General features: G+C 32.3%; 5 protein-coding genes and 3 long non-coding RNA genes across 10 annotated transcripts; 6 read left to right on the forward strand and 2 right to left on the reverse strand.

The window, feature by feature from the left end:
• The first annotated feature begins 9621 nt into the window (after positions 1 to 9621).
• Positions 9622 to 18248, forward strand: LOC139511067 (uncharacterized). The gene is made up of 9 exons (XM_071297637.1): positions 9622 to 9627; positions 10416 to 10533; positions 11311 to 11343; positions 12352 to 12408; positions 13221 to 13268; positions 15084 to 15212; positions 16677 to 16931; positions 17210 to 17278; positions 17651 to 18248. The coding sequence occupies exons 1-8, from the start codon at positions 9622 to 9624 to the stop codon at positions 17266 to 17268; spliced, it is 705 nt and encodes a 234-aa protein (XP_071153738.1). The 3' UTR covers positions 17269 to 17278; positions 17651 to 18248.
• Positions 18249 to 24351: 6103 nt separating this feature from the next.
• LOC139513291 (delta-like protein C) lies at positions 24352 to 88805 on the forward strand. Of its 2 annotated transcripts, XM_071301656.1 has the most exons (12): positions 50549 to 50616; positions 52806 to 52875; positions 58730 to 58867; positions 60683 to 60838; positions 65774 to 65885; positions 70201 to 70227; positions 73738 to 73785; positions 74120 to 74140; positions 75270 to 75389; positions 81797 to 81907; positions 82679 to 82834; positions 85343 to 88805. In XM_071301656.1, the coding sequence occupies exons 4-12, from the start codon at positions 60701 to 60703 to the stop codon at positions 85384 to 85386; spliced, it is 777 nt and encodes a 258-aa protein (XP_071157757.1). In that variant the 5' UTR covers positions 50549 to 50616; positions 52806 to 52875; positions 58730 to 58867; positions 60683 to 60700; the 3' UTR covers positions 85387 to 88805. The 2 variants fall into 2 exon arrangements, with proteins under 2 accessions (XP_071157756.1, XP_071157757.1); XM_071301655.1 differs by lacking the exons at positions 50549 to 50616; positions 52806 to 52875 and adding an exon at positions 24352 to 24459.
• Positions 37764 to 38767, reverse strand: LOC139510699 (uncharacterized). The gene is made up of 3 exons (XR_011661961.1): positions 38607 to 38767; positions 38218 to 38296; positions 37764 to 37865 (listed from the first exon to the last, which is right to left on the reverse strand). It is a non-coding gene; the product is annotated as an uncharacterized lncRNA (long non-coding RNA).
• A 380-nt stretch (positions 88806 to 89185) lies between the features above and the next one.
• On the forward strand, positions 89186 to 159588 carry LOC139513292 (stimulated by retinoic acid gene 6 protein-like). Its single transcript, XM_071301657.1, has 16 exons — positions 89186 to 89247; positions 122976 to 123048; positions 124810 to 124877; positions 126842 to 126984; positions 133587 to 133707; positions 134736 to 134784; positions 137728 to 137889; positions 140893 to 140999; positions 144796 to 144910; positions 147244 to 147373; positions 148622 to 148779; positions 149680 to 149728; positions 152456 to 152573; positions 153492 to 153623; positions 156396 to 156559; positions 158935 to 159588. Coding segments are annotated over exons 1-16 (1923 nt in total). The 5' UTR covers positions 89186 to 89245; the 3' UTR covers positions 159267 to 159588.
• Positions 99392 to 105610, reverse strand: LOC139513293 (uncharacterized). Its single transcript, XR_011662421.1, has 2 exons — positions 105373 to 105610; positions 99392 to 100650 (listed from the first exon to the last, which is right to left on the reverse strand). It is a non-coding gene; the product is annotated as an uncharacterized lncRNA (long non-coding RNA).
• On the forward strand, positions 113186 to 118517 carry LOC139510700 (uncharacterized). Its single transcript, XR_011661962.1, has 3 exons — positions 113186 to 113452; positions 115416 to 115519; positions 117765 to 118517. It is a non-coding gene; the product is annotated as an uncharacterized lncRNA (long non-coding RNA).
• A 4828-nt stretch (positions 159589 to 164416) lies between the features above and the next one.
• Positions 164417 to 184325, forward strand: LOC139513294 (stimulated by retinoic acid gene 6 protein-like). Its single transcript, XM_071301658.1, has 15 exons — positions 164417 to 164486; positions 165170 to 165237; positions 165554 to 165699; positions 167556 to 167676; positions 168314 to 168356; positions 169481 to 169606; positions 170639 to 170766; positions 172897 to 173011; positions 173129 to 173246; positions 175931 to 176088; positions 176720 to 176768; positions 179206 to 179323; positions 181258 to 181389; positions 182513 to 182676; positions 183921 to 184325. The coding sequence occupies exons 8-15, from the start codon at positions 172922 to 172924 to the stop codon at positions 184238 to 184240; spliced, it is 1149 nt and encodes a 382-aa protein (XP_071157759.1). The 5' UTR covers positions 164417 to 164486; positions 165170 to 165237; positions 165554 to 165699; positions 167556 to 167676; positions 168314 to 168356; positions 169481 to 169606; positions 170639 to 170766; positions 172897 to 172921; the 3' UTR covers positions 184241 to 184325.
• Positions 184326 to 186979: 2654 nt separating this feature from the next.
• Positions 186980 to 211768, forward strand: LOC139513295 (nuclear receptor coactivator 6-like). 2 transcript variants are annotated; one of them, XR_011662422.1, is made up of 6 exons: positions 187161 to 187508; positions 204912 to 204988; positions 206631 to 206728; positions 208831 to 208956; positions 209733 to 210910; positions 211157 to 211768. XR_011662422.1 is itself a non-coding variant. In XM_071301660.1 (5 exons), the coding sequence occupies exons 1-5, from the start codon at positions 187461 to 187463 to the stop codon at positions 210008 to 210010; spliced, it is 627 nt and encodes a 208-aa protein (XP_071157761.1). In that variant the 5' UTR covers positions 186980 to 187460; the 3' UTR covers positions 210011 to 211768. The 2 variants fall into 2 exon arrangements, 1 of the variants encoding a protein (XP_071157761.1); XM_071301660.1 differs by having other exon boundaries at positions 186980 to 187508; positions 209733 to 211768.
• Positions 211769 to 221188: the final 9420 nt, after the last annotated feature.

Here is a 221188-nt window from a genome sequence, read left to right on the forward strand (position 1 = left end):
CTTTAAAAACCCATAGTAGTGTCGATTATATTTCTGAAAGATTGAAAGAACGATTGCTTTTTTTTTGTCTAAACTATTTACAAAGTATAATGTACACTACAACGTTACAGTCAGAGAGGACATGCGATTCAATGTCTGTTTTAAATTAAACGATTAAACTCGCGATGATTTGAATAAAACAAACATTTTCTTTTCAATGAAATATAGCAGATCTTGCCAGTGTAAAGTAAACCTGATGGGCTTAACGTAAATATTTGAGGTACCGACGCTGTTCAGACGTTGTTCAGATTACGTCTGGTAAACGAGTTACTGGCACTTCCTGTTGAGCTTTTCTGGTACATTTTTAGTATAATAAATATAGGGCGACTGTCCACCAATTTGTTTGTCTATCTAAATATTTTGTAAAATAGGAGATGTCATGCCATAGATAACTGAATGAGAGTTTGTCTCGTAATTACTCTGACCAAAATGATTTAAAATTACATCTGAATGACTTTTTTTCCCGTATGTAAGTGCGGCAAGCTCAGTTAGTGGAGAAACACAGTCTAGCGCTGAAGATGTAAGTGTCTAGCATCCGTCCGTCTGGCTGTGCTGAATGCACAAGTACACAGGCACGTACGATCAGTAAATGGGCTTAGAGAGAGTGCCACGCTCCAGCAAGTTAAGAATCCTTTAAGCAACTCATTCAGGGGTCCGTTCACGTAAGGGGCCTCTTAAAAGTCACACTGTCTGTCACTCTCCATTATACACTCATTTACCAATGAAAGTCTTAATTCTCAACATTCATCTGGAATTTTCATCTATTACAGGATCTATAATGTAACTATTGTATTCAAGGACATGTACATATCTTTAAAAAAATTAAGGTGAACAATAGATATATTTGGTTATTTTAGGTCCCTTTTGGTAATATCGCACATAGAATGCTTCAGTAACTAATACATCCCTGCAATTCACATTTTCATCTTTTAGAGTTTCGGATGAAGGTAAATCCAGAACAACGAGTAGAATCAAGTTCGAATTTGTTCCGGTCGGATAATTTTGTGCATAGTTATGGTCCTTGGACTTGGAAATTCACGCAAATATTTAGTTTTTCAGACCTTTTTTCCATCATGCATGAAGATATTGATTTAATATTTAGTACATTCTTTTATTATGACAAGTTACAGATCAAGTTCAATTTATTTCTGGGTCTGATGATTTTGTGCAGAGTAAGGGTTCGAAGACTAGAAAATTTAGTCAAGTAATCAGTTGTCCACACTTTTTTCGTTATTCTTGAAGATATTGATAGGATAATTGGTATATAGTTCTATCATGGCAAGTTTGAATTTGGTTTTGATCTCATGATTTTGTGCAGAGTTATGGTCCTTAGACTAAGAAAACTCGCTAAAATAATAAGTTTTCACACTTTTTTTCGTCATGCTTAAAGATATTGACATGATATTATAACGCCATGGCGAAAAAAAAAGAAACACAGACAAACAACAGTACACACAACAAAACATAGAAAACCAAAGACTAAGCAACACGAACTCCGTCAAAAACTTTTGGTGATCTTAATGTGAATTCGGAAAATTATGTGAAAATATAAAAAAGTGGCAATTGTTACCTTTCACACCTTAAGTTTCATTGATAAAACGTAATATGGACTGGTCAGTGTCCAGTATGCGGGTCATTTATTTACTTTACACATTCACGCACGGTCTGATTTAATCAATATACATGTACTCGTACGAAAGCATGAACAGTTTGAAGTAATCAAAAAACTTAATCCAATCAAATTGCATAAGATTCAATAACAATGTCCAGTCCAAATTATTATAAGTAATAGGGGTAAACTGGGTAGGGAGAAAATGACAGATATTTCAAGTTGATATTTATGCAATAACGAATTAAAATTTGTCGACCAAAAGTTTTGCTACAATTTCAAAAATATATCGATCTGTATTGGTATTTTTGGACATTTCATTGGCGTATTCAAAGCTATAAAAGTTTGAGCTTCAAAAGTTCACACATTTATTGACTTTATACAGAAAATTCGTCCTTGTAAAACATTTAATAGTTCACAATTGGTACGTGATTTTAAAGTAAAATTATTTCTTAAAACACTGCAAAAATTTCATTCATATTGATAAAGTGGTATCGTCATAAAGTGCGTTGAAATGAACAGTGGTATAGCAAACATCGAATTCCCTCACAAAATGTTATCACACACTATAGTGGTAATTATTTATAGATGGGAACTAGTATAACTAGTTCTGCAACAGTATGAACTATTGTGGTTTGAATCGAAGAAATAACTTGTTAACTATTTTTGCCAAATCAAGGTGTTCTTGCCTCCTATAATAAGTTATGAGTTTCTTTTTTAGACTAAAATTTTCCCATTACATCATTGTCATTCAGACTCTCTCTTGACTTTACATATGAAATGAAATAAGATCAGATAACTCCGAGAAACATTAAATTGACCTTCCCATAAAATTTGACCAATCGGAAACCGACACGTACAAAGAGAGTGATATTAACGTATTTTGATTTTTTTTCTGAGACAAGTGCAAGTGCATAGAAATAATACGAAAAATTACTCAGAACTGAGAACAGGGCAGCGCTAGCAAATGTATATGCAGTACAATTTGGTCTTCTCCATTTCTCAATACCTACGCTAGTATTTCGTGTTTATAGTACAAATATGCACACATGCATGACTCTCATTTGATTTTGCCATGTGATAAGGGACTTTCCGATTGAATTTTCCTCGGAGTTAAAGGAAAATTGAACAAGGAAAGTCCCTAATCAAATTGCCAAATCAAAAGCTCAAACACATCAAACGAATTGATAACACTGTCATATTCTTGAATTGGTACAGACATTTGCTTAAGATAAAAATGGTGGATCGCGCCTGGTTTTAAGCTAGCCAAACCTCTCACTTGTATGACAGTAGCATCAAATTCTATTATATTGACAACGATGGTGTGAACAAATAAACCCAGTCATACTAAGTAAAAATGTCAAATATACAGCAGTCAACATTGTGTTATAATGTAAAATTAACTTCAGGTCAACATTCAAAAGATGTATTTGAGGTAAGTTGTAGTGGGACCTCAACAAGTGTTGCGAATAGAGCAATAAGATAAAAAAAAATCAATATTTTATAGGGGGATGTTGGGTGTGCCCCTGTCTTATTCATCTTTATATTTCATACTACATATAAGGTTATAAATTCACACAAAGAGGGATGATTAAAATGACACTTAAAAAAATCGAGATATTTTGGCATAAAAAGAAAAATACGAGTGTTAATGTTTTTGGATGATAAATAAATATCTGGCGACAACACATACTTTATTTTCCTTTGACGCAACAGTGTACAAGGGTGTTCTTGGAAATATATAAAAAAAAAATAAAGTACATTACATGGTGGAGTAGATAACACTGTGCAAAATATATATAATCACCGTACAAATATTGAACAATTTCATACTGTGACCCCTCAATCCGCCTGTCCAAGGATCCGCCAATGCTGACTATTCAATGTTAGAATATGTAAAAGATGATATATTTCACATGGCAGATTCTTATTTGATATATATAATTTAACTCAGTGTAGATACCAGAGTTGAAATATTTATATTTGCGGTAGACGCGCGTTTTGTCTACAAACACTCATCAGTGACGCTCGAAAAAAAAATGTAAAAGATGTAAATTTTGTATCCTTGTTTTCATTGTTGCTAATGTGCTTAGAAATTTTTTTCTGAGACAAGTGCATGTGCATAGAAATAATACGAAAAATTACTCAGAACTCAGAACAGGGCTAGCACATGTAAATGCAGTTGAAATTTTGCCTTTTCCATTTGTCAATACCTATGCTAGTATTTCGTGTTTATAGTACAAAATATGCACGCATGCATATAATATACAAATCCTATGTATATTTGTCCAGAATTATGTCTATATCTATTATGCTTACGTTATTTCATGCAGAGATAAATAAATTTGACAAATTCTCTTGTTCATTTTTGATAGTTGTTTTAACTGCATATGTGAAAAACCGGCATCTGATTAGTTTCAGATCATCAACCTTGCATGATTATTGTTCGTGGAACAATTGAATGATCATTTCTTAAAGTTATACTTGTTATTAGGTGTATAGTGACGTATTTAAATATTGTAACATAAATTGGATTTTTCCTTGATGTTTTTATGAAATAATTTGCTTAAAAAGTGTGGTGAGGGAAAACCATGGTATATTATATGCAAATTTATGTTGTACCATACTTTGCTAATTAAATATGCAACTCACTAAAATCCAAAGGAAAAAAGGCGGAGCTTCAGCCATGGTATAACATATTCATTTTCATGTTATTCCATGGCTGAAGCTCCACCTTTTTTTTTAATGTATCCGCCTCTAAAATATTTAGGAAACCGTAAAACGTACTAAAAGGTCAAGATCTTCATTTGTTTTCATTTTATAAGAAAAAGCAATGAATTATGTGTACCACATTTTAAGAAACCTTTTTCAAACTATAAGATTGTTACGAATTCCCTTAATTTTGGAAACAATTACTTAATGTTTCTTCTTTCAGTTTTGAAAAAAAATAAAATGTAAAACTATTATTTCCTTTGCGAAAATTCAATTAAATTTCGATATAAAAAGGACTAAATATCAGCTACAAGTATCTGTGAAAAAAACATGATTATTTTTGCAATCAATTAGGGGGACGTACACTATCTACGCCCTCTGGATCCGCCACTGTTTAAATACATTGTTTTATTATTAAAATTGTGTTTTAATAAATAATCTAATAAAATAACGGAAGAAAAACATTTTTCAATCAGATGAAAATTCTGTAAAATATGATTAATTTGTATGATACATTGAAAACAAACAAAGAAAAACAATTCTTACCGTCATTAGAATAATCATTTAATCCTTGTCGCTGGAATCCGACATTTTTGTTTACCTCAGTCGTTATGAAATTACCTGCTCATACAATCATACACGGGGCGCAAAACTAAAATAAATCGGGAAAATCCGACATTTTCTTTACTTTCTGCAAATTCAGGGGCTCTATTACATAAAATACACAGACGATCATACACGAAGCGCAAAAGTGACGCGCGAGCTTCCATTTCATTGGATAAAACTGTAACGTGATCAATTTCTAATATTAGTTGAAGGTCTTGAAGCTGTCAATCATTTTATTTATATTACAAATTTTATATACCATGTGTCTTACTCATTAACATATTTAAACAAACTCATCCTTCGGATTCGTTTGTTTAAATATGTTAACTCGTAAAAACCATGGTATATATAGTACTTAAAACCCCGGTATCTATATTTAGATCACAATTCAAGTGTACTACCGATAGAGATAAGTGGGTTGGAAAATATGGAAATCCTTACTGTATACATAATATCTTTCAAACACTCGAGTAAAAACTCATTGTTTGTTTAAGTAATTTGTTCACAGCGGGAAAAAAACAGTCGGTAAGGCAATTATATAGACACGTTTATATTAAGAAAATTTAGTTACTTTCGGTTTCACTTGTTGAATATGCTGACTTTTAGACTCGCTTTAGAACTTACTGTATTGTATCAAGTACTGCTTGTATCAGCCATTTAGTGATATATCCTGAACATTCTTACAAAAACCTCGACAAAAACACTCTTGATTACTCAGTGGTAATATTCATTCATTAATTAAAACAGCAAGTACTAAAGATGTTTCAGTTATCATTCATTGTGCATATCAACATTGTCATCTTTCATCTTATGTATTTGTAGATTTTTTTCTTCAAATAATCGATCATAGGCCCCCCCCCCCCCCCCCCCCCATCATAGATATTTTTCATAAAACTTTTAACAATATCATGAAATTCATTACATGACGTCACAAAGTATATCGGTTTTTAGATATCCTAAAAATAACCGTGCAAAATGCTTTTTGCTATCCTCCGTTTTCTATCTACCTTCGAAAATATAGTTTTACATGTGACTATCCTTAAACAAATCAAATTAGTTAAAATATACGAATTTATAATATTAATAAATATATAGTTATATAGTAATATTTCCTGAAATAAACCCGGAGGTACATGCAACTTATCAGTATATTTATAAAGAGTCGAATAGCCCCTAAACTGCTCTAGGAACACTTGATTATCATCAAGGGTATGCTGTTATTGTTGGTATTGGTTTTGGTAGGCGATTTACTTATATAGAAATCGCACCTTAAACTCATACAATATAATTATTGTATATATATATATACCTAGATATACAACTCGTCTAAACATCAACCCAACAATGTTAGATTTGTAAATTTGCTTTCGCAAATTTTTGGTTCTTCCCTCGCCGGATTCGAACCCATGCTACTGTGATATCGTGACACCAAATCGCCTGCACTGAAGCCGTCCCGCTAGACCACACCACCACCTGGGCTCTCAAATAAAAGAGCTTTCGCTGGCCTTGTGTTACCTTTCCTCGTCAGTTTTAATCTAGCGGCGTACTACAGTACATGATATATAAGGCATGAAGATGTTATTGTTACAGATCAGCTAAATTATATAGTAATGCCCGCGTCACACTATCCCGATTTTTATATACGATTGACACCCGAATGCGAAAATTGTAAGTTCGTACGAAGTTGGTCCCGATCTCGTTAAAATACCAAAAAGTGATCGAAGCAAGTACGATGAATAACGAAGTTTATACGAATGTGCCGAAATTATATACGATAGCAAAAGATGGACATACGAAGGTTAACCGAAGACGGGTATTTAAGCTTCATATCTCAGCCGAAGCCTACACGATGGATTACGCAGGTTACACGATGGATTACGATGGTGGCGCGATGGCCATACGATGTCTAAAAGACGTCGTGTACAGCTTACGATGCATTTAAATTATATGCCGAAGGCATCACGCTTTTTAAATTGTTTGATCAATATTGAATATATATTATATTGTACATTTAATTTCTGGTTTAATCATAAGACGGAAGACCGTGGGCTTGAAGGGTAAAACTTGACTCTATGTCTCTGCATATAATGCCACCAAAATCAGGGAGAGGAAGAGGAAGAGGGAGGGTTATGAGTCTGTACAAGTCTGCCATGCATGGCGGGAAATCGATCCTTTTGTCTAATTCTTATAAAACTTAGTTTATTATCCCCTCGCTTACTACATGTAAGTTGCGTGTAGATAAAATTGTTATGGACACTCTAGAACCAAAATGCTCAAAACTTGGTATGGTGTTACTCGTTAAGAATATCTTAAGCGCTATTGACTTTAAAGTTCAAAGATCAAGGTCACAGTGGCAGTTGTAATACAAGGCAATATCACCCTTGTAGACACTCTAAAACCAATATGCTTCAAAAAAATTTAACCACATTTGGTATATTGTTCCTCCTTGTAATGATCTGACATTTTTTACGTTCAAGGCCAAAGGTCAAGGTCATGCAGATGGACTTGATTTTTCTCCTTGAAATAGCATAATACAAAGGAAATTTGTTGCTCATTTTTTTACCTGCTGGTTCTGAAGACAATATTAAAGGTATTTCCAGTTACTGAAAGTTTTGGTTGATTTCTAAAAAAATAGTTTATGTATCAAATATGCATACTAGTATTCAATTTACCATTTTCTGCATGTGTCATATACAAATATAGTGTCCATATTTGTCCCCAATATTTTACATACGAGGGGATGCCACACTCGGCATTGCCTTGTTTGAACTGTAAAATGTGTGCACTAGTCTGAATAATCACCCATAATTATGCCCATGTTTACTGATCTATCTTAAAGGTAAGGTAATGGGTTCGTTGATCCCTTTTATTCAAAAAGAGCTCTTTCCAGGAGAATATCATAATAATATAGACAAAAGGAAGGATATTGGGAAAGCAACAAATGCGGCAAAATATGACATATAGAAAACAAAATGGTTATGGAGTAAACATTCGTGTGACAACAACTCAGACGATACATAAAAAATCAGAATAATGAAGAAAAAGTTGGTTTCCCTATATACGTGTACCTACAGTGTTGGTGTACGAGGCGCGTTTATGATTTTCATTATGTTACTTGATATGAAAAATTGACAAACAATAATATTTTACTCGTAAAAGTAAATCCTGAGCCTGTAATAGCTGCTCTTTTTGTTCCATTTGAATTAATAGAAACAACGCTGTCGCCTTTCTTGTTCTCATAGAATCATATGATATGAGCTCCATGGTTTGTGAAGGTCTTTCTTAACTGTCGTATTAGACTGATCTAGACTGACCAGTGCATATCACGCATGGCACTTTAAATGTATTTTAGCGCGAAAATTAACTTACATTTAGCTTGATTTATTGCCGTCGTAGTTCCATCTTGTCGGCTTCGTACTTTTATTCGATGGCAACACGACGGGATTACGAGGTCTTCACGAAGTCGTGTTGCCATCGTAAGACCTTCGGGTAGCTTCGTGATTCATTCGTGTAGACATCGTAGTGTCAAAACTGCCCGATGGAAACGATGGAAACACGAATACAATACGATGTTCAAAGATGCATTCCCGGTGACATTACGATGGTGAGGATGGTGATACGAACTCAATACGAACCCTCAACATCGGACGCACCTTCGAGTATTTTTTAACATGTTAAAAAATTTAGAACCCTTCCCGAAGTTGTCCCCGAAGGCTAGAAAAAGTGGCCGATGATTCTACGATGGTTAAAGATGGCACTACGAATAGCCCGATCTGGATACGATCAGTCCGGATTTTGAAAATTTCCATAATCGTGTTGCCATCCGCGTAAAAATCGGGACAGTGTGACGCGGGCATAAAGGATCCTACAAATTAATGTAATATACAGTCACAGAAAATAATTATATTTATAAGTACGTCTGAGTCAGTGACAACTCTACAACAGAGATATATACACTCATTCCTTAATTTATAATTAAATTAAATTAAGGAATGAGGGTTTTTACATAATAATTATGCTCGCGGGTAATCATATGAAACTGTGACGAACAGAGTTGATTGCGTTACAATGAAGTACAAATATTTTTTTGTTTATAAATAATACCAAAAAAATTAATGGTATGCAGATATGGTCTCCTTATTGGCAACTGTAAAATGCAGCATATTATTTTCGTATAGTAAATTGCATATCGTATGTGTTATACATATTCATATTATCCAAAAAGTGAGTATTCGAATTTCTTATATAACTTTGATAACTAATTATATATTACAATAACCAAACAACACAAAAAGACTAATTTTAAAGGTATGGTGAAATTTCAGGTATACCATGAAGTCAGAACAAAATTATAGCGAAGTAGGAACAAATAATACCATAAGACCTAGTTGTCTTCAAAGGCATTTAAGGGTAAGTACATAAAAACATTTATAAATATAGAAATGTATAAATGTATAGAAATGTTAGAATGTAAATTACCGAAACAAACTTTGTTTTTGGAAGAATTGCATTGTCAGTCAATATTTTGCCTATGTTGTTGAAAGATTTAAACAAATAAAATATGCTTTCAAAATTAATTCTCTGGGGAAACACAAGGGTGTCCTGGTTAATGGACAATTATGTTAGTACAAATATAATGTAAAAGCAGTACTGTTATGGAGGTAATTCAAACACAACATTGTGAATAACCTCCCTTACACTGTTTTTAAATTATGTATACAGAAATGTTGTATTGTCTTAAGGTGATTAGCAGTCAATTTTTTTTAGAAGTAACTATTCTAAATATGCTGATGAAGGTTATTAAATTTAAGCCATGATAATGTATGTCATTTTCTATTTTGGGACTTTTATGATGTATTTTTATTGGGTTATTATCGTTGCAAACTCCATTGGAAATTTGAATTGAGATTTTGACCATATCTTGAGGGAAAGATGTTTTTGGGAAAAGGAAGAGAGGCTAAAAAAAATGGTGGGGGGAGGGGGGGACATCTTGTTCTGAAGATCTCAGAAAGAAAACAAACAAAAAAAATTCTTCAATTTGTTTTTTTTGGGGGGGGGGGGAGGGAGGGAATCAATGAGCAGCAGCATTGTGTATCGAAAAAATGAATATACATTAAATTAACATAACCAATTCAAGTTCTTTAACTACAGCTATTCTGTGTCAGAAACCTATTATGTGTCAAATATTTAATAACAATCCAAATTCAGACATGTATCAAGTGCGAATATTGTGTCCATTTTTGCCAAAACTGTTCACGGTTGGACCTCTGCAGTCGTATACAGCTGCGCTCAGCGAAGCAATTTTTCATACGTTTAGAAAAAGGGCAATATGTTCAAATACGAATATAATTCACCGGTATATGTTTTTTATGCAATCATTAATTACTGACAACAATTTACGAATATATACTGGTAACATTATTTGTTAATGATTTTTTCGCTATTTCAGGCCATTATAGTCTTGATAGTAGTGTTTATCCTGGCTGTGGTTGTGATAGTGGCAGTGACACAAACAACCAATAATTCAACACCATCACCAACACATTCTAATTTAAATGATGAAAACGGTAGGTTATATTATAATCATTTTCCAAAATAATCCCAATGTTATGCGACTGTCATACAAGTGGGAGGTTCAGCTAGCTATATTCAGGTATAATCCACCTATTTCTATATCAGTAAACGCCTGTGCCAATTCAGGAATCAGACAATTATTTTCCATTTGTTTGAGCATTTGATTTTGCCATTTGATAAGGGACTTTCCGTTTTAATTTTTTTTGTGGAGTTCGAAATATTTCAGAACGGAGTAGTTTCTGTGTAAAGAAATGACAAACTTGTCCTTAAATATACAGTGGCATCTACAACAAAAATAGCATGATAAGTTGCAGTCTGATTCACCATGGAATACATTAATGATGATGCACTGTTAACTTTAATATAACTAATGGATTATCACATGTAAGTTGTTATGTTTCATATACTATTAAATAAAATATGAGTTTATTACTTGGGTGTTGACATGAATATCAATAATATGTTCATTTTTATACGACCGCAAAACCTGAAAATGTTTTGGTCGTATATTGTTTTTTTTATAAAATTCCTGTTTACAAAATTTTGAATGTTTCGAAAAAAACTAAGGATTTTCTTATCCCAGGCATAGATTAACTTGGCCGTATTTGGCACATCTTTTTTTTAAAAACTTTGGGTCCTTAACGCTCTTCAACTTTGTATTTGTTTGGCTTCATAATTATTTTGACCTGAGCATGATGGTCTTATGTAGACGAAACACGCGTCTGGCGTATTAAACTATAATCATGGTAGTTTGTTTTTTTATTTTATAGCTTCAAATAAGTGCCTCTACTATACACCGGAAAGTGAGTATTTTTTCAAGTATATTATTGTAATATAGCGATACAACACCATTCTTAAGATATACATTTTTTCATTATTTAATTCTTGTAATAAAAATATATTTAAAGCAAAAATATTTTTCACGATCGAATAATATATTGAACACATTAACATTACCGAGGAGGATCTATTTTCATAATAAATACGACGAAGAGTATACAATAGGAACAATCAAACACCGATTTGACGAAAAACGGACAATATCATGAACAAAAAGGCAATCAAAAGTATAATATTTTGGATTTTCTTTTTTATGAGAGAAGAAATAAGTAATGTCATACACCGGCTTGTGTTTTTCATGCTTTGACATGTATATGTGATCTGATAGTGTAACACTCAAAACATAAATATCCTACAAACTTATGTTGTGGTTAAAATACAACAATATTAGGCAGGTAATAGATAATACATCAAATATCACATTAAAACAACTGGACAGATAAACACAGAACCAAGCAAAGAATAAATACTGAAATAACGCACACATACAGAAACTAAAAGCAAACACCAAACAACTGCCAGGTGAATACAGAACTATTTGACAAATGCTGAAAGAAACTGACGGGGAAACATCATAAAGGAAATACTGGACAGTTGAACACAGAAACAAATTGCATACTCTGAAACAACTGGACAGTCAAACACATAACACAACTGGGTAATTTAAAAGTAAAACAAGAAATAAAACAACTGGTCCATTAAATACAGAAACAAATGGGAAACACGGAAACAGTTGTCAAAGACTGGCAAAACTTGACAGTTAAACAAGAAAACAAACAGCAAACACTGAAACGACTGGTCTGTTGAACAAAGAACAAATGAAAAACACTGAAGCAATTTTTATACACTGAAATAACCGGTCAATTAATCACAAAAACAAATGGGAATTATACAAACAGATAACTAGCACTTAGCGTATGACTTAATGCAGGCTATTTTAAAATGTTTGTCAAAATTGTTGAAAATTTCAGATATTGTGACGAAAATGAAACTTAAAGATGATCCATTTGAGGGATTATGCGATATAGGCAAGTATTTTAATATAGATTGATTTGCCATAAAATATATTAAATGATGGTGCATTGATAATAAGTTTAGAGTAACTATAATATATTATTATATTTTATGGTACTATTTTTATATACTGCTAAATAAAATATGATTTGAAAAAAAAACAATTGTCTAATGATTTTGCTCATAATTATGAGGTCTTCACTTTCAGACTTAAAGATTAAAGTCATATGAAACGAGTGAGTGGTGAAAAATAATGTTTTTCCAATTCTTGAACCAATGCATGTATATATCACAAACTAAGTCCTCTGTGCACGATTTTATCATTATTTACGCAAATATATCGTATAATCGTCAATTTTTTTTCTCTCTGTCTGTTATGATTTAACAAATATGGCTGCTCATTAAATGCCGTGTTTTGAAGCCGAAGTTTACCGATTGTCACCTTATAGTAAATAAATAACAAAAAGCATGGGTATTGAGCACGTGTTTAACATGTACAATCAGATAATTGTTTATTTTAATGACAGATTCATGCGTATTGCGATCACCGGATCTTTACGAGGAGGGTTACGCTCAGGTCACGATGCATACGGAAAATATGTCGGCGAATTGCTTCCTGGAAGCAAGCAATTAAAAATAAGTAAACTTCTTCTAAATGTGGACAAATTAAAGAATTTTCCTCAGAAAAAAGTATATGTACAAAAGTTTTATAATGAAAACTATCCATTTAGTTATAAAAAACAGATGCATATTTTTTTTTTTTTAATTTGAGGTTTCATATGACTTTAATTTCAAACTATAAATAATTTACTCGATATTTTTTTAGGATCAGATTCTGTTAACAAGACATGTAACATTGATAAACATGAATCAAGTAAGTATTTCCATCAAACTTATTTTAAGTTTCAATAGTACCCCAAAGGCAATTCGTCTAAGTTGAGGTAGAGTCCAGCGTAGGAGCTACAATTCTATGAAAGGAATAAATATATAAGATGTGTGATGTTGCCTATCCTCTTCTCTCTCAATGTTGTTAGGCTTGTGAGGCACTTGTCTCAAAAATTTTCATATATATACCTGGTATATATAAAAAAAAACATATTTTCTGAAACAAGAGCACCACTTTTATGTAATCTCATTAAGGTCATCATATAATTAAAAATGATAATTAAAACCCGTAAAATATATTGTTTTAGTTATAATGTAACTGACAACAAGACAATAGCAATGGCCGATTTTGTCTCGCCACGACGAAGTTGAAATGTGAGAATCAGACTTGCTACTTCCGCATCTGTGTAGTCGGCGGTTTCAACAATGTAGATTGTGATGAAGTCAATATGTGGTGTGCAGTTGTAATTGCATTTTCGCGTCTCAGGTTTGCCCCACCCCAAGCCATGGTTGATTGACCATGAAACAGCTGCTTATCTTAACATTTTTTTGTGATTATGTGAGTTTAAAGGAAACCGTCAGTGATAAATCATTGATTAGTATGCAGTTGTATTAGTATTGTCTCATCTCATGTCCAGGGGGATTATTGAATTCTTCACCTGAAGTCATTGTCTCTTAACTTTTATTGTATAAAAAAGAAGTATGATACAATACAATACAATACAATACAATACAATATTTTATTAACGTCTCACCTTTTACAAAGCAATACATAACACATTGATTAAAACAAATTACACATATGTAAAAGCCATTCATATAGAATTATGAGAGACGATTATTTACACATTAGAAACAAATTTCACACCGCTTAAAACATTAAAAAAAAATTATATATATATATATATATGAAAAAACAAGCAAATACAAAACTATCTACATGAATATAAAAATCTACGTCTCCTATCTAAAATGTCTCTGCAGGTTTTGGCACACAAACGTATATTGTTTACACCACCTAGAATCACAGATATATAGCTTATCTTGACTAGAAAAATTATCAAAACCATCAATATTTAAAGTATTAAAACAACTGTCCCTAATATCATCATACAGTGGACAAAATAAAAGTACATGTTCTTCGTTTTCAACGGAGTGAGGACAGCAAAAGCAAGTTCGTTCTAGCAATCTTAGATTCTCGTATCTCCCGGTCTCGACGCGGATTGGCGCTACTCCACACCTAAACTTGGCGTAAGCACTTCTGTACGATGTTCAATGAGACAATTCTCCACAAGCGACCAATTGACACAAAAATAAACAACTACGGCCTTCAACAATGAGTAAAACGCCCATACCACAAAGTAAGCTGAATAGCAGGCTTGTGACTTGGGACATGCACATACATAATGTGATGGGGTTAAACTAGTTTGAAGGCGCAAACATCTGCTTCTAACCTAGGACAGTGGTTAAGAAGTGTATTACCATTTTAATTCCTAAATTTGCATTAAACTATAATAATAACAAAAGGCGAGCATATCTTTGTCTCGATCGTTTATTATCTTAGATCCTTATATTGACCTTGTAAAATCATGTATCTAATTAACTATTAAAGAGCCATCTAATACATTACAGCCTGCGAGAAATGGAGGTAGATGTGCATAAAACCTTCATTTTCGAATAAAACATCGATCTGTCTTATGCCATAAAAGGATAATTTTCAAATTTCTTATCATTGATTAAATTATTTAATATTTTATTATCGAATATGTGCACATTTTAATAATTACATTTTTTTCCCGTTTAGGCAGCCATTTGTGTGAGAAATGTACGGATGGAAGTTTGCTTCCATCATTTTGCTTCTGTGACAAGAAAGTTCACTGTGTCAACGATAAAAAATACGGAGGTAGAGCAGCCGATGACTCTAAAAAGACTTGTAAGTAATTATACTATTGAATTGTTTGTGAATTACAACACAGCAAGACATAGAAATGTTTTCAGTCACTTATACACAATCATTATGTCTCATCAATACTATCTTTTATTTAAACAAATATGTGTTAAAAGACAGCCATAGTGGTGAACATATTTTGGTGGGTTCAGCGCTCATAAATATGTTTAACCCCGCCACATTCTTTATGTGCCTGTCCCATGAGCCTGTCTATCAGTTGTTGAAGTTGGATCATGTCTATCCTATTTGGTTTTTGTAAACTGTTTAGTTATAAGTTAGGCTGTTAGTTTTCTAAATTTAATTGGTATATATTTTCCATGTCGGGGCCTTTTATAGCTGACTATACGTTTGGGGGTTTTCTCAGTGATGTTTGTCGTACGGTTGCCTATAATTGTTTACAACCGCTTCATATGAACTTTGGTTAAAAGTTGTCATTGCCAATCATACTTCATCTCCTTATTTTATCTACAACATTCTGCGACAGAATTACAATTAAACTGTTATCATTGTATCAAATATATACTAAACAATAAGACAATAATTATTGTATTTATTTTTATACTAAACAATTTAATTTTTACGGTTTTTTTCTTATGTTGCACTGTTACGCCATTATACAGTTTCCTTTGTAAACAAATTATATGTATTTATATTCAATGCAACAACAAGTTTTAGCTTTCTTAAAAGCTGTGGACTGCTTCGATTTATCCTAATTTAATGTAATATGAGTATATGTGTGCATGTGGTATTTTTAGATAGTTGATTGATATAAAATGGATTTACTTTAAGAGTGTGTGTTATGAGTGTGCCTCTCTGGAGGTGTGCCTAGATTAGGAGAAGTTATCAAATACAGATAATGCTTTTTTGAAAACGTTGTAGGGGAACTTTGTTCAGCAAACCAAATCGTGCATATTGCAGATTGACAAAGCAAACAAACGTGATAATTGATATTTCAATATTGAATTTCAGTGTGCAATATACGCATAAAACGAACATGAATTAATGACAGTTGATCGGAACTGATATACACATAGTTAATTTTCCGGCTTTTAATGACTTATCCTGAACGAGAAAAGTATGTAATTCTTTGTCTCATTAAACCAATGGCTGTTGCTGTAAATATTTCAAGATGGCGTGTATGTCTACTGAAACTAATAGCTCCGCACCGTGATGCGAAGCAATTATGAAACAGAAATCAGACTTTTATTATATAAAAACAAAAAAAAAGCTACTAGTTCATAAGTAGAAATAAACTTAAAATACACCAGCGAATTTGCATACCCTTTGTAGGTAATAAAAGCAATGAATAAACGTTTTAAATACTATGGCTATGCAAGTTGATATTTGTTCAAAATCAAACTCTAATGAAAAGAACCAGTAAGGATATCTTTTATCAATCGATAAATAACTCATCAAATGTTCATTTGCATTTATTTACTATTTTTTCAGGTAATTGGTGTGCAGATGTTTTCATCAATCAATTTAATCACCGAGGCAATGCGAGTTGCTCTAGAGCCTCTCAAGCTGTGGTGAACACTACCTGTGAAGGTTATGATGGGTTCATGTGCAGTGTCATAAAAACACGTGTATGCACTTTAACAGATAAACGGCAAAATCTAAAACCATGCAGCAGGTCAAATTTAAAAAAATGTTTCATGAAATCGAAACGATCTGGAAAATATTACCATTGCCAAAATTTCATGGGTAAGATAATTTTTAAAGGCGCATTTCGTTTTAGATTTAAAGTTTATTATAGACAAGAACATTACATTGCCTTAACTAATCATTATTACAATCAACGGAAAACTTTCAAACTTTTTAAAATTACTAGTATGTTATTTTAATAAACAATTATAAATGATGAAGTGATGTTGAGATAAAGAAAAATACGTTAAATATAAATATTTAATTAATATATTGATAAGTGTCACAAGGGATACATAACTTTATATTTTCATTTTATTTTTATTTCCAAATGACAGATTCCAATGTCGAAGAAAGAAAAGACCTGAAAACGTGCAACCTGGATGCTACCCCTTGATAGAAGAAAGGTAAACACATGACCAAATATTCAAAACAGATTTATATTTCTGTGGTCACACCATTAATCTCTTTATATAATACAGACATCTATTCCCTTTAAATTTTCTGATGAAGATTAAAGACATTGATATTTCAAATAATTAACCAGGTCTAGATCAATAAATGTCTTTGGAGTTTTGTACCTTACAAAATTCCTGAAGACTGAAACAAACCACCAGTAGGATGGAAAAATGGACATCTCCCATATAGGTTTTATTGCTTACCACCTGGTAATTTTTATAGGTCAAGTCAGGTCTTTAAGGTATCTACGTTGAGAAAAAACAATGCTTTGCCTTTTCAGGAAAATGTTTTATAGCTCTCTTTCGTATTTATTTTTGCAGGTAGAACATTAAACTAAGTTAGGCTTCATCCAAGAAGTTAAATTGATCAGTTGGAAGGAAAAACAACTTTGTGCTCTTGATTGACTATCGTATAGTTGATGGATGATATCGTCCCTGAATGTGTATACCAAAGACAGACAGACAGAGATACAATGAGTTCTTGAAGAGTGAGAACCAGAAGAATAGCCAGTCACCTGTAGTAGTGCATTAATCTCTTTAATGTGTGGAATCTTTATTCAACTTATACAATTTGCTTACTTGAGTTTAAAAGTATAATACGTAATGATATACATTCCATCTAGGTCTGTGTGATACGTTTGTGTTTGATATCAAGAGAGTGTATAACTATCATTGGTCGACAGCTTCAGATTATCTAAACCAATAGTACTAATGTATCTGTACAGTTCCGAAATGACACGTGTTACACATATTTGCCTTTAAAATCAGTATGTCCTCATTAAATCTATGCATTTATCATAACATTGTTATATAAAGTCTGAGACTGTCAACAGAAATATTAGTTATTAACTTTTTGTTTGACAATAGATTTGAATAGATACCATTTTTTAGAACTCCTCCATTAAATATAATTGCTTAATAGAATAATGCTAAGACATATATGTGGTATGATTTCCAAATACCAAATGGCGTAGAAAGTATCAGCCACATGTCACTCTACGACATTCATCAATGAGCAAATCCCTTACCACAAAGCAAGAAATAAAATACCCCAACATGAACGTAAAAGTATTCAAATGAGAAAATAAACGGCCTTCTTTGTTCATAAATTATTTACCGAATAAATGAATAACAAATATGATAAACCGCAACAAACGCCCTATAATTTACTTTATCTTACCTCCTATACATTTCCAGGAATATGATTGGTTAAAAGCGTCCGCGTGCAAACCGTGTATATTTGATATTAGGTTAGTAGGGAGGCGGGGCTTATCTCATACACGGTTAGTAGTGGAGTTACGTCCCTTTATATACCTTATTAGGTAAGAAGAGGGCGGAGCTTATATCATACACGGTTAGTAATGGTGTTATGTCCCTTTATAAAAAAACAAAACGGTACTGAGAAAAAAATCTTAAAAGATCCAACAGACGACGAAATTGATGATTAAGATTGAAACAAATTCATAAAACACATTTAAACCTTACAAGTCGTTATTGTTGGCATCTGTTTTTGTAGGATCAATGGAAGTATTTTCTTAGTGCTAACAGTATTGAAGACTTGCTCATTTTGAGAATCACTAGTCTTAATTTCACACGTTAAGATAGTCGGTAAGATAAATTCGTTACATAGTGTGCTAGTGACGTAATACGTTATATATGGGGTCAGTAAATTCCATATGGGGATTCGAGCTTCGCTCTCACCCCATATGGAATTTACTGACCCCATATATACCGTATTAGGTCACTAGCACACTATGTAACTAATAATATATTGACCTCGGACAGAGACACACACGAAATGTGGCGGAGTTAAACATGTTTGCAGTCGTTCATCTCTCCCCCACCCGGAATTATGGTGTAACAGCACAATATAAGAACAAACCATGCAAATGAGTTAAAAAGGGCGTCCATGACTTACACAACTATTTTTTGGTATCTATGAAATAATTCAGTAAAGGTTGATAGTAACTTGTGCTGACGAAATCATTGACTTCACAATTTACTAGTATTACATTGATTACGTTTTTTTGAAATACAAACCGCCACTACATACACTGCCTTATGTTTGTAAAATAATTTATTGAATTCTTTGTTGCATTGACAGGTAAATTCTTATTGAATTTTTTTGTTATATTTCCTCTGTGCTATCAAGTTATCAGTTACAAACTGATAAAGATGAGATCTTAACCATGACAATCAATTTATGTTTCCGTCCATAATAATTAAACTTTTTAATTTCATCTCAGGGAACTAGAATAATTAATTTGTAGTTCACTTTTAAACAAATGTATTGTTGTTATTTATGCAATCTTTGTTCTCTATTGCCATTGTTTTATATATCTGTTATTTGTTTGAAGTAATGTTGGTCTCTATGTATAACGTGATAAATCTATATCTATTTTATCTAATATTATGCAATGGCATTTGAGTGTGTATATTAAAATTTAAAATGGAAATGTGGAATGTTAATTTTTATATATTTTTAATATAAAATTGTCGTCAGGCACCAAAATAAATATTGAGAATAAAATGATGACGTGTTTGGTTTATATGACATGATATGGTTATGATCACTCCAAAAGTTAGTTTCAGTCTTATGGTAAGGGTCATATTAAAGCTACGATTTAGACAAAAGTTACATTACGATTATTTTTGTTTCAAGTATTGATAAAAGCGGTCTTTTGCAATAAGGTTGTATAAGACAAATGAGGTAACATATTGGAGGAGAGAGAGTAAACAAGCATTTCCTTAAGAGTCCGTGAAAACTCTTTGCCAGTATATTTCTTGATGACCATATTTGAGATAAAAAATTGAAATAAAAAGTAACTTTTCATAATCGAAACTTTTAGAAAATATTATCCTATATAAAGTATTTGATTCGGAATACAATTCTCTGCACAAATGTAACGTTAACACTTACTTTTCAGTTGTAAATTGAAAGATTATTAGGGTTCATTCCTGTCATTATTTGTGAACTTATATCCAGGTTAGGCTGTAATCCGATATAAAGTCTTTGATTGAGCTTTACGAAACGAAATGATGAAAAAATGTCTGACGGACGAATCTAAAACCATATACCTCAATCCCGCTGTTTCTTTCACGGTGTTTAAAATGATACAAACAAGGGATTATATATTTTTTTTATATTTGTGATAAGTCAAGTGCGTACTCTTTACAAGAACAATCTACAACATGGTAACGAGGAACAAACGACTGACATCGACACTCCATAAGTGTGATATAGAAATACGAAGATGTGGTATGAGTGCCGATGAGACAATTCTCCATCCAACTAAATATGTATAAAAATGATAAATTAAAGTACGGTCTTCAATTGTCTAACCCCAAACAACAAGCTATAAAAGGCCTAAAACGACTAGTGTAAGACAATTTAAACAGGAAAACCAACGGTCTAATCTATATTAAAAAACGAGAAACACTTATGAACCACATCAACAAATGACAACCACTGAACAACAGGTTCCTGACGTAGGACACGTGCAAACAAATGCAGTGAATTTGAACGTTTCAACAGGCGCCAACCTTCATTTTAACCTAAACCAGTGGTGTACCATTACAACATTAAAAACACACTATAAAAGGTAATGTTTGATTAATGACATAATATGAATACAACTTTAATTACAAAGAGGGATATAAAACAATGTCAACAAGATATTAATAGGTGCTCCGGAAGGGTAAGCATATCCTGCTTCACATTTGGAACTCGTCGTGTTGCTCATAATAGTACAAACCCGGTGATAAGTATAAATCTGTCCGTCACTTTCGTAAAAAGAGAATGGGATTGTAGTTACGACATAAGGAAAATATCCGTTATCATCTGTGAAACTGATATTCCATAAAATTCAACCAACTGTGATGGGTTCCATAACATTTACGAAGGGGCAATTTCAACTTCATCATTTGGAACCCTTCGGATTAATTGCCTCCTTGTGAACACCAATTCTATAACAAGGAAATCGTGATAGAAAATACAAGCCCGGAGATATCGTATCGACTGGGAGGTATATACTGCGTATGCAGGAGCTGCTGGGTTGTCTGGCGTAAATACAAAATTTAATCCTAATATCTATGATGAATTGATTTGCTACATAGAAATGGAAAGTTCAAAATTGGGAAGCATTTATTTTGTCGTAAAGTTTTGTTTTCAACCGCCCTTTGTTATCAATTTCTAAATGTAAGTCAAGATAAGAGACATACTTAACTGTATCTGGTGTATCCTTTACACCAAGTTCGATTGGACAGATGCAATCAACATAGTTAACAAATTTGGAATTATTTAGTGAGATAACATCATCTATACATCGGAAAATAAAGTTAAAGGATACGCTAACTTCTTTTCTTTCTTCCTAAGAAGTTTATGTATGACGTCAGTCTCATAAGAATAAAGGAACAATTTGTTTCAATCGACAAGAAGAGGGGCACAGTTGGTTCCCGTCCTCCAAACGTAAAAAAGGATTTTTTTGGTATGAATCAGAGTGATTTTGTATAAGGTGCACTCGATTTTCTCTTTTCGATACAATTGTAACCCATTTTTTAGAATTTTTTCTCGAGTCACATAATGGAAGGGCAGACACGAAAATTGCTGAACTAATAGATTAATATGTTCTTCGTCCGTGGTATTTTTTTTCCAAAAAATCGGAGTTTATGCATTTTCTACATCCAACTTGATAGATGCCCATGTCGTCGACTTGATATCTAATTGTTCTGCTTAACTATGTAATAGATACATTGAAAACTTATGCAAATGGTGTTTTTAAAATAGAACAATTCGTAATTGAGAAGAAAATTGTCATTTTCTTTGTTTCTATTAACTTTTAATTTTTTTTGTTACTATAGTAAACATTACAGTAAGCATTTATTGCCTTCTTTAACATAGAGTTTCGATTCTTTTGTTCTGTTTCAACCGGGTTTCCGCCTGTAATATGAAGTTTCCATGATGTCGGTTGTTTTTCTCGGATATATATCAGACTGTTTTCTTTCTGTAATAACTTTAATAATACAAGGAAGATACTAACTGCTATTGGCTTGCTGCTGCACCTGTATAGTTGTTTTAAGCAGATATATACATTGATCGACTCCCGATTCAAATCCAGATTACAATGTAGTTTAAAATAGTATATTTTGGAGTGTTATTCATATATATTTACATGTCAGCTAGTAGAACATTAGTATTGTTTATACGGAGTATCTTGTAAAAATCAAACAATTTATGGATAATATAACTATCATAATTATCTTGTTTATTGGAGCCGTAAATATCCCTTTGATCCCTCTTGTACATGTCCTATGGGGACTTGAACAAGAGACAATTTAACCACACAAACCCTGTTGCAATCTTACATATACAAATCCTATGGTTTGCCTTTCGAAAAATGTATTCGTTTGAGATTCGAGGAAAACATAACTACTAAATTTAAGAGCCATTCTTTATAATAACCAAAGGATAAAAAAAATTGAAATCCACTTTTCAGAATTAAGTTATCATGAATTCAAATGAAATATATATTAACTTTCAAATAATTTAGACTTACACTGAAATAAAAATCATAAAATACTTTATTGAAACATGAAATTAAAATGGTAAGTGGTGCTACCGTATTTAAATTTATATCTATTTAAAAAAAGTTTTGATAACATTAACACATTACAAGAAAGAAGAAAAAGAGCATGACGCTATTTCTATTGACAGTTTTTTTTAATGAGTCATTTTAAATTTTGTGTACAAATTAAAGAGTATAGCAATTAAAGATTAAAGTTGTTTAAATTGATAAGAAAATACGGAAGACTTTGTTCAATATTACTTCCATGCTCTGACAGACTGAGAAAGCTTAAAATCATTGTAATCAATAACTGATGACACACAAGTTAAAGCTAACTAATTTACTGAGGTGGTCTATACTGTTATAGGAATACCTCTAATATAGATTCATATACTTATACTCAAGTTATTGTATGCGAACCAGTTAAATAGTTATTTTTGTTAAAAACCCTTTTTTTGCCCCTTATTCCTAAACAGCTACATTTATAACCTATAAATAAGACCAAACCTTCCTATTGGCACATGGAACATTGTGCTTAAATTTAAGAGATACATTCGCTTAGACTCAAGTTATTGTCTGCAAACTAGGGAAAAAAATGTTTTTGGACCCCTTTCGACCCGTAATTATTAAACGGTTTTAGGCCATGCACCCCCAAAAATCAACCATAACATTCCTTTTATCGTACTTAACCTTGTAGTAAAATTTCGTAGAAATCTATATTCCTATACTTAAAATGTCCTGAAACATGACAAAAGCTTGTTTGGCCCTTTTTTGGTCTCAAATTCTTAAACAGCTATGACGATAAGCCCCAAAATTAATCCAAATATTCAAACTGTGTTGTGGAACCTTGTGCTAAATTTAATACAGTTATATACACTGATACTCAATTGTTATTTTCTGTGAAACAGACACATGTTTGTTTTATTAGGCTGTTCTTGGCACCTTATTTCTAAACTGCTATGACAATAACTCCAAAAATTAATCCAAACCTTCCTATTTTGGTATGGAACCTGAATGCTAAATTTCATAGAGGTATTATATATAAACTTATTCTGAAGTTATTGTCATAAGTTTGGCACCTTTCTACCCAGCTACGAAAATAACCCTCATGATTAATCCCCACAATCCCTTTTGTGTATAGAACCTTGTGATAAAACTCGCAAAATTAATTCTTTATCTATTATAATTTTCTGTTGGCTGCAAGTAGATATTAAGAGTATATTTTTCTATAAACAATCTAAAAGGATATTATTGATCTCTATTGAGTTATACAATATTTTTTTCGGTATTTTGATGGAGGATACTTGTTGGTTTAATCATGAAAGTGGTATACTAATATTATAATATTATTTCCGTGATTTTATCAAGAGTAAATCTAATCTCATTAACAATTTAATTTCTAGTGTCCTTATACTTGACATTTTATTTGGTGTACTGGGTTTTTACAAGTTTATTTATATATATATATATATCCACTTACTGAGTCCTTGTCCTCAATCGTACAATATTTTAAAGACCTTACAGTTGGATATCAATTTAAAAGACACTATTAAATGGTTATAGCAGGTAAGTGGTATAAAATATTCGTCTTTAAATAATTATTATATATTAAATAATTTGGTTTTTTTAGTGTCCCGGTGAAATACACATATCATTAAGTTATTCTGTAAATAATGTTTCAAGCGGGATTTATTATTGACGACTGAGATTTTGTCTTAAAAGGACAGACGCAGATTAATATCTATCCAAATAATAGAATACAGGAGGTCCTTGTTACTTGTAAAATCAAAACTATATTGATCTGTATTTAATCTATGATAGTTTTGTCACAATCATTAGTGATTCACTTGAGAACATAACTATGACCTATTGATTACCTGAACTAACCTCACCAATACTATACAATATGTTTATATGACTATTTCGGTATTAACAGTATATGGTAATTGTATATTTTGCACAAAAGCTACCAGAAATATATGTTTAAAATCAAGAGCGAAACCCCTTTATAATTTAAAATAGATATAAGAAGATCTGGTGTGAGTGCCAATGAGACAACTCTCCATCCAAGTCACAATTTGTAAAAGTAAACCATTATAGATCAAAGTACGGTCTTTAACACATAGGTATAGCTTGCTGTTCTTTGTGATCCAAGGCTGGAGCCTTGGATCACACAGAACATCAAGCTATGAAAGGCCCATAAATGACTAGTGTAAAATCATTCAAACGGGAAAACCAACGGTCTAATGTATATAAAAACACCGAAAAACGAGAAACACTTATGAACTACACCAACAAACGACAACTTCTGAACATCGTGTAGTTAAATTCTCTGAAAAACTACATATTTAAGTGCCTTTTTGGGAAAACAAATTAAATCAAACTTCAATAAAAAAAAACTAGGCTTACTGTTGATGTCACCTTCGAATTAACCTCTATGAAGAGGCATACAAACCATTTATGATAAATTACTAGTATAAGGAAACAATATGTAAACGCATCTAGAGGTGGGCACTTTAATTACTTAATTGATAGGGAATGCTGCTTGGGTTCTATTTTTTATTCAGAAAATTTTGAATTGAAAAATATATAATAACTTTTCATGTATTGTGTAAATAACAATGTTTCATTTTCCCATATTGTTTTGGTTTTGTGACGTGTAATGAAAGAGTGGAATACCAAAATGTATAAAGAAACAAACTTTGTTGATAAGTAAAACAGCCAGAAAAAATAAAATAAATACAGACGAAGATGTTATGGGAACTTTATTGACCTTATCATACATTTCTTTCACATTGATTGTATATAGGAAGTGCTCTCCTCCCTTACGAGAACAACAGGCGCTTGATAAAAAAAATGTTTGTTTAATAGATTTAATTAGCCTAGGAAATGATAAGTTTTTTTAACTTTAGGCACCATTATATCATGAAATGAAATTATGTAGAGAAAAAATAGCCAATACCACCCTACAATCATTCATACTCAAAATGTTTACAAACATCGATATCCAAATCTTAGAGGAGTTGTTAGAAAAATAGTGGACCAAATTGTCGATCATAGAAATACCTTCGATATAGCCATTCACATGTACAATACTATTGAAAGATAATCTGTGTTATGTCCTTTCATCTATTGTATACAGATTTGTGTTCTATGATCAAAATACACTTTAAAACATTTTATTCACCAAAAAACATTACAACAACTTATTCGTGTTCTTTAAATAAATCACATTGTAAGATAATAATCATTAAAAAATGTCAAGATACATACTTCTATTCTGTACAACAAAAGCAACGCACCCTAATTGATCTTGTTATACTAGACGTTTCTATAGCATATCACTTTTTTTTAAACGTGATTGAAATAAGTCAAAATTATTTAATGTCGTTTTATCTACAAATTCTTTAAGCATGATGAGAATGGGAATTTTGACATCCATTCAACCCAAATAAATGTTTTTATGACCATTTTGAAATTGACTTATCATCGACTTTTGAGGTTATAATCTGAATCTTTGTCTCTAAAGTGAAAGTTCAATAGAAATTTTGCACAACTTCCAGGTTATGCTTAAATTTTGATAAAAGGTATGCACATTATTTACTCTCGAAGTCTGTAGGCCGTTTCGTATGAGGCCTTTAGGTGGTATCGGGATAGCATGCTCGCTTCGAGTGAGAGAGGTTGTGAGTTCGAACTTGGTTTGGTCAAACAAAACAATTGAAAATTGGTACTATGCTGTTTCTCTGCTAAGCGCGCGGCAATAAAGGAGCTAGTGTAAATACTGGTCGACTAAGAGTCAGCATAATGTGTCTGGGTGGGGTGACTTGTCATCCTGTGGATTGTTGCCTTGTGAACTAGCACGTTTTATATCCGAATCAGCGTGTCTGGGTGGGGTGACTTGTCATCCTGTGGATTGTTGCCTTGTGAACTAGCACGTTTTATATCCGAATCAGCGTGTTGGGGTGGGGTGACTTGTCATCCTGTGGATTGTTGCCTTGTGAACTAGCACGTTTTATATCCGAATCAGCGTGTTGGGGTGGGGTGACTTGTCATCCTGTGGATTGTTGCCTTGTGAACTAGCACGTTTTATATCCGAATCAGCGTGTTGGGGTGGGGTGACTTGTCATCCTGTGGATTGTTGCCTTGTGAACTAGCACGTTTTATATCCGAATCAGCGTGTTGGGGTGGGGTGACTTGTCATCCTGTGGATTGTTGCCTTGTGAACTAGCACGTTTTATATCCGAATCAGCGTGTTGGGGTGGGGTGACTTGTCATCCTGTGGATTGTTGCCTTGTGAACTAGCACGTTTTATATCCGAATCAGCGTGTCTGGGTGGTGTGACTTGTCATCCTGTGGATTGTTGCCTTGTGAACTAGCACGTTTTATATCCGAATCAGCGTGTCTGGGTGGGGTGACTTGTCATCCTGTGGATTGTTGCCTTGTGAACTAGCACGTTTTATATCCGAATCAGCGTGTTGGTCTAGTACTCAGCAGATTCTAAACTTATATTGCATTACCTTGCACTCGTTGACTTGCCATTGGACGTTAAACTGTTATCCATTTACGACTCGCTTGAGACAGTAAGCACTATTGCTTAATTTTAACTTGTTGATAAACTGATCTAAACTCAGCAAAATGCAATTCAATATATAAGTTATATTCCTTATTGTATTTCCGTTCACATAAACTTGATTTGTTAAGGTTACACATTTGCCTTTAATAACACGGGAATCTTGTTTTTAACAAAACATTAGTAACTAAATTTCTCTGAAAAATTCATTTCAATTGCCTCTTCCTAGAAAACTATTGATGTAAACTCAGTAAGTCCTCAAATGAAATTGAACTTTGATCTTACACTTAATTGAAGATTAGTTTGTAACCAAATAGTACTACAACCATAAGTATCAATCATAATATTTTATGAAATTTATTCAGTCGGACAAAATTGATTCTGTTGATTTTTCAAATACATAAAATTATACAAATTATGTGAAATTTTTATTTCTATGTCGTGCACAATTCTAACCCATTTTTACACTTTAATCTTAACTGCCTTTTTATACACGCGAAGTTCGCCGGTAAAGAGCAAATAAAATATCAGAAGTACTATATCCATTTCTAAACCCTCATAAATTTTGCACAAATTATCTTATACTCATCAGAAAAAATCTTTGATATTGTATTCACTACAGAGGGTACTCATTTACCAAACAGTGATAGGCCTAAATTGTATTCAATTTGTCATCCTTATTTTAAAAAAATGGAAACCGGTATAATATTTCCAAGTGGCCTACTCTCGGGAATAATGTCACTGTCAAATACAATATTATATTTTTTTACCTATATAATGTTTTAAAGAGGTGAGACTCTAATAAATTATTTGTTTGTTTGTTTGTTTGTTTTTGTTTATATATTAGACATGATATCAATTGAACGCTTTAAATACTCATTTATAATGAGAACATTACCAGTATTCATTTTTTTAATGGATTAGTAAAACGATTGATCTAACGCTATGGATTAGTAAAACGATTGAAAGACAACTGTCATATTCTGGACTTGGTACGGGCATTTTTTTTTACGCAAATGGCGTGTTCAACCTGGTTTTAAGGCTAGTTAAATCTCCAACTTAAATGGCAGGTGTTTAAAGTTCCGTTATATTGGCAACATTTGGTGACAAATCCAAACAGAGGTATTAAAAGGGTTTGTGCGGCAATAATAGTGATCCTGAAGCAACGTTAAAACAAGACTTTAAGTTGTTTACTCTCACAGTTTAATTTCTTTTTTAACGATAATTCATTTGAAATGACATTATTTTCATTTATTTCGGTTTAAGATGTAATGAAAATGAAAGCTACACTACTAACAATGAACACTGTCCTTTGCTGGACTTGACATCTATTTCTTTGACAGGAAACTTAAAATTAAATTTATGACAAAAGAAATGAATTTTTATTGTCAACTGTTAATTTTCCATTTAAAGATAGTGACGTTCCCTTGTCATCATCTTCTGTTGTGTTTATATCTGAACTTGTTCAATTCGCTCGTGTATGTAACAATGTACTCGATTTAAACGAGAGAAATCTCTGTATTATTGACAAATTATTACACCAGGGTTTTCGATATCATACACTAGTCAACACATTTACTAAACTTTATTATCGGTACAAGGACATAATTTGTAAATATATTTCTACATGCAGACATCTTATACGTTCAGGTATTTCACATCCAGTTTTTTTTTGGATAATCTTTTACAAAGCCCAAACATGTCAACATTCACTTCAAAGCCAATCAAATCTCGATACTGTGTTCATGTCAATAAAGAGTGCATATTTTGGTATTTTTCGTGATTCACTTAACTCTTAGGGTCTTTGCATCGGAAATAAACGCATTTATTCAAAAAACAGTTGTTGACGTGATACGGGGTATTTTGCACAGGCCCTTGTCTCAGAAAAAAATGTATATAGGAAACGATTCTGAGACAAGTGCCTGTGGTATTTTCTTCTCAAATATTTTATGATGGTATGATACTTTACCCGTAACGGGAGGGATTGTAATTGATTTTCATATGATGAAGACATAATCTTTCAATCAGTTTAATTGAGATCTGGAGCTGGCATGTCAGTAACTGCAAGTAGTCCTTTGTTAATTTATATATATCATTGTCATTTTGCTTAGTTTATTCTGTTACCTATTCTGACATCAGACTCGGACTTCTTTTAAGCTGAGTTGTACTGTACGTATTGTTGTGTGGTTATTTATCTACATTTTCCAGAGGAATATAGGGAGGGTAAAGATTCTTTTGCACCTGTCCTAAAACATAAGCCTCTGGCCTTCGTTAGTCTTGTGTGATTTTTAGTTCATTTATGTTTTTGGAGTTTATTATGAAGTCCATTTTCACTGACCTAGTACAACTATTGTTTAAGGGCAAGTTGAAGTCAGTCTCCAGGTGCGGGAATTTCCAATTGTGTTGAAGACCTATTTGTGGCCTTCAGCTGTCTTCTGCTGTTTGGTCGGCTTGTTGTCTAACATCCGTATTTTCATACTCAATTGTATTTGAATATCCAAAAATAATAAATGTTTTTAATAGCAAAAAAAATGATTATCTTCTCTGGAGGTATGTTCCAAATTTCAAACACACATCTATACTATTAAACGAGAAGCCTCATTCTGTGTGTCCCTTCTCTTCCTTCCACAATAAATTAATCATCATGCCTCTGTGTCCTATAGGTACTATGTATAGTCGCATTTGTCATCCATTCTTATGATTATTCAGTTTGGGTTATTTTGGGAGAAAAACGAAAAAAAATGCGTCCGGATGTTTTTTCCGTCATTGGACGAAATTTTAAGTCAGACTAAACTTCCGGTTTTCGTTTTTCTATACTTTGAACATACAAAGACTATGAATAAAGTGTATTTGATATCTGCTATCATTTTCAAGTTTACTATCCACGGCGGTCACAGAGTTAATTAAATAGAGAGGGTCTATATAATATGTCAATGACCGCCGTGGATCGATTAATAAACTGAGAATTGATAGTAAAGAGCAAATACACTGTATTAATTTATAGTAATATGAATGTTCATAATATACTAAACGTATGTTACAGTGGCGGATCCAGGGGTTGGAACCCCCTTTTTTTGGACTATCAATGCATTTAAATGGGGACATGTAGTTGAAACCCTTTTGCCTGGGTTAGGAACCTCCCCCTTTTTTAAAATGGCTGGATCTGCCCCTGTTCATAGTATACAGAATCACGCGAAAATAATTGTCCTTTCCCAAGTACTTATGGGTTCCAAACCCAGGACAAAAAGGGGGGGAGGTCCAACTACATGTCCCCATTCAAATGCATTGATCGACCAAAAAAGGGGGTTCCAACCCCCGGAACCCCCCTCCCCCTGTATCCGCCACTGATGAACAAACATGTATACATATACTATAAATAAAGTGTATTTGCTATTTATTACCAATTCCAATAGTTTTCTATCCACGGCGGTCATTGATATATTTCATATACTATTAATAAATTGTATTTGATAAAATTTACTATAAATTCCAATGGTTTACTGGGGGGGGGGGGGGGGGGGGGGGCGGTCACTGATATATACATATATAATATATCAGTGACCGTTTATAGCAATTATAGTATATATTTATGTTCATAGTTTACAGAAAAACAGAAGGAATAAAAATCGGTATTTCGAAAAAAGGGGCGAGGGCAAAACAAATGTGTCCAGTCCCCAAGTACTCTGACTTTTGATACCTCTCCAGTTATACATTTTTTACAGTTTACATACGCTCTATTTCCCCGCGATTTCGCGGGTGTGTTCTAGTATTAATGATCAGAAGACGAAATATGTGTTCATCAACTGTGAGCTACAATATATATTTACTATCTGTCTCACAAATAGTTAGCTAATCGGCTATATATGTCTTAAACCATAATAATGTTAACTTAGATGTTATCCTCCGAAACAGAAACCTATGTTTCGTCTTAATTTCAAAACTTAGTACATGTATTAATTTTTAATCTTCCGTCTATGACTCTACAAAACAAAGAATATCCTATTTTTTAATAAGACCTAAAAATTGTGGATACTGAACGTCTTTTCAAGCTTGCATACATTTAATTTTAGTACGTTTTACACAATCCTATTAACCACATGTTATCGGTTGGGTGAGCTGGATATACTTTCTCTTCCATTGTTGCCCTAACAAAGATTTTCTCTGTCTGGAGTAAAAATTATCACTTCTTCGGTCTGGCAATTGACTGGTAGTATTCAACACGAGGCGCTTCATCATTTATAGCCTCTGATACCATCTCATCCTTATCCAGGGGTCGAATTTAAGCTTTTTAGTGTACTGGCCAGTCGGACCAGTGGACTGTTAATCTACTGGTCCAGCTCCAAATCTACTGGTCCTGCATATATGACATTCATTTGACAAACACTAATATAAATGATAGATTTTTACTTTTATTTCCATGCTTTATTTAACATATGTTAGACAAAAAAAGAGAGTCTTTATCCTGATTTGATAAAGGCGTTTATAATCTCAATGATTTTCTTTATCAAAATCAGGATCAAGGACAGAAAAATGTCACAATTGTCTTCCACATCATCACAATCATCATAACAACCATAGGGTGCCTGACTGGGTGATCTGGACACTTTATTGACAGTGCTCTTCTTATATTAAATAAATCAGTAACTTTAATTCTTTGTTGTTGTTTTTTTTTAATTTTCTGATTTATACCAAATCTCTATAATAGAGGAAATAAAGTTATATATATATATATATCTTCAGTGTGAAACATTATGAATATTAGATCTGACAAAAAAGTTGGATGAAGTTCAGATTTACTATATAATTTAACCATTCGCGTTTGTGTTTTTTTACAAGATTTTTTTATATTTACGTTTCCTTTTGTCAATAAACTTTATTCCGGTCTTCCTTAAAATTTGAATGTCACTTATTTTATTTTTTTGTCCGGTGGATTAACTCTTTCCAAATTGCTACAGAAATAGTACTTGATTTCGCAGGTAAATTGTTTGGTAAACAACCTGAGATTGCGATGGACATGATTTCCTAGGAAAATTAGTCTGGGGACATGAATTTTATCAAAAATATAACTATGCAACTCTTAAACATTACTAAAACATAACATTTAAATTTCCATGGTTTAAATGTAATTGAATTTATTATATGATTTTAAAGGACATGATTACCTAGGAAAATTAGTCTGGGGACATATATTACTAACATCGGACTAAATATACTAGTAAATTCTGTAACCATGGACTTTTTATACTAGTAATGTTTGTCCGCCCAGACATATTTTACCAGGACAAATTTATCACTTACACAATCAGTGATTTTTATAGACAAATTTCTACTGGTCCGACGGACCACCAGCTAACAAAATCTACTGGTCTCGGACCACCGCACCAGCGTTGATTTCGACCCCTTTGACCTTATCATTAATATAGAGTTTTTCAAGAATAAACATTGTTTATTTTTTTCTTACAGACTTCATGATACGTTAAAGTTTTTATATAGTTCCTCATTTTTGACTAGAAATTATTGGCTCACACCTAAGTGTGTACTTTTAAGATAACGCCATGCAGCTCGTTTTACCATTTAGAATTCAGATAATTACAAAGTACGTGCTATGATCGGTCTTCGTTTGTCATGGTAACTCTGTTCAGAAGGAAATACATAACCATACAAAACTTTGTCAATTCCCGACTCATGTTAAAAAATCCGACAGAGTTTATCTCAACACTCATTATCTTTTTGCTCACAAAATTCCAACGAATATTAGATTAAAATGATGTGTTTTGAATGTTAATGACAAAATGTGTCCGCAATCAATAATCCAAGTGAACTATAATTACAGATCTAAACTTATTTAATTGCTCTGACCACAGTATGCTGATCTTAACGTATAAGTAACATAATAGCATAGATACTGTACCTATTACAAATCCTTGTTTAATGATTGTTGATAGTATCCAGTGGTAAACATTTCACAGATGGGTTTTGATATTTGAGCATCATAGTAAGAGTAACTTGCTGTGTTACAGATATTTACTTGCGTTCTTGAATGGAAAGCTGTGATGCAGTCTGTACGAAATTATGCAATAATTATACAAAATTATCTAAACAGTCCCCATAGCATACTTTGTCTATGCATGAGGATATTTTGTGTCGTGGCATATAATTCAATGAGTTCTATCATATTTGAAATAAAGACCAAACTCAAATCATATTACAACTGCAGTTGACCCGATACACATGCTACATGTACAGGGTATAGTACATAACAGGAAAGGGTGTCCTCATATAATTAAGCATATCTTGCCGCTAGAATACTGTGCCTGGGCTATATCCGCGTATCTTTTATAGATATACGCCCCAATGCTGTGTACTACTTTTAAGACTCTATGTCAAAGAGTACTTTAGAATGCCGTTCCCGATCCCGCGCTGTTTAGCATTTAGCCTACCTTAATCTTTACATCTGGTACTGCAGTTGAGAAGATCTAGTGGGCATAGACCGACTTGACATAGAGCAGCAGAGCAATCAAGATGAGGGACAATTCCTGTTAATCGACTATTGAACCTTTGTCCTTACGTAATACTGCCTTCCCACGTTACAATAATTAAGTTCCTCAAAATTGACAATTGCATGCCTTTCGAAGCCTAATGTCTTGTGTATGAATGCTATAGATGATCAAGACCGTTACAGTGTATTTGAAATCCTTATCTTCAATATTGAAATCACCAAGAAAGGATAAGAAAAAGGACACATGACTAGGACGAGGGAAATAATACAAAGTAAAAAACTGATTTATATACATGTAACATAGCGTACATTATAGAATTTTGGAAGAGGGAATGTTACAGTTTATTGCTTTTTGATAATTCAGATTAAATGTACAACTAGAAATTCAAAATAATGTTTAAAAATCTTATTCCATCTTCCAAGTGTTTGTATCTAACTGTCCGGAATCCTTTCTGAACTGGCACGATCGAAGGGATTGTCAGCTATAATCAAGATAATCGTTTTGGCTATATCTTAATGTTAAATAATAAATAATAATCTTAAAGTTTTTTTTTCAGTTTGTTAAAGCAAAGTTTCGAGTGAGGGATTGTATATATTCCTCAACGAAAAGGTAATCAATAGTTTTGTCCTTTATTCAACAGCTGAAGTACAAATGTGTACAGATAAATATGTCATACCGACCTTGAACAGTAAAATAATTATCCACTTTTGAAATATATTTGTTTTTGTTGCTTTTTAAATTTATCATTTAAACTATTTCACTTTCTGACATTGTTTGAAACGCATAAATTCTAATTGTCGACTTCAGGCGATGTATTTGATTATTCTTATCTTTTTAATGGCGTAACTTAATGCAGATTCAAACATATTACGATACAATGATATAATTATACGATCTCGTGACTGGAGTAGATATCTTTATGAAGTCAAAAGTCCTCTAATAAATTATTTTCTTAAAGTTGATATAATGTATTTCAAAAAAAAACTTACATCGTTGAAAAATCCAGCCATGTATGAATGAAAATATGAAATATGATGTAGATTATCAGCAAAAGTTTCTAAACTGATTTTTTTTACATAATTGTGTATTTTGGCTTGTTCAAAATCTTCAGTTGAAGTCATATCCTCACATACATACGATTTAATCATCTCTAGTGTAATGAACAATAGGAACAGAGTTTCTACTTCATGTTCAAAATATGAAATAAATCAAATCAACGTAAACATTTGGTAGCATTTAATATATTGAACCTTAATTAATCTGTAAAAACAACCAAACTAGAAATTTATATATATACGATTATCACTACTACATGTAGTAGGTAGAAAAATTATATTTCCAATCGATAACATAAATATCTATAAAATCCGACAACTAAATGTGTATCGTTCATAACCTCTATTATATTTCATTAAGATCGATGCTAGGGGTCGTCTGAACTCGCAAATCATTGTATCGTGGGACCTTGATTTCGTATGTTTTGTTCCTTTAAATATCTGTAATTATTTTTTATTGACGATACTAAATTATTGATGTCGTCGTTGTTATAGTTATTGTATCTTAATTGTTTTATGAGCTGTAACTTAAAGTCTTAAAGACTAAAGTGCTGTCGTTATCTACAAAAAGTTCAAACTTTGGCAATTGTGAACAAGATAAATACAAATTATTAAAGACATTCATAATGTCAGACAAAATCAATGATTAGGTATCAATTGGTAATGATAGAAAAATAGACTTTTTTTTTAATTTCATTCCAAATCAATAACTACAAAATTTCTGAAGGTTTTACTGTATTTGCAAAAAAAAATGACATAATGGCACTTATCCTGTTTTATCAAAATTAAATTAGTCTTATATTTGTATGACTAGTTGCTTATATGTGTCCCAATAGTTGTGTGGTCTAGATGTAAATGATATAGTTTGATAAATGTGATAAAATGTGGGAGACCTTCGTGCAATGAATATAAACTTTGTGAATATTGACATGTTGGTTAAAGCGAATGGACAAGTATCTGATTAACCATGCAATCTATACTATTAAATAAGAAGACCTCATTTTTGTGTCGCTTCTCTTTTTTTCCACAATAAATTTATCATCAAGCCTCTATGTCCTAGGTTCCATGCCAATTCGCAGTTGTCATCCTCACTTATTCATATTCAGTTTGTGTTATTTTGAAAGAAAAACAGAAATAAAGGCGTCCGGATATTGATTCATTGGACGGACTTTAAAGTTATAAACAAGACTTCTGTTTATGACTGTTTAGGACTGTTTAAAATTACACTTAATCTTTATAGGAACTTTGGGACAATACAGCAGTTCAATAATTTTCGCGTTTTTCTGTATACTATGAACATAAGTATACTATAAATAAAGTGTTATAATACCGCCGTTGATATAGTAAACTTGGAATTAATAGTAAATAGCAAATTCACTTTAGTGTATTATGCAGTTATAAAGTATTATGTATGTTCATAGTATACAGAAAATCGCGAAAATGATTGAAAATCAAAGAAAACAAAAAAAAAAAGGGCAAAAGGGGCGGGGGGTATAAAAGAATTATCCAGTGCCTAAGTACCTATGACTTTTGATACCATTCCTCTAATTATCCAGTCATAAAATCTTTTACAAAAACTCATCCTTTACACACTTTCAACCACGCTGCAAGTGCCCGCGATTTTGCAGGTGTGTTCTAGTTATATTGAAGTGTATATATATGAACGTGTACGTAATACATTTGCATATGTAAAATGCGTTTTATAAATCAGAGCATATGGAGAGCCCTGTGACGTTTTATTTTTGTAAAAAAAGACTATCTTATAAAATTGTATTTGTAGTACGATGATTTCTCTCTAATTCTCATGATTTTCGTGCAGTGTAAACAATGTTTGTTGTAGGAGGCTGAAAACAGACTCTGTCCGTATAGTACTACTCTGCTAATACTATACAGATATCGCTGTAAAACTCCCTCAATTGCCGAACTATTTGTGTGTATCGCAGTCGAATTCCAGTGACGTATTTCTCCGTCTGTGAGTGTTTCAATCTCCGATTTGCCATCCATTTTGCTCATAGACAAACAAATACAGCAGAATTAACTTTATTTTCGTTCGTTTAAATCTTCAAGTTCAAAACTTTAATGTGATAATCACAAAATCAACCATGCAACACTGTCAATTATCGTGGAATGCTCTGACATATCGAAGTTCTGACGCGTAGGAAAAAGCAAACACTTATGCCTTAAATCGGACAATTGAGTGTCTGAAATTATTGAAAGTTATGTTACAATAAATAATTAATAACTGTTGGCGATGTATTGCTGTTGTTCACTGTTCATGTGAGTTTTTCTGTCTTTGAAAGCAAAAGCAATGTACAAAATTATTTGCAGGATAAAGACAATAACTGTTAAGTGACTTTAAATATCAGTTGTATTTGTACTCGGATCGAAACAGGAGTAATAGCTCGCTGAAGGTCGCGTTACGCCTGTTGCTCAGCCTCGTAAAAATACAGCTCAGCTGATATTTATAGACACTAAACAGTTATTGTCTATTTACGGTTTATGGTCAGCATGAGGCAAATAACATCTAATATAAGTTTAGTTGATACAGGCAACATATTTTACAGTTATTATCTAAATTTCTAAATTTTGCTTACATGTGTCCCAATGATTGATTGGGGACTTTCCGTTTTGAATTTTCCTCGGATTTCAGTATTTTTGTGATTTTACTTTTTACATAGCAGTTACAAACCCCTTCTTTTTTTAAGTGATACATGTTTACAATAAAACATACAATTTAGCAGACAACAATTGTTGTCGAGTGGTTTTCTTGGCTTTAAACACAAATAAAACACTCCTCAGGTTTTGGATTCTTTATTATGTTAACGAAAAGGTTGTAAACAAAAGACCCTGTAATTAAATATAAAATTATAACCAATGGTTCAAAAATGATAACATGAGTACAATATGAACTCAATGAATTTCCAATTAAAATAAATAATACAATTTCTTAATCTTTCTCTTATTTTGTTATTCTAACAAAATATCAATGTACTCTAATTGAATTAAGTTGCTTATTAATATAACAAACTATTCAATTAATATAATGTCTTAAAAATATAATTACATGCAAAACTAGATTCTACACGAAACAAACTAAATAGCTAATGTTAAGCAAAAGCAAAGCAATTAAAAATAATCATAAGCAAACAAAATAATAAGCATTGATAGCAAAACATATAAAACCCAACTCAATGCTTACCTCACACTTAGATGCGAAGGTCAAACACAATATCCCCTCATGGGATGGAATCAACAATACATCATCATGATAGTAACTCCTGAATATAAAATAAGGAATATAACTATTGTGCCACAAAAATGCACAATTACACTAATACACATTTTGTACATGAAACTTTACTTTTAATTTATATTTTACTAGTTTAATGAAAAATACTACTCAGATAGTTTATATTAATATCTTATGGTTTTAAATATTAACTCATAAACGTTTTTAATACTTTTTATTGTTTTTAACCATTTAATCAATTTAGCTGTATTAGCCGTCAGTCAATCAATCACTCATTTCAAATACACTAGAATTATTAATTAAATGACAATTAAATATATGTGAGTAATCATAAATACCTAAATGAATAATATGGTGACAAATTAACACAGTGGCTGAGTATAAAGACTCAAAAGGACATCAGAATAAGAATTTATATGAATAGTTCAAAATGTCTGCCTTCATGCTGAGTAAATCCAAAAGAAGAATTTCAAAGAACAAAGAGATTTCCTTCCACACATATACAATTCAATTCAATATTTTATTTAAGTCTCATCTCTCAATAATATATAATACAACATTACATTAAATGTAAAAATATATAAATATAAAAAGAGAGCCATTCTGTACAGAATTACAAGAGACTATAACATTAAAATTATATAAAGAATGCATCTATTATAAAACATATTGACTTTAACATTATTTACAGTATAAAACATTTCTACGTCTATTTAAAATAAGATTAAGGCTTTGGCACAGCTACGAATCATATTATTATCTGTAAATAAAAACACTAATTTCTGTTTATCATCATAAAACATAAAATCATTATTAAAATGTGTTGCTTCATCAAATTTTTTTTTTCTAAAATCATCATACAAAGGACACGATAAAATAACATGGGCTTCATCTTCTAAAAATATTCATACAATTATCACAGACTCGATCTTTTAAAATTAATTTTTCAAATCTCCCCGTTTCTATTCTTAGTGGTGCTACACCACATCGAAATTTGGCAAAAGAACTCCTAAATGCGAAAATGGCATTGGAATTTTACAATAAATTTCCGTTTCAAAACTGTTCTTAAATAGATTATATGTACGAAGTTTGTTACCACCTTTACCAGATAAAGCTTTCTCTGATTGTAAATTGCCTTGCCACTGTTCGACATATTTACTAAACATTTTAGACATAACAGTATTGACAACTGAGGTACTATCAACATAATCTGTAATGATACACAAATGTTCTGCATTATACTCAGAAAACGTTTTCCTTACATAAAAATTCCAATTTTTTATACACTTATGCTTTTTTACTCATAATGTCTGCCCATATGAAAATTTTTCTGTTTAAACGATCAGAACTCATATTGTTCAAACGGCACCATAGTCGAATTAAGCATTGCCATTGTTTTTGAAAGATAGGTATCCACCCCATATCCCCTGCAACTGCAGCATTTGGAGTATATTTACCCACTCCAAGAAAAAATCTGCAAGCTCTATTATGGATGGCATTTATAAAAGAAAATATTTTTACAACCCCAAATACCAGCACCATATTCAACAATTGGAAGCACCAAACTCTCATATAATTTTGAAAAGACATTATGAGTAACACCACCTAAGATTTTGCGCTTGGCTATAACAAGGCCAAGTGCTCTATTTGCAGAAGCTGCAACAGCTTTAGCAGTTACATTATAATCTAAAAATTCATTTAAAACTAAACCTAAATATGTATAAGTAGTAGAATATTCAATGATATCATTCCCACATTTAAATTCAACATGTGACTTATCAACAGAAGGTGTTCTAAAATGCACAATATTACACTTTTTGGAATTAATGGTCATACAATTATCTCCACACCATATATCTAATGCATTTAACAGAATTTGTAATTCTTTTTCATCGTTTGCAAGTAAAACCACATCATCAGCATAAAGCAAAATACAAACTTTTTCATCATCAATATCAATACCACACTCATATGATTTCAAGAATGAAACTAGGTCATTAATATATAAATTAAATAACAAGGGAGATAATGGGCATCCTTGTTTAAGACCACTGTTAACATTAAACCATTCTGATAAATGGCCGTTTAATCGTACTGAACATAATATATTTGAATAAATAGACTGTATAGCAGCACAAAAATTTTCAGCCACCCCCATTACATTTAACTTGGACCATAGTATATTTCTATTGATGGTATCATATGCCTTTTTAAAATCAATAAACGCACAAAAAGTATACATGTGACATAACTGACCAATGAGAATAGACAAAGTGACCAATACTGACCATCAGTACTATGAATAGGCATTTAAAGGGTTCACATACCAGAACTCAGGTCATCACCTTAATTAGCATATAAAGATAAACAAAACAGCATGCTTTATTCTTTTATTATTGACATAAGATTCTATTCTGTAAATAAGTAAACAAATCCAATAAATACGTTCCAATGGATATTTTATTATACAGAAAAACATAACATCATATAGATCAAAGTACAATTCTGAAAGTTAAAACTATATACATACAAACCATTTAAATTTCACCCTTCCACACAATTATAACTACCAACTGTAAATTTAATATACAAATCTTTTAGTACAATCTCAACCCATAAAAGTATATTATGTAATAAGTGACAAAGAATATCTTCAATTTTTTAAGTTTAAAATTTGAAAAGTCAAATAACTAGATTTATCTCCCCTTATTTATGCATTGCTAATAAAAGTGTGACATTCAACTTTGGGAGCAGGTACTACTAATGCGATGTTTGTAAAAATAAACATTTGAAATATCTAAACCGCAATAGTAAATAAATCTACCAATTGTCTGGCCGAAGATTGAGAGGCGGAGGTGATTACAGTTTTACAAAATTGAAACATCATCACTTTTCTGTAAGTTCTATATTTTCCCAAAACAGGCTTGATATTGAAAAAGGTGCTCAAAGTTGCGCCACCATAACAATCCCCAAATTCCGAAAGTTTAATTAAATATTAGTATTCATCTACTACACTATTTTCTATGCATTGCTTTTATTTAAGATATAAAACACTACCATATCCAAAATACAAATAAACATCGTACCATAATATCACCTATGAGATATAGTGTAGAAATAATGTGAACCTAATTACTCGCATAGTACATTTATTACTTTTGGTTACCATACGATATATTTTATCAATACTTAACAAAACGGTAAAACGTGAAACACAGAACACCTGGTGATCAGTATTCTGGCGTTTTTTAATGACAACATATTTGTGGAATTGCAAGGAAGACTTTTTCAACAATAGTCGGCGCTCCTAGGCAACGAACTCGGTACCTCTCCTTGCTTAACTTTTCTTAATTTCGTACGAGACGAAGTTCCGTCGGACACTTGTCAAATGCAACAAGACCAAAGAAGCCATAACATTTAATTTTGCATTCAGATATATTAATGTTGTTCTTTCTATAACAATCCAAACTTTTCAGATTGGGTTCCACTAATATTTCCCCCCAATCTAGAAATTAAAGAAATAACAGACGTTGCTTCCTCCGCCTCATTTTTTAGACTTATACCTCTTATTTGACATGAGAGGTCATCTCATTACCAGAATCTATGAAAAATGGGAGAATTTTAATTTGAAATAACCCATTTCCTCCAGCTAAGTAGCAAAATACCAAATTCATCTGCATATGGGACATACATTTCACAACTCTTTCGGTATTCAAGATCTTGTTTCTGCAACTCAGACTTCATAAAACGTCAGGAGTGTTTGAATCGAATGTAGATGAATTGAGGCTCTGGCAAATAGTGTCTCGTCCTTTTTCGGAAAAAATGTTCATCGGACGATATCAGACCTTGTTGATTCATATTCCGTATCAACTTCATAAACAATATATTATGGTCTAGGAGTATAAATTCTATGTACTGACTTTGTTTGTCAATCTAAATACGTTTTATAGCGTCCATTTCTTTGTCTTTGTCTTTGTAAATTATCAACCTTCACAGTTAAGATATTTTTGTTATATCCTTTTGGCGTGACTCGATACTTATATATCACTCATAAAATTGAGAAAGGAAATCGGGAATGTGTCAAAGCGACAATAACCCGACCATAAAACAGACAACAAGTGTTTTAGTGTGTCATGTTAAATTTTTGCATTTCTTGCCTATCACTTTTATGTATTTACTTTGTCTATATGCCATTTTGTTTTTTTTTTGTTTTTGTTGTTGACATGATTATTTGTCTTTATAAAGTGGTTAAAATCATCACACAACTTTAACTACTGTTTTCCTATTTTAAAAAAAAAATTATACAAGTAATCAATCAATGTAATGTAGACCTAGAAAGTTATGGTTGGTGGTTCCGCCTAAGCCTTATCCAATGTAGATGTTTTAAGGACATTCTTAATCTTCAATCTTCCATTTTCTTGTTTGTGTTATAAATCTTTTGATACGGCCGTTTATAAATGTTATGGTGTTCACTTCTTTACAAAATATTTAGAAATTATCATCATCTCCGCTTTGTCTATCTGAAACTAATAGTTATGCCTTATGATGCAAAATTCGAGTAGCTGATTATTATGTATATATATTCATACTAGAGAAAAAGCTTTATCTAAGAACTTTTAAATTAGATGAAAAAGAGATCTAAGTGTTTGTTAAATCTGCATTTATGTATAGTATTATCATAATATCTTTGGCGTAGGGATGAAATCCCACAGCATTTCTAAGACTTCATAGATAGTTACCTGCAAAACAAACACATCGTGATTCTTATCGACAACATTGCTGAACAATCGTACATATCGTGAAGAAATCAATAATTGACACAGAATGTTGAGAAAATAGAATTACACGTTGTCAACTTTTATGCTAAATGCCTAAATGTTATGCTTTTTCGTATATATATTCATACAAATACAAGTGTGGACACAGATCAGTGTGGATAGTATGTTTGGATGTTTGACCTTGTTTGCTAACATGGGGTTCTATATATATTAAACTGTTGCAAAACCAATTACACTGAGTGCTAACCTGATCCAAACACTAAACATTAGCGGTATTATTTAATAAATACTTGTAAGCTGTTATTGGGCTATTAGTTTTTTTGTTATCTGTTATTGTGATAATGAATTTGCTGTTAACTGTTATTGAAAATTGGAATGTTAGCATTTTTTTTTTGACAGTCAATATTCGGTATAAATTCAAGATCATTGGACATTGGGGTCTACTACTACTAATATGTTTGTCCCGTATTCAGAGAAGGATTCCATTAACATTTACCCATCACAGAAGTGAGGTCCAGGACAATTCAAGTATATCTTATGATTATCCTTTGTAATAAATTCCATTTTTTATGAATGTGTATTTAGAATTATCTTAATTTTTTGTATGAAAATAATGTTCCTTGTTTCCCGTACGAACATATTAAATTAAAACAATTCTTAATATGACAAAAAGGAAAACTTATGGCCAGGAATATCTGACAAGGATCTCAAATAAGGACTAGGTCCTAACAACAAATTAACCTTTTATATAATATGGTACATAGACTCAGTTCTGTGATTCTTTTCAAAGCAGAACCAAATGCATTGTACAATGAAAGTTCCAACCATGTACTTGGGTCCGAAGCTGCACATGTACATAACTCATTACAAACAAAGATTTCTTTCGTTTCAAGCCATTGTTTCCCTACTAAACTATGTATTCTACTTACTAGTACACTTGGTACAATCAAAAACCTCAGCTGATAAAAAAATTGTTCAAAAAAGGCCTTTGAAAAAAGTGGAATAAATTGCTTTTGGAGTGTCAAAATTCGTTCGAAGTATTTGATAAATTGCATGCTTATAATTGGTGCTTTTGATTTTGCTACCCTATATACCACTTTGCCTCATAGTCTTATTAAGAAAAATTCACACACCTCATTTAATGGTCATTTAAAAAAAGTCAGAATATTCAAACTCTTTTTGGTCATTTTTTTTATTAGCAACAAATGGAGCTTCAGTCAATATATAAACAATACACCAACGTTTCATGAGAACTGCTGAAAGCATTTTTGAGTTATTTTTGAAAACTAGAAAATACCACCTTTTTCTAATGAATAAAATCCCTTAACTCAATAACATAAAATCTAAAATTAATAAAAATCGAAAGGGAGCTTACAACAATAGATATAAACATTTCAGCAAAGTTTCACGAGAACTGCTGAAAACATTTTTGTGTTAATGTCTGAAAACTGAAAAATCCCCCCTTTTTAATTAATAAAACCCTGTAACTCGGAAACGTAAAATCTAAAATTTATAAAAATTGAAAGTGACCTCATGTTAATAGATATACACAATTCACCAAAATTCCTTGCTTTGTGAAAGCGTTTTTGAGATATTATCAGAAAACTGAAAAAAAAACAATTTTATTGAATAAAACCCCATTACCCAGAAACTTAAATTCTAAAATTTATAAAAAAAAAAAAAAAAAAGTGAGCTCACGTCAATAGATATAAACAATTTCCCAAAGTTTAATGCAAATTGGTTAAAGAGTTTTTGAGTTAATGTCCGACATGTTGACAACATAATCATGATAATACGTTCCGTAAACGATCGTATAAAAACTATTATAATATATTGAGTAGTAATTTAAACACATGCTAGATACACAAATTAATACTAAAAACATAGTCATAGAAAATGGAATGCATTACAAAGGATTATATCCGTAATAAGAAATACTGATTTGTCAAAGACCGAATTATTTTAGTATTTCATTTACTGTTATCTGTTTTTGTCCATTTCAATTCCTTGTTATCTGTTATAAGCCAAATCAATTTTCTGTTTTTCTGTTATTGGGACCCCCCTTGCCCCCCCCCCCCTCATCAGTAAAAGATTTTATTAAATGTCAAAATTGTTAATCAGATAAGAAGATATTATATAATGTCTGTTTACTTTGTTTTAAACTTTTTCACGAAATACAACACGTTTATGAACATACGACATGCTAATCATTTGTCATGTCTGTTTTCCCTGATATCATCCAAGTAATGCATATATTTTCCCTTGTCCATTTTGCTTTTTTTTCCACCATTGTGAACTAAAGGTATATATCCTACCACTAATTATTATATCAAGAAATACAAGGTGATTGAGTAACCATAGCTTATTAGTCCAAAAAGGTACATTAAGGATGTTTGCTGCTCAGTTTGAAAATAAATAACTTTCCATAAAACTAGTATTTTTTTTAAATTGAGGATTAAAAAAATAAAAAAAAATATAGGGGTCAATGTGCTTGTTTTCGAGATATTAGCCATTGGAATTTTGGCGGGAAAATGTTTTCTCTAAGTCTTGAATTTTCATAGCTTTATCATTGACCGCTTAGAGTTCTAAAAAACTACTTAAAAATAAATAAAATTTGATAAAACTTTTACAAATGGCTTATAATTGAACATGTAAAAGATTTTAAAAGAGAAAAATGGGGGTTCATGGGCAAAAAATTTTAAGACATTCAAATGGATAAAACCAGAGGATTTCGAAAATCTGACAAAAAATCCAAAACATGACAAACAAACATCCTTAATAATAGCAACTCTTACCATGTCGTCATATACATTTCTGTGAACGTCTGGAATATTAGAGAAAGTAGCAACATAAGAACTTTGCATAGCAATTTAACACACTTATAAAACATTTTTGTCTTGTTTAAGGGAAAAAATACTTGGTTAGAACAAATGACGAACTTTTGGAAATAAACCTATAATTTCCTATTCAGGAGCTATCTTGACACATTGATGAATAGTTGTTTGAATTTGATGCGACTGTCATATAAAGAAGAGGTTTAGCGCTATAAAACGAGGTTCAATCCACCATTTTCTATATTTGAAAATGCATGTACCAAGTCAAGAATATGACAGTTGTTGTCCATTTTTTTAATGCGTTTTGTCATTTGATTTTGCCATTTGATTAGGGACTTTACGATTGAATTTTCCTCGGAGTTCAGTATTTTTGTAATTTTACTTTTGACAATATCTTATGTAAACATTAAATTCCAATGTTTTTTTTTTATTGTTTTTTAAACAAGAGAATTATCAGTTCTCAATTCGCTAAAAGCTGACTCAAAGACCTTTGGATAAATTTTGACTAAATTTGACAATTAAAGTATTTAAAGTTTTGACCTAAATCATTTCACGACAGTCTACTACATGACCAGATAATTTGATTGAGGCTAAGGTTTTTAATCATCAAAGAAGTGTATTTAATAACAATATACACGTCGATCAAGGACAGTTGCCACAAAAAGATTTGTGTTTAAATTGTCCTTCACCCATGGTTAACCGATCAAATCATTTAAATAGATAAAATATAAAGAATATCACATTAACTTCATACATGTTAGTCACTTGTCATTGACATTTTCCTTTGTAGGTTTCATTGAGAACTAAATCCTTATTCTATTTGGCTGTTAAAGTGAAATATCACTAGCTTATATAAATATTTTGTGACATTATATGTATTACAAATCTGTTTTTGTGACATATTAAAAAAAAGGAATTATTGAACATTTAGCAAGGATATTAGAAAACATTTTCATTTAACCAGATATTTGAGACGGTTTCTATATCATTTTTGTTCAGATGTCGTGTCTGCGTAACCACTATACAATAACCATGATATTTGCTTTAATACACATTTTTATTTTGATATGATACTGCAAAACTGTCATCTTTTTTCCAGTGATGCGTTATCCCTTTCATTAACCTTGAATTTCGGAATTATTTGGAAATAGTACAAACAACCTCTGCTTTTTCGTTCGTAGGAATCATTCATAAAGTTTTCTTGCTGTTTAATCTCTTTTTAAGTTAAATGGTGTCATAATGTTCGTGTGTTTATAAAAAAAAATCGAATTTCTGTACATCACTTTTAGTTAACAAAAGTATCTGTGAAATTGGTGTCGTAATATTATATTTTAATTTTCTTTATGTCCTAAAATTTCTTTTTGTTTTATAACTGTTTATACTATTCGCCAATACTTCCGAATGTTTATTTGAATACCTAAGATGACATATGTCTGTACGTCCATTACATTCCATAAGGTGACATATGTCCGTAAATCTATTTCATTCATTTTTGTTTGATATAATGTGCTACTGCTTTCACGAAAAAAGAAATATGATATATAAATATTTTGTTTAAGAACAGGGTTTCATGAAGATTCTGTTTATGATTGTAGTCTGTGTTCACACCAAACGTAAAATACTATTACGCCGTTTACGAGTGGTTTCAATTTAATGTCCGTATGCGTATTTCGAGTATAATCATATCCGTGCCGAAAAACTGGCTACAGAGCAGAATATACCATCGGGACTAAAACTCCCCCAGCAGATGTAGTTATACCCGATACACGGAAACAATTTTATTGATTTAATTTTCCATGACAGTTCACTTTATTTATCATTTAAGAGAAAGTCTCCAACATCTTTCCCAACTTAAGTTTATTTTGGCATCTTATCCAAGAACGATAAAATATTTAGACTGCACAACTGCAACAAATGTATAACGGTATTTCGAGACAGTTAAATTTTAATATTTAAAGCGCGAGCTTTTTAAATAATTAAAATTCAACAGTTGAGAGTGGAGAAATATCGTAATACACGAGTTACAGTGGTGGAATCTGTTTCTCTTATGATTTTTATCCTTCCTTTTCAAAGAATTGAGGAAAGTTGTGTACTTTGACATGACGGCATTAGGCATGGTCGCCTTTTTCATGACGTCACAATAAGAAATTTCAACCAATCATTTACCGAGATAAGATTTTTCACTAGTGAGCAGAAATATTTTTCTCACACCGGTCAGGAAATTTGAAAATAGCACAAAAATTAGAGTACAGCAAGTTTCAGTTAAGTTTGTATTATTTTGAAATTCAAAATACATATAAAAATTATGTAGTTCAGCAATGTTTTGATTATTTTTTCTAATGCGTTGATTTTTCTGTACTAATTTATAGTGTATAGTTATGGCCAAATTTTATAAATATTTTCCATTATCTGAAACTCAAGATCCCGTTTAATGAGATAACCCGCGTACAAGACCTACATTGTATATTGACTGAATGTGTTTTAAACTAAATGTAATATTGATTTATTGATGGAAAGGTATAGTGTGTGGTAACATTTTGTGAGGAAATTCGATGTTTGCTATACCACTGTTCATTCCAACGGAATTTATGACAATACCACTTTATCAATCAGAATGAAATTTTTGGCAGTGTTTTAAGAAATGATTTTACTTTGTAGTCGCGTATTATTTGTGAACTATTCAATGTTTTAAAAAGGCGAACTTTCGGTGTGAAGTCCATTATTATGCACACTTTTGAAGCCCAATCTTTCTAAAGCCGTTAATACGCAAAAGAAAGATACAAACTCTATACCAATACAAAACTACATACTTATGAAATTATAGCAAATCTTTTGATTGACAATTTTTTATTCATTATTGCAAAATAACGAACTCAAAATATCTGACATTTTCTCCCTTCCCAGTTTTCCCCTATTACTTTATATGATGTGGACTCGTCATCTATACTATTAAACGAGAAGACCTCATTTTTGGTGTCGCTTCTCCTCCTTTCACAATAAATTAATCATCTTGCCTCTGTGTCCTATAGGTAACATGTATAGTCGCATTTGTCATCCATTCTTATGATCATTAAGTTTGGGTTATTTTGGGATAAAAACGAAAAAGAATGCGTCCGGATATTTTCCCGTCATTGGACAAAACTTTAAGTCAGATTAGACTTCCGGTTTGTGTTTTTCTGTACTTCGAACATACAAAGACTATGAAATAAAGTATATGAATTTGCTTTATGCTATCATTTTGAGTTCTAGCATGTATCATCCTTGCTTAACATGTTTCAGTTTGGGTTATTTTGGGAGGAAAACGAAAATGAATAATATTTGCTATTTACTATCAATTAGTTTACAGTGGCGGATCCAGAACTTTCCGTAAGGGAGGGGGGCGTTGACTGACCTAAAAAGGGGGCGTTACTCTCATGCTTCCCCATATAATCAACAAATTTTTTTCAACGAAATGGGGGGCAGGCCCCCCCCCCCCCCCCCCCTTGGGATCCGCCTATGGTTTACTATTAACGGAGGTCACTGCGGATATATTTCTATATACTTACAGACATTTACTATGAATTACTGTATTTGTTATAATTTACTATAAATTCCAATGTTTATCTTGGGGGGGGGGACCCTTTACTATTCATGGCGTTCACTGATGTATATATATATATATATATATATATATATATATAAGTACCTTTGACTTTTGATACCTCTCCTGAAATTCTCTGTATTGAGTAATTAAAGTATATATGCATGTTCATAGAGTGCAGAAAAACAGAAGGTATAAAAATCGGTATTTGGAAAATAGGAGGAGGGCAAAAAAAAAATGTGCCAGGTCCCTAAGTACCTTTGAATGTTGATACCTCTCCTGAAATTCTCCAGTCAGTATATTTTTTTTTACAGTTTACATACGCTCTATTTCCCCGCGATTTCGTGGGTGTGTTCTAGTTGTCATTGAATCTTAGGCAATTTAATTGGATTAAGTTGTTATTAGTTTACTTTAAACTGTTTATGCTTTTAATACATGACTATTGATTAATCAGAACGTTCATGAATGTGTACGGTAACTAAAATTACCTTCAAACTGGACACTGGACGAGTCAATTTTATGTTTTATCAATGAAAGTAAAGGTATCAAAGGTGAGAATTGCCTTTTCAAAATTTTCCGAACACACTGTAGATATGCGGGGGAAAAAGAAAGTTTACTTATAAGACGTTTTATTCCATTAAACAAGTAATTTTTCGAAGAGAAATGCCGAAATACATTTTACGCACGGCTACGCCAGGTAAAATTATTATTTATCATAACAAAAGAAAATGCATTTTTCAGTTTCATTGGAATATGTTAATCACAATTAATTCTTAACTTATGTAGTCAGTAAATAAAGTCCTACTATGTCCGATATGCCTACTTCTTGGACATCAAAAGTCAATACGATCGATTAAATGTCAATTTTCTCTACTTCACAAAATCTAGTACATATAAATGTTCAGGTCACTTACACAACACCAAGCCAAGCTCAATGAGAAGACGGTCATAGTAAGTCACAAAGTGTAATACATATCTATATATGTGCAATTCGTTATATTTAGTAATATAAACTTTTGGTTGCGTCTCGACTTATTATTTATTTATTTATTTGGACAACTACTGTAATTAAATACCCGTTAACTGGCATTTCCGATTGAATAATAAATTGTATAGGATGACCTTATCGATGTTTGGTTAGAATAAAAAACTTGAGGTAAAGTAAATGTGATATTTTTAATTGAAAGTTTAATTTCATTTTCTATCATCATGTGTTTCAAGTATTTTGTTATGATATCATTGTAAAATATTCGTAGTTAAACTATCCGTTTACAAAAGGAGTGACGATATGCGTTGTGTCCCATTTAAGAGATACAACAATTATCATATACATATACATATTTGTGTATTGTCTGTTTTATAGTGTGTATATACTCTGTATGTACTGTATATTTATGTATTGCAAGTAGTGAGACTTTAATAAAATATTGAATCTGAATCTGAATCTTAATCTATACAGATTGTAGATCCCTCTTTTTAAAAATGGCATTAGGTTTGATAAATAACGTATGACGATTATTTGTAATAATTTTAATGAAACAGTCAACATTGAATTTTTTTTTATTTGATAAATACATCTCAGAAATTAAGGTTTTTCCCCTAAAATCCAGATATTTTGTCAAAAATTAATTATTTTTAGAGAACTGAAGCACATTTTAAAATCATATTTATGGAAAGAAGATTTTCATAATGTTTCTACAAAAATCCACTGTCGTTTATCTTTTGAAATAAAAAAAAATCAGTTAGTCTATCTAAAAGATAGAAATGTCCCAAAAAAGCGGAATTTTGAGTAAATGTCTTAAATTTTGATCGCTTTTTTCTCTTAAAGTAACACATGCATGTATATTTGTTATAACAATTGTGAATTGCTTCGGTTGAAGATAGCTTGTATACAAATTTTCGTAAACAATCATCATGGGATCGAAACTGTATCGTATGTGTACGCTGTGTAAAACAACTACAAGTTTTTTATTTCTTTGATATCCCCAAAATAGATTAAGCGTTTTTTCGTTGAAGTGTACACAAACTTTTGGCGTTTACGAATCAGTTAACTATTAATTTTTTTCACGTGTCTGTTTACTTCAAAGTGTTATTTTAATTAGTTTATGCAACTATTACATAAATGTTTTTTTTCTGGTTTTGATCTTTGTTCTCATATTAAACTGTTTGCAGATTGAGAACCTTATCAAAGTAAGGACAATCTCTAATCTGTTATCCAAACACTATGTCTTTAATTCATGTTTTCCTAAAAGAATAATGTACTTAATATGGTCATGATTATAAATCAACTGTTAATTTTTTAAATACTAAGGCTTTTCTACCGCAGGTATAGATTAGCTTAGCTGTGTTTGGCAAAATTTTAGGAATTTGTGGTCTTCAATGTTCTTCTAAAACGTACTTTAATTGGCCTTTTTTTAATTATTTTTTCTATTCGAGCGCTACTTAAGAGTCTTTTGTAGACGAAACGCGCCTCTGGCGCAAATAGAAGATTTCAATTCTGGTATCTATGGTGAGTTTATTCACGGTTAGTTTGACAATTTGTACTATTAATCATTATCTACTATGTATTTGCAAACACGACTACTTGACTGATTATTTAATAATTTCTTGCAAAAATAACGTTAAGGAAATTACTGAACTTATGCATGTATTATAATAAACTAAGTCTAACATACAATTTTCAAAATGTAATACAAATGTTGAAGAGAGGATCAAATAAAAAAGGACCCAAAATATATGTGCTTATCCCTACATCGGTTTTGATTATCTGAAGTAACCTAAAAATTATAATCTCAAAATAAACCAACTTTATGTGAAATCAATGGAATGGAATTGAAAATTTCGAATTGCACTGTAATGAACACACAAACTACATTTATTTTTTTAGGCAGAATTTTTCTCTCCAGATAATTCATTTTATTCAAAAATGTCCCAAAAATAGTTCGTATGGGGGTTGAAAAATGTCTGTATCCAATAAAAAATAAAACAGAATTATGGTTAAAGGACATCATGTGTAAATTTTCAATGTTGGATCTAAGACTTCGTTGATGATTTGTCAGGCTACGTATGTTCTACACTTGGATATGGCAATGTGTTATATATTATAAGTGCTTTGTCCCATCAAATATTTTCTTACATTTGATTGTCCATGTCAATCAATATAGTTCACTACATTTTTTACACGAGGAAAATGTTCAAACATCTTTCCTAACTTAGTGTATTTGTCATCTTATAAAAAACGAGAAGAAAAAACGTACAGCAAAATACAGTTAAGTTTGCAACATTTTTAAATTAAAAGTACATATGAATTGTATGTAGTTTCGGCCATTCTTAATTTTTTTTCAGGTGAACAGATCTAGACCAATTGTTATCTGCAACAACAAATACAAGCCACCTTGAATGATATTTACTATAAGTAATTGTTTGATTGACAAATTCTATAAATGTTTAAGTATGACCGACAGATTTAATTCCCCGAGGGTATTACCAGCCCAGTAGTCAGCACTTCTATGCTGACACGAATTATCATTGATATGGTCATATTTATAAATCAATTGTTAACAAAACTTTTGAATTTTTGAAATACTAAGGCTTTTCTACCTCAGGAATAGATTACTTAGCTGTATTTGGCAAAACTTTTAGGAGTTTTGGTCCTCAATGCTCTTCAACTTCATACTTAATTTGGCATTTTTAACTTTTTTGGATTCAAGCGTCACTGATAAGTCGTTTGTAAACGATACGCGTGTCTGGCGTAAATACAAAATTTAATCCTGGTTTCTATTATGGTTTTATTTTCAAAGAGATTTTGAACTCTTTTTTTTTTAAATTGCATGATAATTTTAGTACCTTTATAGATTTTGATAACTCATGGGCAATATTTATAACTCTTTTACCCCTGTTGTCTGATTTCCTTGATAGTTTGTATGATTGCAAAATTTGTAGGGATCTTATCTTAACAGTGTATTTGTAATTTACATTGGTCATCTACCTTTATTATACATGTATATGTACAGAATTTTCAAAATACCCTATCAATTTAGAATTAAGGCAACATTTGAGGTACAACAACTCTTAGACTAGTAAGCATATCAGCATATGCTGAATTGAGTTATTTTCTTAATAATAGAGAATGTTGATATTTCAAATATACAAAGTTAATCTATCAATATAATGGAATTTGATCCAACTGTCATACCAGTGAAAGATTTAGCTAGACCTAAAACGAGGTTTAATCCACCATTTTCTACATTTGAAAATGCCTGTACCAAAGTCAGAAATATGATAGTTGTTATCCATTCGTTCGATGTGTTTGAGCTTTTGATTTTGCCATTCGATTAGGGACTTTCCTTTATAAATTTTCCTCGGAGTTCAGTATTTTTGTGATCTGACTTTTTATCTATTCTAGCTTTCAAGAAAGACATTCTGTTTTTTTAAAGCAAAATCAAACATATTTTTGACTATGGTGAGTCAAAGCTAAGAATTGTGACTTTCTATTTACTTTCTAATTATCAAATCATATAATCTGACAGAAATAAAATAAACTACCTAACAACCTGGTATTTTGTAAGATCAATATATAGTTGAGATTTTTGTAAAGTTTTATGAAAATCCAAATTGATTTGAAAAGTTATAGAAACTTTAGAAAGGTGACTATCTGAATTGAGTCCAAACTTAAACTTCTACCTTTTTTTACCTTTTAAATCAATCCTTATATTTGATCGTAATAGACCAAACTACCAAATTACCTGATTGGAAGATATTACTGACTCCTGATTATATATAAAAATAAGATATGGCATGATTGCCAATGAGACAAAGTTTATCCACAAGAGACACCGAATTTAACGACTATATGTCACCGTACGACCTTCAACAATGAACAAAGCCCATACCGCATAGTCAACTTCAAAAGGCCCCGAAATGACAATGTAAAACAAATCAAACAAGAAAACTAACGGTCTAATTTTTGTACGAGTCTGTGAAACTTTTGATTTTTTGAAATACTAAGGCTTTTTTACCTCAGGAACAGATTACCTTCGCTGTATTTGGCAAAACATTTCGGAATTTTGGTCCTCAATGCTCTTCAACTTCGTACTTTATTTGGCCTTTTTAACTTTTTTTTATTCGAGCGTCACTGATGAGTCTTGAATGTATACGAAATGCGCGTCTGGCGTAAATACAAAATTTAATCCTGGTATCTATGATAAGTTCGTTTGATTGTTTTTGAGCAATTTGAAAACTATTACATGTCCTTCACTCTTTAAGTTTTTAAAATTGCATCATGATCAATTATGCATATCGGTACACAAGGACATTATTCTATAAATAACCGAAACTCAGTAATTGTGTTATGTATAAAAAGGCACAGGTAATCACGTTGTCAGTCGCTTTACTTGTTGTTTTTGGAATTTTGGGTCCTCAATGTTCTTCAACTTTGTATTTGTTTGGCTTTTTAACTATTTTGATCTGAGCGTCACTGATGAGTCTTAAGTAGACGAAACGCGCGTCTGGCGTATAAAATTATAATCCTGGTACTTTTGATAACTATTTGAATGTTTAAAAGAATTATTTAGGTTGACACGGTTATGAAAACCGAGGGACACATCGCACATGCTGATTTTCCTCAGTTGTACAGTTGCGCTAAGGTAGACCATGCATACCAATTCTCACTGTTGCACGATAGCAGAATGTAAAGAACAATAGGCGAGGGGATTATTTTATGGGAAAAAAGCAGCTAAGATTATGAAATCAATTATTTGTGCATGTTAATATATATTTTAGTTTCTAAACATTATTTAAAGGAGATGTGAGCTATACATAAACTATAATGACAGGCAACGCTTTGACCAACATATAAAACGCCTTACTTCTAAATTTCAAACAGCGCATGCCTCTAAAAAGTGTATTGTCTTCTACAATAGACATATTATGTCATAACAATAAATTTTAGCTTCTATCGCGAAAGTCTAGCTAGATAAAGGAATTTTTACTCAATAAATCTAAGAACATATTATGAAAAAAATGAATTATTATGATAAACGAAACCAACGAACAGAGTCAGAAACAAACGTCAAGTATACATGGAATTGACGCTTTTGAGATTTATTGACTATCTACGCTGAACATGCTATATAAGAAAAAGAGCAACAAAATAGATATACATATGATAATACTGTATTTGGAAATGCATGTATAACAGAGGAACTTAAGATAACAGAGGAACTTAAGATCATAAATACGTATACAAACACTACGACAATAACACAGAAAGGCGTCTACATGTCAACATACAAACGCTCTCCCCAAAAATAATATGTTTATTCACCATGTATAGCATTGAGGGTTAGAACGATAAAGGCCTTATCTTATTCCAATATCGATCAAATCCATCATGCGTTCAAGTCAAATAGAACGCTTTAAAAGTAACGTTGGAATGTATTCTTGAAAAAGGCACAAACAGACCTTGAAAAGTTTCAAATCTTACAAATTTAGCCTTTTCCTGTTTGAATGTTTTACACTAGTAATTTTTGGGACCCTTTATAGCTTGCTGTTTGGTGTCAGCCTAGGCCCCATGTTGAAGGCCGTACCTATAATAGTTTACAAATTGAGACTAGATTGAAAGTTGTTTCATTGACACTCATACCACGTCTTCTTATATTATATATTGAATGGTATATAGAGCTGTTTACGACAAACTAAGTGAAAGATTTTAATCAAATATTTTATTTATTTTAAAAATGTATTATAAGCATCATATTGCAAATTATATTTTGTCGACGTTTGTGCTAGCGCTGTTTCTTGTTCTAAAAACGTATGGATTTCACGGCCTGCTTTCTTTGTTCTTACTAGGAAATTGAAATGTATGCTAGCTTTGTGGTCATTGGGTCTTTGCATTCGAAATAAACACATGTATTCTAAAACCAGTTGTTGGCATGATACGGGTTATGTTCTTATATATTTTATGATGGTGTGATACTAAACCCCCAACAGGAGGGATGGTTTTTGACATTTATATGATGAAGACAAAATCTTTCAATTAGTTCAATGAGGTCTGGGTTGGAATGTCAGTAGCTCCTAGTAGTCCTTTGTTAATGTATTTACCATTGTAGTTTTGCGTAGTTTCTGTTATCACCTATTCTGACATCGGACTCGGTCTTTTTTAAAATCATTAAAACCGAGTTTAACTGTGCGTATTGTTGTGTGTTTCGTTGTTTTATATTGATTAGAGGTATAGGGGAGGTTTTGAGATCTCACAAAACATATTTGACCCAGCTTCATTTTTGCGCATGGCCCTAGAGCCTCTGCATTTTGTTAGTCTTGTATGTTTTTTTTAATTTTAGTATATTTATATGTACTGGAGTTTAGCATGATGTCCATTCTCACTACTGTGCCCTTCATAATAGACAATCCGTCCCCATTTTTAGATATATTGAAACATCGTCTTTAAAAAAAAAAAATGTAATTAAGAATCTCAAAATCTGAATTGAAAATTTAGAATTCAGTGACAAAAAGATTTGTTTCTTGTTTAAATATTTTCTTGAAATGAATGGCGATAGTCAATGAAAAAGGAGATATGATAAACGAGATAATATCAGTTTTTCAATTTTTAGCTAATCGTTATCTACCCAGCCCACTGCTTTTATGTGAATCAGTTGATCAGAAAGATATATTCATTTTAGCAGTTCCACCAACAGTTGTTTATCCCTGTTACATTGCTAGAGCAGTTTCTACGTATTTAATTCACTTTAAATCCGTAAGAATATCTTCAATATAAAGAAGCTCTGGTTTGTGTGTATCTTATAAACTGAGAGTGCGGGGACAAATGCATACATGATTTCCTGAGTTATGAAACACCAGCTTATATTAAAACGACCGGTTATTGTGTTATCTACCATGCTCAAATCTTTTATTTCTTTCTTTAAGTGCCTTTGAAATAGCTGTCAGTAAATGCAAGTATTCTAAGATATGTAGGGATGTGAAAGTCTGAAACTGAACGATTAAAGCAAAGTTTGAAGTGAAGTTTAAATTTATTGTATATTGGTTCGTACAAGTTCCCGAGACCAAGTTGACAATAAAAGATGCCATCGTTGATGCATTTTGAAAACATTTTGGTTTCATCGTTCTTTAACATCAATATTGAATTGAACGCCACTTATTTGTGCACACAAAAAAGGGCTACGTCCACTCTGTGTTTTAATTATAAAAGTACATGAGCTAACTTAAAGCCTTTTTCAATTAATTTTAATAGTTCGTTGAACAGTTACACCACTGTCCTAGGTTAGGGGAGGGTTGGGATCTCGCTAACATGTTTAACACCACCACATTCTGTATGTATCTGCCTTTTTCAAGTAAGGAGCCTGTAATTCAGTGGTTGTCGTTTGTTGCTGTGTTAAATATTTGTTTTTCTATAATTTTTTTGTACATAGATTATGCCATTAGATTTCTCGTTTGCCAGAATTGTCATGTACATTTTCATTTTAGGGCCTTTTAAAGCTGACTATGCGGTATAGGCTTCGCTAATTATTGAAGACTGTTCTGTGATTTATAGTTGGTAATTTTTGTCATTTGGTCTCATTTGATGAAGAGTTGTCTCATTAGCAATCACATCACAACTTCTATTTTATAGCTACTCTTTCGCATATACTCTTAATTTATTGTTCCTTAAATTTTAAAATGCTAAGAAATACTTCAGTTTTCATACCCTCGTCAGAGTCTTATATTCCTCTTTATTGTGCTATATCAGGTAAGGTAAACCATGTTGTTATCCATTCGTTTGATGTGTTTCAGCCATTTGATTAGGGACTTTTCGATTGAATTTTCCTCGGAGTTCAGTATTTTTGTGATTTTACATCTTTACTATTTTTTCAATATGTCTTATGTTAAATTTAAAAAGGAAAGTATGACTTTTTTTTGTCTGCAATATCATCGAAAATGTGATTCCTGTATTTACGGTTGACTTACAAAACTCTGACGGCGCTCAATTTTACTTTCTTTTTTAAAACTTTTTCAGTTATTGGTAACTGAAGCTTTTCTCATAATAATACATTATTCATATACTGTTACTTTAAAATGTAAAAGCAGACATTTCATCGTTTGAGGTAATGAATTTGAAATAGAAAGTAGAACAGACTGCAGATCCTTAAAGAGCAGTGACATATATTTAATGTACCTTGTTGATGTAAGTCATTTACTTGAGAACCCTTAGGAAAATTTGTTGTACCTAATGAAAAAAACCGACTATTTATATATGTTTTTTTTTTAATTTAAAGGTACATTTAACGAGAAAAGAAAGTACGTCCACTATCAGCTAAAAGAGGGAACTAAAATCAGTTTTTTGTAAAATCTGAAAACTGGAATTACAACCTTATTACGATGACGGCCGGCAACAGCCATTAGAACATGCACATGTAGGTACAAATACGTAATTTATTTATAGAAAACAATTACACGAGACAATCGCATTGTGTATGAATCAAAACTTAACAGATAAAATTGAAAATGGAAATGGGGAATGTGCCAAAGAGACAACAACCCGACCATAGAAAAAAACAACAGCAGAAGGTCACCAACAGGTCTTCAATGTACTGAGAAATTCCCGCACCCGGAGGCGTCCTTCAACTGGCCCTTAAACAAATATATACTAGTTCAGTGATAATGAACGCCACACTAATTTCCAAATTGTACACAAGAAACTAAAATTAAAATAATACGAGACTAACAAAGGCCAGAGGCTCCTGACTTGGGACGGGCGCAAAAATGCGGCGGCGTTAAACATGTTTGTGAGATCTCAACCCTCCCCCTATACCTCTAGCCAATGTAGAAAAGTAAACGCATAACAATATGCACATTACAATTCAGTTCAAGAGAAGTCCGAGTCTGATGTCAGAAGATGTAACCAAAGAAAATAAACAAAATGACAATAATACATAAATAACAACAGACTACTAGCAGTTAACTGACATGCCAGCTCCAGACTTCAATTAAACTGACTGAAAGAGTATTTTTTGGGAGGAGATAAAAAATGATAAACTTAAATTGGATTTAATCAAAGATAGGATGCGAGTGTTTCCGAATATTCCTACCTGAGATATAATAAGACTTTTCTCATGAACATTGACTGATTGGTATTTGATTTCTTTTGCCTTCGCCAAATAACCCTATGTCGCGGCGATCTCGTGAAATAAACTGATTGAAGGCGTGTTGCTCCAAGAATGTAAGTACTATATTGGTATATATAGCACATCCGTGATCGAAGTGATGAAAACAAATAAAATAGCAAGTAAGTTATATATTCTTATCGCTAAAAAAATACAGTAAAGATAAACAAGAGAAATACTAGTAACTCGTCATATATACCAAGATATTGTACGACAGTCTACAAAAATCTCAACAGTGACGCTCGAATATAAAAAAAGATATGGAGTTAAAATGTTGAATAAATCATTAGATAAAAAGTTGTTTAGTTATACGACATTGTATAAGTATATTTGGTTCGTGAACTTTTTGTAACAAACTATATAAAAAAGGATTTTAATTCAACTATAAAAGCTTATTATCTCTTTTGGATATAGTTTATAACAAAAAAAAATGTTAAATAGGAATCAGATGTCAGACTAATTACTACAGTCATGTTAAATTGATATATCCAAAGTACTTTTAAACATACAAGCATGATAAGTTACCGTAAATCGGTTATGTCACTAGAGTTTGGTAAAATTGTGCACGTAACCTAGGCTCGTTGAACAATAACTGAAACATATAAAAAATGATGCATTTATCTCTTTTATTTTAAGTATACAATATTATTCCATTGAGATTCAAATTTTCTTTTCTTTTGTCTTACTGATGTGAATAACATTGAAAATATTTTGTGCTGCTATAAATTATTGTCTTGTTTAATTTACCGAAAGATTTTCCGTGTGAAGTTACCTTAACCGTATGTGCCACCTCACGTTAGAAATTCGGCAGCCTCACAGCTAATTTTTTGTAGTCAATTCTAAAAATAAATATGTAAAGTGGAGCGAAAGAGTATCCTTTGTATGTATCGTGGATAGTTGTTTCCTTACCGTTATAAAATGACCACACACACATAGATATATTAATGCATATATTAAAGATACATGTACTTGTAAAAAATAACCTTTTTGGGAGCTTCGAACTAATCATCAATGTAAGTAAATATTGTTTGAAAACACTGTTAAATTTTTTAACTACCTTTCCAGGAGAGTACAGTGGAGGAAATGAACATTGTTGATGAGGATGATGTTGAAGTGGAACGATTTAAAGAATATGACAGTAGTTTGACAGACCATCATAGAGGACTTTTCGAGGAGGTCAATATACCAAACCGCAGAAGGTACCTGAAGTGGTGCATACCGGTAAACATATATAAGCTATTCTAAATATTTGAAAATCGTTTTTTTATGAAAGTGAAAAGATCCACAAAATTGTGTCCTTTTAATTGCAGACATGTTCCTGTATTGTAATAAATCAAAGTATATATGGTATGATACTAAACCCCTAACGGGAGGGATTGTGCCTGTTATTCATTTGATGAAGACATAATCTTTTAATCAGTTTAATTGAAGTCTGGAGCTGGCATGTCAGTTAACTGCTAGTAGTCTGTTGTTATTTATGTATTATCGTCATTTTGTTTATTTTCTTTGGTTACATCTTCTGACAACAGACTCGGAATTCTCTTGAACTAAATCTTAATGTGCGTATTGTTATGCGTTTACTTTTCTACATTGACTAGAGGTATAGGGGGAGGGTTGAGATCTCATAAACATGTTTAACCCCGCCGCATGTTTGCACCTGTCCCAAGCCAGGAGCCTCTGGCCTTTGTTAGTCTTGTCTTCTTTTTAATTTTAGTTTCTTGTGTTCAATTTGGAGTTTAGTATGGCGTTTATTATCACTGAACTAGTAGATATATTTTCACTGCATTGAAGACCTGTTGGTGACCTTCTCCTGTTGTTGGTCATGTTGTAGTCTCTTTGACACATTCCCCATTTCCATTCTCAATTTTATATTCCAACAAATTACATCGCACTTCATTACCTTACTCTTGATTTCTGGTTTCAATAATCAAGAATTCAATGATTATAGTTTTTATATTTACCCGAGGGAAATTGCTTTAAAAAATAATTATTATAAAATACTAAAAGTGTACTTTTTCTAAAGGAGTAGGCCCGGTAAGACTCCTTTTAGGCCCTAAATATAGCGTCTTTACAAAGTTGCTCTTTAATAGATATGAATATTAAGCTCGGAAGTTTCTTATTACAAACATCGATATAAAATCTGTATTTGTAGATGATGATTATAGCGGTCATAGAGTTAGCACGGATCCGTGTAACTTATTAGTTTTTTTTAAATAACCTAAATCTGAAAGATGATACATTAAACACTGTAGTAAGTTGTTTAAACATTGCCTTCATCCGTAAAAACTGATTTTGTTTTAAATAAATGTAAATATAACAACAAATGTATTGATAATAATATGAACACTTCTGGTTCTGCGTCATACTTTTGACTTTAAATTAATATTTGGAAATATGTACTGATTCAATGTTCTGTTTGAAAAAAAATAATGATTTACTTGTTTGAATTTACTTTAACCTTGCTTTGAGTATAGTCGCCGTCACGTAAAATTGGCACCATGTTTTTTGTCAAAATTTCCTTAAATATCGACCGCGTTTACTAAAGATCATGTTTTTCAATTAGCGGAATCAAATATCATTCCAAAAATCAACTACTGTCCTACCTTTTATTGTGTTTGCACTGTATAATCCTGACCTTCACATAATCCAAGATTAATTTGTATGGTGGAATCCGACATTGTTATTACCGGAAGTGTTGCCGTGGAGTTCCACGTGCTCTCCATTTTCTTGTGTCTCTCTGAGCTTTTCGTCATCTTTACGTAAAAAGCGCGGGAAATTGTATCATCAATAACAATGATGTAACCAGAGAGTAACGAATGTTATGGAATAAGGGACCCTCATAGAAACCAAGATGGCGGTTATACAATGTAAATAATCTTGAAAAATGTGAAGGTCAGGATTATACAGTGCAAACACAATAAAGGGTAGGACAGTAGTGGATATTTGGACAGGATTTTACTTCCGCTAAAAGAAAAACACCATCTTGAATAAACGCGGCTGATATTTAAAAATTTTTTAACAAAAAACATGGTGCCAATTTTACGTGACGGCGACTATAGATGTAAGTACTCTTGAATTGATAACTTGTGGATTAAGTAAGTTTTATTTTCAAGCGATCATCTATTTGACAGGCCCGAAAACTCGTGTAAACATATAAAAATAACACATGTCTTGAATATAAACATTTTGTGTTTTAGAGTTAAAAGTTTTTAATACTAATTTCTAAGAAAAACACGACCTTTAACACAGTCATAAACACTTTCTTCATCTAAACGTGTTGGTCCGAGAACACAGTTATTTCGTAACTGCATTTCTTTTAGACAATAAATGTAAATTAAAAGAAATCCCAACTGCGCTGTCTCAATAATATTTGTACAGTGTGTTGGACTACTTTTAGGACAAATTATATCAAAATTATTTAAAACTTCATCAGCTCTAACTCACAATATGGACAATTTTATGTTATGGGTGTCTTGAAATCTTAAGACAGCTTCAGTCATTCTAATTTTAACCTTTGTCAGCTGGACTAAATCACTACTTTACTTTAAAATTCATGATCCAAATGTTTTGACAATGTCATTTCAATCCTCTCCTTGCTATTTGAAGTATAAAACATGAAAAAATACATTTGAAAGGGGTATAAAAAAAATGTTTTGCAACACACTGTTCACACTATGACCTATATTAGACAACGAAAATAAAAGGATGGTAACCGTGTTCCCAGACCTATTACGAAACTAAACATTTTAGAAATATGTGTGCAAACAATATACATGTATTTAGAATAATGTTTACGATATAAACACCATTTTTTTAGCTTACATGTAGTGAGGTTATAGGAAATACATTTGCAAATTTGATCCTAGTGCTCTCGTTGTTTGATCACTGAAAAAATATTCTAGTCATAATCTGTGTTACATAGCCAATAGCAGGCTTCAATGAGATAATCTTACCGCAAAATACGTCTAAATCTCTGTTATTAACTCGTGAACCTGTTTGTAATAAATAACATAACTGAAAATATCACAACGTGTTTTGTTTGGAACTGAAAGTTTTGCCAATTTCAAATCCCAGTATAAACCTAACCAGTCAATATCTTGCGATAAGTTCCAGTTGCACTTATCTTTGTTAGTTACACACCCCGAATTAATTAGGTCTGTTTTCAATTTTTGAGAATGTAAAGTACATAAATCAGACGTTTCGGCTACACCAAACCCGTTGTCTAAATACACAACTACTTTTAACCCGTCTTTCCGCCAATTTTGAACTACAGGTCTTATAACTTAAGTAGCTATGTAACCGCTTGTTCTCAGGCCAAATGGAAGTACCGTAAAAATATAAAACTTGTTTTTCCATTGAAAACCTAAATATTTTCTGTATGCATTGGAGACGTCTATGTGATGATAGCCCGAATTTAAATCAAATATAAAACCAAAACTCTCAGATTTAATATATTGACTGACTGTTTTCAAATCTTCAAATTTAATTCTACTCAAAACTACATGCTCATTAGCATGACGTAAATTCAATATTTACCTTTCTTTACTTTTCGAACTGATAGATACCGTAAACGGATTTATTACGGAAACAACCTAAGCTGACACTGAAATAACAAGATCTTCAATTGCTGAATCTACAAATTTTTCATGCATGATTGCAGATTTATTATTATGTAAAGTTACACTATCTGGTTCATTTCCCATTGCAATTTTATACCCATTTACAATTACATCAATAATGAAATTAGACGCTCCAATAGTTTGCCAAACATTTTTGTAATTTACCTTTCATATGAATATTATTGAAACTCTCTTCATAATCGCAATAAGAACTAAACATATTTAAGTTATCATGTACTTGAAAAATGTCACTGTGTGGTCCATACTGTTCAAATGGCACCTCCTCTGTACCCAGATGTTTTGACCTTACTTCGGCAATCTCTAGCCCAGTGCCCGAAGTTGGCACATGAGTAGCACATGTCTTCAGTCTTGCCTTGTCAACTCGGGCCAGCTTGGCCTTGACTGCTACGAAAGGGCTGTTTTGTTGAATAAGTAGGAATAAAGCTCCCGGCGTTATGTGTACCTTGACTTGGTGCTCCTGCTGCTTGAGCGGGTTTTTTATGGCCTTGTTTTTTCTCCGTCTTCGCCGACATGATCTTCCTTACTGCTCGACTTTCCGCCACACTGATACGTTTTTCATCCTCTGAATTACTGGCGACATCGTCTGAAAGATACTCTTGAACTGTGTTCAATCCACTCTCCGACTTATCGGCTTAAGTATTTGAATCCACTCTTCAAGAAGCTTCGTATGTCTAGTGGGCCTTTTGCTGTCAATATACTCCACGGATCTTTCAATACTGTCGACTACGTCAGACTTCAATTCGAATTGTATCTGGTTACCTTTGAAACGAAACGTAGTCTCAACTTTCTTCACCTTGTTAGCCAGACTGTGAATTTTGTCGTCAAAGTTTCTCTCGATACCAGCCAACTTCATGTAAGTCTTGAAAAAGGAAATCAAATCTGCATTATTTACATCTTTTTCGGAATTTCCGTCTGGTCTAACGGACTCCATTCTGGCTACTTCACTGACAAACATTACATCTATTCCTATAACACAAATACGTATTTGGATTCGAGCGTCACTGATGAGTCTTTTGTAGACGAAACGCGCGTCTGGCGTAAATAAAAGTTAATCCTGGTATCTATGATGAGTTTATTTACTCGTTAGATGGTCTCCATCCTTGTCGATAACTTTTCTCGTGCACGCATGACTTTAAATTCTATTTTGTTATTACAATTAGCCTGCTACCTGTATTCGAAAAATCATACGCCTGTCGTACATAAATATATTTATTTCGACCACATTTTCAGTAGACTGCTTATAGAAGTGAAGCCTTTAAATAAATTGTGTTGCTTTTTGGGCAAAAACTATTGTAGACAATGAGAAACTATGCACAAAAATAATCAGAAACCCCCAAAAAAGAGAGATTTCAATCATGAATTAAGTTATTTTCTATTTGTTGAATATATACAATTGTACATGTGAGCGACAAAGGTTATTAAGGGCCTCTTGTTTGTGCTTTATTACCATTAATTCATTCATAGAAAAAGGGCAAAATATAAATTCGATTATATATCGTAAATTTCTACTTTTTAGATTGTAGTCTTTTTAATTCTTGGAATAGCTGCTGTTGTGATAGCTGCTGATCTTGGTCTTTTTTCATCTAAGACTACGCCAACTACGCAAGAAATAACAGGTGATAAAACAGGTACGTTGATCTCAGTGTTCTCGTTCATTTTTTTGTTTTTTGCAAATCCATTGACATTCATGTGACTTTCATGTCATAAGACAGTGATAAGTTCTAGATAAAAGATTTGAAATATTGTACTAAATCGCGATCGGTTTGTTCGTAAAAAAATGTGTCTACTTTAATGAAATAATAAATGTAACATCTTTTCAGGAATTTTCTCTAACCGGATCGTCAAAACTAAAACATTTCAATAACAGCATAGGTTTTTTTCTGCACATTTGCGTTGTATGTCGGTACGAAATACGTTTTCTCTGTAATTTGCACAAACGTCCATCGTGCATTACTACGCATTTCCGAAATAGGTCCATGACCAAGGTGAACCGATTTGAGTATTATGTAAACAAATAAAATGCATTGGTGCTAGCATAAGGAATATAAATTATGAACGGTACCCATAAAAGTATTGTATCCGACCTGTTACAGTGCCATCAACAAACGTCAAATTTAAGTGTTGCCTATGCCAATTTCATCATTTGCAGTGTACTATTAAAATGACATATCTATAAGTTAGCAGTTAGGATTATTTAGTTTTTGTTATGTCGGGCCTTTATAATTGACTTTACAGTATGTGGGGTTTTGCTAATAATTAAGGACCTTTGCGGTAACATAATTTCGGTCCGTATACGGGCGTTTTTCAATAAAAACGTATTTTCTTGTCCTAGCCACTTTAAAAAAAAATGTGTTTGGTCTTTGGAAGTAATTTTTTGTGTAGTCAGTACATTGAATTAGATCTAACATTTTTAAGCAAAGAAACAGTTAATTTTTTTAAGGAATTGCTAATTTATTGATTCCTGAATGGTCCAAAACAACCAAAATGGCATGTCCCTAGACCGCCTGTTCAACATTTATACTCTAAAATATCGTAAAAAAATGTAGAAATAAATGTTGTTTTTACTTAATATAAGTTCTTTAATAATTCAAAAGTATGTTTAGAGCCAACATATTATAATAAACAGCTTTTAACATAGGATTTTTAATTTCAGAAGGTGTGTCCCTAACAAAATGTCCACTACGAAACGAAGTCATTAAAATTTGATAATACACCGTTTTATAAAATCAATGTAATTTTTGTTTGCAAGAGATATAAACATTAGGGTCTTACAAAAGAAGTGATGCTTTTATAACGGCAATTAAATTGTTGGTAAAAAAAATTGAGCACATCAAATGGACCAGAGTGATACCGTATTTTTGTAAATGTCCACTACGAAACGGGTCAAATCTCCATCAGTATCTGGTTTTAAAATTATGAAAAAAATATCAGTGTACAGCTTAATACATGCTTTGATGAATACAATCAGTCTTGTTACTTTTGCAATGAAGGGATTGTGGGGAAAATAAAACATGTGAATACGTCCCCTACGAAACGGTCACCTACGAAACAAGTATGGGAGAAAAACGTTTCGTAGGGGACACTACCACTACCATGCAGTCTTTTTTTACTCTTTTTTCAATTATATTCGTGACAAAAAGTTTCGTAGTTGACATCAACCCTATTCTATGTTATTTCCTCCGGTCCGGTTATCGTTTGGAGTCAATTATTTTTTACGATCTATGTTTATTAGACCATATAAACAAGAGGCTCTCAAGAGCCTGAATCGCTCACCTTAATTCTTTTGGTTAAATCTCTCATCAATGATTATTTTGGCTTTTCAATTTATTTAAATGTTTTTTGGATCGTCCTATTTTCTTCAAAAGCCAAAAAAAAATAATCATTTTCTCCTATGTTCTATTTTAGCCATAGGAGCTATGTTTCTTGACATACAAGGAAATAAAATATAAAATTTATACTAGATACTCTGAAACTCATTTAGCCTAAGTTTGGCTGAAATTGATACAGCAGTTTCAAAGGAGAAGATTTTTTAAAGTAAGTCAACATGATGAACAAATTGTGAAAAAGTTTTTAAAGGGCAATAACTCCTTAAGGGGTCAATTGACAATTTTGGTCAAATTGACTTAATTGAAGATCTTACTTTGCTGAACATTATTGCTGTTTACAGTTTATTTCTATCTATAATTATATTCAAGATAATAAACAAAAACAGCAAAATTTCCTTAAAATTATCAATTCAGGGGCAGCAACCCAACAACAGGTTGTCTGATTCATCTGAAAATTTCAGGGCAGATAGATCTTGACCTGATAAACAATATTACCCTCGTCAGATTTGCTCTAAATGCTTTGGTTTTTGAGTTATAAGCCAAAAACTGCATTTGACCCCTATGTTCTATTTTTAGCAATGGCGACCATGTTTGTTGATAGATCATAACTTCGGATACAATTTACAAACTAGATACCCTAAGGAACATTCAGTTAAAGTTTGGAAGTATTTGGCCCAGTAGTTTCAGAGGAGAAGATTTTTGTAAAAGATTACTAAGATTTACGAAAAATGGTTAAAAATTGACTATAAAGGGCAATAACTCCTAAAAGGGTCAACTGACCATTTCCGTCATGTTGATTTATTTGTAAATCTTACTTTGCTGAACATTATTGCTGTTTACAGTTTATCTCTATCTATAATAATATTCAAGATAATAACCAAAAACAGCAAAATTTCTTTAAAATTACCAATTCAGGGGCAGTAACCCAACAACAGGTTGTCTGATTCATCAGAAAATTTCAGGGCAGATAGATCTTGACCTGATAAACAATATTATTCCAGTCAGATTTGCTCTAAATGCTTTGGTTTTTGAGTTATAAGCCAAAAACTGCATTTGACCCCTATGTTCTATTTTTAGCAATGGCGACCATGTTTGTTGATAGATCACAACTTCGGATACAATTTACAAACTAGATACCCTAAGAAACATTCAGTTAAAGTTTGGAAGTATTTGGCCCAGTAGTTTCAGAGGAGAAGATTTTTGTAAAAGATTACTAAGATTTACGAAAAATGGTTAAAAATTGACTATAAAGGGCAATAACTCCTAAAGGGGTCAACTGACCATTTCCGTCATGTTGACTTATTTGTAAATCTTACTTTTCTGAACATTATTCCTGTTTACAGTTTATCTCTATCTATAATAATATTCAAGATAATAACCAAAAACAGCAAAATTTCCTTAAAATTACCAATTCAGGGGCAGCAACCCAACAACAGGTTGTCTGATTCATCTGAAAATTTCAGGGCAGATAGATCTTGACCTGATAAACAATTTTACCCCGTCAGATTTGCTCTAAATGCTTTGGTTTTTGAGTTATAAGCCAAAAACTGCATTTGACCCCTATGTTCTATTTTTAGCAATGGCGACCATGTTTGTTGATAGATCAAAACTTCGGATACAATTTATATATTAGATACCCTAAGGAACATTCAGTAAAAGTTTGAAAGTATTTGGCCCAGTAATTTCAGAGGAGAAGATTCTTGAAATAGTTTACGACGACAGACGACGACAGACGAGGCCATAGGGTGAATAATGTTCAGCAAAGTAAGATTTACAAATAAGTCAACATGACCGAAATGGTCAGTTGACCCCTTTAGGAGTTATTGCCCTTTATAGTCAATTTTTAACCATTTTTCGTAAATTTTTAGTAATCTTTTACAAAAATCTTCTCCTATGAAACTACTGGGCCAAATTAATCCAAACTTGGCCACAATCATCTTTGGGATATTTAGTTTAAAAAATGTGTGGCGTGACCCGGCCAACCAACCAAGATGGCCGCCATGGCTAAAAATAGAACATAGGGGTAAAATGCAGTTTTTGGCTTATTACTCAAAAACCAAAGCATTTAGAGCAAATCTGACGCGGTAAAAGTGTTTATCAGGTCAAGATCTATCTGTCCTGAAATTTTCAGATGAATCGGACAACCCGTTGTTAGGTTACTGTCCTGAATTGGTAATTTTAAGGAAATCTTGCCGTTTTTTGTTATTATTTTGAATATTATTATAGATAGAGATAAACTGTATACAGCAATAATGTTCAGCAAAAGAAGATCTACAAATAAGTTTACCAAAATAGTCAATTGACCCCTTAAGGAGTTATTGCCCTTTATAGTTAATTTATAACATTTTTCATAAATTTTTGTAAATTTTTAGAAAATATTTTCCACTGTAATTACTGGGCCAAGTTGTAGCAACAAGAATGTTCAGTAAAGTAAGATCTACAAACACATCACTATAACCAAAACACAATTATGTCATGAATTTATCCGTGTCCATTGTTTAATATGCACAAGACCAAGGTGAGCGACACAAGCTCTTTAGAGCCTCTGGTTTTTATAATCATAATTTTAAAAGAAATGCATCATTTTCAAAACTCAAACTTAATTATTTCCTTGTAGATCGCGGTACATCTTGTCTATTGCACGGTATGTATTATTAACTTCAATGTTATTTTTTGAGTACATCACATATGATATGGTTTGATTACAGTTTGAAAATAAGTTTAGTCTAGGTATAATTTAGCACACATAATAATATTAATAAGACGCGTCGAATTGCACAAAATTAGAACCAAGTGGGTGAAACATTCCGAAAAAATGATATTGACGATCACTTTTTTTTTTAACAAAAGGATTCAGAAACTAAGAAAACAAATTATTCACAATCAAAACAGAAGAAGTTTTTGCATGTACTTTAACTATGCACATTTCACAACTTTTGATTTCTCCTGTTAAATAAGGAGTGTACCATTACGAAGGAATTTCACTTTGCACATGAAAGCAACATTTAGCACATACTCAATGGTATTTCATAAAAACGTTATAGTGTTTTGATTCAAACAAGTTATATGAATGCTTACAATTTATGTAACAGCTGACATTCGAATTGACATCAATGAATACTCTTTAAATACATATGTGTAAGTTCCATTTTTTACTTTTGTCGTACAAAACCTGATCTTGTGGAATTGAATATTTGAAATATGAACATGTGAATGGTTTAACCAGTTATCAAAGGTACCAGGATTATAATTTAATACGCCAGACGCGCGTTTCGTCGACATAAGACTCATCAGTGACGGACGCTCAGATCAAAAAGGTTATAAAGCCAAACAAATACAAAGTTGAAGAGCATTGAGGACACAACATTTCAAAAAGTTGCGCCTTATACGGCTAAGGTAATCTTTTCCTGGGATAAATCCTTAGTTTTTCCAAAAATTGAAACTTTTGTAACGGGAAATTTATAAAAATTCCCATATAATTGATATTCATGTCAACTACGAAGTGCTGACTACTGGGCTTTAAATAAGACTTTCTGATGTCGAATGAATGGGATTAAAAAGTTGGTTATCATGATATCAATCTGTTCTTCCAAATAATTTAATGTATTAAATTGAAGTATGTCACATTTTTTTTTAAATATTCAAGAGGTTGTGAAGAATCACAATTTTATTCTTCCAATTGATAAAAAACTTGAGATAGTTTACAACTATACCATGGTCAAGGCAATTTAGATCGTTGACTGTACAAAATAAACAGCTGCGCCATGAGCGCATGATACGCCCGTCGTCTTGTGTGAAAGTTTTATTCAACAATCATAAAAAGTTTCCGAGAAAGTTTTAAGCAATAACCATATGTTGTTTATGAGATACGGCGAGACAAAAAGAACCCCCCCCCCCCTCTTTATTTTTACAAAAATCTAAATATCACTAAAATAAAATTTTGAAACAAAACCAAAAAGTATACAGATCTTGAGCTTAATATAACAAAGAAGTGTGTAAAGTTTTAAGCAATAATCATAAATTGTTTTTGAGATACGGCGTGACATGTAAAAAAAACCCTCCCCCTTTTTTACAAAATACTCAATAACTCAAAAATGAAATTTTAAATCATCACCAAAAAGTATACAGATCTTCAGATTAATGTAACAAAGAAGTGTGATAAGTTTTAAGCAATAATCATAAATTGTTTTTAAGATACGGCGCGACATGTAAAAACCCCTCCCCCTCTTTTACAAAATACTCAATAACTCAAAAATGAAATTTTGAATCATCACCAAAAAGTATACAGATCTTAAGATTAATATAACTAAGAAGTGTGTAAAGTTTTAAGCAATAATAAAAAATCGTTTTTGATGTACGGTGCGACATGTGAAAAAAACACACCCCTGTTTTAGTTACAAAGTGCCGTAACTCAAAAAGTTTTAATCTCATTTTCACCAAAAAGTATACAGATCATTTGACTATCATAAGAAACCACTATAATAAGTTTCATGAAATTTGGATAAGTCGTTCTCAAGTTACGATGCGACATGTTCACGCCGGACAGACAGACCGACAGACGGACAGACGGACAGACAGACGGACGGACACTGGACATTTGTATACCATAATACGTCCCGTCAAAATTTTGACGGGCGTATAAAAAATCATTAATCAAAGAAAATCAGCGGAGCAACATTTATTACGTTTCGACTATGCGAAACACCTTCTTCTTTTTCACAATAGTCTGTAGTCTGAAAATTTCAGTCGGTGGTATTCTATTAGAAGGAAATGCATTAAAAAAATAATCTTTTATTATTTCTGTTTCGTTTTTCTTTTTTTTTAATCTTCAGAATAACAGTCACACATTGAAAAGGTTTTGCACCATTAAGTGTATTTTGTTTGTGTATCATCGTATATTAAAATAAAAAGTAATTTCTATAATATAATCAACAAAAAGGACAAAAAATATTAACAAAATAAAAAAAAAGTAATAAAACAAGTCATATGTTATCTTAATTCAATTAAGAAAGTTTTAGTAGAATAAACCATTTATTTTTAAGTCTCCACTTTTTTCTTTCACTTTTTTTTTTAGATTTAAATGATACCAAGAATTAAAACCTCAAAATGTTATAACAGCTACCCCTTTATATTTGATGATTTAAAAATAAAAACCCATTAAATTTCAAATTAGTCCTGTTCTTTCTCTACTAACATTGTTTTTTACCTGATAATGGAGATACTTTTTTTACCAACAAATTCCTTTTTATAGAGTCCATATTGTAACACCGACTTGTTTAAACGTCTACATAACAAAAGGCCTGTACCAAGTCAGGAATATGAAAGTTGTTATCCATACGTTTGATGTGTTTGAGCTTTTGATTTTGGCATTTTATTTGGGTCTATCCGTTTTGATTTTTTATCGGGGTTCGGTAGTTTTGTTATGTTCTTTTTATAAGTATTTTCTAAACACCATTTTTTCAACAAAATGTATCCTGTGATTCAAAAAGGCCACAAAATTTATATTTTTCATATAAAAAAATTACAACAAATATGATAAAAAAAAAATATTTGTATCAATGTCATAGTTATATCAAATGTTCAAGATCTAGTTCGTTAACTCTAAGACGTAAATATTTGTACAGATACAACGAATGATATGAAATATTTATAATAAGCCTATAATTGAAAAAAAACTCACCATAGATACAAGGCTAATATAGTTCGGTATGCCAGACGTGCATTTCGTCTTTATAAAATTTTAGTAGTGCTTCAACCGAATCAATAGCTGAGAATTTGTATCAAATACGGCAATAGCTATCTGTGTCTGGGTAAGAAATCATAGCAGTGTTGTCTACCCTTGGATACGAAACATCCAATTGCAGACACATTCTTTGCACTTTAAAAAATATCTCTGTAAGGGTTTAATTTTCTGAGAGTCTGATGCATTCATATAACACAATTGGGTATATTTATGTCCATCATTTAACTTGAATATTAACCTCTCATCGTACCAACTCGTACAACTACACTATCAGTTTAGGTTTAAAAGCAGACCGATTCAGGCTTTTTCAGATTTAATTAATGTTAATAGGCCGAATACATTTTTAATGTTGCAACTTTGAAATATTTACATACATGTATGTACAGACAATTCCATAAATGTAAATTGCAGATATGAGTGACAAGAATGTCGATCCATTTATTGACACATGCAAATTCGGTAAGTACAGTTTGTAGAATTAATTAAAGTGTTTGCCAAATGTGTTGTTTGAAACTGCTTTTCAAATCAAATTTAATGTATTGAGCATTGTTTTCATTAGAAATAGAAAAAAAAACACAAACAAAAAATTATTTTGAGAATCCGACACTTCAAACTATATATATAATACACCAAATTCACTGGCAATATATATAAACAATAGTAGTAGATACAAATTATACGTCATGCACGGCTTTCGGAGAGCTTTTCTGGATTTCCTTTCATTTGGAACACTCAAATAAAAAATAATTTATCTTGATAATAATTTAAGTATATAATCCAATTATTTTTTTAGGTAGCCGAAAATGCAATGAATGTAAGTTCCTCGTGTAGTCTTCTTAGTATCCTGATGGGTTTTTTTTGCTAGTGCTATTCTGTGCTTTTTTAACTTTCTGTGCTTTTTTTTAAACTAATCTGTATCTTTGTTCCTTCTTTTGATTTTTTTTGTCTTCAATAGTCATTACTTTACCTCAGCTGCTTATTCTAAAAGTATCTGTGACAGTATATGATTCAAATAATATTTACAATTTTGTTTAATGTTTAACATGATTTCTTTAATGGTTGTGGCCTGTTGTCTATTTCTTAAAGAGATACATCTCGTATAACACTGCACCGAGTATGATACAAAAAAGTGATACTAGTATGTTTATTATTATATTTTAATCAAATAACTCGAGTTGATACCAAGCGATATTCAATCCTTACTCGTTATGGAACCTAAAATTTTTAACACAATTGTAATATATAAATCGATATAATAAACATTAACAAAATGATAATAATTTACTCATAATGATACTAAATTAAAGAAGAATGATGCTATTCACGGTTTTGTTACTTTTATTTTATTCCAATATTAGAGCACATCAGAACAAGAGCTTATTTGGCTTCATTTTTATCAACAGGAGCCGTTGAAAAATCCGTCGTAAAAGTTACCATTTAGATCTGCTTTGCCGTCTAATCGAAACGACTGCTTATAATTATGTAGTATTTGTCTACTAACTATCTGCTGCTGCCCTTATCGATAGATTATGTTACACAACGTCAAAATAATTAGTAAACAAGCCATTATACTTAGCACTAAAAGAATACGCATAAATTGTGGTATGTTATTTTTTAAATTAGAAAACGATTGCAATAAGTATTTATGTTGTTACTTGTGTTTGAAAACATACTTTAAATGTTAATGTACTGCAGGCAAATACTGGACAGTACTGAATTAACCGCAGTTGTGTCTAATATGACTTACAGATTTGTTTATATATAAATGACTGATCATACCGATTATTTGTTAAAAAATGAATCCACCAACAATTTGCTATCGTTAAAAAAGTATAATTGTTATTGATATGATATTAAATGTATTTGAATCAATCTTGTTACTCATTTGAATGTATAACTCAGTATACATGTTTTTGAGAGAAAAAAATATTGACATGTTTCAGCTTCGCACAGTTGTAAAGCTTGTTGTGAAGACTGTGAAATGATTTTACCAATCGTATGCTTTTGTGATGAGATTCTTCATTGTCCAGATAAAAACAGTGATAGACCGGCGAAGATGGAATGTAAGAAAACGTAGAAATTTTAATTTACAATTCAATAAACCTAAACAAAAACACATCATGATGTACAACTGTCAACACTGCATGAATGTATGATTACTTTTTGCATTCCTGCATGAGATAAATGTCAATATAACATCATTAAAACATCATTAGAGTTATAACTTCTAACATTTAAAAGCTTTCATCGCATTTACTTTTTGAAAAAAGCATGATAAAAACTTCATTTTGACAAATTATTAAAAAATTCTATCAATTCTATTGAGACGCCTGTGCCACCTTTACAAAATATATGGTGACGGTAATAATGGATAAATTAAATGGCGTTAAAATTTTATTTAAGTTATGCTGTCTCTAAATCACCGACATACTCGGAGCCACCAGATGCAATATGTTTAGGAGTTTATTGTGACGGCCAATTTCACTGAACTAGGACACACTTTTTTGCAGGGGCCAGCTGATGACCACCTCCGGGTTAAGGATTTTGAAGACCTAGCCTTCGGCTGTTTTCTGCTCTTTGGTCGGGTTGGGTTTTTTTTGTGTATAGTCCTCATGTTCATTCTAAATTTCATTGTCCATAAGCATTGGTGTACAGTGGCATGCGGAATGAACTAACATAGATTGATCTCACAAATAAGAAGTGTTCTATACATTTCTTTTGAAATGTTCTGACTATATAACACCGACAGATTGCAATATTACCTGAATCAATTATGAAAGAAAAATAGACGAGACATATTTTAACACAGTCTTTGATGCTTTCAAAACAGAACATCATTATAAATATTTAGTTCACCTTATTTGTAAGGAAAGAATAAGCTAACGCAGCCTACACTCAACATCTAAAATCCAATTAGTGAACTATCTACTTTGAAAAACAGATGTCAAAGTGTCCTCAGGTATCAAACTTAAATGGAATAATGTAATTAAGGATCTTCTGAATAATGTAATTAAGGATCATATGAATAATGTAATTAAGGATCTTATTAATAATAAAATTAAGGATCTTATGAATAATGTAATTAAGGATCTTATGAATAATGTAATTAAGGATCTTATGAATAATGTAATTAAGGATCTTCTGCATAATGTAATTAAGGATCTTCTGAATAATGTAATTAAGGATCTTCTGAATAATGTTTATCTGTTTAGTTCCATCTGAGTGAACAGCATGGTCTTCAGAAGTAGTTCTTGGTTCTGGTGGGTTAATAAAAAAAATTCTGTACTGAATAAACGAGACAAATGTTTCAAACATCAACGGGTGACTTTTAGAAAGAATTTTGTGTATTTATTTTTCATAATCTTTTGACATATAGAGCAGCAATGGTGCCAAATTTTGTTGAATTGACATTTATAAAAGTTCCTGTTTAAATCTGTCTCCTTTGACATATACATGTGTATGAACTTTTAAAAAAATTAAGAAAATAATAAAAATATCAGAAATACTATTTGGAATCCTTCTTGTGCCTCTCCGAAGTCAGGAGCCTGTAATACAGTGGTTGTCGTTTGTTTATGTGTTGCATATTTGTTTTCCGTTCATATTTTGTACATTGATTAGGCCGTTATTATTCTCGTCTAAATTGTTTTAAATTGTCATTTTGGGGTCTTTAATAGTTGACTATGCGGTATGGGCGTTGCCCATTGTTGAAGGCCGTACGATGACCTATAAATGTGCATGTCTGTGTCATTTGGTCTCTTATGGAGTGTTGTCTCATTGACATTCATACCCAACCTCCTTTTTTATATTGTAAAATTGAGAATGGAAATGGGAAATGTGTCAAAGAGACAACAACCCGACCAAATAAAAAACAACAGCAGAGGGTCACCAACAGGTCTTCAATGTAGCGAGAAATTCCCGCACCCGGAGGCGTCCTTCAGCTTGTAAACTTGTTTCAGATCGTTCTGATAAACACGTATTGCGGTCATGTCCGCCCGCGTCAATTCTTTGTTCTGACTTCATTCATAAGACGAATAAACGTGAGATATATTGTACTCTAAATCGTGATTACTTTCTTATTAGTTAGCTTACACATGACATTTTATCTATGTAATCATCAGTAAAATTGATGTAACACTGACTGGTTTTAAATGATAAGTTTAATTCCAGCCGATCAGTATAGGGGCATTTGGAATTTTAGATATTGCTCTGTTTACTTCATAAGGCACTTTTTTGGAGACACTAGATGCAAGTTCAAAGAATCTTCAAAAAGTTTGTAACGGTTTTTTATTTTTCCTTCGAACCTGTTGAAATGCATAGTACTATTATATTCTTAATTTATTTGTCAATTATTTTTTTTTGTAATCGTAGCATAATTCAGAATCCTCTAAAAGACAAACAGAAAACGCACCTTACGAAATTCTTTAATCTTACTTGAATACCCCATTATTTCAGTTAGTACTTGTATCTAATATATCCCAGTTAACTTGAAATAAAAGATACTACTGATACTAAAAAGTAAAATCACAAAAATACTGAACTTTGAGAAAAATTCAAAACAGAAAGTCCTTAATCAAATGGCAAAATCAAAATCTCAAAGATTAAGTGTTGACATGAATATCAATAATGTGGTCATTTTATAAATTTCCTGTTCACAAAACTTTGAATTTTTCGAAAAAACTAAGGATTTTCTTATCCCAGGCATAGATTATCTTAGCCATATTTGGAACAACTTTTTGGAATTTCGGATCCTCAATGCTCTTCAACTTTGTACTTGTTTGGCTTTATAAATATTTTGAAATGAGCGTCACTGATGAGTCTTTTGTAGACGAAACGCGCGTCTGGCGTACTAAATTATAATCCTGGTACCTTTGATAACTATCAAAGACATCAAACGAATGGATAACAAGTGTCATATTCCTGACTTGGTACATGCATTTTCTTATCTAGAAAATGGTGGATTAAACTTGGCTAAAAGGACTGCTTTATACCATGATGTTTTCCTCAATATTGACACAGATGGACGACTTCAGACTAAAATCTATGACAAACGATTTCAAGTCAACATCCTAATTATCAATTTCCCAATTCTCAGCAGAAACATACTTTCTGCCACATCGTATGGTTTTTATATATCTCAATTGAAACGTCATGCTCGTATATGTCCATACTATACAGACATTAATCAGTGTTATGAGGAGGAAAAATTTAAATAAAACTATGTTTAGTGTATAGACAACATAACGACTTGTTTGATTTATACTATGTGTCTATAACTTAACTAACTTACGACATTTTTCCACGTCTTAAGATTTTGGTTTACCATCTACGTCGTCAAATCTGCTTAACCCTAACGTGGTCCATCCAGAATATGAATATTTTGAAGAGTTTGAATTCGACGTGTCGCAATATTTATTTATCAATTATTCATCGCACGTGGTTCGTCTACATATCTTTAGGTATTTTTTTCATGTGTATTGGTTGTTTGGTCTTACAAGATCTTGCCTTAAATAACAGTTTTTTTTTATTTCTATATGTTGGTAAAAGTTCAGATAAAAAAATCAGCTACTTCATATATATGATTTTAAGTTTAAAGTAACTATATGCACTTTTTTCTTTTATATATATAGATTCTACCACTGCATAAGTGTATTATGATATTTATCCACTCGAGACAGTTTAACTGTCGAGCGTGGATAAATATCGTAGTACACGAGATTTGGTAGTGGAATCTGTTTCTCTAAGGATTTTCAAACAATACACAGGCAAACTTAATGCTTCTTTTCTAATGATCTGCAAATAGATGTGATCTTACTATATGAGGTCATCAGGCATGGTCGCCTTTTTACTAGCCTTCACAATATGAAATTCAGAGGAAAGCAAGAAAATTCGGCGTCATAATTTAATCCAATGAAGAACTGAGACCACACGTTGATTAATTTGCTTTATACAATGGTTGTAGAAAGGGATAAAATGACGAAGAAGTAGAGAAATATATAAATTATTAGTTACACGGTGTGTAAATAAACTCATCATAGATACCAGGACTAAATTTAGTATATACGCCAGACGCGCGTTTCGTCTACAAAAGACTCATCAGTGACGCTCGAAGCCAAAAAAGTTAAAAAGGCCAAATAAAGTACGAAGTTGAAGAGCATTGAGAACCAAAATTCCTAAAAGTTTTGCCAAATAAGTGACCTAATACGAGATATATGGGGTATGTAAACACAACGTGTAACGAATTCATCTTACCGACTGTTTCACATGTGGTATTTAGAACATCGGCCTATCAAAGTGATTAAGTCTTCAATACTTAGTTTTAAAAATGTGAAAGAACCGACTTCCATTTGTCTATACAAAACACAAATGCCAACATTAACAACGTGTAAGCTTTAATGTTTTTTTATGAATGTATTTCAATCGTTCATTATGAGTTTATTCGTCTGTTTAAACCTTTCAGATTTCTATTTTGTTTTGAAAGGGAAGTAACTCCTTACTAACCCCATATGGTTGCTAACCTTATATGGTAACTAACCATGTATTTTTTAGTGCACCCTATACCAAACATATATAGTCACCCCGTGTAGTCCGTTAACCAATCATGTCCCCTTAAATAATAAAAGGTAAGATGAATATATAAACACACTTTTGATTTATAAGAAAAACTAACATGATTAGAATATACAAATGATAGCATCATTACAATCGCTATTTCATTTTAATATTCCTGTATTAGTTAGAAAATACATAAAATAACACCATTGCAAACTCAATTACAATTTAATATTCTTATACGGTTATAAATACAGCAAATATATTTATTTTTAGAAATTTACATGTTATAATATAAACTTAACAAAAAATACGTCATTGTTTGTTACGTTCATCAATTCATGTGATAGGCAGTTTATATTTCGTGTGTGGTGTCCTGGTGTGCTGTCGTAAATTCATGGGAGGTGTCTGTTGGGTTTTTTTGCTGATGCAATGTACTCTTATGTTAAATATTTATGTATTTCTATGTGATGAGTGTTCTTGCGGGTTTTTTTTCATTCCTGTCAAGAAGTGTTGTCATTTTAGTGTTTTGTAATTATAACCATATTAGTGTGAGGTTTGACTAGCCATAAAACAAGGAATAACTCACATTTTTTAAATGTCTTGAAACAAGTCAGGAAATTGAAGTTGTTATCAATAGTCCGTTTCTATATGTGTTTGCGTTTGTTTTTGTTGCACTTCAGTGTTTTTGTTGTTCTCCTCTTATAGTTAGTGTGTTTGTAGTTACCCAGATTGATCCAGATTGTTTTCTTTTTTTTGGCTTTATCGAATTGTGACTATTAAAAGAGGGACGAAAGATACCAAAGGGACAGGCAAACTCATAAATCTAAAACAAACTGACAACGCCATGGCTAAAAATGAAAAAGACAAACAGAAATACAATAGTACACATGACACAACATAGAAAACTAAAGAATAAACAACACGAACCCCACCAAAAACTAGGGGTGATCTCAGGTGCTCCGGAAGGGTAAGCAGATCCTGCTCCACATGTGGCACCCGTCGTGTTGCTTATGTGATTACAAATCCGGTAAATAGTCTAATTCTGTAGGTCACATTCATGAAAGGGAAGGGGATTGTAGTTACGACGTAAGGAACATATCCGATATCATTTGTGAAACGGTTATTCCATAACGGCCAACCAACTCGTGATGGCGTCCGTAAAATTTACGAAGGGATGATTTTAACTTCACCATTTGGAACTCTTGTTCTAATAGCTTCCTTGTGAGCATTAACCCTCTATCAAGAAAATCATGATAGGAAATGCAAGCACGGGAATATCGTATCAATTGGGAGATATGTACCCCGTATGCAGGTGCTGCTGGAATGTTGCTACTTAGAAATGGAAAGTTCACAATTGGAAAGCTGAAATCATCTCTTTTGTCGTAAAGTTTTGTTTTCAACCGACCCTCATTGTCAATTTCTAGATGTAAGTCAAGATATGAAGCCGACTTAACTGTATCTGTAGTATCCTTTATCTCCAATTCGATGGGATAGCTGCGTTCCAAATAGTCACCAAATTTTGAATTGTTTAGTGAAAGAACGTCATCTATATAGCGGAAAGTAGAGTTAAAGGATATTGCTAACTTCTTATCTTTCTTCCTAAGAAGTTTCTGCATGAAGTCAGATCATAATAAAAAAGAAACAAGTCGGTAAGTAGAGGGGCACAGTTTGTTTCCATTGGGATGCCGACAGTCTGTTGAAAAACACGTCCTCCGAACGTTACAAATATGTTATCAATCAAGAAATCAAGCATCTTGATAATATCGGTTTCAGAGAATTTTTTGTTTGAATCAGAGTATTAAATCGCGGCTTATTACTATTGCTGTTATTTATGCATTTTTTTTGGTCATATTGTCCCATAAACGAATAAACTGTGACTGCCTGAAAGATAACACATTGCACTTTTTATTTCTAATAGATAACAAGTGTTTAGGTGACTATTGTCCATGTCAGAATGGAGGCAATTGTAGTAAGGATCCTGAAGTTTCACTAGCAACCGCAAAAGATATAAAATGCTCTTGTCCTGAAGGTATATATATATATACTAAATATCTATAAAACAGCAGAAATAGTACCAATCAGGGTCAGCAAATTTACATGTACCTCCAATATACTTCATACTTTGTTGTACTAGATGAAAATTAAACATGACTTTGAGTATTTAAAACGTCCGCTGCTTAATTATAAACAGTACAATGTTTTTATTTTTACAGGCGTCGCCAAAGGGAAAACAGGTCTTGTAACTGCTTGAATCTGCATGTCGTTTATTTGTGCAGACCTTGGAAAAAAAATTGATCAAAATTTTCTTGTCTTCTATGAAAGCAAATCATTTTACATCACGATAACCGTGAGGGCATTCCGATGTATTGCTTTGCCACAAAGATTCGATTTTTTGTCTCTGATAAAATTTGTGTAAATTTTGCTTAAAACTTGATGTCTTTCAGATTGAATCCAATTGCTTAACATATAATGCAACTAATTTTAAAAAAAAATGCATTGGTGGTGTACCAAATAGTATAACTTGATGTCAACGTTACTGTTGGAAAACTTACTTTAACCATGGTTTCCGTAATCGTGTCGATAAAATGTTGGGTGTGAATGTGCAGAGCGGGGATTTGGGAAATTGGCTCGGTTATTATGTGTGTACTCAATCCACGTTTTATATGAAATTTTGTTTATGATACTGATTTGAGTTATATTCATAAGATTTTACGACGAAACAAAAAGATGAGTAAAGTAAAAAGTTGCTTTTAAGAGAGAAAAAAACATTCTAAGGTTTTTGTTTTTGTCTAATATGCAGGATTCAGCGGTCATTATTGTCAACATATACCAATCAGGATTTGTGAAGAACAATTGAGTACCAGTATGTTACAAACTAAAATTTGCAGTAGAAACTATGATGCAAAGTGTCATATTTCACAAAACAATAGCACTTTCATCTGTAAAATACCACAACGTAAGTTACAATTATACTAGACAAATAAACATATTTCATATATATTAGATAAATATTTTGCGGTCATATCTTTTTTTTAACTTTGCTAAAATTCTTTACGTTATTTAATGTTCCTGATATATTAGCACATTTGTGTCCAAATTTGTCTCACCGTGACAAAGGGATTTCAGTCCAAAATAGTTAAAAAGCCAAACAGGTACTAGTTGAAGAGCATTGAGGAACCAAAATTCCAAAAAGTTGTGCCAAATACGGCTAAGGTAATCTATGTCTGGGATAAGAAATTCTTAGTATTGCGAATAATTCATACTTTTGCAAACAGTTGATATTCATGTCAACACCAAAGTGCTGAATACTGGGCTGGTGATACACTCGGGGACGAAACGTCCACCAGCAATTTGCATCGATTCAGTGGTGTTAAAAGTTATCAAAGGTACCAGGCGTTCGATTGGATACGCCTGACGAGTATGTCGTCTACAAAAGACTCATCAGTTACGCTCAGATCAAAATAGTTAGAAAGCTAAGCAGGTATAAAGTTGAAGAGCATTGAGCACCCAAAATTCCCAACAGTTGTGTCAAATATTGCTCAGGTAATCTATGCCTGGGATAAAAAAAAATCCTTAGTATTTCGAATAATTCATACTTTTGCAAACAGTAATATTATAAGAATGAACACATAGTTGATATTGCGGACTACTTGGCTGGTGATACACTAGTAGACAAAACGTCCGCCAGTAACGGCATCGCCCCAGTGGTGTTAATAGTTATCAAAGGTACCAGGCTTATAATTCGATACGCCAGACGCGCGTTTCGTCTTCAAAAGTCTCATCAGTGATGCTAAGATCATAATAGTTAGAAAGCCATTGAAGAGCATTGCGGACCCAAAATTCCAAAAAACGTTGTGCCAAACACGGCTAAGGTAATCTATGCTATTTTTAAAAAGCTTTATATTTCAGATAGAATAATACCTGGATGCTTCATACATTGAGGCCATTATTATTGTCCTCCATTATATGGTTCATTGACTGCTTGAAAACAAATTCTCATGAGAAGTACCAACTTATGATATCGGATATGTTCCTTACGTCGTAACCACAATCCCCTTCCCTTTCATTAATATGACATACCGAATTAGACTATTTACCGGATTTGTTATAACATAAGCAACACGACGGGTGCCACATGTGGAGCAAGATCTGCTTACCCTTCCGGAGCACTTGATATCACCCCTAGTTATGGTAGGGTTCGTGTTGCTTATTCTTTAGTTTTCTATGTTGTGTCATGTGTTCTATTGTTTGTCTGTTTGTCTTCTTTCATTTTTAGCCAGGCGTTGTCAGTTTATTTTCGATTTATTGACTGTCCCTCTTGTATCTTTCGTCCCTTTTTTATTATGTTTAATAGGATAACTATATTTGATACATGGCTTCCATGGGAGTATACGTGTCTTTCAGACGACAAGATTAACATGATCTCGACCTCATTATTTGTACCACTGATCATATATCTTATTCAATATGTTCATTCCATCGAAAATGCATATTAGATCTCATAAACATGTTTATCCCCGCCGCAATTATGCGCCTGTCCCAAGTCAGGAGCCTCTGGCCTTTGTTGGTCTTGTATGATTTTTAATTTAAGTTTCTTGTGTATAATTCGGAGTTTAGTATGACGTCTATTATCACTGAACTAGTATACATATTTTTAAGGGGCCAGCTGAAGGACGCCTCCGGGTGCGGGAATTTCTCGCTACATTGAAGGCCCATTGGTGACCTTCGGCTGTTGTCTGCTCTATGGTCGGGTTGTTGTCGCTTTGACACATTCCCCATTTCCTTTCTCAATTTTACCTATATATAGAAAGAGGGAAGAACAAAAATGTAGCCCTGTTTAAGATCTAGTTATCGGATAGTTGGAGAACGTCTGTCGAAAAGGTGTCACCAGTTTAGAAGTATGACATATAATTCACCAAATTTAATGTTATCACATTAACGATAAACAAAACATTGCTGATGTAGAAGGTCCATAGTCCATCATCTTCTTACCACAATATAAAATTTTATGTTTTTAAACCCTAGATAAAGCCTATATTCATCATGTGACGTTACTTATAATACAAATGTTACAGTAATATAAATGTAATGCGATATCTTATTTTATCATTATGATTATATCCTGGGCGTTTCACCCTTTTTTTTAAGTTTTAAGTTTGTTTTGTGGATGAGCACGGGTTGGACAAAATGATTATTTATCATTTTGATATTGTTTTTGACTAAAGTCTATAAAAGATTGTTTCTTTAGAAAAAAAAAGATAAATTCTTCATTATTACATAATTAAGCATATCAAACTTTACCAAAGTATTCTTGCGTATTTATTTTTAAACCATTTTCGATAAAGATTTATTCGGTCTGATCTTTTCAATTCTTCTCAATTTGCAAAGATCAATTGAATTAAGAAATAGACAAGACGTTAACATAACTCATTTTATCATTTATATATCTTTTTTTATGTTTTAGATCAGTCTGAAACTTATAACATACCTAACTGTACCAATGGTTGATAGGGTTGGCGTAGATGTAAATATTTTCCATCTGCTATACTCTAAACTGTTGATTGTTGATTCACCAAACAACACAATGCTACAATGATGCTAGTTAATAGACAATGATGCCAGTAAATAGATAATACTTTTAGTCTTATTCAAGGAAATAAAATGCAATTTGCATGATCATCTTAACTGTTGTACATACATAAAATTTGTCTTTCTGAATACAAACATACTCAATATCAAATTGGGCATGCTATAACTTCATTACATATTATAAACTATGACCACGAAACAGTATTTCTTTTGTTACATTGTCTGACATCAGACTCGGAATTCTCTTGAACTGAATTTTAATGTGCGTATTGTTACGTGTTTACTTTTCTACATTGGCTAGAGGTATAGGGGGAGGGTTGAAATTTCATAAACATGTTTAACCCCGTCGCATGTGTGCGCCTGTCTTAAATCAGGAGCCTCTGGCCTTTGTTGGCCTTGTATTATTTTTAATTTTAGGTTCTTGTGTATAATTTGGAGATTAGTATGGCGTTCATTATCACTGAACTAGTATATATATTTGTTTAGGGGCCAGCTGAAGGACGCCTCCGGGTGCGGAAATTTCTCGCTGCATTGAAGACCTATTGGTGACCTTCTTCTGTTGTCTGTTCTATGGTCGGGTTGTTGTCTCTTTGACACATTCCCCATTTCCATTCTTAATTTTATTTCAAAACAAGAACTTTATCAGGTGCGTACCTACCACTGAAAAACGAAAGAAAATTAAACAATGTTAAATTCAAAAAGCGAAATGGCAATGAAACCCAATTAGACTTTAGTTTAGCCTGTCGGTTTTTTACTTTTGTTATATTTTTCATGTTTATGTTTATATGAATGCCGCGCGCTTCAGAACAAATTTTAAAGAAACATTCAAATTTAAAGAATATAAATTTATTAACATGTTTGGTCATCCCTAGTTTTCGAAATTCGATAAAGATATCTAATAATAACGATTAATAAAGCTAGGTCCATAAAATATCTATAAATCATGTCATTTGACAAAATAAGGGGAATACAGCTGGTTTGATTTATTTCTCAAAATGTTTAAGAGACATATGATTTGGAGAGCTTAATGCTCAGGTGATATTCGATATTCAAGTTCAGTTTCATTATTGATAGATAAAATTCATTTGAGCAAAACCTGTTCTCAAATAAGAATAGAAGAAATCTTTGAGCTGTATTTGGCAAAAACTTTAGAAATACTTGGTCCTCAATGCTCCTCAACTTCGTGCTTTATTAGGACTTTTTAATATTTTTTTGGATTCGAGCATCAGTGATGAGTCTTTTTGTAGACCAAACGTGCGTCTGACGCAAATACATAACTTCAATCCTGGTGTATATGATGAGATTATTTACTAACTAAGTCATTGGTTCATGTATTTGCACTTTATCAATGCATTTTTAACAGAGTTATTGTTGCTACTTTATTTGGAAGAGAATCCTTTATAGTTACACAACGTAAAAGGTTTCAGATTATTTCATCATTAAGAAAAAAAAGTCAAGATCGTACAAAATACAAACTCAAACTTTGTAAGTCGTCAGCAATGTCGATGCAAACAATTAAATTAAGCCAGGGTTTTGTCAAATAACGTCTTTTTCATTTTCTTTAAAAGTTCATCGGAAAGTTCAAAGACCTAATAAAGATTATTTAGTGGGTTTTTTTTCACAAATAATACAAGATGGTCTAACGTTATATATTCTATGTGAATGGGTTGCGTATCTTATTATTTACCTTGATTTGTGTTCGTGCTTTTATATATCGTTAAGTCGTATGACTTTTGACGTAACAGGGTTTATGCATCCTGTCTTCTCATTTTTAACTTCTGGTGTTCTTAGTGCAGGTTGGAACTAAGGTACACTTCGGACGCTATATGATTTAATTGTGTTGTTTCCATTTTGTTTATCGTAATGATATTTTTTACTTGTAGTATTTTTTTTTTATGTTTTAAATTTTATTGATTTAAAACAAAAACCATTTTTTAACCACAATTTCAGCAAATCAATTATCATTTTGGAGAATATGATTCATTTATCAGATGTATTTGGCTTAGTTTTAGCTTTCAGCTAATCGGTCTTTTGAATTCATCCAACTGAAATTTATTATTACAGTTAGTTCTTTAAGAGAGGGTTGAGCGCTTACAATCATGTATAAAACCGCTGCATTCTGTATGTGTCCGTACCAAATAGGTAGCATGTAATTCAGTGGTTGTTGTTGATGTATGTATGTCACATTTGTTTTTCGCAAATTATTTCATATTACAACATAATATGTATACCCTTTTTATTTTGCCCGAGGAAAACAACAAAAGGGGACCCGCATTTTCACGGTCTCATTTGTTGTGGGGTGGGGGATTCAATTTTAAATGATTAACATCTAACTTTATAATTAGAGCTACCTGTATATATAAACAACTCTTGCTAAAACCGATATATTTTCATTCCTTCAAACCTATGTAAATGAGAATTACATACCAGAAAAAGTGCTGTGGTCGAAAATTGTCCGTCAGTTTAATGAAAAGTAATAAAGAAAAATAGAAATGAACTCATACGGTATTCCAAAATTCACCTAAACCCTCTGTGAAAATAGATTAATTATGTTGACAGTTTTATATACCCATTCAAAATTCGAACTATTAGTACTTTAGGCTTTAGGTTCGGCAGCCATAAAGAAGCTACATGTACTCAATGTTAAAAACGTTGATATAGTTAGGCATCTAATAATGGAGTGTCATGTTCTATCAACAGAAAAAAATGTTATGCTCTATAAAATTGTGGATGAACTTCCCATTCAAAAGTCCATGGACATTTTCAATTTAGACGACGATAACCTTATTGAAGTACTATTGGGATCTTTTAATGATACAGTATCCGATCTCAATCCTATAGTTTGGTCTAGAATTGTGTTTTACATAGCAACATGTTTACCCCATGTTTAAAAATTTAGACATGTATTATTTGAAAACAGGTTTAATTTTGAATTTGCAATAGACATTGATTGAAAAACATAGTGTTTTTGTTTAGTGTACCAAAATCTGTGTAGTGTGTGTTTATCTAAATATGTTCATTGGTTATTTATCTCAAAATGTATGATATGTTGTTTATTGTTGTAAATAAATTGTTTTCTTATTGTCTGCAAAATCTTCATATTCATGGATGAAATAGAGATTCATTCATTAATTTATATACAATTTATTTTGGTGACATGAAACCAAAACATTCTTCACGTAAAATTAAAAAAAACTTAAAAACATAATCATAATTAATTATTTATAATCATTAATATTATAATGTAGAAAGATATGAACTGTTATGTTACATTTTATTTTAATATTATGTGTAGATTAATATGTTTTGATACTTTAATAATAAACATTATTCTTAAATTGTGTTGTGTATAAATAATGAAATACCAATTTGCAGGTTTTGTCGAATTTCAAAACAGCACTGGCCCTATAGATTCTATTTGCAAAAATGGACGAACCGGGTATCTTAAAGCGAGTACGTAATAAAATACTTGGAAAACTTTCAAACACATGACAGCCTCTTTAGAATAGAAAAAGACCCAACATAAAATGTAGTAACAATGTACAAGTTACAAACAAAAGGATATATCTATAATTAATGCCTCTATTTAATTAAAATTTCTAAACTGCTTTTAACAATAACGTACACATTAGACGACTGACACAAAAATAATCACGGTATATCATAAAGCAAATACTGATAAACTAATACATGTAGATGATAGTCCAAATGTACGATATCTGACTACAATAACATATGAAAGTTGTAGAAAAAATTCATCGTATCTGATTAGAAAAAAATGTAAGTGAGAATTTTAAATTTATTGATTTATTTGCTTAAAGACATTTGATACTTTGAATTAAACCAAATCATGAATAATGTTTGAATACAGAGTAGTTAATTAGATAACTTTAAATGTGATGACTATATAGAAAGCATCAACCCCATCGAAATATCCCCTTGCTGTATTTTTTCAAACCTTTCGGCATTTCATGTCCTAGATGCTTTTGGACTCCGTTCTTTATGTTGCTTTTTAACTTTATTGATGCGCGTTTGGTGAACACTTTAATCCTGGTTTCTCAGATGAGTTTATTGAAATTAAGGATACTAAATCCAATTTAAGATAAACATAAGAAAACGTGGTATGATTCCAATTCTCCAGACCAAACGACTCTGAAATTAACAACTTAACTCTGCCTCATATCTAATTTTTGAAATTGAAATTGACATTGATGGTTGGTTGAGAACAAAACAAATTAGAGCATTTCCGCTACCCAATTGTAAAACTTTTTATTTCTACATAATAATATTTCAGCAGCACCTCAATAGTAAATATCTCCTAGTTAATACGATATTCCTGAGCGTGCATTCGTACTATCATGATATCTACGAAAGAAGGTTATTGTTTACATGGAAACTATTAGACCAAGACTTTAAAGTGGTGAAGTTGGAGGCATCTCTTCAAAACATTTAACGGACGCCATAATGCGCTGGTTGTCGAGCCTGCAACTATTGTTGCAGAAAGCTCGACATAGGGATAGTGATCCGGCGGCGGCGGCGACGTTAGCTCACTTCTTAAAAGCTTTATATTTTAGAAGGTAGAAGACCTGGATGCTTCATATTTTGTATATAGATGCTTCATGTTACGAAGTTTCCGTCAGTGTCCTTGACCTCATTTTCATGGTTCAGTGACCACTTGAAAAAAAAGTTCAAATTTTTTGTAATGTTGAATTCTTTCTTATTATAAGTAATAAGGATAACTATATTTGATATGTGCGTACCTTGCAAGGTCCTCATGTCTGTCAGACAGTTTTGACTTGACCTCGACCTCATTTCATGGATCAGTGAATAAGGTTAAGTTTTGGTGGTCAAGTCCATATCTCAGATACTATAAGCAATAGGGCTAGTATATTCGGTGTATGGAAGGACTGTAAGGTGTACATGTCCAACTGGCAGGTGTCATCTGACCTTGACCTCATTTTCATGGTTCAGTGGTTATAGTTAAATTTTTGTGTTTTGATCTGTTTTTCTCATACTATAAGTAATATGTCTACTATATTTGTTGTATGGAATGATTGTAAGGTGTACATATCTAGCGGACAGATGTCATGAGACCCTGGCCTCATTTTCATGGTTCAGTGGTCAAAGTTAAGTTTTTGAGTTTTGGACTTTTTATCTAGTACTAAATGCCATAGGTCAACTATAATTGGTGTATGGAAATATTTTATGATCTTTATGTCAGTCGCACAGGTTTTATTTGACCGTGACCTCATTTTCACGGTTCATTGCACATTGTTAAGTTTTTGTGTTTTGGTCTATTTTTTTTAAACTATAAGTAATGGGTCAACTATATATGTTGTATAGAAGCATTGTTAGCTGTACATGTCTGTCTGACATCTTTCATCTTACCTTGACCTCATTTTCAAGGTTCATTGGTCTTTGTTTAGTTATCTTGGTTAATGTTAAGTTTATGTGACAGTTGTAAAAAAGCTTAGCTTTATACTTAGGACTATCAACATAATATCAATGATTAGTATAGAAGGCGAGACATTTCAGCGTTTGCACTCTTGTTTTCAATTATGGCAGATTTTTTCATAGATGACAACAGATATATTCCAATTGTCGAAACAACTATGTCGTTTTTTTCTTTAAAAGAGGGGCGAAAGATACCAGAAGGACAGTCAAACTCAAAGTGATCTACTGAATTAAACTTATTAGCGGATGTGTATTTACAGATGCAATACGACTGGTGCCCTATATAGAGCAGGATCTCCATCCCATTCTGGAGCACCTGAACCACTCCTGTTCTTTTAGGGATTCGTTTTGCTCTGTCGTTTGTTTTCTATGTTGTGTTTTGTACACTGTTGTCTGTCTTTTGGTCTGTCTTGGTATCTTAGCCATGGCATTGTCAGTTGTTTTCCAATTATAAGTTTTACAAATGTCCCTTTGGTATCCTCCACTTATAAGTTTGTATCTTCCAATTATAAGTTTGACTAGTGTCCCTTTGGTATCTTCCACTTATAACTTTGACAAATGTCCCTTTGGTATCCTCCACTTATAAGTTTGTATCTTCCAATTATAAGTTTGACTAGTGTCCCTTTGGTATCTTCCACTTATAACTTTGACAAATGTCCCTTTGGTATCTTCCACTTATTAGTTTGACTAGTGTCCCTTTGGTATCTTCCACATATAAGTTTGACTAGTGTCCCTTTGGTATCTTCCACTTATATGTTTGACTAGTGTCATTTTGGTATCTTTCACCTATAAGTTTGACTAGTGTCCATCTGGAATCTTCCATTTATAAGTTTGACTAGTGTCCCTCTGGTATCTTCCACTTATAAGTTTGACTAGTGTCCCTCTGGTATCTTCCACTTATAAGTTTGACAAGTGTCCCTTTAGTATCTTCCACATATAACTTTGACTAGTGTCCCTTTGGTATCTTCCACTTATAAGTTTGACTAGTTTCACTTTGGTATCTTCCACTTATAAGTTTGACTAGTGTCCCTTTGGTATCTTCCACATATAACTTTGACTAGTGTCCCTTTGGTATCTTCCACTTATAAGTTTGACTAGTGTGCCTGCCTTTGGTATCTTCCACTTTTAAGTTTGACTAGTGTCCCTTTGGTATCTTCCATTTATAAGTTTGACATGTGTCCCTTATAATTTTGACTAGTGTCCCTCTGGTATCTTCCACTTATAAGTTTAACTAGTGTCCCTCTGGTATCTTCCACTTATAAGTTTGACTAGTGTCCCTATGGTTTCATCCACATATAAGTTTGACTTATGTCCCTTTGGTATCTTCCACTTATAAGTTTGATTAGTGTCCCTTTGGTATCTTCTACTTATAAGTTTGACTAGTGTCCCTTTGGTATCTTCCACTTATAAGTTTGACTAGTGTCCCTTTGGTATCCTCCACTTATAAGTTTGACTAGTGTCCCTTTGGTATCCTCCACTTATAAGTTTGACTAGTGTCCCTTTGGTATCTTTATAAGTTTGACTAGTGTCCCTTTGGTATCTTCCACTTATAAGTTTGACTAGTGTCCAGTTGGTATCTTCCACTTATAACTTTGACTAGTGTCCCTTTAATATCTTCCACTTATAAGTTTGACTAGTGTCCCTTTGGTATCTTCCACTTATAAGTTTGCCTAGTGTCCATTTGGTATCTTCCCTTTATAAGTTTGACAAGTGTCCCGTTGGTATCTTCCACTTATAAGTTTGACTAGTGTCATTTTGGTATCTTCCACCTATAAGTTTGACTAGTGTCCATCTGGAATCTTCCATTTATAAGTTTGACTAGTGCCCCTCTGGTATCTTCCACTTATAAGTTTGACTAGTGTCCCTCTGGTATCTTCCACTTATAAGTTTGACAAGTGCCCCTCTGGAATCTTCCACTTATAACTTTGACTAGTGTCCCTTTGGTATTTTCCACTTATAACTTTGACTAGTGTCCCTTTGGTATCTTCCACTTATAAGTTTGACTAGTGTGCCTTTGGTATCTTCCACTTATAAGTTTGACTAGTGTCCCTTTGGTGTTTTCCACATATAAGTTTGACTAGTGTCCCTTTGGTATCTTCCACTTATAAGTTTGACTTGTGTCATTTTGGTATCTTCCATTTATAAGTTTTACATGTGTCCCTTATAAGTTTGACTAGTGTCCCTTTGGTATCTTCCACTTATAAGTTTGACTAGTGTCCCTCTGGTATCTTCCACTTATAAGTTTAACTAGTGTCCCTCTGGTATCTTCCACTTATAAGTTTGACTAGTGTCCCTATGGTGTCTTCCACATATAAGTTTGACTTATGTCCCTTTGGTATCTTCCACTTATAAGTTTGATTAGTGTCCCTTTGGTATCTCCCACTTATAAGATTGACTAGTTTCCCTTTGGTATCTTCCCCTTATAAGTTTGACTAGTGTCCCTTTGGTATCTTCCATTTATAAGTTTGACATGTGTCCCTTATAATTTTGACTAGTGTCCCTCTGGTATCTTCCACTTATAAGTTTAACTAGTGTCCCTCTGGTATCTTCCACTTATAAGTTTGACTAGTGTCCCTATGGTGTCTTCCACATATAAGTTTGACTTATGTCCCTTTGGTATCTTCCACTTATAAGTTTGATTAGTGTCCCTTTGGTATCTTCTACTTATAAGTTTGACTAGTGTCCCTTTGGTATCTTCCACTTATAAGTTTGACTAGTGTCCCTTTGGTATCCTCCACTTATAAGTTTGACTAGTGTCCCTTTGGTATCCTCCACTTATAAGTTTGACTAGTGTCCCTTTGGTATCTTTATAAGTTTGACTAGTGTCCCTTTGGTATCTTCCACTTATAAGTTTGACTAGTGTCCAGTTGGTATCTTCCACTTATAACTTTGACTAGTGTCCCTTTAATATCTTCCACTTATAAGTTTGACTAGTGTCCCTTTGGTATCTTCCACTTATAAGTTTGCCTAGTGTCCATTTGGTATCTTCCCTTTATAAGTTTGACAAGTGTCCCGTTGGTATCTTCCACTTATAAGTTTGACTAGTGTCCATCTGGAATCTTCCGTTTATAAGTTTGACTAGTGTCCCTTTGGTATCTCCCACATATAAGTTTGACTAGTGTCCCTTTGGTATCTTCCACTTATAAGTTTGACTAGTGTCATTTTGGTATCTTCCACATATAAGTTTGACTAGTGTCCATCTGGAATCTTCCATTTATAAGTTTGACTAGTGTCCCTCTGGTATCTTCCACTTACAAGTTTGACTAGTGTCCCTCTGGTATCTTCCACTTATAAGTTTGACAATTGTCCCTCTGGAATCTTCCACTTATAACTTTGACTAGTGTCCCTTTGGTATTTTCCACTTATAACTTTGACTAGTGTCCCTTTGGTATCTTCCACTTATAAGTTTGACTAGTGTGCCTTTGGTATCTTCCACTTATAAGTTTGACTAGTGTCCCTTTGGTGTTTTCCACATATAAGTTTGACTAGTGTCCCTTTGGTATCTTCCACTTATAAGTTTGACTAGTGTCATTTTGGTATCTTCCATTTATAAGTTTGACATGTGTCCCTTATAAGTTTGACTAGTGTCCCTTTGGTATCTTCCACTTATAAGTTTGACTAGTGTCCCTCTGGTATCTTCCACTTATAAGTTTAACTAGTGTCCCTCTGGTATCTTCCACTTATTAGTTTGACTAGTGTCCCTATGGTGTCTTCCACATATAAGTTTGACTTATGTCCCTTTGGTATCTTCCACTTATAAGTTTGATTAGTGTCCCTTTGGTATCTCCCACTTATAAGATTGACTGGTTTCCCGTTGGTATCTTCCCCTTATAAGTTTGACTAGTGTCCCTTTGTTATCTTCCCCTTATATGTTTGACTAGTTTCACTTTGTTATCTTCCCCTTATATGTTTGACTAGTGTCCCTTTGGTATCTTCCACTTATAAGTTTGACTAGTGTCCCTTTGGTATCTTCCACTTATAAGTTTGACTAGTGTCCCTTTGGTATCTTCCACATATAAGTTTGACTAGTTTCACTTTGTTATCTTTCACTTATAAGTTTGATTAGTGTCCCTTTGGTATCTTCCACTTATAAGTTTGACTAGTGTCCCTCTGGTATCTTCCACTTATAAGTTTGACTAGTGTCCCTCTGGTATGTTCCACTTATAAGTTTGACTAGTGTCCCTTTGGTATCCTCTACTTATAAGTTTGACTAGTGTCCCTCAGGTATCTTCCACTTATAAGTTTGACTAGTTTCCCTTTGGTATCTTCCCCTTATAAGTTTGACTAGTGTCCCTTCGGTATCTTCCCCTTATAAGTTTGACTAGTGTCCCTTTGGTATCTTCCACTTATAAGATTGACTAGTTTCACTTTGGTATCTCCCACTTATAAGATTGACTAGTTTCCCTTTGGTATCTTCCCCTTATAAGTTTGACTAGTGTCCCTTTGTTATCTTCCCCTTCTATGTTTGACTAGTTTCACTTTGGTATCTTCCACTTATAAGTTTGACTAGTGTCCCTTTTGTTGCGTCGCCACCACAATCAAAACAGTGGGTCAAAAACTTAAATACATTAAATGGGAGATAACTCAGTTAGTTATACATCCCACCGAGGATGCCAAATATGTTGCGTCGCCACCACAGGCGTGTATCTCCAGTCAGCGCATTGACCACTTATAGGACGACGACATATCAAGGTGTATATATATAAATATATACTTCTAAAAGGGGTTCGATCTGTTGTTATAACTCTAACTGTTAAGGCTTTACAGAGACATAAAACTAATAAAAGTTCACACCCTGTTTATTCTGGTAGTAAGGCACAACATGAATTTATGCAGTTTTACAATAGTAAATATTTATACTATAAACTAGTATGACATTATATAAACAGAAGAGGTCCCAAGAGGATACATAAAACTTAAAAAGGTATGAGATTTATCAATCTCATAGTTAACTTGCTGTATTTCCGGTGAGGTGCATAAACACCTGAGGTTCAATTGCCCCTAAGGTTTAGGTTACAGTATATAAATGAGGTGCGGTTGCACCAAGGTTCAATTAATTAAGGTATATAAATGCGGTGCGGTTGCACCAAGGTTCAGTTACACCCAAAGTTCCTGTGCACCCGAGGTTCAAGTGACAGTATAAAAACGAGGTGCTGTTGCACCAAGGTTTACAATTTAGTAATAAAAGGTCATCTCTTATCCAGGTGCATTGCCTTAGCAATGTATATAATTTTTGCCTTTTACGGTGCAGAGACACCGAAAATAGATGTGGTGCGCCAAATCCAAACTTTGAAGCACCGCTAAATTTTCGGTGTCTCTGCACCGTAAAAGGCAAAAGAATGAAATAAAAAACATGAATATTAGGGCGTTAATATTACTGATGGTTTCTATAAATAACATACATAAACACATAGAAACCTATAATTGGTAATTGCTTGTTAGAGTTGACAACAATTTAAGTTTAAAGAAGCATCCACTGTAGAGAATGTGCTCGTGGAACGCATAAACTTAAAAACTAATTATTGTTCTACATGTTTATGTATGTTATTTATAGAAACCATCAGTAATATTAACGCCCTAATATTCATGTTTTTTATTTCATTCTTTTGACAGGTAACCAAATGGGCATGCTCCCTATGTCAGCATGGAGACAAGGATCTATTTGTGGCTGTCAGGAAGACTGTGGTACGTCGCCACTTAATAGAACAGCACTCTGGTGTGAGTCACAGGTGTGACTCGTGTTTCAAGTTTTTGGGAAGGGCAGACCAGAAACATGGCACCTGTGATGCCAGGACTCAGACCACAACCTTGGTGGTTAGGCAGTCTGGCCTCACAGGAGAGGAAGCCAAAAAGGTTTTAATTGCTTTTCGCCAAACCGTTGATGATAAAATTTTGGCCAGGCTTTTACCCAGGAGAACAGTCGTTCCTGGCCAAAAAGGAAAGAAGAGGCCCAGTAGCGAGCCAGGCTTGAGCAAGACTAAGAAGTGGCAAGGGCAAGTCATCGCCACCACTTCACCGTTGGCTAGGGTTGCACCACCAAACCCACCCAGTTATGTTACCTAAAACACTGGGTGGGAAGCACATCTCAGTCATCCTGGCCAGTTCCAGACCACGCCCTACTCCCTGTAGGGTGACAGCCACTGTTGTTAGGGAGCCCTCACCCACACCAATAGAGGCAGAGGAGCCAGCCAAGTTGACCAGTGTCTCTGGGGACACCGCCCTTAACCCATCCTTAGCATCTGATGTTGAGGATGGAGAGGTCGTAGACCAAGTCAGCATTGGAGTTGGTCCCCAAGAGACACTGGAGGTCCCCAGTATTCCTCTGCCTTCCATCAGGGTTGAGGAACCTACACCTCAGTCACCAGCTGTCACCCCCAGGCCCACACAGGATAGGGCAGAGGCTGCTCCAGCCATTGAGCCTGCCCGCCGTGTGGTCTGGGATCACCTAGCAAGCCAGAGGGTTACTGATGTCAAGCTGGCTGCGTGGAGTGACGTGCAATCTGGTAGGGTGGTGTTAGACATTGGTGGTACAAGGTTTGTGACCAGTAAAGCCACCCTAAAGATGGAACCAAGCTCTCTGCTGGCAGAGATGGTTCAAGAAGGTTCGACCATGAGGCCATTTAGGAAGGACGAGCATGGGAGCCCCATGTACTTTTTGGACAGGGACCCAGCTCACTTCCGACACATCCTAAACTATTTGAGATTGGGAAGCCAGTGGTCCTCTCAGTCTCTGCCCCGTGTGGTCAGATATCTCTATGACCTGAGGGCAGAGACGGACCATTTCCAACTTCAAGGCCTGCATGACCACATAAATAGGAGGATCACAACTCTGATAGAGTCAGAATACGATGTCAATTTGTAAATACTAAACTTGTGGTACAACAGAGTACCTTACAAACGATCAGCTATATATATATAGATATAGCTAAGAAGACCCCGGAAGAAGAGGAAAGAAGACCGGGAGCAAGTGAATTTGTTGGACTATAATGACTTGTGTTTTCATTTATTCATGTGTAAAATTTAACTTTAAGTAGAAAAATAATATGTATAAATTAATATATTGTTATGTTTTTATAGGGGAATAGTAGATACTTTATGATAAATAACAGTGTGTATTTTATCACAGGTAAATAATTTTTACCATGTTTACAGAATTTTCAAATTAAATTGCAAATCTTTTGACAAGAACAATATAAATATAAATACCTTTCTTTAAATTTAGTAGTAGTTGATTTGAAGTACCAGTAATTTTGATGATGCCTTCTGCATAAATTAATTGTCTGAAAAAGTAAACAAAGTTATATTATTAATAGTAATGGGTTTTTTTATAGAATGAGATGGTATATATTATAAATTTTTATTGTATATAGTGGTCAGAGGACCATTAATAATGTATATTTTTCATGTATAATTTACTACGCAGTCCTGTGGCATCCTTGGCCCTATACTGTAAATCCTGAAGTTAAAGGTTAGGAAGTTAAAAGTTAGGTAATTTAATGGTACTGGTATGTATATATTGTAAATAATAATTATTGCGCATGAGTATGTGTGATAGTGATGGACTATGTGTGTGCGACTGAGCATAAAGCATGAACAGTTACATTTTTATTTTTGTGTATAAGTGAATACCTTTCTCAGGTTTTCAAGTTTGAGAAAACATTATAGATGGCTATATGTATATATGTATAAATAGAATTTAATATATTCTACTTGTAAGTCATAACAAGTACAGAGATCTGATAATTTGTGATTGTAGATATTCTTTAACTTATTGTATGGTTGAAAAATAATGTACATATTTTTTTTAATTAATAGTAAGCGCTAAGGCTTGTATAGATGTTAATATATTTTTATCTTACCTTACCATCCAATTGGAGACCAATCCATACTAAGGAGGGGGCAGTGTTGTGCCGGCCAGAAATTGGTTCCTTATTATGTCCTTTTATGATCCATAAATAAGTTAAAATGGTCTCAAATGTTATATTGTTATTATTTATCGTTGTTAAGATATTTTGTTATTCACACCCCTGTTAAATCCCATCTGGTTCCATTGTAAGTTATCCGTTTGTTTACATCTGATGTTAAAGTACATTTCTGGAATGTCACCGGAAATTGATTTGTAACACATTCTGTTTCAACTCGTCAATATTCTGATTTGTCAAATATGGAGAGTATGCAAGAATCGGCTTAATAACACCTCCTTAAAATTTAGATAACTGATGTTTCTCCCCATATCTTAGAAGAATTTGACACCTGTTGATGCAAATCGTGTCCTGACGTATTTTCAGCTATTTTGTTAGAAGTACACGATTGCAAATGTACATATACTATTTTTTTAGTCTGAGGATTTCGGTCCCTTTTTGGGAAAATATATTAGGCACAATGGGTACTTGCTTCCATTTGTGTAATCTAAAGCTGAATATACTAATTTTTCAAATAGGACCAGTAACATATGCATGAAGCCAGAGAAAACAGTTCAACAATATTTTATTTAACATGTTCAAAAACAAAATAAATGAGAATTTACGTTTTATTCAAACTGTTAAATTGTGACTAATTTTTGATGAAAATCTGTTTGTCCCAGTTATCTGTATGAATAAAAACTGCATATGTGACACCAAAGTCATGACTGAATTCAGTCATCTTGCACTACAACTTTCATCTTAATTTATTAATTGAATATTCAATTGATAATACATTAAAATTGGAGATTGGTAGCAGTTGGGTGTGTGCAATATCCTACACAACAAGTAAATGCTCTGAGGGTATATACAGTTTTTACAGAAGTGCATTAGAAAACTGTTGACTGAATTCAGTCAATTTACAAACATCAAGAATCATCTTCCTTTTTCAAAACTAGATTATAGTATTATAGAAAAAATATTCCAAGTTGATTCTAAATATACATATTAATGTTAACAATAACGAAAATCTTGACTGAATTCAGTCACTGGCACCATTATTCATTGACATTATAAAGTACATCGGTTTGTACAGTAGAAATATCTATACAATATACAAACACATTTTAAATCTAAGTCTATGACTGAATTCAGTCACATACTATTATCGTTCTGTCTTATACATTATGGTATTTTCCCTATTTTATCCACATCATAGATGTTTAATAAGTGATCTTGTAGTTTACAGACATCAAAACAGATGGTCTATATTCCTATTGACTGTTTATTATGCCTTGAAACTTCTTTAAGCGTAGTAAGGTAATCTTCTGCTGTAACTTCTAATAGAAGACGTACTTCTATCAGCAACATATTCATTTTAGAAACAGTGTTGTATAGACAATCCCAATATCAGTAGCGTTGATAGCAAAACAGATAGCCATGACTGGGTCCAGATCGGTTGGTAGCAATGATTGTGATAAACTTCTTTTCCATTATGATTAGTGAGGCTACTTTTTATAAAAAAAAAAAACAACCTGTAACTATGATTAAATAGTTTCCTCTCTTATTTATCTTGGTCTCTATATCATTTTTATTCTCAATTGCCAATCTTAACTTCTAGGTTGCCTTGGCCGTATTTGGCACAACTTTTTGGAATTTCGGATCCTCAACGTTCATCAACTTTGTGCTGGTTTGGCTTCATGAATGTTTTCGTATGAGATTCACTGATGAGTCTTATGTTGACGAAACGAGCGTCTGGCGTACTAAATTATAATCCTGATACCTTTGATGACTCTAAGTTGTCCATTGCTGATAAAGCTTCTTCTACCTACAAAGAAATTTTATCTTTAAATTTGATGTTATATGTGCATATATTTTACAATTAACGACTTTAAAGACACTAGTTATCTTTACATATGAATATCTAGACCTTTATCATGATCATTTATTGAATTCAAGTAAAATAACTTTAAAAATAATTATTATAATTTGGATAGGTTGTTTTAAGGTGACACACTTTACCATGTTTACATCAATTACAATTGACATTTGGCTTAGAGTTAAGAGATGAACCACAATATTCTTCTTTTATATTCACTGAAGAAGGAACACATACTTACATAAAAATTTGCACCTGAATATGACCAATCAAAGAACTCCATATGTTTTGGTTTTTTTTAATTTGAGAAATTACAGGGAAATAATTGATAACTTTTCGGAAAATAACCTTTCCATTGCATACGTATATAAATCTTCCATACAATTGGAGATGACAGACATAAAAATCTTCCATGAGGTACGAAATGGTTTTATTATGTTTCAAGGTTTCTAGATAAACATGTACTCTTGTCAAATGTAAAAATAAATCTTCCCTTCGATTAGATGAAAATTAATTATATTGTAATTATGCTGCTACATAAAGTACATCATGATGAAAATGCTGTGTACAAAATAAGTAAATATATGTTTGTGGAACTGAATAAGGCATGTAAAAGTTCATTGTCTTCTTGTATAAATGGTACCAATGAATTTTGACGGGACGTATTATGGTAAACAAATGTCCGGCGTACGTCCGTCCGTCCGTCTGTCTATCCGGTGTAAACATGTCGCACCGTAACTTGAGAACACTTTATCCAAATTTCATGAAACTTAATACAGTTGTTTCTTATGATGGTCAAACGATCTGTATACTTTTTGGTGCCTAATAGATTAAAAAATTTGAGTTACGGGACTTAGTAACTAAAACAGGGGTGTGTTTTTCCTGTGTCGCGCTGTATCTCAAAAACGATTTATGATAATTGATTAAAACTTAATACACTTCTCAGTTATATTTATCTAAAGATCTGTATACATTTTAATGATGATTAAAAATTTTATATTTGAATTATTTAGTATTTTGTAAAAAAAGGTGAAGGTTTTTTTTTTACATGTAGCGCCGTATCTTAAAAAAAAAATTATGATTATTGCTTAAAACTTTACACACTTCTTAGTTATATTAATCTTAAGTTCTGTATTCTTTTTGGTGATGCTTCAAAATTTTAATTAAGAGTTATTGAGTTTTTTGTTAAAAAAAAGTATGTTTTCACTTGTCGCGCTGTATCTCAAAAACAATTTATGATTATTGGTTAAAACTTTACTCACTTCTTAGTTATATTGATCGTAAGATCTGTAAACTTTATGGTAATGATTTAAAATTTTATTTAAGAGTTATTGAGTTTTTTGTAAAAAAAATGGTGGTTTCCCCCCCCCCCCCCCCCAAAGAAAAACATAAAAAGAAAAGTGCCCCCAATGGACTCGAGATGTAGACCGTAGAACTAGACTCTTTGTTTGCAAATTATCAAAACATGTATCACAAGTTCACAATTGGTTCATGTTTAGACAGTAGGGTGCATGTACCAGATTTTTTTGTTAACATAAATCAAAGGCATTTGGTTAAAGTCCGGTTAACATAAAACATAAGGACATCTTTCTATATATTTATAATATTTCATATTAAAGAATCGAAAATTCCGGAAATTAATTTGCATCAACATGATTAATGAAAATTGCAACAATAAATGTTAAATTGTTGTAAACCATGTCAACTGAGGTCACAACTTTCAATCATTCAAATATTTATTAAAATAATGAAATATCAAAAATTTTATTGACAATGATCAAAATGTAAAATTAAAATTGTAACCTAATTGCAAACAATATATGTTTGACTTTCGATCCTGCATAGAAGGTGCGGAAATTTAAACCTCGACAAGCGGTAAACCTCTGCAGAATTTGCTATCCTATTATATTGTACGATTTGTCGTAGCCTCGGGTCCTGGGTCACTGATTGCCTGTGATCTTGGGCCACTGTTTAACCATAGATCGAGTATAAGCTAACGCTTACGAAATAGAAGGCTGGATTAGGATGTCAGTGTTGCCGGAAGAAATCTCAGTACGACATATATAATTGATTAATGATTTTTACCTGAGAAAAAGGGTCAATATAGGGCAAAATACTTTATATCGATCAAAAAAAAAAAACAAGGAGATCGAGCATTGATAAAAATTCCGTAATTGTTATTTGATATTTTGAATAACAGTTAACAGCACACATATTTTCAAAATACCCGTTAACAAAAAGTATGAAAGTACCTAATCAACCTTAGCAAAAAAGACCCCCCCCCCATTTTTAATAAAGAATTATCCATATTTTTCATATAGCTTGACAAGTCCTTTCTGTAATTTTGATATAATTTGGGTCCAGCCATTTTTAAAAGGGGTTCAAACCCAGGATAAAGGGTGGGTTCCTTATGTATACCTATTCAGACGCATTCATCGTCAAAAAGGGGGGTTCCACCACCTTAGATACGCCGCTTGTCCCAAAAGTAGTATTTTACCGTGCGCTGTAAAAACTATTTTTGAGCTAGAAAAGGACTATTGTGATTTTTTTATTTGAATTTATTGTCCGAAAGAAATGCAGAGACAAAATGTTACCCCGAGTTTATAATATATTAATAAGTTCACTGACTTGGACTTTCCCGTACTATTTATAGGATATCTGATGAGAAGTTGTTTTTATTATTAATCACATATTCTTGCTGATTTGGGACTATCCTGTCCGATAAAGGTCTTTCTCAATTTTGGGAAAGCGTCCTAGATTTTATCCTTCCTCCGTCAAAGTTTTATCTTGGATTATATCATCATAAATCTGTGTGCGCATATCATTACATTAACACATGGCAAGAATAAAATCTCTTTGTTCTTACTGTGCTATAATCTGGATAATGCACAGCAAAGGTGTGCATTAACTACCTCAGATATACTGCACAGTTCAAATCTTTTTACCTTTAGGGGCGGGTCTTGGATTTTGAAAGGGGCGTTATTCTATAAAATTATAAAAAATATTACCGAGTGTAGTGAGAGTAAAGACAATATTGACGATTTTAAGCTAAAACACGATACTTTGTCAAATCCAAGGGTTAATGAACTGTTCGCCCCCACCCCCGAATCCGCCATCTGCCTTGAAATTACGACAAAGTTGAACTTCGTACAAACATCGTCGTTTCAAAATAGGAAAAAGAAAGGTTTCTCATTCCTTTATTTTTTTTTATCTAAGCTGGGACATAAACTATTTTGTTATATTTTGTGTACAACGTAATCTAAATCAGTGTTTTAAAGTTAAAAAGATAGTTAAAACAATTTTTGGTTATTTCTGCCAAAAAAGAATTGTATCTAAGAATATCCGAATAAAAGAAATCTGATTTATATTAGTTTCAGACCCAATGGAATTTATAACGACTTTTTGAATATTTCTTCTATAAAGGGACTATTTTTGGATCGAATTTAATGAGGACCATATTTAAGTTTGTTTTAAAACAGGGGGATTAACTGGAGATCAATCAGACTTCATTTAGATGGACGTGTCTTAAAAAGTAATATAGTAGATAAAAGAAATTGGGGGGGGGGGGGGGGGGGGGGGTGCAGAGAGTAAAAGGTTTTAAAAGAGAAACGCCGGTATTTTCTGTTTATTTCACATTTTAAATTAAGGTAATATAACATCTTCCTCGGTTCTTTTTTTCTCTAAGCATATCATTGAGGGAAAGAAATTCAAAAGCAATTAATCTAATTTTAACTCAATAACCCTTGCAGTTATACAATAAAAAAAAATATACCATTAAATCGCAATTTTAGAATGAGTCTAAATATAAAAAAAAATATTAATTTTAAACTTACCAAAGTCGTATTTCCCCCTTTCTTTACCCTACAAGAAACTTTCCTAGGAACCGTGGATTGCGGAATGACGTCAACATTTCTAAAACGTTCACGTAAATTGATTGCGTCATGTGTTAAAACAGTTATTGGCCAATCAAATCGGTATATGTAATTTAATCTGCACAGCACGAGATGACCCAATAACCCGAACTCCTGCGTCGTTCGGGTTATTGGGTCATCTCGTGCTGTGCAGATTAAATGACATATACCGACTTGCTTGGTCAATAACTATAACGTAGAACCACAGTATCCGTGAAAGGCTTATAATTTACTGTATTCGATACATAGTGATACGCACAATATCATTTTCAAAAGTTCAGATTTTCATTCTCTAAATTTGTCCGTCGAGTATTGATTTGATATTCAAAATTCCTTTTCAGGTTTTGAAAGAGTTCTTTAATTTTCTTGCCTTGTATTTTGAAAGCTTAATACTGGTTGGTAGTGTATCATCTGGTTTATAAATAAAGCGCGCTTTTCAAACAGCGTAAACACATGGCAACACTGAGATTTTTAAAACTGAAATATCCTAAAAAAAATTTGTGTACATATGAACAGTTTAATTATATTTTGTAACCAAAAGAAATACAGGGGCCCTGAAATATAATATGTAACAAATGGTCTTTATATGTTTTTTTTAAAAGAACCTCTTTGATCTCCAACACGTCGGTTGTCTAGTAATTCTTTTCGTGTGCGTGCCGGTGGTACATCACGCCTTAAATCTAACGTCTCAGAAATTAAAGAAACTCAGTGTCCTTAAAAAAAGTTTTATGATATAAAAGAAGGTTTGTTGAATTCTTACCTATTTCAGAGAACTAGCGCAAGGACAGGTGTGGTATGTCCCCAACGACGAATACACATCTAACTTTGCTCATTTTATGAAGAAAAGGAAACTGCCAAATGAACATCAATTTCTGTATTTAATTTTTAACTGAACGTCTTCCTGTCAAAATTTTAAGCGCGGAATCTTGTTTACAAATAGGTTACATTAACCTTAACCTATGATTTATTACAGTTGCGAACATTGGGATGGGTGTTACGGAATTTCAATGAATGACTAAACTTTAATGAGGTCAAGAGCAACTCTACAAGATCCAAGTAAAGATAATAACAAGGTCACTTAAAAATTTCTGATTCAGCTTTAAATATTGTAAAATAAAAATGAACGGAGATTCAGACTGAGTTATTACTATACTAAGTTATTTATGATGTTAATGTATCTTTAGCAATATTGACAAAACTATGTCTTATGATTAGTTATATCAAATTATGTGATAAATATCGTTGGTTTTAATGTTAACTAAATACAAGTTTTCCCATTTATACTTTGAAACTCTTGAGATTTGTACACAAAACGTTAACTCATAATTTATATAGCACAATTTTTAAAAAGGATTCCAGTTTCTAAGCTGGCTTATTCTGCAGTTTTTGAAGTAAAAATTCACAGCATTTCAATACCACCCCTCTCTCTCACCCCCCCCCCCCAAAAAAAATAATAATCAAAGCATCTCAGGTCTTTTCCTTGGATAGGACAAACACATAAATGTCGCTTCAGAAATTGTTCAGAAAATGTCAAATTTAGGACATTTATATATATATAACGAAATTGATTTAATCATCTGCGAAAAAACTGAGTGACAGAGATACAATAAACATATTCACAACTTTCTTTTCACTTTTAGTGAATTAAACTTGCGCTTGTGTATTGTCATTATTGGGACTCTGTTCCTTGTGTTGTTTGTTGAAAATCGTATCCATATCCACATCGCTTGCGATGACTTTTTTGGTTTTGTGCTGTTGTGTTTCTGGCTGAATTACTTTCACTCTCATAAACTTTGATTCACAACAATAATTCTTATGAAGATCTGCGTTAACCTCAGAATTTACGTTGGACCCGTGTTTGTGTTACCCTTTTTTGTCATTTCCTGAATATTTCATTTGACGGTTTGACTCTATTTTGTCTATATGACGTAAACATTTATCTTCTACATTAGGAAAACCTGTTTAAATTTCTATGTAAACCGATATAAATTTACAACTTAAAATGTTGTGTACAAAATAAGTAAATACATGTTTGTGGAACTGAATCAGGGGAAACAGTTCATTGTCTTCTTGTATACAAAAAGATTAAAGTTGATCTTGATCAAATTGTACCCATGATTTTTTTAAGTAATGCATGAAGTACCAAGCAAACTTTAAGATCGGTGACTTGAAAGGAAGAAAAAATACACAGATCATTTAGGCAAATTTTAGATAAATAAAAAAAAAAAGAGATGTGGTATGATTTGATAATTTTTTATTGATTCGATGTACTGCATATAAATTATAAATCACCCCCCCCCTTTTACGACTCTTTAAGGAGTGATATAGCACGCACACGAAAAGAATTACGAGACAACCGACGTGTTGGAGATCAAAGAGGTTCTTTAAAAAAATATTATATAGTCTATACATACATACCTACCTTTTGTCTTTTCATCTTCTATGTTTTACCGCTGTCTGACTTTGTAGTCTGTATACAACCATCATCTTCTTGAAATCGTATGCAAATCTTTCAGTTTCCGAACGAGCTCCCGTGAATCCAGAAAATTTCGATCAGCTATCTATTCGTTTTTTTAATATATTGAAAATGTATGTAAAGATCAAGAATAAAGACTTGATGTTGATTTTAACTGTAACTATGAATTGTTTAATTGATAAAGGGGCAATATTGACCGTAACAAGTGTGTACTATACTCACTTCAACGGGAGTCTTAAGCTACAACCGAATGTAGGTTATAACCTAACACGGTACAGTAACCGGCTATATTCTGGTTGAATTATTTTACATTTGTGATTTCTAGCTGACTATGCGGTATGGGCGTTGTTCATTGTTGAAGGCCGTGCGGTGACCTATATTTGTTTTATTTTCTGTGTCATTGGGTCTCTTGTGAAGAGTTGTCTCAATGGCTATCGCACTACATCTTCTTTTTTATATGTATACACATTACTTAAACTGCATCTAAACAAAAGTCATCCGACCTCAACAAAGATTTTATGGCCAGATCCACGAGACAATTCATGGTGACCACATTTCTATAAGCAAGTTGGGTTCGGTCACTATAGGGGTTATTTTACATAGGATGAAAAAAATCATGATAGAATGATACATTTTTTGCAGTCGTATAGAGAGGTAAAATAACAAAAATGAAGATTTCAGTCATTTATATAAATTGCAACTATTGATCTATTGATAATTTTCCCTTCGTTCTATATTTATTTCTTGTCAAATTACACGTGTTTAATGGTAATTATCCATAATAATGGAATTAGATCCGCACATTTTGATTTAACAAAGTTCGTAGCCAGGAATTTCCAAGGGGGTTACATTTACTCGTTAATAGTCGTTGTTCCAAAAAAAGTTCAAATTTAACAGTTACAGTTCAAACAGAACGTCGACTTGAAATGAGCTTTTCGTTTTCAAAGCCTGGGATTCGTACGAATCCCTGGACCCCTCTTTTTTTAGCTATACTGGTCTGTTAAATATATACTAGTATATATGTATCTGTTGGTTCAAGATTTAACCGTCTTAGATTTTGAGTTAAGACAGGTCCTTATCAATATAGAAAATACATTATGAAATCATGATCACTTAAACAAGTAATTTTATTCGAATTATGTGATATTCAAGTTACAAATTTACTAAATAAGTTATTTTGCTATATAAGCGTTTGGGGAGGGGAGAGTTTATTTTACGGTACTTTGGTATATTTAAGAATACAAGAATATGTGAGATCGATGTCGATGACAAATAAACCGAGAAAAAAAAAATAGCAATACATGTAACAACCAGAGGATAACCGAATAAAGTAATACTATGGTATCTGATATGAATTAAGAAGACAAGGAGCACAGTAAATACAATACAGACAGTAATACCTGTCCTTTTCTAGATTTGAATATTTCACTACACTAACCGACAAAATAGACAATTTTTCGTACCAAATTGTCATGTTTCCCTTTGATTTTCCTTAAGCCCCTTTCTCCTATGTACATGCATATTTCACAACTTGATAACCATGATCGTTACTGTTGTCCCGTTTAAGTTTCGATGAACTGTTATTTATGCATTACTGTCCGATAAATTTTCAAGTCCGTTGGATGTGTAATTTTTTTCAATCTCGCACATTCTTAATGTGCATTTCCTATAAGTCAGGTTTATGTCTGTCATGTTTTGTTACAAATGAGGCCGTTAATTTTTTCTCTTGAATTGTTTTACATCTTTCATGTTTGGGACTAATATAACCGACCATATGGTATGGTTTGGTTATTGTTGAAGGCTGTCCGGTTGCCTATAATTGCTTACATTCAATTTTTACCTTTTAGAATACACGTGACTGTCCTTTTGGCTTTATCTTTGTACAGAAATAATCAGGCAGTGATATACGCAGCTGTTTCACTTGAATATATTTATTTATTTCGAGAATCCTGATGTCGGGGTTAACGGGTTTTGATGCGACCTTAGTGGGAAAAGGGGGATATTTTTCAAGTGTAAAGCATACTACTATACACTAATGACATATTTTAATATTAATGCAAATTGAACAAGTTTGTTTGGAATTGAATTATTAACGTACACAAATACACCATAATGTTTAACAACAATAAACCTATCCAATCGGTGAATTGACCAGTGGATTCATCCTTTAAATGACGATATGAAATTATGAAGTATGAATGCCGATATGACACCCCTCCTCCAGAGAACAAATGGTGTATAGCAGTTAGCAACTTTCATGATATCAACGGCCTTCAAAAATGAGCAAAGCTATACTGCACACCTAGCTACATAAAAGGCCAGATATGACAAATATAAAACAATGCAAACAAGTGAAACTTCTAATCTAATTATTTGTTCTCTCGCAGTTTTCGAGATATAGGAATTGGTATTCGGCGGCAGTGGTGGTAGTGGGGTAAATTATTTTTATGAAACATATATAATTTAGCAGGAAGAAGACATGGATGCGTCATATCTAGTAAACAGATACATTATGTTACGAAGTCATCTGTCATGTGTCCATCCATTGTCCTAGACATATTTTTTCATGGTTCAGCGACTACTTAAAAAAGTTGTCATGTAAATTTCTCATTTACGGTATCATGAGAAAAAGAAGAATTATAATTGGTATATGGTTTCCTTACAATGTCTATATGTCCGTCAAAATTGAACTACAAGGAGACATTAGAGCCCATTTTAGCGCGGGATTAATCCGTTCACCTGTATTTTCGATAGCCCATTTTAACGAAAACTTACCTACCTTGTTAAATAATACTCGCTAAGCTTTGGCCAGAAGTTTAGTGTAATTCATAGCGAACTTGATTATCTGAGTCGTTCCATGCCATTATAATGAGCAACTTTATAATTGTCACCCAGCTATATACTTTTTTTTAAATATACTTTTATCAAATTGCAAGGAATAGCATATATAAAAATACGAAGTATAGACAAATATGCACCACAATCTAGACAAGATAAAGAGAAAGAACAGTTCCTAATGCAATTCAACAGTTTTGTACATGGGGTATATCCGGAGCCTATTATGTACGTTCTCTAGGATATAAATTCCAGGCTAGAACGAACTTTTAACATTTGATTAAATCTTTTAGACTTTTAGTGCTGTATTTTGATAGACATCATATATTCTATATTTTTTCGCTAAAATGGGTTAAAAACCAGGCGCTAAAATGGGTTCTTCTTTGGCGCTAAAACGACCTCGACCTGTGTGTGCAGTCTTGTTTGAAATAGAAACTAAAATTTAACTAGTTAGAAGAAGATCAGTCCATTCTTTTTTTTTAAACAGTGGGTAAACCGGTTCAATAGTTATCTCCCTTCCAAGTTAATCACACCAGTGTTGGATGCGTTTGTCGTCATGAATACCTTGACTACTGCAGTAAATGCATATACAACATATATTTTGATAAACAGTGAAAGAGGGAAATAACAATGCGATATAGTTATCAAAAAAGAATATATTTTCCCTCGACATCTCAAACGATCAGATATTATATGTTTTTTGTAGTTTTGTATAAAATCATTTAAAAAATTCTGACACAAACCAACGGACAACTACCTGTATATGTGTCATAGAAACAATACTAATAGAATAGAGTTGTCGTAGAGTTGTCACTGGCTCAGACGTAGCTTATACTATAATTATATATGTGACTGCATCCTACATTGATTTGTAACATCCTCTACGATAGATAATTCAGCTGATTTTTGATATTCCATATTCATGCCTTATATATTATACATGTATTTCCCGTGCCTCAGGTAGATATGAAGATTTGTTCAACAAAGAATATTCATATTTCACGAGGGCTCATGTTTTTTGTTACGACGCTACATTTGTAGATAAAAACAGACGAGAAAAGGTATCACTCGGCAACCAAAAGCTTGATTTTTGTCGAGCTCGAGTGGTCTAGCGTGCAGGGTATAGTGCAAGGCGATTTGGTACCACGATATCTCTTTAGCATGTCAGTTCGAATCCCAGCCAGGGAAGAATAAAAATTTGCATTCGCTTTGCAGGTCTAACATTGCTGGGGTGTTATTTAGACGAATTATAATTTTATATATTGGATTTGATTACGGTTAGTTTTCCCTGACATTTTTTACTACTAGTATGCATATATTGGTCTTTCTTAACTTTCTCCTATCATTCAGTGAAACCTATGCTTAGATCGTGCTGATCTAATATTTTTGGAAAAGGGGAGGTTGTGCGTGTAAAGCCAAAATTGGAAGTGATACTTGTAAAAAAGTCTATGCATTAATGGATTTATTAATTTCGAAGCTCAATAAGGGAGGACCCCGGTCCCCTGCTCCCTAAATCCGACGTTAATGCTTTAAAAGGAAAGACTTGTAGAGAAATGCTAACGCTTTTAAATTTGAATTAATAAAAGGGTTTTTAACAATTAACGCTAGGACTATTATACTAACAAAAATACAAGTGTAAAACCATTCAAAGGGAAAAACCAACGGTCTAATCTATATAAAAAACGAGAAAAGAGAAACACTTATGAACCACATAAACAGACGACAACCATTCTATTCCTTACAGTACGGTTTCGGTTTTCTTCGTTGTTGAAGGTTCTTTACATAATGAACTTCAACTGCTGACTTTCTCATAGGCAATCACATCACATCTTTATTTTTTTAGGGAACAGTCATTATTTATCAGCTGAGGGGGTCGGTGCATTTTAGGGGGGGGGGGGGGTCATTGCCAAAAATGTCATACCACTGGAGGGGTTACCATCAAAAAATATTTTAATTAGGGGGGGGTCACACAATAAAGGTTTTTATATCTGACTAGTATATAAATTGTTGACAAAATTGAAATGAGTATGCAATCTGTAAAATACTGATGTCTGTTTATTAAATCTTTGATAGTGTAAACTGTAAAGCACCAGCAGGATATGCCTAATTTCTCAAGGGCAGTGCAACTGATCACTCCTTATCACAGTTGTGTAAATTTACAATCAATAGATTATCAACTGTATGAAACATTTCTCCCTAGTTTTGACCACAGGAAATGGTGAGTTATAAACTTCAAGGTTTCTGGACAGGCATATTTAACTTTCTATAGTCATGATACATGTAGTCTTTAAATCATTTTGATGTGATTCTTGAGATGAAATGGGTGTGTATATTTAATTCAGTATTTTGATGAAAGCAAGGATGCATGTTAGTTATATGTCTGTCACGTGGTTACAAAAATAGGTATACTTATTTTATGAAATTATTACAAAGATATTGAATAAGAATAAAAGATGAACTCAGTGAAAGTGTTTCTCTCTGGAGTGTTACTATACTTATCTGACCAAACATCTTTTATTGTCTTTTGAAATTAAAATTTCTTTTTTAATGAAAGATATAAAAGGGGCATAGAGGAAAGTGTTTAAGATGTGACGAACTTATTAAATTAATTGTGATTATTGCAACTGCGTTGCTTCTATACAAGAACGTGAAGATAAGTGGGACCCAAAACAAATTATAAATACTGATGTACCAGAAGATGAAAAATATCCAAATATCTCAAAAGGATTTTTTTTTTTTGTTCGTTGATATATGACAAGGTATATATTGTTAATAAACAATTTTTATATGAAAAGGGTGGGGTACTTGATGTATCAGCTGCTTACCCCTACCAAAAAAAGCTTGGAACCCCCCCCCCCCCCCCTTCCCGAGCTTTCAATATAGACTGTCTTTCAAGTAAAGTTTTTTCCATTCTGTTGATGTTATTAAACCACTCCCAAAAGTTGAGGTTACGTTACATAAAACCTTGCAGTTTAAAGTGAAAAGAAGTTGATATCATGATATGAATTTACGTTTACAATATACATTTTTACTTTCAACATTAATTTAACATATTGAAACGTATAATTTTTCGAAAATAAGGACCACCGTATGTTCATAATGGTTATATCCAGTGGGTAATACACATGCCGGTTCTTTTCTTTTTCTTATCATATTTTATTGCTAGAGATGCTAATTGGGTGTTATATCCTTCTAATGTTACCTCTTTGATTGACACAAGACTCGGAAGGAAGTATTATATTGAATACAACGTATGGTTATCATGTTTATTCTTACGTCTTTAAAGTCAGTGTAGTAGAACTTTCGCGGTACAATAATAATTTGGGATTATTGTGTTGCCAGTGATGGATTATGTCGCGTGTTTTGTAATACACGCAGTACTGTAAAGTGAAACGAGGTCATTCTGTTGTGTACTTTGGTCAAAGGAAGAGAAAGATGGAGTCCCTTAGAAAAGGAAAATGAGACTGATGGGATTTCGTTTGAAAGGAAGAAGAGTCTGAAGCTAACGTGTATACCTACGAGAGTTCTGGTAAGATATACTTTTTAATCCATAGAAAATATGAAGAGAAAAAAAAAAAAAATTGTGTTGATATTTAAAATATGATTTAACATTTAATATGATTATGAAAAACCGAGGTTTGCCCAAGTTCAATTAGAATATGAAAATGTTTTTATGACATTTTTTTATACAGCCGTGCTGGATCTATGTGATCACTTCGAATTTTAAGATGTTGCAGAATTATATTATAATACTCAAGTCGGCAATACTAGTCGATTGAAATTTTCATATTTATATTGACAGACAACACTCTTAACTTTTAGAGATCTTTAGTAAAACATTGGTTGATGGGCAAATTTATTTTAACTGTATTCCTTTGGCATGATTCATTTTGTCATATGTTAGTTATATGACCATGGTTTTATTTACCATAATATAGACATAAGAAGATAGAAAATAACACGAATAATGACTTACGTACTTCTTACGGGTAGTAATATGCAACTGATAGGACCATTTAAAAATTAAACACATATAACAAAACAGTACTTGAGAACTATATCCCTTGACCACGAATAAAGTGTCTGAATCCTATTTGACATTCAAAAAGGATATTTCTCTATCTGCGGAAACATGTTATTTGCATTTGTATTAAGAATTCATTCAAAACTATAAGAAAATATTTGTTAACATGATTAAGTAATTTATTTACCAAAATAAGGCTCGATCCAGTCAGTAATCATACTTGTAATTAGTTTAAATGAAATAATTTCTAAAGCTTACTGCCATTTATGTTCCAGTTTTTTTGTGCAATTTTATATATCTCTCTGGTACTCAAATGAGAAGTGGTCAATATGATGAGTACAGATATAATAAGCATAATTGTGGGTGAATTAATACTTATAACTTTATTTATTAAATGATATGAGCAAATAAGCCCTAATACGGATAAATCAGCATGTGCAATACTAAAAACGTTTCACTGTCGATATAAATCAAGATTTAATATTGCACTTCGTACAGGGCCAATACGGAAAAAAACAGGGCCAATACAGAAAAAAGCGGGAAAAAAGCCGTATTAGCCCTAGGGCTAATACAGGACGTTCACTTCCGGTTTTCAATTTTATTACGCCATTACTTCACTCTGGAAGTATCGTTATGCATAAAAACATTTGTATAATATTTTTTAAATTAAAGTCATAAAATAAACAGGTTAAATGATGTGCAATGTTTTGTAATGTCTTAAAGTTTTGAAACGGAAAAAACGAGGGCCAATACGGAAAAAAGCGGGAAAAAAGCTGTATTGGCCCATGGGCTAATACGGGACGTTCACTTCCGGTTTTTTTATTCTCTTATAATCATTTAATAAAAGTGTTATGAACTGGCTGTTTCTGTATTGGCACTGGTATAGATTCTCGGTCAGCTGTATTGGACCTCGACCCTACGGGTCTCGAGGCCAATACAGCAAACCTTGAATCTATACCAGTGCCAATACAGAAACAGCCAGTAAATAACACTATAATATTTCCACTGCCTATCCTTATTGGTTATGTGTACTTCAAAGCAACTTAAAGTACATAAATTCAATGTTACGATATTTTGCTAGCTCTTTATAATTTGAATTGTATATTGTTGTTATGACATTCTTTCTCCTATAGGGTCGATTCGTTTTTGGAAAACTTATTGAAAATGCTTCATATTAATGTACTCTCATTTATAATGAAGTAATAATGTGATGCAGTCTTACGATTTTTTTTCTTTAATTTTCATTTAAAAACATATAAACGGTAAAAATAGACAATACCTGCTTTATATGCTTAGATATGGTCAAAATATACAATTAGAAGATGTGGTATGATTGCATATTGGCAAAGACAATCCTGTTTTTTCAATACATTTTTAAAGAAAAAAATATATACAATTACTTGTTGTATGCACTGTTCTAACTTATTGTGAAACACTGTTGAAAACTGTGTAATTTGTATTAAAACAGACGAATCACCAAAGAAAAAGAATAACTCAAAGTTCTGGTGGCCTGGGTGCAGTGAATTCGAAATATCAACAGCGATCCTCAAATACAGAATTTGAAAGAAAAAGGTGAGGTTACAAAGTTTTCAATTTATCTACATATTAATGCAGACCCAATGCAGAACAATTCGATATCAAGTCGACGACATAGGTATATATCAAGTTGGATGTAGAAAATGCATAACCTCCGATTTTTTTAGATTACCACGGACGGAGAACATATCAATCTATTAGTTCAGTAATTTTCGTGTCTGCCCTTCCATTATGTGACTCGAGAAAAAATTCCCAAAAATGGTTTAACAATTGTATCGAAAAGAGAAAATCGAGTGCACCTTTTTATGTTAGGTCGTGTTTGAGGTGTATATTTTGTCTTTAAAACGTACAAAGCAAGAGTATTTGATATATCATCTCGCTTCAGATTCTATCATTTTTATATATCAAAGCTACATGTTGACTTTGTAACATAAAAAATAAAATCACAGTACGAAAAGATGAAATATATGGGTCAAGTGAAATACATGTACCTATCTAATGAATCGCAAAAACAGAGTAGGTGTGTTTGAATAGCTATTTTTTTTTTACTAAAAGTACTTGACAACAGTCTTTTAAGTTGGATAATGAAAATGCATATCTTTGAAGAAAAAAAAATTGTGTGTGTGATAACTAGGGTTTATAATCTACAACCACTGAAATTTTTTAGTCTGCCCTTCCACGAAATATTTAATTAGAATTTTTTTAAATGTTTAAGAATTCTCGAAAATTCCACCTGACAACCGATCAGACAATAGTTTAAAGTTGAATCAATGCCGACAAGATCATTAACTTATGCTCATTAGCTAATAGATACATTTGTCTTTTAAAATACAACTGACATATAAGGATCGTAATGGTGCTATGTGGATAAATTTATCGGTTTTCAAGAGCAAAATTGGCAGCGCGTCATCCCTACAATAGCTTCCTTTTCTACGATTGTGAAAATGAACTGGCGTAATGGGAAGATAATTTTGACGAGGTAGAATCCTGTTTGATACTAAAGACAGAAGGACTATTATATAACGTTGCTAAGATTATCAGAACAAACACATGTGTTTAAAAGATGACCGGTCATGTCAGGTGATTAACCTTGTACTGAATCTGGGATAATGACATGAAAATCACTTGTTTAAGTATCATAATTCTATTTCATTGTAAAGAATCATTTTAGAGAAGCTAATTAAAGGTTTCTTTTTTCAATTTTACTCAAAATTAGGATTAAAAAAACCTGTATGTTTAAAAACTTAGTAAAACTACAAAATACAAATTTTATTAAGGCTCAAGACTGCAAATATGTTGTTATTTTACTTTTTTCTCAGTAAACTCATCAAATTGTGACTTGGATGGAGAGTTGTCAGATTGGCACTCATACCACATCATCTAATATCTATGTCAGTAATTGCTAGTAGTCATTTTAAATTGATGTATCATTGTCATTTTGTTTAGTTTCTTCTGTTACCTTTTCTAATATCAAACTTGGACTTTTTAACTCTGATTTTTAAAATGCGTATTTCTAAAATTCATTATCAATTATGTATCAAGGGTTTCCAGCATTTAACAGTGGCGAATCCAGAAATTTTCATTCTCAATCCGCCTCTGTTTAAAATTAAATTTTAAAATGCCTTTGCGTAGCTTTGATAAAGCGATAATTATAGATATATCTATGGCAAGCCGTCTTGCTATTTATTTGTATTTCTATATATCTCATATATATAATTTTATTTTTATATTATATATGAGATATATTATATTATTGCATAGCAATATAATATTTCCCACAGAAAGTAACCACTAGTGCAATAAATCTTCAAAATTCATGACGTCATAGACGACAAAATCTTATTTTAAACCAATTTTTACTCTCAAATATTTTATTGTTATACAATAAAAGGGTTATTGCATGAATATTGGGGAATATTGTCCCTCGTGGAACATATATTGCACTCGCAAGCTCGTGCAATATAAAATTCTACTTGGAACAATATTCCCCAATATTCATGCAATAACCCTATATTATATGAGATATCTCATATAGTTTATAAGATATCTTATATACTTTATAAGATATTTAATAAAGTATACGAGATATCTTATAAATATTTTTAATATAAGAATATCTGTGGACGGCGACGACTGAATGTATGACCGCTATGTCTCGCTTTTTCGACAAAAGTCGAAGGCTCGACAAAATGCATTTACAAAGAATGGTATTATTCTCACTATTTAAATGATCTTTTCTTTTCTGAAATAGGTCTTTAGCATAATTTGTTTTCTTTTTTAGACCTTACTATCTATGAGTACCCACATAATCTTTAAGCAGATCAATGGATATTGAATCCAGACCAGACAGTCGAGAGAATTTACCGTAAATAGAAAATTAGCAAAAGTGACAGCAACACACGTTTGTTTCGATTGGTGTGATAGATTTTGGAAAGGAGTAGCAGACTGTGGTGCATTGATTCCAAAATCTTGACAAAACAACAACTGAACACCTTTTTGTCTCTTTCAAGTAGGATTGTGCTATTTTTTTTAAATGCCAGAAATTAATATGGGATAGTTTGAAGAAAGAACTTTCAATTTGAAAATGACACATATTAGCACAAGGATTCATTGCAATTAGACAATTTCTGATTTTGTGTATTTTCAACTTTTTATTTTTTTATAAACTTTAAATAATTTGATGACCTGCAAGTATTATTTAAATATGAACACGTAAGTCTCAAGTGTGGTTCATGCAGTTTTTAACCGCTGTTCGTTTAAAAAGGGGTTTCCCTTAAAAGATAATTTAATCAAGACATCAAAATAAAATATTGAACTTGATTTCAAATTCATTTTATTTTCCTGTTTTTGCCATGTTCTTATCAAATCTTAGCATATTTTTAAGTGCGAAAAGAAGACTTCTTGATGCTTCTAGTGTTCCACACTCAATTTTAAACATTGTCACATTTCATATGTTATATTCTGGCTTTCAATGTTTTTTGTGTTTTTTGTTTGTTGGTGAACGTGCAAATTGTGTTCTGACCAATGAAACTTATTAAGCAGTTTATTGAGCTTGATTTTGTTGTTCTTTAAACAATGAAAAAACATTTTTATTAATTTAAAAACTAGGAGAAATTCATCATCTGTTTATCTCTAAGGTTGCTTCTACTCAATGAGATATTACCATTTTTATAGATCAATAATATTAGATATATCAGTATGTCACTTGCAGGTGAAGTTATTTCATCTAAATGAAACATCATTACTTTCCTCATTTTCATAAAATTATAAATACTTAAAAAAAAAAAAAAGTTTTTGAAAGTTTGGATCTATTTGGTATGATTACCAATGAGACAGTTATCCACGAAAGTTCAGATGAGGTGAATGCGAGCAATTAAAGGCAACCATACGACCTGCAACATTATAAGAAACAGCCATACCGTTTATTCATCTATAAACGGCCCCGACATAAAAAAAAATATGAAACAATTCAATTGAAAAAGATAACGGTCTATATAGTACATCTTATGTAATTCTGACATCAGACTCGGATTTCTCTTGAACTGAATTTTAATGTGCGTATTGTTATGCGTTTACTTTACTACATTGGTTAGAGGTATAGGGGGAGGGTTGAGATCTCACAAACATGTTTAACCCCGCCGCATTTTTGCGCCTGTCCCAAGTCAGGAGCCTCTGGCCTTTGTTAGTCTTGTATTATTTTAATTTTAGTTTCTTGTGTACAATTCGGAAATTAGTATGGCGTTCATTATCACTGGACTAGTATATATTTGTTTAGGGGCCAGGTGAAGGACGCCTCCGGGTGCGGGAATTTCTCGCTACATTGAAGACCTGTTGGTGACCCTCTGCTGTTGTTTTTTATTTGGGCGGGTTGTTGTCTCTTTGACACATTCCCCATTTTCATTCTCAATTTTATTGTTAGTGTTAAGCCTTAAACTGACCAAATCACAAACATCGACCTGTAAACTAACTATGTGCATTTATTGCTCTATTGAATATAACTGTGTAAACCTAATTTTGTGACTGAATTCAGTCATTCTATTTTTTACTTTTGCAGAATTGGTCTTTTCAACAAATATTTACTGAATTTGTGTTGACTGAATTCAGTCATCTGTTTTATAGATGTTAATACTATGTAATCTCACTTGGTGTAATTTAAGTCTTATGAAACACTCTTATTTAGTTCAATTTCTTGTAGCTTCTTTCAAATGTTGTGCGACTGAATTCAGTCAACATTTTGTGAAAATAATGAACAGGATACAGAGTTAATTTCATTTAGCTGTTATTCTGTTATATGTTGTTTGTATTTAATCTGTAATCCGAATTCTGTTTTATCTGAATTTACAGTTTGGGTTTTATTTAAGAAGCAACAAGTACAAATAAGAGTTATGTTACTTTCTAATATACTGATTGAATTCTTTGATATAAAGATGAAACCGAGTGACTGAGTGACTGAATTCAGTCACTCAAATAATAATAACAATACAATGGTTTTTTTTCTTTATATTTTTTAAGTTGATAATACTAATAAAGTATTTATGAAAATATTTCTTTGCCACGGTTGACGTTTTAATCCGTTTTAAATAAAATGGAAATGAAATGATGCACATTGCATACAATGTTGAATGTTAAATGGTATAATATAATGAATAAGATATCTACTATAAGTTCAACCCTTGAGATTTGACAAATCAGAATATTGACAAGTTGAAACAGAATGTGTTTTGTTTACATGTCGTTTATACATGTTGAAGGGACCCCAAAATTAGTAGTTTACGCTTGTTATGCAATAATTATGACTTGATGTTGTAGAAATCATAGAATTGTGTACTTCTATATTGTTTAATTACTTATTCATGTGATTATTAGCTCTCATATTGTAGTTTTTAGTCTACTTTCACTTTTAACTTGCGGTTCAGAATGTCCATTTTTGTCGGGACACAAACCACTTCCATTGGGAATTTCACTTACTTTATATTATGTCACGACTTTTATCCTGCATTACTAACTTTGTAATACATTTATTTATCCATCTAGTTAGGTGTGAATCCTTTGTGAAGTCTGAATTATTTGTAATATTGTGCATAAGTGCCCGGAGGATACTTAGAAACACCATCTTTGCGCAAATCAGCACGTTTGCCCGGAGATCGCAAACCGAATTATTTGATTGGTTAATATTATTCTATATATAAAGCGACGTCAGCGTACTCGTGACGTCATTTTTCTCAGTTCACTTTCTTGAGACACGTTCATTTTAGTCGTTTAAAGTTTAACTTTTAAAGTATTTCTTATAATGTCGCAGCAGAATATTTCTTCAGATGTAGCGATGGTACGTTTGCGTAATAGTTAATATAATTATGCCTTTTTAGGTATCTTTATTTGAGTGTTTCTATTAAAAGAAACCATTCTTTTACTTTGTTGGCACCGGGAGTCTAACTGTAAAGTGCACCGGGTGCATTAGTATTTATTTAAAAGCTTCCGTGGATTATTGATCCTTTATAGAAAAGTTATGAATATAAATTACATTTTATATTTAGATGATTTTACCAATCAACTGATTCGTTTACTGCATTTAAACCGTTTATAGCGGTACTCAAATTTAGCGGTGCTTCCAAGTTTGGATTTGGCGCACCACATCTATTTTCGGTGTCTCTGCACCGTAAAAGGCAAAAATTATATACATTGCTAAGGCAATGCACCTGGATAAGAGATGACCCTTTATTACTAAATTGTAAACCTTGGTGCAACAGCACCTCGTTTTTATACTGTCACTTGAACCTCGGGTGCACAGGAACTTTGGGTGTAACTGAACCTTGGTGCAACCGCACCGCATTTATATACCTTAATTAATTGAACCTTGGTGCAACCGCACCTCATTTATATACTGTAACCTAAACCTTAGGTGCAATTGAACCTCAGGTGTTTATGCACCTCACCGGAAATACAGCAAGTTAACTATGAGATTGATAAATCTCATACCTTTTTAAGTTTTATGTATCCTCTTGGGACCTCTTCTGTTTATATAATGTCATACTAGTTTATAGTATAAATATTTACCATTGTAAAACTGCATAAATTCATGTTGTGCCTTACTACCAGAATAAACAGGGTGTGAACTTTTATTAGTTTTATGTCTCTGTAAAGCCTTAACAGTTAGAGTTATAACAACAGATCGAACCCCTTTTAGAAGTATATATTTATATATATACACCTTGATATGTCGTCGTCCTATAAGTGGTCAATGCGCTGACTGGAGATACACGCCTGTGGTGGCGACGCAACATATTTGGCATCCTCGGTGGGATGTATAACTAACTGAGTTATCTCCCATTTAATGTATTTAAATTTTTGACCCACTGTTTTGATTGTGGTGGCGACGCAACAAAAGGAACACTAGTCAAACTTATAAGTGGAAGATACCAAAGTGAAACTAGTCAAACATAGAAGGGGAAGATAACAAAGGGACACTAGTCAAACTTATAAGGGGAAGATACCAAAGGGAAACTAGTCAATCTTATAAGTGGGAGATACCAAAGTGAAACTAGTCAATCTTATAAGTGGAAGATACCAAAGGGACACTAGTCAAACTTATAAGGGGAAGATACCAAAGGGACACTAGTCAAACTTATAAGGGGAAGATACCAAAGGGAAACTAGTCAAACTTATAAGTGGAAGATACCTGAGGGACACTAGTCAAACTTATAAGTGGAGGATACCAAAGGGACACTAGTCAAACTTATAAGTGGAAGATACCAGAGGGACACTAGTCAAACTTATAAGTGGAAGATACCAGAGGGACACTAGTCAAACTTATAAGTGGAAGATACCAAAGGGACACTAATCAAACTTATAAGTGAAAGATAACAAAGTGAAACTAGTCAAACTTATATGTGGAAGATACCAAAGGGACACTAGTCAAACTTATAAGTGGAAGATACCAAAGGGACACTAGTCAAACAATAACTAAAGGAAGTATTTTTTTGTCGATTATACGTAATGGTCATTTTAAAATTCGTATTTAATGTCAAAATATAGGACTTCGTTTATCAATGTTCTATAATGAATTTTATGATTCGATATAATATAGAACTATGTGTTCTGACATTATAAGTAATTCAGGAGTCAAAACATGAAACGTTTGATGTATGACATTCTTCTACCAATACAATCTATATTTGATATTTGTTTACCAACAAAACAACAGGTAGTGTGATATATGTCTACAAGTTGTACTCGATTACACAAGACGATTCCATGGAAATAATGAATCAGATAAAAGAAAAAAACAACAGATAAAAACAATAACAATAACAGGGTTCCCGTGTCACAGAGGACTTTTCAGGTGTAAAATCAAGACAAATTTCATAATTGCCTGTGTTTTACTAGTCAATATGAAAAACATTGTATCGAATTTTAATGTCTTATGTTGAAACGTTTTTTGGAATAGCGGTGCGATATGATGAACAGTCTCATATTTCGTTTATCTATCTTTTAGGAATGATAACAGTACAACAGACAGTATTGCTACTGTAGTTAACCGTCTGGATTATGGGGCCTATGGATTGGCGGTAATTATTTTCTAAAATGTAAAAAATAATGAAAGAGGGAATAAAAAGTGAAAAAAACGCAAATCTAACTATCACTGAGGACTAAACGCGTCTTATTCTACGCACAGATTAGCAAAAAATACAAAAGACACATTAAGACTCATCAGTCGAAAATTAATGGTCAGTTTCATTGTTAAAACAGAAAATGACAAACAGACAACAGTTTTACACGAAACACAACATAGAAAACTAAAGACTGAGCAATACGAAATACAGGGTGTGATCTGAGGTGCTCCGGAAGAGTAATCAGATTTTGCTCCACATGTGGCACCCGTCGTGTTGCTACTGTTAGTACACACCTTGTGGTAAGTCTTATCAGAAGGGGATGGGGTTATAGTTACGGCAATTGGAACATATATTTTGTCATTTGTGAAACGTTGATGAAGAAGTTGAAAGCTGCTGTGAAAAATGACACATATTCATTGTTATCTACACAAACTATACTTATTATTCTTTGACCCAATAAACATGATTATTTATGCACTGTCTAAAATTGTAGAACAGTGAGGGAAGAGGTCCTTTAACCGTACTGAAGTATAATCAAAACGCTAAAACGACCATAAGTATACTATTCAAAACCTGAATTTCGACTACACACATTGGCACTACGCACCTATACGACCTTAATGTGAAAGCTTCGCCGATTGATCGTTTAATCTGATGATTTATTGACTTTTCATGTTGAACTCATATTATTTCTTAAAATGGAGCCTGGTAAAAAAAACTTATTTGATGAGGAAATCGAACAAAAACGCTTGCAAATCAGTGTTGATTTGCATAAAGCTTATGGAATTCATTATCAAACAAATTTATCAAACTTAAGCCAAAAGATTTTAAAATGAACGGCATTCCTTTTTTAAATGTAAATATAATGGAGTTTGATGCGACTGTCATTCAAGTGAGAGGTTTAGCGCTATAGACCCAGGTTCAATCCACCATTTTCTACTTTTGAAAATGTCTGTACCAAGGCAGGAATATGACAGTTGCTGTCTATTCGTTTTGATGTGTTTTGTCATTTGATTTTGCCGTTTGCTTAGGGACTCTCCGTTTGGAATTTTCCTCGGAGTTCAGTATTTCTAAGATTTTACTTGTTTCATCTAGTCAATTCAAATACGGGCTAACAAATATACCTTCATGTGCTACTTTAAGAGATAAATGGGATCGATATTTGAACATTTACTAAAAATTAAGTGTTTTTTTTTTACATCACCATAAATAGAGGACATGACGTCATGAACCTCCATATGTATTCTTCTGACCACATATGAATGCATAGGGGATAATCAGGTGATGGCATTAAACAATTCACAATGTCATTTACCGGTGATGCCATTAATACAAATTAAACGTAACTATAAAGTCAATTAAATCTTTCAAAATTAATAACTCTCCTATTAAGAATTTAATGCGTTTCCCTGTATGAAACAACCTTATATCTAAGAAATAACGATATAAGGCACATTTTATTAAATATGACTAGACGGATAATGAATTATGATAAAAACATACTAGTATATGGTAAGTTATTATTTATTTTTCCTCTCGTAAACAATCTATGGCATTTGATGTAATGCTGAAAATATTGGATATCCTACTCGAAAATAGATGGGAACGTTTGATTAAAGATTAAACTACATTACAAAATCCACTTTTAAGAAAATAGTGCAAATTTGATTTAGTTGAATTGAGACAATTAAAGACAAATGTTTTTTTTTATTTCAGGCAGGTTTTGTACTAATTCTCTGCTGTTTCAATTTTGATGGTAAGCGTTGGCGACCAAAGTTTGTCATGTACGTAACCTTTAATAGTATGCCTTATTGCCTAATAAAGAGTATTTTACTGTTTCATTAATATTTCTATATTATTAGCTATTTTTCTGCCATGTTTTGTTCCATGGTCTATTGATCTGGAAATTATCGTTCTATTGCACCTGTGTGCAGTCTATTGCACTGAACTGTTATGACCTCTTATTCTGAAATCTGATTAGTTGAAAGGTTGTCCAATCAAACTGTATGCATTAAGTAATAAAACAGTTATTGAATGTGTAACAGTGCAATAGATCAAAATATATTTCCCTCGGTATGAAGATCAGCTCATTGTTATATTGCCATCAGCCGTTGGCTTCGGGTAATAGAACAATGAGCTGATCTTCATACCTCTGGAAATATATTTTGATCTATTGCATAGTTACATATTAAATAACTGTATATTACTAATGTTGTTTGTATTCAATGATAATGACTTTAATCGTTATAATTTACAAACAGTATTGTATAAGCATTAAAAGAAAATCAACTCATTTTAGATGACTGTTGATGCGTATCAATTGGTGTATTTGGCCTAAAGCTGATAACGATTTTAAAAATAGCTTCTTCGGAAAATGGGAAGGGGGGAGTCAACACACACCCAGAATTATAAAGACAAGTTTAGATATGAATCTTGCTGTACAGTATGCAAAACAGGTTATGTAAATCACTTGAAACAAACATCAACAATGTTCCGTATTGTCCCCCGTATTGGCCCTGTTCGAAAAGCAATATTAACTTCTGATTTATATCGACAGAACAACGTCAACAGTAATGCAAATGCTGATGTATCCGTATTAGGGTTTATTTGCTCTTATCATTTAATAAAAGAATAGATGCACTGTAAAAAAAAAAAAGAAGCTTAAGACAGGGGTAATCCGTAATATATGTTAATCAGGTATCCGACAGGTAATATACTGTGACGTTCCCGGTTTAGAATTTATACGTCCTTAACTGATGGAAAGGGGATATAAACCCTAAGCCGGGAATCCAAATTATATACCCTGTCTGAGATCCGAATTACATATTTGTTACGGATTACCCCTGCCTTAATGTTTTCTACAGGGCATATTTTTGTTGGCATACCAATGGCATATTTATATATAAACTACAGGTGTTTTGGACTATTTGGTAAGGGTACTTATTTACGGTTTTTACCATTTCTTGTTTTTGCCTTACAACTTAAAAATTTGTAATCGATAGATAGACACTTATATAAGCAAGTATGATAAGAAGAACTACTTTGAAGTTAATATGGCGAAAAATCGTCCTACGGTACTCACCCCTTTATTTGAGTTATAATTGCTCTTAAATGACACTATTCTAATTTTCTAGTCTTTATCGTGAAAACTATAATAGATAGACACTTTATACAGAAAAAATTATCAGCCATACAAGATTTTCATATCAGTCAACTGGGCGGAAAATCTTCGGTCCTCTCGATTAAAGAGTGATAATGCTTTTAAATGACAATATTTATCAATTTTTTACGTTTTGACTATTGTCTTATTAAAGACTATGACAGATAGATAACCACTTAATATAGCAAAGACAATCAGCAAAAACCAAACTCAAAAGCTTGCAGTAACTTAAACTTTGCCTAGATCATGATTATTAAACTATTTATCGGAGTGATTGCCCTTATATGACGAATTTTGTATTACATTATTTCTGTTTTTTACACATAAAAAAAAGAAGATAGAGAAAAAAAAATAACAGTCGACAAGACTAATAAAAACAGCGATTTTTGTCTTTAATTCTATCCTTGTCCACAAAAATAGACGGTGTCCATTTTTTGAGGAAGCACATGGACCTAGTTGAGAATCTAATAACATCTTTGAATAAACCTTTTGGCTGTGTACTGATCAAGATTTAGACTGTGAGGGTTTTGTGTTTTGATCTGATGAGTCAAATCTAATGACATAATCATTTGCAATAATTTTTTTCAGACCTGTAGATTTACTCGTCGATGACACTTTTGTTTATATATATGCGGCAGCATTTGGATGCACATCATTTGCAGTATTAGAGCTCATTTTGGATCCCGAGGAGTTGAAATCAGTTTCAAGTGATATATTGCCATGGATAAGAGGTAATAAACGGATCACCCATTTCACTGCTCTGACCATTCTTAAATTGCATATTATATCTTATGGCACTTTATTTTTTTATTGTTTGTTCTCATTTAAGGAACAATGCTTGCCTTATGAGGCATCAAATGCATATAGGTTTTCTTAATGTATAAATGCTAGAATCATAACGAAAATTCTGATAATTAAAATAAGAACTACTAGAAATTACATAAACAAATCAGAGAAAACAACTCAGACCTCTACATTATCTTGAGTATTCCGATCTTGTTAATGCAAATAGTAAATATTCGTGGTATCTTATATAAGATTGATGAAACTGACATGATTACTTTCATGTCGTAAATCGACAATTAGGGTCGGTGAGAACAAAACCTTAAGACAAGAGATATATTTAGCTTTCCAATAGTAATTTTTCCATTTCTATTTCATAGTAACATTCAGACATCTTCATGTTGATACAATATTCCGGAGCTTGCATTTCCTATCATGAGACATCCAGCAATCATGTTCCAGCATGATCTCCAAATTAAACCGATATTCCACAGTTCTATTTCAAATCATGATGTCCTTGATAAAAGCAATAAAACGAAAAGTTCCAAGCTGTGACATTGAATTTATTCGCTCGACAAGTTGGTTGACCGTAAAGGATTATTAGTTTCATAGATGACGACGGATATATTCAATTGTCATAACGACAAACCCCTCCTCTTTTCCCTGAACGTATACTACTGAACGAGACTTCTAACTGAGTCTTACTTACATCAGCAGCACGACGGGTGCTTCATGTTGAGCACGATTTGCTTACCCTTTCGGAGCACATGAGACGATCCTAGGCTTTTCGTATTCTTAACTTATTAAGAAGGATATAGTTACAATACTGTTGTCAGGTCATTAAAGATTGCATATTTTGGCGTTAATATTGATTCATTTATCGGGTCTTTTCATCGGTACTAAACACATTTATTCAAAAATCAGTTGTTGGCATGACACGGGTTATGTTCTTCTCATATATGTTAGGATGGTATGATACTAAACCCCTAACGGAAAGGATCGTGCCTGATATTCATATGATGAAATCATAATCTTTCAATCAGTTTAATTGAAGTATCGGGCTGGCATGCCATTTAATTGCGAGTAGTCTGTTGTTATTTATGTATTATTGTCATTTTGTTTATTTTCTTTGGTTACATCTTCTGACATCAGACTCGGACTTCTCTTGAACTGAATTTTAATGTGTGTATAGTTATGCGTTTACTTTTCTACATTGGCTAGAGGTTTAGGGGGAGGGTTGAGATCTCATAAACATGTTTAACCTCGACGCATTTTTGCGCCTGTCCCAAGTCAGGAGCCTCTGGCCTTTGTTAGTCTTGTTTTATTTTTATTTTAGTTTCTTGTGTACAATTTGGAGTTTAGTATGGCGTTCATTATCACTTAACTAGTATATATTTGTTAAGGGGCTAGCTGAAGGACGCCTCCGGGAGCGGGAATTTCTCGCTACATTGAAGACCTGTTGGTGATCTTCTGCTGTTGTCTTTTCTATGGTCGGGTTGTTGTCTCTTTGGCACATTCCCCATTTCAATTTTCAATTTTATTACCATATAATCTTAATATGGCTTTAACTTCATCGTAATTAGTATATTTTCTCACAATATTGCACAATATGCTTGTTAATAACAAATTTCTGATTAAGAAGTAAAATCACAAAAATACTGAACTCAGGAAAATTCAAAACGGAAAGTCCCTAATCAAATGGCAAAATCAAATGATACAGGTAACTGCGACCAAGGTCGTACGACATAATCAGTCAAACAAACTTTTTTAGATTAAATCTTTAAGGAACGATCGTTTTCATTGGTCAATTCAAACCTTCGACCTCACACCTGCGAAAATAGAACACACGTACTATAACGTTGAATGGACTGATCAATGTTCACGTAGCTGGTCAAGGTCGTTAAAAGCTTCCATCGTCGTATTCACGTGCATGATTGTGTTCATGATTATCCAATTTCGGTTCAAGTTATTATATATGTGCGTGTAAAATTCATTGATTTTATAATTTTAAGCAATAGAAAAATTTCAAACTTTAAGAATCTGAACTTTTTCCCCATCAAATATTTAATTCAACTGTCTCCTCTCTGGATTAAAGGACGACATCAAAAGTTCAATGTAGGATAAAAAAAAACTCAATGCACATAGTTTTTTCACTAACCCCCACCCCCCTCTTAACTTAATCTTTTGATGTCTTCCGTAAGGGAGCTATCATTTTATTTTAAATTTAGGGGGGGGGGGACTTGAATGAAATATTTTGTCCTGCATTTTTTTAAGTTGTAATCTGCATCCCGTCTTTTAACATTTCAGTCTATTCAGTCTTTCCTTTTTTACTAGTTTATCTTGATTTTTTTTTACATAAATCGTCATCCTGCCTTTTTTGCCGTGTTGCTCATCTTGCCTTTTCTTCAAATATACTCAATGGACTCGATGAATTAACGTTGTATACTTGAAATGAAACCGTACTTAAATACACAAATAACCAAATTACATACTTAAGATAATTGCTCGATTTTTTTCAGTAAATGGGTCTGTGTTATAAACTTTCATGTTCGCTGTTCATATTCTTTTGCAAGTTTTAGGTATTTGACATAGGATGGTGTGAGTTTTTTTCTAATTCATTTTACTTGATTTTGAAAAAAAAATCCCGAAATTCTAAGTAAATTCAGAACATGTAACCTTACCAACCATGATTTGTTTAGAAAAATGGAGATGGCAAACCATGGCACAGTGGAATGAAATGTACTTTATAAACTCCGGCGATATTTAATTTTTATTTATTCATTAAATGTATTGATAAAAAGGTGAGTTCCTTCTTGTACATGCATTTAGTCATCCTTAATTTCTTGATATTTCGTTTATCAGTTTATCAAACATGTGATGATTTTGTATTTCCTTATAAATACGCATGCATACTACCATAGATCACTTTGGCGGACCGCGCAACAATGTTATGACGTAAAGCTCTATTCTTACGGTATGAAATTAAAAGAAAACTAATCATCCAATTAAAATCGAAAACAGAACATTTGTATTGTTCCTTATAAACTACGACATTTCTCACACGTATTTATTTATCATTTAGTTCCACACATGCAAAAGAAATAATCTTCGCCGATGTAACATTTCAATCCTTTTACACCAACATGCCTTCTCTTAATCCATTCACGTGCACAAATGATACGATTATTGTTGTTTTGTTTCTACCTTTGGGGACAGTTTTCTCTGTTTATGATACGTTATTACTGAATGACCAAACGCTTAGATACTGTGTGTTTGTTTTATAGCATTAAAATAATAAAAGAGGAATATGCAATCCATCATAAATTATTGTAATGGATCAGTATTATGATATAAAAAAGAAGATGTGGTATGATTGCAAATGAGACAACTGTCCACAAGAGACCAAAATTTCACAGACATTATCAACTATAGGTCACCGTACGGCCTTCAACAATGAGCAAAGCCGAGATCCTTATTATAAGTAACTACGATATTGTCAGGATAATGAAATATCGTCAGTATGAAAGAAATTAAAAGTGGTTCAAATATTCATCCGTATAAAAGCGGCACATGTATTTTATTTTATCTTTATATTTTTCATAATGCGGTACAAAATAATTGTGCTACTGCATGCATGCATAAAGAACTCAAGTATAATATTTCGACCCTACTATTTGAAATTCACAAAACATTAATTCAAATTTTTTTATCAAAGATTTGTAAACTATTTACGTTCGTAGTAATTAATAGTTATCCCTTAAGGACGCGGTGTGTCAGTGTAAGATCATCCCGATGGCCGGAGGCCAGAGGGTGATCTTACACTGACAAACCAAGTCCGAATGGGATAACTATTTAACATCCCAGCTGGTTTAGATTAGACGAAAAACCATTTACAATTCATAAAATCTAGTTTAGAACGCCACACAACCATTATTATATACTTTATCTATTACTATATGATGTATACCCTTTATGACCCCCTAACACGATGAGTAGATATCAAATAGTGTCAACTCGCCCCACTGGCCAATCGGCCCACACTATATCGCCACTTTATGAAAAAAATCGCCCCACTCTTGTAACCGACTCGCCCAACTTTAAAAAAGTGTAAAATCAAATTGAACAATCAGTCTGACAACTCATTTATTTAACGAAAAGGGTTTAAACCCCACTGAGTAAAGGTCTGCCAACTCGCCCCAGTTATAAAAATATCTTGCTTCCTTTAAGTATGTAAAATTTCTGATAGTTCATATCCAGTCGTCCTGGTGACGTGGTATGTGTCGTGGCTTGATATGCTAAAGGTCGAATCCCAGCATATATACTGGATTTTTTCTACGTGAATTTTGATAGATAGTCTTCTCCGTATAATTAATTATAAGTTTTCTACTGGATTTGACATTTCCGCCAAAATGTTACAGAACAAAGGAAAGCATGCATAACAAAGAACCTGAAACTGGGGTGATCCGGCTAGAACAAAGGAGCTGAGATGTAACATAGTACCTAGTCTGTTTCCCGGCCGTTATTGAAATTCTTGACAATAATATTTGTATATTCCGAAGGCATACTGAATGTTTTACGGAGGGGACCAACCTACATTATTACCTAGTAATAATGAAATAAATAAATGAACCAAATAAAGTGACCCACAAACGTTACAATAGTACCTTCCATTGTCGATCAGATCACCCGTGTCAATTCACGTGCTCACCACGATCGTTGTTGTATTTGAATCTTTCGGCCATTGAAATGAAACGTTACAAGTTATTTGTTTGTGATACGCAAGAATGTTATCAATGAACTATCAAACGCTAAACTCGACTGCATTTCAGTGTAAAACATATCAAACGAATGGACAATAACTGTCATATTCCTGACTTGGTACAGGCATTTTCAAATGCAGAAAATGGTGGATTCAACCACGTTTTATAGCACTAAACCTCTCACTTGTATGACAGTCGCATCAAAAGTCATTATATTTACATCGATATGTTAACAAAACAGCCATAATAAGCAAAATAGTCAAAATATGGATACAGCAGTCATCACTGTGTCACAATCTCAAAACATACAAATATTAAACAAAAAAGCACAAAAAGCATCTATCAAATTTAAAAACCACAGGTATTGCATCGCGTGTTTGAACGTCATCAAATGTAAACGTAACATAGGAAGAAATATAAAATAATTTTGTCGTTCAAAGTATTCCCAAAATTTATAATTTCACATGGGATACGGTGACATACAGGGTTAAAAAATCAAAAGTGTGTTAGAACTAATTTCAGACCGAGATTTTAAACTATCCAGAATCTTATTTATAATTTTTAAGAATCAACATCTGGTTAATACCATAACGCGAGTAAAAAAAAAATATCCCCAGTATTTTCAACTTTATAATAGAACAATAACATAATGACGTATAATAGACCAATAACACATTGGTGAGATCTTTAAAAGTTCAGATTCACGTCATGTGAACTAAAGAAACACGAAAAGTCGCACATACAAAACACACCAGCAAAAATGATAGATAACACAAACACATTGACGGGATGTATAAGTACCGAGCCACGTCAAATGGATATCTCAGAAAACAGACCAAACAGTTAAGGTAATATAAATAAAATAGAACAAAGACAAATGAAAGAACAATATAACACGGTGTTAAGATGTTAAACAACGTCACTACGCAGAATCTATACTTGAAGACCATCATGTATTGTTTGTGATGGAATCCTGATGGCATTTATATAGAAAACGTGTTTTTAACCGGATTTTTGTGACAAAAATGTCGGTTATTGATTTGGGGATGTACGGCGGGCGGGCGGGCGGCAATCAAATGTTGTCCGTGCATTAACTCATGAACCGTTCAACCAAAGCTTTTAAAATTTTAATATGTTGTTACTGACAACTAAAGGAAGGTCAAGTTAAATAATGGCGATTTTGACTTTTACCGTTCAGGAGTTATGGTTCTTGAAAGATTGAAAAATGGAGTTTCAAGTCGTGTCCGTGCATTTACGCATGAACTGTTCTACCTAAGCTTCCCAAATTTTAATATGTTGTTACTGATGACAAAATGGAGGTCAAGTTCAATAATGGCGATTTTGACTTTTACCGTTCAGGAGTTATGGTTCTTGAAAGATTGAAAAATGGAGTTTCCAGTCGTGTCCGTGCATTTACACATGAACTGTTCTACCTAAGCTTCCCAAATTTTAATATGTTGTTACTGATGACAAAAAAGAGGTCAACTTCAATAATGACGATTTTGACTTTTACCGTTCAGGAGTTATGGTTCTTGAAAGATTGAAAAATTGTGTTTCCAGTCGTGTCCGTGCATTTTCTCATGAACCATTTAAGCAAAGCTTTTGAAATTTTAAGATGTTGATACTGATGACAAAATGGAGGTCAAATTTGATATTGACGTTTTTCACTTTCACCATTCATCAGTAATGGTTCTTGTGATATTGCCAGGACACAAATAAATATTAATAAATCCGGTTTGCTGTCGTTGTGACAGCCTCTTGTTAAATATATGTTTATTTATTTATTCTAGTTCCGGTATGGTTATTGTTTGCAGTTGTGGCATCATTCAAATTTTACCCAATATTTGCTGCCATTAGGCATTCTACACCAATAATCGGTCCTGTTGTTGGATTTTTACATTGTGGATACTTGTAAGTGTAAATGCTTGCTTTTCATTATTCTACTAAAGCTAAAAATAAATATTTCGATGAGCTTTCTTTTCTAGTTCTGGTATAAACATGTGTACTCTGAGCAAAGTTATTCCACATTTTCCTCCGTAGAAACACACAGCTCATTCTGCAATCCTAAAACAACACACAAGTTACTTCTTAAATTATTGTTTACGATGATAGAAATAGAATCAAGAACACATTAAGGCTGTTTTCATTCATCAATGGAAAGTTTGTGTTTGGTCCTTAACTTTTTCGACGAAGGTGTCTTTTTGAAAGAACTATTCTTGAAAACAATTTTTTCTAAGGTTGAGGTGATATTCATTAAAATTAGATACACACATCTTAAATTCATTATTCGGACTTTGTTAAACTTATTGGAATTTTAAATATCAATTGTATGCGTTTCTTTTAAATCTATGACGAAATGCAATTAAATTAAAAACAGTTTCAGCAACCTTAATTGATATATATATACATACGTTTATATGACACATTATATAAGTCTTTTGTATACGGTTATTTTAATATTCGCTGTTTCTAAGAAACCTAGTTGGTCTAGTAGTTTCAGCGGTTTAACTTATAAACATATAAAAGCTAACGGGTATCCGGACACCGTAAAAGAGTGGCGAAAGATACCAGTGGGACTTTCAAACTCATAGATCGAAAACAAACTGACAACGCCATGGCTAAAAATGAAAAAGACAAACAGACAAATAAAAGTACACAATTACAACATAGAAGACTACAGACTAAGCAAAAAGAACCCCACTAAAATATTGCGGTAATCTCAAGTGCTCCAGAATAGTAAGCGATCTATATGAACTTTAAGAACGCGTATAGCACAGATTGAAATACGTCCAATTCTACGAAATAACTTATCACCAATCATTATATATATGGAAGTGTTTAACAACCACCAAGCATTGCTCATCAGTTATACCTTTTATACGATTGGTGAGACATTCATAGAATATACATTTGATTTGCACACGTTATTTTAATTTCAGGATGTCAGAAACTCTCTTTGAGTTAATCCAAAGTAAAAAAGACGAAGATGTAAGTGTTTCTATGTTTTATGGCTTTTGAGTTTCTTAAATCGTGACGTCGACTTTTAGACCAGTTTACACGGGGATATCTGAATCATTTCTTCAATGGGAATAGTACAAATACGGATCTTCAAAAAATTGTATAATAGTTTTTTTCCTTTATAAGAAATCGTTGTTAGCCTCATGACTTTGAGGGAGTTTTTTCCAAGATATATTAATTAAAGATATCTTACTTACAAATACAAATGATGGCCACGAATGAAGGGAAAATTTAACAGGAAAATAAAAACCGCTTATTTTTTTTTCAAACTGTCGCCAAAAGTTACAGGTCCTGTCAGCACCATCTAATAATGTTGTGTGTATACGACATCTTATTTCCTTTGGCAATTTTAGGTGGTGTTTATGTTCCTCTCCGTTTTTTTTCAGAGGATATACTTTGTAGAAATCATCAATAATGATTTCACTTCCTCAAAAAAAATAATTCATAAAGTTATTAATGTTGTCATATTTCGATTGTATGCTGCTAAATGATAAAGATATTCGCTACTCTTACTTACTTTGTGTCGGGTATTATACATTCTATAGTTTTATCCATTCAGTGTCATTATGCCCCATTTATGGGCATACTGTTTTCTGGTCCGTGCGTCAGTTCGTCCCGCTTCAGCTTAAAGTTTTTTGTCGAGGTAGTTTTTAATGAAGTTGAAGTCCAATCAACTTGAAACTTAGTACACCTGTTCCCTATGATATGATCTTTCTAATTTTAATGCCAAATTATAGATTTACCCACATTTTCACGGTTCACTGAACTTAGGAAATGATAGGGCGGATTGGGCATCCTTGTACTAAGGACACATTCGTGTTTTTAAATATTTTTTGCCAGTTTTTATATTGTTATAGGTTTACTTAATTGTTTTTATTGTTTTATAAAGACAGGAAAACAGAAGATATAAGACGATTTCTAATAAGGTTTTGGGTTAACATGTAACAAACAAGCAATTTTGCTTCTTGGTGATTTGCTAAGAAAGTTTAATCCGTCGCATATTTGTTATTACCTCCATCAAGAATTTTTTTTAAATATTTTTAAATTTGTTTTGTCTATTGTAATATATTTGAGCTGAAACACTAAAAATATCAAACAGTTAACCGTTTTGAGATCAATTTGGTATTATTTATATAATGTATAATTATTCAAAATAATTCATAACATATAACAGTGAATGTTCGAGGAAAAAAACAATATTTCAAATGATTTGGTATATTCTTAATGGTGATTATTCAACAATTGTCGGAAACTAGTGGTATGATATAAATAGGTATAATAGAGGCCGCTTAAAATGTTCTTAAACGCAATGATCTTGAATTCAATGCACTTACAAAAGTTTGATTGTACACCCTTAAAAGGCATATGTAGAAAAAGTCATCTTTGCTTTTGATTTTTTTTTATTCTTGAATTTGTTAATAGTTGCGTTGGTAATTATCGTTTTTCAAAGCAAGCAATAGTACGTGTACCCATTTGTACTTGCGTCACAGATGACAACGAATATAATCTTGTTGTCGTCAACACAACCCCGTCCTCTTTCCTCGTTTGTGACAACATCGAACGCGACTTATCACTAGGTGTATTCTTGATGAGCAACACGATGCGTACTACTTATGGATTACAAAAAGGTCATTCTTCCGAATCATATGAAGTATACACAAAGTTTTGGTGGGAAATTTGTTGCTTAATCATCTATGCAGCGTTATCTAAAATTAATAATCTTTTCATCTTTTTTTTTATTATGTGCCATGGCGTTGTCATTTTTCCTCAGACATATGATATTTTAATGTCCCTTTTGAAACTTTCTCCTTTTTAATACACACGTTGCAAGTTCACATCAGCACGGTGTATAGATATTTTTTCCACTGAAAATAAACATAAATGATATTCTAAATAGAAAGATATGATTTTAGCACATGTAAAATTTCTTATTCTTTTTCTAACGGATAAACAAGAAACTTAAGTTTTTTGGAAAGATTTAAAATAATAGAGACATCCACAGAATACAGACTTCCCTCAATTCATGTCTCAACATTTATTACTTTAAAGTGCATTTCTAGTAAGAATAAGAAAGATTGTTCTGGTGGTAAAAAAATCAATCTGAACCTCCAGGAACGCTGGCACGACAACAGGGAAAAGGGTGAACATCGTGTATCAAATCAACATGATGCATAATGGCTAGATACTAACAATAGTAAGCCCTCAAACCATTCAAAGGGATCGCGTATTTGAGATATTTTCTGTTCTGTTTTTGTTCCTTCTTCGTATATCACTTCGTTCTACTCGCATTTGATATCTAGCTGTGGTAATTGTTTTGTGTTTTTGATTATTTGAAGAGTCTTCTGATAACAGTTTACTAAAGTAATAAAACGAAAAGGAAAATCAAGCATATATTGGCTCAAAAATAGTACGAAAGACCGGTTGGACATTTCTAATTTCCCAGTTGACATATCTGAGTTACAAGTTAATTTTTGTTTAAGTTCTGAAAAAAATTAACTTTAGTCGTTTTATGCAAACGAACATGGTAGTATGTGTGATGTTTTATATTATAAACGTGAAACAGATACTCTTCAAAGTGTTATGTTGATAAAGTGTCAAAAAACAGCCATAGTCTTACTAAAAATAAAAAAAAATTATTCACTTGTACTTGTTATTGGAAAAGAAGGTAAATAAAAACTATTTCATGTAACGATCTTCATCAATTCCACGAATTCTGTCGTTCAGTATGAATTAACATAAACCAGTAAATAATGCACAGAACCATAATTATTCAGATCAGATTAAACAAGGTTTCAGCTTTTTTTACGAAGTCGTATCCTATTGTTAAAGAAACTTCATTTTCTTTCGAATATATGTTTGTGAATCTATTACTTTAAGTATTCTAATTTTATTGGGCTTTTTTTCTATTTCTAGAATGAAAATGAACAGATCGAAATAAAATTCATAGCATACCTGATACTCATTAATGTTCCGATATTGGTATGCTTTACCATTCTTATAAGTTATTTCTTGTATAAAGGAACTATGGATACTGTTAATGTTATCAGAGGAGTTCCGTATAAAACAAAACTAAATGTAAGTATTATCATAGTAAATGAAAATTCGACAAACAATATCCTCATGAAGGTCACTACAGTACTTTTGAATTGATAAGCACACAACAACAAAAAAGTAAGGCACTGGCGATTTTTTTTGTAAAATTGTCACTCTTGGTAAAATTTCTTCGACACCATTGATTCGTCATAAGTGACCTTTCTGCTCTTTAGTGTTCAGTTTATATCCTCATGGAAATTTATCAATAAACATAAACATAAATTTGAAAAGCTGGAATAGGTTCACTTTTTTTCAATATAATTTTATACATCTTCATTCGGTGATATAAACCCACTTCTTTCTGTCCTTTAAAGGAAAAAGTAAGCCATATCTACATTTAGCAGAGTAATCTTAAATTGGATTGAGGTGTACGATTTTTCTCTGTGTCGAAACCGTCACTGCTAAATTTTAAAGAAGGAAAGCAAAAGTTGACCGTTCCATTAAACTGTCAAAACAGCGAATTCTGCTTCGAGCAACACCGCTCGATGAACTTTGTGAAATAGTATAGATAATATGACATAGAGACAGTTGATTCAAAATTTGTTACTTATTCACAAATGAGCTATTTTACAAATTTGTGTCCGGATATTGATAATTAATATAAAACACGGGTTTTTAAGGCAAGGATAAGACAAAATGCTGCAAGTAGAAAAGTACAGAAATTATTCACAAAATAGGACAAAATACAAATAAAGAAATCCAGTGTTTTCTTAATATTTCTGATAATCCATCAACATACAAATACATATCACGTACTTTATAAAGGGGCATATTATTAAAAAAGGAGATGCATGATTAACATATAAATATGTTCTATAGTTTTATAATTTAACCTTCTCCATAGGCAACAGTAGATTCAATGTTCAGTATGTTTGAGATGCAAAGTTAATACAAAATATTTTAAATAAGTCTAAAAATTACACCCATAAGTCTTAGAATAAGACGATTTTTTTGTCCCTCCTTCAGCGGAATTCGAACTTTGATACACTACAACACCAATCGCTTAGCCTCATGTTCAGTGCTCTTTTTCCTTTTGATAAAATTTTATTGCACATATATATTTATCATCTACATCAATTTACATCTTCAAAATTCAATTCAAAAACATCAAGTCCTTATACTATCAGGCACCTCAGTTTAATCCAAATGCAGCTTACTCATTCAACTTATTTCCGAAACCTACACAGAATACAAAATAAAAAGATAAAAATAGCTCTAGACCACTCGACCACAACCGTTATATAAAAAAATATAACTTCAATCGTTACCTTGTAATGGAAGGCGAATCTCGAGATAGACATAAGACATGTGTTTTTAAAAGTTGCTAAGACAGGGCAATGAATCAATCAAATTAACCCTTTAACCCCCAATCCCGCCTGTAGGCGTGATGGCGACAACCATTATTAGATGGCCCGTATGACCCTCCATACTTTTTTTGAACTGCCCCTACTGACCTGTCATGATAGCAGGGCCTTTAACCAAGCAGTTCATGGTCCATCAACTCTTCTCAGATGTCTGTTCATGAAAATTTGGCACTTTGAAAGCCGTTTAAGAGTTCAAAATCGGAAAAACATGAAAAGTAGCCAAAATCAGGTGGGGGTGGGCATCTTTTGATGGCCACTACGTAACTGGAAGTGACTGTTGGTAAAAACTATTATCATATATGCATGCATAGGTGGTATAGGAACACAACGAGGTATAATATGGCCAATAGGAATCTAGTCTGTAAAATGTAGGTCACCGTTTTGTCAAAAATCCATAAAAACGGACATTTAGGCAGACCTGACTTGACAATAATAATTCCCAAGCAAGACACTGAAGTCCAATATACTCCCAGCTAGCATGAATGGACTACTGTAACTATAGGGTAATACTTGAATGACAAAAAAACACAGTCTTGTCGGTGTTCACCTCTCAAGGTCGTTTTGAAATCGGAAAATAGACGGAAAATTACCACTTTTCACTGGGGGTGGGTTCAAACCCACGAGAAAATATTGCAAATGAGTTACGGTCATCACTCACTAAATTTTACGGTCGCCATCATGAGCTTATTGACCATTATGACAAAAGTGTGTCAGAAATCATATCTGATATTCTTCCTTTGTCATAATAACCTTTCATCATTACCGAACTGAACAAAGAAATAACACGACGGGTGCCGTATACGGTGCAGGAAATGCTTACCCTTCCGGAGCACCTGGTTTCACCCCCGGTTTTTAGTGGAGTTCGTGTTGTTTCTTATTTATTATTTATAACTGTTGATGTAAATGTCTTTTGGTTTTGTGAGTCTTTATTAACTCCTTGGTTTTGATTGTTATTGTCTTAAGCGTGCGAAGATGTTATATTATTATTTTATACACAATAATTTTTTTATTTGTCGACAATCTAACTCAATAATTTTTATATACCGTATGGGATAATGATTCAAGTAACTATACAGTACTAGAAATAAGTATATCATACAAATAAGCAAGTGACAACCATACAATATATATACCATCTGGATCTCAGTGTGTTTGAGGTGCAGAGTCAATACAAATATATAAATATAATTTTATATTTCAATCTATTTCTTACATTTGTGGGTGTAATTTTTGCATGCAAATAAAAAAAATTGGTGGAGGAGTCTCTAAATACAGCACAAACAATATTTTCCATTATATAAATGAATACATCAATTGATGAAAGCTCATTGTCCCAAAAGAAACAGAACCTGTTGCGTCGACAAGGTATGTGCCCCTTATGCACTAATTATGCAAAAATTAAAAACAAAAATTTCACACTCCGAGGAAAATTCAAAATAGAAAATCCTTTATCAAATTAAAAAAGCAAAACCAAAGCTTAAACACATCAAACGAATGGATAAAAACTACTATATGCCTAACTTGGAACAGGCATGATTGCTCCTCGCGTATAAATGAATATCACAATCGCATATCTTGCTACTTACTGTAATATGACATTTTATATCTTAACTTGTTAAAGATGAAGCATAGTGTGATTAATGGCTATGAAAGGCAGTATGTAAGATGGTTGTTGCAGAAAGAAGAAGACAGAGGAACGAAATTAGAGACTGATTCCAAATCACTTCAGTAGGTATCATTGAAAATATTTCATTTACATAACCAGAATTTATTTAAATTTATTTTAAATGGTATACAAACAAATAAACAGTTATCAAAGGTACCAGGATTATAATTTAATACGCCAGACGCGCTTTTCATCTACATAAGACTCATAGTTATCAAAGGTACCAGGATTATAATTTAGTACGCCAGACGCGCGTTTCGTCTACATAAGACTCATCAGTGACGCTCATATCAAAATATTTATAAAGCCAAACAAGTACAAAGTTGAAGAGCAGCATCAGTGACGCTCAGATAAAAATGGTTTTAAAGCAAAACAAATACAAGGTTGAAGAGCATTGAGGACCCAAAATTCCAAAAAGTTGTGCCAAATACCTCAAAGGTAATCTATTCCTGGGATAAGAAAATCCTTAGTTTTTTGAAAAATTCAAAGTTTTGTCAACAGGAAATTTAAAAAAAAGACCATATAATTGATATTCATGTCAACACCGAAGTGCTGACTACTGGGCTGGTGATACCCTCGGGGACGAAATGTCCACCGCAGTGGTATCTACCCAGTGGTGTAAACAGTTATCAAAGGTACCAGATAACGGATATATTTGGAATCAATCTGTGACGTACAAGTCAAATTGTAGCTATCATGTAAACTGATCTAGAACACTCTTGTTCAGCAGTTATCTAGACACCAATAGCATATTCCGAGAAAAAAAAACGTTTCTTTCACAATTTTGGACTGTTTTGACCTATTCTTATTGATTTATCTGTTGTTTTAACTTATTTTACTTTTACTTCCAGAATAAATTACTTTGTGATATCGGTTTTACTTGTCATAAATTATAATGCATTAACCAATACTTTGATTAACATTCAGAAGCCAATTTACATGCCTAACCCGCGTTATTATTTATATCTACAATCGGTTTTTAACTGAATTTTAAGTGAAGATAAAACACTCCGTTTGACAGCAGTGTAAACGTAAAAAATGTTAATCTTCATACTTTTATTCAATATAATTATATAGGTTTTTTTCAACTTTGAAATCGTTTGAAACGATATTCGGAGAATTTGAAATACTGAATTTCCGTAATAACATGGGAAAAAAACATCAATTGGAGAACAAAAACACCGAAAACTAAAATGATTATTTAAGTAAATAAATATATAGATGTTAATTTATGGAATTACAAAGTTAAAAAAAGTTTCTATATAATGTTGAAAAAAACACGTCTTTATTGGAAATATCCAAAAAATATTCATCTCGAAATTTTTGCAGTCATAAACACTGTAAAAATGAATGTATGATAAATGTAAACAAACTAAATGCTGTATAATATATTTACAAATGCATATTTCTCAGACAAAGGAGTAGGTCCAGTAAGACCCCTTTTTGGCCCAAAAATATAGCAGTTTTATTAAATTGTTAAAATATAAACTTTTAGTTATTTATTGGACAGTAGAATGCTTCTGCTACATAAATGTGGGCTGTTTTTGACAATACAATGCACATATATCGGGTACTAGCACCATAAAGTCATGCTAAATTACTGAAATCTTCACAATTTTAGCATTTTAGTTAAATTTTAGACGGTTTTCGTGTAAAACGAAAGTGGCCGCATTCGTGTTCATCCTTTATATTGAAATGTAAGTTGTATTTTATGATAATACATAACATATATAAAGGTTGAGGATGAACACGGATGCGGCCACTTTCATTTTTGACAAAAACCATCTGAAAAGTGACATTTTTCGGCATATTTGATAGATTTTTCATATTTGAACTTGAATCGGATGGTTTTTAATGACTAAATCAGTTCAAATCTTTCACATAAACTAATTGATTCAAATGAAATAGACACTTAAGTGTTTAAAAAGTGGTCAAAATCTTTCGTCAGATGAACCTGAAAGTAGAGGCCAAAATCGGTCCTTACCGGACCTACTCCTTTGACATTGAATAAATCTATATCTACTATTTCTACTTATTTGTACTGTGATGAATAGTTGTCTGATTGGCAATCACACCAAATCTCCTTCGATTTATATTGATTTGTTTTATGTCTGGCCTCGGATTGCAAATGTTTAATTTTGAGCGTTCCTGACGAAGGTTAACTAGAAAATTTACTTTGGTGGCAAAAGATGTTTATAGTGTATTTTATCGAAATGAATTCTGTAATATTGAATGGAAAAATACGAAACCAAATAGAAACATACAAATAAGGAGTTAACTGTACTGTATTTTAAGCTTGGCATTCGTAATATGTGGATTTTACAGTCGCAAATTGAGTTAACCTAGCGACGCGTAGCGTAACTTTGTAAAAGAATATTCGCTACAGTAACAAGTTTTTCGAAAGCCAAGCTTAAGATACAATTCATTTATCTTCCTTTTAATGCTACATATTAAAATAAATGTTATTTAAGAAATATTTCGGCTTAAAATCCCATAAATGGAAAAGTCGAAACTGTCGCAACGTCTTTATCATTTAAACAATATGACGTCATGTCTTTACTCTGGATGTCAAACATAAACACTAGATATATTTATACTTTTGTACGCTTCAGCATGGTTTCATAATCGACAACAAGTAGATTTTGAGGTTCGAACCGTGACTTTCTTGTAAATTCTTTTTTGAGAATTACATACCCCAAACATTTGGAACTCAAAATGGTGGCTTTCTTAGATACAGACTGGTAGAACTGTAGAAATACATTTTTAAATGCATTTATGAATGTAGATTTTTGTAATGGTATGAATCGGTAGAAATGATAATGTTATGTTATTGAATATAGATTTGCAAGTTCGTTTTTATAGACAAAATGTTGAAACTCAAATTTGGAGATGAACATATAATAGAAGTCGTTCAATAACAAAAACTGCTAGGAGTCTATATTGCTTAATCTCTTTTGTGGGAAAATCAAATTGACAAAATATTGCAGTAATTGTAAGCAGATAACATCTTATGGGCCGACTCAAAACATATCTTCCAGTAAGTGTTCTCGAACTTAAGTATAAGGAATATAAACATTCAATTATATGGTCTACTGCTGTACAGTGTGGGGAAATGCCTAAAAAAACGGTGGGCAGCAAGAATAATTTTAAATGAAGGTTTTGAGATATCTTCGTCATTTGTGTTTAAAATGTTTGGAAGCCGATGAAATAAAAAAATACATAATCTAGCACCTGAATATTTATCTTAACTTGTTACAAGTTGTTAAGTTGTTTTATAAATATATACACATTGAATTTATATTTCTAAAATGAGATAATATTTCAACGATATGACACTTGTATTGTAAAAGCATCAAATTGGATATGAGGAATGTATCGAGGATACAACAACACGACAAAAGAGCAGAAATTTAAGATAGCAAGAAAATCCCTCTGTTCCATTACATTTTCCTCAGAAAATTAAACACGTAACAATTGTGAATATCAATTTTTCCCATGGGGAAGTACTCATGCATCTTTCTCAACAAAATTTTTCTGGACCTTCTGTGGGAGCATATAAAAAGGCACATTAAAGTTCAATTCAGACTTTAATTTTCTGAGACAAATATGCATTGTAATTGTGTTTGTATAGGTTCTGCCATCATGTCTTCAAAGTTTTCCAGATTCAAAAGTATGGTTTTTTTTCTAAGAGTAAATTTTGTGTTGAAAACACGGCAAATTTTGCATGTAACTTTTATTAAACTGTTTTGATTGCTTTCATAGTTTCAGAGATTTCCAACACATTAAAAAAGATTATAATAACATCTTTGTGTATTTAAAATGACATTTTTAGTAGTCGGTTGTATCTTCTTTTTTCAGAAAACTGAAAAGCGTCATTGCTACAATAAAGGGGAAAATGAATACAAATACACCATTGAGAACTTCGCCTAGAGTCGTGTGTACGTTTGTGATTTGTGGGTGTATAATTTTCCAGGTAAGTATATTCGGTAATTCGTTGTTTATCTACTGTTAAAATTTATCCTTTTTAGTGATTTCTTTTCCTGATCATTTCTTTAGCGTTTGTATAAGTTTTGGGTTTTCAATAAATTTGGCCTTGAGCATCACTAAAAGTACTGTCATTGTCGAAATGTGCAGATGATGCAGTGAAATTGTACCGTTCAATGTTAGTATTACGGGCCGCCGAATTGGTTTTGAACTTTTTGTAATCAAAATCAATTTTGTGTACACAAAAAAATTCAATTCTGTCATGACAAAATCATTTTTGTCTTACAAAAGTATGTGATACAGACTTGTTTTATGAGAACTTTAATTTTGTAATGACAAAATTCATTTTTGTAGACAAAATTTATTTTTGTAGTTTTTGTGTCACAAAAGTCGATTTTGTCTACATAAAAATAAACACAAAATTGAATTTTGTAATGACAAAAATAACTTTTGTGTTTATTTTTGGGTAGCCAAAATTGACTTTTGTGAACCAAAGTTGACTTTTGTGCAAAAATGACTTTTGTGACACAAAATTGACTTTTGTGGCACAACATTGACTTTTTTGTTAAATTTTCACTTCTGATCTAACAAAACTCAATTTTGTCTACACGAAAATAAACACAAAATTAAATTGTGTGATAAAATCTCAGTTTTGAATGCAAAGTAGTTCACAGAATCCAAACTTAACGAATTTGCATACAAAATTAACTTTTGTCGCCCAATTTTCAAATTAGGTAACAAAAGTAAAGTCTGTGTTACAAAAATGAATTTTGTCCACTGAAAGATAATTTTGTATGACAAAATTTATACTTGTAGTATGATACAAATTTTGTTAAACTGAAGTATTTTTTGTTGAACAAAACTCACTTTTTGTCCGTATAAAATTGAATTTCGAGTACAAAACCACAAGAGTCCCATTCGGCGCCCCGTAAGTATCGCTGAGTCACTTCGATTTAACTACCACACTACAGTCCTTATGAGCGTCACTGATGAGTCTTAAGTAGACGAAACGCGCGTCTGGCGTACTAAATTATAATCCTGGTACCTTTGATAACTATTTAAACCACTGGGTCGATGCCACTGCTGGTGGACGTTTCGTCCCCGAGGTTATCACCATCCCATTAGTCAACATTTCGGTGTTGACATGAATATCAATAATGTGGTCATTTTTATAAATTTCCTTTTACAAAACTTTGAATTTTTCGAAAAACTAAGGAGTTTCTTATTCCAGGCATAGATTACCTTAGCCGTATTTGGCACAACTTTTTTGGAATTTCGGATCCTCAATGCTCTTCAACTTTGTACTTTGTACTTTATTATTATTTCGATATGAGCGTCACTGATGAGTCTTATGTAGAAGAAACGCGCGTCTGGCGTACTAAATTATAATCCTGGTACCTTTGATAACTATCATAACAATTCATACATGCCTTTGTACCATGGTTGTGTAAAACTTTGAGGCATTCGTGAGGAGGACAAATAATAGCTCTATAGTTGTTCTATTTTATAATGTTTTCGAAAAAAAACAATATTTCTTCAGTCAGATGGTTTAAGTATGCCTCCTAGAGATAAGTGAAATGTGTACTTATTTTACGAGTTTATTACAAAGACATGAAAGAGACATGTTCTCATATTTTTTTGGGCCACTGAAACTATATATTGGCCCTAAGTGTATGATTGTTTTAAAAAAGAGCAAAATAATTAAATTCAAGTGCTCTTTTCTGGATTAGATATGATGAATTTATCATTGTCTTGAAATATGTTATAGTTCATAAACCTTGTATTGAAACAATTAGAATAGATAGTTCTATGGAGCGTTCGATCATCTCCCAATAACTGTTTAGACCAAAGCTTTAACTCAAACAATGTACTTTCTTCAGATTACTACTGTCATATGGTTCTTAGTCTAATGATTTATTTGTTATTTGTTATATGATATAATGTTACTAGACTAGATAAAATTCAAGTGGTTTTCTTTAAATGAATAAAAAGACTATTTATTAACTTCCTTGTCAGTTGTATTTGTTTTGTTTTGAGAAAGAATTACCAACCAAACATTGAGAGGACTTCTTTGTCTAAGATTGCCTCTAATCATTTGTCTGTATAAACCCTTACATTATATGATGTTTGTTTTCTTTCGAATGTGCATCATTTTAAATTGACTATATCAATATTCAGAATCAATGACATTTGAGCTACGTCATTACTTTTCTGTTCCGGTGTCATTTTTAGAACATTTAAAATCTCGACTTCGTACATGATAATCTTTATTTCTATTATGATGTGGTTTTTTTTATTATTATTTATTATCAATACTTGTAGACTGGAGTTTTGTTTTTTTCTGTATATAACCCGCTAAGGACAATAATTGTTGAAAGGGTACATGAGCTACTGAAAAATGGAACTGGAGTACAAATACCAGAACTGAACACTTTTATAGAAGTTATGGACGGTAAGAACTTAAAACTCAAAGACGTAAAATTGGAGTGGAGTTCGGCCCATCAATCTTTTTCCGACGTGATTATTTAAAGATTTTCAACACATTAAAAATTAAACCAGTTTCATTTACCTACATTTAAGTATTATGTATAAATGTCTTTATAATCAAACAAATGTTGTACTCTATATCAAAATAGCACATTTCAATTAAACATATTAAACACCAAGAAGAATGGATATATTTCTGAAAATTGTATTGCAGATTATATATTTATTATTTCAAGTTCTATGCGTCAGATGAGATCAACATAGTCACCAAATTTTGAAATATTTTGTGACTATGTTTAAACTTAAAAAATGAATAAATCTTTTTTTAGAAATACTTTATAACATCTGTTTAATTAAGAGCAATAACTCAGCTTGATACAATTCAAATGGCGGCTGTGCTTTTGAAAATCAACACGTCAAGCAAACAATTATCCCTTGTCAATAAAGAAAATAAAGCATCATTCTATAAAATAAAAGATTTGTTTCCCCTAAAATTGTTTATTCAAATCAACTATGGCCATGATGATTTGCATTGGCGACAAATAAAGGCAACAGTAGTATAATGCTGTTCCTAGGGCATAAATCGATTGAGAGAAAACAAATCCGGATCACAAACTAAAACCGAGGGAAACACATCAACTTTAAGAGAAAACAACGAAACAACAAACACTGAAGTGCAAAAAAAAAAACCGACAATACAACACATACAGAAACGAACTATAAGAATGCTGATAAACAGCTGACATTTTCCTGAATTGGTACAGGACATTTTAAGAAAAAATGATGGGTTGAACCTGGTTTTGTGGCTAGCCAAACCTTGTAAACTCTAAAACTGTAAAGTTCAATTATATTTGTCTGTTACATTTTTTTTTAATTTAAGATCATCAACGATTAGCCAGAAACCATTACACTGAATATTTATGTACATGTACCTAATCATAATCAACCAAAAACAAATATGTCTAATCGGCAATATTTACATATTTATGTAAACCACCGATCGCATATATATATATAAATTGATTAAAATGATAAAAATGCTCTAAAATGTATTTACTGGCTAGATAAACGTTTACTTTACCTATTATATCACTGTTTATTAACAACTTGTACATTGATGGTCGAAGCCATTTTTATCAAACTCCAATTTCTTGCTGTAGCAATACAATTGATTATATCACTTTATTTTAAGCTAAACGTTTGATTTTTTCAGTTAGTTTTTATCTTTCATTAAGCATAGCGACTTTTGTAATGGCTGTATATATAGTTATGATATACAGGACATATCAACAAGACTTACAAAAAATGTATAAAGGAGATTTCTCATTTTTACCTGCAAAAGTAAGAACAAGGGACAACAAACAATTTGTGGTACGTATAATTCATTTTTGTGAATCGTACCGATCAGTTGACCCAGGTTAATGGGAAGGTTAATGGCTCTCAAACATGTTGGGATGGGCATATAAAGAATAAGTGAGTCGGGTTTTCGAATTTTGTTTAGCGCTCAATCCTGTACTTAACCTTGAACAGTGGTGTTTCAACACAAAATATAAGAAAATACTGTAAGAAAAAAGACAAAAAGAAACGATTTAGAGTACTCGCAGTTACTGAACGCCATTTCAATAACTAAATTATGTTCTACAAAAACTGGAATGTCAATTAGTACACCTCGAGTGTATTATGGGTAAAGACACTAAATCAGTCTTACATCAGCCTCGCCCTGACATTGTACATTGCCAAAATATATGTTTCGACAGCATGTAGACGATAAGGATTAGTACCTACATGTGTAAATAGAAATAAGTGTTTAGTTATTTACCGATGAATCTAATGTTTAAAAGTTCTATTATATATACAGTGCTAGGTTGATATCCTGTTTACATGAGTTTGTTCAAAGGAACACAAAGTTTAAGGATCGTATCTTAATGACCATCTCTCTAAACAACATCGCCGTTGTCATTTCTCCTCTGTTATAAGCTTTCTCCAAGTACATCTTAATATCTTTTAAAACAAAGCTTTATTTTTGTGAAAACCAAATGCATATTTTATGTATGCATTTGTTCATCAAAATGTTTGCGCTAAATGGATGATTTGTCAGTTACACACAAACTACGTTCCTTGAAATCTTAAATATCTGTACAGACACTTGCATAGCGTAAGACATTTAAAAAAAACAGCAAGTATGTGTATTTGTGTTTTGAACTGAATTACCAAGTTGCATTAAGGTATCTGAATAATCAAAATCAAACTCTGATTTGTTTTCATATATAGGCTTCAAGTTTGCGATACTCTGGTACTCAAATTGCATATATGTTCTGGTGTAAGTATTTTTAACAGTATATATTGATTTTTGTAATATGTTTGGTATGCCATATTATTAAAGGAAATTCCTACATAGCGCATATCAAAAAATAAAATGGAATGTTTGAGGGTACAACAGAGAAGTTAAAAGTTCAGTTGTTCAATATCTAGGTCTTATATTTTCGTTGGTACAGTTATATGTCTCAAATCGATGCATAAATTCAAATTCCGGTGCGTAGAAGAAACATACATTTTGGTGAAGCCTTAGACATTGCCTTATTTTGAACATTTCAGAATTTTTATTTGTGTAACTTCTATAAAAAAACAAATAGAACTACTTATAACAGAACTTTACACCATTTTGTGCTTAGCTGTTACATGTTTAAATGTTTTAATAGTGATTATACCACAAAGTTGACGGTTGTACCCATATATTTTTACATGTTTTCATATTATGTCTGTTTAGTTAAGCTCACACATCGTTGTCAATATAATATAATTTAATGCCACTGTCATACAAGTGAGAGGATAAGCTAGCTTTAAATCCAGGTTTAATCCAACATTTTCTTCATAAGAAAATGCCTGTACCAAGTCAGGAGTATGAAAGGTGTCATCCATTCGTTTGATGTGTTTGACCTTATGATTTTGCCATTTGATTAAGGACTTTCCTTTTTGAATTTTCCTGGGAGATCTGTATTTTGGGATTTTACATTTTACAAGTTATCTGATTGTCTAAAAAAACTAACAATTAGTTTCGATGTATCGTTGTTTCAGTTTACTGGAGTTTAAAATTAACTAGGCGCCGCATTTGGTTTTTCATGGTCAAAAGATAACATTTGGATGGTTCAAGAGACGTGTCTGGTATTTCAAATGCGTAATACATTCTTTACGATTATCACATACATTTCATATAAGTTAGTGAAGTTCTGCATCTTAAAAATTCTGTGGTTCATGTTTACCCTATGTAACAGGAGAATACGTCAAATCTGTATGTTTTTAACCGAATTTACTTGCCTAAAAGTAGCAATATAGAGTTAGGAAAAAACAATACAATTTACTCTTATGAATTTTCCCATCCCCTTTTCCTTGCTTTCTTGTAAATTAAGCTTACTGTTTGTGTTACATATCTGCATATGTGTGTAATCAGTACCTTCCATAAGTTTGATATCCAGTGGTAAAAAAAGTCAAATATAATTTCTTTTCTGTGTATCCATGGCAACAACTTGTTATATAATATTGCAAAAATGGGGGAAAAGATGTTACATATTCCCAAAAAAAATTGGCAAAAAGAAGAATATACATCCCTTAGAGTGATACCTTTTCTAAAACTATTTACATATATCTTTCAATAAATCCCATTAAAATCATATAGTGCGGTGACGGAATAGGAAAAAGTCGATTATTAAAAAAGTTTAATTTCACATCAGAGTATACGGCTAAAAATTGGCACAGTCAATAACGTTCCCACATTACAAAAGTCATTTGAGGTCTGAACTACTGATTAAATGTAGTAATACGTATTTAGTGGTTGGTTAAACTGTTCTTGACCGATTTTTTTTAATCTTGCGTCACTAAGTTTGGGATTGAATAACTAAAACTGTCTCCATTTTAAAACGAATAAAAGACGGTTCTGTCATTAAAAATGTCTTTTTAAAGTTTTATTCTATTTCACACTGATTTTTATTCCTATAAATACATTTCGTTTCATAGAAATCGTCATGCCATTGTAGAAACTCAATTAGAAATTTGTTTTGAAATAATTTTTGTTGCCAGTTTTGCATGTACAGAACTCAACGCATATGGCCAAAACTTTAGTTCCTCCTTTTATTGAGGCATACTAAATGGTTATATTAACAAATACATATTTTTTTTGTAAAGTCGCATACGTGTACTCGAAAATCTCATTTAATGATATGTTTCAACTTTTTTGGTAAAAATCTGAATAAGGAAAAAAATGAATTCAAGTTTTCAATCATTCTACTGTAAAAAGTGTATTTAAATTAGAATTGAATATTCAATTTTGGTTTTGTTCTAGAAAACGACATGTGACCTTTGATCTTGATTTCTGAAAAACTGCACCTTATTTTCTTTTGACGACCAAAATAATCTCAAAGTACACATATTTTCAAATCGATTGATATATGATACAGCCGTATACCATTTTTGACGATTATAATTTCATAATACCGACGTTGGTCACCGGCCTAATATGGCTTTCGTCTCATTTTTGGAGTAAAATTGCGTCATAAAAGAGTGACGAAAGATACCAAAGGGACAGTCAAACTCATAAATCTAAAATAAACTGACAACGCCATGGCTAAAAATAAAAAAGACAAACAGACAAACAATAGTACACATGACTCAACATAGAAAACTAACGAATAAACAACACGAACCATACCAAAAACTAGGGGTGATCTCAGGTGCTCCGGAAGGGTAAGCAGATCCTGCTCCACATGTTGTCTCATGTAGAAAAAATAGTGTTTGTAAACATTACATTAATTTCTTGACCTATGACCGGTATAGTTATTAAAATACGGACAGTCAAACAGAAAACAGTACATAAAACATGTAAACATTAATCTTGATGTTTTATGAACCAACTTTGAATGATACATTATAGAGATAAAAAAAAATGTCTGTTAGAGTAAGATTGGTAGGTAATGAAAAAAGAAAAACAAGAATACAAATTCAAAATTCAAATAAATTGTACATATTCAAAGTTTGATTTTCATGTTTTACACAGGTTACATAATACTCTTTCTGACTATCTTGACGGTGTGCCTTGTAATGGCATATTTGTTCATTCTTCCCTTGATAAATAAAGTACCGGAGATATTTCTAACACCATTAAAATCATTACTGTAAGTATGTATTTAACTGAACAATGGACGGTTTTTATAAAAATAAAAAAAATAAAAATAAAAAAAAAGTCATAAGTATGACACGAAAAAGAAATATTTTTGAATTTACACGTCTATTTCAACGTGAATAAAATATGCACGAGGGTAATGGTCAGTCACGTAATCTCATACACCTTATCGCTAATCCCGGCTGACCCGGCCGCTTGAACTTTTGACGCATACAACAATTACTTTTCCATTGTGGCGTCAGATATTTTGTTTTATGACGTCAAAATTTTACGAGAACCTGTGTGATATCCAGTTATGGCGGACAAATAGCGATAAGGTGTACTGATACAAGGTAGCCGAAATATGAATAGGGTTTCCTATTACTTAAAGCATACTAAGAACAGTAATACTCAGTGCCGAATGCACAAGTCAGTATGAACGACAATTGGTGATGTATGTAAATCAATCCTTACCTTTTGTCCGCACTAGCTTAAGATTTTTTTGTAAAAGAGTTTCGTATGCTAGTTGTGCCGAAGTTTCTTTTTTATTTAAAGTTGAAGGTCTGAATTGACACGACAGTTCTTTTTAAAAAGGGTCGTATTGCACTTTCGTTATGCTTAAACACAGTAAGGTGTGTAGCTTACAAAACTGGGGAGGGGATGTTAAAATATATAATATAAAAACAATATATATATCAAGTTTACGTTTGCTATATCTATTTTGACTGTAGCACACAAACTGCAGAAAACCATTGTCTTCAACATTCTGAGTGTATCCATCATATGTAAACAAAGCAGTGTTAATTTCTTATCACCTTGTAGATTTCGAGACGAAGTGTTCATTAAGGTTGGGTTTAGATTAATGTAGGCACTTTCATACCATGAGAACTTAATTTGACTAATAATCTAATATGTTATATCATATTTTCAGACCTGTATACATTGCAAAGTATTTATTCGAATATTTCAAAACTGTATTAATCGATCGGCGACATCTTCAAGACCATAAAGTCAAGAAAAATAATTCAGAAGATTATCAGCATGCGCTGGCGTTGAAAAATAGGTAACTCCAATTTTTATATGGCATTTTTTTTCAGTTTCAATAAAGGTGATTAAAACTAGATGACCATAGGGCATTCTACGTGAAAGCAGAAACACTTAATTTTTTAAACTGGTAACTTCTTTAAAGTCGCATTACAGATTGTGCATTCTAAACCACAACTATCTTTAAAAGTACTCTTTTTGTTGGGATTTTCTGAGTCCTTAAAGATCTTTGTCATAAAATTCATAAACGTCTAAAACTGACACAAATCTTGAACACATTATCCAAGCAGAAACAAACAAGTTTCTATCTTTAAAAATAAAAACCAAATTACTGCATATTTGAACGGTCAATTTCTGTTGGTATATACATGCATCACATGCACTTCAAACTATAGACCAATTTCGTTAATAAGCTGTGTAGGTAAAATCATGGAACGAATTGTCTTTAAACATGTATATAATCATTTACATATGAATAAACTAATTTATGAATATCAGTCTGGATTTTTGCCAAAAAATTCAACTGTACATCAGCTATTGGAAATGTATAATTGTATTCTTAACTCACTAGAAAAGAAGGAAATAAATTGTTTTGTCTTTTGTGATTTTTCGAGAGCTTTTGACAAGGTTTGGCATAGAGGACTCTTGCATAAAATGAAAGCTTACGGAATACATGGTAATCTACTTAACTGGTTTGATAGTTATCTTTGTGATAGGCAACAAAAAGTTGTGATTAATACATCATCATCCTCATTTTGCAGTCTTTCAGCTGGAGTACCTCAAGGCTCAGTACTTGGTCCCTTATTATTCATAATATATATAAATGACATTGCAGAGAAACTCACATCTCTAACTAGACTCTATGCGGATGACACTTCGTTTAATTACTCGGGGAACGACCAAGAGCAAATAAAAACTGTTATTGATCGTGACCTTGAAGAGCTAAACGAATGGTCACGGAGGTGGCTAATGTCTTTTAATCCAGACAAAACAGAAATAATGATTTTTTCAAATAAAGATGCACCCGTTTTAAAATTCTGCTTAAATGATAAAGAAATCCCTATAACAAAATGTCACAAACACCTTGGGGTAACGTTTTGCTCTGATGCTCGGTGGAACAGTCATATAGACAATCTGATTATCAGTGTTACGAAACATTTAAATATCCTGAGAAAACTCAAGTATCAGCTTTGTAGGAAAAACTTAGAAAAACTCTATTTAGTATTTATAAGACCAATCTTTGAATATGCAACTGAAGTTTGGGATAATTGCGGGATAGGATATGTTAATAAACTTGAAAGTTTGCAGCTAGAAGCTGCTAGAATAGTTACTGGTTTGCCTATATTTACAAAATCTGAAATTCTGTATGAGGAAATTGGGTGGGAAACTTTAGCTGACAGGAGGAAAAGACGAAAATTACAAATGTTTTATAACATTCAACATAACCAAGCTCCGGATTATCTATGCAAACTTGTTCCACCTAGTGTACAGAGCACAACTACATATCCCTTGAGAAATGGCAATGACATCATTGTTCCTTTTTGTAGATTATCTCTTACTAAAGAATCTTTTATACCATCAACTATTAACCTATGGAATCATACCGATTTGTCCCTTCGAAAATCAGACTCTATAGCAAAGTTTAAAATCCATTTAAAAAGGTTAAATACCACAAATAAAGATGTACCAAAGCACTTTCTATATGGACCGAGGAAACTAAATATGATTTTAACACAATTCAGATGCTACTCATCTTTCTTGAACTATGACTTGTTTAGAGTCAATATAATTGCTGATCCATCTTGCTTTTGTGGATGTAACATTGAGACTGTACACCATTTCCTTTTCGAATGCTCTTTATATATACACCAGAGAGAAATTCTGATGAATAATCTAAGATGGCTTCCTGATGACCTTATATTAAATGTTAAGTTACTTACATCTGGTAATCCGAATCTCTCGTATGAACAAAATGTGAATATATTCAAACACGTATTCGAATTTATCAAAAGGTCTGAGAGATTTCTTGTTATGTAGAAAATGTATTTACGGTACATCCACGTCATCAACATCATCATCATCATCATCATCATCAACGTTTTCAATGTTTACATCTATTTCTGTTTCATTTTTTTTTTCTCAATTGATAGACTCGTAAAATATTGTTTATTTTGATATTGCATGCTCATATTAATATTGTATTGTAAATTATTGTCATTCGGAGCGGACTTCATAAGTATGGCTTACTTGTGTCCAATCCATTTTACTTTGAGTAAATAAAATATGTTTAAACTAAAATCAATTGTTGTTTTGTACATGTAACATGCAAAAGAACAGTGAGAAGAATACAACACTAAGTTTTCAATAATTGATGAAAGAAACAAAAAAAAACGAGATTTTTTTCATTCACTTCAATATTATATATCAAATCTTTCAAATGACAAGTTAGTGAGTTTCATATTGAACAATTTAAAAACAAATTGTGTAAAGGTAATAATATAGAACTTATTCCGAAGCAAGTCAAAGGTAATGGTTTTTGGTGAAGGGGTTGTCATAACGTGTTTGCTGTCTTAGTCTGATTATTCTATAGCCGTATTTCCATTTTTGACACATCCTTTTGCGGAATTTTCGGATTAAATTCACTGAAAAAAATTTATATAGAGAAAAATGTTTTAAGTACAGTATTTTTTTTCAATTAACACATAAACAAACATTTCATGCCTTGAAACATGTTTTTCGATCACATTTATATGGTTCCTATGTCAATTACTAATATACTTTGTTTTTGCAGGACTTCATTCAACGTCTTGGACTATTTCCTGTTTTTCTTTCATGTGATCATAGGGTTCTTCGGTTGCATAAACAGAATACTTCGTGGAGCTGCAATAGGAATTTTAACTGTCGCTCGAATAGACGGTTCTCTCCTACCAAGAGGCTATGAACACCTTGATAATGGTTTGTATATGTATATATAAATAACCGGATAAAAAAGAGCTAAGTTTATATCTCTGTTCAATCAATTGTAAATCCGTTAAAAAAGTTGCTTTTAACTTTGAACTGTTTAATTTTGATTCAACATAAAGCAATATGACAGATAAAATTGGGAAAGGAAATAAGGAATGTGTCAAAGAGACAATTACCCTACCAAAGGGTAAAAAAACAGACATAGGCCACCAATGGTCAAGAACACAGCGAGAAAAATCCCGAAACCGGAGACGAACTTCAGATGGCTCCTAAACTGTAACTACACTGGTTCAGTGAAGTGGACGTTTTACTAAACGCTAAAAACATTTAAAAACAACTAAAATGATAAAAAAAAAGAACCATACAAGACTAATAAGTGCCAGCGCATGGTAAATTGATTACTCTGGATTCATTTATTATAGTTGGTACCAGTTTTCGTTGAGAGGATATTTATTTTCGTGGGTTCTCGAATTCTGCCTACAAACCTACAGAAAATGTGTAATCGTTGAACATTTAATTTCGTGGTTCGTCTGTACAAACGAAATCACGAAATCCATAAAAATTGGTATCCAACGAATATTAATGAATCCCTTGTAGTTGGAAATTTTGCTGTTAACTAGATTTAAGTGTCTTTAGTCTTTGATTATTTGGTTATTTTTTCTAAAATTAAGATAATGTATACGTAAATGGCATGTGCAGCGATATTTTCAAGAAACGATGTATACTTATATTCAAATAAGTTGAGTATGAAGGTTCAAACAAGATCTTTGGTTAGCTTGCTTGCTAGATCAATAAGAGTAGCTGATGTGAAAACCAATCCAACGAGTTTTCAATAAAATAATCAATTTGTTTACGAACCGCTCACCTTAAATTCTGCCATATTCTTTATGTGGATGTCACAAGTTAGGAACCTATCACACAGTAACTTAAATTTGTAAATACCTGACATACATGTATCTGTTTTTTCCTTCACTGTTAGACTATCAGTTGATTTTCTGTTTACATGGGCACATCTTTTATATTCTTGTGATTGTTGATGGTAGAATCATGAGTATGTTGACCAATAATTGGTTCTTTAATCTATGGATAGTTGTCATATTGAAATCATATCACATCCCTTAATTTTGAACTTCAAATAATCTACGAAAAAATCAACATCATTTATATTCGAATTGAACACTTCTCACTTTACACTCCACAATTAACTAAAAACAAACATCGGGCAATGCAACATTTGAGATCTCATTTACTTATAATTGAGGCATCGAATTTAACGTCCTCATTCTGACCGGTCGTGGTTGCATACTAATACATCACATCGAACGAATGCCAAGTTGTATGCATCAATATACAGTAAACGAAAAAACAATATCCTCCTTCCCTTGCTATTTAACAAATCAGGCTTCCTATTTGTTTCATGTGCATATGTACGGAAACATCATCTTCCAAAGATATATTCCAATAGCTAACATGATGAAATTAACCATGGCAACGATCAGCATTTATTTGATACAAAAAAATGGGGGGAATGTCTCAAAAGTGCCCACAACTTGAAAAAAAAAACAATCTTGATATTCATATAAACCCACTTCGAAGGCTTAAAATTTCTCCATATATCTAAAATTCAATAGTATTGTTTTATTCCAAAATAACTTCCATATTTGAAATATTCATCGGGGCTAAATGTGAAACAAAACCTAACTGCGTATTGATGCCTTAGCGTTTAACGAAAAATACTGGAAAATTTATAGAAATGTCACATACGTTCTTTGGTAGAGAAAGAAGGAAAACCCTTTTTTATCTATTTTTCTGTATCTATTTATTTTGATTGACTTAATATCTTCCTTTTTCTTAGAATGAAATTCAAAACAGTGTGGCTGTGGCCATTGATTGACACATTAAATTCATCCATTGACTGGGACAATTTAGGTGAACGTTTGTCTGTAACGACCATTGCTCACTGTTTACTTTTTAAAGACACTTAAACTATGGGGTCACCAAAGGTTCTCAACACCTTAATAAAGTAATTCGAAAAAATTAATCAGAAATAACACGATGTTTTGATTTATATCAATTATATAAATCAAAACATAAAGGTTATTGCTGATTAATTTTTCGAATTATTTTATAACTAAAGGCGTTAAGAAACCTTGGTGACCCCACAGTTTAAATGTCTATCGTAGGTACGTCGTGAGCAGTGGTCGTTACATACTTGTAAACGTTCACGTAATTTGTCTCAGTCAATGGATTTTAATGTGTCAATCAATGTCCACAGCCACACTGTTTTGAATTTCATTCTATGTATTTGATAACATATCCATGAAATATACATCAATTTCTAGCGTAATGTATCATTTTTCTTTCAGGATACGCGGCATATGTTGGCCTGATTATGTTTGAACTTCGGCACAGGAATCCTGTTTTGTTGGTCTTCTGTGACGAACTCTTGACTTCGCAGAAAAACAAATCGACAGACATTTCACTACAGGCTCCACAAGAAAACCTAGAATACCAAAAGAGTGTGTCCGAAAGTTTGAAAAGACAAAGACAGACGTTATTACGCAATAAATGGTACAAAGCGTTTACGGTTGTCAACAATCCAAGTCTAAGACAGATATATAAACCAAAACTTTTGAGGGGTTTTAGCGAAAAGCATAATATTGATATAACACCATCTTATAATGTTTCAGAAGTATAAAAGAGATGTTATACAATAAACAGTAGTTCTACTAACTACTAAATACTAACTATATTCTCTAAGAAATCAATTAATATTTTATCTTATAACTTATTTTGCATCCATCCATGCATATATTTATAGTACATAATGCATTCTTTTAATTAAGTTTATTCATTTATCACATTTAAGTCTGCGTCGCAGAACATATGAAGATTAACCAAAATGATATTGCTCACTCCACACATTTACCTTAATAGGATTATTTTTAGATGAATTATTACAATTGTTGTTTTTTCTATTGTTTTGAAAATTATTATATTAAACTATCTTTTTGTTCCAATGACGAGTTGATTGATATAAGTTGGTGTCCATTTTCTACTGCAGACAAAAAAAGAGTTATCAATCTTCAATAAAATAGTAATTGATGTTATGATACTCACATAATCCATTTTACTTCACCAGATGTTAATTTCACGTCTCGAACCTTAAAAGCGAATAAAACAGTATAGCCGAACACGGACCATATAGGTAAACATATATTTATTCAAAATGAATAAGATTAAAGAATTAATGTTAGTCAGTGCCAGCTTTTCATTGTACGAGTTGTATGTTTTATCCTACTTATCAAAATAATTTGATGTCATGTTATAAAAGTAGGAAATTAAAAAGGGGATGTGTATCTAAAAAAAAATTATTAGAAATAAGCAGAAGCGGCATGATTGCAAATGAGATAATTATTCAACAAAAGTTCAAATGAAGTGGATATAAGCAATTATATGACACAGTACGGCTTCAACAATGTTGATCATCCATACCTTATAGTTGGCTATATAAGGCTTCGTAGAAAATTTGAAACAGTTCATACGAAAAAACTAACGGCTTTATTTCGAACAAACCAATTACGAAAAACTAATATGAAAGACAAGAACCAACAATAATTATCAGTTTCTCCGTCGACCGAGCATGAGGAAAGAAGAACTCGTATTATGGCCCGTAACTGTTTTTTTTTTTTTAATTAACTGCTCTGTTAAATAAATTTTCTCTCAGTGTTGATAGTAATTTAGAATAACTGTGTAATGCATTTATTTATAAAAGTCATCAACTATCATGTACAATCTTTTTCTATTATGACTTAAGGAGGCTCGAGGGTATAAAAATTTCAGAAAAAAATCAAACATTTGTTTTTCATTACAAATTTTATTTATTTCCTTTTGTAATTGTTACTTTATCATATGGTACAAAAATCTTTCAAAACAATCAATTCGTGTTGGCCCCAGATGACTTTTAAAATGTATACATCATTGAAAAAGTTCTAAATTATCTCCCTTTGGTGGAAAAATGCCATTTTTTGGCTTTAAAATTGAAATATCTTTTTCATCTCATCGGTGACCTATCTTTTTTAATATAATTTCCATATAAGCTGTACTTAAACTAAATTATTGTAAAATTTGAGCGATTTCTGTAATAAATTTCTTTTTTTTATTTCGATATTACCTTTATTTCTCCTATTACTTCAACAGAAAAAAAACGCCTTTACAAAAATGTATGCTTCTTTCGAAGGCAGATTGTGAGCGCAAATGAACGGTGACCCCACTTTTTTATTTTATTTTTCTATTAACTATAAGATAAAGTTTATTTATAGAAAAATATAGAGAAATCCTATATAAATGATTTAGACCCGCGAACCCCCTTTTTTTAATGTATTTTTTGCGGTTGTATTTCAATTAAAGCGAACATTATTTTTTTTTTTAAATAATGGTCAATAACGGACAAGTGATACCCTCATAGATTTAAAAAGTCGGTTTAAAGTTAAAAAATGTTATAATTCTTATGTATCAGATTTTTCTGAACTATATTGAGTCAAAAAAGATTTTTAATTTGTTTTATAGATTTATATATATATAGAAGATTTGATGTGACAACTTTTCACAAGAGTTACCGTTCACGACCTTCAAAATTGAGCAAAGTCCATACCGCATAGTCAGCTATAAAAAGCCCCGAAATGACAAATGTAAAATAATTCAAACGGGCATAATTTTGTTTGGCCTTTTTAACATTTTGGATTCGAGCATCACTAATGGGTCTTTTGTAGACGAAACGCGCGTCTGGCGTAAGTATAAAATTTAATCCTGGTATCCATGGTGAGTTTATTTACAACCACTGGGTCGATGCCACTGCTGGTGGAGTTTTAAATCCCCGAGGGTATCACAAGCCTAGTAGTCAGAACGTCTGTGCTGACATTAATTATCATTGAAATGGTCATATTTATAAATTAACTGTTAACAAAATATTTTTGAAATACTCAGGCTTTTCTAGCTCAAGAGTAGATTACCCTAGCTATATTTTGCAAAACTTTTAGGAATTTTGGTCCTCAATGCTCTTCAACTTCGTACTTTGTGTGGCCTATTTAACTTTTTTTGATTCGAGCGTCACTGATGAGTCTTTTGTAGACGAAACGCGCGTCTGGCGTAAATAAAAAATTTAATCCTGGTTTCTATGATGAGTTTGTTTATTTACAAAAAAATGAACGAAAAACAAACAGGTAACACAACAATAAACGACTACCACTGAATTACAGGCTCCTGACTTGGGACAGGCATATATATGACAGAATATGACGGGATTAAATTTATTAGCGAGATCTCAACCCTCTCTCGATCTTAGGAATGTGGAATAACAGTACAACAAAGAACGAATGATGTAAATCACTTGGTCGGTTCATTCAAACAACAAAAAGACACTAAGCACGTACCTGAGAGTACTCGCAGTTACTGACAGCTAGTTCAAACCAATGACAACTAATAAAACAAGCATGTATCTAAGATTGATTGTTGGTGATTAAAAGCCACTTTTAAGCGCCACTTTTGGGCTATTTCGTTGCGGCCAGTTTTTATTGGCGAAGGAAGCCGGAGTGCCTGGAGAAGAACATCGACCTTCGATAGGAAACCTGACAATCCTAGTTAATTAAGAATAGAGTCGAGTGCACCAGCACGAGCGGGGTTCGAACTCACATCACTGTTCACTGACTATAGTAGTAGAACTATATTTTTTCTCCTGCTAAATTTTATTCAAATAGTTTATGTACAATGAAAAATTACCAGACAGTCACAGACAGACATTTACGTGTAGTCAGTAAAACAACAGAAATTCAATGTAAATTTAGATATGCTACATATCAACTAGTTTAGCGTAAAATTGATGCAATATTTCTGCACAGTTGTCTGTTTATTTGATAACGGGATTGTCCGATATAAATAAAAATTCTAAAAATAAATGTTCTTTTCTCTGATGTAAAAGATAGAAATAGTGAGAGGTGTATTTTTAACATAGTGTTTAAAAAATAGTCTACTAAATTGAGTTTAGCTTGACTATACCAAATTTCTTCTTTTATAGATACTTAAGTAGTAGAACCACATAGACCACTTGGCCACCGAGGTTCCATGTATCTAAGACTAATTAGATATATATATATAGTATTGTTATTTTAAAGAATTGTTACATCTGAGATACATTTTTTACTCTATGGTATTGAAGAGCTGAAAATATACTCAAGTGAGGAACATTTACAATTGTGACGAGAGAACAACTAAAACAGGTCTCTGACTTTAAAACTAAACACTTAAACATAAGGTAGTATAGAGCAACGGATATACCAGTAATATAATGTTAAATTTATAAAAGTTCCAATGAATTCAGATAAGGAAGGGTAAGCTTACAGGTCGTTTACAGTAGTATTGTAGATAAACACACGACTCTATCGTTATCAATGTCGTAAGTACACATATTGTTTGGACAATTATATTCTTCACAATTAAGCATATTTAATCAATATGTCATATATAAATGGGTTATAATTTTGCAATGATAAGTTTAGCTCACAATAAGAAATTTACTTCCGTATCTTTCTGTCAGCTTTTCAGACATGACTTATTTTAGACAGAAATTCTGTTCAATCTTTTCTAGCTGTATTCTTGAAAATACATTAGACTCTATGCGTATGAGATGTATTCTTGAAAATACATTAGACTCTATGCGTATGAGATGTATTCTTGAAAATACATTAGACTCTATGCGTATGAGATGTATTCTTGAAAATACATTAGACTCTATGCGTATGAGATGTATTCTTGAAAATACATTAGACTCTATGCGTATGAGATGTATTCTTGAAAATACATTAGACTCTATGCGTATGAGATGTAGTCTTGAAAATACATTAGACTCTATGCGTATGAGATGCAGTCTTGAAAATACATTAGACTCTATGCGTATGAGATGTATTCTTGAAAATACATTAGACTCTATGCGTATGAGATGCAGTCTTGAAAATACATTAGACTCTATGCGTATGAGATGTATTCTTGAAAATACATTAGACTCTATGCGTATGAGATGCAGTCTTGAAAATACATTAGACTCTATGCGTATGAGATGTATTCTTGAAAATACATTAGACTCTATGCGTATGAGATGTATATTGTCTGGATCGAATAAGACTATGTTAGTATGTACTCATCATAGATACCAGGATTGAAATGTTATGTCTACGCCAGACGCGCGTTTCGTTTACAAAAGACTCATCAGTGACGCTCGAATCAAAAAAAGTTAAATAGGCCACACAAAATACGAAGTTGAAGAGCAATGAGGACCAAAAAGGCCAAATAAATATGTATGATTGTGCCTTGACAATTAAGTCAGGTCATATTACAATAAATTAACAGAGATAGGACAATTCATTTTCTCCAAATACCCTATTTGTAGTATGAGCGAATCAAGTGGTTGGGGCTCCGCTGTTTGGACACCTCCTTTTCTATTTAGGTTTTAATCATGAACAATTGACGCAGGAACCTCTCTTTTTTCCAGGAGGAAGACACTTGAAAATCCCTATACAAATTGATTTAGTTATTATCAGAGCCAATAGGGCATTAAACAAACCTATTAAAAGCACGTGTCATGATTTATCATAATACATTCAAAGAAGGGATCGGCAAATCAGTATAAATGCAACTGGTAATTTGGTTATTCTTTATCTGTTTTTTTTTTCTTTTTTCTAAGTCAACAGTAAACATGGTAAAGAACTTTTCCAGTTTCAAAGGCAAATGTTTAAATAATGCGAAAGGGTATTCTAAAAGGGTGATATATAATTACACATTTTCTTATAGAACTGATGCAAATTCCATAAGTTTAGAAAGTGACGAGACACTTCAGAGTTTAGACTTAGGAGCATATGCATTGGCAGTAAGTGGCACTACACATAGTAATTTTTTTATGACTTCTGTGTGTTTAAGACTTTTGTTTATATACACTGTGTCAATTGAATTCGTAAAAATCTCATATATAGATAATTATTGTGCTTAAGTGCAATTTTGAAATAGTGAAATTAGATTTAAACGATAAAAGGTAAAAACAGAATTGAGCATATTTTTACAGATAATTGAACACACAGGAAAATTGGATGCTGTTGAAGTAAGACAGAATTATTCCCTATAATATATAACAAATAAATACGTTGATTACATTTGCAATGGCAAATGGGATCTATTGTATGACTCTTTTTAAAAACTATTACAACTGTGCCGGATTTTTCATTTAGCAGATACTTCAAATCAAATTTAAGTTTATCTACATAAACTTTACCTTAAATTTCATTTTTTTATACTACATGTATGTTTAAGTTATCATGGACTAATCAACATTGTAAAATCGTTTATACAGATATTTTAAAAGAGGTTTTCATTTTCAAATTACACTGTTCTATTTGGATCTGGTTAACAATATTAACGAGATAACGACACGATAACTGTTTAAACTATTTGCAAGTAGATGCATTAACAATCATCATTAATTTTTTTTCAATTCTTTAAATGAATAAATCAAACAACTTGTATCGACTACTTATGACAGTAGTTTGAACTTTTCAGATATGTATATTGGTAGTTTTGTCATGTCTGGAACGAGGTTCAAAAGGAAAAAGACCAGGAATCGTAGTGTCAGTATATTTTGTAAAATACGTCAATTAAAACGATAGTCCGACTATAAATAAAAAAAACTTCCTTGTAATATCAAATCATTATCTGGAAAATGAGATAAATAATATGTTCCTCAATTGGAGTTTGAGTTAAAAGTATAATACTTGCATGTGTATTATATCATTTTAAGTTATTGCCTTATCAATCTTCATTCGACCCATTTTTTGGTTTCCTGCAGCTGTATTAACATATTTTCAAAAATATACCATGTATTATTGGTAATAACGATTTTCTTCAATCTTTAATTTTCGTACTATATTGAAACTTCCTTTTTAGCCCAGTTGATCTGCTGGGAGATGACAAATTGACCTATGCATACGCTGCAGCTTTTGGTTGCACGTCGTCTACAATACTACGACTTATACTGTCTGAAAACACGATATCGAAAAACGTATCTCCTGAACTAAAACATTGGGTTCAGAGTAAGTATTATAATATCAGTTCCCCCTACTTGTGAAACTTTATTCTTTTAATTACTAATTTTTTTTTTTACTGTTGTCAGAACAGTAGGGAGAGATCCGTTTGAGCCAAAAATGCGTCCTTTTGCGCCACAACTTTTTTCTCCAATGCTACGTTTGCGTCACCTGTTTCAAAATAACATGGTATCATTTGCGCCAAAATTAAAACATACGATTGCTCCAATTAGAAGAAAAATGACATCCCCTTCCTTAATTTATTCGGAAAATGTTTCCTTTTCTGAAACATACTTTATCACTGAACTAGTAACATATTTGTTATAGGGCCAGCTGAAGGACTCCTCCGGGTACGGTAGTTTCTCGCTGCATTGATGACCCATTGGTGGCCTTTGGCTGTTGTCTGCTCTATGATCGGTTTGTTGTCTCTTTTGACACATTCCCCATTTGCTATATGGGTACTTCTCAATTAAATGTATGTAGTAGCTTGTAACTTCACTTTATTGTCTAAATAGACAAACATTGAAGGATGAAATGCATAAAAACAGTTCATAATAAATCTATATCCAAACATTTACATTTGTCCGCTGATTCTAGTGAACAAGCCGATGACAACAGCAACAGCAGAGACAATTTATTAGCGTAATGAGAAGACTGGTAACTTATGTCCGCTCTACAATGCATACAGAAAGACTTTCTAGTTTGTCCATCCTTCATGCATACACACATTGGGAAATTGATATTGAAAAAGTTACTGACGCACTTGCTGTTAAGAAAAAACGTCGTTTGGGATTCCTTTTTTTCTGACCAGAATTTCAATATGACTTCAAGATAGAAATTCAAAAGATTGAATCAATGTTTTGATATGTTTAGGCTAACAGAAACTCCACATAATATAATATTGTGTTTATGTTTATGATTATGTTTTTTTATATATACATCTTTGCTTACATCCATTTCATTTGAATTTTACAGTATTGCTTACATCCACTTCCATTTACACTTTGGTGGATAGTTGTCTCATCGGCAATCATACTGGCCATATCTCCTTATTTTTATATCTACTTTGCTCAATAAAAATACTAAAAAATGGAACAAATCTCCGTGATTTTAAAGGCTCTCACGGCGTACACAAAACACAAAAAAAAAAACATGTTTGAAAAGTCTTCATTCGACTCGAACATTTCGAAGTTAAATAATTGACTAAAAAAACATAACAAATAAATACAAATTTTAATACAGTCGTAACTGTTTTAAAACGCTATATATCCCTCGCCCTTCGGTTTGTGATTCCACTTCATTAACAAAGGGGATACGCCCCTGCCAGATGCTCATCTTCATGGTGAAATATTTCCAAACTTATAAATACTTTTTAAGCAAAAAATAAGAATACAAATTAATCATTAATATTTATGATAGATATGTGTACTGTTAAATTGTCGCAAATGAGTTCCGAATATTGGCGCAGTTGATACATTTGGAAAACAAAAGTTGGTGCAAATGATACCCCTGAAAAAACAGTTATTGGCGCAAAAGGACTGCTGCCTAATAGTAACTTTTTAGTTTATTAAGAAATTAAAACATGCTTTTAGTTACTGCGAGCATTTCTAAATACGATTTTTCTTAAAAACGTAACATGTTTACTTTTTTTCCGTGCGAAATATCAACCTACTGTAAAATCTAATAAATAACAATCGTACACTTCAAAGTAACATTACTAGTTAAGGTGAGAACAATTTAAACAAAAAGATATATACTTACTTTTTAGAGACATTGTCACTAGTTGTATGAAATCTTTGTTTATTGTTTTAGCTTTTATTACGCATTCATTGTAGAAATTAAAAATCCTGAATTGTCTCTTTCAGTTCCATTGTGGCTACTTCTTTCAGCTGTCGTCTCTTTAAAGTTTTATCCTATTTTTGCTGCTATCAGTTATAAAATTGAGCCGGTTGGGATTGTAGCAGGAATAATATATTGCACATATCTGTGAGTAAAAAATAACTTTTGGTTCTCTTTGGTTTTGTAAGCTGGTATAATGGTTTGAACTTCGAAGTATTTTTTATTCGAGCATCACGGACGAAAGATTAATCGTCAATATGCGCACCTGGTCCAGTAACATTGTTGCCGTTAATGGTATTGTGTATACGACATCACTGAAAACAGAATGGCATATATATATTTTTAAGTCAAATGCAAACATTCAACATCTGTTGGACTTTCTAGATGTTTGTTTTGGACTGATGTCCGACAAAATGGAGAAACAATTACAGGAAGAATTTAGATTTAATTTGTTGTTCCTGTACATATGTAGCATTGCGACAGAAATAAACAGACGCTTATACCGTTCTTATATTGAAAATCTAAATTTCTGAAAGATACCTTAAGGATGACCAAAGAAGATGTATATACTTATCATATATCTTTCGATGTAGTAGCTTAAGTAATTACAGACCACCCATGATCTATACTCCCCTGAAGTCAGCCCCCGCGGTTTTGGGTTATCGTTGCTTTATTAGTAATAATGAAATGCAGCTACCTACTCTAAATGTTACCAGTGATGCTTTTTTAAATTATATTTGAAAACAGTAAAATTTCCAACATTTCGTGCAATCTCTATTTGAAGGATCGGCGAACTTATTTATCAACTTGTACAGCTTGATATTACAGTAAGTACACTCTATATAGGCTCACCACATGTTCGAAATATAGCGTTCATTAATTTAGAGAACTCTAAAATCATTTAATTTAATGATAGGTTTGTTATTTCGCTGCATGTTTCTCTGTCAAAGCCTTTTCCATCTGCTTTTGACAGTTTGTTTATATGTTGTGGTGTACCTCACCGTCAACAGTTAAGAGAGGAATTAGCGCTCATATATATGCATAGTTAACTTTTGATGTGTGTCTGTCCAGCTGTTTAAATCCTCTTCCGTTGGAGTTGGATAGTTGTCAAATTGGCAATAATTCCAAAAGGCCTTATTTCAGTTTGTTTTGGGAATTATCTATCATTCTCAGTACTTTTTTTAAAGAAAATTTCATGTCCAGGGCGATCGACATCACGGATCATGTAATAAAAGATAAATCAACTGTCTTTAGTAAGAATTACATCCAGTATCCTTATGCATGAATGGTTGTATCAAAACAGCACCCGTTGATAGTGGTTGTAAAAGCCCTTATATGTTTAAAGTGCTTTATAATCTGCTAGTTACAATGCACACCATCTGTTTAATTAAAAGAACTCTTCACAATCTTGCAATGCATAAAAATCTAATTTATTATATAACATAAAAATTGATCTTCAAATGGAAACAAGCAGGCTCTCATTCAAACCTATGTTACAGTATAAAAATAATAAGATGTGGTATGATTGCCAAAAAACTATCCACCAACGTTCCACGGCTTCCATCAATGAGAAAAACCCATACCGTATAGTCTTTAATAATACATTATACAAACTACCAAAATTAAACCAAACATTATCTACAGGTGAGCGAAATTAACACTAACTGTCCCTGAAACATCGATCAATCAGAAGCGCTGATCTGGAATTACCTTCATTAAAAAAACTCAAACCGGACATTTGAACGCAAAGAACATTTATAAGCTTAAACATATGAAATGCCAAATAACAAAAAGTAACATTAAATTATGTAAATCATCAATGAATAAGGAAGTTAAGAGACACGTTCTTGGCATTTGCGACTGAAATTGAAAATGAACGCTAGCAACGAACTGCGACACTGATTTTTGCGCAATTGTTAAAATGTCAAATATAAATCAATTTTCTTTTCAGACTCGAAATAGAAGTAGCATTATAACCTATGTACCAATACTGATATGTTATGGTATACTTCTCTGTCATTTTGTGTACCGTGCAATTGTTAGTGTAAAGACATGTACAAAATCTGGACATACTGGGGTTAGTTTGACATGGAAGAAATTGTCAATGGCAAAGTGTTTATTTGTATCATCTGATAATACGCTAAAAGTAATTTGTATTAACAAATGATTTATTGCAAGATTTCTAGAAATGATAAAGAGAGGCGAGAGATGTTTAAACTCATAAGATAGAAAACAAGCTGACAATTTAATGGCCAAAAACAAATTAAAAACGACCAAGAGACAAACAACAGATCACGAAACTCATCATAGAAAAACTAAAGACTTAACACGAACCCCACCAAAAACCGGGGTGATCTCAGGTACTCAAGGAACGGAAGCAGATCAGCTGCTCTGCATATGACCACCGTCACGTTCTTTATATATGTACACATATGGTGATTTATTATGTAAGTCACATTAGAGGGAAAACAGACGGGATTGTGATAACGACAATTTTTTGACATATTTGTCGTCATGAATGAAACTGATATTTATTAACAGTTAATCAACACTGGCTGCGTAAAATAAACTAATTTTGCTTGAGATTTTGATACCGAAATATTGTCAATAGTGTTGAGTGGATTTCCTTGCTTTATAAATATCGCAATCCTAATACGAAGGAAGTGATCAGAGGAGCATGAAAGACTTTATATGGTGGTAATAATAACGTATTGTCTGTAATAAAAACGAACATTGTTATTGCCTTTCGATATCTGAAATAGCCTGATTGATTCATAAATGTTGTTTCAGTACGCCAGACACGCGGCTTCGTCTATAAATGACTCAGCAGATACGCTCGAATAAAAAAAAGTTAGTTTGCCAAATAAAATACGAAGTTGAAGAGCGTTGACGGCCAAAAATTCCAAAAATTTTGCCAAATAAAGCTAAGGTAATTTATTCTTATATGATAGGTATGTTTATTTCGATTTACTGTTATTGGTTTTCAAATTTACAATTTACAATCTTTTTAATGAAATATCATTTCACACTTTGCGAAATTTCTACATGTGAATCTTCAAATCTGTCAGTACATTCTTGTCATTATTGTCTCTGTATTGTGCGTCTTTAGCAAACTGTTACACAGCTTGTCAGTTATAGTTACGAAAGGACATATGTGAAATGGTTGTTCAAAAGTAACAGTGGAAATACCTTAGTTGGAATTGGTAATGTTCAAGAAGCTAATGTTGGAGCTTATCAGTAAGTAATACAAATTAATCTGCTACATATCCGTACTATTTCAACTTTAAATTAAATTCGTGCGTCTGAAGCTTTTTTTCTGGATTTGTTTTTAATACAATAGCAATATTTGATATAAATAAATCGCCGCTTTGCTTTTGAGCCAATTGACATTTCATTTGCGCCACAAACAATATTTCATTGCGCCAAAAATAAAACCCTTTCATTTGCGCCAATTTACAGGTAAATACAGGTAAAAAGTATAAGACTTTTAATAATAAGACAGTTGTTGTTTGCATAATGAAACTTCTTTCTCAGAAACCAGTCACCATTAAAACAGACAAGTAATGTTAAAACTTTATAAAGCACAGTTGTGTTATAATTTGAAATCGCACTGTTGATTAATGGTCGATGAGCTTAAGCTAGGGTCACACATTCACGATTTTTACTGCCGTCCTTGACAGGACCATTCCTGATAAAAATGTGTCAAAAGTCTGATAAAGATCCTGTGAATTGTGGCTTGAAATTCAAACTTTAATTAAAATTAATAAAAACATGTATTGAATCAGACAACAATCAGAAATTGTTCAGGAAACGTTCAAATTCAGTCGTTTCGAACCGAATTTCTCCAAATTATCCTGTTCTCAATCCGAATCTAATCCAATTTGTATTTTTTGCATGGTAAAAAACGACCAAACATGATCCGACAGCGTGTCGATTCTACTGAATAAGATCTAACAGAGATCAGACAGTAAACCGACGCTGACGTGAGAAAACTGTCGCCACATTCGGGATGATTAGGTACTGGCGGAACGAAATTCAGTCTACTGTACCGCATTGCACACGGCTTTTTCTGGACTCAGTCGTTTCTGTGTTCTGTAATTGTCGGGAGTCTGGCGAAGGTATCATTGCCGACGTTCGTATTTATTTTGGGACTATTCCGTTTCGATTTCGGCAAAGACTGTTCGCAATCGGCAAGATCTGGATAAAACCAAAACATAATCGGCAAAAATACAGCAATGACAAATTTCTTCATATCATGCACGTTCCAGAGAACATTGATACGACTTTAATCCGATACATCAGAATCTGTCACGACATAGTTACGATTTTAGAAAAACTGCATTACGATAAAGTTTGTTTTAGTTATATCAGAATTATTATACATTGAGATGATTCAGTTAACATCATCATAATCACACTGCTATCCGAAATTTGTATAGATACTTACATTAAGCGTTTCTCATTTTAAATATTGGTGTAGTTTTGTACACTTTTTCAGACGTATATATATATATTTTTTTTGGAATTCCGATTTGTACTACATACTTATAAAACGTAGGTGAAAATACATAATGTGCCAGTTTGCAATATATTTTTCAAGATATAAGTATCATTTCATATCTTTCAAATGTTCATTTGAATGAGTTTAGTTTAAAGCAACTATGCGAACTGGATTTATTTGTTTAACAAAGTTTTATTTAGAAGAAAGGCCGACACAGTTAGTTGCACTATTACTAACACTCTTCTCTATTAATATTCTTGTAATTGTTATACAATACATCAAATAACATAATTAATCTAATTTTAAGAAATTTACCTGTGACGTTACTTTTTGTGGCGTTGATCCATTTGTGTTTCAGACACACAGTTCGTAATTCTATTAAGCTACTTTTGTGTACTGTCCTAAATCATTTTAGTTATTCGTTATTATTCTGTGGTTAGCATGTCAAAATGTACTATTATATTATTTATTTATGTATTTCTCTGTCTTTGTTATTTTTGCATTTATTTGTACTCTGTTCCCTTCATGTTTGTCCGTCATTTTAGCGGTATATTTAACATTGCCATACAGTTTAGAGGTTTGTCTAGCCACACAACCAGGTTCAAAGCACCATTTTTTCTTTTAGTGTCCTGCACCAAGTTCGGAATATGGTAGTCGTTATCTAATAGTTCGTTTCTATGAATGTTGCATTGTTTTCTGTTATTTCGTTGTTTTCCTCTTATAGTTGATGTGTTTTCTTTCAATCTATTTATGACTTTTGAAAAGCGGTATACTACTGTTTCCTTTATTTAAAACTATGCATTTATACAGTTTAAGTAAAATATGACAACAACAAAAAAAAATAAAACAGATGATTCATTTTTTAGGAGATTTGAATCATACAGAACTGGAATGATGAAAAGACTTAATGATAGTTCACCACTTAGAACATCTCCAAGAGTTATTTTCACCTTTGTAGTATCAACACTAATACTGCTGCAGGTAAATAACTGGGTTTTGTCTTCTATATTCCATAACATCAACGATAAAAGGCACAAACTATCAATTTGATCATTCGTTGGACAGATCATACTCAATTTGAACTTTAAACTATTTCAGTTGAGCATAACCTTGTGTCTCTTGTATCAACCACTTCGACAATATGCAGTGGTGGCGTTGAATGACTTGAATTCAACAGCTTTATTTGATGGCGATCTTATCCTCCAAGTTACTGATGGTAAGGAATGTTATGATAAAGGATGTATATTAATATCATTTATTATTTATATTTAAATATATATTTACGCAAATATACACATCAAAATCAAACGGATATGCATGAATACGTATACCACATTTATCACTTGTCTTACGATTCCAATGTCACATTGGCCCTTAATTGCCTTATTGAAGAACTGTACGAACAGATTGCCTTGGCCGTAATTGGTACAACATTTAGGAGTTGTTGGCTTTTTATACTTTAATTTAAACTTCTTTTTTTCGGCCGTCTAAAGGTTTTGATTCGAGGACTATTGATGTCTTTTTGTAGACGAGACGCGTGTCTGGTGTAACATATTATAATTTAAAAAAAAAAAAAGATGTAGTATGATTGTCAATGAGACAACTGTCCACAAGAGACCAAAATGACACAGACATTAACAACTATAGGTTACCATATAAGCCCGTTATCTTTGATGAGACTGAACTATATTGATATTCTATAGAAAATGGCAGGTCTCTGATTTAAAATTGATATTAATAGCAATCTTGATGATATGAGTTTCTACACCTATATTTACAAATAAAACTAAATAATGATAAAAAATGCAAAAGAAAAGATTAAACAAAAATTTAAAAAAAATACTACGAGTAAATTAAGAAATCAAAGATCTATACATTCAAAGGCATAGAGTCTAAAAGTTCGATGACATTTATTTATTCTTTCTACTAGAAGGGGCATTTATGGTACTTCCCTCTGCCTCATTTTTAAACCTTTACCTCGAATTTGACATACACGGTCATCTCACTACCAGAGTCTATGACAAACGAGACGATTTAAATTTGAAATTATCGTTTCCCCCCACCTTAGTAGCGATATACCAACTTCACCTGCATATGGAATATACATTTCAAAACTTATTCGGTATTCAAAAGCTTGCAGCTCCTACTCAGACTTTGTAAAGCGTCACCTATTTCTGAGCAGAAAGTTGATGAACCAGAGATATGTCAAGGAATGTCTCGTAAGTTTTCTAAAACAAAAGTTTATCAGAAGGTACCGAGACATTGTTGCTAAATATTCCATATCAACTTCACAAATAATACACGATGGTCTTGAAGTATATGTTCTGGGTACTGAAGTTGTTCATCATCTTAATAACGTGTTATAGTATTCTTTAATGTGTCTTTATTGATAATACTATTACTGATTATTCTGTTTTTATTGATATCAATTTGACGTGACTTTGTACTTATACATCCCGTCATGGTGTTATTGTTCAATAATAATTCTCGTATTCTTGTCGTTCAATTTTGCTAATGTGCTTTGTCTATATGCCTTTTTGTGCTTCTTTGTTTTATAGTGATTAAGATTACATAATGTTGACTATTTTTGACTTTTTTACATATTATGTCTGTTTGTTTTGTTCACACATCGTTGTCAATATAATGGAATTTGACTGTCATACAAGTGAGGGGTGTAGCTAGCTTTAAAACAAGGTTTAATCCACCGTTTTCTACATAAGAAAATGCATGTACCAAGTCAGAAATATGACAGTTGTAAGTCACTCGTATGATGTATTTGGACATTAAGAAGTGTACATAATATGGAAGATATAACTTGATAGTAAATAAGCTGCACTCAGCATAAACATTTTCAAATTAATCCGTATAATTTCATTTTTTTTCATAGTAAAGACATATTAATTTTAAGTTGCACCAAATGCAATGAATTGATTTTTCAGTTATGAGTTATATCACGTAAGAGTCTTTGGACATCTTTGATTTTGTAGTCTGTTTCTATGTATTTTGCCGTTTATTTTTGTTGTTCTTCAGTGTTTCTGTTGTTCCGTTGGTTCTTCAGTGTTTCTGTTGTTCCGTTGGTTCTTCAGTGTTTCTGTTGTTCCATTGGTTCTTCAGTGTTTCTGTTGTTCCATTGGTTCTTCAGTGTTTCTGTTGTTCCGTTGGTTCTCTAGTGTTTCTGTTGTTCCGTTGGTTCTTCAGTGTTTCTGTTGTTCCGTTGGTTCTTCAGTGTTTCTGTTGTTCCGTTGTTTTTTTCTTATGGTTGATGTGTGTCCTCGGTTTTAATTTATAACCCGAATTTGGTTTCTCTCAATTATTTATGAGTTTTGAATAGCGGTATTAAACTGTTGCCTTTATATGGCTAATTTTCTTTTTAAAACAAAAGAGTGGTATGTGTTTAGCAGTCTATACTGTGTTATCTTTTATGATTAGTCCTAGATGCAGGAAACAAAAATACAACCAATGTATTCAAAATATTTGAAATACTGCAATTTCAGTCAATGCGCTCTATTCAACACCTGAAGTTATGATTTAATGATTAAGGTTAATATTTGTACAAACGTCATTTTGGTCTGATCAGTATTCTTCACATTGGATCAGCGAAAATGTGTGTGCATAATTTCATGTGTACATAAGTAAATCTGTCATCGTAAGTACAATATAGAACACAATATCAAATAAAAACTTTATCCAATTGTCATAATTAAAACAATTAAAGGCAAACGTAAGAATTAATCAAAACGAACAAAAAACAAAAACATACATACAAAAAACACACACACATACAAAAAAAAAGGCAATAAACAAATATGTTACTGTACTATTAGTTTATAGCGATATAACATTTCCTTTGGAAGATTAACGGTATTTTACTCATAGTGAATTCATCTGGGTTTTTTTCAGTGAGTTTCTATACATCTTTTGCCACTTCAACCTTAATAATGGCATTTTATAGTATACTAATATATAGAAGCTATCAAAGAGATTTGAGAAGAATGTATTCTGGAGATTTCAGCTTTTTGCCAAGGAAAGTCAAAAGATCTGATAATAAAGATTTTATAGTGAGTAAAATACACATTTGTAAACAGTTACGTGTTACAAATTTATTATGGCATTTGTCGACAGATTACCAAATAGTAGTTTCAATCTTAAAACAGTTTTCTCTTCTCGTGATCCTATTAATAGGGATGTTTAGTTCAGTGAATTAGGAATAAATGAACACTCGGGTAATCCATTATACAAACACATAGCTTTTGATAAGGATATTGGCAAATCGCAAGTTCTTCATGGCCTAATTTAATATCACCAACTTTGATCACTTGCTTTGTTTAAAACGAATATCTAAACTTAAACTAAACTCCGTAACCGTCGAATATAACTCCAGCGGTCATTTAATTTCCAGAGTATTTGACAAGAGAGACAATTTCAATTTTGAAACAATATATTTTCCTCACCTTTGCAGCAAAAACTAATAAGATATTCAAAGGATTTCAGTAACTCCTTAGTCTTCGAAAAGGTCATTAGTGTCTAAGCATCCCTTTTCAGTTTCGGCTTTGAACGTACTTGATGCGGGTTGGTCCAGAAGTACGATTCTTTGTATCAGCGGTCAAATAATTTTTGATTGTAATAGTAAAACCTTACATTTTATATTAATTATTAGTTCATTTAAATCATACTTTATCTTGTCAACAGGCGTCAAGTCTTCGATATTCAGGAACTCAAATAGCTTATATGTTTTGGTGTGAGTATTTTACACTTTTTCATTTTTTCTAAAGTTTGCTTTAGTTATTTCAATAGAAACCTACGTTGGTTTCTACGTTGTTGTCTTGGGAAAATAAATTAAATGCATTAAAGCAGAATAAAACAAACTGCATCATACTTAACAGAGTAAAACGAAAGTATGGTGTATATTGTACAGTGTAGAATAATGAATTAAACGTAGATATATATGGCTAATATGTGAAAACATGTGAAACAAATATTACAGTAAACTACGACAACTACTGACCTTTTAGGACAGACACATAAAGAATCTGTCGGGGATAAACATGAATGTGAGCAATCAACCCTCCAATAATCAGATACAGGTTCTTCTAATTCCGAAAAAAAGACACTTTCTTTACAATGATTTGTCTGTATTTGTCGGAATTTGACGAGACTGTTGTACAAAGTGAGAGGTTAAGCGCTATAAAACCAAATTTAATTCACCATTTTCTACATTTGAAAATGCCTGAACCAAGTCAGGAATATGACAGTTCTTGTCCATTCGTTTTTTATATGTTTTGTCATTTGAATTTTCTATGTGATTAGAGACTTTCCGATTTGATTTTCCTCTGAGTTAAGTATTTTTGTGATTTTACATTTTTCTTTGATTGTTATTCATAATTCGATATGCGTTTATACTTGAATATAAACTATACTTATCTGCAAGATGCTCAACTACTGAACAGAAATTGATACGGTAGTATATTTTCTCTTGTTATTTTTGGTAATTATAAAGTGTGGGTTGTTTTTAATTGACTCCTATTTCACTCATTGAATTAAATTTGATTTATAGAGAAATTGTTTCCGTACGTGATTACAACGATAACATGCAATACGATACATAAAAATTAAATAAGTTTCACCTAATTAATGTGTCACATACTGATTGAACATTATAAAAAGACATAATAAAAAAAATACATTAAAACAATCAGTACCAAGCCATAGGGTTGGCTTATGAGACACATATTTACAAAACATTTCATATTTAAGGATGTCAACCTACGAAGAGCAAAATATTTCTAGAAATAAACTTTTTTTTCTGAACCTGATTTTTGTGTTAATATGACTGTAAAATAATAACTGGTGGAGAAAAAATCATATGGTGCTGCGCTTCATTTTTTGCTACGACCCTTTAAAATTTCCTAATTTTGATGATTTTCCCATTTTTCATCAATTTTGGGCTATTATCGGGAAAAAATCACGGTTTCACAAACTTTTTTTCATACTTTCAATAAAGATGAAGTGGACCAATCTGAATAAATTTTACTTATAAAAACTATAGGTAGGTGTTAATATTTTTATGCTTTTTCGTGCCAAATCTTCCATGCTGACAATTTTGTAAAGTTGTAATTTTTCTCAAGTTTTAAGAACAAAATGCATATTATTTCAATAGACAACTTTCGAGTTCGATGCATTTCCGTCAAAAACTCTGGTTTTAGTGAAGGTCATTTGTGCGTTTAGGGGCGTAGTCACTTCCATTCCAATGTTGAGCGAGTGGTTGGAAAACTATAATTCTATATTGTACGAATTATACGACAAATTGAATTCTCAAAATTGACAATCAGCATTGATGTCATTAGGGAATTGTCATTAAGTACCTACAGAACAACCATTATTTCTAGTTTATCCTGCACAATGACAATCACCAAGACGCTTGATGAACGTAAATAGTGCAGGGATACAGGCGACCCCCTCTATCTGGTAAATGACGTCATAAAGGCGCGTATAATTGACGAGTTTTTTCCGGTGACGGATGAACTCGAAAGTGGTCTATTTCTTTGTTATAAATGATTGAAAAAGTATATATTTAAGAAATCTGAAAATAAAAAAAGTGATATGGGGTGTACATGTTTCTGGTCAAATCATTTCTTGCAAACCTCACCCATTTTCTCAAAGTTTTTGCTTAAAAGACTGTCTTGATTGGTAGTAACAAAAATTGATTGTTGTAAATACATAAGTTTTTTTACAAAATTAAGTTTGATTATAACGTTTCCTAAATTCATTAATATTTTCCACTTGTATCACATGTTTTGGAAATAATTCCAGAACGAGATTTCAACGAGACTGAAACGTCAGAAGAATACATCCTTAATTATATGTAAATATAACATTTCCTAAAATTTGTTTTGTGGATACAGGTATTCAAAAGATATAATCAGTCTTGTGCGTTCATCCAAATCATTATTTGAATTCATATTGATTAGTATACATTCAGAACGAAAACGTTAATAAACAATTAATGCTATGATGACATTGGATTATATAAGGACCTTTTCATATAAAACATTTTATACTGCATATGACAAGTATGTTGAAGTGGAAATCGTCAAAGAAAAAGAGAACGACTTTATTTGTATACGACTTCTGGAATTGCAGAATTTTTCAATCAGCTTTTTTTTTTAATCTTCTAGGCTATGTAATATTATTCGTTGTCATACTGCTGTTGTGTTACATGCTGGCATTTCTTCTTATTCTTCCATTAATGGGTAAAGTTTCAGACCAATTTTTAATTGGTGTGAAAGCTATATTGTAAGTACAATATTAAAACATAATCTAGCCTAAACACTTACTGTGACAAGTTTTATGTTACAATGTGCGGAATTTTTTTTTTCAAAATAAAGCTTTATACATGTTTAATCCATAAATGCTTGCTTAATTTAAGAAAAACGTTATATAAATTGGAGATTAAGGATAGAAAGACATATCTACCAATAATGACTCCATCGTCGTGTAACCCTAGCAGATTTCATGAGTTAGTACATGTACGTGTTAAACGTTAAATATGTTTTTGATAAACTTGTGTGTGTATTCCAATTGCGGGATATGTATGCATAGCAGCAGACCCTAACTGTGCTGGTCTATGGAGTTGATGCCGGTGTTTATTAGTTTCCTTGATTTGTTTTTCTTATTCTTGATAGATATATTAGATTTGAACATCGGTAAACTACGATTGTCTTAATTAATTCATGTCACAAATCATGTGAAACTACAGAACAAAAAAACATTAAGACGATAGAACGGTATAAGAAGATATTAGGCTTCTAGTCGACGTCCGTAAAGCAGATAGTTTATGTCTCTTTTTCATATTCGTGTTCATTGCAGGAAAGTTTAACCCGTTCGATTATAACTCCGCCTCAACTGAGGAGGCATATACGTGTGGACCTTTGCCCTCCCGTTAAACATGTTTGTCCAATTTATATTATTATTATCAAACACATCATAAGAAAGAAAGTACAGTACATGAAAATTAAAGACGTTTTATGATTCTTCACTCGAAGGGATTGTTACTACTGTTTTATCTCTGTTTATTAATTATAAGCTTTTGCCGCATTTTCTCAGCAAATACAAGTTTTTACTTCGTAATATATGCATATCTTATTTGCCATAATGGTTTATCCCCTTCCATCCGCTTGTTAAACAGTTGTTTCACATTTTCTACCGATCTTAACTTTTAGGTTTTTTTTCTTAGATTGACCTGTAATAAGGCAGCTATTATTTAATAGTCCGTTTATGTATATTGGTGTTTGTTTTTATTGTAGCTTGGTGCTTCTGTTGTTCCGTTGTTTTCCTCTTCTAGTTAATGTGTTTCCCTTGGTTTTTGTTTGTAATCCGGCTTTGTTTTCGCTTAATTCATTTTTGAATTTTGAACAGTGGTAACCTACTTTTGCCTTTATCTACACCCCTAAGCTTTTTTCAGACAACGTGCAAATCCAAATATATTAACGCCAATGTTTGATAATTACCGAAATACTTTAAGAACAATTTAATCAAAAGTGACCTTAGAATACCAGCCAAATCAAATGTATGGCATGAGGGAGTTGGAACCTTGTTTTCGTAATATTTAAGTTGGAATGGAACTTTTACAAACATTGGTTCTTGTTAAATGGAATAATATTTATGTCAAAGCAGTCAATAAGAGGCTGATGTTTGGAAAACAATTGGTGTTTGCATAATTGTTTTGTTTGAAAGTAACTTTCAATAGTTACTTAACTGAATTTGATAATCTCCCTTCAAAGAAAATAAAACAATACATAGTCATACTTTGCATCCGACTTAAATTGTTACTCCTTTTACAAACCCGATAGATTGCTCGGCTTATTATTTTATGTAATGTTTGCCTTTTTGTATACTTTTCCTTCTAGTCAGTCCGTCTGTTACAACTTCTTTCTAATCAAATGTAAATCTTCTTGTTATGTATAGTAAGTTATATATGATTTTATTATTTAATTTCACATACTTTCAATTCCTTCAATATTCTACTTACTGTTCGTCGAAAACTTATATAACTGTAAAATTACATTTAACACTGAGTGAAGATATAAGTAGTGATCAATATATTGCAATACATGTTTGTCGTTTGTCATACGAGATGCATCAAGAAACATAAGATATAATAGTGTTTATTCGATGGCTTTTAACTGTAACTAAAATGCAGTTCTTTTGAAATATATTCTTTTTTCCAGTCCGCTGGTTGCAGCTCATTACATTTTTCATCTGTGTGAGACTTTCTTGGTGAATCGGTATTTTTTACAAAACCATACAGTGCAGAAAGGAACATCTGGTGATGTACAACGGGTTATTGCAGTGAAAAACAGGTACGCAACATTCTACATTATTGAACAGTGTTTGAAATGTCTATATATTTGTGTGGTTTTTTTTTCCATCACAATAAAGACACTAAAGTCCCATCACCGATCCTAGAATAAATTATTAGTGCCTTTATATTTAATTAGTAAGTTTAAACATTCTTCAGCATATACATTTATGGTTTAAACAGTTAAAATCAAGATTTTACGTTATACAATACCGATGGTTCTCATAATTAAACAATAGCTAGTTACTTGAAAACATTTTTTTAGAGTCGTCTTGGAAATTAACCAACGTTCGAAATTGCAATCTATGCAAATATCTTTGTATAAGTTGTTGTCATTCTGACTCTATATATTTTAAGTTGTGATGTCAAAAGATGAGAAGTCCCGTCCTTATTTAAAAATTTTATTGAAAAAAAATAAATAACAAAAATACCGATTTCCTAGAAAATTTCAGAACGGAAAGTCCCTAATCAAATGTCAAATTTAAAAGTTCAAACACATCAAACGAATAGATAACAACTGTCATGTTCCTGACTTGGTACACAATAATCTTACGCAGAGAACGGTTTATTAAACCTGGTGTTATAGCTACCTAAACCTCTCACTTGTATGAAAGTCGGTATAAAATTCAATTATATTGACAACGATGTGTGAAACAAACAAGCAGACATTAATAGATAAAAATATCAGAAAAAAGGTACAACAGTCAAGACATATATAGACAAAGCACGTTATAATAAATGAAGACAAGAATACAAAAGATTACCACAATAACACAATGACGGGTTGTATAAGTACCAAGCCACGTCAAATGAATTTTACCAAAAATAGACTAAACAGTAAAAGTTAAACTAACATTGACAAATAAAGAATACTATAACACGTAATTAAGATGGTAAACAACCTCAGTACCAAGATTAAAATATGTATCTAAAAATATGATCCATCAAGTATGAAAAAGTATTACACTAGAACAATCTAATTTCGTATAAAACATATGCTAGCATGTGCTTTATGAATGCAATATCTACATTTAAATGAAGATATCATTCAAATATGTTTACAGAGGGGAAAAGTTCATACCTACCTCTATTCTAATTTCTCATATAGGTTTCTTTTTTTTTAGAAAACTTTTCAGTGTTTTGATGTACTTCATGTTCTTCTTTCATGTCATCATCGGATTTTTAACCTGCATTCGAAGAATATTACTAGGTGGTGCTATTGGCATCCTTACTCTAGCACGTATCGACAGAAGTCTATTACCACGTGGATTTGAACAATTAGACAGTGGTACGTATCCTCAACAAAAAACAATTCAAGGTCAAATTACAATTATATTCCAATTGTCCATTATTTTTTTAGAATTTACAGATGCTTAGCTGTAACTAATGAATGTTGCTGCATGTTATTCCGTTTTGTTATAATTGTTGACCTCAATTGGCATTCTTCGTTTTGACAAATGTTCGGTGAATAAGTTTGAAAGTTAAAATTCCGATTGTCCTTATAAGTGTAAGACATTTTCCATTCAATCACAGGATTTCTTATGCTGATCGAGGACTTCAGTAGCCCGAGATTTGGTATAGGTCGATAAATGATACGAGGGTTTATAGGTCGATAAATGATACGAGGGTTTATTTGGAAAATGTCATCGGCCTATTGGTGATATTATGACTCATAGGTTACAATACAAAGTCATGTACATTGATATACAAATGGTTATTGAATAATCTCATAATACAAACTTAAATATTTTATGATACATGATAAAGGATAAAACAAGGATCACCTACGTATTTATGGAACGACACTGACAACCATCACCCGAAAAACAGACGTACAAATCGTACAAACAATAACGAATAACAGGGAAAACCAGTTTCGCATGCAAACAAACCTTTCACTTTGCCTTTATAAACCACGTTTCGTGAAATATATTGTATTTTACAATCTGAATTAGATTAGTGTAAAACGAGTCTTAAAAGACTACAATTCCCAATTTGGAATTAGTAACAAAATACTTATGAATTTAGAAATCTTTATGACTGATTTAGTTTGATATAACGGATTTTGTATTTGTACAAAATAAATGGCATTACAGATTGTAAGATAGTACTACATGCATAAATAGTTATTGCATTAACGATTAACAAAATACATAAAATTTAATAGACTCTCCAATTAAAAAAAAACTATAATATGAGTTGTCTACTCTTTTAAATAACGAATTTCAACATTAGTTATAATGAATTATTTCATTTATTACGCATGGAGTGGAACAAATGATATAATTTTAATTCGTGATACCGTTTAGTTATTTCGAGTATAAATTATTGATACGATATAATCGATAGAATCTCCACAAAACGAATTTAAAATGTTCTAATTGCGAACTCAGATATCTCAATTTTTTCGAAATTTTTACAGATTCACTCAATCGAATTTGATAGGTCAAAAATTGCTTCACGTACAAACGATGTGAATATATAGATATTGTCAACCTGTTTGAAAATTGTAAAATAAATGATTACTTTCAGGATATAAAAGCTATGTTGGTCTTATAATGTTAGAGTTATACCATAGAAACCCCATTCTGATCGTGTTTTGTGAGGAATTGCGTCAAACGCTCATGGTCAAAGACAAAAGAAAGTTCATATCATTAGAAACACAGGGAAATCATGTATGCTATCAGAACAGTATATCAGGCAGTGAACTGATTCAAAGACGGAAACGCATCCAGAATATGTGGTTTAAAGCTGTCACACTTATAAATAATCCATCTGTTAGAAGACACCATGATGGCAAGATAAAACGTTCAGATTTTTATCCAGATAGGACAGGAGATTTTACTAAATGATGCATTGTGATAGGTAGAAACAATATAAGTTATTCATGATCAATTATTTTCTTTGAAGTCATTAATAATAAATATATGTACATGGTATGTGTTTCTGATAACTTTTAACAGCCTTCCCTTTACTTACATACGTGTTTATTTCTCTGGTTATAAGATTGGCATGTATACTTATGTGTATAGTATTTCGTCTTAGCTGCTACTGTACGATCTCTGTAAAAAAAAAAAGTAATAAGCAATGCACAGCCAATCAAAACGTGCGGAACATATTTTTACCTCATTATGAAAATTTCGCAATACTGAGAAAGGATGCATATATGTAACAAAAACAATGAGAAAGTATGAATAGTAGAGATTATCGAATGATATTAAAGAATATCGATTGTCTGACACAGTTCTGCATAGGGGCTTTCTGGAATATGCCAGAAGTTATAAAGTTTGTTTTTTTATTGCATTCTTTACAAGAGTTTAAGATGAAGAACAGCAATAAAAGCGTTGTAACTTTATTTTTCTGTGATTTCAAGATTGTTCTTTATCAAGTACACCCGCTTCTCCTCATTTTCTGGTCTGTGTATAAGAGTGAATTCATTTTTTAAATATATCGATTGCCCTAGAAACGATGAATATTAAAATTTAGAAACATAAATGCATAATTAAGTGTCTTTTATTTACATTAAACATGTAGGAGGGAACAACAATCCTCCACTCAAGGATAACATGCTGATAATTTACTTTTTTTTGGGGGGGGGGGGGGGGGCTCAGTGTGCAGCCTGTCAACGCTGAAATTGTGATAACTTATCACTCACGCTGTAGATGTGATCTATGGCAAGCCGTTCTCGTCAAAACTATGTTTAAACCCTTTTTCGAAAAAAATACACACTGAGATTTAAAAAACCTAAGATAACACACTGAGAAATCGAAATTACACACCGAGATTTTAGAATTACACACTAAGATTAAAAAAAATGAAAAACACACACTGAGAAATTAAAATTACACACTGACATTTTAAAAAGACACACTGAGATGAAATAAATTGAAAAACACACACTGAGAATTGTTAATTACACACGGAGATTTCAAAAATACACATTGAGATTAATATGCAAATTACTAATGAATATTCATGAGATGAATAATTCAACAGAATAATATCTTAGTCTCTAGAACTCTTGTCATTATAATAATGCGGTTCCTTCAACCAACATACATAATAAATTTCATACCACATCTTCTTATATCTGTTAACATCGTTTTATGCTAACTCATATTCACAAGTTTGTTGTCTATGTAATTCAGATTAATTATATCGCTAACGGTGTATCGGGATTGTTTGCTTAAAACTGTTTAAGCATAGGTCTTTTTTCAAAAGTCTTTCAACTGTTACCCTGATTTCCCAGGGTAATATTTTATATTTTTGTTACGTTTATATGATATAATAGACACTTGGGTAAAAATGTAATTGCATTGTTTGTCTTTTTGTAGATTGTTCCAATGTTTTCTTATAATTTTAATAAAGTTTTTCACCATTTGGTTATATCAGAGACATATAATACATGTCTCTGGTTATATTTTGTAATGAGAGTAAGTGGGTATTTTTCTTGTTCTATTGGTCTTTTACGTATTTCCTGGTTAAGAATCTACCTTATAAATGGTCACAGACAGTTTGCAACTAACCAACATGGTGTGGCATTAATGCTTAATATGTTAACGTTATTTTTGCGTTTCCTGTCAAAAATTTAAATGCTCATCAGACAAAACAATGAGAGAAAAAATGAAATTCAGATTTCCAACTTCACATAGAATCAAAACATATTAAGAATATTCACATTTTGCTATAGAAAAGTCTACAATGTCCAAAGATTAAAGCTGTTATAAAGAAAATATATATATATCACTAAAATCAGGAACGCCGGGAAAAAAATCAAACATTCATTTTACCAAAAAATGAAAAACAAACTGTGATATAGGTAGCCACATAAAATGGACGATAATTTGGATTATCACTCACCTTTTTAATCCGCTCGAAAACTCAAATCAACCAAACAAAGCAAAAAAAACAAAACATAGTCAAAGGTTGCTTCATAGTGCGGAAAGAAATAAAACTTTATTTAGATTCGGCATATTGACAAACATTTGACCATAAGCTCTTAGGAGCTTTTCGATTGAGGATTTGCACGCACCGTTTTAATACATGTAACATGCGTCTTTTCAATGATACTGTTTTTGCATTTCTGTACAATTATTCAAAATGAAAGAAAGAACAGGATAATGATATAGAAAACAATATGCATGTGCAAAAACATAATTGAAATATTTTGTTTTATCAAGCAATAATGAGCAAGGTCCGCAGACTCTTCCAAGTGACCTTATGTGTCTTATAGTGATTGACACATTAATCCCGTGTGTCTGATAATGATTGACACAATAACCTTGTGTGTCTGTAGTCTGGACGCACATGTATATATGTCCGAAACAACTTTATGTTAATGCTTTTATTTTAAAAAACCAGGTGCAGTGATCTTTTGTATCAAATAATTAATTTTACTGGCAATTAAAGCAACACATTTAAGATTAGGCCCATCAACTATTCTTTCCGATTAATACTGCGAACATCAAATCGATAGCTGATGAGTTTCTTACTTTCATGCCCTGTATATAATCATGCTCGAGGTATAATCTTATTATTTTACCTTTTATCAATATTTCTCAATGCATGAAGAAATAAATCCGTTTGTTTACAATTAGCAACTGTATATTGCAGAAACGAAAGCCATTTTAAAGGACAGGTAGATTGTACATTATTACATTAATAATCTGATATGCACAAGGCCTAGATTATTACATTTAAAAGATTTAAATAAGCTCCAGACTTGCTAGAACGTATCTACCTATACAATTCAAAAACTTCAATTGATTTATTGATTTACACAGGTATATACAGTTGAACCGACATTTTTAAATGGTTGCGAAATTGGTAGCATAGATAGGAGGCACTGTGCGTCCTAACTTGTATCAAGTTTTGCTTATACCATAAAACTTTGTTAGAATTTGTCACGATAATACTAACGTATATACCTATGTACACATACGTGTGAAATATAAGAAGTTTAATTTCTTCAGAAATAGATTTAATAGGAACACATTTCATTTAATTTTCAAGTAATTGAAATGAAGACTGGATTAATATGAATGTCAGAACAATGTTTCTTACGATTATAGAATGGAAGTAACCCATTTGTTTATTGTGATATGTCTATCTTATATTGAGGTATGTTGATTACTTTAACATAGAGATACATTCAAGAGTCTTACAATCCACTTATTGGTTCATGAATTGTTGGTTTGATCTTAAGATGAATATATATAGTATAGTATAGTATGATCTATATTCCATCTATTGTCAACACAAATGACACCTCATACTACTGTAAAAAGGCCTATATCGTTAGGTGACTTTTGCTTTGCATAAAAATGATTCGCGAGAAGTACGGGCACTTGTTCAAATATATACGTCGCCGCGATATAGCCTTTTTGTGCTAATACGACGTAAAGCAACCAACAATCAATCAATCAAATCATACGTAGCGTATGTTGATTGCATATGTATTCCATTCAGACAACATCGTCTGAAGTCAGCGCCAAGTTTGTTTGCCTACCTTTGAATGTAAATTTGCTTTATAATAGTATCTTGACAAACTACATATCATTGCTGAAATCAGGAAGAGAATTTCTGTATAGTACAATCCATGGTCTAATATATGTCGATGTTGTATTTTGGGTCTTTTTTGTTACATGTCTCTTGTCTAGATTATACATTAATTGTTCTTCAAATGTTTATAATCACATTGTCTATTCGTTATAAATTCATATATCTTTATTCGTAATCAAAGGGTCTATAAAGAGCATATAAATCAACACAAATAACAAAGTTTATACACTATCCACACAAACAACACATGTAATCTAACATACATACTGATTGGTAAATTACAAAAATTCTTTTCCTCTTTGATATTTTTTTTATCATGTCTCGTTTACTAGTTTATAATCTCTATATCGTGTTTAACTCGGATTAAAAACTAAAATCTCATATAACTAATATTTATTGTTTCCCATTCTTTTTATTGGCGTATATTAAAGCAAAAATAAACTCCTTAAACATGACGTTATAAAGGGAAGAACAAAACAAGGCAGTGAACCCAAATTAAGTAAAAGCAAATGCTGAAAATATGATTAATTTACTAAAGTAACGCTATAATTTGCATAAGAAGATATGTGAATTTGCACATATTTCTACACACGTTTACAATGCCCCCTTTTCAAAAACAAATCTATCAATAATCAAGTAGATTTACCCACCGAACACCATTTTACTGTCTTTGTTTTAATTCGTTCTTAGATATACTTTTCAGTTTTAAATATTTTTATCAAACTATCATTTTTATTCGCCTTTTGTCTATAGTTTGCCTCAATTTAGAATTGTCTGTTTTACTTTTGAGGGTTTACCAATATTCTTTTCTTCTCATAGAAAAAGGTTTATCACCATATGTGATCCCCCAAAGTAACAATATTTTATCGTAATGACATGTCTGATGAAACTTTGTATTTATCGTAATGACATGTCTGATGAAACTTTGTATGCATACAAAATGTATAAATAAAAGGTAACGTGGTTGCTTTTCAAACATTGAAAACTATGATATCAACGGCGGCTCTTCCATCTATCTTAAAATATTGAACTTCAAACGACAGAAAACAATACTGCGTTTGATCTTTTGTGCTGTGTAGATTGAGAAATCCTGTCTATCGTTGTCAAGTGTGAGCTTAAACTTCTGTGGTTTTTATCGAATGTTTGCTCATAAGATAAATACATTTTCATCATGCTTTATGTAACGATATTTTACATGTTTCCATTTAAAACTTATTTGTGTATCATTTCGGATGCTATCGTACTGATATTTTTTAAATGTTTCCTGCAAAACTTTGGATAGTATGATATTATCTGTTGTTAGTATTTCTTATGGTTTTAATTGCATTGTATTTCAAAAGTCAAAATCAAATGGAAATTTCGAATGGAAACTAAGCTATAATTAGTTTATCACAAAATGCAGTTTCCATGTAGGAGACATACCAAGACCAAATAATACAACGCTATATATCGTACAGCTTGAAGGCAAATTACAAAGAGAAAACTCCTTTGTTAGTTTTGTGTGTTTTTTATTTTGGTTCATTTATATGTTTTGGCGTTTAATAGCATCAATTTCACTTAAGTAGCATTCATTGATGTTTAGGGGCCAGCTGAAGCCCGACTCCGAGTACGAGATTTCCTCGCTGCGTTTACGACCAATTGGTGTTGTCTGCTATTTTGTTGGGTTGTTGTCTGCTCTTTTATTGTTTTGTTATTTGAAACATTCCCCGTTTCCATTTTTCAAGTTTAAAATCTGTACTAAATTTTAATTAATGTTATGATAATAGGTTTATCATTTATGATATTATTATAGATTCACACAGGTCTTCAATATAGCTTTAAATGATACCTCAGTAGTATCTAAATCATAGAAAAAACAATATCACACAAAAGTATTTATTTTCAACATTACATATTCTGTTTTAAAGTTTGTCTAATTGTTTAGTAACAAAACTGCTTTCAGGCTTCTTTACATGCGTGAATAGATTTTATCTCGCAAACTTAACAAATTTTAAAGTTGTAGTCTTTATTTGCCGATATTGACGTAATCGGGAATAATTTGGGTGTTTTTATCGTTTGCCATGTAAATCAATTTGAATACTTTCAAGTTAGTCATTCTTGTATTGTGTAACGGGTTAAATATCAAAAGATGAACCGTTATGTGCCTTTCAGGTGCATTTTATTTCTGATCGGAAATACAAGATGGTCATCATGAAATATACATGTAATATATATATATATATATAGTTGTAATCAATTATTGATAGAAAGAAAATACTGTAATAGACTGGTTATTTGATGTTTTAAATATGATACTAATCATAAGCAGCTACAAAGCATAGTAGTACATAAATGTTATACACATTCATATATCTCCAATAACATTGACTACATGTTGTAGTATACACCAGCTGGCATTGAAATATAAGGATGTGCAAGGTCAAAATACTACTAAAAATGTTTGATATAACTCTCATGTTTGTAGGAACATAGAATTTAAATACATTACGACCATTACGAGAGGCTTTTATGCTAATTCTGGCTTGTTTTCGTACCGAGAACACAATAAATTTCTTTATGATATTGATCTTTAATAGTGATTTATGTAAATATTTGCGTTTCCTTCCATACAACATATAAATCATTTTTGAAGTACCATATCTTAAAATGTCTTTAGTTACTGCATAATGTTATTTGAATAATACGGGTATGTAATTTTTACCCGATTGTTATTTTGAATATGTTTTTTTTTCTCAATTCAAAACGAAAGGAAGAATAAGTGTGTTGTTGATACCACTACAATAAACGATACAAGACTCTTGGTCATCAACCCAGTGACCAGTGTTGTTGTACTAGCATTGATACCAGTATTATTATAACCTACGTTGTTTACCAAACACAAAGCAAAAACAATAGTGTGCTTAAATGATAGTGTTGGCAGATATACAATACACATATGTATTATGTTATTAATTCAATATTAAGTTTAAGTTTGGACAACATTATATTTATCTAAAGGTCACATTAATCAACATTTTTTTGGGTATTAAAAATTATAATCACGTTACACCTTAATCGAAAACAAGATTCTCAATATTTTCTTTCTTTAATACCAGAAGAATTCCCCTCATATTGTATTAACTTCATAATATATTAATTCATTTAAAGTAGTTTGAACGACGGTACGTTTGTGATATTTCACTTTATCTCGTAGAAGTTTAACAACTTTGTAAAGTCCTCTTATTTAACTTCTTGATCAATAGTTAAACTTCACAGAAGGAATTTTCAATTGATTTCTTTCGGTCAAAAAACATCACTAAAAAAGAAAAAAAGATATCCACTGTGATTTACATATTTCCTTCCCCTGTCTAGACTTTATGCTTATTTAAAAGTTCAACTACATAAAAGAGTGGTGAAAGATACCAAATACACTTAAATTCCTTAGTTTAAAAAAATTTTAAAACTACCGGGTTTCGGAAAAAAATAATCATATTATTATTCCTGAAGGCGCTTTGTTCTCCTCATTTCCTTTATTATGTGAGCAATAATCGCGTGCCAGTCAAACGGTCAACTGTTATACATTCTTTGCAACAAGTTTAGAATTGCATATTCTGCGGCGTTTTGCATTTGCGAGAAATTTGGTTTCATTTGCGCCAAAGAAAAATCTATGTTGCACCAGTTAAACAATTATTTGAACCAACTTATGGATAATCACGTGCGAAACTGATAAGTGGTATATGATTTATTGACCTGGTTTCAGCCGAAATCCTTTCCGTCTGACAATCATCTTTCCTTAGCTGATCTTTCGGATATGGAGATGATAATGATAAAAGAGCATGTTTAACACTGTTTACATCATCACGTATATACGACTAAACTGATGGTAGCCATTTCCTTTTTCTAGTCAAAATAACCGATCACCGTAAGATACGAAATATGTCACCTCCTCCGACATATAAGATTTGGAGGCAAAACTTTTAAGATTTTAAAACCCAGAACTCTTTTTAAAAACCGAAGGAGGCGTGTTTGAGAAACTAGGGTACAATGACGTTGTTTGTTGGAAATTAAATATTGATTGGTACATTCCGTACAATATAGAACTTGGTACTAATATTTTTCAAAAGAGAAAAAAAGCTACACTCTTACAATTATTTACCTTGTTTTTTTTATATCTGATGTGTGCCATCCACAATATTGACTGAGTATTGGATTGGTTGCCATTTGATGCCGATAGTTGTCAATTTTGTCATGTTTTGTGTGTTTGGCTAATACCATTAAAAATATAATAGATAGCTTGAAACTTTAAAATGCGCAGTAATATAAGAACTGAAGATAAGTAAACCATTGACAAACTCATCAATTGTCCAGTAGATGACCTTTTTTGCGTGTTTGCATTTCATCTTAAAAACTATAATAAATAGATAGAAACTTGATGAAGCAAAAATTATCAGCTTGAAAAATTGAAAATATAGGTTAGCTAGCATACATCATGTAGACGAATTTGTCAGTTGTTTTCTTATCGGATTTCACGTCTGTCCCTATCTAATATACCCATGAATATTTTCAAGTGGCAGTCCATATTTCATCGAGTCTTATCTCGGTGGCATCTATTACAGGACCACCTGTAATTATTGTTAATTTGTTTTCGTCTAGAACATGCATGTAATATTTGCTACTAGACGTTTAAATAACGAACACTCAGTTGATTAACCAAACTACCGTGAATCGTAATATCATACTTTTCAAACATTATATATAATGTCATATGATAAAGAGAATCGTGTTTGTATCACATATGCCAAGATTAACATACACAAGGTTGTTTATTTTACGTTAATTTCGGTTTTATTTCTTGATTATTGTATATCAATTAAATGTACTAGACGAACAGCCAAATTAAATACAACTAAATCACAATTGTCTTTAATTGCAAAATTCCCATATATAAAATGAGAAAACCTATTTATTTTGATCTGCCTGTAATGTAATAACCTTTTAAAAATGATTACTGTTCGTCATGGAATAGATGTATTTACTATTCATTCAAACTGAATAGAAAGCTAATATCATAAATAAATTATCAATGTATGTATTCCTTCCAAAATTTGTTAACCAGCAATAATGAAAATGTGAATAAATCTAAATTTCAATGCTATCTGTAAGTGTAGTTGCAGATAAACGATATATTATCCGTGGACTCGGAGTACCACTGTTTTTCGTTTTTAAATCCTTTTTCGCGATTGAATCGGCCATTTCAGAAAACAATTTGTATTTCGACAAAAATAACATATGCATACTGTGATTTATGAAGGGAAAACAGAAATAATGAAGATTATGCTTGTTTATTATTCCATTTCAGCTGTTTTAATTCCTTTATATATGTCAAAGTTTAACCGTCTTAGTTTAAAATATGTGGTCAGCTTTAATTTAAGTAGTTCTGGCATTAAGGTTCCACTAAAGTCAAAATATAGGACACTTCATCAACATCTAAACTTTGCCTGTATTTTTCCACCTATAAGGAATAAAGTCATAAACTATGAGAACATATGTTCATTTAAACATACTTTACATATACACACTGTATAAATTGTAAATAAACTTGAAATTGTTATGTTGTGGCCAAACCGGTTCTTGGGGTAAACAATAAATTTTCAAAAAAATCTGGAGGCCTGCAAGACGACTTAATTTGCTTAAAATTGGTATGAACGAATACTATTACATGGAATGCAGGGCAAGCGCATGTTGATTTTTTATAAAATGTATTGATTTTCGAGTTTCAGTTAATTTTATGTATCTAAGTGAACGAATATCGAAGGTACAATACAGAAATTGGACAAATATGCCATTAAAACATATGTATGTGACAAATCAGCTCCCGCTTGCCCTGCATTATATGTAACAGTATTCGTCCATACCAATTTTAAGCAAATTAAGTCGTCTTGCAGGCCTGTAGATTTTTTTGAAAATTTAGTGTTCACCCCAAGAACCGGTTTGGCCACAACATAACAATTTCAAGTTTATTTACAATTTACACAATGTGTATGTATAAAGTATGTTTAAATGAACATATGTTCTCATGGTTTATGACTTTATTCATTATAGGTTGAAAAATACAGGCAAAGTTTAGATGTTTATGAAGTGTCCTATATTTTGACTTTAGTGGAACCTTAATATCATTGATAATACTTCAACCTTACATACGAAATTTCAGGACTAATCAAATGATAAATCAAATAGTAAAGATTGTAAACACTTTTCTCTGAATTTGAGGCAAACACGATGGGAACAAACTCTCGTGTCCCGCTTTTGACAATAATGTTAACAACGCCGTATCCTGCTGACGGTTTGCAATAACATGCAAAAGGTCAGATGAAACACATGTATTTTACTATGATATACTCTGTTAATGACTACTGACGATTTGCGCTCATAAGGTCAGATTATATATTCTACTGATGTATACTGACGATTTGCTCTTATAAGGTTATATGATACATTCTACTGATGTCTACTGACGATTTGCGCTTATAAGGTCAGATGATACATTCTACTAATGTCTACTGACGATTTGCGCTCATTAGGTCAGATTATACATTCTACTGATGTATACTGACGATTTGCGCCTATAAGGTCAGATAATACATTCTACTGATGTCTACTGACGATTGCGCTCATAAGGTCAGATGATACATTCTACTGATGTCTACTGACGATTTGCTCTCACAAGGTCAGATGATACATTTTACTGATGTCTACTGACGATTGCGCTCATAAGGTCAGATGATACATTCTGCTAATGTCTACTGACGATTTGCTCTCACAAGGTCAGATGATACATTCTACTGATGTCTACTGAAGATTTTCTCTAAAACTAACTACTGACAGTTTGCGCTCATAAGGTCAGAATATACATTCTGCTAATTCCTAATGATAATTTCGTAAACGTCAGATAAGTTATTGACGAGTTGGCATATAATGAATATTTCAGAATAAAACAAACTGTTTATTGTTAATGCAACAAAGAGACAAAAGAAGGAAACTTGGAAAGCTACCATACGATTATCATTAAATCATGAAAGATACAACTTCTCTGGATATTGTCTAAGTTCACATGATACCAATATAACATATTATGGAAATATCATACAAGGAAGTAAAATACATGTTTATGTAGTAACATGGTTAGTAATGAGGGAGAGGAGTATTGGAAATACACGAGGAATATTAATAAAATGAAATTATAGCTAAATATTCCTTTTTATATAACACATTTGGCAATATCTCCATTGTTCAATGAAAATAAATGTATAAACTAATGAGTCTCATTGCAATCATACCCCATCTTCTTATTTTCATACTGAGAAATCCACTCGAGAAATCTGTTTATTCTGATTTTTGTCTTTTCTCAAACGACAGTTGCAAACCAACAGCTTGGGTTCTTTGTAAGCTTAAAGAGCAGCGAACCCATTTTGTTTAGTACGCTTTTCATTATATAGAGACTTTGTGACTGTATCAATTCATCCTATCTGAAACATGTGTCGTTCGTGGTTTTTCTTTTCTTTGTTTTACGTCCATTGTGTTGTCTACGTCGTGATATTAATTTTTTGTTGTATTGGTCAGTTGTTTGGGTATTCCTGGTATCTTTTGTTTGGTCTAAAAAAAAAATGGAAGTTAGGAAGTTTGTGCGAACGTAAAGCTAATTTAACCTCACCACATTTTGTGTCTGAACCAATTTAGGCTATCTAGGCCATGTTTTGGTAAGTCCGGCTATCTGGACCATGTTATTTGAGACGTATCTGTCTTTGTTTGTCTGTTTTTTATTCTTCAGATGAGTCGGATGTTGAAACTCGCCTTTTGATTTACATCAAATATTAGATGGTTTTCTGATAAACTATGCATTATAAAACAATGAGGATATGAATACTTGTCGATTCTATCATGATAATTTTTTTTTTGGTTTACGTAGGAGGAAATGCGAAGTACATGTAATACTATGGGCCAATTTGTTTAACTGTTCTGGTTGGCCAATCGATTTTCTTAGTTTAGATTATTTTTTGTATAGCTATTGTTGCCTTTTCAAAAGGAACATGTATGTTGACAGTTTTTTTTTTTTCTCTTCTTTTAAATATTTTGGTAAAATTCTTTATATTCCTTTGTGGTATTGAAATGAAATATCGATAATGAAGGCTGTTATATTAATAATTGTGATATATTGAAGATTAAAGTATCGAATATGTTGCGGTTGGCCTGAGTTTTTATATGGCTCAGATCCAAAAGAATCGCAAATCTAACAAACCATAAGTTAACGTGTGTTTATTAAGAGTTTATTAAAGGAATTATATCCACAAGTGAGAATATTGATACAAAAACATCTAAAAATATTAATGCCCGCGTCACACTATCCCGATTTTTATATACGATTGACACCCGAATGCGAAAATTGTAAGTTCGTACGAAGTTGGTCCCGATCTCGTTAAAATATCAAAAAGTGATCGAAGCAAGTACGATGAATAACGAAGTTTATACGATGGTGCCGAAATTATATACGATAGTAAAAGATGGACATACGAAGGTTAACCGAAGACGGGTATTTAAGCTTCATATCTCAGCCGAAGCCTACACGATGGATTACGAAGGTTACACGATGGATTACGATGATGGCGCGATGGCCATACGATGTCTAAAAGACGTCGTGTACAGCTTACGATGCATTTAAATTATATGCCGAAGGCATCACGCTTTTTAAATTGTTTGATCAATATTGAATATATATTATATTGTACATTTAATTTCTGGTTTAATCATAAGACGGAAGACCGTGGGCTTGAAGGGTAAAACTTGACTCTATGTCTCTGCATATAATGCCACCAAAATCAGGGAGAGGAAGAGGAATATTTTACATACGAGGGGATGCCACACTCGGCATTGCCTTGTTTGAACTGTAAAATGTGTGCACTAGTCTGAATAATCACCCATAATTATGCCCATGTTTACTGATCTATCTTAAAGGTAAGGTAATGGGTTCGTTGATCCCTTTTATCCAAAAAGAGCTCTTTCCAGGAGAATATCATAATAATATAGACAAAAGGAAGGATATGGGGAAAGCAACAAATGCGGCAAAATATGACATATAGAAAACAAAATGGTTATGGAGTAAACATTCGTGTGACAACAACTCAGACGATACATAAAAAATCAGAATAATGAAGAAAAAGTTGGTTTCCCTATATACGTGTACCTACAGTGTTGGTGTACGAGGCGCGTTTATGATTTTCATTATGTTACTTGATATGAAAAATTGACAAACAATAATATTTTACTCGTAAAAGTAAATCCTGAGCCTGTAATAGCTGCTCTTCTTGTTCCATTTGAATTAATAGAAACAACGCTGTCGCCTTTCTTGTTCTCATAGAATCATATGATATGAGCTCCATGGTTTGTGAAGGTCTTTCTTAACTGTCGTATTAGACTGATCTAGACTGACCAGTGCATATCACGCATGGCACTTTAAATGTATTTTAGCGCGAAAATTAACTTACATTTAGCTTGATTTATTGCCGTCGTAGTTCCATCTTGTCGGCTTCGTACTTTTATTCGATGGCAACACGACGGGATTACGAGGTCTTCACGAAGTCGTGTTGCCATCGTAAGACCTTCGGGTAGCTTCGTGATTCATTCGTGTAGACATCGTAGTGTCAAAACTGCCCGATGGAAACGATGGAAACACGAATACAATACGATGTTCAAAGATGCATTCCCGGTGACATTACGATGGTGAGGATGGTAATACGAACTCAATACGAACCCTCAACATCGGACGCACCTTCGAGTATTTTTTAACATGTTAAAAAATTTAGAACCCTTCCCGAAGTTGTCCCCGAAGGCTAGAAAAAGTGGCCGATGATTCTACGATGGTTAAAGATGGCACTACGAATAGCCCGATCTGGATACGATCAGTCCGGATTTTGAAAATTTCCATAATCGTGTTGCCATCCGCGTAAAAATCGGGACAGTGTGACGCGGGCATAAAATTAGACCAAGACGATGGCTTTAATTGCTTTAATTATCCCCATTTAACAAAGAACAAAGACGCAAACAACTACAGATCATACTGTCAACCTTCAATGATGAGTAAAACCGACACTGTATAGTCAGCTTTTAATGGATCCATAAATAGCAAAAAGGGACACAAATCAAAAGTAACAAATCACGACCTGACTTAAGTGAATATTTTATTAAATGATTTTAAATGTTCGTTGTTAACAACTGCACCAAGTGTTTCCATATACTTTTCTGCTTCATTTATAGACCACACTGCTTTATGAAAGTTACATCTACCTATAATGCACATTGAATTAGTACCTGAATAATAATATCATGAAACAAAAGAATTATCCTGTTGTAACTATGGATTGGTTCAATAATCGTAGAGTCGATAACATATACAGTAATGCATTTCTTGAATTAAAATGTTTCTGCTTTTGTTTGAGTTTTCTTCATTGATTTTAGTTTCATGTTATTTTATTAAGACAGTTATAAAGTGAGTAGGAGTCTCAAGTATCTCAAGTATATTTTAACTAGTTTTCATGTAAAGTTGTTAAAAGTTGAATCCACCCCATTTTTAGTCTTTTCATATGTAGCATCATTATGGTGTACTACGAACATGTTTTATATTTATTAGTATTTGCATATATGTCTCTCTGTTAAGTTATGCCAGAAGTATATACTTCATGTATTATATGTCTCTCTGTTTAGTTATGCCAGAAGTATATACTTCATGTATTGTATGTCTCTCTGTTTAGTTATGCCAGAAGCATATACTTCATGTATTATATGTCTCTCTGTTTAGTTATGCCAGAAGTATATACTTCATGTATTATATGTCTCTCTGTTTAGTTATGCCAGAAGTATATACTTCATGTATTATATGTCTCTCTGTTTAGTTATGCCAGAAGTATATACTTCATGTATTATATGTCTCTCTGTTAAGTTATGCCAGAAGTATATACTTCATGTATTATATGTCTCTCTGTTTAGTTATGCCAGAAGCATATACTTCATGTATTATATGTCTCTCTGTTTAGTTATGCCAGAAGCATATACTTCATGTATTATATGTCTCTCTGTTTAGTTATGCCAGAAGCATATACTTCATGTATTATATGTCTCTCTGTTTAGTTATGCCAGAAGTATATACTTCATGTATTATATGTCTCTCTGTTTAGTTATGCCAGAAGCATATACTTCATGTATTATATGTCTCTCTGTTTAGTTATGCCAGAAGCATATACTTCATGTATTATATGTCTCTCTGTTTAGTTATGCCAGAAGCATATACTTCATGTATTATATGTCTCTCTGTTTAGTTATGCCAGAAGCATATACTTCATGTATTATATGTCTCTCTGTTCAGTTATGCCAGAAGCATATACTTCATGTACATGTATTATATGTCTCTGGTTATTCTTATAAGATTATCAGTGAAGTTATTGTTGAGGGTCGTTAGGTGGCATTTAGTAATACGTGTTCTCATCTTTGTACTTTGGTCTATATATTGAATTGTTCTCTCATTGGCAATCATGCTTGATATATATCTTCCAATTCTAAAATTGTTGAAATCTGTATAATTCTGGAACAAACGTTTTGTATTGTTCAGCAACTTCTTTGCAGTTGTGTGTATAACTTAGAGTTTCAAAGGATATCTAACAGATCAAATTTATTCGTTTATTGTTTAGTAATGTACGTTTTTTGATTGAGTTAAGCCTGCCAATTGATATTTTATTGTGTGTTTTTCTATGTTGTGATGTTATGCTATTGTTTTAGAAAAAGGGAGAAGGTTTGGATCCATTAAACCGTTTAATCCCGCTGCAAATGTTTGCACCTGTCCTAAGTCAGGAATCTGATGTACAGTACTTAGTTGTCGTTTGTTTATGTAATGTATACGTGTTTCTCGTTTCTCATTTTTTATGTTATATAGATTAGACCGTTGGTTTTCCCGTTTGAATGGTTTTACACTAGTAATTTTGGGGCCCTTAATAGCTTGTTGTTCGGTGTGAGCCAACGCTCCGTGTTGAAGGCCGTACATTGACCTATAATTGTTTACTTTTTTTTAAATTGCTATTTGGATGGAGAGTTGTCTCATTGGCACTCACACCACATCTTCCTATATCTATTGATGATCGTTGGTAAAAGCAGAATTATAATTTTGCTATTTTTCATATCCTGTTGCTTTTTAAATGCAACAGCTGATGCTGAAGAGAACACTATATCGTACGATACTGCATGTAACCGTCTCTAAATGTTACTCGACGGTCATGGTTGAGATCACATTAAGTAAATGCCACTTACAGTTTTTACAAATTATCTTCATATTTATGTCTGCAAATTGTCTATTTAAAAACTTTTTAAAAAGGAATGTTAAAGGTTATAGTCAAAAACAGATATCATACTCGTGTAAAAATGGTAGCATAATGTCATCGTGTCAAATGTGTTGCGTATAATTTCCGTAAAAAGTAACGAGCAAATGCGCCCCTGCCCCTAAACGTAGCTGACTATGCGGTATGGGCTTTGCTCATTGTTGAAGGCCGTACGGTGACCTATAGTTGTTAATGTCTGTGTTTTTGTCTTTTGTGGATAGTTGTCTCATTGGCAATCATACCACATCTTCTTTTTTATATTGCCACGTACACAAAGTTTGACGCGATTACTTCATTGGAGACAACTTTATTTGAGACAAGAAAAATAATTGCATGATTCAGAACAATACATAAAATATACACTTAGTAGGCGGTTTTGCGTTGGTATCTTAAGTTTGATTCTACATTATTTTCTGTGAGACAAGCGCTTATGACCTTGAATATATATATATATATAACTAAAAATGTAGAACGATGCGTCACTACACTCCCTTCGTCACATTTACAGGGACATATTTTTTAATAGATTCGTCTTTGCCATTCTATTTTCATCGAGTTTATTTCCTTATATCTTGTTATGTAGTCTTATTTGTTTGTGTTTTTGTGTTTGTTTTTTTTGGGGGGGGGGGGGGGGGGGGGGTAGCTGTTAATATTTAGATATTTTGAAATTGAAGTCAAAATATTAGGATTCTATGGTAATATTTGCAATCTTGTGTGTATTTTATTTCTGCTTCTATACGGTGTCTTCTCGATTGTCCCACTTTTTGAAATTACTGGTAAAAAGGTAGTGAAAATGGGACAATCGGGAAGATGATTGTGGGACAATTGGGAAGTTTAACTGTTGGACAATCGGGAATTGCTTTGATTGTGATTAATCTGTTTTATAATGGAAAGTAGGTAAATACAGGTAATTAATCATTTTCTTGTAAAATATGAAAAAAAAACATAAAATAAAATAAAATATTTTATTTTGCACATATTGATATGAAAAAGCAGCAAACATAGACTATAATGTAAAGTCTACAATATCAGATATCAAGCACTGAGTCTACTCATTTCTTCATTAAAGTATGATAATGGGTTTCAATCAAGCATTTTAGAACACAATTGATAATAAAAAGCACAATTATTGTAGAAGGTTCAACAATAAAGAATAAAAAATACATAAGTATATCATTAAAGCATAATTATAAAATTGTAACAAATCTGTGTCAAAATGTTACAAATAGGAGGCAGTGTCTGCAAACTGAAATACAGTGAAATCACCATTCTGTAGTTGATCTTTCAGTTGTTGAATGCGCTGGTTGAGTTTGGTATACTTCCTTCTTTTTGTAGGTCTTACTCCCCCAGCATGGTACTGGATAAGAGTTATCTCGTTAAATGCCTGTTCTTCTTTGATGTAGTTTAGTAGTGTATATATGTTTGGGTGTGACACTTGGATCATCTTTTCAAGCCGCTGTGTCATCCTTCTCAGTGCCGTGTGTTGTCATTAGTCCTTCTGTTTGATAATGATTCCATATCTGTCTGTTTGCTTCAACACATTAAGTAGTAACGTAATCTGCAAAGGGGGTAGTATTTGCAGTTGGGTCTGAATTTCCCAACTATTCCCGTTTGGAACCAGACGTCTTCTACTTCTGCTGTTGGTACGAATGGAAGGACTGCTGCCTTGCGTATCAGTTGGTGTATGTCTGGTTTCCCTTTGTAGTTTGTGACGAGCCCTGTTGATTGCACTTTACGCCAAATACATAGTGTAAAGTGGGAAAAACAGCCTTTGATATTAATTCCAGGAAAAGATGTTCTGACCGAATTCTGTACAACAGATTCGTAATCTTTGAAGGAAGTTGTCGGATTCAGTTTAAACTGGCGTCGGGTGCAAGCAGTCTTCAGTAGTGAGAAGAATCTGGTATAGATGTATTCTGACTTTCCAGGAAATAGTGCAAAAACCAGTGGGAACATCTCTCCACCAATCAGTGCATGTAGAGTGTACAGCTGTTCAAAGATTGATGGACATTAATCACATTATTTAGAATTTAAACAAAAAATATAAAATCTATGAATACTCTTTTTTTTTTGATGGATTAATTTTTTAAATATTTATTTAGAATCTAAACAAAACAAACATTATAAATGTTGGTATTTGTATTTGCTTTATAAATAAAAGTAACATTTTAGATATGTTTTTAGATACGAAATGTTATATTATTGAATGAAAAGTGCATTAATTTCATAATTTAAAAAAAAAATCATATCTTTTACTTAATAAAATGGATATAATCCAAAGATAATACTTTGAAAAGGTAATAATTAATTCTTGTCATTTTAACAAAATAAACACAAAGTCTATTGTTTATTTAACATTTCACATAAAAAAAATTACTGTGGGACAATCAGAACTTTTCATGTCAGACAATCAGAACTCTAAAATTTGAAAAAGTGGGACAATCGGGAATAAACCTATTATACGTATTATGTGTTTGTTTTGTGAATGTATTAAATATCTATTTAGGAATCGCATCGGTTGGGACTTTTGTAACGACTGAATACACTGTTGGGAGATGTAATGAGTGAGCCCCCGAGCTCATCTTGGTTTAAATTATTAAATTTAATTGCATGATTTTATCAATAGCCAATATTTATATTGGAAATACTGTGATCAATCTAGCTTTTAATATTTTCTATTATGATTTAATCTAAGCCGACCCCAGGACATCATTTTTCGTGACCTGATAATCTACAACCTTTATTATTCTAAGGTTTAACCGATTTCATTATTTTATCTTCTAAACTTTTTTATATTAAAAATATTTGCGACGAAAAACTGGAACCGCGCAACGTCCTCTGGATCTGTCCGTCTAACCTTGATCAACCTTCATTTAACATACAAGATAAAAGGAACAATGAGAGTAATTGTAAATAAAATTTGTCACACTAACACGATAGTAAAAAACAAACAGAAACTTAAAACCTAATAATTTAATTAACTAAGTCTGATAAAGCATGCATGGTCTTTTTTATTAGTTGATGTTATCTTCAAATTAGGTTTCAATGATTACAAAATGTCTTAGTCGAAGTTTTGTATAGTTGGTTATTCAGTTACTGTCTATGTTGATGCCTTTTCACGCCATGGATGTGATGAGTTAATCCCTCTATCCCTTTTCACATGTGGATGTGATGAGTTAATCCCTCTATGCCTTTTCACGTGTGGATGTGATGAGTTAATCCCTCTATCCCTTTTTACATGTGAATGTGATGAGTTAATCCCTCTATGCCTTTTCACGTGTGGATGTGATGAGTTAATCCCTCTATCCCTTTTTACATGTGAATGTGATGAGTTAATCACTCTATGCCCTTTCACGTGTGGATGTGATGAGTTAATCCCTCTATCCCTTTTTAATTGTGGATGTGATGAGTTAATCCCTCTATGCCTGTCACGTGTGGATGTGATGAGTTAATCCCTCTATCCCTTTTTAATTGTGGATGTAATGAGTTAATCCCTCTATCCCTTTTCACATGTGGATGTGATGAGTTAATCCCTCTATCCCTTTTTAATTGTGGATGTGATGAGTTTATCCCTCTATCCCTTTTTAATTGTGGATGTGATGAGTTAATCCCTCTATCCCTTTTTACATGTGGATGTGATGAGTTAATCCCTCTATCCCTTTTCATATAAGGATGTGATTAGTTAATCCCTCTATCCCTTTTTACATGTGGATGTGATGAGTTAATCCCTCTATCCCTTTTCATGTGTGAATGTGATTAGTTAATCCCTCTATCCCTTTTCACATGTGGATGTGATGAGTTAATCCCTCTATCCCTTTTAATTGAATTTACAGTATGTTTTGCTGTTACACCACTATCAAAGTGTATGTGAAGGATTGAGCTGCACAGACAAGGAGCCTATTTGGTCCAGTGTTTGTTGTCTTTTATATTTGTTTTGGTTGGGGTTTTTTTTGTTTGTTAATGTTCTAAGTTCAGATTATAGACAGTTTGTTTTCTCTTACTTTAAATTATTTTACATTTGTCATGCTAAGCTTAGGCTTGTTTAGAGTCAGAATAACTTACACAAACAGGTCGCACAGTTCTGAAAGTCGGTCCATATTAAACATAAAACCACGAAAGGTCGGCGTTTTATTGGATTATACTTTCACCATGCCTAGTTATACTAGTATTATGCAGAAATGTTTTACAAAAAGTCTCTTTTAGTAATAATTTGCATAGTTTGTTTATACTGAAATATAAGACTCTAATGAAATCTATTTAGCCGGTATATGTCTTTATCTCGATGACATCTTTGTTTGGCTTATTTTTTAATCTTTAAAGTATCTTTCTCATTTGGATGTGATACTATCTAGTATCCAATATTCTCCAGAATTTAACTGACAACATTGAGTGTATTTAACCCTATCGCACTGAATTTCGTGCAATTTAAGTCACGAGTACTACTAGTGTGTGTTTTTTTTTTATAAAAATTTAATTTATTAGACAAATACATAAAACAGTGAAACTATACTTGGGATTAAACATAACTTTATGTCTGCTGTTTTAAATTTGTGTTTGTTTATTTCAGGAAATAAGTTGTAGTTGTGGTGGTAAAAGTGATGGTTCTCAGTCAGAATCATGTTGGTACACCTTCTGGTATATATGGTAAGTTACTTTTATAGAATCGTATTGGTATACCTTCTGGTATATATGGTAAGTAACTTTCCCCTAATTGTGTTGGTTCATATTCTTGTATGCAGGTTAAGTGGCTATTTCGAAACCCTGCCCTTCTTAGTTTCTTTAAGAGTGATAACTGTTTAAGTATACAGTGTGCAACGTCTTCATACGATGTAATTTAAAACCTAATACGGATACTTCCCTTCTTAAAAACTAGTGTTCTTTATATTGAATATCTTAAGAAAGCATAATTACTATAAAGTTAAGCCTATGTGACAATATAAAAACGAGACAGAACAAAGACCGGGAGTGTTAAACACGAACGAACACATACAAACAGCGTTCGAATAAAAACCCAGTACACTTGATAACAAACTTCCATAACTGATATAGGCAGGGATTAATATATGGATCGGGTGTCTACAGCCATCCTAGATTGTAAAATCAGCAGACGATAATCGATCAAGATCTTTAATTAAATATTCAAATAGCGTTTCATTTTTATAACTTTTCATTTAAATTCAGAAAAAAATTGTTGTTACATGTAATATTGTAACAAATACAGAATTGTGTTGTCTGATTCCTTTTTTTTTTAAACTGAGCCATATGAAAATTGATAACTCAGATAATTTAATTTCATTATGGAATTGACAGCAAAACTTTTTATGTTGTGTGTAAATAAGTATAATGCACGTGATTGGAATAAGAGTCACCTTCTCATATATTATTTTAAAATGTTAATGTTTGGTCTCTTTCTCCTCACACAAAAGTGGGCTCTTTACAAAATCAGACGATTTTTTTACAACCTCTATTTCAGCGATTCATACTTTTTATTAAAAACACCGGATGTAAAATTAAAAATTTTGGTAAAGTATTCCAACATTCTATTGTTTTTATTAAGATTCTCCCCATTCAACCACAGTTGAGTGTTGCGAATCTTTTGGTTCGGTGATCAGTTTCTAGTCGTCTGACTTTTATTTGACAGACGCTATTTAGCGTGAATCTATTACCGGTTATTATAATGTAGAACCATGCATGTCCTCATTTTTTCTTTTCTTGACGGGTCATTGTCAAAACAAAAAAATACAGTTTATGTATATAATCTATGGTAGTACCATAGTTTATAGAAATAGCATTTGCTCCAGTTTGTGGTTCATTAACTTTAATCACAATAAATGAGTACTTTTGAATGAGGTCGGACTTCTCAGGATCCATTGAGGATTTGTTACCAACAACACATTGATCTTCTGTAAATAATAGATGACCTGAAATTGTTTCATTTAAATCCAACGCTTCACCTAAATTAAGATTGCTCGTATACTTGATTACATGTGTTATCAACCTATTGCACTAATGCTTAACATACTGACTTATTCTGGAAAGATTTTTATCTTTTAGTATATTCCTGACCATAAGAAATTTATATTTGAAAATTCATGAAACAATGTACTCTTATATCATAGAGTTCCATAGATGATAAAACTATATATTTCCTCTTTGTTATGTGATGGTTTTTTAAGCCATGCATGGAAAGTGACAGAGGAGAACGTTCAAAACTAGTTTTAGATTTATGCAGTTATGTATAACGTCTAAGTTACTATACGTAATCATTTTTGTTTTTCTTTCACAGGGTGGCGTTAGCTTTATTTGTAGCTGTTTTAATCACAATAATGGTATTCTATTACAAACACAAATCTCGTCATCGGACGAGAGTACGAAGATTATCAGGTATGTGGAACAAATATCAATTAGAGAATAGAATAATTGTAAATTTTTAGTCAAATTAAACTTAATCAAGATTTTAGTTCCTCTCAGTCTGAGATCTGTCTTTGATATTCCTCTTCTTCCGAAACACAAAGTAGAGAATTACTACAATTTACACAGTTTTAATGTAAAAAAAACTGTCCATTATTTTTATCGTTATCTGCGTATATGGGATATTAGATAAAGTTTCACTACCATAAGAACCCTAGTACTTATAGAGGAAATCGATATCCTCAATAGCACTGTGGCAATGATTTTTTTTTTTATCTATGATGATTATATCACATTACCTGAAAAAAAACGAAAATAATGGTATTCGCATTTAAATTTAAATATTTAAACAAAACCCAATTTATCACACAATTCAATAAAATAAAAGCTTAACAAATATGCAATGAATTCTTCTTTTGAAATTAACCCAAAAATCGATCACTTTCAAATTTGAAGTTGAATTTTATATTTGTTCAGCAATATTTAAGCCATTAATTTGCAGGGTATGCATTGTGCCGTCTGGTATCATTTCTTTACTTAAGTAATGTACACTTTGTACTCTTCAAAATTCAAATGCAAATTATGATTATAAATAAATTGCAAATGTTAAATAAATTTTGTCTCTTTGTTTTGTAGGAACCTACTTTTCAGACACGTTTATCTAATACTTATTTAAAAAGCTCCATTAAAGACATTAAACAAACTGTGCCCTGCTAAGCAAAACAATGCCTCGATTGCAGTCGATCTTCAAAGCATTCCCTATATTATAAACCATACCGTCTTCTTATTGAAGAAAAGAGTCTTGAAAAAACAACAGATACTGTCCCAAATTCAAGTTCCTTTTTGAGCATGTGTCACGTGTTTTGATATATTTTTTGGCTTTTCAAACTACTAGCGAGGCAGGAATGTCAAAACGATGTAACAAATATATCCAAAAACAGTTTCAAAAACATTTGAAGACTGAAATTACCATATAATACTTATATTACTACTAAAAAGTTGACCCTTTATAATCAAGACCTTAGCATGACCTCCTTTTATGATTTTTTTTTCTTTTATGATGTTGCAAGACTGATTTTATGTTGACTAATTGCAAACTTTTTTTCTGCATGTTGGCTGATATTATTACCAGATGATTCGTTGAAGTACTGAATACGAACTAAATCAAATGTTTTTTGAAAGTAAATTTGCAATCTGGGATCCAAAAGCCTCTCAGATAAAGATATATAAAGCATAGTTTACAACAATTTATTATAGTAAATATATATAATTCTTGGCAAAATTTCATTTGACATCGCATTGTAAACCAGGATGTGGTATGATTGTCAATGAGACAACTATCCACCGAAGATGAGTATAGATTATCGGGTTTTCTACACATTGATATCGGAAAATATCAGCCGCGAGCCAAAATGTGAACCTTTTTGGCGAGTGAGCCGTACGAAGCAATTATAATTGCTTTTATCGTCCTTCCCTCCTCCTATATCACCCTGCTCTGTTGTTCCGTAATTCTCGTATCAAGATTTCAAAACGAGACCAGGCATTATCAGCGACGTCACAATGTGAGAGGAGAAGTTATCAGCGACGTCACAATGCGAGAAAGAAACGACCAGTAATAGAACGATAAAAAGATAATCGGGTTTTCTTCGTATAGATATCGTAACTGTCGGTACCACTGGTCACTTAACCAGTGATTCAGTGCTAACATGATTGGAACTGTCGCTACCACTGGTCATTTAACCAGTGATTCAATACTGACATGATTGGTTCTGATCAATAAAAAAAACACAATTAAATGGACGTGCAGACATTGTTTTACAACCTTCCACACTTTTAAATGCATACAGAATTGATACATTTTTGTTGTTTTCAGCAGTAAGTGATTTTCTTAAACTATTATGAAGCGTACAAGAAATGAGTAATTTCGGTAAGGAAATCGTATACATATTGTTGATAACTAAGCTGAAAAATAGATTTTTGCTCGACAAAATTCAAAGAGGGACAAGTTTTTGTAAATGAGGGAACATTCCTATAGAGTTTTATTGTTTTTTAATAAATCTTTTCTTTATTTTCAGCTGCTAGACCACAGAATCCACCCCCTTATTCCGTCCCTAGTCAACTACCACCTTCATATGATGATGCTATTAAAGATAGTCTTCCTGTTCCCCCGGGTTATGTAACAGATTACAGATTAATAAGTCGTAAGTGGAATTAACTTAGTATTGCAAAGGACAAGGTTCATTTCTGGCAAAACACGGCATTGAACTTTAACGTTATCCCAAGACCACAATTCTGTTCTTTTCCAAAGTGGTAATGGTATGTGAAGCGATTCCCTTGATAACAGTCAATCGGAGGTTCAAAATACAGCACATTCTGGTAAAGTTTTCAAAATATGACGATTGTATGCATATTTTGGACCTAAACAGTTTAGGAAAATATTGGCTGCAACCTAGGATCCAATTGTTCTACAACTAGATGTGTCTAAGTTTTAATTATATTTAATTCCTAGAAACAACGTATATGCGAAAAACTGTCATACATAACACTTAAAACTGACGTTGCAACACAAATAATGCCAAATTAAAGGGGGATCATAACTTCCTAACTTATAATGTGAGATGCCAAAAAGAAATTACTTTGTAATAAAAATAATATTACAACTAAATATATATGTGAAATTGGTTGTGTTATGAACTCATTAAAAATTATTTTAACGTCATTTGACCATAGTATTTTTCCCCGACAATATGTTGTCTTAGACAAAATGTTATGTATGTTATGTCATGATTTAAAGGGATAATTTTGATCTACGTTTGATAACACTGATTAATTGATTTACCATCAGACATTAGGTCCCAAAGTGTGTTATATGATATGTTTAAAAAAACAGTCCCTAATCATAAATATTTCCTTTCTGTCATATATTACATGTATATCATATTTATAAAAACATGTTGATTAATCATTTTTTTTGTAGAATATCATAATAATCGAGGACAAAGTGATGTCAGTACAATATCATACCCTCCGTCATATATAGAAGGTCCAGTACCGCAACCACCGCGACAACAGCTGGCCAGTCAACCACGACCCACACGGAATTCAGTTAACCCTCAAAGGCAACAACAGCCCCCGCCAGGGAACCAGGTTCCGCCCCAAAGTCAGCAAGCTCAAACAGGACGAGTTCATGGTCAGTCTCAAAGACAACATGTCCCAACAAGAGTAACACAACCACAACAACCAACACCTAGGTGATTTCACGTGTCTCACTTCGGTAAGGGATTGAAACAGTTTTAAATGGAACAACGAGAACTTATATTGTAACGCCTGCTGACCATTGCATTTCTGTGATAGAACTTAAAAGTATTTAATTTTTGTAATGATTATAAGTATTTAATTGTTTAGTAATTAATACATTTTTTGTAAGTTGTTGATGATGTAGGACTTTTAAAGTAAAAGCTTATTGTAAAAATAATTATGTGAAATTCATGCAATTCTAAACAATCAGAGTTAAGTTTTGTATATATGGTATCACGGTATATTCATATATACAATGTGCAAGAGCAACCTAACATATGTGAAACATAATTTAATGCTATGTTGACATTGCATTAAAGCAAATTGCCTTACCATACAATTGGTGATAAGTAGGTATAAATGGAATTCATAAGGAGCATGTATTATATCGAAACAGTTGACTTTTTTTCTACTTTTTCTTTTTTTGCATTGTAGTTGAGTGTAATCAAATATGTTTTCAAATCGCTTTTTATTTATTATGTTTTTCAGTTCAAAATTCAAACGTTTATTAAATCTGTCTTTGGATGTTTGTGAAGTATTGTAAAAAGTGTTTTTTATTCGATGGTGTTGACATTGTTTGACTATTTGCTGCTGTACTTATTATTACTTATTACTTTAATGTAAATCTTTCGATTGCATTTAAGTTAGATAGTGAATTATGGACAAATAGAAAGTATTATTTTCAGAGACATATATTTTGTTTTATATTAATGTGTTTCTTTAACTAGTCATTTTCTATTTTCCGATTAAGTCATCAAAACTCATCAAAGATTTGGTACGCCAGACGCGTATTAATGTATCTAATTGTTATTGTATTAAAAAAAATGTTTTTCTAATATAAATGTTTACGGTTTTCCCGTTTAAATGGTTTTACACTAGTAATTTTTGGGGGCCTTTATAGCTTGCTGTTCGGTGTGAGTCAAGGCTTCGTATTGAAGGCTGTATACCTTGACCTATAAAGGTTTACTTTTATAAATTGTTACTTCGATGGAGAGTTGTCTCACTTTCACTCATACCACATCTTCCTATATCTATGTTCATCTTCGCTACCCAAGGGTTACGAGAAGAGGGGACTGGGTCGTAAACCTTGGCTAGCATCTTCAGGCAAAATAATACTTAACCGTAGTCATATCTCATATTAATGAGTATATCTTTTTGATACATATTTTTAGATTTTTATTTTGCTGCAATATCATGAATGTGGTAATTGTAAATAAAAAAAATGTTGAAAAATGATGAAAACACACACAGTCAAATTATCTTTATATGTTTTGAATATTATACGGAGTCTAAATTAATGTTTTTGAAACAAGTTCAATGTAACCTTTACGAAGTCAATGTTTTTGCTCTCAAATCCCTCAAATAGTGTATATATTTTTCAGCACCCCCACCCCACCCTAAACATTATATTGATTCTAGTATGAAACTAAAGATATATACTCTGTGATAATTTTATTGTTAAAGTTTTTATGATATAGTTTATGTTACTTTTATATTTATGAAATATTTTGGATGTTAAGCATTGCATGAAATGATGAAGGCTTTAGAAGGTGTACTGAAAGTACATTTTAGCGCAGTTCAGTTTTATCGTTTTTTTTAAGATTATTTTCTACGATGCATTTATTCGTTAATATTTGTTGATTCATTTTCTTGTTGATTTTCATATATTTGTGAAAAACAAAGATATTTTTCTATTAAAGTTAACAAAAATCCTTATTTGCATTCTTTTTACTGGAACGTTTCTTTGAGTTTTGTACAAATTTGTGCAGGTAAAATATCAAGTACTATTTTGATCCTCGTATCACTAAAGTAAAGTGTTCATTTAGTAAGAGGAAAACTACAAAATAACCTTTAAAAGTGAAAGAAGAAACACGTCCTCTTAAAATTCTAGAGATTGACAACATATCATTTTAGGCTATCAATTACATTTGTACTTTATAAATACTGTTGTTTGCTTACTCTTGCACGTTAATTACAACTAAATTACCCTTGCATCCGTAGTACATCTCCAAAGATTCAATGCGCAAGATGAAGGTATTTATTAATAAACAATCATTAGAAATTCGGAAATTTAAATAAAATCATATATAAAAATTTGGTTTGCTTAGGTGTAGTGGGAAGCAATTTTTCTTTACACGATAGGCGTATTGTCGTAGAAGTATTTTTTAACGATCTTTGCATGTTCGTTTCTCGCGATCCTGCTCAACATGTAGCATCCGTCGTTTGCTCTTATCTATAATACTAAAATTACGAGGTCCAATTTGTCACCCGTCATCACGTAAAAACGACGAATCAAAGAATTCAACTTTATATACAACTAATATAGTACAAAGGTGTAGATTAAAAATTACACCACTCCAGGCACTTTTGTTTTCCACGTAACTAATATTGCCAATAATTAGGAAGTTCCGGGTCGAGTCCGATACCGATACCAATAGTATAATCACCTGTTACCTATTACCTTATCTGTACGTTCCGCATCTGACAGGCGCACCACCAAACGGTGTATTCAGGATTAATATGCTATATACACGGGTCATAATTACAGGGTTAACACTACTAAATTTTCAAATTGTTACCTATTGTAGTATTTTAATCCGTAAGACTTTCTAAGATAACAATACGAATACTAAAAATCTGGACTAAAAATAAGTTTCAATTTGTTAGCGGGCATGACGTAAAACAGCGAATCAAAGAATTCAACTTTATTTATAACTTATATAGGACAATGCTGTTAATTAAAAAATACTCCCTTCCAGGACCTTTTGTTTTCCAAATAATTAATATTACCAATAATTGATAAGTTCCAGTTCGACGGGTTCAAACAGAAAGATTTGAAGGCAGAGACAATTGTGTACACACCTGTCAACTGACCCGGATTCTGCGGGTGTGACCCGAGATTTTCACAATTCTGAGGGATCACCCGGATCACCCGCCGGGTCATTGAAATAACCCGGAAATTCCGAAAATGACCCGATTTCACCCGTATTTCTTAGCCTTGAGATTGATTTTCATAAGTAATTTTCCTTTGAAATACCGGCAAATTCGTAATTCTTCCATGAACATGCAGTTCATCTAGCTATGTAAACTGTCAAATTAAGTGACCCATTATGTGCATGGCTTCACTTGACAGCTTTGGTGTCAAACACACTGTTGATTAACACCAGAGACATATATATGATATAAGATATTTCAACTAAGAGTTACTTCCCCTTATTTGTCACCATTCTAAATTATTCCTTATATTTACGTTTTATGGGTGAAAAAGATTAAATCATAATAATATAAAATTCAAATACATATTGAAAAATAACTTTTCATTATTTTTATACCTTTATACAATTTTTAAAAAAAAGTTGAAAATTATTTTTTACATTTATACTTCCATTAACTGTATTACTATATTTTACCATAGTCTAATTTCCTAGTCATTCGAGAGATGAATGTTCATACATGTAATACCTCTACATGGTATGTTTAAAGGCTAGTAGTCTCATTTTAAAATTACATTTGAAAAATAAATTTTAGATGGTGACAAAGAGTAAAGGACATAAGACTGTGATACACAAGTTTATAAAAATCTTTAAAAGTGTAATGAAATAATAAGTAAGATTTAAAATGACTTAACCAAATGCAAGTGAACATGCATTGATGTTTTGGTATCTTTGATATACATTATAAGAAAATGTACTATAAATACTGAAATTCAGCTCGAAAAAGTTCGTACGCGTTATGACCTGAGATTTGATTCTTCAATGCAGGTCATGACCTGCATTTTCATCGTCACAGGTTGACAGGTATGTGTGTATCTTATAATCGGCATGACTTTAACAGATGACAGTACTAATACTAAAATAAGGCTTGTGCATAGTTATATACTTTAATTCAGTCACGGACCCGCGATATCACGGGTGTGTTCTAGTTATTACAAACCATGTAAATAGTCTAATTTAGTAGGTCACATTCGTGAAAAGGGAAGAGGATTGTAGTTACGACATCAGAAACATATCCGATATTATCTGTGAAACGGTTATTCTATTACGGTCAACCAACTCAAAATGGCGTTTGTAAAATTTACGAAGGGATGATTTCAACTTATTCACTTGGAATTCTTGGTTTTATACTTTCCTTGTGATCAGCAACCTTCTATCAAGGAAATCCTGATAGGAAATACAATAAAATTGAGAATGGAAATGGGGAATGTGTCAAAGAGACAACAACCCGACCAAATAAAAAACAACAGCAGAGGGTCACCAACAGGTCTTCAATGTGGCGAGAAATTCCCGCACCCGGAGGCGTCCTTCAGCTGGCCCCTAAACAAATATATACTAGTCCAGTGATAATGAACGCCATACTAATTTCCAAATTGTACACAAGAAACTAAAATTAAAATAATACAAGACCAACAAAGGCCAGAGGCTCCTGACTTGGGACAGGCGCAAAAATGCGGCGGGGTTAAACATGTTTGTGAGATCTCAACTCTCCCCCTATACCTCTAACCAATGTAGAAAAGTAAACGCATAACAATACGCACATTAAAATTCAGTTCAAGAGAAGTCCGATTCCGATGTCAGAAGATGTAACCAAAGAAAATAAACAAAATGACAATAATACATAAATAACAACAAACTACTAGCAGTTAACTAACATGCCAGCTCCAGACTTCAATTAAACTGACTGAAAGATTATGATTTCATCATATGAACATCAGGCACAATCCTTCCCGTTAGGGGTTTAGTATTATACCATCATAACATATATGAGAAGAACATAACCCGTGTCATGCCAACAACTGTTTTTAGAATAAATGTGTTTAGTTCCGATGCAAAGACCTTATCAGTGACTCAATATTAACGCCAAAATATGCAATCTTTAATGACTTGACAACAGTATCGTAATTATATCCCTTCTTAATAAGTCTATTCAAAGGTTTTGTAAGTTTCTGAGGTGAATACTGACACCTTTGTGCTTTATAAAGAATATTTCTATAAAAAATTTGATGTGAAATACCTGAACGTATTAGAAGTCTGCATGTTGAGCTATATTTACGAATGATGTCTTTATACCGATGATAAAATTTAGTAAATGTTTTGACTAGTTTGTGATACCGAAAACCCTGGTGTAATAATTTTTCAGTAATACATAAATTTCTCTCGTTAAAGTCTAAAACATTGTTACATACACGAGCGAATCGTACAAGTTGAGATATATAAACACCGTAAGATGGTGACAAGGGAACGTCACCATCTAAAAACGGATAATTAACGATAGGAAATGAAAAATCATCCCTTTTATCATAAATTTTAGTATTCAGCTTTCCATTAGTGATATAAAGCCATGAAATAATTTATCAATTGGGAGATGTATACTCCGTATGCAGGCGCTGCTGGAATGTTGCTACATAAAATGGAAAGTTCACAATTGGGAAGCTGAAAGCATCTCTTTTGTCGTAAAGTTTTGTTTTCAACCGGCCCTCATTATCAATTTCTAGTTATTAGTCAAACAGGCAGGTGTCATCTGATCTTGACTTCATTTTCATGGTTAAGCGGTTAAAGTAAGGTGTTTGTGTTTCGGTCTGTTTTTCCTATACTGTATGCAATATGTCAACTATGCATGTTTTATTTGACCCGTGACCTCATTTTTACTGTTCATTGCCCAATGTTAAGTTTTGGTCTGTTTTTCTAATACTACTAACAAATAAGAGGTCAACTTTATATGATGTATGAAATTATTGTAAGGTGTATAAAGTAAAATCACAAAAATACTGAACTCAGAGGAAAATCAATTCGGAAAGTCCATAATCACATGGCAAAATCAAATAACAAAACGCATCAAAAACGAATGGACAAGAACTGTCATATTCCTGACTTGGTACAGGCATTTTCAAATGTAGAAAATGGTGGATTGGACCTGGTTTTATAGCTAGCTAAACCTCTCACTTGTATGACAGTCGCATCAAATTCCATTATATAGTCACCAATGCGTGAACAAAACAAACAGACATAATAGGTAAAAATGTCAAAAATAGGGGTACAGCAGTCAACATTGTGTTATCATCTTAATCACTATAAAAACAACAAATGTAACGAAGAAGCACAAAAAGGCATACATCAAATTAACATCCTCATTTTGATTATATTATACGATTATATTTGTCTATGTAAAATGCACCCATCAAGGAAGGAGGGTATGGGTACCGGTGTAAAATTGCGCGTTTGAAAATCGCACAGGTAGACATGAAATAATTTTGTCGTTCAAAGTATGACGGGATGCATAAATACAGTCACGCAAAATAGATATAACAAACACTGACTAAGCAGTTAAAGTAATAATAATAAATAAAATAATAGTGTGGTTCAAAGTATGACGTGATACATAAGTACAGAGTCACGTAAAATGTATATCACAAAAAAAGTTGGTTAACAGTAAAAGTAATATTAATGAATAAAATAATTTTGTCATTCAATGTATGACAAGATACATAGGTACAGAGTCACATCATAAAATAATTTTGTCATTCAAAGTATGACAAGATACATAGGTACAGAGTCACATCATAAAATAATTTTGTCGTTCAAAGTATGATGGGATACATAAGCACAGAGTTACGTCAAAAGGATATCTCTAAAAACAGACAACAGTAAAAGTAATATTAATAAAGACAAATAAAAGAATAATATAACACGTAATTAAGGGCATCCGATACAGTTTCAAGGGAGTTAACTCTTGGCGCGACGTTAAGCGTTTGAATTCCCGCAAAACGTCACTTTTTGCGGGACGTAATGCGTGTCATTTTCCGTAATACAAAACGTAATGTGGAATTTCCATGCTCCAATTTCTGTTTCTCCCGCATGCTAATTTCTACGCAATTAATATTAGTCAGTGCATTTGATTATACCAGGATAACAGTCTAATAACATAATAAGAAATAAAACACATTACTGTTTCTTTGAGAAATTCAACAAATATCGTATAGTGAGCAATCTCAAGACGACTGACCCTTTTGGTGTTACTAATATCATGCATGTCAATTAAAATTTTATTATCATGCATCATCCACGATTTGGTCCGGATCCGATTTTTTATTACAGCACAGAAAACCAATGATATTTAAAAACTAATACCAAAAATGTATGTACACGAAGAAGTCAATTTCCTTTCTGAACAATTTATTTAATTTATTTATGTAAACAAAAAATAATGGTATGCCGCTAATACAAACAATGATACAACTTTTATAAAAGAACAAAGTTTCTATTTCCTCCACGTTGCACGTAGTTTATCTAACAAAAGGCAATAGCAAACAATATGTTTATACACCTGTAAAAAAATTTACGGGACGTAAAATGGTATAGAAATGCCCGCGTCCGTCTGTCCGTCGTAAATATGGTACAGCATATTATCATTAAACTGAACATGGTTGTTTTTTCAGTCATGATGGTCAGACGGTTTGTATCATTTTTGGTGAACTTTATAAGTTACAAGACTTTGTAACTAGAACAGTTTTTTTACAGTTCGCGCTGCATCTAGAAAACGTTTTATGACTATTGCTCAAAACTTTACGCACTTCTTAGTCATATAATTCTGAAGAACTTGTATATACTTTTGAGAATGATTCAGAATTTGATTTTATAGTTATTGAGTTTATGGCAAAAAGGGGCTGGGGGTTCACATGTCGCGCCGTATCTCAGAAACTATCTATAATAATTGCATAGAACTTCACATACTTTTTAGTTAAATTATTCTTAAGATCTGTATACTTTTTCGTGATGATTCTTTAATTCATTTTTGAATTCTTGAATTTTTATTGAGCTTCAATTTGGGGATCATATAAAACATGTTGTGATATATAAACTTATTATTGAGCAAGAATAATGAATGAGTCAGGATATACCTAGCATGACTTCCGTACAACCCCCGTGTTATTTTAAAAACATATATTATGTTGGTTTTTTTTTTTCATGAGGCGAAGGGCGTATCATGCGCTCGAAGCGCAGCTGTTTATTTTTTCTTTATTTTTTTATAGATATATTAGAGAAATGACGGAATGACAGAAAATACAATGTAATTTTCAATATAATTAATATTTCCAAATGGCATAACTCTTTTAAAGAATAGTTGATATGCACTGATTTTCGAACTTGTCCATACGATATCAGTTTTATAGAAAGTTGGCAAGAATTGTACACTTGAAAAATCTAATTAACCAGAAGTCCGGAAGGACAGACAGGGGAATGGACATGCGGTATTGTATGTACGCGCTGTGAAAAAAATATATAGTTATTTACCAATAGAATTACGCTATGAGAGAATGATTTTAATTGCAACTAATCGTAATACATCCAGTCCTCTCGCTATTAATTCAATCATTTTTTTGCCAAATCAAAAATTTCAAAATTATAGTTTCTCTGTCTGGACAAAAGCATTCATTAGCAAATTGAAGATTCTCCTTTGTAAGATTTTGCTTCTGTTTTCTGACCACATAAAACAGAAGATGTGGTATAATTGCCAATTAGACAACTCTCATCAAGAGACAAACATGACACAGAAATTAACTATAGGTCTTCAACAATGAGCAAAGCCCATGTCGCATAGTCAGCTATAAAAGGTCCTGAAATGACAAATTAAAACAACTCAAACGAGAAAAGTAACGGCAAATTTGATTACTGTCCAAACGACGCTAACTTTTTTAAAATTCGTATCAACAAAAACGGATTTTCTCAGTGATAAAAACGTGAATTAAAGGATATTAAGGAGTATGTGTAATGAAACAGCAGCCAACCAAACAAAACAAAACAAAGAACAACATCTAGAGGTCATCATACAGTATGAAATAATATACGAGTGTGTACAGTAAATGTACCTGTATGTCATGTTCTAAATTGCCAAGTCTTAAATTTTTGAAAGCCGTAAAAATTATCAACAGTCCGTAATAACTTTTCTTGAGAAGTTTCTCACTTAGACCACAAACACAGAGAGGTATTTGTTATTCACATGCTTTTACTTCCGAACACAATGTTACCAATTTATAGATAGTACTTTACAAGTAATGTTTATACATCTGAAAAATGTCGCCGGTAATTTGAAGCGATAACGTCGAAATTGTCTGCCAGCGACGTCGTGCACTTTAGCGCTAACGTTGAGGTTACAAAGGGGTGACGCAATTTTTTAGGATAAATCGTGATTATCATGGAATCCAGCACGGTGACTTATATTTTTTATTTGAGATTTGGAGAAAGCATGACAAAATGCAGTTTATGCAGAAAAATGATAAAAATGACATTTTCAGAAACAGTTTTTTTCCATTTTTTTAGGTTTAGAAAAATACCACTTTGAGCATCTGGTCCGCAATGTCAAGCAAGACTTGAATAATTTTATAGTTATTCGTATAGTGATTTATTTTTTTCCTTATTGCCACTTATCACAGCTTCAGATTGAACCCGATCTTAATAATTTACGACGAAGAATATCTGCTCCAAAAATTTTATAACATTGCCTAATTTTTTTACAAAATTGCACAAATCCCCAATTTTCAGCCTCAATTTTCTCGAAAACAAGCACGGTGACCTATGTTTTATTTTGTGTTTTATTTTATAACTCGCCAAGGCCTACAACATATTTCAAAATTATAAAAATGACATTATATCGAGAAACTGTATCGGATGCCCTTAATTAAGATGATAAACAACGTCAGTACGCAAAATCTATACTTCAAGACCATCGTGTATTATTTGTGAAGTTGATACGGAATATTTATCAACAAGTTCTGGGTACCTTCCGATGAACTTTTTTAGAAAAAGGACGAGACGTTCTTTGACATACCCCTGGTTCATCAACTTTCTGCTCAGACACTGGTGACGTTTTACAAAGTCTGAGTAGGAGCTGCAAGCTCTTGAATACCGAATAAGTTGGGAAATGTATATTCCATATGCAGGTGAAGTTGGTATGTTGCTAATAAGGTGGGGGAAATTGATAATTTCAAAATCAAAATCGTCTCGTTTGTCATAGATTCTGGTACTAAGATGACTGTGTATGTCAAATTCGAGGTATAAGTCTAAAAATGAGGCGGATGAAGCCGTGTCTGTTGTCTCTTTAATTTCTAGTTCTGGTGGATATATTAATGGAACCCAATCAGAAAAGTTTGGATTGTTAATGGAAAGAACATCATCAATATATCTGAAAGTGAAATTAAATAACCTGGCTTCTTTGATCTTCTTGTTTTTGACAAGTGTCTGAAGGAACTCCGATTCATATGAAAACAAGAAGAGGTCAGCAAGGAGAGGCGCGCAGTTCGTTCCCATAGGAATGCCGACAGTTTGTTGAAAAAGTCTACCTCCAAACTCAACAAATATGTTGTCGATAAGAAACTCCAGCATACTGACCACTTGTTCTTTTGTGTAGCAGCTTTTACCTTTTTGTTTGTCTCTATTAACGAAATATGCCTTATGAAATCCCAAAGTAACAAATTTATAGCGTATGCTACCATTTTTATGTTGAAAGGCATTGTGGATTATTTCTTTTAGGCGATTTTTCAATTTCACATGGGGAATGGTGGTATACAGGGTTGAAAAATCAAAAGTTTTGATAGAACTAATTTCAGAAATAGACCGAGATTTAAAATTGTCTAGAAGTTCTTTAGAATTTTTAAGAATCCACATATGGTTAATACCACTACGTGAGTAAACAGTTTCACAGTATTTCTGAAGACCCTCTTTCACTGCGGATAAAATTTTAGTCAATCTAATGGACAATTCTTTAGTGGAACATGAAGATGAGCCAGCAATATACCGTTGTTTGTACAGAATTTTATGAAGCTTTGGTATCCAATACAAACAAGGTAAGTCCTCCGATTTGGTGTTCAATGTAATGTTTAAGGAAGCCATGAAGGACCTATGATTTGCTAAAATCTCATCCTTGTCAAATGATATGTCTTTGTATGTGGGATTACCTGAGTGCTCCTTTATACCCAATTCTTTTACAAGACATTCGTAGTAATACGATTTACATACAAAGACAATATTATTTGAAGCTTTGTCCGCAGGAACAACAACATACGTATCATGAAGAGATGATAGACATTCCATGGCCTCTTTGTCTCTGAAAATGGACTTTGGTCGATCGTTAACACAGTTTTTC

This window comes from Mytilus edulis, chromosome 2 (genome assembly GCF_963676685.1).
Source record: "Mytilus edulis chromosome 2, xbMytEdul2.2, whole genome shotgun sequence".
In the NCBI taxonomy this organism is placed as follows: Eukaryota; Metazoa; Mollusca; class Bivalvia; order Mytilida; family Mytilidae; genus Mytilus; species Mytilus edulis.

Excerpts from the sequence above, each read along its gene's own strand:
- LOC139511067 (XM_071297637.1), top strand. Across the intron at positions 10,534-11,310 it reads TAATTTAAATGATGAAAACG|CTTCAAATAAGTGCCTCTAC; the intron begins GTAGGTTATATT and ends TTTATTTTATAG. Across the intron at positions 13,269-15,083 it reads CATTGATAAACATGAATCAA|GCAGCCATTTGTGTGAGAAA; the intron begins GTAAGTATTTCC and ends TTTCCCGTTTAG.
- LOC139513291 (XM_071301655.1), top strand. The coding sequence starts at position 60,701 with ATGAACATTGTTGATGAGGATGATGTTGAAGTGGAACGATTTAAAGAA. Across the intron at positions 60,839-65,773 it reads ACCTGAAGTGGTGCATACCG|ATTGTAGTCTTTTTAATTCT; the intron begins GTAAACATATAT and ends TCTACTTTTTAG. Across the intron at positions 65,886-70,200 it reads AATAACAGGTGATAAAACAG|ATCGCGGTACATCTTGTCTA; the intron begins GTACGTTGATCT and ends ATTTCCTTGTAG.
- LOC139513292 (XM_071301657.1), top strand. Across the intron at positions 134,785-137,727 it reads AAAGTAAAAAAGACGAAGAT|AATGAAAATGAACAGATCGA; the intron begins GTAAGTGTTTCT and ends TTCTATTTCTAG. Across the intron at positions 144,911-147,243 it reads GTGGGTGTATAATTTTCCAG|ACTGGAGTTTTGTTTTTTTC; the intron begins GTAAGTATATTC and ends CAATACTTGTAG.
- LOC139513294 (XM_071301658.1), top strand. The coding sequence starts at position 172,922 with ATGATGAAAAGACTTAATGATAGTTCACCACTTAGAACATCTCCAAGA. Across the intron at positions 176,769-179,205 it reads AATAGCTTATATGTTTTGGT|GCTATGTAATATTATTCGTT; the intron begins GTGAGTATTTTA and ends TTAATCTTCTAG. Across the intron at positions 179,324-181,257 it reads ATTGGTGTGAAAGCTATATT|TCCGCTGGTTGCAGCTCATT; the intron begins GTAAGTACAATA and ends TCTTTTTTCCAG.
- LOC139513295 (XM_071301660.1), top strand. The coding sequence starts at position 187,461 with ATGGAAGTAACCCATTTGTTTATTGTGATATGTCTATCTTATATTGAG. Across the intron at positions 187,509-204,911 it reads TATGTCTATCTTATATTGAG|GAAATAAGTTGTAGTTGTGG; the intron begins GTATGTTGATTA and ends TGTTTATTTCAG. Across the intron at positions 208,957-209,732 it reads AGATTACAGATTAATAAGTC|AATATCATAATAATCGAGGA; the intron begins GTAAGTGGAATT and ends TTTTTTTTGTAG.